Source organism: Lucilia sericata, unplaced genomic scaffold, assembly GCF_015586225.1.
Source record: "Lucilia sericata isolate MDLA Ls3-8-SP2 unplaced genomic scaffold, ASM1558622v1 Contig000076F_arrow, whole genome shotgun sequence".
NCBI lineage: Eukaryota > Metazoa > Arthropoda > Insecta > Diptera > Calliphoridae > Lucilia > Lucilia sericata.
In genome coordinates, this window is record NW_023994109.1 from 533,316 (window position 1) to 821,673 (window position 288,358).

Consider the following 288,358-nt stretch of genomic DNA (forward strand, 5'->3'; position numbering starts at 1 on the left):
TATTTTTTTCCGCCACTGTATATATGTATTAATATGTATATGTAAAAACATTTTATTCATTTCATGTACTGTTTTCTTAATAAATCATTCCCATTAGCGTGAAATGAACAAATTGTATCTACAATCCGAAGACTTCGCTCAAGCTGCTGCAGCCCAATTGACTAAAGGGGAAAAGCCAGTCTTTTCAAAGTTATAAACACTGAACACCGTTATAAAAATTACATTTAACCTATATTGTTAATATTTTGTTTCATATTTAATAAAATGAACAATAAAAATATATTTTAGTGCATCATTTGTGTTAATCTTTCCATATTTATTGCGTAAACTGAATGTGAGGGTATTAAATTGCGATCTGAAAATGCCCTTTGGCAATCTGTAAGAGTAATTTCTTTCATATTTTTGGGATATCTGAAAATAAAATAGATTTCAACTGATTAAAAAGTTAAAAAAGTTTGGAAATGCCTATATATTTACATTTCTTCACAGGCGGAGAGAAAGGTAACATCATCATTAGATCTACGCATAAAATTTGGTGATGTTATCTCTTTATCTAGCTCTAAAGGTCCGTCATCTTGTTTTTGGCGTGTAACAGTGTTACGTACTGCCGGATCTTTAAGTGATGCTCCAACATCGTAGTAGAACGAGCCTTCTCCAGTTACTTTATAATGTTCTTTTTTCATAATGACTGCAGATATAAGATTTTTTAGCAGTACTTGCACTGCCATTGCAACATATTCTGCGACATTGTCTTCTACATTGACTAGACCAGATTCCCATGCTCCAATAAGAAAACGGCCTAAAATAAATCCAGCATCTGGTAGAAATAACTCTTGAACACAATATCGTTGGGTTGGCAGAATCTGTACATTTGCTTCGGTTCCTGTCGCGGGCCGTATTAATTTCATTGTGTCTTCCATAATAAAATCCAGGAAATCATACGGTTCAAATGTGACTCTATCACTAGATACCCGAGAACTTTTTTTTCTTTTGGTTTTACGGCTCCCACTACTATTAGTCGTGCCCAAGGTTGCACCAGAAACTCCTATTGAAAGACCGCCACCACTTGTAGGGCTTGGTTCCTGCGGCATTTGGAAAGCGTCTATTTTATTAAGTATTGCAATAAGAAATTGATTGTGCAAGTGCATTTTGTCTGGAGATAAAAATTTTCGAGATTCATAATCGAACTGTTCTTTAGACCATTTGTGCCTGAACCAAAGCTTCATATTAGTTAAATATTTCTGACCATTATCGCCTAGAGCCGACATTAAAGCATTTTTCGCAATAACAACTTTATCACTTAAATCATTCATTTTTATTTACTTAATTCTTTTTTTAACAAAAAATATAAATAGGTATGCCGAATTTATAGGTTGTGCACAGAGACCTGCGCCAACAAATATTAACAAAGCCGTCGGCTGAAACTAAAAAAGTTCGCCGGCGACTTAAAATCGTCTTAAAATGATTTGTCAAAATTTTGTGTAAAAGAGAACGGATGGGATCGTCTAAACGCAATATGTAACGAAATCATCACACATTGAGAGAAAATACGGATGGAAGACTGTCGTATGGCTCTATTTATTTTTTGAAACGATTCAAAAAACAAGCAAGTCGCATTAGATCAGGGATGTATTTTTATGTAAACACACACAAAAGTGAAACAGCTGTTATAGTTTTATACCAATCGTGTAAACACGAAAAATATAAATCATACGACTTTTATTCTCTCTTTTTTGTGATACGGATGGAATTTCTTTTTATTTTTTCATTAGATTTGTCGTACGTAAAGTGTGATCGTCTGAAGGGCCCTTAATTTATATTCAATAGCAGTCGACTATAACTCCATGTCTATATTAGACAAATATTTATTATGCTAAACGTCAAATTGTTATCATAATAAAAAATTAGCAGGTACAGACGGCATTTATTAGCGTTATAACGCCGTTATGACAGTGCTGTCTAAACAATTGTTTAGACAACGTTGTCTTGATAACAAATGTCATTGTATTGTAAAATTTGTACAGAATTTTGTTTTTGTGCAATTAAAATTGATTTTTAACATAAGTTTTAGTGAAATTAGTATTTGTTTAAAAAATTTGCATTTAATTTCAATTGTTTCTGCAAAATATAGCATTATTTCAGTAAAATTATCTGCGAGTTGACGTGATAAAATCAGCATTTTGTTACCCCTATGCATTAACATAAACAAAAAACTTACAATTTTTCTGCCGACGTTTTGTCAAGTGCCGTGATAAATATTTGTCTAATATAGACACGGGGTTATAGTCCAAACACATACAATCCTTTACGACGAAAAGCGACTGACAGTTCGTATTTACTGTATGTATTTAAATGAGAGCGGTCACAATCAATACGTCAAACTTGTGTACGAAGTAAAAAAGTTAAAAAATATTCAACTCTGGCGTATGAAAAAGAAGAGAATGAGAAAATGAGATCAACAAAAAAAAGTGTCAAAATTATTGTTTGTCTTTTTTGTTATGTATAATTGTGATTTGTGTGTGTGTGAAAAATACCAATTTTAAATTAAATATTTTTTTACATTAAATATTTTATATTGAATATTTTTTATATTATTAAAACATATATAATTATTTTTTCATGCTTTATCTATACAACGATTGGGCATAACTTTTTTTACGTTGCGTAGCTGTCAGTCGCAGTCGTTGTAAAGTATTGTATGAATGTGTTTGGACCTTAAGACTGAGACAACTTTTAACATTTTACAAAATAATTTATACAGGATATCCACGGGCACAGGGTATGCAGAGGCATCACGAGCTAAAATTATCAATTAGTTTTTTAGCTGTATTTTATACCAAACAATTTGTGTATTTGTACCAAACAATTTCAAAAACTGATTTCAGGCTTTCTTAATATCAAAAGTGACACTTCTTTATAATTTGTGGCACGGGCTTTTAAGAATAATTTTGTTTTTTCTCGTGCGCTTCATTCTCCTCAGATAATTATAGACAGTATTTTGAGATCTTCATATGAACACTTCTTTGTGGTCAGAATCTCTCGTATCTGTAATAGGCTATCTAACTTCTTAAAATATTCTCATTCCCCTTGCTAAAAACCAAATCTATTTTCTACGATTTACTATCTGCCGGTCCACACTAGGAAACTTTTTTTGGGAAACTTTTGATTTTGCGTGAGTGAGAAAGAGAAAGAATATCATTCATCTCTCTCGCGGTACGGAGTTTCTCGTACTCGGAAACTCGTTTTGTTTTGTTATTCTTCTCATTCGTACAACAACAAATCAATGCAATTAATACGTAGTTTCTGAAACAAAAGTTTCTATGTGTGGACATTAAGGAAACTTCAAAAGAGAATTAAGAAAAAGTTTCTCAACAAAAGTTTCCTAGTGTGGACCAGGTCTATCTTCTGAACTGCTATAACACTACAAGAAATGTACCCTGCCAGCAATTTTGTAGTCGACTACGAGAAAAATTCACTTCTAGTTTACTTTTACAGACTGACTACAATGTAATGCAGAGCTGTCCCGAAATTTTGTATTTGGCAACGTAAAGAACCGACTTTTAAATACTAACTACAAGCTAACTATAATGTGATGCAGAAGTGCCTCAAAATTATCTGGAGAGAATTAATTGTATTTCAACATGTTTTCTCTTGTTTCTCTATTATTATGATTTTATTTGTTAACTTTAGTAGACTGACTATAAACGAACAACAATGTAATGCAGAAATGTTCCAAAATTTGGTATTTATTAACGTAAACAACTGACTTTTAAAGACTAGCTACAAGCTAACTATCATATAATGCGGGAGTACCCCAAAATTATCTGGAGAGCATTTTGTTTCGACATGTTTTCTCATGTTTCTTTATTATTTGTTTTACATTTTTGTCATTTTCTTGTATACGTTGTGAAATTTGAGTCAGTAAATTGGAAAAATTAATCATAAAAGGTTAAATATTTTAAAACTCGGTCCCTAAATTCTAAATTCTGCTGATTAATACTGTAAATATAATACATTAACAGTTAACATTACACATAACATTTTAAAATTTATTTTAGATTTGGATCAATGGGAATCATGGAAATAATGAACAAATCATTCATAATTTTATGGATACCGGTGTTATTATTAGTTCCCCTGCAGAAAACTGATGTCTACTAATTTTAACGAACTAATATCATAACTTGTATTAAAGCGAAATGTAATTTAGATAACTAGTAGTTAAATTTTAAATATATTTAATTAAAATGTAATTAATTAATACAGTAGGGAATACAAAAGAAAACTATTACTTTACTTTTCTGCAACTAACTTTAAGTTAGTTAATAAAGAGTTACCTTTAAGCTAATTTTTTAGTAACTAACTTTAAACTAGTTGAAAAGTCATGCAGAGTCCGACAATTGACTACTGCGTAGGACATCGCGATGTTAAAATAGTCAGTTGGCTCCATTAAAAGTAATCCAAGAATCAACCATAACTAGTTGATGAAAAAGTCGGCTTTTAATGCATTTAAAGTTAGTTGAGTTGCTGGCAGGGTATGAGCGAAACTAACACATACAAAATGATTTCACTAACACTCTTGCAACATTTTTTTATAAAATTGCTAAAAAAATAGTTAATGGATAATTCCATCAATAATGACAGTCAAATGACTGTTGATGTACCCAATGTGTGGTAAAGGGTTTCATTTACATATGAAAGAGTGAAACAACTACATTTGACTGTTACTGTGTTTCAGAGTTATATTTTTCGACTTTATAAATAAATTATTTCTGTAAAATCCAAAGATCAAGAAGCGAAAAGTTAAAAAATTTACGAAGACTATAAATTATTAAAAATAACGATAATTATTATAAACAGAATTTAAAAATAGTGCAGGAAGTGGAGCTGAAGATAAACACTTCGGAGTTTAATCAATCTATGGTAACATAATTACTTACTTTTAATTTTTATATTTCGACATTTATATGTATTTTCTTACAGACAACTTATTTCCACAAATTAAAAGGAGCATCAGCGGATTTAAGATCCTGCGAGGTATGTAAAATGGTGAGATGATTGTTAATTTATGTATATGCTCATTATATTAATAAAATTAAAAAATATATATCTTAAAATGTTAATAAATTGTGTTTTATTATAAATTGGTATAGCCGTCACATTTGACGGATATATTTATCAAATATGATTAGTCAACAATGACCGATAAATACATTATTTTTAATTTGTTAACTGTGATAGATATATCCATCAAGCATGCTCAGTCAATCCTGACTAATATTTATGTCATCCTTGGTTAGTAAACAACAAAAGAGTGAGGAGCTCAAATATATGTTTTAAAGTCGATAGAATTCATAAGTGCAAGGGAGAAGAAAAATCACATGTACACAAATGTTTCCATCACTTTTGTCCATTTGCCTTAAGAAACTGATAGAAACTTTGTTCTACGCTGTGTAGAAATAATACATCAGTAGTGCCAGTCAAATGACCGATCAAATGACTGTCACTGTTCTTGTAGGGAATGTTCCTTGATTGATACTCGTACATTTTTTTCATTTTATATAACAAGCATCATATAGTTATATATTTTGTTGAAATCATATTTTATTATACACATGGGCAATTTCGTGTCAAGTGACCCAACTTTTAAAATCGATGTCTTCCGATTTGGATGAAATTTGCACCAAGGTCTGACACAAATTTTCAGAGGGGTTCAAAGTTGGACATTTTGGTCATACAGGGATTTATTCAAACGAGTGTAACTTTTCACTAATTGGTCCTAGCAAAAATTGTCCAAACGAGTTCAGGTAGCTATTCATTGTTTCCAAAAAAAAATCATTTTTTTAAATTTTTTACACTCATTTGAATAAAACCCCGTATGACCACTATTGAATATTTTCTTATTTTTATTGGAATTTTAGATAAATATTTGCAAATGTTGATATTTGACAAATTGGTGCCGGTCCACACACGTAAACTCTGAGAAACTTTTTCTTAATTCTTTTTTAAAGTTTCCTTAATGTCTACACATGGAAACTTTTGTTTCAGAAACTACGTGTTAATTGCATTGATTTGTTTTTGTACGAATAAGAAGAATAACAAAACAAAACGAGTTTCCGAGTACGAGAAACTCCGTACACGCAAAATCAAAAGTTTCCCAAAAATAGTTTCCTATGTAGACCGACAGTAACAAAAAAAACGAGTTTCCGAGTACGAGAAACTCTGTACAGCGAGAGAGATGAATGATATTTCTTTCTCCTTCTCTCGCACGCAAAATCAAAAGTTTTGCAAAAATAGTTTCCTAGTGTGGACCGGCAGTAATCAATATAATATCAATATATAATTTACATAAGTGGTGGTTCACACAGGAAAATTTTTTTTGGGAAAACTTTTGATTTTGTTTGTGGAAGAAAGAGATGGTTGATATTTCTTTTTCTCGCACACAAAATCAAAAGTTTCCAATAAAAAGTTCGCCTGTGTGAACCGACAATAATTAATTACTTTATGGCAAATTATGAAAAAGGCAATTCAATCATTTGGTTGACCTATGGGCATTTCCAAATTGCCTAAAAAGAGTGCTGGCCAATTGGAATATTGTAAAATACTCATCTATTAATATAATAAAGACTAGATTTGAGTTTTTTTTCTCAAAATATAATCGTTTAAAAATTTTCTGGTATTTACAAATTTGTGAACTCAAATATTTTAATTTTTAGATTTTATTTTAAAAGAAAACATACTTAGTTTTCGCTATCAACCTAAAATTAACGAAAAATTCTTTATTTGAAAAAAAATTTTAAAATCAACTTATTGTTGACTTAAAGAAGGGTCGAGCCTGCAATAAAATTCTTACATTTGTCAATGGTTTATTGAAGGTATTTTAAGCTATTTAACGTTTATGAATACGATTTTCGTGAATTTTGCCTGAAATTGGTTAATAAAACTAAAATAAGTTTTTATGAATACAGCCGTTAATTTCATGTTTCTAGCCAAAAACAACGTAACGGCTTGTTCTATCTTTGCTTTGTTTTTATAAACAATAACAAAATTTACCGTATGATAATGTGTGTTGTTGTTGCTTGTTTACTATTTCTGTCTCAGCATGCACGAAAAATGTTAATTTTTGATGAAAATTTAAGAGGTTGTCTCGGATTTTTGTTCATATCTCCGTTATTTATGGACCTAATTTTAAATAGCGTTCTTCCCGAACGTATGTCTGATAAGCACAGACAGACTGACAGACGTCAGACGGACATAGGTAAATCGACTCCGCTATCTATAAGGATCCAGAATATATATACTTTGTAGGGTCGGAAAATTATATTATAAAAATTAAAAACGGAATCACAAACTTATATATATCAGCTGATTGAATAACACCTTCTGTGGATTCGCCTTGGACTTCACCTTATAATTGCACCATGCTATTACCCTTATTTGAAGACTTCAAATGGAAGTATCTGTCGTCGCTAATTTTAGTTGCCACTGGTTTCTAATCCGCCAGCTGTGATTTGACGGGAATAAACAATAATTTGTTTATACTATCATCACAAAGTGATGATTTATTAAAAAATTTTTTGAAATAAATGGGAAATTGACTATATAATTATTTCAAAAATGAATATTTCCAATAGAGGATCTATGCAACGAGTTATTTTGGATGAAATAGCTTTAGAAGGTTTGGAGGGTATAACATTGGAGTGTAAGTTTAAGTAAAAAAGAAAGAAAAGTGAATCAAATTTCTAAACATAGTACAAATTTCTAAAACATTTCAGCATTGTGGGTATATTTAAGTAAATCGCTAAATTTGACACAACCAATCACTAATCAACTTAAGGAAAATGTTTGGAATTTTATCTTGCAAGTTCAACAGCATCTGCAGTTCTTCGAACTGCCAGAAGAACGTAGTACGGTAAAATTGTTTGATCGCTACCAATTTGTAGATAGCGATTTAGGTGTTCCACTCTCCCCGGTAAGTTCGTTTTTATTTATTTACTAAATAGTGTATCTTTTCTATTCTCCTTTAAAAACACGATGACAGATTCAAGAATAGAGATCAAGAAATCCACATTTAAAAACATAAAAACTCATTCAAAACTCAATTTGACATTAATTTTCCAAAAAAGTAATTTTCAAAAAGTTGCTAGATACAGGTTAGCATATGGTTTGCTAATGTCACAATAATGTTATTGCTTAAGGTATTTTCAGACTACAATACTGAGTATTAATACTTGTCAAAAAATCATGTATTGTAATACAATTTTGTAGTCTAAATACAAATTGATTGATTGTGACAAAAAATACCTCTGATTCTTTTGACATACCGACCGTATTTTTAAGTTTTTGAAAAATTTCAAAAATTTCTGATTTTTCATATGTATCAAAGTTGCATTTAAAAACCAAACGATTGAAAATTTTTCCTTTTAAAAAAAAATAAACAGAAAAAATTAAAATTAAAAATACAGAGAACATCATGGAATTTATAAAGGTAAGAAATGAAAATTCAATATATTTATGTTCAATTGCTGAATTTTTTAAGGTTTTAGAAGTAGTTTCTGGTACTTCGTTAGGTTTACAGATCGTCTGATGAGAATAATTAACCCTTTCAGACCCAGTATATCAATTGAGAGATGTCTTTTTTAGTGAAAATTACAAGAAAAAAATATTTCTTGTCTATTAACCTGTAAGCAATGATTGTGAGTAGCTGTTTTCTCTCTACAAACAAAAGAAATAAAAGGCAGACAAAGAAAAATTTGCTAATTTTGGCTCCAATTTGGTTGCGTTATTCGGCAAGTATATACATGAGTCCACATTGTGAGCATTTTTTATTATTATTAAGAAAAAACTTAAAGTTTTACTGATGATAGCTTTATGTTGATATAATGCAATGATTATGCTGTTTCAAGTTAATATTCTTCAAAGTTATTATTAAATAGGGTGCAAGGAAATACAGATATCGCAATTGTGTTGATCAGGCACAACATAGGTTTCCCTTTTTTCCTAGAAAAATCCTTTATTTAAACTAACCATTATGATGTTGAATCAGTTTTAAATATATTAAACTTTGATAGCAAACTATACTACACATCATGAATGTCGTCATTATCCGCTTTAAATCTAAATGCAGATGATGACAGCATATCCTAATTAGGGTCCTATTTATTTCTGTTTTTTTTTTTTTTTTTGATTAATCAACAGTAATCAAACTCCTTTAAACAATAAGCTACATAAAAACGATCATCGATAAGAAAATATAAAACACTATGTCAAATTTGTGGGACGATCGGTGGAAACCGCTTTAAACGAAGTTGTACACTACATAGGTGCATCCTTTGATAGCAAACTATATACACTGGCGGTATGCATTGACATCGAAGGCGCCTTCAATAACGTGCACACTGATACTCTTATCCAATCCCTAGACCAGTTTTATGTTGACCGGGTGCTCCGTAGCTGGATCAACCACATGCTAAGGAACAGATGGATAAGCTGCGAGATGTAGGATATAACTATCAGGGAAAAGATATTTCGTGGTATACCACAGGGTGGCATTTTGTCACCTTTACTCTGGGTTACCTCGATTAATAGGACCCTAACCGAGAAAGGACTTAGACCTGTCTGCTATGCAGACGATGTCGTAATACTTTTAAAGGGAAAGGATCCAAATTACTTGTGTAGAAGAGCTGAAGAGGCTCCGAATACGGCCTTGAGCTGGGCTCAACTGACAGGCCTCAATGTTAACCCTGCAAAAACGGAAATCTGTCTTTTCACAAGAAAGACAAAAATTTCTACGTATATTGAACCTTGCTTCCTGGACAAGAAGATACCAGTGACACAAAGTTAAGTACTTAGGTGTAATCCTTGACCGGAAATAAAAATGGAGACACCACATAGAGGATAGGATCAACAAGGCACATCGGTGCTGGGTGATATGTAGGAGAACTATAGGCATAAAATGGGGTCTTAGTCCTACTATGACAAATTGGCTTTGTAAAAGTGTAATTAGACCAATTCTAGCTTATGCTTCAATAATCTGGTGGACTGCTTTAGACCAAAAGTGCAATATCAAACTACTATGTGTACTACTTCAACTAAGGCTCTGGAAACGTTGCAAGATATTCCACCCATTGAAACATATTTAAGTTATGACGCTGCGCTTAAAGCTAAACGTCTCTTTACTTTAGGCGAACTGGCCAAAAGCGGTTATAGGACACATTGGAAGGTTATACACAATCATCGGATAGAATATGTCGGAAACTTTGAAACGCTGATCCCAGATAGAATGCCTTGGTCAAGCGGAACATTAGAGCAAATACCAGTAGGAATCCGTTGTTACACGGATGGCTCTAAATTGGGGGACAAAGTGGGGCTGGGGTTCTACATTGAGGACCCAGAAACAGAAATATACCACCGTTTACCAAATCATAACACAAGCTTCCAGGCAGAAGTACGAGCAATAACGGAATGCGTAAATTGGATTAGAATAAATATGGCGCCCACAGCGCTTAATACATTTACCGATAGCCAGAAGGCAATTAGGGCGATAGAACTAAATCTAAAACCGTATTGGATTGTAAGAAAGCTTCAACTGAATACTCTCCCAGAGGTAAGGTTCACCTCATATGGGTACCAGCCCACTAGGGAGTAGTCGGTAACGAAAGGTCGAATGTAATAGCTTTAAAGGGTAGGGAGCTCGAGGCAGTTAACTTGACAAACGCGAAACCATTCGACGCAACAAAAGCTGAACTAAAAATATGGTTGAGACAATCCCATAAGGCCTCTTGGAATAATGAAACAGTTGGTAGAACCACGAAGATCCTATGGGGTGACCCTGATGAGAGCAAGACAAAAAATCTCCTCAAAATGAGCAAATCTAAAGTTAGTATGATGGAAATAACATTCCTGACTAACACTGATTGGAAGATTCTTAGGAATTACGTTCAGGAAACTGAGTTTATGAACACTGAAAAATAATTCATTCAGTTTTTTTAATGATAAGGAGCGCACAACAGGTCCAATGGTGGCTTAGGTGTGTTTCTTCGGATTTGATGTAGTGTACATCCTCCTATCAACCCACCTACCTACCATGTCAAATTTAAGGAAAAAATTTCCTTTTAGGATATAAAACTTCCTATTAATTCCTGTTCTCAAAATTATGTACTGTGAATACTTAAATCTAATCTACTTTCTAGAAAACCATTATGACGAAATTCTAAAATACATTAGAGTATAATCTATTCTAATATATAGAAAAGTTTTTTGTATTTTACAAGATACTTCAGAAAGATCGATACGTATCAGCAGATATAAAAATATTCTAAGGATGTGCATTTATAATAGGCTACATTGTTACTTTTTCAAAATATTGTACAGGTCGAATGAATTTAAGATCACTACCTAATACAGCGGTGTTTTCCGAGCCAAATTCCTTCAGCTCCGATCAGGGGATATGATATATACGCAAAATTAATAAGATCCAATACCCTAAGAAATCTTGTATGCAATTTTCCCGAGGTATTGTGGTAGATTTTGAAGTGTTTAAAGGAGCTGGAACTTCTTAAGATTGGACAATCATGTTTATTTTGACAGATTTGATACTGAAAGTCACTCGTTATAAGGCGGAAGGGTGAAAAATTTTACTGTCTGGAAATTTTATGTTACTAAATATCCCCGTCATAACGCACCGAATGACATAAGCTTTCATTCCCCGACAGCCGGTTCTACGAACCGGAATGACCCGAAGTATTCGGCCAAGGGCTGTCAACCCCAGCAACAACAATACAATTTTCTGCAGCGGAGCAGCATCTTCCGGCATTGCTGCTCCGCATCCTTTTGGTCCGTGCCGGAATTGAATTAAATCCCGGACCATGGTTCTGCACAATTATGGTGCAACGCTTGTTTGGGCTGGTGTCATCTCAGGAACTGCTCTGGTGTCATCTCAGGAACTGCCCCATGCTGCTTACAACAACAACAACATAAGCTTTAGTCGCCTTGATTATTATTCAATGTTATCTGATGTTATGCCAAAAACATGTCTTTTAAGTTATTTATTTATTTATTTATTTAAAGTATAATATAAAATTAACTTATAAAATAGAACTTATTGAATAGTGTGGGCTACTAGGCCATTACACTATGTATGTAAATATTAAATTTCATTTAAAACATTGGCATTTATCAGAATGTTTTTTTTTCTAGCTGTCATTCTATTTTGGCAGTTTAGCAAATCTTGTAGTGATTCGCTTGTTAATGTTAATGGGCATTCTTTCGAATATGTTTTATTGTGAGGATTTCAGAGCAGTGTTCACACGTTTTAGGTTGAGTTTGTTCATAATAATTATAGCAATTATAATGCAATCATTTCGACTAAAGTGTTTACAGTAAGGAGGTCGTGCTATGGTGTCGTTATGCAATTTTAGAAAGCTAGTTGATGTACTCCATTGATTTTCCTGTTGTTTCCGTTGATATATTTTGTAAAAGTTGACTATTACTGGGACAAGTGGTGGGACTTCGGTAATTAATGGGTATTTCACTGCATTTTTCGCAGCTAAATCTGCGTATTCTAATGAATTAATTCCTAGATGCCCAGAAATCCAGAGAATGATAATTTCAGCAAGTAGTGTACAGTTTTTTAGAACATATCTTCTATTTTCTCCTTCGAATTTTAGGGATTTGACTGCACTTAAACTGTCGGTACAAATCAACGTTTTTTCTTTCTTCTTTGATGCGTAGGATACTGCGAATCTGAGAGCCGCTAGTTCCGCTGGGAAAATACCGGCATTGTTTGGTAGTAATGATTGTTTTATGATTTTATGGTTTCCGTCTTTTTGTTCAATAACAGCATACGAAGTGTTTCCATTTGAGTAAGATCCATCGGTAAATATTAATAATTTGGCATTGTATTTATCTTTTTCGCTTAAATAAAGTTGTTGAAATATACTTTGATTTACATCGGTTTTTCTAATAGAATTTAAGGATGTGTTGATTGTAAGCATGAAATTTGACGAGTTTTGGTAGTGGTATTTTCATCTCCTTGGCACTTTTGATTATGTTTTGAAGTCCTCAAGAATATGGTGTGTCATCTTTGTCCATTAGTTCCCAGATTGTGTTATGCAAACCATGATTAACATTTGTTATCCTTTTGCCAAAAGCTTGATAGATTGGTTTGATAAAATGGTTTCAAAGTCATTTATTTTTGCTTCAATTCTTAGTGCATCAATAGGAGTGGCTTGAAGGATGCCAGTGGCTGTGCGGAAACATTTGTTTATATTGGCATTTACTTTCTTAGTGTTAGTTTTTGTTGTCCAACCATATATTGTTATAAAGTGTTGAATTAATCCTTCAGTTAGAGCATGGCAAATTGATATTCCAGTTTCCATATGAGGGCCTTTATGCTTAGTGCAAATTATTTTTAACAGATTATTTATTCTTTTTAGTTTGTCGATGAGTATCTTGATATGTCGATTCCAAAGAATGTTTTTTGTGAAGGTGATTCCTAGGATTCTCATTTCAGACTTAATTGGAATTCTGGATCCTCTTATTGTAATTGGAGTAAGATTACACTTGTATTTTTTGCAGATGTGGATAGCTTCACATTTATTAATGGGAATTACAGCTCCTGTTTGATTTGTCCATTGATTTATGACATCGTCACATTTATTAAGCGATGAGCTTGTTTCCTCGTGCGATCCTGAGGCTATTATGAAAAGGTTGTCTGCGTAAATAGATATGTGGTCTATGCCTCTAACAGATCTTAGTTTTTCAAAAAGTGAGTTTATATAAGCTGTATGCAATACCACAGATAATGGCGAGCCTTGATGGACGCCATTGTCCAATTCATAAGACTTTGAAACAAAACCATCTACTTTTACAGATATTCTTCTGTTTGAGAGAAACGATTTTACCAGCTTTAACAGATTTTTGGGCACTCCCCATTTGTGTAGTTCCTCTATAACAACAAAGTTAATAACTTTGTCAAATACTTTTTCCAGATCTTCTGACAAAATCGTAGAGTGCTTTTTTTCTCTCATATTTTCTTTTAGTTTACTCTCTATTTGGTGGCATAAGGAGAAAACTCCCCTGTTTGGTAGATATGCGTGTTGTTCTTTTGCAATGTTATTTTGGCAATGTTTCCATAACCTTTGTGAAATAATTTTGTCAAATACTTTTGATATGACAGGCAACAGTGATATAGGTCTATACCCGTTTGTGGTGTTTGGATTTTTGCCTGGTTTTGGGATTGGGCTCAAGATTGCGTGTTTCCATGCGTGGGGATATATTCCTTTGTTTACAATGTTAGAGAAGAAATTGCATAGTCTTAATTTAAGTGTAATTGAGGAGTTTTTTATCATAGAGTAACAGATTTTGTCTAGACCAGGTGTAGTTCCGCTGCACTTTTTAAGTGCATTTTGGAGGTCATGTATTGAAATGGGATTGTTTAACTCAGTAATTTCATTTGGAATGTTTTCAAGAAAAACGATGTTAAGCTGTCTTTTTTTCTCATTATCAGTGGATTGAAGGTATTGTCTGATCCTATTAAGCACCAGGTCTTTGCGAATGCCTCTCCTATTTGTTATGGATGGGATATGATATCATTGTCATGGTAAATAGACGGAAAGTCTATTGATCTTGAATGTGTTATCTTTCTAACTTTATTCCACAGCATTTTTGAAGCGGAAAAAGGATTTAAGGAATTTAGGAAGTTTTCCCATGTTTTGCGTTTGGCTTCTTTAAACGCTCTTCGTACTAATGCACAATTCCTTCTGTAGTTTATGACATCTGAAAGGTTTTTTCTTCTTCTAAAGAGTTTCCAGCTAGCATTTTTTTCTTGTATAAGAGATGCGATATGTGCGTTGAACCAAATGAGGTTGTTCTGGCTTTTATGTTTTGGACCTTGGCTTACCGGCATTGATTTGTTTGCAGATGTTCTAATTATTTTACTTATTGTGGCCGCTTCTTTATTTATATTGTCAGAAATTGGATTGTTAATTGAAAGCTTCTCGAAATAACTACCCAGTCAGCTAGATTATCGTTAAATCTTTTGACGTATTTTTTGTGATAGGAGTTGCCGTTTTTGTTCTAAATAAAAATTGGAAAATGATCGCTCATTTCCTGACTAAAGCATTTCCAGCTTAAGGAGATGGCTAAATTCACCGTAGCCATGGAAACATCTATTGCTGTGAGAGAGTGTCTCGTACTTAAGAGTCTTGGAGATCGATCATTTAAAATAGTTAGGTTTCTTTCATTGGCAAAATATTCCCATAGATTTCCTGCTCGTGAAGTGTACTGAGAGCCCCATATTGTATTTTGTGTATTTAGGTCCCCACATATCAAATGTTGGCCGGAATTAAATTTTGGTATGGTATTTATTATATCTTGATTTACTGTAACATTTGTTTCTTTATATACAGTTAATCTCAAAAATAAGTATACAGAAATACTGACAATTGGTTTTATTTAAAAAAGGATATTATTTTTTCAAAAATCAAAAAAGTAACACATTTATTTATTAAAAACAATTATGATAATTATTATTCACTACTTTTTTTCTTCATATTTTGGTTCTTTGAGTTCTCATTTAAGCTGAAGTTAAGAAGGTGCAAAATTTACGTCACAAAAGTAAGTATACAGATCATTTCAGTATATATTTGGTTTAATTATATTAACAAAATTTATGGAAATTTTACTTGTATTAATAAATAAAATATTTTTTACACATTTTAAAATATTTTTAAAAAAATATTTTTTACACAATAACTTGGAAAAAATCTACTTTTAGTTCCGAAATCTTGAAATTTGGGCCGATTGGCTCCGGAATTAATTAGTAGGACAGTTTTTTTCCCACTTCTACGATTTTTTTCCACTTTAGACCCCGGATTTTGGATCTGGTGGTCATTGAACCCTCCAAATGATGCATTGGAAATAGAATTTTTAACTTTTGAAAAGAGTTGTTATTTCGAAATTAATGTTATATGCATGGATTTGGCCATTTTGAACAGAGTACGTTCTTAAAAAACCGAAATTTAACTCCGATTTCTTAAGACTTACAACATAAACTTTAAAATTTGGATAATTCTATATATTTCCTTTAATTTAAACAGGTTTTCCAAATACTCCGATTTCCAAAGCATACAATAATGCTACCAATCATATCTTGATATACTTGATACAATAACCATGTTTTATGGATCGGACATTTTATTTGTTCTAGCAACAAATTAAGATGTATCTGTGTTCAAAATTGTTCAATTCGTATTCATACCACCAATTGAGCCTGATTTAATATAAAAATCTTACTATTTTGGACAATAATCAATTTCAGAACCGATATGTAGTGTAAGTTATTGACATGGTCACCATTTGACGATTATTGGTAGTATTTAGAAGTGTGTAATGGATGATTGGAACCAAAAAACTTGTTTTAATTAATGGATACTAGTACAAATATTATTAATATCACAATTTAAGATATAAATTTTAGGAAATCATCGTTAAATATCGAATATGAACGCTATACTATGTTAAAAACGGCAATGTTCCGCAATGGATTGCAATTATTGTACAGAAACAATTAATTTAAAAGTTAAAATATCGTCTTCCAATGCATCATAATGAACAAACGAGGGATATTATTGAATACCCGATCCAAAACTCCGGGGTTTAAATAGTCAGATGTTCTTAAATAGGAAAAACTGCTCCTATAAATAATATTCAGATCAATTACCAAAAATTTAAATTTTTCGGAACAAAAAGTGAATTTTTTCCATGTTATAGTGTACAGAATATTTTATTATAAAGTAATTACATTCAAACGGTAAAATTTTCATGAATAACATATTAAAATTATCTGTATACTTATTTTTGTGACGTAAATTTTGCACCTTCTTAACTTCAGCTTAAATGAGAACTCAAAGAACCAAAATATGAAGAAAAAAAGTAGTGAATAATAATTATCATAATTGTTTTTAATAAATAAATGTGTTACTTTTTTGATTTTTGAAAAAATAATATATTTTTTTTAAATAAAACCAATTGTCAGTATTTCTGTATACTTATTTTTGAGATTAACTGTACATATATTTGTGATGTGTAGATTTTCTGTTCCACTAATAGTTAAAGTTTGATGTAGAAGGTAAAAATTGTCTGTTTTTCTGTATAATATGAGTTTCTTGTAAGATTATTATGTTTGGATTGTGTTTTTTTTATTAATAGTTCTAAAGCAAATTTATTTGCTTTAGAATGTTCCATTGTATTATGAATAAGTTAAGACCAATGTTCATGAAATTTAATAAAAATAGAAGAATTATAAGTTGTTTTTTGTGATAATTCTTTTTCCTTGTTTTCCTTTTCGGCAGCTGTTTTCTCCATTTGGGTTTTAATGTCGTAATATATTGCACGAGAATATGGAGATAATTCATCTCCTGGGGACCATGTACCAATTTGGGTTGTTCTTTTCGGAGTCATATGGTTTAATTCAGTTTCAGTTTCCATTTCTGTTGTGATATTATTTACATTTTCTAGTGGGTGTTGTATATTTTTTGAGGGTTTTGTTGTTGTTTTTGTGTTTCTGAGAGACTTGTTGGTTTGATTGTTGAAGTTTGTTCTTGAGTATTTTGTTTTACTGTTTCTTTGTTTATTGTAGTGATTTTGTTGCTTTCCTTGTTTTTCGATTGTTTTTTTTGCGGTATTTCTTTTTCATTCGCTACGTTATTTGTTCCTTTGGTAATATTTGCAAATGTGGGTTTGGGGTTATTTTTTGTAAAAATTTTATGTGCTTCTGGATTAGAGTTATAAGTTTTCCATGCATCGTCGCATTGTCTTATTTCTGGGAGAGCTACAAAGTCATCAACACGGAACCTTTTACCCCTGTTGGTTAAGTCCTCATCCTGGGTGTGAACCATTCATATTTGGGTGCTCAGAAAGAGGTTGAAATTTTTTCCTTAAAAATTTTTGTTATTCTTGATATTTAAGCAACAGTAAATAAGAAAAAAAAGAAACACGTTTCTGTTTGTTTAATGTAAAATGAGAAAACCGTTATACTATCCGCACTTATTTAGAGAAAGAGAGAAAAAGATCGACTTAACACGGCAATTGCCTAAGCAAGACTCTGTCTTTTAAGTTAATTTATATAACAAAAACTGTTAAAAGGATCTCTGATTTGATTGTAGCTTATGACTTAGGCCACACAATTGTGCGATGTTCTTGATATGAAAAAAAAACTTAATAGCTATATTGTGTTGGTGTATTTTATGCCCAATAAATAATTTTTTTTTGAATTCTGATAATTTTGATGATTTTACAAGTAATATAAGGTATAGGTATGAAAGGGTAAAAAAAAATTATTAGGTAAGTTTTTAATTTTAAGTTGCGTGATCATGACCTTGTCTGTGAATATATTTCAATTCCGTTGTAATTTTACGAATTATTTATACATATCTAGCAAAAAGTTACATGACAAAGATGTAGTTTAATCTGCACCTCTGATTGATGATGAATTCGTTCAATTTAGGTGAATCATGCATGATTTTAACATAAGCGTGTCATTGGCGATCACGTGTTTATGCGATCACGAATTTATGCAAATTATAAAACAAGTTGGTATTGGTGAAAATATGAAAGATTTTCTGAAGAAGTTTCAAGAGGGAAAAGGCAAATATACCATTGAAATTGACGAAAATTCAATGGTAGGGTGGGAATGGTGGGATGAAGAGGCGAGAAATGCAGCTAGGAGAAAATATCACCACACGCGTAGGTTTGTCGATGGTGAAAATTTGGTATCAATGGAATCCGAACTTAAAAAGCACATATTCAGTTTGAAGAAGAAAGCATTTGATGATCTCTTGATGAATTTATCTGGACCGAATAGTTCCAGGGACTTTTGGATCCTATTTCTTCATTTGAGTTCCGATTTAAAAAAAATTTCGTATATAGAATCTCCTCATCGAGCACTATAAAAAATGTCGTCATAGCAGTAAATTATCTCTTATAGTTTAGGAGATATTCGCATTTGAAAATTAAAATTTTAAAATTTTTACCGTTCTTACTTTAGTTTTTTGATAATAGCGGGTCCAAATATTCCCGATTTTCGCCATTTCTTTTTTTATTCGCTTAACAACAAGTTTATATATCAAGCAGTGAAAGAATTATGTAAAAATCATGACTGAGTCCAAAGTTATAGGCATTTTAATTTAAAAAATTAAAAAAAGGCGATTTTTTGCCATTTTTTTGGGAAAAAAGTATCTTTTTCTTTTTAAGTTATCTAAAAAGTTTCTAAGAAGATGTATATAGAATTTATACTTTTTGAAAAGCTGACTTTACATAAAATACGATAAATGAAACAAAACCTAAAAATTTTTGATACCGAGGGGACCAGGTCCATCCAAAAAACCCTATTTTTTTATAGAAAATTCAATTTTGAGCATAAATTCTCAAATCGCATAGTCGATATCAAATTATAGTGACCTGTTTTATATGACCCAATATGTTCTTAATCATTTTGTAACGGGTTTCGATAACCCCGCCCCTGGTATGGATATAATAGGCAAAAAACCAAAAAATCCCATTTTTGGGATTTTTTAAAACTTTTTTGGGAATTCCGGGATTTCTAATAAGAAAATTCGAACTTTTTATTTAATTTTAGATTTTGAGTAAAAAAATCTACCTAACTGTAAAATTTCATCAAAAAATATTCATAAATAAAATTTTTATTGCAATTTGAAAAATTTGTATCTTCGCAAAAACTGAATAAAAAACATTTTTTAATTTTTTTAAAAAAAGTATTCCGCGAATTTTTTAATTTTCAAAAATTATATACAGTTTTGAAAAATAGACAAAATTACCTTTCCATTGATATATAACATGCCTACCTAATGTTTTTTAAGTGACAAATTAATTAGGGAAAACTCAACATCTTTTAGAGAATTTACCTAGTACTATTATTTTCATCCATACATTTGTTAGGCATGTTTTACTACCTAAATTTTTATGAATTTTTACAGCCACTTTTTACGATTAATCTTTTATTCTTTATCCCTAAAAAAAATTAACAAGTATTTATTTTATATAAAAATAGTCTTTATTTATTTTTTTTTTATAAATTAATATAATTTTGTAAAATAATCGGTATCACAGTAGTCCATATCTAAAAGATAAAGTAAATCTTTAAATTCATGAATATTTTCAAATGCTAACGTTTTGTAGCAAATCCAACGTTTCCTTATAGTAGATAAAACAGGATCAGAAGATAGAATCAGATTATTAAAAATATCTTCATTTTGAGACTGCCTAGAACACTTCCTTGAGCTAAACTGATGAATATGCTTAAAGTCTCTATTCCTCGATTCTTGGGGTTCTTCTGTAAGCTCTCCTAAAGGCAGAATATTATGTTCTATGATGACCTTTCCATGACATAATATCTTGTGAACTGTAGGTGTCATTTCTTTCCAGGGATATAATTCCAAAAGTAATTTAGAAACTTTTGTAGAATACTCTCCAAATTTTGTTGCGTTCACTTTATGCTTGCTATTTATCGCCATTAGAATAATATTGACCTTTTGCAGTAAATCCATACTAATTCCGGTTATTTCGGAAGTAGTTTCAAAATGTTTAAAAAAACGTCTAGCGGTATTACCATCGTTTGTGCTTCCATATCCTGTGAGTGGTTTATCAATATTTAATCCCATCCGCTTTTTAAATTCCTCTTGAATTCTTCGTTTCTCACTTGCTCTCATTTCCATTAACTCCTTATTGTTATTTGCACTTTTGTTTGCATTTTCCGGTATGCTTCTGTACTTTAAATCATATGCTAAATGTAGAAAATGTTCCAGAAATCGTATGCGAGCATGTAGGGGGGATATTCCAAATTGTAATGTTTCCTCATTTATTGATCTTTGCTTGGAAATATTCGAAAATTCTGATTTTTTATCACCACATATGTAGCAGTACCAAGTAGATGATGTTCCTGTAATGGCATTTCCAACTTTCCCATCAATCATTGTAAGTTTTAAATCATAGGACATGTTAAACGAATAATTTTCTATTTCGATTGTTATAGGTTCCAAGTTTTTAATTTCTGCTTCAATACGATTTATCAAATCTTGCGTTGTTGTTTTGGATTCCTTTATATACTCAAAGCTTATTGGCCTACAAAAAGCTTTGGATCCTGGAGTCGAATTCTTCCAAATATCATCGAAACTGGTTGATGGAGAATCGCTGTCAGCATACTTTCGAATTCTTAATGGAACTAGCGATGCCATAAATACACTTTTATACTCGGAAGATGATTCACTTGTGTTGATTTGTTTATATTCCGAGAGTGCTGATAATCCATCACATCCCCACTTACAAATGAGTTGAAGATCACAAGAATTTATTTTTTTTAGTTGGTCTGAAGAAAAGTCAGAAGCAATCCTTAAAGCAGTATTTTCGAGATGTTGAGTTTTCCCTAATTAATTTGTCACTTAAAAAACATTAGGTAGGCATGTTATATATCAATGGAAAGGTAATTTTGTCTATTTTTCAAAACTGTATATAATTTTTGAAAATTAAAAAATTCGCGGAATACTTTTTTTAAAAAAATTAAAAAATGTTTTTTATTCAGTTTTTGCGAAGATACAAATTTTTCAAATTGCAATAAAAATTTTATTTATGAATATTTTTTGATGAAATTTTACAGTTAGGTAGATTTTTTTACTCAAAATCTAAAATTAAATAAAAAGTTCGAATTTTCTTATTAGAAATCCCAGAATTCCCAAAAAAGTTTTAAAAAATCCCAAAAATGGGATTTTTTGGTTTTTTGCCTATTATATCCATACCAGGGGCGGGGTTATCGAAACCCGTTACAAAATGATTAAGAACATATTGGGTCATATAAAACAGGTCACTATAATTTGATATCGACTATGCGATTTGAGAATTTATGCTCAAAATTGAATTTTCTATAAAAAAATAGGGTTTTTTGGATGGACCTGGTCCCCTCGGTATCAAAAATTTTTAGGTTTTGTTTCATTTATCGTATTTTATGTAAAGTCAGCTTTTCAAAAAGTATAAATTCTATATACATCTTCTTAGAAACTTTTTAGATAACTTAAAAAGAAAAAGATACTTTTTTCCCAAAAAAAATGGCAAAAAATCGCCTTTTTTTAATTTTTTAAATTAAAATGCCTATAACTTTGGACTCAGTCATGATTTTTACATAATTCTTTCACTGCTTGATATATAAACTTGTTGTTAAGCGAATAAAAAAAGAAATGGCGAAAATCGGGAATATTTGGACCCGCTATTATCAAAAAACTAAAGTAAGAACGGTAAAAATTTTAAAATTTTAATTTTCAAATGCGAATATCTCCTAAACTATAAGAGATAATTTACTGCTATGACGACATTTTTTATAGTGCTCGATGAGGAACTCAAATGAAGAAATAGGATCGTTTTAAAAATTTAACATAGCCGAGGTGTCCTAATTTGAGGACCCCCCGCCGGGCCCCTGGTTGGCCTATAAGGTCCAAATTCAAAACCTAAACTCGACAACACCTCCTCTTTGTGCATACCAAATTTCATTAAAATCGGATTAACCGTTTAGAAGTTACCGAATTATTTCCCTCTTTTTTTTTCCTATACCACTGTGTGACGGTAACTTACCAACGCATATTTCCGTACCTCCTAGTTTGACACCCACACACCACAATTATCTTTCTGTGACTTCAATGAATTCCTATCATCTAGAAATTCTGATTCGGCTTGTCGTTTAGACGGAATCTCTTGTGGGATTCTGTTCAACCTTCCGATTGACGAGAGGAGAAAGTTATTTAATTGATTAGTCAGTATATGGGCTAGCTTGGAGATACCAGAAGAGTGGAGGAAGATTAGAATATGCCCAATTCTGAAACTGTGTAAGGACCCGGGGGTCATTAGTAACTATAGACCTATATGCCTACTCGCCGTTCTACTTAAAGCTTTGGAAAATCAGATTAAACTGTCGTTGGAGGAATTTGTTGATGAGAATAATATTTTACTAGCTAGGTCATATGGATTTAGAAGCAAATACTTAACATTTCAGTGTATCAACGACCTGATAAATACAGTGTATACACTTAAACAATCTGGTCTCCAAGTAGTGGCAGCTTGCGTGGATATTGAGGAAGCTTACGATAAAACGGATGTTACACTACTCTGTGAAAAACTGGATAGAATAGGAATCAACCCCATGTTACAAATTGGATAAGAACTTATTTGTTAAACAGATCCTTAATAATAGGCAGACAATAGGTGCAAACCAGTAATGGATTGGCTCAATGTAGTACTCTCTCACCCACATTGTTCAACATTTTTAATGTGGAACTACACTATATCAATTCGGAAAACTGCATTGTGTTCCAATTTGCGGATGATTTTTTTATAGTCTGCTTTGACAGTACTTTTGACAAGGCAAAAGAACTGCTCAGGGAGAATTTGGTAAAATTCGATGAATTGTGTAGGGATCATAAGCTCTCATTTAACTCCAGCAAATCCAACTCCATACACTTTAAAACCGGCAGGGGAATTTGGATATTTTTATCAACTCACAGAACATTCCGCAGGTTGATTCCATACGGTATCTGGGAAGATTGTTTCGACTAATAACTCCCCTATGAAGCATGTAAATCACGTTGTTGGAAAAGTTAGGTATTCATGTAAATTTCTGGAACTTGTCAATAACTGCAGAACGGGTATTTATACCCAGGCGTTACAACTTTACAGGGCATATGCACGCCCGGTGTTGGAATATGCAGTTTCTTCCTTTCGAATCTATCGAAAAAAACATCTAACAAAATTGGAACGTTTGTAAATGGAGTGCTAAGAAGATGTTTAGGTCTTATAAGATCAACCCCAATTAATGTGATATATCATATGGCTGCGGAACTACCCCCTTTTAATAGATTCCAACTTCGTACGCAAAGGAAATAGCATAGGCGATAACTTACAATCTCACATTAGCTGAATCATTATTGAACTCAGAAGGTGTAATCAATACCAGTGTCTCACGAAGAATGGATCTTACGGTTTCCTTTGCTACCGATAAAAAAACTTTCGTCAATGTCTGCAGAACTTCCGGGCATTGATGCATTGGAAAACAACTTTGGGTCGGTGGCGATTATGACGGACTCGAAAGCAGGTATCCTTGCATTGGAGAACTCGTCCCATCCGAATTATATCGTAGATGCTATAAGGAATACGTGTATTAAACATTGATAGAGTGGAAATCCACTATGTACCAGGTCATGTATTGTCGGTAACATTAGAGCGGAAGAAGCTGCGGGAGGCCTGCAGATCGGCTATACATTCACCAGTGTCATGGCCACTGCCTGATCGCTGAGTATGATCGCAAAAGATCTTCGAAAGCAGTCAACTACGGTAAAATGTTTCCTAGCACTCATCGTGAACCATGGTTCAAGAAGATTGCCTATGAAGTCAAATAAGCTAAGGATGGCGAACAGACTTTTAGCAAGTCGTGCCTTTTACGATGGCAAAGATGAACATCTGTGCATCAGACAAGTGTGAGGAATGTAATGTTACAAAGGACGTCTCCCATATAGTTTTTGTCTGCCCCAGTCTTAATGATATTAGATCGAGATATTCCCGCATTCTTGTTCATTCAGATTTAAACAGTTTTATTGAGGTAGAAGGTGTAGAAGCTATTTTTAATATAACGGATTTTATTGAGGAGGACAAATTATCCCTCTGAATGAATTTTCTGTTTTTGTATTTTTACTATCATCACTTCATATTCATTTCACACCATATGACACATCTTTAAATTTATTTCATTGAAATTATCCATGGTACTCGGCCAAATAAATCTTTATCAGTGGTGTATATCTGTCGCTGTTGCTGAAGTAACTTAAATCATCAAAGAAACAAGTTGATTTTGGTGACATTTCTAAAAAAAGTAGATCGGGCATACTTGCGACTGGGGCTTCAAAGTTTTCTATTCTATGGTGTGTCCAACAAAGGCTTTGCTTAATAAATATTTACTAAATAGCCGGCTACGGCCAAACGCAAGGATTTCCGACTATAATATGTCCAACCCTGACTTCGCTTAGTAAAGATTTCCTAAATAGCTGGCCTAAGGCTGAACGCTCTTGATACAAGAAGAGTGTATTCTTAGCGATGCTGGTATCCAATATTCCCAGAGGAGAAAACCCTAGCGCCCGGCTACGATTTTTCGTGTGATAAAAGTAATATAATGAAATAATATGTATATATGTATAATATGTCCAACCCTGACTTCGCTTAGTAAAGATTTCCTAAATAGCTGGCCTAAGGCTGAACGCTCTTGATACAAGAAGAGTGTATTCTTAGCGATGCTGGTATCCAATATTCCCAGAGGAGAAAACCCTAGCGCCCGGCTACGATTTTTCGTGTGATAAAAGTAATATAATGAAATATGCCCTTAAAAATATTTTTAGGGATTTATTTCATTTTTGAGTTTCGATGCTGGTGTCCAATATTCCCAGAGGAGAAAACCCTAGCGCCCGGCTACGATTTTTCGTGTGATAAAAGTAATATAATGAAATATGCCCTTAAAAATATTTTTAGGGATTTATTTCATTTTTGAGTTTTGAGGAATTATTTTATAATGAAATAACTTGCTCTTTTAAATATGAAATAATGCCGCAAAAAGCGAATTAAATCCCCAAATTTCGTTGTTGTTGCTTTATGAACAAATTTTGTTTTAGGGAGTTATTTCATGACGCCGTTCCATATATGGTAAACAATGCATTCCGATTACATTTAGAATAAAATGTAATTTTGTGCAATTAATTAAAGTATATTACTTTTAAATTCTACCAAAAAAGCCATGGCGTTTATAGATTTTGTTATCCATATGCCCAAATGGAAGGTGCAGGAGATGTAATTTTTTGTAAACCTTATTAAGTTTCCAGTTAATAGGTTTGTTTTTTTTTACTTGCAAACTTAATGGCGATGTATACAACACGCAATTGTCCTGGATATCCCACTATCGTAGGGGATGTACACGAAGTTAACAGGCCCAGATTTCAATGGGATTTTGTAGAAACCGTTGGGTGTTGATAAACACCTACTTCCACAGACTACTTCTGCAAAAGTGGAGGGTTGTGTTCCAAATAATTTAGAAAAAAATATGATAATTTCATTTTAATATAAAGCCCACATTAGGAACATTTGTTTGCTTTGAATTATTACAAGGCGAATTCGCATAAGATTATGTTATTCAATCAGCAGATTATTTTTTCTTCACTTGACTGGTACGCACTGATGTCAGAGTTTGTTATTGTTAACATTTTTATACCCACCATCAAAAAAGATGGGGGGTATATTGATTTTGTCATTCCGTTTGTAACACATCGAAATATTGGTCATAGACCCACAAAAGTATATATGTATATTGTGGGTCCTCATTAAATTCTAAGACGATCTAGCCATGTCTGTCCGTCTGTCCGTCCGTCTGTCTGTCTGTCTGTTGAAAGCACGATAGAGTCCGAATGGAAAGAGCTCGAGGGTTGAAATTTCACATAAATATTTTTTATAGGTAAGGTTTGTTTGGTATTGAAAATGGGCAATATCGGTCCACGTTTTCGGATAGCCCCCATACAAGTGGCCCCTCTAAAAGCAGCTTTAACAGCCATATCTTGCTTAAAAATACATATATAGCGAAGAAATTCGACATAAGTAAGTTCCTTATGATCCAAAATCACAATGCAAAATTTTATGAGGATCGGTTCATAATTGACCCTACCCCCCATATAAGGTCCCCTTCGGAAAATGACTTTAACGCTCATTACTGGCTTAAAAATACTAGTATATAGATGAAATTCAACATAAGTAAGTTTCATACGAGTCAAAATCTATCTAAAAAATTTTATGAGGATCGGTCCATGATTGACCCTACCCCCCATATAAGGTCCCCTTCATTAATGGTTTAAAAATACGAGTGTAGCGGTGAAATTCGACACAAATAAATTTAATACGAACCAAATTCTGTTTACCAAATTTTATGAGGATCGACCCATAACTGACCTTCCCCCTATATAAGGTCCCCTTCAGAAAATTACTTTAACGCTTATAAATGGCCTAATTGTACGAGTATATAGATGAAATTCGACATAAGTAAGTTTCATTCGAGTCAAACGAGGTGTGATGGTGGGTATATAATATATATAGCCGAATATAACACCCTTACTTGTTATATTTAAAAATTTCCCTTACAACGAAGAAATACTTCGTTAGCATTTTGAATTATTTATGTAAAAAATTGAAAATACCAAGCATTTTTTAATTTTTAATTTCAATTTCTTTATTCCAATAACCTAGCCTATTTTGGCTATAATCTATATACGTATGTATGTATATACAATTCTAACGTTACTGACTGACTGACTGATTCATCATCGCACAGCCTAAACGGTTTAAGCTAAAGAGCTGAAATTTGGACAGGAGTTGATCCCCCAAATAGATCCACTAAGACGGGATTTTTGGAAATTCGAAAGTTTAGGGGTAAAAACGGGTAAATTCGGTAACCTCTCCTAAACTAGAAAAGATACAAAAACAAGCTTATCGTAGTTCGTTTAAAAAATAAGCGGACAGGTGTTTTGGTACATTTTAGTACCCCATGTATATTTTTAACATTCAACAAATATTTTTGACTCCATCATAACTATATAAAAAAAATATGAATTTAGTACTTTTTGGATATTTGGCCGTTTAAGGGGTTAAAATTTTACTTATTTTTGATACTTTTTTTTATAAAACATTGTTATTGGTTTATTAACCCCAAAAGCGATAAAAACAGGGAATTTTATTTCATTCAAACACAATGACCAATATATTTTTTGGTACTTTTTCATTCTACAACGGGTATTTTTGAGTTTTCTATGATATTGAAATCGAAACATGAAATTAATAATAACGGTATTTTTCGGTACTTTTTCGCTCTACATAGGTACTTTTTTAAATTCTCTTTAAAATTAAACCTAGAAATATGAAATTAAGAATATATAGCCCGGATTAAGTAAGAACCTATAAAAGGAAAGTTTTTGAATTTTTGTATAATATTGAACCTAGTAACGTGAAATTAAGCATATAGAGGCGGATTAATTGAGAACCTATAAAAGGTGGACTTTTTGGTACTTTTTCGATGTTCAAAATGTACTTTTTGAGTTTTTCTATAATATTAAACCTAGAAACGTAAAATTTAGAATGTAGAGTCCTGATTAAGTGAGAACGTATAAAAGGGGACTTTTTGGTACTTTTTCGTTCTTCAAAAGGTACTTTTTGAATTTTTGTATAATATTCAAACTAGAAACGTGAAATTCAGCATATAGTGCACGGATTAAGTAAGAACCTATAAAGAGGGACTTTTTGGTACTTTTTCGTATTTCAAATGGTACTTTTAGAATATTTATAATATTGAACCTAGAATCATGAAATTAAGCAAGTATAGCCCGGATTATGTGGGAACCTACAAAAGGGCCTTTTTCGTTCGTCAAAATGTACTCTTTGAATATTCGTTAATATTGAACCTAGAAACATGAAATTAAGCAGGTAGAGCACAGACTAAGTGAGAACCTATAAAAGGACTCTTGTTGGTACTTCTTCGTTCTTCAAAAGGTACTTTTTGAATTTGTGTATAATATTGAATCTAGAAACATAAAATTGGACACGCAGATTCCTGATTGTATAAAAATCTGTATGTGAATAATTTCTGGTTGAAAATTAATGAATATCCATAAAAAGGCGCTGTCTGAAACTTTTTCGTTCTTCAACTCTTTTTTCAATTCTCTATAATATTGAGACTAGGTTCATAAATCAAATTATAGAGTTCTTTAAAAGGGGACTTTTTGATATTGCATATTATATTATCCCATTACGGTGAGGCATAGATTTGACGATTTATCGTCATTTTGACGATTTTTCGTTTCAAAAATAGCAAAGTGACGATTTTTTCCTTGAAACTGACGATTTTTGAAAAATTAAAAAAATTTAAGATTTTATAATTTATTAAAAAGGAAATTAATATTAAACTTGGAATTCAGTAAAAAATAGAATTTATATTATAATGAAAACTAGAAATTAAATTTTAGAAGAGCTATTATAAAACATTCTAAGTCGAAAAAGTGTGTTTTGAGTTTTAAGCTCTCAAAGCTTAAACACATTTTACATCTAAATGTGTATGCTATGTACATTATTTCTTATAACTTTCGAAGAGATCGACAGATCTGAACCAAATTTTCACACTGTATAAGTTAAATCCAGTACAAACAAGTCTTGTAAAAGAACTAAATCATACGAAGAAATCTCACCAAGTTTTTATATCTACCCAGCAAAAAATAGTGCTTCCTCGGAAGCAGATTTGTAAGGCAAGGTTACTGCTTGCACTTGTTATGAAAGAATATATTATTTTTATATGGGATTCCTCTCGTAGAGGCTCTGCCTAAGGAATCCAAAATGTGCATATTTCTGTTGAAATTGCGCTGATTTCAGTGAATTAATATTATTTTTCAACACTGAACATTGATTTAAATTTAGAAAGATGCAAAAATTAAGTGATTTTAGTGCTGTTGAGAAGCAAATTTCTACACCACAAACAATAATTGCTGAATATATGCCTTCCAAAATCATTTTTGTAAGGCAATAATTTTAAGATGCAATAGAGGAAGGAGTTAAAGATGCAGTAGTTATATTTATTGCTTCCAAATCAAGAATATTTTTTGCTGGGTAAGTACTTGTTAACAGAAAACTTTCAAAAATTTTACAAACAGTTTTTTGCTTAAAAATATTAAAATATTCCTTGTGTACCAAAACAAGCAATATTGTGATGCAACAAACTTTGAGAAATTTAAGGAAAAAGATGAACAAGTTTCTATACCTAAAAACTATATGTGTACACTATGTAAATTTTAGCAGTATTTATGTTTGACTAGAGTTCGCCCAGCGGTCGAAATTCGACCAGAACCAATGCTGGAAAAATTGCATAAATATGCTAAAATAAAACCCTATTTTTGTAGTTCAAATCTGTGGTAAAAAATTAACTTTATTGATATTACCAAAGTGTATAATTTGCTTTGATTAATGTTTTCTTTTAGAAAATGTGATGGGTTTTAGTAAAAGTCAACAAAAGTGTTTCAACTATTTTAAAAATAAAAAAAATAACGAACATTTCTTCTATCGACTTATTATCACCTACATATTTACGCTACGTTCATAGTACTGGAGTACTCTACTGTACACACCATTAAAGAAATGTTTGCTGTTCAAAATACAGAGTGGGAATGTTCTAAATAATTTGTCAAAACAATACAAATATTTAAAATAAATAATGTCTTATCTAATTATAAATAAATTTTATTTGGATGTCATTATTAGTCCATCCATCAGGTATATGCTGTATAAATTGTCCCTCGGCAAAGACTTCAGCAGACCTGCATTTATTAAATTTTAATGTCTTCTAATAGAATTTAATAGTAGATATTCTATGAGGCCTTCTAATGGGCCTTCTATTACCCTTCATATAGATGCGCATAACGATATGCAATGTCTTCAAATTACATTAATAAACTATAAATTTCAGTATTTTGTTAATATATGCAAGTTTAATAGCAAGTAAATGAATAATAAACGATAAATACCTTAAACACTATTCATCCCAAAAGACATGATTGATATTTAGCAGTTTCAACTTTTATCTATTTTTATATAACATATAACCATCCCTATTCAACTTACAGTCTTGACTTTACACTACTATTTCCTAATTGGTTAGAATAATCCAAAAAAAGAAGAATATCATCAAATCATCGCTGTGCTAAACCTGCATATAAGCGATATACCTATCCATTTATTGCGGTGTATCATGTATCATGTACCGGCATGACCAACTAAACTTTACTTATATTTTTACAGGCTTTTTTTTATTACTTACTGACACTGAATTAATTCGTTAATCCATCACTTAAATTTTCCAAATCAATCAAAACTAATAATTATGTACCGCAATTCAGTATTTTTTTAACTACAACATTTTGTCGTTAAATAGTAAAAATTCTTAATTAACAATAATTGTCGTTATGTGGTATGTATTCTGAATTTTATTTCACCGATTTTTTTCGTTAAACATAATCGAAAAGTATCGGCAGTGTAACGACCAATAAAAAGTTCACGTTAATAATTTTATATTTAAAAAATATTTCAATACATAACTTTTGACATTCTTATATTTTTCCGATTTTTATCTTTAAAATATTCTACAGTCGTCAATAATTAAAATTACAATTCCGGCACTGATGTCCTACCAATATTTTTCCAGGCCAAACACCAATATCAGTACATTTTTTGGCATATCTTGAGGTGTCCGTAAGCATTATTTACGCATGTTTTTACATTCCCAGTTCGATGTTTCTTCGGGAATGTCCTTCAATTTAATTATTTTGAAAAATTTAAACAACCTAAAACCTCCAATCGAAAACTCTAAATATAAAACTGAAGTCCTAATTCTTATAAAAATATTCCTTTCGATTTGATAACAATCGTAACGATATTATAACAAAATAGATCATTATCTCATTCACAATATAGCACTTTACACAAAAATATAAAACAATTGTCCAATTCACAAGCCTCGTGTATCTACGTATCTTGTGTATTTTTGTATTAGTTTACACTTGTGTATAAATGTTGTTGGTAATTTCAATTAAAAAAGCTCGTATAACTTTACGTTTTGTTTTTCATATGTTTATTTATTTCGTATTCAATGAATGTCAAACTATCATTCTCATGTGAATGCCCAATTTTAAAGAAGATAAAACAGAAGAAGAATAATTTCATAAAGTAAACATTTAAGAAAGAGCTTTAAAGTGAAATAAAATGAAAAATAATTCATATTTGTGCTATAATTAATTTAGTTTTCAATGTAATTGTATTTTTATAAATATTGAAGATGTTTTTCTTTCTTTTTTACAATTGGCTTTTTACAATACAATTGGCTGTTCACAAGCAGATATCGGAATTCTGTATTTTAATAAACGATACAAAATACAAAGACCAGTTGTGAATTGGACAAATAAAATCCTATTTTCGCTTTGCCTAAGCCTGTTTACATACATTTTTGTTTACAAAAATCTTATTAAAAACAACAACGAAAGCAAATATCATGCAAAATATAAAAAGAAAACCGCAACAGAGAACTTCTCTGAGAGAAGTTAAACGTTTTTGCACTCGCCTCTCTTTTTTCAATAAGCCGTGTTGTTTACTTTTTTATTTTCTTTCTTGCTTTGTTTGTTTTTAATTTCAAGAATACGCACGTGTGGCTATTGTTTCTATGTATTAGTAACAACTTTAAACGCTTATAGCTCCTAAAGTTCTGAACCGATCTCATTAACATACAGTGGCGTGCAGAAGTGAGTGCATGTTCACGACACTGACTTTCGTCCAGTGTTGTCAACTATTTTATACTAAAACGCGCCGTCCATTCACTCAAAACGCACTAAAAAGCGCTAAAATTATATATTTTACACAGTCACTAAAAAATATAGTATTTAGCTAAAATTTGTTTATTAAAAAAATTACCCCTTAATTGGAATTTTGATTCGGGAACGAAATTTAAAAAATTAAGGTTAATACAAATATGTTCGATTTTCTTATTCAATGACTAATTGCTATCATCGATCAAGATCTCAATAACTAGTCAAAGAGATTTTTTGAAATTCGCCATAATAAATTTTAATTAAACTCTTCATTTCCAAAAATACCAAGAGCCAAAACTTTGTGAAAAAACTGAAGTAATCGTCAAGGAATTGTTTCTTTCACAGTGAAGTTATAAAAAAATAATGCTTTGTGCCATCAAAATTATTTTTGTATTATTCACATTAAAATATCAATAGTTTTCACGAAACGCAATTTTAATTTTAAGTTCAAGTTAACCTAACTAAAATTAAGTTAATTTACAACTTTTCCCTTTTTTGACGTGAAAAACTTGCCTTGTTGTGATTTTTTTATAGAATTTTCTAATCAATAAAAAGCTGTTATTGAGCAGAGTACTATCTAAAATTATTCTGTTTTATCTTTATTGTTAAACTAGAATAATTTTATGTTATTAAAAAGATTTTTCATTTCTTAAGAGGGAAAAATGCGACTTTTGGATTGTTAAAAGGCGCTAAATCTAGCGCCAAAAGCGCTAAATTGGCAACGCTGCTTTCGTCATCCATAAAAACAAAACCATACAAGCAAATCAAAAAAAATTTTTTTTTATTATTTTTATTATTTTATTAGTAACAAATAGGAGTAAAGAAACAATAATAAATGAAATTAATTCAAAGAGTTTGAAAGAAAAAACGAAAATAACCCGCATAAACTCAATTTTGCACGTTTCAAGAAAATTAATAACTAAACCAATTTCAAAATTTTGGTCCATAGACCCTTATTAGAAATAACTTTATTTACGCGGTTTGGCATGCTTTCTACCAAATTTTCGATAACTTCTTTTGGAATTCGATTCCATTCCGCATTTACACGATCCCAAAGGTTGCCCATGTTTGTTGGGGCTGCTTCGTACTGCCCGAGCCGTCTTTTCACGATTGACCAAAGATTTTCAATCGGATTGAGGTCGGGACTTTGTGCTGGCCATTCCATTAATTGAAAATTTTGTTTCCCAATCCATTCCTTTACAATTTTTGCTGTGTGCTTCGGATCACCATCTTGTTGGAAAACAATTTCTTTTTCGGGATAAGCACATTTGTCCATAAAATTGGGAAGATGGGTTTGTAGAATCTGTAGATAGTCCTCTTTTCGCATGAAAGAGCCAACATGCCACCATGTAAAGCATCCCCAAACCATTATGTTTCCGCCGCCATGTTTAACAGTTTGCTTCACATGGTGTCTTTGAACACTTTCCCCGGGTCTACGCCAGCAGTATTGCTTTCCATCTGACTAAAAACGGTTAAATTTGGACTCATCAGACCAGATAACACGTTTCCAATCATCAATGGTCACATTTTTATCGGACAATGCAGGTTTGTTTTTTTTAACAAATGAAGCATATCCAATGTTATGGAGCGCTCTTCTAGCAGTCCATTCGCTTACATTTTTGTTAATTGCCAGAGAAGCACCCCAAAGTGGGGCAGAATGGAAATTTTTTGGAAATAAATCTGGCATTTCTAAACGGCTGATCCGATCGGGATAAAATTTGGCGTGAGCGTAGCCAAGGAGTATTCGAGTTTAAGTTTTGAAGATGAACCCTGCAGATGCCCCAGGGACGGCGCTGTGGCGGCTCAAAGTAGGGTACCTACGACATGTAAAATTTTTAAACTCGTGCCATTTTTTTGTTTTTCACCCAAATACACCCAAATATATTTTGTGAAAGCGCTCGACGAGATCTTGAAAAAACATGCTTGGACATACTACTTATCTCTTATAATATCCGAGTTATAGGCATTTAAAAATTTAGTGATACAAAATTTACCATACCTTGGTCCGCCTTTTTTTGAATACCGGGCGTAATTTTGGACCAAATGGAATAAATTTTTTCTTGTTAGTTAGACAACAAAATTTCCAATAATATACAAAAAATTTCAGATCAATATCGTTTACAGATCCAAAAATATATATTTTTTAATTTAAAAATTCAAAAAATTTTAGATTTTTGGCGTTTTTTTGCCAAAAATGTGTCTTAACTCTTTTATTAATAAAATAAAATTTTTATTAAGAACATATAACAATTTTATAGTTTTCTAAAAGGTATCTTTACGCAGAACGCTTTGGCGTAAAAAACTTGTCCTATTTTTTGAAAATGTTGCCACTGCGTCCTTCCGAATATGACCTATTTTTTATCAAAACTTCAACTTTGGGCGACATGTTCTAAAATCCCAAAGCTGGGATCAGAAAACTGAAAGCAGTTTTGGAAACCTCAATATGTTTTCTATTTACTCCAAAAGTATTTTCCCAGCCCTGAAAGAAATGTGGACCCTATGGGCAAAAAAGTAAAAAATCCCATTTTTGGGATTTTCATTCCTATTTTTGGGAATTGCGGGATGCCCTTTGACCTTTTCAATTTTTTTTTGCATATTCTTATTTGAAATGACAAATTTAACAAGCGTTGAAAATTTCATTGAGTTTTGTTCATAAATAAAGATTTTGTCATATATTACATATTTGTTTAATTTCTAAAACTATGATTTATATCAAAATTTTAATAGGATCGCAGATAGCTACAACAATTTAGTCCATATTTATCCCTTAATATCATTTTTTAGTTAGATATGGAAATTCTCGATTCTTTACAAAAACTTTCAAGCCAATATCTCTATTACATTCAAAAATATGTTCATTTAAACCTGTGTCCTTTAATTTCATCTTTTTCATATTTTAGTATTAAGTATGACAGCACATATTTAAATCTTATATTTACCTATTTTCTATTTGTTTGCTTATCCTTATAATTGAAAGGTCCTATTATGCTTAAATTTTCAGAAATTTATAACTATTTTTTACCTAAATTTTTTCGTTCTGTTTCGTTTATGATCATGTAGGTAAAAATATACAGGTAATGATAATTTCGATTCATTCACTAATAAGAAATATCAATGACTGAATTACAGGTTATAGTAATATAGTCCTAAATGTTAATAGGTAGACAATTCGTAATTTTTTACTTTGGAATACCTGTATCGGAAATGACAAGAATTGGTATATAAGTAAACTTCTCAGATTTTAAGTACCATATTTAATAAATCTACAATGAAGATTACATTAAAGTACGAAGAGTTGTGTTCCGTTTTATGGAGTATATCTTCAAAAGGGCCAGAAAGAATTGAAGACATTTCAAATTATATAAACACTACATATAGTAGAAAAGTAGACAAAACAGGCATATCAAAAATTGAAAACTTTTTGATGTAAAAAGTAAGTCTGTGGATGGAAATCAAAAGAAATTTCGATTAAAATTTTGTAGTTGGATGGAAACTACTACGGAAATCTCAACTTACAACACATCAATAGGAGCGCCTTGCAAGTCATACGAAGACTTATGTTCAAGGTAAAAAAAAAAGAGGGTCACACAAAAACTTTTTTCAATCTCAAATGATGAAATTGCTGATACATTTAACGAAATGCTGAAAAAGGAAAACCAACATATGGATGTCGTACATATTGCAACTATTCTTCCTAATGCATCACCAAAACGACTTAAGCGAATTGTGGAAAGTATACCAACTCCAACATCATAATCAAATTTTACTGAAGAGGAAGCAATAGCGCTTATGTTGGAACTGGGTCTCAGTCGAAATAAGTACCAAATATTAAGGAAAGCTCTGCATGAAAAAGGACACAATATATTACCATCATACAAGGCGATCCAGGAAAAAAAAACAAACTATCCTACTAAATCAACAAAAAATAATGAAGAATTGAAAGAACTGAGAGCTGCGGAAAAAGCAGAATCCAAGAAGAATTTAAAGTTCAGATGGGATTAAACATCGACAAACCACTTTCAAGTTGAGGTAGTACAAATGACGGTAATACGTCGAGAAGGTTTTTTCGTGATTTTGAAATTACTTCAAAAATAACTGGAATCGACAAGGAGTTGCTTCGAAGAGTTAAAACTATTTTAATGGCACTGAATAGTAAACATAAAATTAATGAAAATCGATTTGGGGAATACACATCTGAAATTTCTAAATTACTTGTATCTCTGTATCCATGGAGGGAACTAACACCAATAGTACACAAAGTATTGTGTCATGGTCAAATAATAATTGAATCGAATATTCTTCCACTTGGAGAGTTAACAGAAGAAGCCCAGGAAGCGAGGAATCGAGATTTTAAGCATGTTCAACTATTCAGCTCAAGAAAATGCTCCAGGCAATCACAGAATGAAGATATTTTTAATAGTTTACTTCTATCTTCTGATCCTGTTCTTTCAACTATGCGAAAAAGATGGATTTGTTATGAAACTCTATCATCTCAAAACAAGGAAGATTTAAAGGACTTATATTACCTTCTGGATATGTATACCGATATGACAGATTATTTTATAGAAAATAAGTAGTGTTAGGAATTAACTATATAAGTAGGTTGTAAGAATTAATTGTATTATGTTTAAGATAAACAGTTCAAATAAAAAAAGCTATTATACTAACGGATGATATTGTATTAAATTGTGTTTTATATTTCGGTGGACGGGAAAGGTAATTTGTGTGGGGTGATTTAGGTGTTGTTGTGCGTGGCTCATAATAAAATTATAATTTTTTTTATTTTATATACAATATTATAATAAAATAATTAACTAAATAATTTTTAAAAATTGTCCAAATATTTTATTCAACACCAAATGTATTTTCTGTCATACTTAATACTAAAATATGAAAAAGATGAAATTAAAGGACACAGGTTTAAATGAACATATTTTTGAATGTAATTGAGATATTGGCTTGAAATTTTTTGTAAAGGGTCGAGAATTTCCATATCTAACTAAAAAATGATATTAAGGGATAAATATGGACTAAATTGTTGTAGCTATCTGCGACACTATTAAAATTTTGATATAAATCATAGTTTTAGAAATTAAACAAATATGTAATATATGACAAAATCTTTATTTATGAACAAAACTCAATGAAATTTTCAACGCTTGTTAAATTTGTCATTTCAAATAAGAAAATGCTAAAAAAAAATTGAAAAGGTCAAAGGGCATCCCGCAATTCCCAAAAATAGGAATGAAAATCCCAAAAATGGGATTTTTTACTTTTTTGCCCATAGGGTCCACATTTCTTTCAGGGCTGGGAAAATACTTTTGGAGTAAATAGAAAACATATTGAGGTTTCCAAAACTGCTTTCAGTTTTCTGATCCCAGCTTTGGGATTTTAGAACATGTCGCCCAAAGTTGAAGTTTTGATAAAAAATAGGTCATATTCGGAAGGACGTAGTGGCAACATTTTCAAAAAATAGGACAAGTTTTTTACGCCAAAGCGTTCTGCGTAAAGATACCTTTTAGAAAACTATAAAATTGTTATATGTTCTTAAAGAAAATTTTATTTTATTAATAAAAGATTTAAGACACATTTTTGGCAAAAAACGGCCAAAAATCTAAATTTTTTTGAATTTTTTAATTAAAAAACGTATATTTTTGGATCTGGAAATGATATTGATCTGAAATTTTTTGTATATTATTGGAAATTTTGTTGTCTAACTAACAAGAAAAAATTGAGTCCATTTGGTCCAAAATTACGCCTGGTATTCAAAAAAAGGCGGACCAAGGTATGGTAAATTTTGTATCACTAAATTTTTAAATGCCTATAACTCGGATATTATAAGAGATAAGTAGTATGTCCAAGCATGTTTTTTCAAGATCTCGTCGAGCGCTTTCACAAAATATATTTGGGTGTATTTGGGTGAAAAACAAAAAAATGGCACGAGTTTAAAAATTTTACATGTCGTAGGTACCCTACTTTGAGCCGCCACAGCGCCGTCCCTGGGGCATCTGCAGGGTTCATCTTCAAAACTTAAACACGAATACTCCTTGGCTACGCTCACGCCAAATTTTATCCCGATCGGATCAGCCGTTTAGAAATGCCAGATTTATTTCCAAAAAATTTCCATTCTGCCCCACTGTGCGTTGTGTATTTTGTTTTTGTTTTTTGATTATTTCGTTTGGTATGTTTGAATGAAATGTTTCATCGCCATGTGTATGTTGTTGTTGTTTCTTGGTGTATTCAGTTTCTTATGTGTGTTTCATTGCCTTGTGTATATTGTTTTTGTTTCTTGGTGTATTCAGTTTCGTATGTTTGACTGTCTGCTGGTTTCATTGCGTTGTGTATTTTGTTTTTGTTTTTTGTGCATTTCGTTTCGTATGTTTGAATGTCTGTTGGTTTTACTGCCTTGTGTATTTTGTTTTTTGTGTTTATTTCGTTTAGCGTTGTTGTTGTTTATTTTGTTTTGCTATAATAATGATATAGTCAGGAAAATGAAATAGATTTAAATTTTATAAAATTTATATTTTTTAAATACGCTATGGTGAAGGGTATTTAAGATTCGGCACAGCCGAATATAGCACTCTTACTTGTTTATTTTGGTGTTTACATTTTACAATGATAAATAGAAAACATATCGCTAATTAAAATAAATTACGTATAATCCTAATATCCTAATATAAATATATTATAAATCTGTTCGTTTGTTTGTTCGTCAATCAGGCCTAAACGGCTGGACTGGAATAAAGTTGGGGATTATTATAGGCTATATTTTTTTCAAACTTGGACTAGGAGGGAACAACAAGGGAGTAAAATGGGTGAAAAACGGCCAAAATTAATACTTTTGAGAGAAAATACTGATTTTGTCTATACTTAAGCAAAATTATTTTTGATTAAACTTTTTAATTTGTCATAAATATGTATGTACTAGCAAAGTGTCGTTGGGAATGTTGGACCAGGAGGGTACAAAAAATAGGCCAAATGGTCGGTCTGCTTTAAGACCGATTTTTTCTATTATAGACTATGATTTTTATAATCTCAGAAATATGTATATTTCGAAAGCCCGCCCTTAGGGGGAAAACGGTAAAAAGAGAAATTTGTAGACACTCAAAAATGCATATCTTCAGACAATTCAAACTACTTCAATGTATTCTTTTAAACTTTTTTGGTACTTTTAAAACAATGCTATCTTTTTTAATCACACTTAAACGGCTGGAAGGATTTTCCTTAAATTTCGAACATAGTTATATCTATGTTTCAAAATGGATGGTGTATAGACTATATTGATTTTCAAAAGTAGGATTAGAAGGGGAGAAGAAGGGGTATATGGATGAAAAATGGGCAAAATTAGTACTTTTGAGCGTAAATACTAATTATTATCTATACTTAAGCAAAAAGGCAATTAAGCTTTTTAAAGTGTCTAAAATATGTATGTATTAGCAAAGTTCCGTTTCGAAAGCTTCTGTGTTTTAAGACTATTTTTTTCGCACAAAAGAAAAAATATTTTAGACGATGAGTTTTGTAGTCTCAGAAATATGTTTATTTCGAAAGCCCACTCTGAGGGGGGAAAACGGGAAGAAGAAAATTAGCAAAAACGGGTAATTATGTGTTCCTCTGGTACATTTTTTGTACTTTTATGAAATTTAAGAAATATATCGTCACCTAAAACGCAGACGGCCCTATCTAACAATTTAAAAATTTTACAGGAGAAGCAAAAAACTATTTAAATTGGAAAGTTTGTTGCTATCAACACGATTTCTTGTTATTCAATAAACAAATTGTTTAATAGTTAAACCTATCATTTGTTATGGTAGTTGACAAGTTATGCACAATAGATGACGGAATAAAACGGTAATAAAAGTATATCTATAATTCTTACAATTTAGCTGTACCTGCAATTTGAACTCGGCGTATTTCGGGAAAATCGGATTTTTTGTAATATTTTAGTGAATACGTTCTACATTTTAAATATTAAATATTTTCAGCGTATTATAGTTCAGATAATATAAAATATATATCCGAAGTTTTATTCATATTGGACTTTCTTAACCCATAAATTGTGGAGTTCAAAAGTCAAATTTTACAATATTTGTGAATTCTCAGTGTACCATATCGAAATATTATTTATTTGTCGGCCAAATTTAATAAAGATGACTGGAATTTTTAGTATAAAGTCTTATGTTTAAAATAACAGTGAAAAAGGTAAAATTAACCCTTTAAAACACATGAGACAAATTTACCCCCGAAGTTCAAAAAATCAAAAATGCACTATAAAACTTATGAATTAACCCTTTTTGAACATATACGGTTTGTATTTTTAGACATATTATGTCGAAGATCGACCGAAAAAATGGACTAAATAAATTATCAGTTTTAAAAAAAGTTTAAGTTTAAAAAGTTTTTCTTTTAAAAATGTACACCTCAAGTTTACACCATAGTCAAAAAGGGTTAAGTATAATTTTGTATACTTAATATATATTTATATTTCTGCTATTTATCTAATTATAAATCAAAGTGACATTATTTAAACATTTAATTTTTCTGGAATTTATTTTCATTAACTTCATAGGAAAATTCATAAAATGTGAACTATTGATTATAAATTATAATTTTGTTTGTTATAGGAAAGAAGAAAAATATTGGAAAAAAAAATAATATTAATAAAAAACCTCCAGTTTCCTTTTATTCGATTAACCGAATAATTTTGAATTATCCGATTATTAACCAGCTAACTTAAAACCTCAAATAATTATTTGTCGAATTAACCGAATAAGACAAAAACCCAAATAATTGAATACCATAATATTTATTCACATCAAATTTAAACACATAAATAAGAAACCATTCGATTCTACTAAATATAACATACATATATTTTATATCTAATTTTACAAATATTATACATAATTTATTTAAATTAGCGATATTATTTATATTTATCATTATAAAATGTAAACGCCAAAATAAAAAACAATCCATTCTACTAAGCTGAACAAAAAGCGCACGCAACAACAAAATCTTTCAAATCAAACCACTCATCAAGTCTTTTCAGCCATACTATCCAGTCAAATTACGTCTTACTATCCTGTCAAATTACGCTTCTATCCAGTTTTTATTACGTGCATAGTAAGAAAACAAAACCAAGACTAAACAATACGCAAGCAGCTTACTCAAAAATGTTTGCCCTGTTCAGTCGTCGTGTTCAGTTTGATTGAGTTGAAAAAACTTAACATTGTTTGTGTGGCTGCTGAAGAAAAACAAAATCACTTGCTAGTTATTGCAGCAGAGTGTGCGCACAGTTGACTGTATTTAATTAGTTTGTGATTAAACATTTTAACAAGTTATTTATTTTTTAGCCTAAAACTAGATTTAGTAAAATATTTAGTAAATTGCGACTGCAATTAGTAGTTTTTCAAATCCCTGTTCCTGACCGCCCGATATTGACCTAGTTGTATTTCTTCGGATTTCATGTAGTAAACGCCCTTCTATCAACCTAACCTAACCCATAAGAGCATAATATACATGATTCGATTTTAATAGAATATTTAAGGCATATTCGAGTTTTTTAGATCATATTATATGTTATATTCTTAACTTTTTTAATTTAAATAAAAATTATGAAAAAAATTCTCAATAAATATGTTAAAAAAAATTCATGAAAAACATGTAAAAAAGTTGAATAAAAAATATCTCATATTCATATTTACTGTATATCATATCACATATGTGCATATGTAGTTTATAAGAACTCAATATAAGGTATTTTGAAGTATAATTGTCAAATTAAGCAGATAATGACAACTAAAATTAATCGAAATTGATAAAAATGTCTCGATAGTTAAAGTAATGAATAAACAAGTGAGAGTGTTATATTCGGCTGTGCCGAATCTCATATACCCACCATCAAACCGTATGCCTTAAAAGGAATGCTCCCCTATAAACATCAAGGTGATATTAATCATCAAATTAACTGAAGAAGACCTTATATGAGAGATAGGGTTAATAATTGACAGTTTTTCTTAAAATTTTTTATACCAATTTAGGTTCATACAAAACATCTTTACATCGACACTTTCGCATGAAATTCGGTAGGAAGATTTACGTTCCTATAAATGTTTCTTATATAAAATTTCATAACTGTTCACGTATTTTTAAGTCAGCAAAGATCGTTAAAGTAATTTTCTTATGGTCCGATACTCAATACATTTGGTAGAGAGATTTTAACTCGTATAAAAAATATATGTGTCGAATTTCATCGCTTTTCTATATTCTGTATTTGTAAGCCAGTAATGATCGTTTAAGTAATTTTTTGAAGAGCACCTTATATAGGGAGTAGGGTCAATTATGGACCGATCCACATAAAGTTTGATAGAGAGATTTTGGCTTCATTGAAACTTATGTGTGTCGAATTTCATCACTATATCGTATTTTTAAGCCAGTAATGAGCGTTCAAGTCATATTCTGAAGGAGACCTTATATGGGGGGTAGGGTCAATTATGGGCCGATCCTCATAAAATTTGGTAAAGAGGTTTTGGATCATAAGAGACTTTTTTATGTAAAATTTCATTGTTATACTAGTATTTTTAAGCCAGTAATGAGGGTAGGGTCAACTATGGACCGATCCACATAAAACTTGATAGAGAGATTTTGGCTACATTGAAATTTATGTGTGTAGAATTTCATCACTATACTCGTATTTTTAAGTCAGTAATGAGAGTTAAAGTAATTTTCTGAAGGGGGCCTTATATGGGGGGTAGGGTCAATTATGGACCGATCCTCACAAAATTTGGTAGGGAGATTTTGGATCATATGAAACTTATTTATGTCGAATTTCATGAAACTTTCTATGAAACTTATTTATGTCGAATTTCATTGCTATACTCGTACTTTTGAAACAGATATGCCCATTAAAGCTGTTTTTCGGGGGTCCACTTATGTATTTGGGGGCTATCCGAAAACGTGGACCGATATTGCCGATTTTCAATACCAAACAAACCTTACCTATAGAGAATATTTGTGGAAAATTTCAATCCTCTATCTCGTTCCTTTCAACAGACAGACAGACGGACGGACAGACATGGCTAGATCGTCTTAGAATTTAATAAGGACCCAGAATATATACACCTTTGTGAGTCTATGACCAAATTCCAAAAGTCAATTGACGATTTTGACGATTTTTTCCTCGAAAAAATAATAAATAAATATATAAACAATCATATTTCGAACACCTGTTATTGTTTTTCAAATAAATCAGATTTTAAACATTAATTGGAATTATTTAGATTAAGTTTAGTGATTAGTCACCCAACTATCTTCCGTAGAAGATCATTAAACATATTAAATTATTATAATTAATGCATAATATAATTTCAATTTCTTTGACAGAAAATCGACTTTATAAATATCACACAAATTTAAATACTTATACATATCGAGGGACTATATTCAATAGTCGCTATCTGTAATTTGCATGAAATGAGATTTTAATGGCAAAATATCCAACAAACAATCCCGCATCAGTGATATAAATTTCAAAGACAGAAGCATATTTTTGGCAATTTTATGGCATTTTGAAATTTTTTCTATCTTAAAAAAAGAAAAAAATCTGAATGCAAAACTCTCTATCTATTCCAAAAATAGCTTTAAACTCTATCCCTTTGGATAATTTTCTGTTGCAGAACAAGTTTTCTTACTAATTTGGACATGCTGAAGACAAATAATTAAAAATATTTAAAATCGGCTAAATAGTTTTCAAGATATCGCTCATTATGACACTAATCAGTTTAATTTTACTGCCGTGTTTACTTTTTTAACAATTTGGTTTCTTTTACTCTATTAAATTGCGTAAAATATAATATTGATTGATATTAAGCAAATAAAAATTTTTATTACTATGAAAAACTCTCTATCTGTTAGTAATATGAACATTTTTGAAGGAAAAAAGCTCTATCTGATATAAATTTGTGAATAATTTTGCAAATAATGCAAAATTTTAAATTCATTTTACATAAGAGTCTTAGATAAGTTCGTAGAAATATATTGTAGAAGAAAAAATTTAAAAATCTTCATGAATCAGCGAAATAAACATTTTTTTTTGCTCTCCTGAAAACTTATATTATTTTAGATAGAGACTATTGAATATAGTATATATTTAATTTTATAAACGAAATGAGAATTATATCAACTCATTTTAGGCCTCACTAGGGTTTGTATTTGCTTCACTATGTTCTGCTTTTGCCTTTTTGCTTAACTGTAACTATGAGAACATAAACAGGCAAATTCAAACAGCAAAGTCAAAAAAACAAAAATAAACTCGTTTGCAGTGTGACCATTTTGGCAGTTTTGCAGCTAGATTTAGCATTTTTTATTTTGATTTAGCTGTAAGATTTTAATTTAGTATTTGGCATTTTATTTAGCATTTTTATAAAATATTTTTAGCATTTTTAGCTTTTTTTGCAATTTTAGTATATAAACAAAAAAAAAAAAGACAAATTTTTGCAAAAAAAGATTTATATTGGAAATAGGTTTAACCGGAAAAAATCAGAATTAAATGTCTACCCAAACACAAGCAACAAGAAATATGAGAAATGTAATAATTTACACTGTAATTCAAAATAATGCAAAAAGATTCATGAAGATAAATAACTTAAAATTACGCCAACACAAGTGAATACTTTAAAATGTATTCTAAACTATTTTTCTGGAACCCAATGCTTTTTTAAATTCGAGGTGATAGAAATAATTCAAGAGATTTCATATATTTTTACAAATACGTTCAGTACGCTATTTTACAAACTAATACTTTTTGTTTGCTCATGGAATGAAACATATAATTTTGGAAAAGGCTATGTATGACGGTTAATTAACAAATTTTATTTTTTCCTATACGAAATAAAGAGGTTTTAATTTTTATCATCCTTCTGGAGTTCTTGTTAATTTATTGAAAATAAGTATTGAAAAAAATCAATAATATATAATTAAGACTTTCTCATCCTACTTTCTGTTCTTTTTATTTTTACCAAATTTTTAGTAATTTTGTTGTCACGCTTTTTTTTAAATTAAAAAAAATACATAAATTTCGAAAATATTATTGACAATTTATTCCAGAATTACAAACTTACGGATTTTAATATATCTCTCAATTCATTTCATACATTCTCATATATATTTTTCCGAACAAGCCTCACTCAATATTACTGATAGAATTTTGAACAATTTATTATTGGAAAATTTTATTTATAGGAAGAGTGCCCCTTCGTTCGATACAATTGCGTTCCAATATCAGATGGTAATATTATGGGATCATGTCAATGGTACAAAGAACGCAAAAATGTACCATTTAATGTTGTAATGGACCTCAATGTAGAAACTGTATCTAAAATGTATGTATTTATTTTATATTTGTCTAAATTTAATAAAGTTTTTTTATTTTCTAAGTTGGGGAAATAAGTTTGTTATTGTTGCATCGCAAGAGTTACGTTACAATGCATTAACTCCGGAAAATGTAACACGCCCGAAGGAATTAACTCCAATTCAGTATTGCATATGGGAGGCTATTGGTCGTTCTCGTTACAATGGAGAAACTACATCAGGAGTGTGGTCTTTAACGCACTTCTGCAAAGATCCTACAATTGTCTTTTATATAAAGTAAGTGGAATTTTTGTAAACTTGAAATATTCGTTAACTTTTTTTCAAAGTTGATAAAAGCTATATTTTAAGATTTAATATTTTAACAATTTTTAACGCATTGAATGTTGTAAACTTGAAATATTCGTTAACTTTTTTTCAAAGTTGATAAAAGCTATATTTTAAGATTTAATATTTTAACAATTTTTAACGCATTGAATGTTGTAGATTTTATATATATTTTCTTAGAAACCAAATACTTTTTTAATTTTATTGTATTTTGTACCAGACTATCTTGGATATACATTACCCCAGCAAAAAAAAAAAAAAAAAAAAAAAACGTACAAAAAAAGTACTAAATGCATGGGTTGAACTGATAATGAACTGGTTCATATTTAGGGGAAACATGCATGATTTTAACATTAGCGTGTCATTGGCATGCATGGGTTCTTATTTGGAAAAATAGTTCGTCATTTAAATGAGTTCTTATAACCAATGAATATTCGATGATTCTCAAGCGAATTTTCATTGGTGCACTATATTTATTTAAAAATGCATTAATAATGGTACATATTTCGATTTAATTATCAATATTTAAATATTTTTTTTGCGTGATATTGATAAAAATAAAATAAGATAAAACATAACTAACTGATTTTGATTGAATTTAAATTCATGCAGAGGAAAAATGTGTTTTAAAATCCGTTAAGCAGTCTTGGTTTTTTCCTTCTCTTATTAATGTTAAAATGGACTTAATATTACTAATTTTAACAAAAATCTAATAAAAAAATTAATGTCATTTTAAATATTTATTGTATGAAATGCACGTTTTCGTTAAATCTCCTAAGATAATACCAAATTATAGTAAAATATTACAATTCATATAGTGGAGTTACATGAGTGAATTTGGGTGCATTTTTCATGTCTTTACTGATGACAAATTTATTAGAATTTAAGCATGTATTTAAAACGCATTAAATACTTATAATACTTACTAAAGAAATCATGAAAATATCCCTTTTTCTTTAACAACTTCAAAATTTTTTTGCTGGGACGGTAAAAACTTTTTGCAATATTTGAAAATATCAAAAATTCCATAACAAGACTTATAAGAGAGTGAACAGATGTTACGGAATTTTATATTATTTTTTCGCAGTGAAGTGATGAAGTATTTTTTCTAAATGAGAAAAATAAATATTTTGTGCAACACTTTTGCAATTTTGTTACAATATTTATACCCTACACCACTATAGTGGTCCTACACCCACCTTAAAGTATAACGATCAACTCAAATTTACTTTTCGGCTGGCTGTCCATTTAAACCTTGTACGCAAGGACCAATTTTGACCATACGTATTTTTCGGCACAAGGACAAAGCTTATTGAAAATTGTTGAAATCTGTCCATTATTTCACCTAGCCCCCATACAACTGGACTTTTCGATTTCAGCTCATAACTTCTTCGAATATATTACTATCTCTCCAAAAATTGGTACAACTAAGTTTTATATAAGCATAAATGACACTGCCTAGCCCCTATACAAACCCCTCTAAACACTGTCTTAAACGTGCAAATTTGACATATAACTATTAGTATCGTAATGAAATTCAGCATAAGTAACTTTTATAAAAAATACATCCCAAATTTTATGAGCATCGGCCCATATTTGACTCCAACTCCCATTTATAGCTTCTTTTAAACAATTTGTTTTTCATCAATAAATTTCTTAAATACATCGGAATTAAGGTAAAATTCAACATAAAAGTTTCTTTATGAAATATAAATAAATTTTAAAATATATTCATGGTGTAGATTATCATATGGTCGGCCATGCCCGACAATATTTTCTTACTTGTTTAAAGACAAAATTGTTCTTTACAACCCTGTTAAGGAGTTTTGAATAAAAGTATCATTAAGTGATAAACAAATACCGATTATTATAATATTTTCAAATATTTCAACTCGAAAATGGTGAAAAACACACCACAAATGTTAACAGGTGTGAGGCATCAAATGTTCATGAGGCATCAAATGTTCATGTTTTTCATCGAACAAGTCAACCTCTTGATCTGAGATTGAGTTGTTCCCACGTTCAAACGACAATTGGTACTTCGTACCGGAACGACTCGGAGTTCAACGAACAACGATCAAGGATTGTCAACCCAGCCACGCCGACTTAACACGTATCTCTAAATTCCAATTTTATAATTTTGGATCATTGTAGATCGGTTCACATAATGAGATAAAGAAACTAAATGGACAACATTTCAAAAAATGATCTCCTGCTATCAAAAACATGAATTAATTATATTAAATTATTTTATTTCGTAAAATAACAAAATATTCCCGTACATTACGAAATAATTTTAACTCATAAAATCCTACTTTAAAAGTGGTCACCGAACATATCTGTTTTAGCGGATATCTCGCTTATTATGCGTTTATGGGCTAAAATCAAAATTTTCAGAAAATAAGTATACAAAAACTAGTAAGATGTTATCGTCGGGCTTGGCAGAGCTTATAATACACTATAACAGTTATGAGTATATCTATCTATCTATCTATCTATCTATCTATCTATCTATCTATCTATCTATCTATCTATCTATCTATCTATCTATCTATCTATCTATCTATCTATCTATCTATCTATCTATCTATCTATCTATCTATCTATCTATCTATCTATCTATCTATCTATCTATCTATCTATCTATCTATCTATCTATCTATCTATCTATCTATCTATCTATCTATCTATCTATCTATCTATCTATCTATCTATCTATCTATCTATCTATCTATCTATCTATCTATCTATCTATCTATCTATCTATCTATCTATCTATCTATCTTCTATCTATCTATCTATCTATCTATCTATCTATCTATCTATCTATCTATCTATCTATCTATCTATCTATCTATCTATCTATCTATCTATCTATCTATCTATCTATCTATCTATCTATCTATCTATCTATCTATCTATCTATCTATCTATCTATCTATCTATCTATCTATCTATCTATCTATCTATCTATCTATCTATCTATCTATCTATCTATCTATCTATCTATCTATCTATCTATCTATCTATCTATCTATCTATCTATCTATCTATCTATCTATCTATCTATCTATCTATCTATCTATCTATCTATCTATCTATCTATCTATCTATCTATCTATCTATCTATCTATCTATCTATCTATCTATCTATCTATCTATCTATCTATCTATCTATCTATCTATCTATCTATCTATCTATCTATCTATCTATCTATCTATCTATCTATCTATCTATCTATCTATCTATCTATCTATCTATCTATCTATCTATCTATCTATCTATCTATCTATCTATCTATCTATCTATCTATCTATCTATCTATCTATCTATCTATCTATCTATCTATCTTATCTATCTATCTATCTATCTATCTATCTATCTATCTATCTATCTATCTATCTATCTATCTATCTATCTATCTATCTATCTATCTATCTATCTATCTATCTATCTATCTATCTATCTATCTATCTATCTATCTATCTATCTATCTATCTATCTATCTATCTATCTATCTATCTATCTATCTATCTATCTATCTATCTATCTATCTATCTATCTATCTATCTATCTATCTATCTATCTATCTATCTATCTATCTATCTATCTATCTATCTATCTATCTATCTATCTATCTATCTATCTATCTATCTATCTATCTATCTATCTATCTATCTATCTATCTATCTATCTATCTATCTATCTATCTATCTATCTATCTATCTATCTATCTATCTATCTATCTATCTATCTATCTATCTATCTATCTATCTATCTATCTATCTATCTATCTATCTATCTATCTATCTATCTATCTATCTATCTATCTATCTATCTATCTATCTATCTATCTATCTATCTATCTATCTATCTATCTATCTATCTATCTACTTACAAATGAATGTGTGTTTGTATATTTGTATGTTTATATATTTGTGTGTTTGTATATTTGAAGTTTATAGACTACTAAACGGCTGAACCGATTTTCTTGAAATTTTCACAGTGTATTCCTGTATATCTGGAAGAGGTTATAGGCTACTTTTTATTTTGAAATTTGAAGTGGGCGAGGAGCAACGCCCCTATTAAGAAAATATTAAATCAGTATATCTGAGATAATATAACAGTTAGAGTCCTCAAATTTTGTAGGAGCCACTTTAGTGTCAATATGATTATTTAGGACAAAAAGTAGGCGGACTAGCAGGAGAGGGCGTGGCACCTCCCATATAAATTAAATAGAAAAATTATTTTATCTTGGAAACTATTACAATTAGAATCTTAAAATTTTGCACGAAGAACTTTAACATCCATGTAAACATTTTGGGTTATAAATTGGCGGACTACCAATGAGGGGAGCGGTACCTCCCATATGAATTAAATACAAAAATTCGTTTATCTGGTAAATTAATAGAACTAAATTCTTCAAATTTAGCACGAAGAACTTTAATATTCATCTGAACATTTTGTAAAAAAAAGTGCGGATTTTCATCTGGGGGCTTAGAGCCCCCATATAGTTTAAATAGAAATAGATATTAATATGAAAATTTTGAGAATAAGGGGTGGACTTTCAATGGGGGCTTGGCACCTCCCATATTAATTAAATACAAAATTTCGTTTATCTGGGAAACTAATAGAACTAGATTCTTCAAATTTTGCACGAAGAACTTTAATATTCATCAGAACATTTTGGAGAAAAAAGGGCGGAGGGGCGTGGAGCCCCCATATAAATTAAATAGAAAAATTCGTATATCTGAGAAACTATTAGGACTAGAATCTTCAAATTTTACATGAAGAATTTGGACATTCATCTGAACATTTAGATAATAACGGGCGGACTTTCAATGGCGTGCTTGCCACCTCCCATATTAATTAAATACAAAAGTTCGTTTATCTGGGAACTCATAGAACTAGATTCTTCAAATTTTGCAAGAAGAACTTTAATATTCATCTGAATATTTTTGAGAAAAAAACGCGGACTATAAAGGCGGAAACTATAAGAGCTAGTATCTTAAAATTTTACATGAAGAACTTTGTCATTCATGTGAACAATTAGAGAATAACGGGCGGACTTCTAATGGGGGGCTTGGCACCTCCCATATGAATTAAATACAAAATTACGTATATCTGGTAAACTATTAGATCATTAAAATTTTTATTAATTTAGATTACTTTAAAATCTTAATTAACTTTCGGGAAAATTGGCGAACTTGCAATAATTTGCGTGTCATCTCTCATATGTAACAAATTGTATACCTATGTGGAAAACTATTGTGGTTAGGATCTTCAAAATCGTTAAGTCATTTTTTATTTATATTGCTTTTAGGGTAGCAAAGCACACTGGGTATAGCTAGTATATTATATATATTTAAGTAACCGTTATGATTTTTATAATAAAAATCCAAAAATAATTATTATTTTTTATTTTTATTTTTTTTTTTTTTATTTCATATAATTATTTTTGGATTTTTATTTTTTCGGGCAGAAAAATCAATTTATTCTAATAAACATGTAAAAAATAATGGACTAATTAGTACCCAGCAAAAAAAGTTTGGAAAAACATGTAGTATTTTCATCACAACTAGTAACCCGAAGTACCTCAAATTCGGGTGAAAAACCTATGAATTTTACATTAGCGTGTCATTATCCCTCCAATGTTGTTAATTTTTGACAACTTTGAACTACATCTAATCTTTTTGCACCGTGCAACAGTCATTTTCACACATGAACAAATCTATGTGTACAGCAAACTGTGGACCATGTGTATTAACTCTGTGTACTCAGTTTTTCATAATCATCTCTTACTTACTAAAGAAATCATGAAAATATCCCTTTTCTTTAACAACTTCAAAATTTTTTTGCTGGGACGGTAAAAACTTTTTGCAATATTTGAAAATATCAAAAATTCCATAACAAGACTTATAAGAGAGTGAACAGATGTTACGGAATTTTATATTATTTTTTCGCAGTGAAGTGATGAAGTATTTTTTCTAAATGAGAAAAATAAATATTTTGTGCAACACTTTTGCAATTTTGTTACAATATTTATACCCTACACCACTATAGTGGTCCTACACCCACCTTAAAGTATAACGATCAACTCAAATTTACTTTCGGCTGGCTGTCCATTTAAACCTTGTACGCAAGGACCAATTTTGACCATACGTATTTTTCGGCACAAGGACAAAGCTTATTGAAAATTGTTGAAATCTGTCCATTATTTCACCTAGCCCCCATACAACTGGACTTTTCGATTTCAGCTCATAACTTCTTCGAATATATTACTATCTCTCCAAAAATTGGTACAACTAAGTTTTATATAAGCATAAATGACACTGCCTAGCCCCTATACAAACCCCTCTAAACACTGTCTTAAACGTGCAAATTTGACATATAACTATTAGTATCGTAATGAAATTCAGCATAAGTAACTTTTATAAAAAATACATCCCAAATTTTATGAGCATCGGCCCATATTTGACCCCAACTCCCATTTATAGCTTCTTTTAAACAATTTGTTTTTCATCAATAAATTTCTTAAATACATCGGAATTAAGGTAAAATTCAACATAAAAGTTTCTTTATGAAATATAAATAAATTTTAAAATATATTCATGGTGTAGATTATCATATGGTCGGCCATGCCCGACAATATTTTCTTACTTGTTTAAAGACAAAATTGTTCTTTACAACCCTGTTAAGGAGTTTTGAATAAAAGTATCATTAAGTGATAAACAAATACCGATTATTATAATATTTTCAAATATTTCAACTCGAAAATGGTGAAAAACACACCACAAATGTTAACAGGTGTGAGGCATCAAATGTTCATGAGGCATCAAATGTTCATGTTTTTCATCGAACAAGTCAACCTCTTGATCTGAGATTGAGTTGTTCCCACGTTCAAATGACAATTGGTACTTCGTACCGGAACGACTCGGAGTTCAACGAACAACGATCAAGGATTGTCAACCCAGCCACGCCGACTTAACACGTATCTCTAAATTCCAATTTTATAATTTTGGATCATTGTAGATCGGTTCACATAATGAGATAAAGAAACTAAATGGACAACATTTCAAAAAATGATCTCCTGCTATCAAAAACATGAATTAATTATATTAAATTATTTTATTTCGTAAAATAACAAAATATTCCCGTACATTACAAAATAATTTTAACTCATAAAATCCTACTTTAAAAGTGGTCACCGAACATATCTGTTTTAGCGGATATCTCGCTTATTATGCGTTTATGGGCTAAAATCAAAATTTTCAGAAAATAAGTATACAAAAACTAGTAAGATGTTATCGTCGGGCTTGGCAGAGCTTATAATACACTATAACAGTTATGAGTATATCTATCTATCTATCTATCTATCTATCTATCTATCTATCTATCTATCTATCTATCTATCTATCTATCTATCTATCTATCTATCTATCTATCTATCTATCTATCTATCTATCTATCTATCTATCTATCTATCTATCTATCTATCTATCTATCTATCTATCTATCTATCTATCTATCTATCTATCTATCTATCTATCTATCTATCTATCTATCTATCTATCTATCTATCTATCTATCTATCTATCTATCTATCTATCTATCTATCTATCTATCTATCTATCTATCTATCTATCTATCTATCTATCTATCTATCTATCTATCTATCTATCTATCTATCTATCTATCTATCTATCTATCTATCTATCTATCTATCTATCTATCTATCTATCTATCTATCTATCTATCTATCTATCTATCTATCTATCTATCTATCTATCTATCTATCTATCTATCTATCTATCTATCTATCTATCTATCTATCTATCTATCTATCTATCTATCTATCTATCTATCTATCTATCTATCTATCTATCTATCTATCTATCTATCTATCTATCTATCTATCTATCTATCTATCTATCTATCTATCTATCTTCTATCTAATCTATCTATCTATCTATCTATCTATCTATCTATCTATCTATCTATCTATCTATCTATCTATCTATCTATCTAGCTTCTATCTATCTATCTATCTATCTATCTATCTATCTATATATATATATATATATTTACAAATGAATGTGTGTTTGTATATTTGTATGTTTATATTTTGTGTGTTGTATATTTGAAGTTTATAGACTACTAAACGGCTGAACCGATTTCTTGAAATTTTCACGAGTGTATTCCTTATGTCTGGAAGAGGTTTATAGGCTACTTTTAGTTTTGAAATTTGAAGTGGGCGAGGAGCAACGCCCCTATTAAGAAAATATTAAATCAGTATATCTGAGATAATATAACAGTTAGAGTCCTCAAATTTTGTAGGAGCCACTTTAGTGTCAATATGATTATTTAGGACAAAAAGTAGGCGGACTAGCAGGAGAGGGGCGTGGCACCTCCCATATAAATTAAATAGAAAAATTATTTTATCTTGGAAACTATTACAATTAGAATCTTAAAATTTTGCACGAAGAACTTTAACATCCATGTAAACATTTGGGTTAGAAATTGGCGGACTACCAATGAGGGGAGCGGTACCTCCCATATGAATTAAATACAAAAATTCGTTTATCTGGTAAATTAATAGAACTAAATTCTTCAAATTTAGCACGAAGAACTTTAATATTCATCTGAACATTTTGTAAAAAACAGTGCGGATTTTCATCTGGGGGCTTAGAGCCCCCATATAGTTTAAATAGAAATAGATATTAATATGAAAATTTTGAGAATAAGGGGTGGACTTTCAATGGGGCTTGGCACCTCCCATATTAATTAAATACAAAATTTCGTTTATCTGGGAAACTAATAGAACTAGATTCTTCAAATTTTGCACGAAGAACTTTAATATTCATCAGAACATTTTGGAGAAAAAAGGGCGGAGGGGCGTGGAGCCCCCATATAAATTAAATAGAAAAATTCGTATATCTGAGAAACTATTAGGACTAGAATCTTCAATTTTACATGAAGAATTTGGACATTCATCTGAACATTTAGATAATAACGGGCGGACTTTCAATGGCGTGCTTGCCACCTCCCATATTAATTAAATACAAAAGTTCGTTTATCTGGGAACTCATAGAACTAGATTCTTCAAATTTTGCAAGAAGAACTTTAATATTCATCTGAATATTTTTGAGAAAAAAACGCGGACTATAAAGGCGGAAACTATAAGAGCTAGTATCTTAAAATTTTACATGAAGAACTTTGTCATTCATGTGAACAATTAGAGAATAACGGGCGGACTTCTAATGGGGGGCTTGGCACCTCCCATATGAATTAAATACAAAATTACGTATATCTGGTAAACTATTAGATCATTAAAATTTTTATTAATTTAGATTACTTTAAAATCTTAATTAACTTTCGGGAAAATTGGCGAACTTGCAATAATTTGCGTGTCATCTCTCATATGTAACAAATTGTATACCTATGTGGAAAACTATTGTGGTTAGGATCTTCAAAATCGTTAAGTCATTTTTTATTTATATTGCTTTTAGGGTAGCAAAGCACACTGGGTATAGCTAGTATATTATATATATTTAAGTAACCGTTATGATTTTTATAATAAAATCCAAAATAATTATTATTTTTATTTTTATTTTTTTTTTTTTTATTTCATATAATTATTTTTGGATTTTTATTTTTTCGGGCAGAAAAATCAATTTATTCTAATAAACATGTAAAAAATAATGGACTAATTAGTACCCAGCAAAAAAAGTTTGGAAAAACATGTAGTATTTTCATCACAACTAGTAACCCGAAGTACCTCAAATTCGGGTGAAAAACCTATGAATTTTACATTAGCGTGTCATTATCCCTCCAATGTTGTTAATTTTTGACAACTTTGAACTACATCTAATCTTTTTGCACCGTGCAACAGTCATTTTCACACATGAACAAATCTATGTGTACAGCAAACTGTGGACCATGTGTATTAACTCTGTGTACTCAGTTTTCATAATCATCTCTTACTTACTAAAGAAATCATGAAAATATCCCTTTTTCTTTAACAACTTCAAAATTTTTTTGCTGGGACGGTAAAAACTTTTTGCAATATTTGAAAATATCAAAAATTCCATAACAAGACTTATAAGAGAGTGAACAGATGTTACGGAATTTTATATTTTTTTCGCAGTGAAGTGATGAAGTATTTTTTCTAAATGAGAAAAATAAATATTTTGTGCAACACTTTTGCAATTTTGTTACAATATTTATACCCTACACCACTATAGTGGTCCTACACCCACCTTAAAGTATAACGATCAACTCAAATTTACTTTTCGGCTGGCTGTCCATTTAAACCTTGTACGCAAGGACCAATTTTGACCATACGTATTTTTCGGCACAAGGACAAAGCTTATTGAAAATTGTTGAAATCTGTCCATTATTTCACCTAGCCCCCATACAACTGGACTTTTCGATTTCAGCTCATAACTTCTTCGAATATATACTATCTCTCCAAAAATTGGTACAACTAAGTTTTATATAAGCATAAATGACACTGCCTAGCCCCTATACAAACCCCTCTAAACACTGTCTTAAACGTGCAAATTTGACATATAACTATTAGTATCGTAATGAAATTCAGCATAAGTAACTTTTATAAAAATACATCCCAAATTTTATGAGCATCGGCCCATATTTGACCCCAACTCCCATTTATAGCTTCTTTTAAACAATTTGTTTTTCATCAATAAATTTCTTAAATACATCGGAATTAAGGTAAATTCAACATAAAAGTTTCTTTATGAAATATAAATAAATTTTAAAATATATTCATGGTGTAGATTATCATATGGTCGGCCATGCCCGACAATATTTTCTTACTTGTTTAAAGACAAAATTGTTCTTTACAACCCTGTTAAGGAGTTTTGAATAAAAGTATCATTAAGTGATAAACAAATACCGATTATTATAATATTTTCAATATTTCAACTCGAAAATGGTTGAAAAACACACCACAAATGTTAACAGGTGTGAGGCATCAAATGTTCATGAGGCATCAAATGTTCATGTTTTTCATCGAACAAGGTCAACCTCTTGATCTGAGATTGAGTTGTTCCCACGTTCAAATGACAATTGGTACTTCGTACCGGAACGACTCGGAGTTCAACGAACAACGATCAAGGATTGTCAACCCAGCCACGCCGACTTAACACGTATCTCTAAATTCCAATTTTATAATTTTGGATCCTTGTAGATCGGTTCACATAATGAGATAAAGAAACTAAATGGACAACAGGGCAAAAAAGGAGCGCCGGCGAGCAAAAAACAGGAAGGAAGAGAGGAAAGGAGGGAGGGCGGAAAAGAACAAAAAGAGGCCCGGACAGGACAAAAGAAGGGGAACGAAGAAAAGCCGACGGGAAAAGGGGGCACGAACAGAGCGGGGGGAGCGGAGAGCGCGCGGAGGAGGCGGGGAGGGGCGGAAAAGCAAAAGGGGCAGAAAAGAAGGAGACAAAAACGAGGAAGAGGGGAGCGGCGGGCGGGGCAGAGCGGAGAAGACACGAGAACAGGGAGGAGGAGAGCGAGAGAGCGAGCGAGCGAGCGAGCGAGCGAGCGAGCAGCGAGCGAGCGAGCGAGCGAGCGAGCGACGAGCGAGCGAGCGAGCGAGCGAGCGCGAGCGAGCGAGCGAGCGAGCGAGCGAGCGAGAGCGAGCGAGCGAGCGAGCGAGCGAGCGAGCGAGCGAGCGAGCGAGAGAGCGAGCGAGCGAGCGAGCGAGCGAGCGAGCGAGCGAGCGAGCGAGCGAGCGAGCGAGCGAGCGAGCGAGCGAGCGAGCGAGCGAGCGAGCGAGCGAGCGAGCGAGCGAGCGAGCGAGCGAGAGCGAGCGAGCGAGCGAGCGAGCGAGCGAGCGAGCGAGCGAGCGAGCGAGCGAGCGAGCGAGCGAGCGAGCGAGAGCGAGCGAGCGAGCGAGCGAGCGAGCGAGCGAGCGAGCGAGCGAGCGAGCGAGCGAGCGAGCGAGCGAGCGAGCGAGCGAGCGAGCGAGCGAGAGCGAGCGAGCGAGCGAGCGAGCGAGCGAGCGAGCGAGCGAGCGAGCGAGAGCGAGCGAGCGAGCGAGCGAGCGAGCGAGCGAGCGAGGAGCGAGCGAGCGAGCGAGCGAGCGAGCGAGCGAGCGAGCGAGCTAGCGAGCGAGCGATCGAGAGAGCGAGCGAGCGAGCGAGACGAGCGAGCGAGCGAGAGAGCGATCGAGCGAGGAGCTATCTAGCTATCTATCGATATATCTAGCATCTATCGAGCTATCGATCTATCGATCTAGCTATCTATCTATATCGATCTATCTATCTATCTAATCTATATATATATATATATATATTTACAAATGAATGTGTGTTTGTATATTTGTATGTTTTATATTTGTGTGTTTGTATATTTGAAGTTTATAGACTACTAAACGGCTGAACCGATTTTCTTGAAATTTTCACAGTGTATTCCTGTATGTCTGGAAGAGGTTATAGGCTACTTTTTATTTTGAAATTTGAAGTGGGCGAGGAGCACGCCCCTATTAAGAAAATATTAAATCAGTATATCTGAGATAATATAACAGTTAGAGTCCTCAAATTTTGTAGGAGCCACTTTAGTGTCAATATGATTATTTAGGACAAAAAGTAGGCGGACTAGCAGGAGAGGGCGTGGCACCTCCCATATAAATTAAATAGAAAAATTATTTATCTTGGAAACTATTACAATTAGAATCTTAAAATTTTGCACGAAGAACTTTAACATCCATGTAAACATTTTGGGTTTAAATTGGCGGACTACCAATGAGGGGAGCGGTACCTCCCATATGAATTAAATACAAAAATTCGTTTATCTGGTAAATTAATAGAACTAAATTCTTCAAATTTAGCACGAAGAACTTTAATATTCATCTGAACATTTTGTAAAAAACAGTGCGGATTTTCATCTGGGGGCTTAGAGCCCCCATATAGTTTAAATAGAAATAGATATTAATATGAAATTTTGAGAATAAGGGGTGGGACTTTCAATGGGGGCTTGGCACCTCCCATATTAATTAAATACAAAATTTCGTTTATCTGGGAAACTAATAGAACTAGATTCTTCAAATTTTGCACGAAGAACTTTAATATTCATCAGAACATTTTGGAGGACAAAAAGGGCGGAGGGGCGTGGAGCCCCCATATAAATTAAATAGAAAATTCGTATATCTGAGAAACTATTAGGACTAGAATCTTCAAATTTTACATGAAGAATTTGGACATTCATCTGAACATTTAGATAATAACGGGCGGACTTTCAATGGCGTGCTTGCCACCTCCCATATTAATTAAATACAAAGTTCGTTTATCTGGGAACTCATAGAACTAGATTCTTCAAATTTTGCAAGAAGAACTTTAATATTCATCTGAATATTTTTGAGAAAAAAACGCGGACTATAAAGGCGGGAAACTATAAGAGCTAGTATCTTAAATTTTACATGAAGAACTTTGTCATTCATGTGAACAATTAGAGAATAACGGGCGGACTTCTAATGGGGGGCTTGGCACCTCCCATATGAATTAAATACAAAATTACGTATATCTGGTAAACTATTAGATCATTAAAATTTTTATTAATTTAGATTACTTTAAAATCTTAATTAACTTTCGGGAAAATTGGCGAACTTGCAATAATTTGCCGTGTCATCTCTCATATGTAACAAATTGTATACCTATGTGGAAAACTATTGTGGTTAGGATCTTCAAAATCGTTAAGTCATTTTTTATTTATATTGCTTTTATGGGTAGCAAAGCACACTGGGTATAGCTAGTATATTATATATATTTAAGTAACCGTTATGATTTTTATAATAAAATCCCAAAATAATTATTATTTTTATTTTTATTTTTTGTTTTTTTTTATTTCATATAATTATTTTTGGATTTTTTATTTTTCGGGCAGAAAAATCAATTTATTCTAATAAACATGTAAAAAATAATGACTAATTAGTACCCAGCAAAAAAAGTTTGGAAAAACATGTAGTATTTTCATCACAACTAGTAACCCGAAGTACCTCAAATTCGGGTGAAAAACCTATGAATTTTACATTAGCGTGTCATTATCCCTCCAATGTTGTTAATTTTTGACAACTTTGAACTACATCTAATCTTTTTGCACCGTGCAACAGTCATTTTCACACATGAACAAATCTATGTGTACAGCAAACTGTGGACCATGTGTATTAACTCTGTGTACTCAGTTTTTCATAATCATCTCTTACGCCCCTGTAAAAGGACCTTAAAGTTTAAAGGACATACGATTTCAAAAGATGGAATTCGAAATTTATATAAAAAATTTGGTATAAATACCCAGCAAAAAAAGTGTAGAAAAATATGTAGTATTTTCATCACAACTAGTAACCCGAAGTGCTTAAAATTCGGGTGAAAAACCTATGAATTTTACATTAGCGTTTCATTGGAGGGATGTTGTTCATTTTTGACAACTTTGGACTACATCTAATCTTATTTTTAAAAGCAGTAAAAATCCAATATTTGGATGTGAAAAATAAACCCCATTCTTTCAATGAGAAGCTTATGTAAATTTCATAGCTTTTTAATCTGATTTTGATGTACTTCGTATATGTTATTTGTATTGAATTTTCTATTACTCTTTCTTCAGTTTTAACTGGGTTTTCATTTGTAAGGAAATACTTGGTTTATAAAAGCGAAAAATATGTAATCATATTTTTAGATGTGATTAAGATGTTGTTTGTAAAGTATGACATCAATTATTTTTTGCTGGGTATTAATATCAAATGAAGATGAGAATCTCTGCTACAAAATAATATTGTTTATTTTAATTCATCAGGATTAAAAAAGAAATGGAAGCTGAAAGAAAATTTGTGACAAAAAGGATTTTAAAAATTTTGAAAATGAGACTTTTTTTAATTTTAATTTCTTTTTAGATTTTTTGTCTAAATGAGTCAAAAAATTAATATTGATAAAATGTACAGAATCCCAGCTTTCATTTGATACCAATATTAGCATATAATAACACATAAAAATATTTAAAATATTTGTTTGAAATCGTAAGTCCTTAAAACTTTTATAAGGACATATGAGCTGATTATTAAAAACGGATTATGTAGAATTACTATAAATGGACTCTAGTTTCACATGCATATCAACTTTTCTATATGTGAAAGCTTCATGCATCTCATTACTCACTTTTAAGTGGGTTTCATTTCTAATGAAATATTTGGTTTATAAAAGCGAAAAATATCCCAGTAAAAAAGTGTGGAAAAATATATAGAATTTTCATCTCAACTAGTAACCCGAAGTGCTTCAAATTCAGGTGAAAAACCTATGAATTTTACATTAGCCTGCCATTGGAAGGATGGATGTTGTTCATTTTTGACAACTTTGAATCTAATTTTATCTTTAAAAGCTGTAAAAATCCCATATTTCTATGTCAAAAATAAACCACATTCTTCCAATGAAACGCTTATGTAAATTTCATTGGTTTTTCATCAAAATTTTAAGTAATTTGGGGCTCTATATTATCAAATGGAGTCGGAAATCTAGCTTTTATCGACATTAACATGAACAAAGATTTGTATTTATTTTGAGGGATAATTTAAAGCAATCATATTCCATATATAAAGCAAAGTTATACCAAGTTGACAACCCTAAACATCAAAAACATGTTGTCCTTGAATCTTCATTTAGATTGGCAAAATCTTATAAGTCCAATTTTTTCTAAAAATGAGCCCAAACAAAGACTGCCAGAAGACTGGGATAAACCCCGGGTAGATTATTTGAAAATATTATCTGTAATATGTCAAATCTGAAGTTGTAAAAAATTATGGCTAGCCTACCAGATAATAGTTATACCTTACACCACAATGGTGGGGAGGGTATTATAAGTCTGTGTTAAAGTTTGTAACACACAAAAATATTGGTCCTAAACCATTAAAGTATACCGATCGATTCAGAATCACTTTTTGAGTCGATTAAGACATGTCCGTCCGTCCGTCTGTTCGACTGACTGGCTGTCCATGTAAACCTTGTGCGCAAGGTACAGGCCGCAATTTTCAAGATAATTTGATGAAATTTTGACCAAACATGTTTTTTGGCACAGGGACGAAGCCTATTGGTTGAAAAATGGTTGAAATCGGTCCATTATTTCACCTAGCCCCCATACAACCGTACCTCCCGATTTGGGTTTTTTATGCCACAATTACGTCAAATATACTATTATCTCTCTAAAATTGGCACAAATATGTTTTATATATATATATATATATATATATATATATATATATATATATATATATATATATATATATATATATATTAGGCTTCGTTTCAAAAAATAAAATGTTTCCCGTTTTGTGATATCACAACTTTTTAGAAGCTTTTTGTATCAGCAATTACTATGCTGTAATAATTTTTTCAAAATTACAACTCCTTCCTCTGCATATCTGAGGCGGAAACCACTGATTTTGAGCGACATTTTTTACAGAGCAGAAACTGTAGAATTTATAGGAAATCATGCTTTAATAATTGATTTTATAGGAAAAATCAATAAGAACGAGCTTAATTTCACACTTTTATAATGCTTCAAAAGTGCATTTAGTATTATCCAAAGATACACTTTTTTCAAAAAATATTTCAAAAAAAATTTTTCTTTGTGCATCAAAGTATGCTTTTTGCTGAGACAAATGGTGCAAAAACAAAAATTTTATCATTAACACTTTAGATGTGATGAGACTTTAAATTTTCAGATTTTAAACTTTACAACGCTATATTTCGAAAACCACAAAAGTTATAAGCCCCAAAATTTGTCATTATACAAGTTATATATGGAACATTAATTAGATGGAGTTTTATTAAATTCGGAGATGATGATGAAAAACACCATTGTTTGATGGGAAATTATTAAACCACAAGCCAACATTACAACCATCATAACTCCTAAAGGGATTACAATAAATTAAAAATTTTAACACTATTTTTTTAAGGGCATTGAATATTATATTTATTTGATTTTTTTTTTTAAATTGCAGTTTTTCTTTTGCTCTTATGCATTTATAGTGCATCTAAATTCTGTCAAATTAAGTTTATATATCTTAAATTTTTCAGTAGAATAATATACTATAGTATATTATATATATATATATATATATTATATATATATATATATATACAGTAACGAGCACAAAATATGCAACGCGTGACGATATGATCTTCGATTTCGTCTGTTTCGAAATAACGGTAATGAATCCATCTCTTCTTTTTGCTGTTTATTCTCTTAACTCTGGGCTTCCAAACAAGCGAAATTTTGTTTCAATTTCTATTACGCAAAGTGAAATATTTTATATTTGCTGAAAAAAGTGAACTTTTTTCGCGAGCACAAAAAATGCAACGCAATAAAATAACAGTAAATTTATGATTTTTATTGCGTTTTGAATGAAAGTTTCTTGATGAAATTAAACAATATTATAATAGTAGTAATTATTATCTAATCAAAAAGAACTATTATTAAAGCTCTAGAGAATAAGAATCCATGCTTGAAATTGGTTCGTTCTTTTGAGTGAAAAATTTGGCGTAAATCGATATGAATCACGATTTCACTTCAGAAAAAGCATGGAAAGGGAACAGATAGTGGTTGTCTATGGAAAACTTCCACTTTTAAAGACCGTCAGGTGATTAAATTGTTTAAAATCGGCTCACGAAAGAAGATAGTGGACGTTGCTAGTTTCACAAATGAGCATATGGGTGACTCTATTGGAGTTCACATTGCTCGCGGACGTTTTAATAAAGTGTAATTTGCTCGGAAAACATTTTACTAAGGAACCATTCATCAGTAGAGTCAAGAAAAACAAGCCCCGTTATTTTGCGAAACGTATCAGCATTGGTCAAGTGAACAGCGGGTTAAGGTCTTATGTGACGACGTGAGCAAATAAAATTTATTTGGCTCCGATACCATAAATTTCTTACTAGATGGCCTAGACAAAGACAATATATTCGTCTAATAGTCACATATGTCGAAAAATCCATTTTGGAGTGGTTCAAGAAGCGAGATTTTCGCAATGAAATCACTGATTATATGTCAAGCATTTACAGTACCACCTGACCAATGCTTAACACATTTCTCAAACTCAAAGCGGTACTTTTTATTGACTCTACTAATCTGGGATTTCTTTGTGAATCATTTTCCAAGCAAATTACACTTTGTTAAACCTTCTGCGGGCAATTTGAACTCCAATAGAGTCACCCATATGCTCCTTTGTGAAACCAGCAACGTCCACTGACATCTTTCGTGAGGCGATTTTGAACAATTTAATCATGTGACGGTCTCTAAAAGTGGTAGTTTTCCAAAGATGACCACTATCTGTTACCTTTCCACGCTTTCTCTCAGGTGAAATCGTAATACAGATCGATTTACGTCAAATTTTTCACTCAAAAAACAAACCAATTTCAAGCATGAATTCTTATCCTATAGAGCTTTAATAATAGATATTTTTTGATTAGATAATAATTACTACTATTATAATATTCGTATTGTTTAATTTCTTCAAGAAACTTTCATTCAAAACGCAATAAAAATCATAAATTTACTGTTATTTCATTGCATTGCATTTTTTGTGCTCGCGAAAAAAGTTCACTTTTTCCAGCAAATATAAAATATTTCACTTTGCGTAATAGAAATTGAAATAAAATGTCGCTTATTTGGAAGCTCTGAGTTAAGAGAATAAACAGCAAAAAGAAGAGATGGATTGATTACCGTTGTTTCGAATCAGACAAAATTGTATATACAGTTAATCTCAAAAATAAGTATACAGAAATACTGACAATTGGTTTTATTTAAAAAAGGATATTATTTTTTCAAAAATCAAAAAAGTAACATATTTATTTATTAAAAACAATTATGATAATTATTATTCACTACTTTTTTCCGGGTTATTTTGGTTACTTGAGTTCTCATTTAAGGTGTAGTTAAATAGGTACAAAATTTACGTCACAAAAGTAAGTACACAGATAATTTCAATATGTATTTGGCTTAATGATATTAACAAAATTCATGACAACTTTACCTGTTTGAATGTAATTATTTTATAATAAAATATTCTGTACACTATAACATGGAAAAAATTCACTTTTTGTTCCGAAAAATTTTTTGTAATTGTTCTGAATATTATTTATAGGAGCATTTTTGCGTATTTAAGAACATTAAACCCCCGGAGTTTTGGATCGGGTATTCAATAATATCCCTCGTTTGTTCATTATGATGCATTGGAAGACGATATTTTAACTTTTAAATTAATTGTTTCTTTACAATAATTACAATCCATTGCGGAACATTGCCGTTTTTAACATAGTATAGCGTTCATATTCGATATTTAACAGCGATTTCCTAAAATGTATATCTTAAAATGCGATATTAATAATACTTGCACTAATATCCATTAATTAAAACAAGTTTTTTGGTTCCAATCATCCATTACACACCATTCCATTCCTAAATACTACCAATAATCGTCAAATGGTGACCATGTCAATAACTTATACTACATATCGGTTCTGAAATTGATTATTGTCCAAAATAGTAAGATTTTTATATTAAATCAGGCTCAATTGGTGGTATGAATACGAATTGAACAATTTTGAACACGGATACATCTTAATTTGTTGCTAGAACAAATAAAATGTCCGATCCATAAAACATGCTTATTGTATCGAGTATATCAAGATATGATTGGTAGCATTATTGTATGCTTTGGAAATCGAAGTATTTGGAAAACCTGTTTAAATAAAAGAAAATATATAGAATTATCCAAATTTTAAAGTTTATGTTGTAAGTCTTAAGAAATCGGAGTTAAATTTCGGGTTTTTAAGAACGTACTGTGTTCAAAATGGCCAAATCCATGCATATAACATTAATTTCGAAATAACAACTCTTTTCAAAAGTTAAAAATTCTATTTCCAATGCATCATTTTTTATTTATTTATTTATTTATTTATTTTCGATGTCACATACAACAAGATATAGAATCTTATAAATTACAGTATGTGATATTACAAAGTTAATGACCATATGGTGTAAATGTTTACAATAATAATATTAATAATACAAAACATATATAAAGTAAATAATTTGGAGGGTTCAATGACCACCAGATCCAAAATCCGGGGTCTAAAGTGGAAAAAAAAATCGTAGAAATGAGAAAAAACTGTTCTACTAATTAATTCCGGAGCCAATCGGCCCAAATTTCAAGATTTCGGAACTAAAAGTAGATTTTTTCCAAGTTAATTTTGTTAATATCATTAAACCAATACTTACTTTTGTGACGTAAATTTTGCACCTTTTTAACTTTAGCTTAAATGAGAACTCAAAGAACCAAAATATGAAGAAAAAAAGTAGTGAATAATAATTATCATAATTGTTTTTAATAAATAAATGTGTTACTTTCTCGTTTTTGTCAGTATTTCTGTATACTTATTTTTGTGATTAACTGTATATATATATATATATATATATATATATATATATATATAAATTTTGAAAATATACCCATGGTGTAGGGTATTATATGGTCGGCCATGCCCGTCTATACTTTCCTACTTGTTTTATTTTTAAAATTATATTTTAAAAAATTATGTAACAAGTTAGTTAGAAAAACCCAAATATTAATGAAGCTTTAATTTTTGGTAAATTATAATTTTTTGCTGTTTTATTTGTTTTTATCATTAATTTTTATCTCAAGAATAATGTATTTTTAACTTATTTTGTCGTTTTTCACTGAAAGAGTCTTTATATGGGTCTATGGTCAGATATGGGCCCATCACCATAAATGTTGGTGCAGGGATTTATGTAGTCAATTATGCAAGTCATTTCCTGAAGGGTTCTTTGTATGGAGGATAGGACCAAATTATTAAATCTCAATAATCGGCAATGTTATTCCTTTATTTATTTATAATCAACAAGTAATATAAAAGCAATATTATGCAAATTAAACCTATATTATAAAATCTATTTCTTCAATATGTTATGGGTAAATATAAAATTGCACATTAAAGGCTTTATTCATAAATTCATAAAAGTTAGTTTTACAGATTATAGGTAAAATAATGGACCTATTACAACCAAAATCAATAGGGTTCCTCTTTGGTCCAAAAATATACGTATACCAAATTTGAAAATTGCTATCTGTAATGGATGGATAGGCGGGCATGATTTAATCTACTCAGAAAATGATTCTAAGACTACTTTTAAGAAAATAATGTTAAGCCGATTGGTATATTCATATTTGTGCGTTACAAACATAAGTACTCTCCTACTAAAGTGGTGTTATATGTATCACTTTTCTGTAGAAATATCTCTGAAACGATGCGTATTGAATATTGTTACGAAATTATACTTGCATTTAAACTAACTGCCAGTTCCGGAAATTTCTTAGCGACTAACATTTGGTTGGCAACACTTAAACGTAAAGTCGATCATTGTAGAGGTGAATGTCTCCGCTAGATGTACTAGAAGATATATGCCAGAAGAATCCGGAAGGTGTCCTTGAAACGTCCTGGATATGTCTATATAAATAAATAACGTGGTTGTGGTTGACGACCAACGGGACTTCGAGTCTGAGGCGCCAAGTAACACCTACAGTTGCATAGAGGAGATAGTCACTAGGGAAAAGCTAGTATGGGCGGTTAATTCATTCGACCCTTTCAAGTCTCCCGGGCCGGATGGCATATTTCCAGCTCTACTAAAGAACTTGCCTCAGGACGCTATATCTCTTCTGCTGGAGATTTTTAAGAGATGCCTTGGTAGTAGGTATTTACCAAAGAGTTGGAGGGAGGTTAGGGTTATTTTCATACCCAAGGCCGGTAAGGCAAGCCATTCAAAGCCAAAGGATTTTAGACCTACCAGCCTGTCTTCTTTTCTTTTGAAGACACTTGAGAGACTGATAGATCTACATATAAGGAACAATATTGATACTCGCCTCATTAGTGGTGCTCAGCGTGCCTACCTTAAGGGTAAATCTGTAGAGAGTGCACTGCATGAGGTGGTAAGTTGTGCTGAGCACGGCTTGAAGAATAGGTATTATACTCTGGCTGCGTTTTTGGATATTGAGGGAGCCTTCAATAATATAAGTATTGAGGCTATTAGGGAGTCGCTTATAGGGCTCGGAGTTCAGGAATTCCTGGTGAGTTGGATAGTCTGCATGCTTAGCAGTAGAATTATTAACTCGACCCTAGGGGATCAATGCATTAGGAGAAGGGTTACCAGGGGGACACCACAGAGGGGTGTTTTATCTCCTCTTCTGTGGCTACTAGCGGTTAACGGTATCCTAAGGCTATTTGAATCTAAGGGTAGGAAGATAGTTGCCTATGCGGACGACGTGGTGATACTGGTCAAAGGAAAATGTCTATCCACGATCAGTGACATCATGGAGACTGCATTAGGTGAACTGTCATTATGGGCGAAAGATAAGGGACTGGGTGTTAATCCTTGTAAAACGGAACTGGTACTATTTACCAGAAGGTATAAGGTGGACAATTTCAGATTGCCAAAGTTAGATGGCATCGAATTAGGTTTATCTAGAGGAGCTAAGTATTTAGGGATCTTCCTTGACAGCAAGCTGTCATGGAAGGAAAATACTCAGGAATGAATGAAAAAGGGTCTCAATGCCTATTACACATGCAAGAATTCCATAGGAAAGAATGTATTGTCTGGTGGGAGACATTGAGAAAGGACAGTTACAGGAAGTTGCATTACTGGTGCCATTAGAAGTACTCCGCAAGCGGCCTTGGACATCATTCTGAACCTGTCACCTATAGAACATTTTGTAGCGGGTGTGGCGGCTAGGAATCTACTAAGACTCTACGAGTCTTCGTTAGTGAAACCTTCGCGCGACAATCATTCAAAAATTTTGTACGAAGTAGGTCTGCTTGATCAAGGTAATTCCCTTCGTGGAATTACGGATTATGATATCATGACCCTAGACTTCGGGGAAACATCTTTGATAGAATTTCCAACTAGGGATGATTGGCTTGTATCCGACAGACTGTTTGGTGGGTGTGTAGTTTTCACAGACGGGTCCAAGATGGATACCGGCATGGGTGCCGGTGTCTATATATCAACATAAAACGGTATTTCCGATTCCCTGACGAATGTAGTGTCTTCCAAGCAGAGATCCTAGCGATCAGGAAAGCGACGGAACTGATAAGGAATCATATCGATCCGGGGTCGGTTGTGACAATTTATGTTGATAGTCAAGCTGCTCTTAGAGCATTGGTTTGTCACACGGTACATTCGCGCCTAGTTGTAGATTGTAGAAATGCCCTTAGGGACATTATGAGACTGTTTGTCATTAGATTGTGTTGGGTGCCAGGGCACTGTAGGGACAGGGAAAGGATGGTAAAACCACCCCTGTGGCCAAAACTTGATATGGGTGCTACCAAAATACTTATAGGACTGGAAAGACGCAGTCTAAGGGTTCTGATAGGGTTTCTAACCGGACACTGCTCAGTTAGAACCTTTGTCAGTAAGTGGGACAGTAGTATACCGGACTATTGCAGGTTATGCGAAGATGAGGAGGAAGTAGAGACGATCGAGCATATTATCTGCCAATGTCCTAGGATACAAAACCTCAGGCTGAAATGGCTAGGGAATAGGTTCCATGGCGAACTGGGGGAAATTGCGGGACTTAACCCTCGCAACCTACTAGGTTTTGTCAAGGGAATTAGTCACTTCTTTGACTGGGCTTTATAGGGGGACATAGATTTTCTTTATTATATATGATTATTTATTTATCTGTATTTAATTATCTATTCATATATCCTCTTTACCTATTTTCTTTCATTCTTGTATTGTTGTAGCGTTTTTTGTCTTCTCTGTTTTGAATCTTCACTTTTCGAAGGGAATCACAATGGACCTTATGGTTTCCGAGTGGATATACACCGTTTACCTAAACCATAAATAACGCTGGCAATAACCATATTGAGTCAGTCTATGGTAAAACGGTGTTGAGTAAAGTTAATAAAGTCAAGTGTGCTTTTGTGTGTTGAAGAAGAATATACCGCCTTACAGTTTACGGTATATGTTGTGTAGTTTTATTAAAGTGTTTGTGTATAAAACTGTGTAAACAAAAAGTTGATATAATTTTAAACTTTTTTGACGCTTTTATTTGCAAAAAATAATCCGGGTTATTTCAAAAGGAAATAAACAAACGTTTTAAAAGGTAAAATGTAACAATATTTTTTTTTTTTATTTTTCTGCATAAGCAAGAAATTACGACACCCATTTAGAAAAAAGCGAAACAAATCTTCCTCTCTAACCCACTTAAAATCATTTCGTGGACCAATAATACTCTAAAACAATTTTAAAATAATTTTCCCCTAAAACAGCTTTAAACTACTGAATTTCGACCCATTTTGAAAAGACTGCAGATTTTTTTAATGTATTGTACTGTACTGGTAGGGAACTAAGGCCCCTTTCAAAAATATGGTTTTTATTTTTCTCGTATTCAATACTTTAATACGCATCGATTGAGAGGTATTCCTACATGTAATTCTTTAAAAGGCAGTTCCTTGGAACACTCTAACATATATGTGTACATATTTAAATCAGCGAAAGGCAGAGAGTAAAAAAATTGTTCTTTGAGTGGTACAGGGGTGTTAGATGTGACGATTTTTTTTTGTAAATTTAGCTAAATTACGATTGACGATTTTTGATACAAAATCCCCCTATTTTGACGATTTGTTTAATATTTAATGAACATTTTATGGTAAATTAATTAATTACATTATTAAAATTTTGTTTTTAACAAAATATAACAGGAGAATAATAAAAAAGTATAGAGTATTAATGCGCAAAAATTAAAAGGATTTATTTTAATAAAAATTTAGCTACTTGCACCATACATACATACATGTGTATGTATGTATGTATGTATGTATGTATGTATGTATGTATGTATGTATGTATGTATGTATGTATGTATGTATGTATGTATGTATGTATGTATGTATGTATGTATGTATGTATGTATGTATGTATGAATTTAATTATTTAGTTTAAAATTCCTCAGAATTATACTGTGAAGTATAGCCAATATCGTTTACACACCTCCATATAAAACTCTTGAACGCTAGGGAAAAGTTATTTGTATATTATGTTAATGTACAGATACAATTAGTCATAAAGAAGTTCTGGATATTTTTAAATTTCTCTATGAATTTTATACTTTGGTCCTAGCACCATTTAATATCGCCATCAGAATGTCACTTTAACTTTCATAATAGACTTACAAATTGTTTGAATACATTTCTAGCAAAAGTAGTAAAATAAGAGATAAATGAAAAATATTCTCAAAAAGTAAACGAACGAAAAACCAAAAAAATTTCGTTTCATTGTCATTACATACACTCCCGCTCACTTAAATAGGTTCACTATTTTGTTTACATTCAAATTAATGTGTTGCAAAAAATAATGGACTAATTGGTTATATTAAAATTTAAATTAGTAGCATAATGTCTTATGTGTCACTAGATAGATAAACATTAGTGCAATACTTAATAACCGATTTTTAACAAAATTTTTTCTATTACAACAATATTTTTTTGGCTCATTTGAATAGGTTCATCATCTTTAATTTACAAAAACAACAACAAAATGCATTTTTCAATAAACTTTTTTATTTTTATAAATATTTTTACATGGTTTTAGAAAAGATTGAGTAAGAAACATATCCGCCGTTACTTGAGATAACTTCGAAAATTCGAGGTGATAAAGAGTTATTAAGGTTCTTAAGTAATGACAAGGAAATTTCGGTCCAAGCCTTTTTAGTTCCTTCAATTTAGGCTTCTTTTGTGTTATACTGTCTACCCGACCTATACACTTTACGAGAAAGAATATCCGAAACATTTTCAATAATAAATAAGTGAGAAGATTATGTAGGCTATTCCAAAATTTTTACATTCTGGCATCGAATCCATCCATTTACAGCCCTGGCGGTATGGATCGGGGCATTATATTTTTGAAATATCCACGGCAAGGGTTCAAAGATATCCGAAAATGTGAAAAAAGCTGTTTCCAGTATGGCATTATAATTATTACAATTCCTACTAGATGAAAGAAATTGAAGCTCACATGTTTCATAATACGAAATTGACCCCCCCCCCCCCCAATACATCCAACATCCTCCACAGCTTTGCAGAAAATAATTATTATATCGATCTGGATCTTCTAAATTAAACTTTTTTTTCATCCGAACGAACAAGATGTTGATATTGCTTTTTATAACCATGTGTTCATGTGCAAACTGAAGAGGGTTTTTCATTATGAGTGGCAATCGGAAAGGCTTTTATTAATTTTTTAATATTGTTAAAGCCTTGTCCCTTCTTACAATAAGTTTTACTGCAGCTAGGCTTGCTATAACACCCACTTTTTATTAAATTTTTGCTGCAGAATCACTTGACAGAATAATGTAAAATTTATCTAAACATTGAAAAAATGTTGATCCAAAAAATATTTTTCTATAAATAAAAAATTTTTTGTTGATTAAATTACAGAATTACAGCACACTTGATTTTTTTTATATTTAAATTTTCTGTTCTCATATACAATGTTAATCACAAGTATATTAAGATGTATTGCAAAAAAATTTTATTAAAAATTTAAACTTCATATCCAGATTTTATATACAAGTAAATCAAATTATAAGTAACACAAAGTAAAGCACACAACATTGGTTACAATTCCTAGTACTCTGAAAATTTTCTGTGGGGTTTTTTAACAACAAAAATATTTTTTATTTTAAGAAAAAATTTAACAGAAATTCAAAAGTAATTTGATGAGAAAAAATAATATTACAAGTCTAAGTCAGAGGAGCTCAAGATTGCCATTTAATAGCACGCGTGATAGGGTAAGAAAATTCTGCTGAGTCGATACACATACACTATAGGTTTAATTCTTCTTCTTTTTATAATGAGCAATATCAGTTGGTTTGCTCTCAACTTGAAAAACAAATTCAAATCAGTTGCTGATCAGCACTTGTCGAAGCAACGTCTGTGGCTGGCGTTTTTAAAATACACACAGAAATACAACAACAAAATTTTGAGAAAGCCGAATTAATGTAGGAGAACATGAGAGAACAGTTGATAGTTTTTTATATATAGACTTTGATATACGCTGGCTGTCAAAATCCATAATAAATATTTGACAGTTAGCATATACTTTATAGTTTGTAGTCATTTTATTAGTATACCTTTATTTTGAATTGAATTCTGTTCTCTGCTGCTTTACCAACACAAATAAAACTATGGTAGTCTATGGTAGTATGTGTTTGAGCACCTCTGGTCTAAGTGCGAGCTTTAACGGGGCTTGTTATAATTTGATGAACTACACAGTGTTTTGTTTCAAAATTTACATTATTCTGAGAAAGCAGTTGTGGATATTGTTGTAATAATGAATGAAAACGATGCTCAATTGAAATATAGCACGTGCGATCGAAAACAGTTTGCTATATATTCAGCAATTAAATATTTTCGGTACTTTTTAGAAGGAAGGCCATTCAAAAAGTTTACTGATCATAAACCATTAATTTTTGCATTTGAACAGAACTTAAATAAAGCCACTCCAAGACAATGTCCTCATTTAGATTATACTGCATAATTTTCTACGGATATAGATCATATCTCAGGTGTTGAGAACATAGTAGCAGACTTCTTAAAATTTTAACATACCTTCAACGAAAATATTTAATTGATGGTAATACACTGCTTAAAACACCTGGTTTTACATCAAATAAAGAACAAATTCAAATTGAAATAGTTTCTGGTGAATCACCTCGGGGTCACCAAATTGTATTTTATATATCAATTTTTTTTATTAAAGCTTTTTTAACAACAAAAATATTTTTTATTTTAAGAAAAAATTTAACAGAAATTCAAAAGTAATTTGATTAGAAGAAATAATATTAAATGTTTAAAGTAAAAGTGCTACACTAGAATGTTTTTTGACAAACCTACCAATAAATCCATTAAGACTACCTTCCTGCTAAACGAGAAAATTCCTACCAAGGAAAAGCCCAAAATGGCAGCGCTTGATCGGAATTTATACTACACTTCATCAGTTGCATTAATTCCAAACTCTAAATAAATGTATATTTTAACGTAATTAGTTGTGACGATTTTTTTATTATTATGAACAATTAGCAACTTTTTCATATGAAACTAATTATTTTATTATATTTTTTATTTAAGAAACAAATTGATAAGGCATGGAGTTGTAACTCACCAACTTTTTAATGAGAAGCGTAGTGATCGCTTAATCGTAACAACATTGTTAACGCTACCTCGTTTTTTTCCGGCATATCGTAGTATACTAATAAGTATGGTGGAAAAATTATTTATAATGTTGAAAGAAAAGCCAGACTTTTCCATGCCCTTAGTCGAAGCAAGAGTACATTTCCCATCGTTTGAGAGGCAAAAGACATTTAAAAAAGCCATGTTAACTCATATATTCCGAAAAATTTTCGAAACACGAGTATGTTAGAAAAATTAATCTAAGGCCTCTCCACAAACAATTTAATGCTTTTGAAGTTAATATAACTTGTGGACCATAGGATTATGTTATATTGTGATTGATATGATATTCCATGTGAAAGCGGACAGCAGTCTGATTTACCATCTCCGATTTTAATGAAACTTACCACACATATAACATAAATATATAATATCGAGGGACTATATTCAATAGCCTCTATCTGTCATTTTCATGAAAATAACATATCCAGCAAACTACCCCGCATCAGTGATATTAATTTCAAAGAAAAACATTATTTTTTGGCAATTTTATAACAATTTTTACATTTCTCTATCTTAAAAAAGAATGCAAAACTAAGATAGATAGAGATCTTATCCAAAAATTGCTTCAAACTGTATTATTTTGGATAATTTTCTGTTGCAAAACAAATGTTTTTTACTAATTTGGACATGCTGAACACAAATTCGCCAAAATATTAATAACCGGTTTAATAGTTTTCGAGATATCACTCATTATGATGCTAATTTGAATAATTTTATTGTTGTGTTTAACCATATAACATTGATTTTGACCAAAACATTATAATCTGTTGCTTTTTCAATAATATGGTTTCTATTACTTCATTATATTGCAAAAAAGATAATATTTATTGATATTAAATCAAATAAAAAATTTATATTTCTATAAAAAACTCTCTATCTGAAGGTTGTCAAAATTTTTTTGTATAAATTTATGAATAATTTTGCAAATAATGCAAAATTTTAAATTCCTTTTATATAACGATTTAGAATATGGTCGTAAAAATATATTGTAGAAGAAAAAATTCAAAAATCTTCACGAACTAGCGAAATAAACATTTTTTTTGCTCTCTTGAAAACTTGTAATATTTTAGATAGAGACTATTAAATATAGTCCCTCGATATGTTCCACATAACAATGACTTTTCGAATGGAAACTCATTCCAATGTAAAAATATCACGACTTGAAAATTGAAAAATATGTTAAAAATTCCTAAAAGTACACATAATTGCTCATAACTCTAAAACTACTTAAAGTCCAACGTAATTTTTGATTTCATATAAAATCGTTTAAATAGAATATTTTACTTCCAAAAGGTTAATGGTCAATTTTTATAGTGTATATTTCAATGTCAAATAGGTCAGACAGCACTGTGTTAAAAATTATAAAAATACATGGTATGAGGATACTTATACTCTCTTCTACATTCTAGTGAAAACTTTTCGATAGAGACTCGTGTAGTTCAGGAGTTATTAACCAAAACGTAATTTAAAGCAAGTTTTTTATACAAAATCACATGAAAAATTAAACAAACAGAAAAAATACACTTAGTATCAATTTCAATTTATATGGTAAATTACATTGTATCTCATAAACCACTGGTCCTATTCAAATGAAATGTACAAGAAAATTATTGAGGATGATCAGGCCTTACTGAAAGTATCGTTTGTGATCACAATATTGAAATAAAAGGTGGAAAACAGCGTGTTAGAAGTGAATTCTTCGATTTCAAAAATTATTATGAAGCATCTAGCATCTATAAATGAGATCAAATTTAACCGATCATAAACTTTTCGTAATCTATACAATACACTAGAGCTAGATCAATATTTCAATACTTATTAAATTCAAGGGTTTAAGATATATAATTTTAATAAAGTTGTGGACAAAAGTTAAACAATTATACTAATATAATTTTTCAATTTTATTTATAACTTAGTACTACCATTAAGTTTTATAATACCCGTAATGTATACTATAAAAAATTCAAATTCAGCCAAATCGGTCCTTATTTGCAGATTTGTGAAGCTTTAAAATATTTTTTATAATCGAAGTACTCTTATTTAACACCACGTATCTCACCTTGTATTTTAACAGGGTGTTAACAAAGTAAATTTTCAGTAAGGCTAAATCGTCCTTAATAATTTTCCTGTACATTTTTTATTGGTCCTGCAGTTTAAGAGATAAATAGCATTTTCCATATAAATTGAAATTGATTCCACTTTGTATTTTTATACCCTTCACCTTCGTGAGAAGGGTATATATACGTTAGTCATTCCGTTTGTAATTTCTATAATATAGTTTTCCGACCCTTAAAGTATATATATTCTCGATCCTTATAGTCTATCTGTCTGTCTGTATCTTTGTTGAAATCAGTTTTTAGAGGACCCCCAGATATCGGCGAGATCCGAATGTTTCTGTTAGACATGCTTTCAGGAAGATCGCTATTTAAAATCAGCAAAATCGGTTCATAAATAACGGAGATATGAGCAAAAATCCGAGACAACCTCTGAAAATTTCATCAAAAATTGAGATTTTTTATTCATGCTCAGACAGAAATCGCAACAAACAAAAAACAAAACACATAACCATACGGTAAATATTGTTAATATTGCACCCAGCAAAAAAGTGTGGAAAAAGATGTATTATTTTCCTCACAACTAGTAACCCGAAGTGCTTCAAATTCGGGTGAAAAACCTATGAATTTTACATTAGCGTGTCATGGGAGGGATGTTGTTCATTTTTGACGACTTTGGACTACATCTAATCTTATTTTTAAAAGCAGTAAAAATCCAATGTTTGGATGTCAAAAATAAACCGCATTTTTTCAGTGACATTTATATAAATTTCATTGGTTTTTAATCCGAATTTGATGTACTTCGAATATGTTATTTGTAGTGACTTTTCTATAACTCTTTCCTCACTTTTAACTGGGTTTTCATTTGTAAGGAAATATTTGGTTTATAAAAGCGAAAAATATGTGATCGTATTTTTAGATGTGATTAAGATGTTGTTTGTAATTTATTACATCAATTATTTTTTGCTGCGTACTTGTTTATAAAAGCAAAGCAGAGCAAGAGTAGCAGAGCGAGAGCAGTACTAATGTATTGTTATTCGCTAGAAACATGAAATTAAGTATATGGAGCCTGGCTTAAGTTAGAACCCATAAAAGGGGACTTTTTGGTACTTTTTCGATTTTTACAACTTTTTTGTTCTATGAATGGTACACTCTTTGGTTTTTATGCATATACGCAACAATCTGATTGATCGAAAAACTGTATTTTTTGTAATAATTTTTTGTACTGGCTATTCTATTTAACACATCATGGTGAAGGGTATATAAGATTCGGCACAGCCGAATATAGATCGCTTACTTGTTATCTGTTTGTTTAATTTTCATACGATTTTGTATAAAAAAACTTGCTTTAAATTACGTTTTGGTTAATAACTCCTGAATTACACGAGTCTCCATCGAAAAATTTTACTAAAATATAGAACAGTGTTAGGTATCCGCATACCATGTCTTTTTATAATTTTCAATACGAGGCTGTCTGACATATTTGACATTGAACAATAAACTATGAAAATTTACCCTTAACCTTTTAGAAGCAAAATATTTTATTTGCACGATTTTAGAGACAATATCTTTGGCTTTAAAACGAAATAAAAAATTATCCTGTACTTAATGAATTTCAAAGTTATGGGCAATTATATGTATACACTTTTACACAATTTTAACATATTTTTAAATTTTCAAAGCGCGATATTTTTGGTCTGGAACGGGATTCCAATCAAAAAGTCATTGATTTGAGGAACACCTTTAAACCATAATATGTGTTGGAAATTTCATTAAAATCGGAGATGATAAATCCGAAAATAGCTGTTTTCTGTTCGTTTTGATATGGATTCTCGCCTCTTCTAAAAGTTTTTGGATCAGTAATAATATTGAAGTATTTATTTTGTTAAAATTCCAACTCCTTCAAATGCATATCTGCGGCCAAAAACACTAGTTTTGGGCGACATTTTTTAAAGACAAAAAACTGCAGAACATTGCTCTAAAAAAGCATAAGAGCAAGAGAAATAGCTCAACTTAAAAAAAGCTTGATTTTATCAATGCCCTTAAAAAATAGTGTTTAAATTTTTTTATTTATTGTAATATGTTTAGTAGTTATGATGATAATAGTAATTTAATGATTTCACATCTAACAAAGGGTTTTTCATCATCGCCTCTGAATTTAATAAAACTCCACCAAATGAATTTTTTATATACAGTTAATCACAAAAATAAGTATACAGAAATACTGACGATTGGTTTTATTTAAAAAAACATATTATTTTTTCAAAAAACAAGAAAGTAACACATTTATTTATTAAAAACAATTATGATAATTATTATTCACTACTTTTTTTCTTTATATTTTGGTTCTTTGAATTCTCATTTAAGCTAAAGTTAAAAAGGTGCAAAATTTACGTCACAAAAGTAAGTATACAGATAATTTCAGTATATATTTGGTTTAATGATATTAACAAAATTTATGAAAATTTTACTTGTATTAATATAATTACTTTTTAATAAAATATTTTTTACACAATAACTTGGAAAAAATCTACTTTTAGTTCCGAAATCTTGAAATTTGGGCCGATTGGCTCCGGAATTAATTAGTAGAACAGTTTTTTCTCATTTCTACGATTTTTTTCCACTTTAGACCCCGGATTTTGGATCTGGTGGTCATTGAACCCTCCAAATGATGCATTGGAAATAGAATTTTTAACTTTTGAAAAGAGTTGTTATTTCGAAATTAATGTTATATGCATGGATTTGGCCATTTTGAACACAGTACGTTCTTAAAAACCTGAAATTTAACTCCGATTTCTTAAGACTTACAACATAAACTTTAAAATTTGGATAATTCTATATATTTTCTTTAATTTAAACAGGTTTTCCAAATACTCCGATTTCCAAAGCATACAATAATGCTACCAATCATATCTTGATATACTCGATGCAATAAGCATGTTTTATGGATCGGACATTTTATTTGTTCTAGCAACAAATTAAGATATATCCGTGTTCAAAATTGTTCAATTCGTATTCATACCACCAATTGAGCCTGATTTAATATAAAAATCTTACTATTTTGGACAATAATCATTTTCAGAACCGATATGTAGTGTAAGTTATTGACATGGTCACCATTTGACGATTATTGGTAGTATTTAGGAGTGTGTAATGGATGACTGGAACCAAAAAAATTGTTTTAATTAATGGATACTAGTGCAAATATTATTAATATCGCATTTTAAGATATAAATTTTAGGAAATCGCCGTTAAATATCGAATATGAACGCTATACTATGTTAAAAACGGCAATGTTCCGCAATGGATTGTAATTATTGTAAAGAAACAATTAATTTAAAAGTTAAAATATCGTCTTCCAATGCATCATAATGAACAAACGAGGGATATTATTGAATACCCGATCCAAAACTCCGGGGGTTTAAATAGTCAGATGTTCTTAAATAGGAAAAAATGCTCCTATAAATAATATTCAGATCAATTACCAAAAATTTAAATTTTTCGGAACAAAAAGTGAATTTTTTCCATGTTATAGTGTACAGAATATTTTATTATAAAATAATTACATTCAAACAGGTAAAATTTTCATGAATTTTGTTAATATCATTAAGCCAAATACATATTGAAATTATCTGTATACTTACTTTTGTGACGTAAATTTTGCACCTATTTAACTACATCTTAAATGAGAACTCAAGTAACCAAAATAACCCGGAAAAAAGTAGTGAATAATAATTATCATAATTGTTTTTAATAAATAAATGTGTTACTTTTTTGATTTTTGAAAAAATAATATCCTTTTTTAAATAAAACCAATTGTCAGTATTTCTGTACACTTATTCTTGAGATTAACTGTATGTGTAACTTGTATAATGACAAATTTTTGGACTTATAACTTTCGTGTTTTTTTATAATATAGCGTTCTAAAGCTTAAAATCAGAAAATTTAATGGAACTTCACATTTAAAGGGTTAATGATCGAATTATTGCTTGTGTGCATTTTTGGTTTTTGCAGCAGATTCATTTGCACATCTGTTGCAGAAGTTGAAATTAAAAAAGAATATTAGGGTATTGTGATTACTGATATAAAAGCTTTCTGAAAAGGTATGAAACATACATTTTGTATCGATCGCATTTATGGTTCACGAGGAATTGTAACTTCAAAAAGGATTATTTTTTAATGGACTCGCCTTACAAATAAAAATACAAACGATTTTTCGCTTATTTACTTAGTCCTTGCCATACTATGATGTCTTCCCGAATCCTAATAAGAAAAAGAATCAAGCAAACAGTCGAATGGTCGCTATAGTCAAATTAAGACATCCCGAAAAATCTATTGATGATATATTCGAAAATATTGAAAATGAACAAGACAAAATTGAGGAAAATACAGGTACAGAAAATTGATTAAAATCTATTGCCAATCTTACTTCACTAATATTTTATTTACAGATGGGGATTTTCATAACGAAAAACATTCTTATATTGATATGCCGTTACGAGAAGAATTCTATCGCTGTGTATCTCGTTTTGGAAATCGTGGATGCAGTCAGACTGAAATTTATCGCCATTTGTCAATTAATCATTTATCTTTGAGACAGCTAATTAAAAAAATGACAGCGGAAGGTTTAATAAAATCATATTGTGTTGATATTGGACGCCAAAGAACTAACATGTAAGTGGTTTCAAATTTTTTACTATTAACCTTAATAATGTTCTTAAAATTAACAGAGATGGGGGTAGTGCACTAAATATTTAGTTAAATCAATATTTCACTAGCACTAAATATTATTTCAAAAAATATATTTTTCACTAATTTTCATCAGCTTATATTTTTAGCACTAATATTTTTTAGTGATAATTTCATTTTTTTAACTATAACTCAATTGAGTGATAGTGTAGGAAAAAGCACTACACTCAAATAGTTAAAAATTTGAACAGTCACTAACAAAAGGCTGTAATTTTTCTTTGTAATTTTCTTTGCACTAATTTTTTAAATGAAAATTAAAGAATTTGTAAGACAATAAATGAATAAATTTTTTTAAAAGATACATCTATTAAAATGGAAAATACAGATTTTGATAGCGATGACACTATAATGGACCCTACATAAGCAGTTACTCCAAAAACGTGTCATGCTTTAAAAAGAAATGAAACACCTGAATTCCAAAACTGTTCTAGTAGAACGATTATTTTCTTTTAACGGAATGGTGGACTTTCCTCGGAGAAATAAACTAAAAGGTCGGTTATGTATCTCGATTGCCACTTTAGCTGCGTTGCCAGTTGCCAAAATGATGTGTCTACTGGATGTTTTTATTAAGCAATAGCTTGGAAACTTTGTAAATAATGAACGTTTAATTCATTGACTTGAATGAATTCATGACTTGAATCATTTCTAGACTGACCTATTAACTTAAACTTTAAGGGTCAATCTTTAGGTGAAAGATTAGCGATTAAATTAAAATTAATCCTCGAAAGATGTTTTACTCAATTTGTTAATTTTGTTTGCAAGTTTAAGCGTCCAATGGAGGTGGTTTAATCTTAAGCACGAAATGCAAAAGTGTAAACAGCTGATGCAAAAAATTAATAAAATTTTTATAAATATAAACATTAAAATGTTCTATTTATTGATTAGTATTAATTATGGACACTTCAAAATACATTTTTTTGTTTTTAATTTAAGTTTTCATTAATTTTCATATTAAATTTACAATTGTCTTCTTCTTTTTATAAAATATGCATTGTTTTGATAACAAACAGTGAAGTTTTCTGTTGTTTTGTATGGCAACACTGCGAAGTTTAATCTTGTACTCAAAAACATCAAAGGGAATTAACATAAGATTAAATTTATTTTTAGATTAACTAATCTGATTATTAATTGGCATTTGATTACCATCTCAAAAACCCGGTCTAAATTTAGTGAAACATTTCTCCGTTGAAAAAAATAGTGCAGAAATATTTTTTGAACTAATAATTTAGTGTAGAAACAAATATTTCACTAGGCTGTAAAAACAAATATTTTAACTATTTTTAAAATATTTTTAGTTAAAAATTTTAAATATCACTATCACTATTGTTGAGTGAGGCTTATATTTTTCAATTCATCACTAAACTTAAATAAAAGTAGTGAATAATTTTGAACTACCACTAATTATTAGTGGTAGTTAAAAATTAGGCAATATAATTCTGATTAGTATAAACAACTAGCTATAACCAGTTGCTATTCTAAAACAATGTAAATAAAAACGTCGCTTTATGATTTTTATGATTCTAGCTCAAATATTTTTCCAGATACACGAATTTTTCTATACACTTCAGGCCAACTATTGGAAGTTTTCCAAACGTTAATTTGGATTTTAAGTAACCTATTAAAAATCTAAATAATTTAATAGTATCCCAGATACCTATACGAATTTTTGTTTTTAATTCATATGATAGGTTTCAAGCGCCTTTAATGAAAGTCCGCCTACTTTCCCCAAAACATTCATCCATTTGTATTTAAATTCTTTGTGCGAAAATTTGAAAATTTTAGCTCTTATAGTTTCCCGATAAAGGAAATTTTGTATTTAATTCTAATGGGAGATTCCATAGACCGCGAAATTACCACACAAATCTTCACATTGATGTCAAAGTTGTTCGTGCAAAATTTGAGGATTTTCGCTTTAATAGATATACGATTTTTTTTTAATTCATGTGGGAGGTTCCAAGCCCCCTAATTAAAGTCCGATTTTCATATGGACGCTAGAGTTCTTCGGGCAAATTTTGAAGATTCTAGCTCTAATAGTTTTCTAAATATTCCGCTAAATTATCACCGAAATGTTCACAACGATATCAGAGTCGTTCGTGCAAAATTTGATAATTCTCGCTTTAATAGTTTCATAGATTTACAATTTTTTGTATTTAATTCATATGGGAAACTCCAAGTCCTCTAATTAAAGTCCGCCAATTTTCCTTCAAAATGTTCACATGAACGGTAGTGTCATTCTCGCAAAATTTGAAGATCATAGCTCTAATAGTTTCCAAAATAAACGACTTTTTGTATTTAATTCATTTGTGAGGTGCCACGTCCCTATTGCTAGTCCGCCCATTTTTTTTCATAAATACTCATATTGACACTATAGTGGTTCCGACAAAATTTAAGAACTCTGTTTTTTTTTTCTCAGATATACTAATTTAAGATTTTCTTTATTTGGGAGGTGCAACGCCCGCTATAGCTAGGCCAACCATACTATCCCCATATATTTATGTGAATGTCAAAGATGACCAAACTAAAGACTCTAACTGTTGCACTTTCTGAGATATGTGACTTTTAATATTTATTTTGTATGTGGGCGTGGCACCTCGCCCACATGAAATTTCGAAATAAAGAGTAGCCTAAGTTCTTCCAGACATACAGGAAGACACTGTGAAAATGTCAGAAAATCGGTCCAGCCGTATATCGATTTGGATGAAATTTGCACCATGGTTAGTACTATTGGTCAAGAACTGCTTCAGATAGATATTTCTTTATTGTTTCAAAAATAAATTCCCTTTTTATGCCCTTCACCTTCGTGAGAAGGATATATGTATGTATATAAGTTTGTCATTCCGTTTGTAATTTCCAATATATAATTTTCCGACCCTATAAAGTATATATATTCTGAATCCTTATAGATAGCCATGTCTGTCGGTCCGTCTGTCGGTCCGTCTGTGTGTCTGTTGAAATCAGTTTTCTGAAGACCTCAGATATCTTCGGGATCCAAATCTTCAATAATTCTGTCAGACATGCTTTCGAGAAGTTTACTATTTAAAATCAGCAAAATCCCACCATAAATAACGGAGAAATAAGCAAAAACCCGAGACAATCTGTGAAAATTTCATAAAAAAGTACAATTTTTTGCATGCTTTGATAAATAAGCAACAACAACACTGCTTATTGGAAAAAGATTTATGTGTGGATGTATGTTGGTTTCATTGCGTTGTGTATTTTGTTTTTTTTTGTGTATTTTGTTTGGTATGGTTGGATGCAGTTGGTTTAACTGCGTTTTGTATTTTGTTTTGTTTCTTTTGTGTATTTTGTTTGGTATGGTTGGATACTGTTGGTTTCATTGCGTTATGTATTTTGTTTCGTATGTATGGATGTTTGTTGGTTTCATTGCGTTATGTATTTTGTTTCGAATGTTTGGATGTCTGTTGATTTCATTGCGTTGTGTATTTTGTTTCTGTTTTCTTGTGTATTTTGTTTCGCATGTTCGGATGTTTTTTTGTGTTTTATTTCGTTTAGAGTTCCTGTTGTTCTTATGTTTTGCTATTGCTAAAGTAATGATTGAGTTGGGAAAATTAAATAAATTTAAATTTTATAGGTTAGGTTAGGTTGATAGGAGGATGTATAGTACATCAAATCAGAAGAAATACACCTAGACCACTATCGGGCCTGTTGTACGCTCCTTTTCATGAAAAAAAAAAAAAAAATAAAAAAATTGTTCACTGTTCAGAAGCATAATACCATTAATTCGGCCTCTGAATGACAGTTGCCAATTAACCCGTTTCTACGACACATTCGTAATTCGTTTTGACAGTTCATCGCCATGTTGTTTTTTTTTTTCATTCATTATTTTGTAATTTTTTGGAATATTTGTGTGTGTGTATGATACAAAAATACGTTTATTACATTATTTCAACAGTTTAAGTTGTATATTTTCTATTCATTGGCAATTTTTTGTAATTTTATTTTTATATTTGTCTCCAACCAATGAAAATAATCAGCTGATTATGATAAATACTCGATAAAAATTATAGATGACACTCATTCATTCGTAATTCGTACATAATTCAGTTCGAATTACGTACAGCTTGTGTAATTCGCAGCTGAAGTTTTGTATGGCGAATCATGTCATTCAGTACGTAATTGGGGGTTGAATGATGAATGAGAACGGGAATTACGAATAATTGCACCATGTAAACGGAGTATAAGCTAGAATTGGTCTAATTACACTTTTGTAAAACCAATTAGTCATAGTAGAACTAATTTCATGCCTATAGTTCTCCTTCACATAGCCTAGCACCGATGTGCCTTGTTGATCCTATTCTCTATGTTGTGTGTCCTTTTTAATTTCCGGTCGAGAATTACACCTAAGTACTTAACTTTGTCTGTTACCGGTATCTTCTTGCCCAGGAAGCAAGGTTCAATTAGGTAATTACAATTTCCGTGTTAGCCTCCTCTTCCTCCAATATCGGTTCATCTATGTTATTCGATATACCGGGTGGGGAATGAGGGTCCATTAGGAGTTCCAATGTCTTCAATGGGTCATTCCACGGTGACGGTCGTTTCATTTGTACACATTTGAACTGTTATAATTTCGAAATGAAAACAGAACTTAATACAGTTTAAGCATATTCCAAATAGTAGATATTAAAAAAAAAAAAATTCTCAACCATTTTTATGCAATAAGGGATTTTAGTCCCGTGGCGGTTGCTATTAGTACTTTTACCAAATGTACGACTTTGTTAAGAAATCTCAAAATTTAGCTAAACCAGATATTTTTGTCGCAAATTAAATATCTATATAGATAGCAAACAAATCATCATATTTAATAATGCTAAGTGTTTTGTTGATATTTTATTCTTTATATTTTATTTTTATAAGAGAATTTTGTGTTGGTTGCTACAAATTTTGTGACGGTCATTACGAGTACGAATTGAATAAACTTTTTAATATTTTTTTAGTCTACTATATATTTGTAAACATTTAGCAACAGGTTGCCTTTATAAAAAATGTATTTATATGTGCTCAATCTTAATACTGCCCTATTTAATAATTTTTTAAGATTTTATTTTTAGTCTCATTTTTTTGACAATTTTTATAATTCGTTTTCTGAATCTTCGTACACAACTCTATCTTTGACCAGAAGAGATTTTTGTATCTTTAACTGCCTGTAAGAGCATACGACATTTGATTTCCTACTAAGTAGCTGAAATAGTGCTGTTTTTGTAGTTGAGATAAAGACTATTTTTCCATCGGTTAAGTAACTCTTGCTCATGGTTTTTAATGTCCATTTGGTCATTTGCAGAGAGGTATTCATAACAGACCCTAGCTGTGTTGAGAAAAGCTCCCCCAGACTATTGCCCTCCAGAGTTTACCTTCCACAGTTGCCCCCAAGCCATCGACCGCTCCCTTTCCATGGATAGTGGCAAAAGCTCGCTCAATTTTAACTCCCCAGTCCACTTGTTTTTAAATTGCGCTGCGCATCCGTCTGAAAAAATCGTAATTTTTATTTAGACTTTAGGTGGTCATCAATGATAGTTTTTAAAAACAACCACACTTATATGTTATTATGTAATAAATCGTTACTTATTATCACAAAGCTGTTCACAGTTTGACATTTCTGCAGCACGTAAACAAAGTAGTTTTAGGGTGTCGCCAAAATGCACTTTGTATCTCATCTTGCGACATTATAGTAAAGTTTCTCCAAGTCCATTCTAAACTTTTCATGATAAATGGAAGGCATTGTGGACATCTTTCAATGAGAAACGCACAAGACACATTATAACCCCAAATACGCGGTTGATGCAGTAATAACAAGACACTGAGTGCTAAGCAAATATGCAAGTCGGCTTGGCCTACCCTTCAATAAGTACAATCGCAGTTGCAGGGAAAAGGAAGAAACTGTATTCCATCTTCTCTGTGAATCTCCTGCTCTAGCCGATAAGAGAAACTGTATTTTTTTGGCAGTTACTTCCAAGAAAAAAAAAAACAGTTTCTCTTAGCGGCTAGAGCAGGACATTCACAGAGAAGATGGAAGACAGTTTGGTAGTTTGCATACCATAGGACTACTAAACAGATCATATACTCCATAGGCAGAGGAATAGTTAAGTATTAAATTAATAAGATTCATTCATACTTCGTAGATTTAATTAAATATAAGAAAATATCAACCATTCCGCTATTTTGTGAAAAAATGTTCAGCTACTGAGATAACTCAAACGCTTTCCACAGACGTTGGCTTTAGAAATTCATTCATGTCAAAATGTTTGGTTCAATTTGTACTTGCTTCAAGTTAAGCTTTTACGTTGATTGATAGTTTTTAATTAGGGATTTCGCTAGGGAAAATCGCAAATTTTTCCAAAATATGTAACAAATACGTTACTTAAAATTTAACGTTTTCCAAGGAATGATTAAAAAAATTTCCCGGGAAATCCCGACAAACTTTTCCCGAGAATTCCCGGATGGGATTTCCCGAACCCCAAACTCTAACTACAATGCAGTTATTTTGTTATAAAAATTATAAATTGTGATGGTCATTACACAATCAAAACGCCCTTTATTTTGAACAGAAACCTATTTGATGTTATGAAAACTGTTAATATTTATTGCTTAATCATATATTGTTACTTACGACAGGTCAATTTAAAATAAAAGTCCCTACAGCTTATCTAATATTTACACAAAATCAGTAGCAAATTATTTTCAAATTTTATGACTAATAAAAAGCTGTATAATTTAAATTTTTCTACAAGAAATACACACGTGTCGTAGCTTTAAGAACAAACTAAATTTTACCGTCCATCAAAGTGATAGACGTACAAAAATGGATTGCTATTACAATAATTTTTTTAAACTACTTCATTGACTTTGAAACTCTTATAGTTTGAAGAAAAATATAACGAAAATTGGTAAAAATGTTTAAAAAATTATTCTGAATTATGTTAGTTGGGAACATATGTGCCAATTATTTATACCATTTCTTGGTAACGATTACCGTGGAATGGCCCGTATATGAAATTTTATAAATTTAATATTTTTTAAATACACTATGGCGAAGGGTATATAAGATTCGGCAAAGGCGAATATAGACTTCTTGTTTTCTTTTTTGCTCAAAGGCTTTATAGTCCCATAATTGGATGCGAGTGGGATATCTATCAAAGAAATAATTTTTTAACTCAAGAATAAGATTTTTTTTCAATATTTGGGACTTCGTTTCCCCCTATTTTCAAAATGGACCATATAATTTAAAAACTTTGTGGTTACTTAGTGGGATATCTATAAAAAATATTTTAAATTAAAAAGAACATTTTTTGAGTTAAAATACTATTCTTTTTACAAAAGTCCCTTGAAACCCACTAAGTAAACACAAAGCTCTTAAAGAAAATGGTTAAAGCTTTCTTGTGAGCAAAAAAAAAAAAAAAAACGGTGCCATTGAGTTAAATTTTTTGGAGTTAAAATTTTTTTTGATAGATATCCCACTCGCATCCCATTATGGGACTATAAAGCTCTTGAATAGTACACACCTTGGTGCATCCAATTTGCAAGCTAAAGAGCTGAAATTTGGACAGGAGGTTGGTCTCCCACCAAATAGATAGGGATTTTTGGAAATTCGAATGTTTAGGAGGCAAAAAAGGGTATAAACGGGTAAATTCGGTAACCTCATATCTCCTAAACTATAAAAGATACAAAAAGAGTTTAAAGCTTATCGATGTTCATTTAAAAAATAAGCGGACAGGTGTCTGGTACTTTTTTCAAATTCGGCCCCTTTAGGGAATAAACGGGTAAAAACTGTATTTTGGTACTTTTTTAGCACCCCATGCATCTTTTAAACCAGAGAACATTCAAGAAATATTTTCGACTCCTTCATAACTTGATGAAAAAATAAAAATATGAATTTAGTACTTTTTATACCCTACACCACTATAGTGGGGAGGGTATTATGCGTTTGTGCTGATGTTTGTAACACCCAAAAATATTGGTCCTACACCCACCTTAAAGTATACCAATCGATTCAGAATCACTTCCTGAGTCGATTAAGCTATGTCCGTCTGTCCGTCCGTCCGTCCGTCCGTCTGTCTGTCTGTCTGTGTGTCCATGTAAACCTTGTGCGCACTCTACAGGTCGCAATTTTTGAGATAATTTGATGAAATTTGGAACATGCACTTCTCTTGGTCCAAGGACGAACGCTATTGAAAATGGTTGAAATCGGTCCATTATTTCACCTAGCCCCCATACAACCGGACCCCCCGAATAGGGCTTTTGACCTCATAATTATGTTAAATGATCTGCTATCTCTACAAAAATTGGAAAAGTTTAGTTTTATATATGTCTTAATAATTCTAGTGATTTTCGTAAAGATCGGGCATTATTTGACCCTAGCCCCCATACAAAGTCCCCCTCAGAAAATGACTTGAATGTCCACAATTCACTTATAAACAGTAGTATCACGATGAAATTTGGCACAAATGAGTTTTATATAAACATAATTCCCAACAATAAATTTTATAGGGATCGGACCAAGTTTTACTCTAGCCCCCATATAAGCGGACCTTCCGATTTGGGCCTTTTAGCTCATAACTTTGTCAAATATACTACTATCTCTCCAAAAATCGGCACAACTAAGTTGGATATAATTATAAATAACACTGTCGATTTTTATAATGATCGGGCATTATTTGACCCTATCCCCTATACAAAATCCCCTTCAGGAAATGACTTGAATGTCCACAATTCACTTATAAACACTAGTATCAATATGAAATTTACCGCAAATAGATTTTATATAAACATTTTATATAAAATGTCGACATTAAATTTTATTAGGATCGGACCAATTTTTGCCCTAGCCCCCATACAACCGGACCTACCGATTAGGGCCTCTTAGCTCATGACTACTTATAAATATACTACTATCTTCCCAAAAATTGGCACAACTAAGTTTGATATGTAATTATAAATAACACTGTCATTTTTCGCCATGATCGGAAATAAAAAGTAGCCTATTGCCAGACATACGAATGTGCTGTGAAAATTTGAAGAAAATCGGTTTAGCCGTTTAGTAGTATATAACGTTCAAACATACAAACATATAAACACACAAACATATAAACATACAAACAAACACACATTCATTTTTATATATGTATATAGATAATTCCCAATAATACATTTTATAAGGATCGGCTCAATTTCTGCCTTAGCCTCCATACATCCGGACCTTCCGATTTCGGTCGTTTATCTTTTAACTACGTCTAATATACTACTATCTATCCAAAAGTCGGCACAATGTGTTGATGTTTGTAGCACTCAAAAATATTTGTCCTTATTAAGCTATGTCCGTCTTTGTGACCGTGTAAAACTTGTGTGCACGCAACAGATCGCAATTTTGAATATAATTTGTTAAAATGTGTCACATACTATTCTCTTGATCCACTGACGATGGCTGTTGAAAATGATTAAGATCGGTCTTCTATTTTTCCTAGTCAGCATACAACCGAACATGAACAGACATTATTTGGAACCTATATAAGATTAACAGAAATGCGTAATTATTAAAATTAATCACATTTAATATTCGCAATTGGTGTAGGGTATCATATGGTCGGCCACGCCCGACTATAATTTCTTACTTGTTGGATATTCGAACGTTTAAGGGTTGAAAATTGTACCTATTTTTGGTACTTTTATACCCTACATCACTTTAGTGGGGAGGGTATATTGGGTTTGTGCTGATGTTTGTAACGCAATATTGGTTCTATACCCACCTTAAAGTATACCAATCGGCTTAGAACCATTTTCTGAGTCGATTTAGCTATGTTCGTCCGTCTGTCCGTCCATGTAAACCTTGTAATCAAACTACAGGTCGCAATTTTGAAGATAATTCAATGAAATTTGGTACATGATCTTCTATGGTACGGGAGACGAAGCCTATTGAAAATGGTTAACAACTGAACGCGACGAATAGGGATTTCAAGTTCATAATTATGTTTAAAATAATCGTATCTCGACAAAAAGCTCCAAAACCAAGTTCTATACTAGCCTTAATGACTCTCATGAATTTTATAATTATAGGGTCTCATTTGACCATAGCCCCTATACAAAGTCCCCTTCAAAATTTGACTTAAATGTCCAAATTTTATTCAACAATAAATGGCTTAAGTATATCTGAGACAAGGTGCAATTCAAATTAAATGCTTTATTATGAAAACTAAATATGGTCCGCCTCGCCCGACTATAATTTCATACTTGTTAACTTATACAAATGAATACATAATAACGGGCTCCCAATACGATGTTGCAACTTTTTGGAATAGAATTTTTATTTCGTTAATTGGGAGGAAAAAAGTACCAAAAGGGGTAAAAACGGGAAATTTGCTTTTATTTAAACACAATGATCCATTTTATATAAAATTTTTAGATTTAGAAACACTTGGAACACTGGTAACAAGTGATATATTTTGGTACTTTTTCATTCTCCAACTGGTACTTTATGGGTTTTCTATGATATTGAAATCGAAATATGAAATTAATAATAAAGCGACTTTTCGGTACTTTTTCGTTCTACACAGGTACTTTTTTGAGTTTTCTTTAAAATTAAACCTAGAAACATGAGTAAATGAGAATCTATAAAAGGGGACTATTTGGTACTTTATCGTTCTTCAAAAGGAACTTTTTGAATTGTCTATAATATTAAACCTGGAAATATGAAATTCAGTATGTAGAGCCCGGATTAAGTGAGAACCTACAAAAGGGTACTTTTTGGTACTTTATGCTTTTCCAAAAGGTACATTTTGAGTTTTTGTATAATATTGAACCTAGAAACGCGAAATTAAGCATTTAGAGCCCGGATTAAGTGAGGACCTATAAAAGGGGACTTTTTCGTTCTTCAAAAGGTACTTTTTGAATTTTCTATTAAATTGAACCTAAAAACATGAAATTATGCACGAAGAGCCCGGAGTAAATGAGAATCTATAAAAGGGAACTTTTTGGTACTTTTTCGTTCTTTAAGTGGTACTTTTTGAGTTTTCTACCACTTAGAGCCTGGAGTAAATGAAAATCTATAAAAGGAGATTTTTTGGAACTTTATCGTACTTCGACTGGTAATTTTTGAGTTTTTATAAAATTAATCCTAGAAACATAAAAATAAACATGTAGAGCCCGGAGTAAATTATAATCTATATATGGGGACTTTTTAGTTCTTCAAGAGGTACTTTTTGAATTTTCTACAATATTGAACTTAGAAACATGAAATTAAATAAAAAAGATCTTTTGGTACTTTTTCGTACTCCATCTAGTACTTTTTGAGTTTTCTAAAATATTGAATATATAAACATAAAATTAAACTCGCAGTATCCTGATTAAACGAAAATTTAAAAAGGTTACTTTCTGTTACTTTTTTGTTCTTTTACTAGTACTTTTCGAATTTCTATAATATTGAACCTAAAAACATAAAATTGGACACGCAGCTTCCAGATTGTATAAAAATCTGTATACGAGAAATTTCTGGTTGAAAATCAAACATGCATCATCCTGATTTAATTAAAATCTATAAAAAGGCACTGTCTGGTACTTTTTCGTTCTTCAACTGTTTTTTTTTAAATTGTCTGTAATATTGAGACTAGAATCATAAAATTAAACTTATATAAAAGGGGAGTTTTGATATTGCAGATATATATATGTATATACATTTACAATAATAGTATTTATTTTATTCCATTACGATAAGGGTAGTGAAGTTGTGTAGCTAGTGTTATTATAATTTCTATAGAGAATTGAAGTTCCTTCATTTTGTTTGAAGAATATTTTTGCGTATCATTAGTTGTTTTCGAGCTATAGTACATTATTTTTCCATTGCACTAATATTTTTAAATCGTAATATATATTGTACTAATAACAAATTTTTCATAATTTTTACGTTATTCATGAGCAGTTAATATATATTTCTACATTGTTAAACGTTTCTCAAATGCGCTCTATAACCCATAGTGCAATGTATGTCTATCCATAATTCCAGATAGTATCACAGGTCATATTTATGATCAGATTTAGAAAAAAAATTGGTGGCCCACATATTTAGAATAATATTCCCGCCAATTTTTATTAAAATAAGACATTATCTTTAAATATTTTGTAACAATTTTTGAATTTTCAAAAGAGTAAAAACACTATGGTATACATTAATATAGGAAACAAATTAAAGTCGGTTGTCTATATTAGTCTGATTTCAATGAAATTTAGTGGAAATATTTTCCAGATTTTGTAGATTATGTCGACTATTTTTTTAAAATTTTATTCATAATTGTGAACTGTGACCCCATCCGTAATTTCCGATCGACGGACATTGCACTATGGGCCAGAAAGTGATACGGTGATAAGGGATGTAACAGAAATCAATTATGTACTTTTAGCTAATATTAGAATGGAAAAATGCTACATTATATGTATTGGAGTTGAAAATATTATGATTTGAAAACGTCACACAATGCTTCGTTACATGGACAAAAATACAAAAAAAGTTAATTGGAAAAGAAAAAAAGTTAAAGTTTCAGATTCGTAACTAAATAATTGTCATATATCCGTTAGAAGAATATGTGAATAAAAATTGTAAGGGAAAAACTTGCATTATTATGTTTAGGAAAATATTTGGCAAAAATGTATCTTTTAAGATATTCGATTAATTCTTTTTGTTTTTGATATGAAACTATATAAGCTATATTCAAGAGATTAAAATACATTTTATTTCTATGGATTTTTTTTAATTATAATGGAATATATCCAAAAAAAGATATCTCATTTTTTCTTGCTTTTCATTCTGAATATACCTTCTGATAGGTCCATTAAATATCAAAAAAGAAATTTACCACATTTTGATTATAACATACCTATATAAACTTAAATGGCTTTTTATACCCTACACCTCTATAGTGGGGAGGATATTATACGTTTGTGCTGATGTTTGTAACACACAAAAATATTGGTCCTACCCACCTTAAAGTATACCGATCGACTCAGAATCACTTTTTGAGTCTATTAAGACATGTCCGTCCGTCTGTCCGGCTGGCTGGCTGTCCATGTAAACCTTGTGTGCAAGATACAGGCCGAAATTTTCAAGATAATTTGATGAAATTTGGACCAAGCATGTTTTTTGGCACAAGGACGAAGCCTATTGAAAATAGTTGAAATCGGTCCATTATTTCACCTAGCCCCCATACAACCGTACCTCCCGATTTGGGCTTTTTATGAAATAATTACGTCAAATATACTATTATCTCTCTAAAAATTGCACAAATAAGTTTTATATAAGAATAAATGACGCTGCAGATTTTCGTAATGATCGGCCCTTATTTGACCCTAGCCCCCATACAAACCCCCTTCAAAAAATTTCTTAAACGTCTAAAATTTACTTGTAACCATTTGTATCGCAATGAAACTCAACATAACTAACTATTATTTAAAAATATATCCTTTTCCCAAATTTAATGACGATCGGCCCATGTTTGACCTATACTCCTATATAAAGCCTCATTTAGAAAATTTGTTTTTTTTATCAATAAATTGCTTAAATACATGTTTAAGGTAAAATTCAACATAAAAGTTTCTTTGTGAAAAATAAAAATTTTTAAAATATACTCATGGTATAGGGTATTATATGGTCGGTCATGTCCGACTATACTTTCCTACTTGTTTTAAATTTGAAATGAATTACTTCTCATGAATTGCTATATTTCGCTTGTTTTTCAATATTTAAAACTTTTTGTTATTATTTATCATCATCATCATCATCATCATCATCATATATATAAATACGCAAAGCCAAAACGATTGGGAACATTTTCCGGCTCTATTACTTGACCGATTTTCTTGATTCTTTTTTTGATGAATGCAGATTCTCGAGCCTCACTGCAGAATCTATATATGATCAAAATTGGTGCAGTATTTTCGGAAATATAAGCGTTTAAAGTTTCTACCAATACACAATCACACAAACATGTGCTTGAATTAAAAAATAGAAAACAAAATAAGTAAGCAAAACAACAACACTGTTTTTTCATAAAAGAGAGGAGAGTGTAAAAACATGTTACTTCTCTGTTGATGGTTTATTTTTGTATTTTGCAAATTGCAATGATATTTTTTGTTGTTGTTTTTAATAAGATTTTTGTAAACTAATATGTATACAGACGGGCTTGGGCAAAGCGAAAATATGATTTTATTGTTTTTTTTTTTTAAGTGTAAAGTGATAAATTGTGAATGTAATAATGATATGTTATTATATTAATGATGTTATTATATTATTGATTTTAAAGATTTTAATGATGAACAAAAACAAAGCCTGTTAAAATATATGTAAGTAGGGTAGTTTAGTTGGTCATGTCGGTATATGATACACCGTAATAAATGAATCAGTATATCACTAATACGTAGGTTTAGCACAGTGAGGATTTGATGATATTCTTCTTTTTCGGGTTATTCTTACCAATTAGGAAAAAGGCGGTTATAGAAATAGTAGTGTAAAGTGAAAACTGTAGTTTGTGTAGGCGATGGTTATTATATGTTTTATAAAAATAGCAAAATGTTGAAACGGGACAAATACAAATCATGTCTTCTAGGTTGATGGCTGCCCCTACTTAAGGTAGTATTAGAGTAAAATATATGTCGTCTAATACCATCTTTAGCAATTTATCGTTTATTATTCTTTTACTTGCAATTAAACTTACATATGTTAATATAAGGCTGGAATTTATAGTTTATTAACGTTTTCTTTCAAACATTTCTTATGAAGTACTTAAATAATTACGAAAAATTAAATACATAATAACTAAATCATGGACAATCTTTTGAAGTAAAGAGGCGTTAAAGTCTTATTCTCCAGATACAAGAATCTATCCCTGTTGCAGAATCTCTCTTGCCTATGCACTTCTATGCGAAAGCTAATATAGAATGCCTATTAAAAGGTCTTCGCTTAAAGGCCTATAAGTAGTACATAGAATATCTACTATTAAATTCGATTAAAATACATTTAAATTTAAGCCAATAAGTAGTCAGCTGAAAGAAGTCTTTATTGAGTGTTATAAGGGAGAGTTTATAGAACATAAACCTGAAGGATGGACTTTTTATACTAAAGACAGTAAAATTTATTTATTTCTTATAGAGATAATATATACTATATATACCCCTGTTCGAAAATCCCATTCCGATCTGAAATGGAGTTATTTTGGTAAAGATATTTATTAAAACTTAAAAAAAAAACAATAATTTATATTTTTTTTTATATAATTCCACTTTTGATCGGAATAAAATCCTTTTACAGTCCTGAAAGCAATAATTGAAAAATTTAATTTTGAATAAAATTTTTTTATATCATAATTTGCAATGTACTTTTGAAGGACTACTTCAAGTCTACCTTCTGCGGAAATACATAGTTACAAAAGATGAGAACACAGAAGATATGTTGAATTTTGGTTATTAAAATCTATGTCCAGTTTTGAAAAAATGGTAATAGATTTGGATTCTGTGCGCTCTTGAGAATATTAATCTATTTTTGATTTTGTTATCTGTCAGCTAAAAAAACTAAAAACAAATTTGAATAGTTTAGTTGGTCATGTCAACAAATAATATTTTTTCGAATTCAATTGGTACAGCCCTATTGCAAATATTTTTAGGGGTTTGTACTTTTCTGATTCCTCTTAACAACAGTAAAGTAAAGAATTACAATTTCACTTCCAAATACCTATAAAAAATATATTATAAAACTAATTCTTGAGAATGACTTCTGGAGTAATGAATTTGGAATCAGATAAAAGAGACATTCCGCCTATAAATAATCTGTGTTAAAATCATCTCTTCTGTAGGTCTTTTCTTTTTTTTTGTTGGGATATAGAGATATAGGTTGAATATTATTACAAGTTACAAAGAAATAGTGCTGGGCAGGTTCGACATTGTTTACGACAAGGGGCATGAATGATTGCTGGAGGAATTGGCAGATTGTTAAACATAGGGAAATATCATATTGTAAGGAATGAATACATATATCATATTGTAAGTTTTGCATAGATTTTATGAACATTTATGTAGAGGATAATAAATCGAAATATTTTTGAAAAAGATGTTGCATAAATAATTTTAGAACTTAGATTTTAAACTTCTTTCAGAATTTAACCAAATTTTATCACATTTTCTAAAAGAATACGTTGATCAAAGCAAGTTTTACACTTTGATAATAGCAATAGGAATATTTTTTTCAGACATTTGAACCATAAAAGTAAGGATTTATTTTGCAGCATAAGTATGCAATCTTTCCTTCAATGGTTCCGGTCGAATTTCGGCCGCGGGGCGAACTCTAGTATATATAAATACGCAAAGCCAAAACGATTGGGAACATTTTCCGGCTCTATTACTTGACCGATTTTCTTGATTCTTTTTTTGATGAATGCAGATTCGCGAACCTCACTGCAGAATCTATATATGATCAAAATCGGTTCAGTATTTTCGGAAATATAAACGTTTAAAGTTTCTACCAATACACAATCACACAAACATGTGATTGAATTAAAAAATAGAAAACAAAATAAGAAAGCAAAACAACACTTTTTTTCATTGTAGAAAAAAGAGAGGAGAGTGTAAAAACATGTTACTTCTCTGTTGATGGTTTTTTTTGTATTTTGCAATGATATTTTTTGTTGTTGTTTTGTAAACTAATATGATTTTATTGTTTTTTATTTTTTAAAAGTGTAAAGTGATAAATTGTGAATGTAATAATTATTTATGTAAGATACAAGAGGATGATGATGTTTGATCTGGGAAAACATTGCTGGGACAAGAATTCTACATAAATGCTAGTTTTTATTGATTTTAAAGATTTTAATGATGGACAAAAACAAAGCCTGTTAAAATATAAGTAGGATAGTTTGTTGGTCATGTCGGTACATGATACACCGTAATAAATGAATCAGTATATCTCTAATACGTAGGTTTAGCACAGTGAGGATTTGATGATATTCTTCTTTTTCGGGTTATTCTAACCAATTAGGAAAAAGGCGGTTATAGAAATAGAAGTGTAAAGTGAAAACTGTACTTTGTGTAGGCGATGGTTACTTATATGTTTTATAAAAATAGATAAATGTTGAAAGGGGTCAAATACAAATCAAGTCTTCTGGGTTGATAGCTGCCGTTACTTAAGGTGGTATTAGAGTAAAATACATGTCGTCTAATACCTCCTTTAGCAATTTATCGCTATTAAACTTACATACATATATTAATATAAGGCTGGAATTTATAGTTTATTAACGTTTTCTTTCAAACATTTCTTATGAAGTACTTAAATAATTATGAAAAATTAAATAATACCTAAATCATGGACAAACTCTTTTAGTAAAGAGGCGTTAAAGTATTATTCTCCAGATATAAGAATTTATCCCTGTGCAAAATCTTTCTTGCTATGCACTTCTATGCGAAAGCTAATAGAATGCCTATTAAAAGGTCTTCGCTTAAAGGCCTATGAGTAGTACAGCCTCATAGAATATCTACTATTAAATTCTATTAAAAAACATGGACTTGATGGACTTTTTATACTAAAGACAGCAAAATTAATTTATTTCTTATAGAGATAATATATACTATATACATATATCCCTGTTCCAAATGCCCATTCCGATCTAAAATAGAGTTATTTTAGTAAAGATATTTATTAAAACTTAAAAAAACAATAATTTAAAACATCCCACTTTAAAAATTGAAAGTGGTTTCATTCCAAAAAAGGCCTTTTTACTTTATTCAAAAAACAAAAACCCGGAAAGAATTCCACTTTTGATCGGAATGAAATCCTTTTACAGTCCTGATAGCAATAAATGAAAAATTGAATTTTAAATGAAATTTTGTTAGATCGTAATTTGCAATGTACTTTTGAAGGACTACTTCAAGTCTACCTTCTGCAGAAAAACATAGTTACAAAAGATGAAAACACAGAAGATATGTTGAATTTTGGTTATTAAAATCTATGTCCAGTTTTGAAAAAAAGCTTATAGGTTTGGATTCTGTGCGCTCTTGAGAATATTAATCTATTTTTGTTTTTGCTATCTGTCAGCTATAAAAACCAAAAAAAAAAAATTGGATAGTTTCATAAACAAATAATGATTTTTCGAATTCAATTGTTACAGCCCTATTGAAAATATTTTTAGCGGTTTGTACTTTTCTGATTCCTCTTAAAAAATTACAATTTCACTTCCAAATAACTATAAAAAATATATTATAAAAATTTATTCTTGAGAATGACTTCAGGAGTAATGAATTTGGAATCAAATAAAAGAGACATTCCGCCTATAAATAATCTGTGTTAAAATCATCACTTCTCTAGGTCTTTTCATTTTGCTGCGATATAGAGATATAGGTTGAATGTTATTACAGGTTACAAAGGAATAGTGCTGGGCAGGTTCGACATTGTTTACGACACTGATGATTGCTGGAGGAATTGGCAGATTGTTAAACATAGGGAAATATCATATTGTAGGGCATGAATTTATCATATTGTAAGTTTTGCATAGATTTTATGAACATTTATGTAGGGGATAATAAATCGAAAGAAGAAATGTTCGTTAATTTTGCTTTTAAAAAAATCAAATATTTTTGAAAAATATGTTGCATAAATAATTTAAGAACTTAGATTTTAAACTTAACTAGAGTTCGCCCCGCGGCCGAAATTCGACCGGAACCGTTGAAGGAAAGATTGCATACTTATGCTGCAAAAGAAATCCCTACTTTTATAGTTCAAATGTCTGAAAAATAATATTCCTATTGCTATCATCAAAGTGTAAAACTTGCTTTAATCAACGTATTCTTTTAGAAAATATGATAAATTTTGGTTAAAATTCTGAATTAAGTTTAAAATCTAAGTTCTTAAATTATTTATGCAACATATTTTTCAAAAATATTTGATTTTTTTAAAAGCAAAATTAACGAACATTTCTTCTTTCGATTTATTATCCCCTACATAAATGTTCATAAAATCTATTCAAAACTTACAATATGATAAATTCATGCCTTACAATATGATATTTCCCTATGTTTAACAATCTGCCAATTCCTCCAGCAATCATCAGTGTCGTAAACAATGTCGAACCTGCCCAGCACTATTCCTTTGTAACCTGTAATAACATTCAACCTATATCTCTATATCGCAGCAAAATGAAAAGACCTAGAGAAGTGATGATTTTAACACAGATTATTTATAGGCGGAATGTCTCTTTTATTTGATTCCAAATTCATTACTCCTGAAGTCATTCTCAAGAATAAATTTTTATAATATATTTTTTATAGTTATTTGGAAGTGAAATTGTAATTTTTTAAGAGGAATCAGAAAAGTACAAACCGCTAAAAATATTTTCAATAGGGCTGTAACAATTGAATTCGAAAAATCATTATTTGTTTATGAAACTATCCAATTTTTTTTTTTGGTTTTTATAGCTGACAGATAACAAAAACAAAAATAGATTAATATTCTCAAGAGCGCACAGAATCCAAACCTATAAGCTTTTTTTCAAAACTGGACATAGATTTTAATAACCAAAATTCAACATATCTTCTGTGTTTTCATCTTTTGTAACTATGTTTTTCTGCAGAAGGTAGACTTGAAGTAGTCCTTCAAAAGTACATTGCAAATTACGATCTAACAAAATTTCATTTAAAGTTCAATTTTTCATTTATTGCTATCAGGACTGTAAAAGGATTTCATTCCGATCAAAAGTGGAATTCTTTCCGGGTTTTTGTTTTTTGAATAAAGTAAAAAGACCTTTTTTGGAATGAAACCACTTTCAATTTTTAAAGTGGGATGTTTTAAATTATTGTTTTTTTAAGTTTTAATAAATATCTTTACTAAAATAACTCCATTTTAGATCGGAATGGGCATTTGGAACAGCGATATATGTATATAGTATATATTATCTCTATAAGAAATAAATTAATTTTGCTGTCTTTAGTATAAAAAGTCCATCAAGTCCATGTTTTTTAATAGAATTTAATAGTAGATATTCTATGAGGCTGTACTACTCATAGGCCTTTAAGCGAAGACCTTTTAATAGGCATTCTATTAGCTTTCGCATAGAAGTGCATAGGCAAGAAAGATTTTGCACAGGGATAAATTCTTATATCTGGAGAATAATACTTTAACGCCTCTTTACTAAAAGAGTTTGTCCATAATTTAGGTATTATTTAATTTTTCATAATTATTTAAGTACTTCATAAGAAATGTTTGAAAGAAAACGTTAATAAACTATAAATTCCAGCCTTATATTAATATATGTATGTAAGTTTAATAGCGATAAATTGCTAAAGGAGGTATTAGACGACATGTATTTTACTCTAATACCACCTTAAGTAACGGCAGCTATCAACCCAGAAGACTTGATTTGTATTTGACCCCTTTCAACATTTATCTATTTTTATAAAACATATAAGTAACCATCGCCTACACAAAGTACAGTTTTCACTTTACACTTCTATTTCTACTAGAGTTCGCCCCGCGGCCGAAATTCGACCGGAACCATTGAAGTAAAGATTGCATACTTATACTGCAAAATAAAACCCTACTTTTATAGTCCAAATGTCTGAAAAAAAATTATTATCAAAGCGTATAACTTTGATCAACGTATTCTTTAAGAAAATGTGATCAAATTTGGTTAAAGTTCTGAAGGAAGTTTAAAATCTAAGTTCTAAGTATTTTTCAAAAATATTTGAACTTTTTTAAAAGCAAAAACAACGAACATTTCTCCTCTCAATTTATTATCCCTACATAAATGTTCATAAAATCTATGCAAAACTTACAATATTATATATTCATTCCTTACAATATGATATTTTCCTATGTTTAACAATCTGCCAATTCCTCCAGCAATCATCCATGCTTCTTGTAGTAAACAATGTCGAACCTGCCCAGCACTATTCCTTTGTAACCTGTAATAATATTCAACCTATATCTCTATATTCCAGGAAAAAAAAAAAAGAAAAGACCTACAGAAGTGATGTTTTTAACACAGATTATTTATAGGCGGAATGTCTCTTTTATTTGATTCCAAATTTATTACTCCTGAAGTCATTCTCAAGAATTAATTTTTATAATATATTTTTTATAGTTATTTGGAAGTGAAATTGTAGTTCTTTACTTTACTGTTGTTAAGAGGAATCAGAAAAGTACAAACCCCTAAAAATATTTTCAATGGGGGTGTAACAATTGAATTTGAAAAATTATTATTTGTTTACATGACCAACTAAACTATCCAAATTTGTTTTTAGTTTTTTTTTAGCTGACAGATAACAAAATCAAAAATAGATATATTCTCAAGAGCGCACAGAATCCAAATCTATTACCATTTTTTCAAAACTGGACATAGATTTTAATAACCAAAATTCAACATATCTTCTGTGTTCTCATCTTTTGTAACTATGTATTTCCGCAGAAGGAATGAAACCAAAAGTGGAATGAAACCACTTTCAATTTTTAAAGTGGGATGTTTTAAATTATTTTTTTTTTTAAGTTTTAATAAATATCTTTACCAAAATAACTCCATTTCAGAACGTAATGGGATTTTCGAACAGGGGTATATATAGTATATATATATAAACTCTCCCTTATAACACTCAATAAAGACTTCTTTCAGCTGACTTACTACTTATTTGGGTTAAATTTAAATGTATTTTAATCGAATTTAATATTAGATATTCTATGAAGTTGTACTACTTATAGGCCTTTAAGCGAAGACCTCTTAATAGGCATTCTATTAGCTTTCGCATAGAAGTGCATAGGCAAGAGAGATTTTACAACAGGGATAGATTCTTTTATCTGGAGAATAAAACTTTAACGCCTCTTTACTTCAAGAGTTTGTTAATTTTTCATAATTATTTAAGTACTTCATAAGAAATGTTTGAAAGAAAACGTTAATAAACTATAAATTCCAGCCTTATATTAACATACATATGTAAGTTTAATTGCAAGTAAAATAATAATAAACGATAAATTGCTAAAGATGGTATTAGACGACATGTATTTTACTCTAACACCACCATAAGTAGGGGCAGCCATCAACCCAGAAGACATGATTTGTATTTGTCCCGTTTTCAACCATCGCCTACACAAACTACAGTTTTCACTTTACACTACTATTTCTATAACCGCCTTTTTCCTAATTGGTAAGAATAACCCAAAAAAGAAGAATATCATCAAATCCTCACTGTGCTAAACCTACGTATTTGCGATATACTGATTCATTTATTACGGTGTATCATGTACCGACATGACCAACTAAACTATCCTACTTACATATATTTTAACAGGCTTTGTTTTTGTCCATCATTAAAATCTTTAAAATCAATAAAAACTAACATTTATGTAGAATTGTTGTCCCACCAATGTTTTCCCAGGTCAAACATCATCATCCTGTTGTATCTTACATCATTAATTTAATAACATATCATTATTACATTCACAATTTATCACTTTATACTTTTAAAAAATAAAAAACAATAAAATCATATTTTCGCTTTGCCTAAGCCCGTCTGTATACATATTAGTTTACAAAAATCTTATTAAAAACAACAACAAAAAATATCATTGCGAAATACAAAAATAAAAATATCAACAGAGAAGTAACATGTTTTTACACTCCCCTCTCTTTTATGAAAAAAACTGTGTTGTTGTTTTGCTTACTTATTTTGTATTCTATTTTTTAATTCAAGCACATGTTTGTGTGATTGTGTATTGGTAGAAACTTTAAACGCTTATATTTCCGAAAATACTTAACCGATTTTGATCATATATAGATTCTGCAGTGAGGCTCGCGAATCTGCATTCATCAAAAAAAGAATCAAGAAAATCGGTGAAGTAATAGAGCCGTAAAATGTTCCCAATCGTTTTGGCTTTGCGTATTTATATATATGATGATAACCGCCTTTTTCCTAATTGGTTAGAATAACCCGAAAAAGAAGAATATCATCAAATCCTCACTGTGCTAAACCTACGTATTAGAGATATACTGATTCATTTATTACGGTGTATCATGTACCGACATGACCAACAAACTATCCTACTTATATTTTAACAGGCTTTGTTTTTGTCCATCATTAAAATCTTTAAAATCAATAAAAACTAGCATTTATGTAGAATTCTTGTCCCAGCAATGTTTTCCCAGATCAAACATCATCATCCTCTTGTATCTTACATAAATAATTATTACATTCACAATTTATCACTTTACACTTTTAAAAAATAAAAAACAATAAAATCATATTAGTTTACAAAACAACAACAAAAAATATCATTGCAAAATACAAAAAAAAAAAACATCAACAGAGAAGTAACATGTTTTTACACTCTCCTCTCTTTTTTCTACAATGAAAAAAAGTGTTGTTTTGCTTTCTTATTTTGTTTTCTATTTTTTAATTCAAGCACATGTTTGTGTGATTGTGTATTGGTAGAAACTTTAAACGCTTATATTTCCGAAAATACTGAACCGATTTTGATCATATATAGATTCTGCAGTGAGGTTCGCGAATCTGCATTCATCAAAAAAATCAAGAAAATCGGTCAAGTAATAGAGCCGGAAAATGTTCCCAATCGTTTTGGCTTTGCGTATTTATATATATACTAGAGTTCGCCCAGCGGTCGAAATTCGACCAGAACCAATGCTGGAAAAATTGCATAAATAAGCTAAAATAAAACCCTATTTTTGTAGTTCAAATCTGTGGTAAAAAATTAACTTTATTGATATTATCAAAGTGTATAATTTGCTTTGAATAATGTTTTCTTTTAGAAAATGTGATGGGTTTTAGTAAAACTTCCATCAGAAATTTAAAACCTCAATTGTCAAAATTAGTTATACAACTTGTTTTACAAAAGTATTTCAACTATTTTAAAAATAATAAAAAATAACGAACATTTCTTCTATCGACTTATTATCCCCTACATATTTACGCATCGTTCACAATGCTGGAGTACTCTACTGTACAGTGTACACACCAGTAAAGAAATGTTAGCTGTTCAAAATACAGAGTTGAAATGTTCTAAATAATTTGTGAAAACAGTAAAAATATTTAAAATAAATAATGTCTTATCTAATTATAAATAAATTTTATTTGGATGTCATTAGTAGTCCATCCAACAGGTATATGTTGTATAAATTTTCCCTTATAACACACGACAAAGACTTCAGCAGACATACATTTATTCAATTTTAATGTCTTCTAATAGAATTTAATAGTAGATATTCTATGAGGCCTTCTAATGGGCCTTTTATTAGCCTTCATATAGAACCGCATAACGATATGCATTGGCTTCCAATTACACACTGATTTTGTATATGCATAATAAGGCCTTAATTTCTAAAGTACTGTTTTTAGTACTGTTTGAAAGAAAACATTAATAAACTATAAATTTCAGTCTTTTGTTAATATATGCAAGCTTTAATAGCAAGTAAATGAATAATAAACGATAAATTGAAAAGTACGGTTAAACACTCTTCATCCCAAAAGACATGATTTATATTTAGCAGTTTCAACTTGTATCTATTTTTATATAACAAATAACCATCATATATTCAACTTACAGTTTTCACTTTACACTACTATTTCCTAATTGGTTAGAATAGCCCAAAAAAGAAGAATATCATCAAGTCCTCGCTGTGCTAAACCTGCATATAAGCGATATACATATCCATTTATTGCGGTGTATCATATACCGGCATGACCAACTAAACTTTACTTATATTTTTTACAGGCTATTTTTATTTCTTACTGGCACTGAATCAATTCGTTAATCCATCATTTAAATCTTTCAAATCAATCAAAACTAATAATTATGTACTGCAATTCAGTATTTTTTTTAACTACAACATTTTGTCGTTATGTGGTATGTATTCTGAACTTCATTTCACCGATTTTTTTCATTAAACATAATCGAAAAAGTAAAAAATAAATTAAAAGTTCACGTTAATAATTTTATATTTTAAAAATATTTCAATACATAACTTTTGACATTCTTATATTTTTCCGATATTTGTCTTTAAAATATTCTACGGTTGTTAAAAAGTTAGGGAAATTCGTTAATGTAACTGATATTTGTCATTACTTTTAGATATCAATACTTAAAATTAAAAAAAAAATGACTGAATTCCGGTACTGATGTCCTACCAATAATTTTCCAGTTCAAACACCAATATCAGTACATTGTTTGGCATTTCTTTAGGTGTCCCCAAGCATTATTTACGCATGTTTTTATATTCCCAGTTCGTTGTTTCCTCGGGAATGTCCTTCAATTTAACTATTTTGAAAAGTTTAAATAACGAAAAACTTCCAATCGAAAACTCTGAATATAAAACTGAAGTCCTACTTCTTATAAAAATATTCCTTTCGATTTGGTAACAATCGTAACGATATTATAACAAAATAGATCATTATCTCATTCACAACTTAGCACTTTACACAAAAATATAAAACAATAAAATCCTATTTTCGCGTTGCCTAAGCCTTATTAAAAACAACAACAAAAACAAATATCATGCAAAATACAAAAATCAAACAGCAACAGAGAAGTTAAACGTTTCTGCACTCTCCTCTCTTTTTTCAAAAAGCCGTGTTGTTTACTTTTTTTGTTTTGTTTCTTGCTTTGTTTGTTTTTAATTTCAAGAATACGTACGTGTGACTATTGTTTCTATGTATTAGTAACAACTTTAAACTCTTATAGCTCCTAAAATTCTGAACCGATCTCATTAATATATATATTGTGCACATCTGCGAACAAATACCTTTAAAATGATATAATTTTTGCCAAGATCAGATGTATACTGTAAGAGTAAAAGGGGTCACAAAAAATCGTCTTGCCTATTAATTATATAGATGATTCAGAATTTTAACCAAAATTTATCATATTTTCTAAAAGAATACGTTGATTAAAGCAAGTTTTACACTTTGATGATAGCAATAGGAATATTATTTTTCAGACATTTGAACTATAAAAGTAGGGATTTCTTTTGCAGCATAAGTATGCAATCTTTCCTTCAACGGTTCCGGTCGAATTTCGGCCGCGGGGCGAACTCTAGTATATAAAAATTTGTGTATTTGTTGTCTTAGTTCTTGACTTTTAGCCGTCGGAAATTGGCATTTTTTTAGCATAAAACGTCGATTTTACCAAAATTTAAATACAAAATATCGAAAAAAGTCATTCATTTTTATTTTTATTTTAGTTTTTTTAGTAGTTTGTATCCTATACTATAAAATTTAAAAAAATTCTACCACTTTTAGATTGAAACTACATTTTTTAAAATTTATTTTAAACCCCTAAAAATTTAATTTTTTATATATTTATAAATATACATATGGGAAATTCTTTTTTTGTTTTAGATTTTAAGAAATCAACTTTATGCATTAAATATTTCTTTCGTTTAATATTTTGAAAATTAAGTGATGACGAGTTTTTATTCACAAGACTTGAAAGAATACGCCCATATAATTTTGTGGTCGAGACTAGTTCCATGTTGGAGAAATAAACACTCAAAGTTTAAATTTCTCAAAAAAGTGATTGAAACCAAGTAGTTTTTTTTACAATTTTTTGATATTATGAGGGCGGCTTACAACTTAGAAAGCCAAATTTGCTAATGTAAGCTGTATACACTTGTTGAATGACTGTAGTCCATATTTAATTGTTGTGCCATTTATAAGTAAAGAATGTTTTGAAACCAAATTTATACAATTTTACAAAATTTGCAGTTTTTTGGATAAAATATTTTCGGCTCTTCGGTTATGCAAAATGTATAAATGAGAAAAAGTAGACATTGTAATTACGCGTCGATTGATGTATATTCCAAAATGTGCTCTAGAAGGTATCACTGCGGAAGAAGCTTAAATATTGGAAAAACAAACGTGAAAGTTTCGAAAAAAGGGTTTTTTCGCGAAGCACACTAACAGCGTAACTTCAATATACCCAAAATATCGCGTGATCGAAATACTTTTAAATTTTACATGTTGAAATCATAAAGCCGAGATAAAATGTTAGCATGCAAAGATTTTAGAGCGAATACAAAAAATTGCAAATTAATAAAATTATATTCTTCTATAGCAAAATCTATAAGCCGTTTGAAAAATACAACCATTTTGGATTTAATGCAATTTAAAAAAATGCATTCGAATATATGCATAAATAAATTAAAACTTCATAATTTTTAATCTACCAAACATAAATGCATTATTTTTGTGGGTTATATCCACTCTTATATTTTTGAGTTTCGGGTAAAAACGTAATTTTGGGAATTTTTTTTAAACTGTAAACTTAAACCGCTATAACTTTGACGGCTTTTGCTAAAAGTTATTCACGAGAAGATAATTGTACTTCTAAGATGTTAGACAATGTCCACACAAAATATCGTTAATGTGATATTAAAAAAATTTCATATTTTTTTTAACCTCAAAATCTAAATTAAAAAGAGACTTTCCCATATAACATTTGTAAATATCAGGTACAATTAAATCCAAATGCAACCCATAATAATTAGTTTGTAGCAGTCCATATTTATTTAACAGTATTTTATTATATTTTTATTATTTAAAACTATATTTAAAACCTAATGTTTGTTTAAAATACAACCCTTCCACTAAATTTAATACTTTTGAATTTAACGTTTGCTTAAAATGAATTAACTATTGTTTAATATTCTGACTTTCACATTGCAAAGAACATTGTCCAGACTTTTTAGTACCGGACGTGCAATTTCAATTGAAAAAAAGATAAAACCTACTAGTTTATTTTTAAAGTGAATAAATATCGTTTTATTTTAAATCCGATTTGTGTTTTTTTGATGAACGTTTACAATCTTCGGAATAAGATTGTCTCAAGTTGTAATTAGCTAATTATTTTTGATCTTCTAAAAAAATTTCAAGTCAATATCTCAATTAGATTAAAAAATATATCCATTTTCATAACTTAAACTCGAATACTTTTTAGCTATGCCTGAGTCAATTTTTATCCCGATCAGACTAAGCGTTTAGAAATGCCAGATTTATTTCCAAAAAATGCCCATTCTGCCCTACTGTGATGGAAAGTAACGTTATCCTTGGACCATTTTCTCTCAAAATTTAAATTTCAAGAAGGTTTGCAACCCGATCCAAATCGTATATCAGTCATTCAAGGAATGCCTGAATCAACAAACATTACAGAAATTCGTTCATTTCTCGGAGCTATAAAATCAAATGTAAAATGCCAGTGGAATCACGCTCATAACAAATGTTTTCTTTAATAAAAAGAATTTCCTTCGTCAAAAGTATTATTGTTGCGGCAGATGCCTCCAACAATGGTTTGGGAGCATGTATCCTTCTGGAATTTGCAGACGAAGGATTAAAACTATAAGTCACGCCGAAAAATCGTATAGCCAAATAGAAAAAAAAAGCTTTGGCATTGGTCTTTGCAGTAACGCAAAAAAATAAGAAATGCAAACATATATCCATCATATGTTACATTGTTGTTAGCAGCAAAAAAATGTTATCCTCTCGGAGTCGAAATTACTGATAGGTCTGCAGAAGTGCCTTTGCAGAGCTTGGTTGTCCATACTGTAAAGAGGATAGTTGAATTGCAAAACGAGTGTTTTATGAATATCAATGAAGATCCAATTACAGCTATATATAAATGGGGATGTAATGGCAGTATTGGACATTTCACTTATCGGCAACGATTTTCTGACGCTGATTCGCTTCGAATAGATGAAAACATATTTGTTGTGTGCATTGTGCCATTGCAAATAAAAATAGGGGATGTTATTCTTATTAGTTGATATTCCTAGGTCTGGGTCAGGAAACACTAATAACGGTAACACTGCAAGAAGATTTTTTCAAGAGCCAAATTTAGCTGCTATTTGGACCGGAGTCAATGTAGAATTAATAAGCAGATTTCGTGTAATTTTACGAACTATGTCGTGCGGGTATAAAGTTAATACACATGCATTTCAAATGTATTGTATACAAACAGCAGAAATATATGTTCCGCCATGGTTTTATATGCCGTCTTCCGTGCACAAAATTTTAATTCATGGTGCCGATATTATAAACCACGTATCTCAACCAATAGTTATGATGTCTGAAGAAGCTCAGGAATCGAGAAATAAGAATCTAAGGAATTTTAGGGAACAACATACACGAAAAAACACAATGGAAGATTTGATGCATTCACTTCTCTTCTGATCCTCTTATTTCCTCGATCTCTAAGCGCCCTTCTTTATATTCCCTAAACCAAATAATAGTAAATAATGACGTCCAAAACTTACTTTTAGAACAAAATATACAGGAAACATTTTTGCCTTAAAATTATGTATCAATTGTGCAATTTTTTTAACTAAATTATTAATATAAATAAAATGTGTTTACAATTTACTTTTTTATACTTTTCCAAGTGAAACAAAAATAAATAATTATGTTTCAACGCTGTTTTAAATTAAATGACGCCAGAATGCGTATTTCGACCACTGTGCCTTTGGACTTGTGCATGCATATTATACAATTGGATTGTCAATACCATTTTTTAATTTGTTCATTAAATAAAATAAAAATATTTTTAAAAATTAATATTTAATACAAATACCTTCAACCATTTAGGAAATTTCTTTTATAATAAAATAACAGTTAGTTGTAAAATCGACATTTCAACAAATAAGAGTTTAGTATTCGCCTTCTAATAATCATATTTACAATGCTGTTGTTGGTTTTTTCATCACTTTTTTGATGAAATTTTCAGAGGTTGTCACGGATTTTTGTTAATATCTCCGTTATTTATGGACGGATTTTGATTTTAAATAGAAAACTTCTCGAAAGCATGTCTGACATTATTGAAGATTTGGATCCCGAAGGTATCTTGGGTCTTCAGAAAATTGATTTCAACAAATTGATTGATTGATTGCAGAAAAAAACAAAGTATTTGTATTATACAATTTCAAAATAAATCACTAGCGGTTATTAACAACATAGTGGAGGACGTCCGACTTAGAAAGAAACCGAATTTGCAATTAGAAAACTAATTGCAAATTCGGTTTATTCAAAGGGAAATAAACCAACGTTTTAAAAGGTAAAACATAATAATATTGAACGTATAGCATTCCCAAACATTCAAAATTACCCAACGTAAGTACAAATTTGTGTGTATGATTAAGAACCAATTTTCAGGTGAACGATTAGCTATTAAATTAGTATTAATCTTTGTTGTTTCTGAATACTCGATTAGTTAATTTTCTCTACTATGTAGTTCAATAGCCCAATGTGCTATTATTTGGGCAAGAAATGATAAATTGTTAAAATCTCACTGTGGTCCCAAATACCAAAAGCGTGTTTTTGCAATAAGGGACCAATCGCACATTTTGGAACTTGTAAAAGAAATGAAATAATTTTCTTTAATATTTGATGATTTTATGTATTTTTTAAATTCTTAATATGACGTTGATTTACCATTCCGTTCAGAAAAAATATATGCAAACTGATATAAATTCGATCATCTATAACATGTTGAATGTAGGACACTTTGGATATGCACAGTGTTATCAGACAGTTGACTAATTGTTGACCATATTTCCTGCAATTATTTTTATACCCTTCACCTTCGTGAGAAGGGTATATATAAGTTTGTCATTCCGTTTGTAATTTCTATAGTATTTCGTTTCATATGTTTGGATGGCTGTGTGTTTCAATGCCTTGTGTATATTGTTTTTGTTTCTTGATGTATTCAGTTTCGTATGTTTGGATGCTGTTGGTTTTACTGCCTTGTGTATTTTGTTTTTTGTGTGGTTATTTCGTTTAGCGCTGTTGTTGTTCATTTTGTTTTGCTATTGCTATAATAATGATATACGGCTGTATTTATAAAAACTTATTTTAGGTTTATTAAACGATTTTAGGCAAAATTCAGGAAAATCGTATTTATAAACGTGAAATAGCTTAAAACACCTTCAATAAACCATTGACAATTAGAAGAATTTTATTGTAGGCTCGACCCTTCTTTAAGCCAACAATAAGTTGATTTTTAACAATTTTTTTCTCAGATAAAGATTTTTCCGGTAATTTTAGGTTGATTGCGAAAACTAATTATGGTTTCTTTTAAAATAAAATCTAAAAATTCTAATTTTAACGTTTACAAATTTGTAAATAAAATCCCAGAAAATTTTTAAACGATTATATTTTGAGGAAAAAACTCAAATCTATTCATTATTGGATTAATGCATGAATATTTGACAATATTCCAATTGCCCAGCACTATTTTTAGGCAATTTGGAAATGCCCGTCTGTCAACCAAATGATGGACAAAATCATTTGATTTGGCTTTTTCAAAGTTTGTTGGTTAAATATAATGCCATAAAGTATTTAACCATGTAAATTATATTGATTAGTGTTATACTAATGCAAAATATATTCGCCGGCATTAAAATTAGTCAAATATCAAAGAAATTTATCAATATTTGCAAAAATTTATCAAAAATTACAAGGAAAATAAGTAAAAATAAGAAAATGTGTCATAGTGATGTATATTTTGTCGCAAAATATCCGTTATTCGGATACTTTTAATAATAATTATAAATTATATGTTATATTTATACATCTGAACTAAATAGACATTTATTAAAGCCATATATATATTTATTTTTCTTAAAAGTTTGTTTTTATTGTCAAAAATCTATTATAAACAAAAATATGAAATTAAGAAAACCGAATCAACGAATATTTTATCTTAATTGTACGCAACACTAATACATAAAATGACAGCCATATTGTACAGTGCTGCCAACTTAAACATAAATCAGCACAATAGTTAATATACGTTTATTATTTGTTTATGAATATCACAATTTTATTAATGGTTTTTAAGGCTAAAGTGTGCTTTAACTATTGAGTGCATTAAAAGCAAAATAAGATTTTTTTATAAATAAAAGCGATAGTCCAGAAAATGATATAAATATAAACTTTATGAAATTGTTATTTATTAAATACACAATGGTGAAGGGTATATAAGATCCGGCACAGCCGAATATAGCACTCTTACTTGTTTATTGTAATTTCAGCAGTTATTTAATTCCTAAATTAATTACTTTCAGGTATGTCGCCGTCGAATGCTTTGACTCAGTAAATAAGTCGGTGAAAGACTCATTAGATGTTCTTCAAAACCTGCAATGTGCTGAAGAGCCTAATATTCCTCTAATCGAGGCACAGTTTCCAGATGTTTCACAGATTTGTGCGCGTATAAAAAATTATGAATTTCCAATGAACTCGTTAATGCAGCGAAACGACAACATAAGCCAACGTTTAATATCACGAAAAGCATTTGCTGTTAAAATGATCGACGAACATTGCATCATCTCAGTCCAACATTTACGCAAACTTCTATTGGAACACGAAAAAAGTAAAGGTTTAAAAGACGAAGTCTGTCAGAAGTCTATCAAACGGATGTTATATCAAATGAGTCAAAGCAATATTATTCGCATGTATGAAATTGTGCTGCAGCGAGAAGAAAATATTCGTATTTATCGTTATGTGACGCATCCGAAAATAGACATTGAACATATCGCTCTTAAAAACGAAATTTTAAAACTAAAAAACAGCCTTTTCTTATTGCTGGAAGAGAAGAGACATAGGCTATTGAGTTCTCGACGCCATCAGAATCGAAAAATAAAAACTTCGAAAAAATTAAAGTCTGCTGAAACTAAACTTAATAAAAATACTTTGATACCATTGAAAAGTCACAAACCGCCAAAGTTTTTAATATCCAGATATATGCATGAATTTTTATTTTATATTGTAGTTGAACTGAACGAATGCCAAATGCCTCTAGAAATTACTAAAGAATTGCTTCAAACGTGGCAGGTATCTGAGCCGTCTCTCCGCATTGATGAGTATTTGGAACAATTGGAGCCAGAATATGTAAATATGAAAGCATATACCAAGTACATAACTTGGCGAACGTTTATACCACCATTGCCGAGATATTCCGATAAGCCAGCTGGATGGGTGTATTTTATTGATGCAATGGATCGTATGCCTTTATCTATATTTAATAAAATTTTTCGCATTGATAAGGGAGCAGATGAAAGACTGTCAGCATTTTTGAGTCATCCTGTTCGTCAGCACTATTTAATGCGTCAATTACCCTCCGATTTGCAATGTAAAATTAGCCGGGTACAATTACAGCGTGTCTACGCATCCGTGTTAAAGCTTCTCAATCACATGGGTTTAATACAGGTACATATATACACTAGAGTGTACACATAAAAACTTTACATTTTTGTTAAAATTTTACATTTTATTAAATAATTAGTTATGTACGTTATTTAAAAGTACACAGAATTAGCGTTTCAGAAGATATAAAGAACCAAAATTTGTTAAAAAAATTAAATTTATTGCAAATTCTCGAAATTTATAACTTAAAACAAGTAAGAGTGCTATATTCGCCTGTACCAAATCTTATATACCCACCATTAAATTATGTGTCTTAAATTTCAAGTGAATTTTGTATAAATCGATGTTTTTGCTACCACAAAAATGGATTTTTGTGAACTGATTTATCATATATAAATAGTAGTATAGTCAGGGTGATGGTAGTACTTATTTTATCATATTTAATAATTTTTTTTAATGATTTGATTTCCTGTAAATTTACTTATGGTCAATTTTGGTCCGATCCTCCGAAGATTTTACAAAGATTTTGGTTTCAGTAAAACATGTTATGTCGAATATCAATGCTTTCAAAGCCTCATATGAAGGCTTTGATACAATATGGCCCGATGCTCATAATATTTGACAAAAAGACTTTAGATCCTATGAAACTAGTTCATGACGAGTTTTATCGATATACTAATATTTTTAAGCCAGTTATGGCCGTTAATGTCATACTATGAGAAAGGCCGTTGATAGGGGAATGATTTTAGATCCTATAAAACTAGTTCATGATGAATTTTATTGACATACTGGTATTTTTGAGACAGTTATGGCCGTTAATGTCATTCTACGAGAAAGGCCGTTTATAGATGATAAGGTCAATCATGGACCGATCCTCCAAAAACAGTTAGAACAATGTTCCTATAAAACTTTTTTATGTCGAATTTCGTTGCTTTACTATAATTTAAAAGAAGTTGTTTTTGTCGAATTTCGTTGCTGAATTTCGTGGTTTCCATAAAATATTTTAATGTCAATTTCGTTGATATACTGGAATTTTATGAGAGAAACCTTACATGGGGGGTAAGGTTAATTACGGGCCGATCTCCATAAAATTTGGCAGACAGGTTTTAGTTCTCCGAAATCTTATTTATGTTGACTTTCGTTGATTTACTGGGATTTTGAACAAAGTTATGAGTTTTAAAGTAATTTTATGATGGGAACCTTATATGAATTTCGTTCCTTTACTATAATTTTGCAACAAGTTATGAGCGTTATTGTTATTTTATGAAGGAACCTTATATCGGGGGTAGTTCAATTATGAACTGATCTTCATATAATTTGGCAGAGAGATTTAAGTTCCTCTAAAACTTATTTATGTTGACTTTCGTTGATTTACTGGGATTTTGAACAAAGTTATGAGTTTTAAAGTAATTTTATGATGGGAACCTTATATGGGGCGTAAGGTCAAATATGGGCCGATCCCTAAAAAATATGGGGGAGATATTTTAGTTCTGCAAAAACTTGTTTACGTTGAATTTCGTTGCTTAACTATCATAAACAAGTTATAAGAGTTAAAGTCATTTTCTGAAGGGCAGCTTATATGAGGGGTAGGGTAAATTATGGGTCGATTTACAAAAAAATTAGCAGAGATATTTGTGTTTCCCTAAAACTTGTATATGTCGAATTTCGTTGCATTGCTATCTTTTTGAAGCAAGTTATGACCGTTATAGTGATTTTCTGGGAGGGACCTTATATGGGGGTAGGGTCAAATATGGGGGAGATATTTTAGTTCCCCAAAAACTTGTTTACGTTGAATTTCGTTGCTTAACTATCATTTTATAAGAGTTAAAATCATTTTCTGAAGGGGAGCTTATATGGAGGTAGGGTCAATTATGGCCGATGTCCAAAAAATTTAGCTGAGATATTTCTCCTAAAACTTGTATGTGTCGAATTTCGTTGCATTGCTATCATTTTGAAGCAAGTTATGACCGTTATAGTCGTTTTATGAGAGGGACCTTATATGGGTGGTAGGGTCAATTATGGACCGATTCTCGTAAAATTTGGTAAGGAGATTTTGACTCATATAAAACTTGTTTATGTAGAACTTCATTGAATTTAGAATTTCATTGTTTTTAAAAAATCTATGACTGTTTACACGGTTTTCCAAAATTTCAGCTCCTTAGCTCTTCTCGTTCTTTTAACAGACAGACGGAGGGACGGATATGGCTAGATCGTCTTAAAATTTAATGAGGACCCAGAATGTCCTTATTAAATGTTGTGGGTCTGTGACCACTATTTCGATGTGTTACAAACGGAATGACAAAAACAATATACCCCCCATCTTTTTTGATGGTGGGTATAAAAATATATAGTCACCCTATCTATACCTATTCAAAAAGTGCTAACTTAAACTTGGGAACGAGAAACACATTATCGGCATTATAAAATCCTACCTTTAGTTATTGCCAAGTTGTATTAATGGGCCTAATATCTATAATATTCTATGGTTCCAATTTAGAATTTCCTTTAAATGTACAAATCTTTCCATAATTTAAAATATTTGTATTGAGAATAAGAAAAAGTAAACAAGTAGATATGCCAAGACTTTTCCTACTTAAATGGTGTAAATGCATCTTAACCCATTCGTTCTCACTGTACTCGCTTGGGTGCAAAAAAACAACCGGTTTTATAATGTTAGATTATCCATATTACTGAGTTTTTTGATTTTTGATTTTTGGGAAATTACTTTAGGATCTAAAGAGTAAATGTACCGAATTATAAAGTCATAAAAACATAACGGTAAATTTTAAATAATTTTTTGGTCAACAGAGTTTTTAAATTTTTTGATTTTTCGCCCCTTTCATTGCAATTTGATGTCAAAGTCATTCATTTTGAGTTGAATGGATTAGAATTTTACAGAAAAATAAAGTAAACAGATCAGCCCATTAGGATTTTGTTAAAAAAATAATTAAAAATTAGTTTTAAGTTAATTTTTATAAGCTTAAATATTGGTGTACTCGCTTGGGTACAATATCTATTAATATATCTTAATTATCTATTAAGGATGTTTATGTCCTTTTTGGTAAATATTTTAGAAGGCTTGTATCTTTATAATAAAATCAGTTCACATTTAGATTTTTTCATTATTTTTCCAAATATTGCCAAGAAATAGACAAAAAAGGATTTGCTAAATTCAGTTAATTACTGGAGGATCTAGCAGACAACATCTTCGGCGAATGGGAATTGTATGACAGTAGTGCCAGTGAAGAATACATCCCATTTGATGAATTTTAATTAATTTATTTTAGCACAAATATCAATAAAGTGTCGAAAAAGTGCACTGAATAATTAATCTAATGGAAAAATTCTCAATACTAATTGATTTGATTTTTTATGCAGGAAAGTACCAAAATATTAAAAAAAAAATAATAAAAATTGCTTTTTTTTATTTATTTGTATTTATACCCATATTGTCCCGCTGTTCCCATCCGAGTACAGCCCAAAAATCGAATTTCCAAAATTTAAAAATGTTTGTTTTTAAATTTTATTTTAAACTAGCTATACCCAGTGTGCTTTGCTACCCTAGAAGGAATATGTATAAATAAAAATCCCACTTAACGATTTTGAAGATTCTAACCACAATAGTTTTCTAGATTTATAATACGTTACATATGAGAGATGTAAAGCAAACTATTGCAAGTTCGCCAGTTTCTATCTATCGCCAATTTCTATCTATCTATAAAAAATTTGAATAATAGAAGAATTTCCAAGATGCACGAAATTTTGCATTTAATTTATACATGTTGTGCCAAGCCACCCATTGAAAGTCCGCCCCTTATGCTCTAAATGTTCACATGAATTTCAAAGTTCTTCATGTAAAATTTGAAGATTCTATCTCTAATAGTTTCTCAGCTATACATGAGAAAGTCCAAAATCTTCAGATGAATACTATACTAATTTGTGCAATATTTTAAGAATCAAGTTCTATTAGTTTCCCATATAAACGAATTTTATATTTAATTCATATGGGAGGTGCCAAGTTCCCCATTGAAAGTCCTTCCGTTATACTGTAAATGTTTAGATGAATGTCAAGATTCCTCAAGTAAAATTTGAAGATTCTAGCTCTAATATGTTGTGCCAAGCCACCCATTGAAAGTCCGCCCGTTATGCTCTTAATGTTCACATGAATTTCAAAGTTCTTCATGTAAAATTTGAAGATTCTAGCTCTAATAGATTCTCAGATATACGAATTTTTCTATTTGATTCATATGGGGGCTTCAAGCCCCCCCAGATGAAAGTCCGCTTTTTTTTCCTTCAAAATGTTCAGATGAATATTAAATTCTTCGTGCAAAATTTGAAGAATTTAGTTCCATTAGTTTTCCAGATAAACGAATTTTTGTATTTAATTAATATGGGAGGTACCGCTGCTCTCATCGGTAGTCCGCCAATTTATTACCCAAAATGTTTAGATGGATGTTAAAGTGATTCGTGCAAAATTTGAATTCTAACTGTAATAATTTCCAAGATAAACGAATTTTTGTATTTAATTTATATGAGAGGTGCCACGCCCCTTAATACTAGTCCGCCTACTTTTTGTCCTAAATAATTATATTGACACTAAAGTTGCTCCGACAAAATTTGAGGACTCTGTTATATTATCTCAAATATACGTATTTAATATTTTCCTAATATGGGCGTGGCTCCTCGCCCACTTGGAATTTCAAAATAAAAAGTAGCCTATTACCTATTCCAGACATACAGGAATACGCTGTGAAAATTTGAATAAAATCGGTTCAGCCGTTTAGTAGTCTATAACGTTCAAACATACAAACACACATTCATTTTTATATATATACTAGCTTTACCCAGTGTGCTTTGCTACCCTAAAAGCAGTATAAATAAAAAACCCACTTAACGATTTTGAAGATTCTAACTGCAATAGTTCTCTAGATTTACAATATGTTACATATTAGAGATGCCAAGCAAATTAATGAAAGTTCGCCAATTTCTATCTATCTATGAAAAATTTGAATAATATAATAGTTTCCAAGATATACGAAATTTTGTATTTCATTGATTTATGTAGTGCCAAACCCCCAATTGAAAGCTCGCCCGTTATTCTCTAAATGTTCACTGAATGTCAGAGTTTTTTATGTAAAATTTTAAGATTCTAGCTCTAGTAGTTTCCAGATATACAATTATTCTATTTCATTAATGTGGGGGCTTCAAGCTCCCCAGATGAAAGTCCGATATTTTTCCTCCAAAATATTCAGATGATTATTGAAGTAATTTCTGCAAAATTTGAAGAATCTAGTTCTATTAGTTTCCCAGATAAACGAAATTTTATATTTAAGTCATATGGGAGTTGTCAAGTTCCCCATTGAAAGTCCGCCCGTTATACTCTAATTGTCAGATGAATGTCAAAGTTTTTCAAGTAAAATTTGAAGATTCTAGCTCTAATAGTTAAGATATACGATTTTTTCTAATTAATTCATATGGGGGCTCCACGCCCCCCATATGAGAGTCCGCTCGTTTTCCCGCAAAATGTTCAGTTGAATATTAAAGTAATTTATGCAAAATTTGAAGAATCTAGTTCTATTAGTTTCCCAGATAAATGAATATTTGTATTTAATTAATATGGGAAGTGCCAAGTCCCCCATTTAAAGTCCGCCAATTATTCCCTAAATGTTCACATTAATGTCAAAGCACTTCATGTAATATTTGAAGATTCTACATCTAATAGTTTCTCAGATATAAGAATTTTTCTATTAAATTCATGTGGGGGTTTCAAGCCCCCAAGATAAAAGCCCGCCCTTTTTTCTCCAAAATGTTTAGATGGATATTAAAGTAATTTGTGCAAAATTTGAAGAATCTATTAGTTTCCCAGATAAACGAAATTTTGTGTTTAATTAATATGGGAGGTACCAAGTCCCCCATTGAAAGTCCGCCCGTTATACTCTAATTGTTTAGATGAATGTCAAAGTTCTTCAAGTAAAATTTGAAGATTCTAGCTCTAATCGTTTCTCAGATATACGAATTTTTCTATTTAATTCATATGGGGGCTCCAAGCCCCCCCAGATGGAAGTCCGATCTTTTTCATCCAAAATGTTCAGACGAATATTTAAGTTCTTAGTGCAAAAGTTGAAGAATTTAGTTTTATTAGTTTTCCAGGTAAACGATTTTTTGCATTTAATTAATATGGGAGGTGCCGCTCCGCTCATGGGTAGTCCGCCAATTTATTTTCCAACATGTTAACATGGATGTTAAAGTTATTTGTGCAAAATTTTAAGATTATAACTGTAATTGTTTCTAAGATGAACGGATTTTTGTTTTTAATTTATATGGGAGGTGCCACGCCCCCTAATGCTAGTCCGCCTACTCTTTGTCCTAAATAATCATATTGACACTAAAGTGGCTCCGACAAAATTTGAGGACTCTAACTGTTATATTATCTCAAATATACGGATTTAATATTATCTAATATGGGCGTGGCACCTCGCCCACTTGAAATTTCAAAATAAAAAGTAGCCTATTACCTATTCCAGACATACAGGAATACGCTGTGAAAATTTCAAGAAAATCGGTTCAGCAGTTTTGTAGTCTATAACGTTCAAACATACAAACAAACACACATTCATTTTTATATATATAGATATATAGATTAACCCATAATAAGATATATTTTGTAACAAAAAATTTAAATTTATTGATTTTAAGATGGTTGGGATCTAATGGGTTAATGGAAACATTTCATAAAATAAAAATAACGCATATTATTATAAGGAATTTTTATTCTATTATTTGAACAAAACATGCTAACCTAGAACAAATATTTGTTTTTTGTGAACCAAAAAGGGATATCTCAAAAAATTGCTAAAATGTGCAAAATATTAACATTTTTTCATAAGTTCTCCACAGTCATTTGTCACATTGAATGTATATTAATTAAATATTTTTAAATAAAATATTTCAAAATTAATGTAATACAATCCCCAAATCAAAATTTTGGCGGACAAAATTTAAAAATCGGTATCTTCTGAATTTGGATAAATAAAGTAAAATAACAAAATGCTCTTTTCCAATATAAAAGTGATTTTCAAATCGACGTTTCATTTTCATGAGATTAGCGCGAGAAATTCAACAAATATTGGATAATATTTTCGATTAAAATTTTTTAATATATTAATGCTTAACAAAATAAAATATGCACTGCGAATCACTTAATCAAGGAATTACATTTTATAAACTTTGAACGAAAATATCTTGTAAACTAGATAATAAGGGATTAAAAAATTTTGGACTTTTAAAGGTCCTATTCCTACTTTTAATTACGTGAAAAATGTGAAAAGAGTTTTTTTGTTTCTTCTAAAGAAGTTTAGTTTTTTTCTTTACCCATAATAAAATAAGTATTTTTTGCATCACTTGAATAAGGAATTTTTATATTTTAAAGAAACTAGGTGTAATCTTGTCACTTAAATCGATGAATATAATCTTCTTCTAATTAATGTGTATTTGTTTCTATGTATCTATATACAGTGTGTGTTCCTGTGTGTCAGGAAGGAAATATAGGCTACTTTTTATTTTTAAATTCCAAGTGGGCGAGGTACCATCCCCACAAATAACTTTAAAAGTAGTATATCTCGGAAAGTGGTACGACAAGAGTTCTCAAATTTTGTACGAACAACTTGGACACATACTGAACTCTGGGGAAAAAATAGGCGAACTAGCAATAGTGGGTGTGTCACATTTTGTGCAATATGAAGTTAGTACCATATAAAGTTAGTAGAAAAAGTAAGCGAGGTACTTCCCATATGAATTAAATAAAAAATCGTATATCGGGGAAACTATTGGAGCTAGAATGCTAAAATTTTGCACGAACAATTGGCGGATTATAATTCATATGGTCCCGGATTATAATTCATATACATTATAATTCGTATATCAGGAAGACCATTAGAGCTAGAATTCTAAAATTTTTTGAAAAATATTAAATCGGTTAAGAAAACTTTTAGATACCATTTTTTTGGTCTGTCTAGTCAACAAAAAGCGTTTTTTTCTAATATCAGCCGATTTTTAGGGTATATTGAAGATTCTAAAAATGGTAAAATTATCTACTCATCTAGGTCTATAAAAAGCATTATATCGCGTAATGAGTGTTTTTGAGTGTCACACAGTGATATTTTTTGCTGCATTGGCTAAAGAACTGCACTATACTACATCTGACAAAAATAACATTTTCTATTTCATATTGCAATATGAATGCACTTAGTAGGTGTTTACTTTCCGATAAGCATTTTGTGAAAAGAAAAACAAATTAATTCAAAGTACCTACTCAGAATAAAAATCTTTCCATCCCAGGTACTGAATAGTAGAATAAAAACTTATTTCTGAGAAAAAGCTTCTTATATCTTATAAATATAAAATAATACCCATGATTTCCAAATTTACAATTTGATTAAACATAATATTTAAATAGTATGTGTAATGGGGATCCATACGAGGCTACATAGAGCACCTGTACTGCACCTATATCTCCTCCACCTTATATCCCGTGTTCACTAACCCAAATAAGGGAATTAATTATCTTCTCGCCATCTTATTGACAGTTTGACTTCCATTATAGATTATAATACACCCATTAGATATCCGATAGTATCAATGCCTATTTATTGCCCTTTTTATACCCTTAGTGGGGATGGTACATTGGGTTTCTCCGGAGTAGTGCTTTTGTTTTATACTGTCCTTAAATAATGAAATTTGAAATGATCGGGCTTTTGATCCGAGCCGCCATAAAAAGCATAGCTTTAAAAAAGAATTTAGTGTCCACAACTCGCTTAAAAAGAGAAGTGCTGCAATGAAATTCAGCATAAATACATTTTATGTAACCGTAAATTCGTCCTCCAAATTTTATGAGGATCGACTCATATGAAGGCTTCCCCCAAGCCTTTTTCAGAAAAATAGTTTTTTAACAATAAACTGCTAAAATATATCGGAGGCGAGGTATAAATTTATTATGAAAACTAAATTACATTTTACTCTCATAACTGGTGTATGGGGTTATATGGTCGGCATCGCCCGCCTATAATTTCGTACTTGTTATTTTTATATATCCGATAGTATCTATGCCTATTTAGTATAGCAATGAAATTTGATATAAGTAAATCCCTGACGAGCCAAAACCTCTCTACCAAATTTTATGTAGATCGGGTTCAAAAAATGACTTTAACGCTCATTACTGGCTTAAAATACGAGTATAGCGATGAAATTTAACATAAGTAAGTCCCTGACTAGCCGAAACCTCTCTACCAAATTTTATGTGGATCGGTCCATAATTGACCCTACCCCTCATATAAGGTCCCCTTCAAAAAATTACTTTAATACTCATAGCGATGAAATTCGACACACATATGTTTCATGCGAGTCAAAATCTCTCTACCAAGTTTTATATGGATCAGTCCATAATTGACCCCCCACATAAGGTCCCCTTCGGGAATCGGGAATTCCCGTTTGGCATCCCTAATTTGAAGCAAGCAAATATTATTTCATACCCACCTTCAAAAAAGATGGGGGCTATATCGATTTTATCATTCCGTTTGTAGCAAATAGAATCGAAATCGTAGATAGATATAGATATATACCCAGTGTGCTTTGCTACCCTAAAAGCAATATGTATAAATAAAAAACTCACTTAACGATTTTGAAGGTTCTAACAACAACAGTTTTCCAGATTTACAATGTGTTACATATGAGAGATGTCAAGCAAATTATTGCAAGTTCGCCTGTTTCTATTTATCGCCAATTTCTATCTATCTATGAAAAATTTGAATAATAGAAGAATTTCCAAGATGCACGAAATTTTGTATTTAATTTATATATGTTGTGTCAAGCCACCCATTGAAAGTCCGCCCGTTATTCTCTAAATGTTCCTATGAATGTCAAAGTTCTTTATGTAAAATTTGAAGATTCTAGCTCTAATAGTTTCTCAGTGGGGGCTTCAAGCTTCCCAGATGAAAGCCCGCACTTTTTCCCTAAAATGTTCAGATGAATATTAAAATTATTTGTACAAAGGAAAGGAATGCTGTCCATTTTGACAACTTTCAACTAGATCTTATCATAGATGCAATAAAAACCTACATATGGATATCAAAAATTAACCACATTCTTTCAATGACACGCTCATACATATTTCACTGGTTTTACATCTAAATTTTAAGTACTTCGCATATGTTATTTGTAGTGACTTTTCTACATCATTTTCCTCACTTTTGACAAGGTTTTTATTTGTGAGAGAATTTTTGGTAAATCAAAAAATATGTATGACTTCCATTATTTTTTTGCTGGGATACTTTGCATACGACATCTTAATCACATCTAAAAATGCGAATTAAAAGCCAGTTAAAAAAGAGAAAATTATGAAAATAATACTCTAATGAAAAAACAATGATACTTAAATAAGCGTGTTATAGGAGAAATGTGACTTATTTTTGGCATCCAAATATCGGATTTTTACTGCATTTTTTGCTGGATTGTCATTGGAGGGATGTTGTTCATTTTTGACAACTTTGAACTACTTTATAGAAGCAGTATAAATCCGATATTTTGATGTCAAAAATAAACCACTTTCAATGATACTCTTATGTATTCATCGGTTTTTCAACAAAATTGGAAGTACTTTAAATATACATACATTTGCAGTGACTTTTCTACATCTTTTTCCGCACTTTTAACTGGGTTTTAATTTGTTAGGAAATATGTCATTGCTTTTTTAGATGTGATTAAGAAGTCGTTTGTAAAGTATGACTTCCATTATTTTTTGCTAGATTATTTTAAAAAAGAACTGAATTTTTAACGCGTTTATTGCTATTGAAAAAAGTCCACATAGGACTTTAAGACGTTAAAATAAGAACTGGAATAGGGCATCATCTAGTTAATCTAAATGAAGAAATAAAAGACTTAATGAGATAGTGGAAGTCAAAGGTCATAAGTATCAAATCTTTTCATATATTGCACACTCAGTACAAAAATTACACAACTCAAAAGAAAAGAGAACAAATATTTTACAAATTCTGAAACATAAAGAAAGACATAACGTTTAAAAATACACTAATATTTTTTTAGAAATAAACAAGTATCTTGTGCTTAAACTTAAGGCTTAAATAATATAAAAACGCAAAAATAAAATTTTGAGTTGAGTCACTTTAGTGCTGGGTGTGAGATACATATGTATCTAGGTTATTGTTCGTCGTACGACTTTAGATGTTATTACAACTTCTGTAGAGAATGCAATTTACAATATTTCGGTAAAGATTATTTTCGCAGATCAATAGTTAGCTTCCAATTATTTTGTTCTTATTTTCCGTAGCAGTGTTACTTAAAAATATCAATTAGATTAATACTAACAATGATATTATGATTACTATTATTTGCAAAATTAGCAGAATATACGTATTTAACTCTCATTACACATTTATCTTAGAATTTCGATATTAATTAAGTGGACTTAATCTACTAAGTACGTTTACTACTCCCACCAAATTTCATAAAAATCGGAATGCGAATTGCAGCCAACTTCATTTTTCATATAAGTTGCCAAACGGAAATATTTGCGATTAGAATTTTTATTTTAAAATAAAATTACACTCAATGTAGATTTAAAGTAGTCACTACTTTGAAATTCTTCCATTTATTAAGGATTTTTTGAAGGTATTTTAAGCTAATATATGAGTGTCTGTTTATGAATACGAATTTAGTGAATTTAGCTCTTGTTCAATAATACTCATTTTATTTTCTTTTTTCTTACTTATTCTTTTACTTTGTCGCTGCCATAGATAAGTGAACGTGTGAATATAAAAGATCCGTTAGTTATGTGGGTTTATCTCAATCGTCGAGCACGTGTACTGGATACCACCAATTCTGAAGCCGGTTATAAACACATCAATTCGGAACGTGAATATACTCCATTAACCTTTGATTTACGTAGTTTTGACGATATACATAACTATTGGACGACACTGCAACGAATTTGTGTTTATACAAAACTTGGTTTTCGAAGCAGAAGTCATGGAAGAACTGAAAGAATAAAAGAACTAAACTTTCTTAATTCAGTCGATTTCGACGAAGCACCTTTACATGATACCGGCTATCAACCTGGAGATGGTTTGGGTGCTGCAGGCCTTTCAACAAATTTATTTGCTCACACGTTCCGCAATTGGTCTTGGTATGTGCACAGCAGTAATAAAGTTACAGTGAAAAATGTTAGAACGGGTCGTCCAGTCAGTTCAGGACTTCGAGGTACTAGTAAAGTAGTCCGAGTTATATCACGTAAATCGCGACAACCTCAAGCATTAGCAACAATTAAACGTATGGGCTCACAATTTTTGACTTCCAATAGTAAACGCCTAAAAAAGACTGCTCCCAGAGATGCAGTTGATCGTGATGCCTTGAAAAATATGAGAACGTTGCGAGTATCCTGGAGTAAGGCTGAAGATGAAATGCTCATGATTGGTAAGGCTGCATCGGTATATGTTGCGGCACCTGTACCAGCCCTGGGTCTCTTAACTATTGGTAAATCATGCCGCGATGCAATACGGCATAGCTTAGGTATTTTTAATAAAACAACTCAGGCATGTTGTAGAAGATTACAATTTATGGTACGCCAAAAGAGACACATACCACAGGTGCCAACCTGGCTACATATGTTGCAAACTGACGAGTATTTGCAGAAAAAATATGGCGATAACTTTTTGCAAAGATTGAAAAAGACATATACAACTCGCGCAGAATTTTGTGACGCATTAGCAGTGCATTATACCCTTATTATGTGTTATTTGTTTAAACTCGTGCATAATGCGTACGATACTAAAACGAAGTCTCGATTCATTTTACCAGACTCTATTCAAGAGTTTCACAAACGTTTCCTCGAACGTATGCCAGTGCCAACCGATGAAGATTGCATACTTTATAAAAACCCCGATACAGATTTTGATCTTCAAACAATTGTAGTTGAAAGCGTTCTGCACAGTAGTTTGTGTGCTATGCGTGACAAGACATTGTACAATTTACAAGCATTCGAAATATATAAAAACTATTCGGAGGAAGTCTTAGAAGCTGCTTTCTCTAAAGCTCGCGCAGATGGCTTAGCAGTTGCCATAAAACGAAAAAATATGAGTCTTCTGCCTAATCATTTATCTGGTCCAGCGTATGTGCTCTCATCAAAGTATAAACTTAAATTACTATTTTTGCGAATTCCATATGGAATATTTGACGCATTTTATAATTATTTCGAGGCGGGTATAAAAGTTTTCTTTCAAACAGACAAAAGTACGGGGGAAGCAAGTGGTTTTGTAGGTCAAATGGAATTAAAATCACCAACTCCAGGTCAAATGTTTGTTATTGGCGAAGGTTTGTCGCGTAACATATGGACTGTCAACGTGAAATTACCTATAAATATTTTGACTGTCGATGCAGAACAAAATCAAACAAATGTGTCATCTATGGATCGCATATTAGATCATTACCAGAGCATTTTTGATAATGCGCCCCAACAAGAATATACAAAAACTATAGAAAGCGTCCAGAATGAAAAACAGGTGAGTAATTTCTGATTTTTATATCAAATTGTGAGAAAACTTCAAGACGCAAACATTTTTATGTGAAACTTCGAGCAACCATGGTAGCCAACGGTATTCCTTTTGACATTGTTGACTGGGTTGTTAATTTCTTATCGTATAGAAATCTTTGTTTGGGCAAGAGTTCTATTAGAGCATTTAATGGCTTCCACAGGATAGTTGTCTGTCTCCTATTGTATTTAATCTTTATACGGCTTCACTTTTAAATTTGCATGCATACATACAAACATACATACATACATACATACATACATACATACATACATACATACATACATACATACATACATACATACATACATACATACATACATACATACATACATACATACATACATACATACATACATACATACATACATACATACATACATACATACATACATACGAATAATGGTGAGAAAGCAAAAGAATTCAACGATCGGATTGGAAAAACTCTGGAGGGTAGAGCCGAAATACGAACTAGATAAGTGAGACGATGATAGAGTGTAAAGACCTTGACGAGGTGACGACAAAAGCAGATATTTGTGCTGCAATGGAAGAACAACTCAACACACCTGAGATAAAAGAGAGCGCCGTTAAGCATATTCGCAAAGCATACGTAGGAACGCAAATAGCAATAATTGTCTTACCAGATGCTATTGCACAACAAGCGTTAAAAATGGGTAAAATCAGAATAGGGTGGTCCATTTGCCGAGTACGTGAACCCCTTACACTAAAACGATGCTTTATATGTCTTGAGTTTGGCCATATCGCAAGAGTCTGTAAAAACAGCTTTGACAGATCCAAACTGTGCCGTAAATGTGGGGAGCCAAACCATATTGCAAAGGACTGTACATCAGAACCGAAATGCATGTCCTGAATAGCTAACAAGGACCCAGAAATTGGACACATCGCGGGCAGCAGCAAAAGCCCTGTATTCAAGAAGGCAATCAACAAATCTAAAAAATGAAGATTATACAACTGAATCTTAATCATTGTGCAGTGGCCGAAGACCTCCTTGGACAAACAATTCGAGAAATGGACGTGGACGTAGCTATTATATGTGAGCAATACAAAAACTTATCTAGTGCTATATGGGAGAAAGATAAATCAGGCAAAGCTGCAATTTGGTCTTGCGGTAAACATGCTTTCCAGGATACAATGAGAAGCCCTGTCGACGGATTCGCCAGAGTCAAGATTGGTGGGATTTATTTTTATAGCTGCTAAATCTCACCAAACGTTCCAATAAATGAATTTGAAACATTTATAGACAACCTTGTTTCCGATGCTGCGATACATAGCCCAAAGATTATAGGAGGAGATTTCAATTCTTGGGCAGTTAACTGGGGATGTCAGTCAACTACTGCAAGAGGCCGTATCCTCCTTGAAGCATTTGCACAGCTAGACCTTGTACTTTGCAATGCTGGGAACACTCAAACATTTAGAAGAGGTTCAACAGGATCAGTAGTAGACTTAATGTTCATTAGCCCAACTCTTGCTAGGGATTTCGAATGGAAAGTCAGTGAACACTACACGCATAGCGACCACCACCGCCATATACCGCCAAAATCAAAGAGAATCCCTCGAACGACAGGATGGGCACAAAATAAGCTTCAACAAGAAATATTTCGGTATGAATTGGAGGAATCCTGAAATAGCAGCTCTCCGAAAGGAATGTCTTAAAACACGACGACTATACTAAAGGAGAAGAATGAGACCAAATTCCGAAGTAAGACACCAAGCCTACCTGCAAGCTAGACGAAAACTACAACTTGCCATTAAGAAAAGCAAACGAGATTGTTTCAAACAACTGTGTAAGGAAGTTGACTCGAATCCATGGGGAAATGCGTACAGAATCGTATTATCACGACTGAAAGGTCAACGAACACCTCAGGTTACATGCCCACAAATGCTCCAAAGAATCATAGAAGTGTTGTTCCCAAGAGGACCATTTTTCCAGGAAGTGACTCCATCCATTAATATGGATATTGATGAAGTAACAGTGGAAGAAATTTTGCAAATATGCTCAGTGATCGGAGACAACAAAGCACCAGGACTGGACGGAATCCCGAACAAAGCTTTGAATCTGGCCCTAAAGGACAAACATCAAGTATTTGCAATGGTGATGAACAATTGCCTTCGGAATGGAAAATTTCCTGAGCCATGGAAAAAACAAAGGCTGGTCTTAATACCAAAACCTAACAAAAGAATCGGAGACCCATCCTCACACAGGCCGATATGTTTGCTGGATACGATAGGAAAAGTATTAGAACGAATTATCTATAATAGATTACTACCTGCGGTGGAAAGTGTTAACGGCCTCTCGGACAGACAATATGGATTCCGAAAAGCAAGATCCACAATAGATGCCATTAATCAAGTTAAACACCTGGCGGAGACAGCTATCGAAGTAAAAGGGGCCAGCAAAATATATTGCGCAGTCATCACACTGGACATAAAAAACGCATTTAATAGCGCTGGATGGCAACACATCATGTCTTCACTACATAGACTAGACGTCCCAAACTACTTAGTAAGGATACTTATGGACTATTTCAGAAATAGGACCCTCTGGTATGATACTGACATAGGAATGCACAAATATAAAACATCGGCCGGAGTTCCCCAGGGTTCAGTGTTGGGCACACTTCTCTGAGATACAATGTATAATCAAGTCCTGGAGCTAACTATACCCAACGAGGCAAATATTATTAGTTTCGCTGACGATATTGCTGTAGTGGTCCAAGCACGCTTCCTTGACGAGGTAGAAATGTACGCTAATGATACTATACGGATTACTAAAACCTGGCTTGCGAAAGTTGGGTTAGAACTTGCAGATCATAAAACGGAAGCTGTCCTAATAGTAGTCGAAGAAAGAAGGAATCTATAAACATCGAAGTAGGAAGGTCAAATATCAAATCGTCTCCATCAATCAAATATCTAGGAGTGTTAATCGATGATAGACTTAATTTCAAACCCCACTTGGAATATGCATGCAAGAAAGCAGCCGCTGTTAACAATGCCCTAAGCAGAATCATGCCAAATGTTGGAGGTCCAAGGCAATCACGTAGACTCCTATCCTCCAGAGTAACAACGTCAATATTACTATATGGAGCATCCATCTGGACACGGACTATTAGTAGTATTTCCCGGAAAAATATACTCTCATTATTCAGACAGTGCTGCCTTAGAATTTCCAGTGGCTACAGAACCATATCCCTGAAGCCATATGTGTAGATTGTTGTAGATTGTACACAGCGAAAGAACTAAACGCAGAGGAAAGTAATCGCGACAGAAAAAAAGTCGAGCGAAGAAAAACTATGTCATATTGGCAAAAAATATGGGAAAATGCAGATAAGGGTCGGTGGACATTTAGAATTATCCAAGCATTAGCAAATGCTTAGATCGAAAGCATGGCGAAGTCAATTATCACCTTAATCAGTTCCTTACAGGTCACGGATGATATCGAAGTTATCTCTATAAATTCAAACACGATCACTCGCCAAACTGTCCTACATGTTCAGTAGTAAAGGATGTGGAGCATGTTGTCTTTAAATGTCCTAGATTCGAGGACATTAGACACGACGTAGAGTTAAACGTGGGACTTACAATTACCCCCGATAACATAATAGACGTAATGCTAACGTCAACAGAGCATTGTGATTTAATTTCAAATTTTATAAGAGTAGTGAATCTTCGCCTGCGACAAGTAATGTTATATGCAGAAGTAGCGTAAATGCTAACCAGCCCTGCGAAGTAATACTTAAGAGCAGTTCCGTAGGGTTTTGCGGTTGACGATGGGAAGGTGGTTTAGTGAGTAGGTGACGCACAACGTAGTTGAATCTCACATCATGAATCATGATAAATGATTCATATCTATGAAGATTCCGCACCCCATATAAAAAAAACATACATACATACATACATGCATACATACATACATACATACATACATACATACATACATACATACATACATACATACATACATACATACATACATACATACATACATACATACATACATACATACATACATACATACATACATACATACATACATACATACATACATACATACATACATACATACATACATACATACATACATACATACATAACATACATACATACATACATACATACATACATACATACATACATACATACATACATACATACATACATACATACATACATACATACATACATACATACATACATACATACATACATACATACATACATACATACATACATACATACATACATACATACAATACATCATACATACATACATACATACATACATACATACATACATACATACATACATACATACATACATACATACATACATACATACATACATACATACATCATACATACATACATACATACATACATACATACATACATACATACTAAAACGGTTATTTCCCTAGAAACAATTTGTTATCAAAAATAGACAGCTAAAACAATAACGGAAAATTTTCAACATTCTAGAATAACACATACAATATAACATACCAAAGAGAAGCGTGAAAACATTGGTTTAATTTCTGGTTATTATAAAAACAAACAAAGTGAAAAAGCACAGCAAATCACAAAGGAAACCTGAAACATCCCAGCAAAAAATAATTGGTGTCATCCTTTACAAACGACATCTTAATCACATCCAAAAATGCGATTACATATTTTTCGCTTTTATAAACCAAATATTTCCTTACAAATGAAACCCCAGTTAAAAGTGAGGAAAGAGATATAAAAAAGTCACTACAAATAACATATTCGAAGTACATCACACTTTGGTGAATAACCAGTGAAATTTACATAAGCATGCCATTGAAAGAATGTGGTTTATTTTTGACATTCAAATATCGAAGTTTTACTGCTTCTAAAAATAAGATTAGATGTAGTTCAAAGTTGTTAAAATTGAACAACATCCTTCCATTGACAAGCTAATGTAAAATTCATAGGTTTTTCGCCAAAATTGGAAGTACTTCAAGTATGTTATTTGTGGTGAAAATTCTACTCCTTTTTCCTCTTTTTTTGCTGGGATGTATTGAACACAAAATATGAGGAGCCGCCATATTAGAAAAAAATATGATAAATTGCAACTGTCAGTTGCTCATTTTGCTACTGGCAGTAGTAGAACCAACACAATATATTGCACAATTTTTCCATGGCAATAGTAGTTCGACTGTTGTGTGCGTACGCTGCTAAAACAGAAAAATATATTTTGATTGTTTTGAAATATTTTGCGTCTGCTAAAAGAAATTGCAAACAGAACAAATATTTCTAGTAGTAAAGTGATAGAACATTTTGAAAGTTTTATATTTACAAAAGAAATCTTGTGCTATTGCTACATATTTAAACGCTGGATTTGGGTTCCAAGTCATATGGGCATTCCCATTAAAGAAAGGGCTGATGAATTGGCGAATATGGCTCTTGATTCTGGGGCTCCTCTTTAGTTGGATTTACTCGATAATAAATTGCAGGGCGAGTGGAATCACTCTTATTCTGAGATATCTCAGAGCAAGGGTAATTTTTACTTTTCCTTTAACCAGAAAATTCCCTTGAAGCCATGTTATAGAGGATTTGCATTCGATCGTGGTGAAGTTAAAATTTGAATTTCCTAAGGAAAATGACTCCAGCTTATGCGACACATGTAACGTTGTTGAGTGTGCTAGTCATCTCATTTTCCATTGTGCCAAATTTTATGACTTTCGTAGGAAACATAAAGATTTTGACAAGTACCTATACAAGTCTTTTTGACTTGCTCAAAAACTATGAAAAGAAAGATTTTCATGAATTAATTAAATTTATTAAAGAGTGTAATAACATTGATACGCTACTTTAATCTAGATTGCAAATTAGTTTTTTATATAATTTTTCGACCCTATAAAGTATATACATATGTATGTATATTCTGAATCCTTACAGATAGCGGAGTCGATTAAGCCATGTCCGTCTGTTAAAATCAGTTTTCTGAAGACCCCTCATATATTCGCGATCCAAATCTTGAATAATTCTGTCAGACATGCTTTTGAGAAGTTTCATATAAAATCAGCAAAATCCGTCCATAAACAACGTACTGTCAATGTACTGTCACTTTTTTTATCCATATGTAATTTCGAATGTATGTCAAAATTGTCATTTTACATACGATTCATAATTTTTGCTATCACACCTGTATATGTTTTTCCGTACACAGAAAAAAGTTTCTGCATAAATATTCTAAACTGCTTTCATTGATTAAAGGTGATAATATTTAAGAATAAATTCCTAAATGTTATACATTTTTTCATATTTTTTTTTTTTTTTTCAAACAAAATCTAGAAGCCTAGAGTTAAAATATTTCAAATTTAATTTATATTTTTCTTTTTGTTAAAAATGTTAACAAAAGAATAGATGCTTAACTATGATTGCTTATGTTTTCTGGTTTTAGATTCTGTTTTTCAACATTTCAATTTCTGTTTTTTAATTATACAAATTTGGCTAATAAACGATTACTATTTACTGAATATGGAAAGAGACTAGTAGATAATGGACTTTTATGCACATTTTTCATGAATATCGTAGAAAAAAAGTAAAAAAATTCAAAAAATTTCCATCATGTTCAAATTCACACATTTTATGAACTTTTAATAATCTGAATGAAAATGGTTTGGGAAAAAACGTCACGTTCGATTCATAATATTTATTACCAAATTCATTCCACATATGAATTATTTTTTTTTCTGTGTATGACATAACCAATAAATGTAATGAAAGCTAATTTTTAATGTGTAAGAATTATTAAAATTATAAATTAGTTTATTGAAAATTTAAAAATAGCTACTTTTTCATGTTCTTTAATTTATTTTTGTCAAAAAAATTTATTTCAAAACAAAACAGCAGTTTTGTTTATGTTTATCACACGAAAATAGAGCACGTTCAAATCGAAAAAATCACATACAGTGAATCAATTAAGTTTTTTGCCTACCTTTTTTAAAGAAAATTTTGTTTTTTGTTCATAAATGAAATTCAAAAAACAGGTAAAAAGTCTATTTATGTTTTGGCAAAACCAAGAAAAAAATATTAAAATAAAAATTTTGGTGCATTCGTTGTTGCATTTTATTATTTTTCATCAGAATTTGCACGTCAATAAAGTATTATGCATATTGAAAATTCCAGTTAATTTCGTTGGGTTTTCAATTATTTTTTAATTGCCTTTTGAAATTTATTGTTTTATTGTTAAAAGGACAGGTGTTAGTATTATTCAAAAATCATATCCTCATTGTGTAAAACTGTGTAGTTATTTGCGTTAAAAATGTTTAAAGGGAAATAATGAGGCAATTCCAATATAAAAAATTAGTTTACATTTTTAGAACAAGTGTAAATCAATGAAATTCAATTATGAGATGTTTAATCAATCATTAAAAAAATATAAAATATAGAAATTGATGAAATAACACAAAGAATTATTAAAAAAACGCACTGAGTTGTCTTTCAAAATCTTTAACTGCCAAAGGAGAGCGACTTGTATCCAAGCAAAAACCATTGAAGTCCTCATTTATCTTCTCCAAAGTCCATATACGAACTTAAAACAACACTATGTTTAAGTTTAGACCTCTAAGTTGCTTGGAAACAATATAAAGTGAACTATCGTGTGGTACAAGAAAAATACTTAATTTTGATATTTACAAATAGAGGCGGTTCTCATCACCTAAGGTCCACAAAAGCAACATTTTTCAGCTAATACATTCACATACATATAGTTAGAACCCAAATCAAGAATAACTATCCAGATCCAACTACGCCTAATGTATTTTATTTATAAAATAAAGCATTCAAAATATGAGGCAGAAAATCAAGATTTTAGCATGTAATAGTTCTATAGTGGTATACAGTGATATCCCCATACTTGTATTTAGTGTTAGCTTTATTGAATAAGAATCAATATTATACAATTCTAAATAAAATTCACATAGTACTCCCAAATAGATGTGGTTTCCGTAATGTAGTTTTTGTTTATCAATACAAAATGACCAAAAACCCAGATTATTTTGTTATAATATGTAGTTTTATACCCCACTAAACATTTTTTCTTGGTCCAATTCCACTGATTTTCTAGTATATCATGTATCCTTTTCAAAATTGCTTATTATTTTCGAAATAAAATCAAAGAAACGATAGATTTCATGTTAAGTCAAATATTGATAAATTCTTATAGGTATATAGAATAATAAATCGGTTAAAGAAATGTCCAAATTTAGTCGTACCACTACTTAAATATCTAAAAAATTTTATTTTAATATACAGGAGTAATAAAAATGTAAAATTGTATAAAATTATACAGCAATATTAAAAAAATAAACAAAAAACCTAAAAAAGCAAAATACTTTATTGACCTAAAAAATTAACAATATGTTCACATTTTATCAAAAATCTCGTTAGTTAATATCACGATTTTACTTTTTTTACTTAACTTAACAAATTGCTTAATTTCGAAAAAAAATAATTGTTCAGACAAAGTTTTTCTTACACATGTATTTTACACATGCAATGTTTCATGTGTATCAGACGACGTGTACAACTTTTACAAATGGAAATTTTGACAGCTGAAGAGCCATATTATTTTCGCTTTTTATCGAAATGGGTGTCAAAATCGTCGTATTTTTATTTCATACTGAGATTTCATACTGAAAAATGATTTTTTTTTCTCGTTTTAGTACATTGAAACGCATCGTTTTATAGTTATTCCTCCCAAAAAATGTTCCACGGGACATCCTAATGTACGTACATATAAGATTGTCATTCCATTTGTAATTTCTACAATATAATTCGTCCGACCCTATAAAATATATATTCCCAGTTCTTACAGATAGCGGATTCTGTCTGCCTGAATCTGCCTTGTACTTAAGCCTACGATCTAAATGAATTCCAAGGTATTTGATATAATCCGACTGGGGAATATTAACGCTATTTAGTGTGCCATATGGGCAATTTCCTTTCAGTGCGAACGTAACATGTTTACTCTTCAATCCATTTACTCGTGTTCTCCACTTTTTCATCCATGGTAGGTAGTTATCCAATTAAATATATAAGGTATGTGGGATTTTGTGCGACCTATTGATTGCGTAGCAATCAGCAAACGTAGAAATCGTTAATCTGTCACACGTAGGCAAGTCGGTGGTAGAGAAATAGAGGGTTGGTCCAAGAACACTTCCTTGTGGAACACCGGCTTGAATTTTTTATTCTGTCGACAATTAATCATTATACCATCCACCACCATCAGTGGTGAAAGAGGGTATGTATAAGTTTTTCCATTCCGTGTGTAATATTCATCTGAGATCCAACAAAGTATATATATTCTGGATCCTTATGAAGTTCTAAATCGATTTATCTATGTCTGTCTGTCCGTCTGTTTGCCTCAAACACTCACGTTAAAACTAAGTAAAGAAATCAGCCAAATTCACTGAAAATGTTCACTATTGTCCTAAGCACTTTGGTATTGAAAATCAGCCAAATCGATTCACAACGTAAATATTTATGAAATTGTTTATGTTTTTTCCTAATTCTTGAGCAGTTTTCTCTGAATATAATTGTATGAATTTTGTCACATTTTATTTTCTTTGCCCAGGGATCGAATGTGGTCAAACTCAACACAATCGATTCAAAATTTCCCATAGCCCCCATACAAAGGTACATATGCTCGGAAATAGATTTATCGTTAATAACTTGAGGTAAAAATATCGGTATCACCAAGAAATTTCGCACATATAATACGAACAGAAATCATATTAACAACGTATATAGGAATTGGTCCATTAATGGTCATAGCTCTCATATAAGGTCCGCTTTCGAAAAACACTTAAATGTACATAACTAATTAAAAAATAAAGATATTGGAATAATATTCGACATAAATATGTTTTGTGTATACATATATCACTATGCAAAATATTTTTCGGATCGGTCCATAATTGGGCATTGCTTCCATATAAGGCCCATTTCCGTACAGTGGAGTCTTGATAGAGTGAACACTGGATAATATAAACTCTTGGATAATACGAACACCCAAAATTTTACATTAGTGACTCTAAAGAGTGTACAACGCAAGCCTCTATAAAGTGAACTTGAAGTTTTTTTTTTGTAAAAAAATAACAAAAATATGATTTTTTATAAGTTTTTTACACATTTTCGACATTAGTTTATTTTCCTATGAAATAATTCATTAAAAGATATGTTTTTTTTGTCGTTAGAAAAAACTCTGAAAAACAAAATAATCTAACACCACTTGGCTGAACAAATTTCTCTATTTATTTTACATGTTTCTGTATTATTTTACATTTTTATTTAAAGTTGCATTTCGAATTCAGAAAAGCATAACTGAAACTCTGAAATTTTGCATTCAGATAAATCCAATTGAAATTAAGATTTTCCAATTCGATATCGGAAAAGAACAATTGAATTTGATATTTAGAAAAATCAATTATAAATGAGATTTCTTCGTTGCAAATTCTGAAAAGAACAAGTGAAAATTAAAGTTATTATATGAAACTCGGAAAACAATTTGAAGTTGAACATTTCTATTATCTATTGTTTTTGGGTCTTCTGATATTGAAATGAAAAATCTCAACTCCAATTTCTCTTTTCTAAATTTCAAACAAAACATATCACTCCACACTAGTGGCATTTACATAGAAAAGAGCGACAAAAATAGCAAAAGCTAAAATATAGTCTTGAAAATTCATGGGTATATCTCTTACGGTATAAGAATTAATTTCACAAAATATTGATCACACCCGATTTATAAACACTATCATGAAAAAAATCTGAATCATATGTACATACATATTTCTCACGACGTAAAAGTTTATTTCACAAAATTTTGAACACGTCCACCCAACGCCCACTTTATAAACATTAGAACATAAATCTTGGGTACAAGCTGGGAATGATAAGGTAACCGCGAAAAATAGTGCCTAAATCGGAAAAGAAATAAAAAATATTTTTATACTTATACAAAAGAATTACTTTAAAGCTCATTACTGGCTTGAAAATACGAGTACAGCTATAATATTCGACATAAACAAAATTTGTACGAGCCAAAATCTGTCTACAAAATTTTATGAGGATCGGTAGATAATTGACCCTACCCTCTCAGGAAAACTTTTTTGAAATCAAAAAAAGACATACATCTCGATATACTGAAGCTTTTTAAAGAACCTGAACAAGTCGGCAATGCTTGTATTTACATAACCACTTACATATATATATGTATTAATATTTAATCTTTGCATTCGACTTAATAATAAAATAATTTAAAACTACACATTATTTCAGTGCAAATTTTGAAAAAAAAAAAAAATTAACAAGTAATACTTCGACAAAGAAGTCAAACTTTATTTTCGTTATATTTTCAGGAAAATTTTTGTTCGTTTTTTTCTCATTTTGCCCTTTTTTTCTTGAATGCCTAGATTTTACATGTGTCTTTTAAAATTGCCAAAACAAAGTCATAGTAGTAAAATTTAATGTCTTTTATAAATGCCTGCTCCATAAAAAGATTAATTTTTGAACATCGTTCTTCTTATTTTTGTCGTATGGGAGCAATCAATGTGCATTCTTTACGCTAATTTCATTCAAATTTCGAATGAATAAAGTTTTAATTCCAATTATTATTTGTCGAATTTCAAATGAAAATCTAAATTGTAATAGTTCTTTTCAATTAAAAAATTAATTTACAATTTAATTACTTTTCAAAATAGTGTAATAACAATAAAATAACATTGTTTATTAACTTTTTATGATCTCTTTAAAGTGAATTTTCTGCATAAAGTGAACAAGCCTTGCATGAATTAGTTCACTCTAACCCGACTCCATTGTATTTCATAACTGAATGAAATTACACCCTGCGAAATTTTTTCAGGATCGGTCCATAATTGGTCACAGCTCCCATATAAGGTCCACTTCCGAAAATCATATAAATGCACATACATAACTAATTAAGAAATAAACATATTGGAATAATATTCAACATAAATATGTATTGTGTATATCACTCTGCAAAATATTTGCAAAATATTTTTCGGATCGGTACATTATTTGTTATATCTGTCATATAAGATCCACTTTAGAAAATCGAATATTTCATTAATGAATAAAGATATTGGAATAAAATTCCGCATAAATAAACAAATTTACATGAGTATATTTCGTGTATATAAGAAATCTTTTAAAAAAAAATTTATGGTCAATATATAATTGGTCATAGCTCTCATATAAGGTCCACTTCTTTAAGTCACTTTTTCCAATATATTTCATTAAAATATAAGTATATACGGATTAAATCCGACATAGTGTGTTTTTTATCGAAAAAACCATTTTGCGAAATTTTATTCGGATTGGCCTATAATTGGCCATATCTCCACAAAAGTTAGTTACGACCATGGCAAGGATTCATGCACTAAAAAATGAAAAATATGCGCTTATAACATGCACTATAAAATGGGATAATATGCACTAAAAATGTGGAAAGTATGCACCATAAAATATTTTCTTTGTGAAATTTATTTGTTATCACTAAATTTTCTATTTATATTTGAGTATATTTGTATAGATATTTAGAACTTTAGTTTTTGACAACATATACATATATAAGTTCTTGATGACAGAGATACCGCTTTATGTACTCTAATACAAATTAAACAGAATCACGATCTCGTGTCAAGTGACCCAACTCAAAAAATCGATTTGGATGACATTTTGGTCATACAGGATTTTTTTTTAATTTTCACCTATTGGTCCTAGAAAAAATTGCAGAAAGGAGTTTAGATATATATTTCTTTACTACCAGCATATTCTGGGTCCTTTTTAAATTCTAAGACGATCTAGCCATGTCTGTCTGTCTGTAGAAAGCACGAAATAGTCCGAACGGAAAGAGCTAAAGAGTTGAAATTTTCCAAAAATATTTCTTATAGGTTTGTTTGGTATTGAAAATGGACACTATCGGTCCACGTTTTCGCATAGCCCCCATACAAGTGGCCCCCGAAAAAACAGCTTTAACAGTCATAACTGTTATAAAAATGAGAGTATAGCGATTCGACATAAATAAGTTTTATATGAGCTAAATTCTCTCTACCAAATTTTATGAGGATCGGTCCATAATTGACCCTCATACATACATATGTATATGGTCCCTTCCAAAAAATTACTTTAACGCTCATTACTGGCTTAAAAATAAGCTGAAATTCGATATAAGTAAGACTCTTACGGGCAAAAATCTTTCTACCGAATTTTATGAGGATCGGTCCATAATTTACTCTACCCCTCATTAAGGTTTCCCTCAGAACATGACTTTAATGCTCACTACTGGCTTGAAAATACGAGTATATCGCTGAAATTCGACAAAAGTAAGTTTCTTACGAGCACAAATCTCTCTACCGAATTTTATAAGAATCGGTCCATATTGGGTTTGTGCTAATGTTTGTAACATACAAAAATATTCGTCCTATACCCACCTTAAAGTATACCAATCGGCTTAGAATCGTTTTCTGTGTCGATTAAGCTATGTCCGTCCGTCCGTCTGGCCGGCTGCCTGTCTATGTAAACCTTGTGCGCAAGGTACAGGTCGCAATTTTCAAGATAATTGGATGAAATTTGGCACACACGTTTTTTTTTTTTTGGCCCAAGGACGAAGCCTATTGGTTAAAATCGGTCCATTATTTCACCTAGCCCCCATACAACAGAACCCCCCGAAAAGGGCTTCTGAGCTAATAATTATGTTAAATATACCTGTATATCGATAAAAAGCGGTACAACTAAGTTTTATACAAGTCTTGATGACCTCGCTCCCATACAAAGTCCCCTTCAGAAAATTACTTGAATGCCCAAAATTTATTTATAAACACAAATACTGCGAGGAAGTTCAGCACAAATAAATATTAAATAAATGTTATATAAATATAAATACATTCACAAAACTTTATCGGGTTTGGTCCATATTTCACCTAGCCATATAAAGCCTTTTTCAGAAAATTAGTTTTTCATCCATAAATTGCTTAAATGTATCGGAACAAGGTAATATTGAATATAGGGTAGAAGGGGGATCATACGCCATAGGGGCACATCTGCCAATAGCGAATAACTTGAAAACTGAGTAATCGATTTTATCGCATTATCAAATTTTGTTTTCGTTTATCGATTATCTATCATCCCTGAAAATTTGAAACATTAACTTTACATATGATGGGAGGCAGACATGATTAATTGTTTTTCAAAGGGCTGTGAAAATATTTCACTGTGTGAACTTTTTGTGCTAACTTTTTTAGTTTTTGTGATGGAAAAAATATATTGGTCAGTATTAGAACGTCAATAATAGTGAACAATAAGACATAATCATATTTTCGATAATATAAATTGAAGCCGGAAAAAAATTGAAACTAAACCCCAGAACTGCCCGTGGGGCACATGCGCCAAATATATGTATTGCTTGTGATGTAGAACAAAATTTGGTTAAAATATAGAAAAAATCAGTAATAATTTGTTTTAATTTTTTTGTTAAGTTTTGTGAAATAAACAATAAATATCTGGTTTATTATACTTTGTTTAATGAATTACGGCTGTATTTATAAAAACTTATTTTAGGTTTATTAAACAATTTTAGGCAAAATTCAGGAAAATCGTATTTATAAACGTGAAATAGCTTAAAACACCTTCAATAAACCATTGACAATTAGAAGAATTTTATTGTAGGCTCGACCCTTCTTTAAGCCAACAATAACTTGATTTTTAACAATTTTTTTCTCAGATAAAGATTTTTCCGGTAATTTTAGGTTGATTGCGAAAAGTAATTATGGTTTCTTTTAAAATAAAATCTAAAAATTCTAATTTTAACGTTTACAAATTTGTAAATAAAATCCCAGAAAATTTTTAAACGATTATATTTTGAGGAAAAAACTCAAATCTAGGCATTATTGGATTAATGCATGAATCTTTGACAATATTCCAATTGTCCAGCACTATTTTTAGGCAATTTGGAAATGCCCGTCTGTCAACCAAATGATGGACAAAATCATTTGATTTGGCTTTTTCAAAGTTTGTTGGTTAAATATAATGCCATAAAGTAATTAACCATGTAAATTATATTGATTAGTGTTATACTAATGCAAAATATATTCGCCGGCATTAAAATTAGTCAAATATCAAAGAAATTTATCAATATTTGCAAAAATTTGTCAAAAATTACAAGGAAAATAAGTAAAAATAAGAAAATGTGTCATAGTGATGTATATTTTGTCGCAAAATATCCGTTATTCGGATACTTTTAATAATAATCAGAAATTATATGTTATATTTATACATCTGAACTAAATAGACATTTATTAAAACCACATATATATTTATTTTTCTTAAATGTTTGTTTTTATTGTCAAAAATCTATTATAAACAAAAATATGAAATTAAGAAAACCGAATCAACGATTATTTTATCCTAATTGTACGCAACACTAACACATAAAATGACAGCCATATTGTACAGTGCTGCCAACTTAAACATAAATCAGCACAATAGTTAATATACGTTTATTATTTGTTTATGAATATCACAATTTTATTAATGGTTTTTAAGGCTAAAGTGTGCTTTAACTATTGAGTACATTAAAAGCAAAATAAGATTTTTTTATAAATACAAGCGTTAAAGTATAAAACAGCAAAATAAGTTTTTATTTTTGTAATTTTTTCTTTTATTTTACTAATGACAAATCTGCCCCATCCCCTTGGCGTATTTACCCCATGGATGGGGCGGTATCGCCGTTTTTGGTCAGTGCGGAAAAGTTAAAAAAAATATGTACATGAGGATGACTTAGGAAAGATTGAAAGGAATAAAACTAAAGCCAACATATCTAAGTATCCGAACAAAAAAAAATTAAGAATATGTATTGTGGTTTTAATTTGAGGCCGCCTCAAAAAAAAGTGGCTATGGTCCCCCTTCTTCCCTAAATGCTTTATTATGAAAAATAAATCACATTTAATATTCATAACTGGTGTAGGGTATCATATGGTCGGTCACGCCCGACTATACTTTCTTACTTGTTTTTAAATAAAATTTGTGTTCCAAAAAATTAAAAAAAAAAATATGCTAAATATGCTATAAAATATAAGAAATATGCAAAATATATTCATTTTAAGCAAAATATGAAATTTATGCATTTATAACTAAATATGCAACAACAAATCGATGCCATTTTGTTGCAAATTCTTTGATTCGAAATGGAAACTACTTAAAAGTTATTTTGAGTTACTGACTACAAACATGCTGTGTGTTTTCATTTGTAAGGAAATATTTGGTTTATAATTGCGAAAAATATGTAATTGCATTTTTAGATGTAATTAAGATGTCGTTGTTAAGGTATGACATCAATTATTTTTTGCTGGGTTGTTTACTACTCCTACAAACATCTCGTTTGATGTCATAGAAATGGCCATTAGGGTGGGTCGAAAATAGGCTTTTCTCTCGGATCAACTTCTAATAGTGAAATTATGTAATATGACTGTAAAATATTATTCAATTATTTTAAGGGTAAGAGCCCGCGCATCGCCGCCAAAGTTTGTAAAGGCGTTTATATGTTAGAAAATTGCACTTTTTGGAGTTTTTTTTTCACAAAATGAGGCTTTAAGTATTAATTATTGCTTGTAACCTTTATAATTTCAGGCTCGTGTTAAATTCCATCCTGCAAATCTTAGTTATAAAATTCACTATACACCCTATGATTTTATATCAAAATTACCATCTAGATATCTACATTTCTTTTGTGCGTTAGATTTTCTAGAAAACGAGATTGAGATAAATTTTTCAAAGCTTCAACGTGAAGATGATGATGGTGAGATTGTAATCGAGTGTCCTTTCAAATGTATTTTTAAAAATGGGGATTATGTTGCTGAAATTGAACGTATTGTGGAGGAAAAGAAAACCATATTTAACACCTTGACAGAAATGGCACCACAAAAACTTCTTAATCAGGCCACAAGTGGGCTGTCAATGAAAGTCTCCAACTCTAATATATTAACGCTGGTCCGTATGCTGGAGTCTTACTGGCATGAAAAAGAGTCTCAATATGAATGTAAAGATCTTGGAAAATACCACAATAATTTGAAATGTCAAAAATCTATAGATTGGTGTCAACTCTGCAATGATATAATCACGTTTAATGCCAACTCTGATGACTTTGATAAAACAGAGGAATACGAACCAACACTAAACAAAGAAGAACGTGTCATTAGAGCCCAAGACGTTTTTGTAGTAAATCTTCCAACTATACAAATTAATGTTAATGATGATCTTAAAAATGATAGGGATACTACTACATGTCATAAGAAAGATTTAAATATTCCGAAAAAAATATTAGAGCCTGAACTTCAAAGAGAAACCATTTTGAAAAAAGTTCTCGAGTAAGTAGATATTTGAACATAAACATATAAAATTGTACTTACCTTACACATTCGTTTAGAGATTCACTTTGGAAATATACAGACAACAGTTTGGATAACGTTAAACAAAAGCGAGATGATCTGGGCTTCAATGAGATGGAACAAAAACATTTAGAAGAAATTCACAACTTTATAGAAAGACACACGTTGGGTGTATCAATATCACATCTTATGGTAAACTATTGTCTAAAAGTAAAGAATAAACATTTAAAATATTTGCTTTTCAGTCTGAGTTTCCATATGAAAACTTTCTTTTCAAAGCTTTACATATATTATCGTCTGAATTCTTAATAAAACGAGTTGGCATTTCTTCTTTTATGTACGTACATAAAAATCATATACGTTCTTGGGTTGTACATACTTTTAACTTAAAACGATTGGACCGGGAAAATATAGGTGGCTCTACTTCTGCTATTAAGAGATCATGTCAACAAGAAGAGTATACAACCTCGGAGGAAATGTGCGAAATAAAATCAAAAAGATCCAAAACTACTGTCGGAGACGTACACTCTGAAGAACGAACCAAGCGTACGCCTAAACCAGTTAGACGTTTTGATGCCACTCAATTGGAAAATGAGAATTCCAGTACTAATCTCAAAGAAAGGTAATTAATATTCACGATTAATTTTGAAAAGCAAACCAATTCAATATTTATATTTATTCTAGGGATGTTATTGCCATGAAACCCGTTCCATGGATAAGATTAAATGGATCCATTAACCGTCGAGTCCTAGATAGATGGTTGGGATCTATACTTTCCGAATGTATTGCGAGTAATGGCTGCAGTGCTAACGAGATTTGCAAGAGATTTTCACTCTTCGTACCAGTGGATATATTTTTGCTTTTAGAATTATTGTGTGATTTGAAATGTATTTCCCTAATTCATATATATCAACCCGAAGTCGACATATTTTCAAATTATGAAAATATCAAAGAAAGTAAGTAAACAAAAACATAATTTTTTCGTAAATTTATCAATTAATATTTTTAATATTTTCAGAGAGTGTTTCATTTGTATATGATCCAGAAAATACATATATTAAATCTTGTGGAGATGCTATAATGCGTTTGTCCTTATTTATTGGTGACAAAAAATATACAACCGAGTTAATTTAGAAATATTTGTTTGAAATTTTTGTCAACCTGGACAAACTCAATCTAAAATTTTTTTATTATTACCATATACGTTTAATTAATTCATTTATAACTTTGGATCAAATCTATGTATTTACTTTGAAAAAAATTAATATATGTTTTTAATTATAACATTGAATTTTTCTTTTATTTTAATTTTTCTACTCTTTCTTTAATAATTACACTGTGCAACAAGAAAATCTTTTCCGAATGAGACCTACGGGAAATGAAAGTAGACCATTAGTAGACTAAAATCCCCAAACGGTTTGAAAAAGTTAGCTCGAGTTTTTAAATTATAGGCATTTAGAGTTTTTCAATTTTGTGAAAAAATTTCCCATATATGTATGTATTTTATATGTATGTAATCCACTGAAATAAGTCAATATACAAATTACTCAATTACTTAAGGTCTTAGATATTTAAATTTATTAATGTTTATACTTTGTGGGCTTTAATTTCCTTTCTATTTTATTAGTTGTTAGTAAATACTCTACTAGAAATGTTCAAATTTTATTTGATTTATCAAAAAATAAAATTAAAAATTTTAAAATTTGTACGGAAGTAAAATGGATTAGTTTACTAAAATTATATTTTCTATGGATCCCTTCATGGTCCAACTCTAATTTCTTTATATATTATTGTTGATATTATAAAAAAATTTTTGTAAAGGAATAATGAAAATGGGAGATTCCGTTTGGATCATGCTCAAAATTTTTTGATATTACATATGAGAAAATTTTACTGAAAAAAGCTAAGTTTAAAATGCCTATAAATTAACAATACGAGCTAACTTTTTAAAACCCTTTGGGGAATTGGGTCTATTAATTGTATACTTTCATTTTCCGTTGGTCTTGTTCGGGAAACATTCGAAGATCCAACATTATTAACGAAAAAAAAATATTGTTACGTTTTACCTCTTAATACCAAGGTTGGCAACCGTCTCGAAACGGTGATAAGATAGCGGTATCGGCATTTTGACTTATTTCGGTATTGGTATTTTAGCGTTATCGGTATTTTGGCTTATTTCGATTTTGATATTTTAGCGTTATCGGCAGTGTACATAAAGATATTTTAGGGGTAATTTCGGTATGATTTAAATAATTAGAAATACAGTGATTCAAACCCAAAATCGGACATGATTTTTATTAATTTTAAAATTAAATAAAAAATATATTAAGAATGACTTTTTGAGATTTTAAATATTTGTATGATTTATTACAAATTTGCAAAAGTTTCCTTTTCTTTATAGAAATAATCTACATTAAAGATGAAACATAAACATTTTAAAGTCAAACGCAAAATCGGACAAAAATTTATGTTTGATTTTGAATCTTTAACATTAAAAATGTATCCAGTTCTACTCTATTGTGTATTTCATGGTGTCTTTATGAAGATAGATCCAGCGGCGGTCTAGGAGCTATAGAAATAACGCACCTTATTTTTCGAATAGGAGGAAATATGTACCAAATATAAGTATAATCGTGCGTAAACGATTTGGTGGGCAACTGACTGTGTCCATGGTATTATTAGAAGGTATGACAATGAAAATAAAAGCGTTAAGGTCAAGGAAAACATATTATTTGAAAAAAGTAGAACCCGTACATTCCTCGAGGTGATAAAATTCCGCCAAAAATATACCTTTGGGCTATAAAAGAATGTTGAAACCAGTATGTACATACATATAAGAAGGTGTGCTTTGATCAAGTTTTAAAAACGTTCGTTTTATAAGCCCTAAGAGTATGACTTTACGTTTAAATGTTGCTATTGAATATTCATATCAGTACAAATTTGTTCTTTTGGAATACGGAAACTAAACTATAATATGTTCTATGCACTCATATATAGTCTAGTGTATACTACCGACATTATACTTGTATATATTCTCAAAAATAATGTTGCTTATAGTGCAGTAATCGTATATAAAAATTTTCAATTTTTACTAATATGAATATTAATTGTTTGTAAAGCGATTGTTTTTAAAACTTGTCCATAAAAAATTTATGAGAAGCCGACTTTCTTATACATGTTGGCTTCAACATTCTTTTATAGCCCAAAGGTATCTTTTTGGCGGATTTTTATCGCCTTGAGGAATGTACGGGTTCTACTTTTTTTCCAATTTACATGTTTTTCTTGACCTAACGGTTTTATTTTCAAATTATTTTCATTGTCATACCTTCTAAATAATGTCATGGACGCAGTCATGACACGTTTACACACGATTTTACTTATATTTGGTACATATTTCATATTTCCTCGAATTCGAAAAATAAGGTGCCTTATTTCTATAGTTCCTAGACCGCCGCTGGATCTATATTCATAAAGACACCATGAAATACACAATAGAGTAGAACTGGATACATTTTTAATGTTAAAGATGCAAAATCGTAGAAAAATCTGAACATAAATTGTTTGTCCACTTAAATCATACAAATAGTTAAAATCTCAAAGAAGTAATTTTTAAAATACTTTTTATTTAATTTAAAATTAATAAAAATCATGTCCGATTTTATGTTTGAGTAACTGTATGTTCATACATAAATACAACATCAAACTTTTAAATACAAGAAAATAACATTGGTATTATTGTTTTACGTATTTTTTAAAAACCAGTGTAATTCGATTTTTATTTCTTTAATTCATTCATGAATAAAACTTAAATGAATAGTAGTAACAAGTGAGTATCCTGCCGAACGATATTAGCGTTAAAGTAATTTACTGAAGGGTGCTTATATGGGGGTTAGTGTGATTTACCAACACATTCCGCATGAAGAATGTGCAAGATTAACGTTTCATAACTCGTATTTTTAAACCAGCAATGAATGTTTAGGTTAGGTTGATAGGAGGATGTATAGTACATCAAATCCGAAAAAATATACCTAGGCCACTATGGGGCCTGATGTGCGCTCCTTTTCAAGAAAAAAAAAATTTGTTCACTGAGTATATTATTTTTTAGTGTTCAGAAACTCAGTTTCCTGGACGTAATTCCTAAGAATTTTACAATCAGTGTTAGTCATCACTTTCAAGATACTTGGATCTAACTACCTAGGCCACTATTTTATTAGTATTATTAGTATTATTGTTTTACGTATTTTTTAAAAACCAGTGTAATTCGATTTTTATTTCTTTAATTCATTCATGAATAAAACTTAAATGAATAGTAGTAACAAGTGAGTATCCTGCCGAACGATATTAGCGTTAAAGTAATTTACTGAAGGGTGCTTATATGGGGGTTAGTGTGATTTACCAACACATTCCGCATGAAGAATGTGCAAGATTAACGTTTCATAACTCGTATTTTTAAACCAGCAATGAATGTTTAGGTTAGGTTGATAGGAGGATGTATAGTACATCAAATCCGAAAAAATATACCTAGGCCACTATGGGGCCTGATGTGCGCTCCTTTTCAAGAAAAAAAAAATTTGTTCACTGAGTATATTATTTTTTAGTGTTCAGAAACTCAGTTTCCTGGACGTAATTCCTAAGAATTTTACAATCAGTGTTAGTCATCACTTTCAAGATACTTGGATCTAACTACCTAGGCCACTATGGGGCCTGATGTGCGCTCCTTTTCAAGAAAAAAAAAATTTGTTCACTGAGTATATTATTTTTTAGTGTTCAGAAACTCAGTTTCCTGGACGTAATTCCTAAGAATTTTACAATCAGTGTTAGTCATCACTTTCAAGATACTTGGATCTAACTTCGACGAATGCTTGACAGTGGCAAAGAAAGTGTTCCAGAGTTTCATTGTCCTCTCCACATGCTCTACATTCGTCTGAATCCGCACGGCCAATTTTGTTTAGATGAGCTCGTAATCCTTTGTGTCCACTGAGAATACGTACCATCATACTAACTTCAGACTTGAGGAGATTTCTCGTCTTGGTCACCCCATAGGATCTTTGTGGTTCTACCCACTGTTTTATTATTCCAAGAGGCCTTATGGGATTCTCTCACCCATATTTTTAATTCAGCTTTTGTTGCGTCGAATGGTTTTGCGTTCGTCAGGTTAACTATCTCGAGCTCCCTTCCCTTTAAAGCTATTACATTCGCCCTTTCGTTGCCGACTACTCCCGATTGTCCTGGTACCCATATGATGTAAACCAGGCATAGGGGATCAAGGTCAATTACAATTACTTGTAATGTGTAATTGAACAATAACCAATTACAATTACTTGTAATTGAAATTTTTCCAATTACAATTACTTGTAATGTGTAATTGACAAATAACTAATTACAATTATTTGTAATTGTAATTGAAGTTTTGCCAATTACAATTACTTGTATTTGTAATTGAAATTTTCAATTACAATTACTTGTAATATGTACTGATGGTCAGAAAAGGAGTGCTCGTCCGAAACTCTCCAATCCTGAATTTCGTTTATAAGCTCTTCTGAACATATAGTTATATCTAATACTTCTTCTCTGATTCTATTGACGAAGGTAGCTTTATTACTTAAGTTCGATGTGATCAAGTCTTTAGTATTAAGGAAATCCATAAGGGCTTGTCCCCTTCGATTGGTGTTTATACTACCCCAAGCTACATGGTGGGAGTTGGCATCACAACCTATTACAATTTTCTTATTTTTCCTTTGTGTCTCTTCGACCAGTTTCATCAGCTCCGACGTTGGTGGTAGTATCGGGGAATCGATAGGCAGGTAACCAGATGCAAGGTATATGTTGCCACGACCTTGCTTCAGCATCGTTGCATCCGATGTGGATAATCCTGTTGAGAGGAGAAAACATAAATTCCTGTGACATAAGATATATGTTCTCGGTCGAGACCCTGTATCAGCGTAGAAAGTTGGAAATTTGCGTGATTTAATCCAGAAACCTTGTTGCGAACCGTCCAAGGTTCCTGGATTAAAGCTATATGTATCTTACCTGTGTTAATTTTAGCTATCAGAGCGTTCGTAGCCGTCTCGTTCCGATGAATGTTTATTTGGATAACCTCAATCATTGTCATTCATTTAAACTGTCTTCCAGCGAGTTAGTGATCACCTCCCCGCTCGATGGATTTGACTCCTCCGGGTAACCAGAAGTGGCTATTGTTGCAGTTGGTACCATTGATGGCACTGCGGTGTCCTTATCAGGCATAGGAAGAGCAGTCTTTTTAATCGACACTTTCACAATTTTGGACAGCACTGCTGTTCCTTCCTCGCTTCTAGGATTTGACTCCTTAACGTTATCAGTAGTGGCTACTGATGCAGTGGTCTTAGGTATTTTAGTGTCCTTTTCGAGGCTTGTTGTAACAGCCCTTCCAATTGGCACCTTCGCAATTTCGAATATGAAAGTTATAGAGGCGAAGTAAGCCCTACCTTTATTCTTGGCAAGACTAGCCATAGATTTCTGGTCTATACCTATTACAACTAAAGTTCTCTCAGGTTCTTCTTTCCACGGCCAGCTCAGCATTTTGACCACCAAGAATTTCCAGTATACGTTCATTATCCAGTTTACTGCACCATCCTTTTATGTAGACAGTGGACTTTAAGAGCACCGGAAGCTAGCTCTTCTTTGCCAGATCCAGCTTAGCGCCGTCCCAAAGGGGAGGGATACTTTGCACTAAGTTCTTAAGGGTGCTAACACATTGGTGAGATGCCAACCTCATCAACATCACGCCCATGCTGAACTCGCAGCTCACGTTCTCTATTGGTTGTTTGCCCTTTGAAGTGATTGCGTGGTCCACTATATTATTGTTCACCAGATCTTCTACCTTACTCTGTTGGTCTATTGGAATTTTGCCTGTCGGACTACCGGCATCGTAAACTGCATGGCAGGGATCGTCCCGGTGTCTTATTCAGGCAACTTTGGCGTAAGATGGCGGCTCTTTTCCAATGCCTAGCCTCTCTTTCCTCGCTTTTCGGGGCTTCTTTTGAGATACCCGTAACTTCGAGGTTTCTTTCGCCGGCGTGGTCGTCTTCGAAATATCTATCTTGGCGTTGACACCCTTAGTCGCAGGATTCTAACTTGAGGTTCCTTTGAGTAGAGTATGGCTTGGCTTCGACTGTGTATTAGAAGACGGGGAGCTCTTTTTCTTCTTAGGTTTATTCTCAGTTGTCAACTTTTCGAGAGACCTGATCCTCTTTGCCTCAGATCTTGTGAGAGAGTCCGATTTTTCCTTTGGAGTGTCGATAGATTGACTAACTATGATTTCCTGAAGCATCTTTTTCAACTTCCTCCTCTGTGCTCCAGATAGACTTTTCTTAGTAATAGGTAGTTTAGCTATGCTATCACTCACCTGATTCACCATTTGCTCTACTTCATCCTTTTTGTTATTTACTATAATGGTGTTGTTATTATCATCTGAGGATTCAGAGTCGGAACCCTCACCTATATTTAAAGGTTGAGGTAGCTTAGAGCTCTCTCCGAGTACATCCTTCTCTTTCACTCCTATGTTTTTGCCAATGGCATGCTGTACACTTGACTCATTGTCCGCCACGGAGGCCAAGGTACCCACCTCCGTAGTAGCATTTTGCTCACGATTGCAGGATGACGACGACAGGTGACTCGCGAGTGGATCAACATTTGCCGCCGTTACTGGGTTATTTAGGCCCTAACTTTTATCTTTTTATTTTCCACGTTTGTTTGTTTGTTTTTTTGGTCCGCGGGGAATATAATATTCCCAGCTGGTGGACAATCTGCCCTCTCTCAGCTTAAGTGACTCTAAAGCTGGGAGAGGACAGATGGTCCATCACCACCACCTATCCGCCACCCGGGGACGCGCTAGGTAGGAAAAACTGGAAAACTCCCCTGAGAATGTTTAAGTACTTTTTTATGGACCGATTCTCACTAAATTTGGTAGAGATCAGCGTTGTGAGACTAAAGTCACAATAACCCTTTAACCTTTTGTCAAGTGCCTTGCCACTTTTTGTGACCCTTTGTCAAAATGAACAATTTGCGACTTTTTTCGCTTCTTGCCACTTTTTGCCCCTTTTTTAATAAAACACATTTTGATATTTATATACCCACATCAAAAAAGATGGGGATTCTTTTTGTCATTCCGTTTGTAACACATCGAAATATAGGTCATAGATCCACAAAAATATATATATTCTTATATCCTTATTGAATTCTAAGACGATCTAGCCTGTTGAAAGGATGATAGAGACCGAAACCTTACCTATAGGTAACCCAGCAAAAAGTTACATGACAAAGATGTTGTTTAATCAGAGGTACAAGTGATGACGAAGTGGTTCGATTTAGGTGAAACATGCATGATTTTAACATTAGCGTGTCATTGGAGATCATGTGTTTATGCGAGAATTTGGAATAATCGAACCAATGCAAATTCGATGATTCGAAAACGATGTTTCATTGGTTCAAGCTATTTGTTTTGTATGTATTTTTGGAAGATATCTTAAATATTTTAAAGGAAAATATTATAATAAATATGGGAAAATATATAAAAAATTAACAATCTGAATTAATTTTTGAAGTTTTAATGGAATTTTTTAACTGCGGAATAGGTTGAATTCAGGAAGGCATTTAAAATGAGTTGTATTAGCACTGTAATTAAAAAAGTCGTGAAACTTACATTCATTTGCACTACTGTATTTTTTTTTTTTTTTTTGCTGGGTAAGGTTTGTATAATGGACAATATTTGCCAACGTTTTCGCATAGCCCCCATACAAGTACCCCCATTTTCTCAATATATTTTATCGTAACGATAGATTAACAGTTTTCATTCAAACATATTTTTAACCGGCAGAATATCTAACGGTTAAAAATATGTTTATTTCGGTTTTATACAAACCAAAATTGGTCTTCAAAAATGTGTAAGGATTGCATAATATTCATATCCCCCATATAAGATCCGTTTCAGAAAATTACTTTAACGCTAAATACTGGCTTGAAAAAGTTGTTTATACATACATATGTATCATTCTTTCAATGATACTGAAATTCAGTATTAATGATTGCCATATGAGCCAAATTTTACAAAATTATCTTAGAATTTGCATTAAGTCATGGTTCCATAAATTTTATAAAAGTAATATGTTTTTACAAGTAAAAGACGCTCAACGAATTTATTTAGGCTTTTATACAAATCTATTACTGTCTATTTGTCTGTTATAGATACAAATAGTAAGCATGGGAAGTGAGACATATTCTGAGTTGATCAGTATTTGATATTCAACTAGAAAAATATTTTATGAACGTCCTTAATATGCTGAAACCTTAAAGACGAGAGCTAGAAAACGTTTTAGAAACTATAAAAATCATTGATTTATTACAAATTTATATCTCTTCTCAGCCTCCGTTTATTCTATTTCGAAATGATATTGTGACGATAAATGCAGGGGTACATAACACTATGCAATAAATTTTTGGTCTTCGAACCTTTCCCGAACAAGACCAACGGAAAATGAAAGTAGACAATTAATAGACCCGATTTCCCCAAAGGGTTTTAAATTTATTTTATTGTTAATTTATAGGCGTTTTAAACTAAGCTTATTTCAGGAAAATTTTCTCATATGTAATATCAAAAAAATTTTGAGCAACCCTCTCTGAAATTCGGTACACACATTATTTTCATACATACAAAATTTAAAGTTCTCCAAAATTTCCAAATTCGTTAAGATTTTAACCATATTAGACTGTAATTAATGCTTATGTGTCGTTGTATGACAATATTTTATTTGAAATACTATGGTTTTAAAATAAGGATAATGATATCAAAAATGTCCTTGAGCCAAGGATATCTTAAAAACGGTATCTTCCATTTTCATTATTCCTTTACTAAAATTTGTTTATAATATCAACAACAACTATACAAAAATCAGAGTTGGAGAATGAAGGGGTTCAAAGAAAATCCAATTTTAGTAATCTAATATACACTCCCGCTCACTTAAATAGGTTCACTGTTTTGTTTACATTCAAATTAATTTTTTGAAAAAAATAATGCCCGACCTGTACACTTTACGAGAAAGAATATCCGCAACATTTTCAATAATAAATAGGTGAGAAGATTATGGAGGCCACTTCAAAATTTTTACATCGAATCCATCCCTGGCGGTATGGATCGGGGCATTATATTTAAAAAAAAATCCACGGCAAGGGTTCAAAGATATCCGAAAATTTAAAAAACGCTGTTTCCAGTATGGCATTACAATGCACAGCTATGCAGACGACTCAGGTAGAGCTCTTCCTTTCAAAAATCATAAAAATAATGATTACATCGATCTGGACCTTCTAAATTAACTTTTTTCATCCGAAAAAACAAGATGTTGATATTAATTTTTATAACCATGTGGTCATGTTTAAATTGAAGAGGTTTTTTCTTTACGAGTGGCAATTGGAGTGGATTTTATTAATTTTTTAATATTGCTAAATTCTTAGCCCTTCTTACAATACGTTTTACTGCAGCTAGGCTTGCTGTAACACCCACTTTTTATTTAATTTTTGCTGCAGAATCACTTGACTTGGAGCCAGATTTTATGAAATTTCTTCTATCCGCTTTTGTTATGACTCCATATGTACGTCTATTAATGTTTTATTAATATTCATGTTTTTTTATCAAATAGTGAATAACATTCTGAATTTGTCCAATTTTGTTTGCCAAATTCCTGTGATTTTGGACAGTTTCCAAAAACGCTTAAATTTTTCCATTTTATTCTTTAGTTAATGGCTTACCGCGACCTATTATTTTTAAAACAGCCACTAGAATATGAATGGATTTTACCCACTGCCAGCAGTAAACTGATTTTATTCTGAATGAACCTAATCAAGTGAGCCAAAAAAATATAGCTAAAAACGTAGTATGTTAGAAAAAAATTATTAAGAATCAGCTATTAGGTATTGCGCTAATGTTTGTCTTACTAGTGATACCTTAGACGATGTTATTATTTAAAAATTTAATATTACTAATTAGTCCATTACTTTTTGCAAATAATTAATTTGAATGTAAACAAAACAGTGAACCTATTTAAGTAAGCAGGAGTATATTTTACTTCTGTACAAATTTTTAAATTTTTAATTTTATTTTTTATAAATCAAGATACTAACAACTATTTTAATAGAAATGAAATTAAAGCCCACAAGACATAAACATTAATAAATTTAAATATCTTCGACCTTAAGTAGTCAAATATATTGACTTATTTCATTGGATTATATACATAAAAAGGCTTAAACTTAAGGCTTAAAGAAAATAAAAACGCAAAAATAAAATTTTGAGTTGTGTCACTTTTGTACTGGGTGTGCGATATATGGAAAATTTATCACAAAATTGAAAACTTTAAATGCCTATAAATAAAAAACTCGAGCTAACTTTTTTAAACCCTTTAGGGATTTTGGTCTACTTTCATTTCCCGTTGGCCTCATTCGGGAAAGATTTTGTTGCACAGTGTAATGTGATAGTGGGTGTATCGTCTGAATTTTTATTTTACATCTGAGCTCTAATATTATAATTTTATTGCTAAATAAAATGTGGTTAATTATTTTGATTTACAGTGAACTCTCGATAATGTGAACTAATTAATGTCGGGGTAGTTCATATTTTCGAATTTGTTCACATTTTCGATAGTGGGTTTTTTTATATATATATTACTAAGTTATTTTTTCTAAAAATCATTTCTGCAAGGAATGAAAATGCAAAGATTACTAAAAAAAATTTTGTAATTTATTTGGAACATAAAAAGTTTTTAAAAATCCATTTTATAAAGAGTACATACGTAGTATGTACATAAAAAACAAACAAAATATTACAACAAAAAAATAAATAAAATTTATAATGAAAAAAGATAGGTACATACATATATAATTAAATATGGAAATAATCGGTTATTATTTTCTGTTTTTTTTGACCAGCTTATTTACCGCCAATTTCCTCATTTTTTTCAATACTTTAATGTCAGTTTGATCGACCGTTTGAAATTCAGCCCATTGGACATCTTTGTTAAAAATTTCGACAGCTTCTTTGGCTTTAATGTTGTTTTCAGGCGCTTCAACAAAACAGTCGTCATCATCGTCGGACTCTTCAATTAAATCATTTTCATCAAATGGCGTGACGTCCTCAAAAGGATTATTGATCCAATCTCTAATGTTTACAGCAGTAAATACTTCATGAGGGCACAATGTCTGTAGAAGATCTGTAGCAGTATTTCCTAAAGATCTAACCTCTGATTGCCACTTTTCTTTTAAAACGCTCAAAGGAACATTAAATTCAGGATCGTCTTCATCATTAAATATTTCAAAATATTTTTCCAACAGTTAGATAAAGTTTCTTTACCAACTCGGTTCCAGAATGCCTCTAGAATAGAAACTCCTTCTTTAAGTGTGATTTTTTTCATCGATTCAAGCAAATCCGCCTCTTTTGCAATTATTGTTGCCAGAAGACGTTCCTGTAATGAAGTTTGGTGATTCTAATTGATTTTGATCCATTGGCTGGATCAGAGCCGTTACATTTGGAGGCATGAATATAGCTTCTATAGAACCATCCTCGGATTTATGGTCGGATTCTGGTGGATGGGATGGGGCATTATATATTAGGAGTAAAGCTTTTACTGGTAATCGTTTCTTCTTTAAAAAATCTGTCACCTTAATGAAAAATAAAGCAGTAAGAATCCCAATTGAACTATTTTTACATGTTTACTTACCTCTGGCACACAACAGTTGTGAAACCATTCTTTAAAAATGGAAGAAGTCATCGAAGCAGACTTTGAATTTCTGTAGATTACGGGACAGATAAAATTTTTAAAACTGCGAGGATTTTTCGATTTTCCTATTACTAAAAGTTTTATTTTATGAGATCCTGACGCATTTGCACAGCATAAAAATTTTATTCTTTTGCTTTTCCATTTTTGCACCTGGAGCGCTTTTCTCCAATGACGTTACATATGTCTTTTGTGGGAGAAGGATTTACGAACTGAGATTGCGCAGAAAGTTTTTCACCGCTTATCTGAAGTAGCCGGATTCCGTATCTCTTTTTAAATTTTTGTAGCCACCCATCGCTAGCATTGAAGTCATTTCCGTTTTCACTTATGTTTTTGTGAATTTGTTTGACTTTCTCTTTCAACATCAACCCACTTACAGGGAGGTTTTTATTTCGCATACAAATAAACCACTTATAGAGCGATTTTTCCATTTTTGGAAGCTCTGAAGATCGTAATGTTTTGCGTTTTCCGGGTCCATAAATCGTATTGTTCACACATTTTAAAATATTGTCTTTTTATTTTTTATTGAACATATCGTTGATTTTGCAACTTTTTACTTAACACTGTAACACTCGATCCTTTTTTTAAATATTCCAAAATTTCGCATTTTTCATTTAAGGATAAAAAATTTCGACTGTTTTTAGACATCACTAATTTTAAAAATAAATTCACGAACCTACCGCAAGAAGTTACATAAAACTACTAGAATTAAATACCTTTAAAATAATGGCATACTGTGGTATTTATTAATTCGGGGATTCCCAACATTAAAAATAAATGCTTCTATAAATTAAAAAATCCCTAAAAATTAAAAAAAAATTGTTTACTATTTAGAGCCATTAAACTTTGTTCAATATTTAGAGCGCCCATATAAAAAAACTGAGTGTTATCATTAGTGGATAGTTCATTATATTGGATGTTCACATTACCGCGAGTTCAATGTATTTACCAATTTAATGCACATTTAAATACAAATGAAATGATTTTACTTACGTTGACACTTTTTGCGTCAAGATTTTGGTCGCATAAAACCTAAGTGTGTCGCATTTCATATACATATTTAATAAGGACCCAGAATATATGTTCTTTTATGGGTTTATATCCAATATTTCGATGTGTTGCAAATGCTAAAATCAATATGATGGTGGGTATAAAAAGAAGGTTGCCAATATTTGAGAAAGAAATAAAAAACTCTAGTGATGTAAACAATTTAATAAAGTGAAGAGTTACTCGCTTTTCCGAAATTTAAGTTTTTTTAATATAATATCTGTATTGGTATTTTAGCGTTATATGTATTTTGGCTTATACCGATTTTCGAATAGTTCGAATAATTGACATTTGAAAAAAACCGGTTGACATTTCTTAAATTTAGAAAAAAACCGGTTAACCGGTTTTTCATTATAAATAAAAAAAAACTATTTAAATTTGAAATAAATAATAAAATAATTAATAAAACGTCGCCCGAAGTGATTTTTAACAGTTTAAAAGATTATATTAGATATAGTCGTCTAATTTACATTATTTCTTTAATGTAAAAAAAATGGAAAAAGTGGGACACTTCCATTAAACATAATTACCTATGTAATTCTAGCTTATTTTAAAATCCCTGTTTAGACAATTTTCATAGGCATTCCAACACTTCCATAATATTTTAGCCGCAAATTATTTATTGTAATTGGAATATAATCTTAAGATTGATAAAATTTTATCAAACAGTTATTCCAATAAATTTTACAAATAAAATTTGTTAATTAAGTAGGAAAATCAAAAATGTTTAATTAAAGGTATATTAGAAAATTAAACTCTAGATCCAGGACTCCAATACTTTTTAAAATTTAGATGGGCTGTATTACTATTTACTTCAAAATTTAATTTATGAATCTTAGAATACAAAGCAAATACAAATATTCGAAGCCGGTTTTTAAAAACTAATCGGGTTATTCGATCTACATTTAGAAAAAACTGTTAATAATATTTCTTTTCGTATTTTATATAAATTATATATATTAAAATTATTATTTACTAGTTGAAAATTTCTGACAAACTAAAAAAAATTTTTTTCCAACATTAATACAAGTTTCTCAAAAACTAATTTGATAGAAAATTTACATTGAAAATAAGTACAAATATAAAAAACTAAAGTACAATAAATCCATTTCCAACAAAAACCGACACTGGTAAAGCATAAAAAACCGGTTAAAAACTTGAGTCGATCACCCTAATATTTAATGAAAAAAGCATGGTAAAAATATCAAGGTAGTGTCATTCTCTCTTTTTGTCGCCATATTAACCATCTGACGTTTGCTGGTATTTTAATAATTCGAGCTACCACATTTTCTTTGAAAATCCCATTTTTTGTTTGTTTATTTTTTAATCAAAATCAAAAACAAAATTCAATTTAAACTAAACTAAAAATCAAAATGTACAAATGTAATAAAAAAATTCAATAAAAATTTAAATAAATGTACAAAAAATTCAATCAAAATTATAAACTTCCTGTTAAGTCCTATATCAATTTGAACGTCTGTTGCTGTCCGTATCAAGCAATTGCAATTAGTGCTCCATCCGGTCTAAGAATACACGGTTTTCTTCATGTGAAAAAATTTAACATTCACGAAATCTTTAAGTACTTTGCTTCCAGTTTATTGTCTAATATGGACACCATTATTGCATGTTAATATTCGAGGGAATGAGTGACATCATTAAGCAGTCCTGGAATAGTAGATTGGATCGCAAAATATAAAAGGCCTTAGACATAGAACTTGATGTGAAGGCTACCAAGATACTTATAGGACTGGGTAAACGCATTCCAAGGATTCTGATAGGCTTGCTAACGGGTAGGAATTAGAGTCATCGAGCATATAATTTGCCACCATCCTAGGACACAGAATATTAGGTTGAAATGGATGGGGAATAGGTTCCATAACAAACATGAAGAAATTGCGGGATTTAACCCCTGCAGTCTACTGCTTTTATCATTCGGTTGGAGATTATCTCACGTTTCTTCAATTAGGGAATTGACTCGGTAAATCTTCTGGGTTAAAACGCAATGAGAATGGACCAGTTTCAATTCATCATTCCTTTTTATATATTTTATATCATTCATGTTTTCTTTTAGTGTTCTTGTTTCTCTGTCTTTGGATCTTCAGTCTCTTTGAAGGGAATTACAATGAATCTTATAGTCTCCGAGTGGATGTTGTCCTTTTTATGGCACATAAACCTTCTTAACCTAAACCTAAGGACACAATTGTACTTTGCTTCAAAACCCTTTCAAATGATAATCTACATTGTATACAATTTAAATAACAAACTAAAACAATACCTTGTTTTAATCGGGACAGCTCGACAACAGTTATCACTGGACCTAAATTATTTTGAAAATTATTAAAATAAATTCCACAATCACAACACAAAATTTCTTAGAAACTATTTTTCCCTTTTTCATATGTGGCAACGATGTTCTATTTATTTACAAAATACGAATTTCAAAAAATACCAGCAAACTTCAAAAAGTTTTTTTGAGAGAGAGGAATGACACTACCTTCATATTTTTATCATGGAAAAAAGTAATATTTATGGTAATTTTATTAATCACATTATTATAATTTTGTTTTTAACAAAATATAACAGGAGAATAATGAAAAAGTATGGAGTTTTTGAGAATTAACGCAAAAATTAAGAAGATTTATTTTAGTAAAAAAAATGGGTTATAATAAATAACATCATTATACAAGGCATTACGATGCGACCTTTTAGACAACATCCCAGTAAAAAAATTACTAAAAGCATGGGTTTAACTGATAATGAATTGGTTCATATTTAGGTTAAACATGCATGATTTTAATATTAGCGTGTCATTGGCAAGCATGGGTTCGTATTTGGAAAATAGTTCGTCATTAATATGAGTGCTTATTACCAATGCACATTCGATGATTTTTTTCATTGGTGTGCTATATTTATTTTAATGTGCATTATTGAAGGTACTATGAATTAATTTTTAATATTTAAATTAATTGTTTAGCGTGATATTGATAAAAGTTATATATGATAACAAAATAAAGCATTAAAAACTGAATTTGAATTGCATTAAAATTCATTCAGAATAAAAATTCCCATTATATTTTAAAATCCTTTAAAATGGACTTGATATTACTGATTTTAACAAATATTAAATACAAAAACCTTATAAAATTAATGTTATGTTTAATATTTTTTTTTGTTTAAAATTCAAGTTTCCTTTAAATCCTAAGAGAATACCTAATTACAGTGAAATATTACAATTCCTATATTAGAGTTACATGAGTGAATTGGATGCAATTTTTCACTTATGAAAAATTTATTAGAATATAGGAATGTATTTAAAACGCATTAAATTGAATACGTATTAAAGAAATCGTGAAAGTATCCCTTCTTCTTGAACAACTTAAAAATTTTTTTGCTGGGATTGCTTACAATCAAGTTGCTTATATTGCACACAAATGTAACAATTTTGAAAACAATCTCTTAATACAACTTTATTTTGGAAAAATAATAATAATAAATAAAAATATTATTAATTTTATAAAGTAAAACTACACATTTCAGTTGAATTTTTATTTTTTTACATATTTTTAATTGTTTTTTTTTATGCACACTCTTCTTTAATCAACCCTACACATTTGCCTTACAAATTTGCTACTTGTACCAAGGACGAACATTAACCTTTTCACGCACAAAACTAAACCGCTGGACTTCTTATGTATATGACTTCACCACACACTTTATTTTGACGTATATCGATCATTTTTGATGAAAAATTTTACCATGTAGTGAAATCAAATTCTAAAAAATAACTTATTTCTTTTCTTTGGGAATAACCATTTACTGTACTCAAATATCATTTGATCTGCATTTTTCATAGTTTCTTCGTTAAATATAATGTCATAAAGTAATTATGTAAATTATATTGATTAGTGTTATACCAATACAAAATAGATTCGTCGGTGTTAAAATAAGTCAATTATCAAAGAAATTCATCAATATTTGCAAATTTTTATCAAAAATTGCAATAAAAATCAAAAATAAGAAAAAGAGAAAAAATAGTAAATAAATAAATAATTTTGGTAAATATATTTGTCCAAGCTAAAAAATCATACCTCAAGCTACAAACATTCAGTGGATAAATTCATTAATGCAAAAGTTAATGATTTTAGGAGAAGAGAACCCATCTTCTGATTCACTAATATACTATTAAAGAATCTGCCAATTAAAACTTTGAAATTGTTAGTCGTTCTCTTCGACAGCTGCATTAAACTTAATTATTTTCCAAAAAATTTCGGTAGCTATAAACAAACCAAATAAGCCCAAACAGCAAATATTTGAAAAAAAATTACATCATCGCCTAAATGAATTGCATTGTTGCTAAAGAACAATTTGGGTTCAAAAAAGCACTACTCACCAAATAAAAAATATAAAAAATATAATTATTGCTAATAAGAACTGCAAAAATACAAGGGTGTTATCCTGCTAGATATAGAAAAGGCTTTTGGCGCTGTTTGGCAATAAAGGTCATTTAAATAAACTTTTACGTGTTAATATCCCGAAATATCTTAGTAAACTTATTGCTGATTTCATGGACGATAGAATTTTCAAAGTTGCAATTAAAAATGCGACCTCATCTTGGTTGACACAAGGATCTGTTTTGTCACCGCTCCTCTATTCAATATATACATCCGACTTTAAAGTGCCGAAGTACATGCAAACTGCATACTTTAATTACTTATTGCCGATTTTATGAACAATAGAATTTTTAAAGTTGCAATTAAAAATGCGACCTCATCTGGGTTGACACGAGGATCTATTTTGTCACCGCTCCTCTTTTCAATATACATATATATCCGGCTTTAAAGTTCCGAAGTACATACAAACTGCATATTAGTGCTCTTAAAGAAAATGGAAAAAGGACTCATTGCAACAAATATTTTCACAAATGAAAAATCAAAATAAATCCAATTAAGACTCGAGCTATTATTTTCACATTTAACAAATCCCCTAAAAGACTGGCGTCCCTTGTTAATAGGGAATAATATTATAAATATACAAAACGATGTAAAATATTTGGGGGTTACGTTGGACAAAAAACTTATATGCAGACGGCATATCAACGAAATCTGCAAAAAAGCAATGAAAGCACTTAGAGCCCTATGTCCATCGCTAAATAAACGTTCGTGTCTGAACATGAAAAATAAGAATCTTCTATTTAAGTGTTATAAGACCCATGTTAACATATTTATGTGTGTCCTGTATGGAGTACTACAGCTAACTGTCACTTGAATCGTTTACAAGTTATTTAAAACAAATGTCTCAAAACGATATATTTGTATAAAGTTAAATGCAAATCATCAAATCGAAAATGATATGCACTCTTATAAATTTTTGTTTAAATTTACACTATTTATTGTAGGTAACAAAATATAACAAGTAGTCCGACTCTCACGTACACGAAAATCCACCTCCACATTTACGGGTGCTGTGTGAATTCAACACCTTGGTGAGAAATATTAATTACTGTGTCAAAATACTTCAAATCTCTACTTACATTTTCGAATTAATAGCGGGTTCTATGCGAATTATCACCTATCCACATAAAAAGTAAAATTTTTCAAAATACTATACGAAATTTTTTCTTTAAAATTCCGTTTATTTTGAGCAAACTGAAAATTTTATTTTTTATTTATTATTGACATTTATTTTTTGTTGTGGTAGAATTTTAATTTAGAAGCAGAGTTACATTTTTTTGTATTAAAAATTCAAACAAATAAAATTTTATGAATTTTTATAAAACTCTGTATGTCTGGTGAAAATTTTAAATGCTCAAATACATGTACATTTTTGTTACTAATACAAATTTAGAGTTAGGTACTTTTTCACTAACACATGCTTAGAGTTAGGTACTGCTGTCAAAGAGTCGGACTACTTGTTATACTTTGGTAGGTAACAAGACTCCTATAATTAGTGTAAAAATACTCTATGAAATTTATTTAAAATTTTTAAACACATTGCACAGTGGGGTCTCTCTGAACAAAACTTGACATTAACTAAACTACAATGTTTTGGTATAAATTATGGGTATCGATGGATAGAGGAAGTCCTCTAGATACGAATTAAAAAAAGAAAAAGTTGCACTTAATGCAATTTTTTGGCATAATTTTCAAAACAAAATTTTCCAAAATTTTATTTAAGAAATATTTTTATTACATTTATAAATATCCTAATTTCGCGAAAGACTAAATTTAATGCATCTTTTGGAAGATTTCTGTATTTTTTTTAGGGAAAGTTCTTTTTACAGTTATAAAGGGATCCGAATTAATTAATAAAAAATTGAAAATATCTTTCATATTTTGTATTCGGCTGCATTTACGGGAATTCTGTTCTCGGTTTTTTTGAATAGTTTGTTCGTGGCTTCTTGAGCTTCTTGTTCTTGAATTTTGTACAACTTTGCTGCTGTGAATTAAAAGGATTATGCTGTGAATAGTGAACTTTAATATTTACATAGTAAAGATTTATAGTTTGAATTATACGAAGAGTAGTTTTATTTTCTATATTTTGTCACTAAAAATCGCTAACATGATAATATGTGGTTTACATACCGGTGTACTAGTCTTTAAAATCTTTTAAAGTAATACCAAACCCTCATGAGAGTTACTCTTCTTATCACGGATTCCGTACAAATAGATTCCGTCTAATAATTTTGCAAAACTTATTTACAGGAATGTATGACCAATAATGCATCAATCAATAGCACGTTCAGCCATTATTTTACTAGTTTCTACTATTTTACTTATTACTTAAATCAATTCATTTCGCATTCAATAATTAGATTTTAAATAAAATATAAATATTTTCATAGCATGGAGTGTTAGAAAAGAGAGCGTAAATGCCTCAGAGGCAAAAAGAGGCAAACATTTTTATTTTGGTGTTATTGAGAAGATTTCAGAGTATCTTTAGCATATGGTCGCTTAGAGGCCATCAGTGGCCAAATTGTACTTTTTCACTTTTAAAAATTGGAAAAAAAAAACATAAATATCTATAAAAAAATGCATTTTAAGAAGTCGTTAATAATTAAGTCTCTGGCTGTAAAGATGATTTAAAATAACACCTTTCCATACATAACAATGGTATATTTGGTATCGAAAAAGAAAATTTTAAGAAATTTTATATTAAATGGTAGATTCGTACAAAAAATGTTATGGTATTAAATTAAATAAAAAAATTTCTTGAAAAATATATCGAGGGACTATATTCAATAGTCGCTATCTGTCATTTTCATGAAAATGAGATTTTGATGGCAAACTATTCAGCAAACTATCCCGCATCAGTGATATAAATTTCAAAGAAAAAAAAATATTTTTTGGCAATTTTATAGCTTTTTTTAAATTTCTCTATCTTAAAAAAAGAAAAATTCTGAATGCAAAACTCTCTATCTTATCCAAAAATTGCTTCAAACTCTATCCCTTTGGATGATTTTCTGTTGCAAAACAAGTCTTCTTAATAATTTGGACATGCTGAACACAAATCCGTCAAAATATTTAAAATCGGTCTAATAGTTTTTGAGATATCGCTCATTATGATACTAATTAAATCAATTTAATTGTCGTGTTTAACCATATAACTTTAATTTTGGACCAAAACATTATAATCTGTTGCTTTTTCAACAATTTGGTTTATTTTCCTCCATTAAATTGTATTAAATATAATATTTATTGATTTTAATTCAAATAAAAATTTTATATTTCCGTGAAAAACTCTCTATCTGTTGGTTGAATGAATATTTTCGTAGAAAAATAAGCTCTATCTGATATAAATTTGTGAATAATTTTGCAAATAATGCAAAATTTAAAATTCTTTTTATATAAGGGTTTAGTATATGGTCGTAGAAATATATTGTAGAAGAAAAAATTTAAAAATCTTCACTAACTAGCGAAATAAACAGTTTTTTTGCTCTCCTGAAAACTTGTATTATTATATAGATAGGGACTATTGAATATAGTCCCTCGATATGTAAAAACATAAACTTTGCTGCATCATCTAAAGGCCTGTACAATAAAAATGGGAAAACTAATAATAGCCTTATATAGAATAAAGTCTTAGCTTTCCAGGCATATTAAATTTTTATCAAAAAGCTCATTTCTAAATATTTACTTTATGCCAAGTTTACTTAAAGGAGACCCCAATGTGCATTGTGTGTAAAAATAATAGATACAAAAAGTTGAAAATTACATATTTATGTGTTTAAAAATGTTTAGGAACATTTTATTTTCATGTAAAATTAATTTTTTTGTGTCTAAAAATACCAATAATAAGAGTAAAGTTACAGTGCAAGAGTTTAAAATTCCATGTAAAATATATGCAAATATACATACATATATATAAATATTAATGGACCAAAAGATATAACATATTGGGTTGTTATATCTTTTGGTCCATTATTTTTAATTTTTTTTAATGTTTTATTAATTTCAAATCATTAATTTAACACTTTAGACTATGTTAGCACTTAAAATCTAATCCTCTTTCTGGAAAATCAAAAAAGTTTGAGGCCGCAATTGTTTACACTGCGCTTCAGGTGCCGAAGCTGAGGAACAGAAGAAAGTGCGCTTGAATTCAACACAGATACAGATAGACAACAGATCCATTTCTCAATTTTCGCTATGTAGGACCTATCTATTGATAAAGATTGAAAGTCGTCACTTCCATATTAATTTCATTCATCACCTTTGGTAGCTTACTCTCTGATTTGAGTTTGTATTCCATGACCATAAAATTTTCTAGTATGCATGTATATTTGGAAATCTTTTCTCTCTTTATTTTATATTTGGCAAGGATTTCAATTGATTTGGATGATGTTTTCCTTCCATATTAATCTATAAAAGGACAAAACTATTAAATAATCTCGTATTTGAAAAGAATATCCTGCGATTTATATTTTGTGATTACCTTTTCAATATTTAGTAAAGGAACTTAACACACGGTCAGATTTTTGCTTTAAATAGTATATTTTTGCAGTATTCTTTTAAAAAGAAACGTTTTTCATTTCAAATGTTTGAATAATAAAATTAAAAATAAAATTTTGACACTTTTTATTTTACTCATTTCAAGTAGAATTAAACATTTGCTTTTAATTTTACACACAAATATGTAATCATAAAGAAAAAATTGTCAATTTATTAGAAACATGTTTCCAAGAATTTAAAATACTATTATTTGTATTTATTTTTACATATAAAATTATGTAATTCCATTTAATAAACAGATTATGTTCAAACTTACACATTTTTTGTAATTTAATATAATAATTTACCTACAACATAGTGGTAAATATACATGCATTTTTTAGAGTGCTTATACGGTGCTATTACACCTTATTTAAAATCGTATGATGGTTTCCCATTATACATTTAAAAAGATTACAATCTTATTAAAAAATAAAATTATTGTGGCCTATGATATATGAGCGTTTAAGTGATTTTCGGAAGTGGGCCTTATATGGGAACTATGACTAATTGTGAACCGATAGAAATCTACTTTGGTTGTATGATATGGAAGTTATTAATGATAAATTCATTTCCGGAAATAGGTACCTTTGTATGGGGGCTATGGAAATAATTGATCCCTGAGTAAAAATAATAACGTGTGACAAAATTTATCGCATTACCTTTTGCAGTTTCTGAGAAAACTACTTAAGAATTACGAACTTTTTTTTTTTTTTTTGAGGTAGTCTGAAATTTTTACTCATAACTTTTAAGGTTGTGAACCAATTTTTGCAATACCAAACTGCATAGCATAAAAATGAATATTTTTGGAAAATTTGGTTTAGGAAATACTTAAATCGACACAGAATTTGATAAGGGGCAGAATATATACACATGTATACTCTGTTGGGTCTCAGATAATTACACACGGAATGGCAATTATCACTGATGGTGGTGGAGGGTGTAAAAAATCAGAACTAAATAGAAAAGGGACATAGCCCCTAAACCCTAAGTCAAATGTAATATAATTGATGTTATTCGAAATAAAAAATAAAATAAATAAATTATATTTTTTTAAGTATAGTAGATCCTCGATTTTCCGTGATGGTCGAGACCGGAAGCATTCTGTATAATAAATTTTTGCGGTTAATTAAGTACCAATTTTAGTTTTTAATAGATAAATTTATTAATTAATAAATGAATGTGTATATATTTATATAAATATAAAAACTAAACAATTCAAGCATTTTATAAACATAATAAAAAATAATTTTGTCAGAAAATAGTGAACAGTAGGTAGGTAGGTTGATAGGAGGATGTATACTACATCAAATCCGAAGAAATACACCTAGGCCACTATCGGGCCTGTTGTGCGCTCCTTATCATGAAAAAAAAGGAACTGAATGAATTATTTTTCAGTGTTCATAAACTCAGTTTCCTAAAGATTCCTAAGAATCTTCCAATCAGTGTTAGTCAGTAATGTAATTTCCGGAATAACATCACTTCCAAGATACTGGATCTAACTTCGACGAATGCCTGGCAGTGGCAAAGAAAGTGCTACAGAGTTTCACTGTCCTCTCCACAAGCTCTACATTCGTCTGAATCCGCACGTCCAATTTTGCATAGATGTGCTCGTAATCCTGTGTGTCCACTCAGAATACGTACCATCGTACTAATTTCAGACTTGCTCATTTTGAGGATATTTTTGCTTTCATCAGGGTCACCCCATAGGATCTTCGCGGTTCTACCCACTGTTTCATTATTCCAAGAGGACTTATGGGATTCTCTCACCCATATTTTTAGTTCAGCTTTTGTTGCGTCGAATGGTTTTGCGTTTGTCAGGTTAACTGCCTCGAGCTCCCTTCCCTTTAAAGCTATTACATTCGCCCTTTCGTTACCGATTACTCCTGAGTGGGCTGGTACCCATATGATGTGAACCTTACCTCTGGGGAGTATTCAGTTAAAGCTTTCTTACAATCCAATACGGTCTTAGATTTAGTTCTATCGCCTGATATCGCCCTAATTGCCTTCTGGCTGTCGGTAAATATGTTAAGTACTGTGGGCGCCATATTTATTCTAATCCAATATACGCATTCCGTTATTGCTCGTACTTCTGCCTGGAAGCTTGTGTTATGATTTGGTAAACGGTGGTTTATTTCTGTTTCTGGGTCTTCAATATAGAACCCCAGCCTCACTTTGTCCCCCAATTTAGGGCCAATCGTGTAACAACGGATTCCTACTAGTATTTGTTCTAATGTTCTGGGATCCTACAGGTATTTGCTCTAATGGTCTAGGGATTGGATAAGAGTATCAGTGTGCACGTTATTGAAGGCGCGTTCGATGTCAATGCATACAGCCAGTGTATATAGTTTGCTATCAAAGGATGCACCTATGTAGTGGACAACTTCGTTTAAAGCGGTTTCCACCGATCTTTTACATAAGCATGCTGCTTAAATTTTAGGTCTTTGTCGGGTATACTGCTTTTAACCATACTATCGACTATCCGTTCCAAGATTTTAAGTAGGAAGGACGTAAGACTTATCGGTCGATAAGACTTAGGTGTCGAATAGCAAGGTTTCCCTGGTTTAGGTATAAATATTAGATTTTTGTACCCGGCGTTGCCCGGGGTTTTAAGTGGTTTCATAACATTATACTTAAGTATTCTCCCGTTAGAGTAAACTAAAAAATCTGCTTTATGTCCATTTCTGCTTATCTGCTTATGTCAATTTCTGAAATTTTTCAACATTCAGAAATATAAAAATTTCGTTGATTTAAATAACATAACATTGCATTTACGAAATGAAAAAATTTTACTCATTTTACTCCTCACTAAGAGATTACTTCACAATTTTTTTTCCAATTTACAAAGCTAAAAAATTCCAAAATTATAATTCTAATACTATCTAGTTAGGTAAAACTATAATATACATATTTAACTTAGGAGAAAGAATAATTCTTGACTTAAAGCATAAAGTGATTCCTTAACTTAATCATGTTTCAAAAAATGCTGATGGTCTCCTTATGAAGAAACTCCTTACAATTTCTTTGTGATCTTATAAAGCTATAAAAGAAATTTCATTGAATATTTGTAAAAGCTACCAACACAGTACAAAAAATACTACCCATACCTCTTTCTCCATTGAATTATTCAAATTTATGTAGTTTGTTTAATATATTTTGTATCATTTCAGAAATCGATGTTGTTAAACATATATTAAGAAAATCACGTCAGAGAGGAACCTTTCCCTCTTTAATGATGTTTTGCAAAAACATTTTTGAAAAACACATTTTTTGACCGATTACGGAAAAATATTAATAAAAAATATGTATTTCTCAAATTTCATAAAAGTACAAAAAAATGTAGCAAAGGAACACATAATTAGCCGTTTTTGCTCGTTTAGATTGAATTTCTTTTTCCTGTTTTTCCCTCTAGGGGTGGACTTTCGAATACACATATCTCTGAAACTAAAAACTCATCGTCTAAAATATTTTTACTTTAGAACGAAAAAAAATCAGACTATAACATAGAAGTAAAAATTTTTTCTTTTTTTCGCCTTTTCTCCTATTTCGAAACGCAACTTTGCTACATAATACATATTTTAGACACTTTAAAAGCTTAATCGGAAATGTTTTTGCTTGAGTATAGACAATAATTAGTATTTACTCCCTTCTTATCCAAGTTTTGAAAAACAATATAGTATATCACACCATATACCTATATATCTAACTACATATGTTTCAAATTAAGTGTAATTAAAAACATTATGCACACGCAACAGGTCACAATTTGCAAGATAATTTGATGAAATTTGGCACATACTCTTCCAAGGACGAATCCTATTGAAAATGGTTAAAATCGGACCATTATTTCGCATAGCCCTCATCAGGGTCCTCATTTGTTCACATCCCCCATATAAAGTCCCCTTCATAAAAGGACTTGATGGTTCAAATTCACTTATAAACACTAATATTACGGCGATATTCTACATAAATAATTTTTTTACCAAAATTTATAAGGATAGGCCCATATTAACCATCTACCCCCATATAACCCTCTTTTAGAAAATATTTTTTTGTCAATAAATTGTTAAAATATTTCTGAATTAAGGTAAAATAAATTTAAATGCTTTATTATTAAAAAAATAATCAACATTTGTATCATAATCACTGGTGTAGGGCATCATATGGTCAGCCATACCCAACTATAAATTTTTACTTGTTTATATATTTGTGTTATTTATTCATTGAAGTAGTTTGAATTGTCTGAAAATATGCATTTATTAAGTCTCTTTACGCAGCAAAAACAGATTTCCCTTTTTTACCCATTTTTTACCCTAAGCGTGGGATTTCTAAATATATGTACATATGTCTGAGACTATCAAAATCATAGTTTATAATATTTTGGCTTTAGAATAGAAAAAATCGTTCTTAAAGCACAAAAGTACTAATTTTGTCATATTTTCGCCATTTGGCCTATTTCTTTTGTCCCCTTCCGGTAAAATTTTTACAACGGCACTTTGATAATACATATTTCTAACAAATTAATTAGTTTAATCGAAAATGATTTTGCTTAAGGATAGACAAAATCAGTATTTACTATCAAAAGTACTCATTTTGCCCGATTTTCACCCATTTTACCCCATTTTTGCCCCCTCCTAGTCCAAGATCTAAAAAAATATATAGCCTATAACACTCCAAGTATAGATCTAACTATGTTCCAAATTTGAAGAAAATCAGTCCAGCCGTTTAGGCGTGATTGACGAACAAACAAACGAACAGACTTACAAAGAGATTTATAATATATATTAGGATTAGGATTTGATGTCTTTAGGACATTTTATACAGCAAACATAGAACTCCTTTTTTACCCGTTTTTTGCCCCCATTGGGTGGGCTTCCAAAATATGCATATTTCCGATACTATAAAAAGCGCAGTTGATATAGAACAGATAAAAATTAGTCTCAAAGCACAAAAGTACTAATTTTGCCCGTTTTTTCCCATTTTGTCATATTTCTGATACTTTAAAAAACTTAATGGAATAATGGAATATATTTTGGCTTAAGCAAAGACAACAATTGGTATTTATGCTTAAAAGTACTAATTTTGACTGCTTTTCACCCATTTACCCCCTTTTTGCGCCCTCCTAGTCCATGTTTTGAAAAACGATATAGCCTATAACACCCTCCAATGATCTACCTATGTTCCAAATTTCAAGAAAATCGGTCTAGCCATTTAAGCGTGATTGACGAACAAACAAACGAACAGACTTAGAAAGAGATTTATAATACATATTAGGATTTTAGGTATGTTTGAATACATTTAAAGTAAAAGTAGTAAAACAAGAGAAAAATAACAAGTTAGAGTGCTATAATCGGCTGAGCCGAATCTTAAATACCCTCCACCAGCTACTTTTCTAATTGATCAAATATTTGTAGAAATAAGTTTTCTCATATCTTAAATAGAAAAATCCCAAGATTTAAACAACTTAAATCTATTACAATTCCAAGATTTATTGAACATTACAAATGCTATTTTTTTTAATATTTTTATAGCGCTTAGCAATATTTAGTAATTTGCATGTATGCATGTGTGCGAAAGATTTAAGGATTTTCAAAATACATATATATAATTTTGTTCTACACAAAATGATAATGCAACTAGTTAAATACAGTTAAAGCGCTTTTAGGGGCAGGACCTAGTATGGGAGATATGACTAAATATAGACCGATTGTAAAAAATCTTAAGCAAAATTTCTGTACAAAAAGCTATATTTCAGTCAAATTTTGTATCTATATCGTAATTTAGTAATAAGTAATGTGTGTTTAAGTGATTTTCTGAAGGGAACCTTGTATGGGACCCATGTTATGAACCGATCGTGAAAAAATCTTCAAATAGAATTTTTGTACACAAAACTAATATTTGTGCCAATATTTGGTAATGAGTAATGTGCGTTTAAGAGATTTTCGTAAAAGGACCTTGTATGGGAGCTATGACCAATTATGTATATAAAGACAAAATTTCAAAATTCTGTATCTATATCATTATTTGGTAATGAATATTGTGCATTTAAGTGATTTTCTGGAGGGGACGCACAGTGGGGCAGAATCGAAATTTTTTGGAAATAAATCTTTTTGGAAATAAAAACGGCTGATCCGATCGGTACTTGGCGTGAGCGTAGCCAAGGAGTATTCGAGTTTAAGTTTTGAAGATGAACCCCGCAGATGCCCCAGGGACGGCGCTGTGGCGGCTCAAAGTAGGGTACCTACGACATGTAAAATTTTTAAACTCGTGCCATTTTTTTTTTTTCATCCAAATACAAAGATTATATTGTCTGAAAGCGCTCGACGAGATCTTATCTCTTATAATACCCGAGTTATAGGCATTTAAAAATTTAGTGATACAAAATTTACCATACCTTAAACCGCCTTTTTTTGAATACCGGGCGTAATTTTGGACCAAATGGACTCAATTTTTTGTTAGTTAGACAACAAAATTTCCAATAATATACAAAAAATTTCAGATCAATATCATTTACAGATCCAAAAATATACGTTTTTTAATTTATAAATTCAAAAAATTTTAGATTTTTGCCGTTTTTTTGCCAAAAATGTGTCTTAACTCTTTTATTAATAAAATAAAATTTTCTTTAAGAACATATAACAATTTTATAGTTTTCTAAAAAGTATCTTTACGCAGAACGCTTTGGCGTAAAAAACTTGTCCTATTTTTTGAAAATGTTGCCACTGCGTCCTTCCGAATATGACCTATTTTTTATCAAAACTTCAACTTTGGGCGACATGTTCTAAAATCCCAAAGCTGGGATCAGAAAACTGAAAGCAGTTTTGGAAACCTCAATATGTTTTCTATTTACTCAAAAAGTATTTTCCCAGCCCTGAAAGAAATGTGGAGCCTATGGGCAAAAAAGTAAAAAATCCCATTTTTGGAATTTTCATTCCTATTTTTGGGAATTGCGGGATGCCCTTTGACCTTTTCAATTTTTTTTTGCATTTTCTTATTTGAAATGACAAATTTAACAAGCGTTGAAAATTTCATTGAGTTTTGTTCATAAATAAAGATTTTGTCTTATATTACATATTTGTTAAATTTCTAAAACTATGATTTATATCAAAATTTTAATAGGGTCGCAGATAGTTACAACAATTTAGTCCATATTTATCCCTTAATATCATTTTTTAGTTAGATATGGAAATTCTCGACCCTTTACAAAAAATTTCTAGCCAATATCTCAATTACATTCAAAAATATGTTCATTTAAACCTGTGTCCTTTAATTTCATCTTTTTCATATTTTAGTATTAAGTATGACAGAACATACATTTGGTGTTGAATAAAATATTTGGACAATTTTTAAAAATTATTTAGTTAATTATTTTATTAAAGACTATAACATTGTATATACAATAAAAAAATTATAATTTTATTATGAGCCACGCACAACAACACCTAAATCACCCCACACAAACCACCTTTCCCGCCCACCGAAATATAAAACACAATTTAATACAATATCATCAGTTAGTATAATAGCTTTTTTTATTTGAACTGTTTATCTTAAACATAATACAATTAATTCTTACAACCTAATTATATATAGTTAATTCCTAACACTACTTATTTTCTATAAAATAATCTGTCATATCGGTATACATATCCAGAAGGTAATATAAGTCCTTTAAATCTTCCTTGTTTTGAGATGATAGAGTTTCATAACAAATCCATCTTTTTCGCATAGTTGAAAGAACAGGATCAGAAGATAGAAGTAAACTATTAAAAATATCTTCATTCTGTGATTGCCTGGAGCATTTTCTTGAGCTGAATAGTTGAACATGCTTAAAATCTCGATTCCTCGCTTCCTGGGCTTCTTCTGTTAACTCTCCAAGTGGAAGAATATTCGATTCAATTATTATTTAACCATGACACAATACTTTGTGTACTGTTGGTGTTAGTTCCCTCCATAGATACAGAGATACAAGTAATTTAGAAATTTCAGATGTATATTCCCCAAATCGATTTCCATTAATTTTATGTTTACTGTGCCATTAAAATAGTGTTAACTCTTCGAAGCAACTCCTTGTCGATTCCAGTTATTTTTGAAGTAATTTCAAAATCACGAAAAAACCTTCTCGCCGTATTACCGTCATTTGTACTACCGCAACTTGGAAGTGGTTTGTCGATGTTTAATCCCATCTGAACTTTAAATTCTTCTTGGATTCTGCTTTTTTCCGCAGCTCTCAGTTCTTTCAATTCTTCATTATTTTTTGTTGATTTAGTAAGATTCTCTGGCACACTTCTATATTTGAGGTCGTATGCTATGTGTAAAAAGTAATCCAAAAATCGTATTCTGGCATGAAGTGGTGAAATTCCTTTATTTTTATGCAAATGGGCTCCAGTGCATTTATTTCATCTTTTAAATATTCCACTAAATCTTTTGTTGTTTTCTTTGACTCCTTTATATATTCAAATCCAATGGGTCTACAAAAATTTTTTGAACCCGGAGTTGTATTGGTCCATATATCTTCAAATGAATTTCCGGTGCTTGACGATGATGGATTAAGGGAATATGAACGAATTCGTAATGGCACTAATGATGACATAAATACACTTTTGTAGTCTGCTAATGTCCGACTTCCACAAGCTTGTTTGTATTCTGGAAGTGCTGATAAATCGTCACATCCCCACTTACACATTAAGACAACATCACAGTTATGAATTTTCCTTAGTTGGTCTTCTGAAAAGTCTGACACAATTCTTGATGCTGTGTTTTCGAGCAAAGATGATATATCAATACAAGCTTCCACATCATTAACAGCAATAGGTGATGGTAGGATAGTTTGTTTTTTTCCTGGATCGCCTTGTATGATGGTAATATATTGTGTCCTTTTCCATGCAGAGCTTTCCTTAATATTTGGTACTTATTTCGACTGAGACCCAGTTCCAACATAAGCGCTATTGCTTCCTCTTCAGTAAAATTTGATTGTGATGTTGGAGTTGGTATACTTTCCACAATTCGCTTAAGTCGTTTTGGTGATGCATTAGGAAGAATAGTTGCAATATGTACGGCATCCATAAGTTGGTTTTCCTTTTTCAGCATTTCGTTAAATGTATCAGCAATTTCCTCATTTGAGATTGAAAAAAGTTTTTGTGTGACCCTCTTTTTTTTACCTTGAACATAAGTCTTCGTATGACTTGCAAGGCGCTCCTGTTGATGTGTTGTAAGTTGAGATTTCCGTAGTAGTTTCCATCCAACTACAAAATTTTAATCGAAATTTCTTTTGATTTCCATCCACAAACTTACTTTTTACATCAAAAAGTTTTCAATTTTTGATATGCCTGTTTTGTCTACTTTTCTACTATATGAAGTTTTTATATAATTTGAAATGTCTTCAATTCTTTCTGGCCCTTTTGAAGATACACTCCATAAAATGGAACACAACTCTTCGTACTTTATTGTAATCTTCATTGTAGATGTATTAAATATGGTACTTAAAATCTGAGAAGTTTACTTATATACCAATTCTTGTCATTTCCGATACAGGTATTCCAAAGTAAAAAATTACGAATTGTCTACCTATTAACATTTAGGACTATATTACTATAACCTGTAATTCAGTCATTGATATTTCTTATTAGTGAATGAATCGAAATTATCATTACCTGTATATTTTTACCTACATGATCATAAACGAAACAGAACGAAATGATCTGTCGAAAAAATTTAGGTAAAAAATAGTTATAAATTTCTGAAAATTTAAGCATAATAGGACCTTTAAATTATAAGGATAAGCAACCAAATAGAAAATAGGTAAATATAAGATTTAAATATGTTCTGTCATATTTAATACTAAAATATGAAATTAAAGGATACAGGTTTAAATGAACATATTTTTGAATGTAATTGAGATATTGGCTTGTAAAGAATCGAGAATTTCCATATCTAACTAAAAAATGATATTAAGGGATAAATATGGACTAAATTGTTGTAGCTATCTGCGACCCTATTAAAATTTTGATATAAATCATAGTTTTAGAAATTAAACAAATATGTAATATATGACAAAATCTTTATTTATGAACAAAACTCAATGAAATTTTCAACGATTGTTAAATTTGTCATTTCAAATAAGAAAATGAAAAAAAAAAATTGAAAAGGTCAAAGGGCATCCCGCAATTCCCAAAAATAGGAATGAAAATCCCAAAAATGGGATTTTTTACTTTTTTGCCCATAGGGTCCACATTTCTTTCAGGGCTGGGAAAATACTTTTGGAGTAAATAGAAAACATATTGAGGTTTCCAAAACTGCTTTTAGTTTTCTGATCCCAGCTTTGGGATTTTAGAACATGTCGCCCAAAGTTGAAGTTTTGATAAAAAAATAGGTCATATTCGGAAGGAAGCAGTGGCAACATTTTCAAAAAATAGGACAAGTTTTTTACGCCAAAGCGTTCTGCGTAAAGATACCTTTTAGAAAACTATAAAATTGTTATATGTTCTTAAAGAAAATTTTATTTTATTAATAAAAGAGTTAAGACACATTTTTGGCAAAAAAACGGCAAAAATCTAAAATATTTTGAATTTTTACATTAAAAAACGTTTGGTCCAAAATTACGCCCGGTATTCAAAAAAAAGGTATGGTAAATTTTGTATCACTAAATTTTTAAATGCCTATAACTCGGATATTATAAGAGATAAGTAGTATGTCCAAGCATGTTTTCAAGATCTCGTGGAGCGCTTTCAGAAAATATAAAAATCTTTGTATTTGGATGAAAAACAAAAAAATGGCACGAGTTTAAAAATTTTACATGTCGTAGGTACCCTATTTTGAGCCGCCACAGCGCCGTCCCTGGGGCATCTGCAGGGTTCATCTCCAAAACTTAAACTCGAATACTCCTTGGCTACGCTCACGCCAAATTGTATATCGATCGGATCAGCCGTTTAGAAATGCCAGATTTATTTCCAAAAAATTTCGATTCTGCCCCACTGTGGGACGTAGTATGAGAGCTATGACCAAATATGGATCGATTGTAAAGCAAATTTATAGTGTAATTTATGTATATAAGAGCAATATTTTTGTTAAATGTATGGATATCAATATTTGGTAATGAGTTATGTGCGTTTAAGTGATTTTCAGGAGAGAACCTTGTATGGGAGCTATGACCAAGGATGGACCGATCGTGAAAAATTTTTGAAATAACATTTATGTGTACCAAAATAGTATTTATGTAAAAAATAGTATTTATTAATATCACTATTTGGTAATGAGTTATGTGCCTTTGAGTGTTTTTCTGAAAGGGACCTTGTATAGCAGCTATGATCAATTACGGACCGATAGGAAAACAATTTCACAGTAATATTTCTCAGCAATACATGTACCAAATTTGATATGGATATCTTAATTTAGTAATGAGTTATGCGCGTTCAAGTGATTTTCGGGAGGGGACCTTGTATGGGAGCTATGACCAATTATGACCGATAGGAAAAACATTTCACAGTAATATTTTTGTGGATATGAGCAATACTTGTACCAAATTTTATATGGATATTTTAATTTTGTAATGAGTTATGTGCGTTTAAGTGATTTTCGGTAGGGGACCTTGTATGGGAGTAGGCTTGCCAGACGTATTGTTTTCAGCAGTACGCGTACTTCCTTTTAGTAATTGTACTTTTAACTGCATAACCCCTAAAGAAGTACGCAAATGTACTTCTTTTTAGTATTTGTACTTCTTTTTGTACTTCTTTTTTGAATTTAACCATAATTTTATAGATGTAATCATGACCATATATAAATATTCTATAGAATCGCTATTTAAGGACTTCAGAGATACATAGTTTGAAAGTGGATTTACTAAGCTCAGAAAGGTAAATTCAACTATAAGAGGTTTCGATGTACTTTCTGTACCAAACTACTTGTACCAAATTTTATATGGATATCTTAATTTAGTAATGAGTTATGCGCGTTTAAGTGATTTTCGGGAGGGGACCTTGTATGTAGCTATGACCAATTATGGACCGATCGGAAAAAAATTTCACAGTAATATATCTTTGCATATGATATCGACATTCTGACGGAAGTTATTAACAAAAAACCCATTTTCCGGGAAAATGTACTTTTGTATGGGAGGTATATGAAATTGTGGACCGTCAGCAGGAATCAAGCTCTTATGTAGAAACGAATGTATGGCGATTTTCATGGAATTATCTTGCATAGTTTTCGAGAAAATTACATTAGAATGTGTAAAAAATGCTTATTTTTTTCGAGGTTGTTTTAAATTTTGATTCATAACTTTCCCCGGTGTGAACCGATTTTGCCCATTTTCAATACCAAACAACTTAGGAAAATGAAGAACAATTTGGTGAATTTGGTTAAACTCTATTGCTTCGTTTTATCGTGAGCGTGTTTTACACAGACAGGCGGACAGACGGACATAGCTAAATCGACTCAGAATTTGATAAGGACCCAGAATATATGTATATACTTTGTTGGGTCTCAGATGTATATTTCTTGGTGTTACACACGGAATGACAAAGTTATATATACCCTCTATCACTACTGATGGTGGTGGATGGTATAGAAAATATTCTCAAAAATATAAAAAGTAAACGAACGAAATTCAAGTATTTTTTTTATTGTCATTATATTGAAAAATTTAAAACAAATTATATGAAATTTTTTTTCAAACAAATCAATACAGAACAAATTTTGTTTTACTACTTTTTACTCGATAAAAATATTCAAGCTAAAAACCATAGAGAAACACCAAAAACAGTAAAAGAGAAAAATATTTTATTTCAAAGAGCTTACTATTACAATTTTTTGTGTACAAAAACAGAAAACCAAAGAATATAAAGAAATTGGGGCTTGTCAGTTGGTACGTAAAGGAGTTGTCATTCGGTACCTAACTCTAAGTATGTATTGGTGGATTTTTTTATTAGTATTTGAGCACCAACCACTTTCACCACACTTTCCAAACATACATACTTGCATAAAATCGTACATAAAAATTTTAGGAAAAATAAATAACATTTAAATTTCTACATTCACAGATTTTTTAACTTATTTTGCCCACATCTAATCAGTAAACATTTAATAAATATATTTTTCGGACTTAAAATCTAATTTTTTGCAAAAAAATAAGTTTATTTTAAATAATTTTTTTATTTTCAATACCAAAATATACAACTTTGTTTTGTCAATTTTAATTTCAACACACAAAAATTAATTGTCAAAAAAATTAAAAAAATATTTTTTTAGTTTGTGAAAAATAAAAATATTTCGGATTGTTAAATGCGATAAAATTGTGTACAAAATTAAAAAATAGTTATGTGTTTGTGAAAAAACGTCGTTCGAGTCCTATTATCCCGGTATTTTCGCGAAGAAGTTTTGAAGCATTGTGAGAGAATTGAGTTCTCACAAGTGTGTTGAATTTACACAGAACTCGTCTGTGAAGAAAAGGAAATGTTGTTGTTGTAAAACAATGTCATAGTCCAACTTCTTATTATTCTTTGCAGAAAACTTAAAAAATAGTAAAAAATGGTAAAACTAGTAAAAAATTGTTTGTAAACGAACAGACTTTTTATTTCAATCAAATTTGTATACCCACCATCAAAAAAGATGGGGGGTATATTGTTTTTGTCATTCCGTTTGTAACACATTGAAATATTCGTCTAAGACCCATAAAAGTATATATATTCTGGGTCCTTATAAGATTCTAAGACGATCTAGCCATGTCCGTCCGTCTGTCTGTCTGTTGAAAACACGATAGAGTCCAAATGGAAGCAGCTAGCGAGCTGAAATTTTGCACATATACTTCTAGTTGATGCAGTTTGTTTGGTATTGAAAATGGGCAATATCGGTCCACAATTTCGCCTAGCCCCCATATAAGGCCCCCTTCAGAAAATGACTTTATCGCTCATAACTTGCTAAGGGAAGAACCAATAGCGGGGAAATTTGGCACAAATATGTTTTATGGGAACCTAAATCTCTTCGTAGAATTTTATATGGATCGGTCCATAATTGACCCTACCCCCCATATAAAGTCCCCTTCAGAAAATGACTTTATCGCTCATAACTTGCTAAGGGAAGGACCAATAGCGGTGAAATTCGGCACAAACATGTTTTATGAGAACCTAAATCTCTTTTTAAAATTTTATAAGGATATGCTCATAATTGACCCTACCCCCCATATAAAGTCCCCTTCAGAAATGACTTTATCGCCCATAACTGGCTAAGAGAAGCATCAATAGCGGTGAAATTCGGCACAAACATGTTTTATGGGAACCTAAATCTCTCTGTAAAATTTTATAAGGATCGGTCCATAATTGACCCTACCCCCCATATAAAGTCCCCTTCAAAAATGACTTTATCGCTCATAACTTGCTAAGGGAAGAACCAATAGCGGTGAAATTCGGCACAAACATGTTTTATGAGAACCTAAATCTCTTTTTAAAATTTTATAAGGATTGGCTCATAACTGACCCTACCCCCCATATAAAGTCCCCTTCAGAAAATGACTTTATCGCCCATAACTGGCTAAGAGAAGCATCAATAGCGGTGAAATTCGGCACAAGCATGTTCTATGGGAACATAAATCTTTCCGTGGAATTTTATAAGGATCGGCCCATAATTGACCCTACCCCCCATATAAAGTCCCCTTCAGAAATGACTTTATCGCCCATAACTGGCTAAGAGAAGCATCAATAGCGGTGAAATTCGGCACAAACATGTTCTATGGGAACATAAATCTCTTTTTAAAATTTTATAAGGATAGGCTCATAAATGACCCTACCCCCCCATATGAAGTCCCCTTCAGAAAATGACTTTATCGCTCATAACTTGCTAAGGGAAGAACCAATAGCGGTGAAATTCGGCACAAACATGTTTTATGAGAACCTAAATCTCTTTTTAAAATTTTATAAGGATAGGCTCATAATTGACCCTACCCACCATATAAAGCCCCCTTCAGAAAATGACTTTATCGCCTATAACTGGCTAAGAGAAGCATCAATAGCGGTGAAATTCGGCACAAGCATGTTCTATGGGAACATAAATCTTTCCGTGGAATTTTATAAGGATCGGCCCATAATTGACCCTACGCCCCATATAAAGTCCCCTTCAGAAATGACTTTATCGCCCATAACTGGCTAAGAGAAGCATCAATAGCGGTGAAATTCGGCTCAAACATGTTTTATGGGAACATAAATCTCTTAATATAATTTTATAAGGATCGGTCCATAATTGACCCTACCCCCCATATAAAGTCCTCTTCAGAAAATGACTTTATCGCCCATGACTGGCTAAGAAAAGCATCAATAGCGATGAAATTCGGCACAAACATGTTTTATAAGAATTTAAATCTCTTCGTAAAATTTTATAATGATCGGTTCATAATTGACCCCCAATACAAGGTCCCCTTCAGAAAATGACTTTAATGCTCATATCTGACCTTAAGAAACATATGTGCATATAAATAGCAATAAAATTCGACATAAAAAATTTGTATAGGAACTAAAATCATTTTCTTAAATTTTATGAGGGTGGGTCCATAATTGACCCTACCCCCCATATAAGGTCTCCTTCAGAAAATGACTTTAAGGCACAAACAAGTTTTGTGTGAGCCAAAAGTTCTTTATCAAATTTTATAAGGATCGGTCCTTAATTAGCCCTATCCCCCTTGTAAGGTCCCCTTCAGAAAATGACTTTAAAGCCCATTACTAGCTTAAAACTGCGAGTACTGAGTACGACATGAACAATTTTCGTATTAGCTACAATCTCTCGCTAAATTTTATGAGGATCAGTCTGTAATTGACCATACCCCCCTATAAGGTCCCTTTCAGAAAATTACTTTAACACTCATTACTGACTCAAAAATGCTATTACAGCAGTGAAATTCTACGTAAACAAGTTTTGTAATATTTTTAATTCGGAAGAGCACGGTCCATGCTTAAGCCTTTATTAAATTCCCTCTTCCAAATATTTCCCTGATGTTCATAATAATATCGACATATGATTCAACATAGATCGATAATATCAAAGTCTATTTATAAGGATGATTTGATGGTGGGTATATAAGATTCGGCATGGCCGAATATAACACTCTTACTTGTTATTTATAGGTTACTTAACATTTTTAATTTATTTTACAAAAAATGTTATTTATTTTTTTTATTTTTTATTTTACATGTAATTAAATTACTTTAAGCATTTTGTATTTTTTTATATACATTTATGGTATTATCAAATAAAAAATTATTATAATAAAAATACATATTCGATGAAAGTCTTCACAGAAAATCGTAATTTACTTACAAATATTAGTATCCTGAAGAAATTTTAGATTTGTTTCAATAAATTCAAGGTCTTAATCAATTTTTTAGATATCAATACATATTTGATCAAAGTCTTCACAGAAAATACTGTGAATGTGTTTTGACCAGGGACGTAACGGTTATAAGAAAAATGACTAAAAGGTCTCATTTAACAATTAATAGTGATGGATCTAAAATAAGTGTTATAATTAACCATTATTATAAGATATATTTGATTTTGGTCGTCGTAACCAATACCAGAGAGAAATATGTTTTTTTGGTTACGAATAACAATTATCGTAACCAACAAATGTCTATTCATTTTATAATAAAATATAATTTGAATTAATTTGCCTTTTAATTCCGTTAATATTTATATGGACCAAAAAATAAATTAAATAAATTTTAGTTATCTATAACCAAAAAAAATATTGGTTACTAAATAAGAGTTATTCATAAACAAAAAAAAATATATATTTTTCATGTTAATTGGTTACGGAGACCTAAATAATATAAATCTTATAATAATGACAAAAAAGTCCCTAAATAATATAAATGGATTTTTTGCGTAACCTTTTCTTTCGAAAGAAAAAAATAACAATTATTTTCGGTCTCTGGTTTTGACCAACCTACCAAAAAATCCATTTAGACTACCTTCCTACCAAACAAAGTATAACAAGTAGTCCGACTCTCACGTACACGAAATTCCACCTCCACATTCACAGGTGCCGTGTGAATTCAACACCTTGGTGAGGTGTTACATTTTCTTACATTTTCGAATTAATAGCGGGTTCTACGCGAAATCTCACCTATCCACATAAAAAGTAAAATTTTTTTTAATACTTTTACTTTTTTCTTTAAAATTCCGTTAATTTTGAGCAAACTGAAAATTTTATTTTTATTTATTATTGACATTTATTTTTTGTTGTGGTAGAATTTTAATTTAGAAGCAGAGTTAAATTTTTTGTATTGATTTTATGAATTTTTATAAAACTCTGTATGTCTGGTGAAAATTTTAAATGCTCAAATACATGTACATTTTTGTTTCTAATACAAATTGAGAGTTAGGTACTTTTTCACTAACACATGCTTATAGTTAGGTACTGCTGTCAAAGAGTCGGACTACTTGTTATACTTTGCTACCAAACTAGAAAACTCCTAACAAGGAAAACCCCAAAATGGCAACGATAAATCAGAATATATACTACTAATAAATATATATTTGCATATTTTTTTGTGACGATTTTGACGTTTTTATTTCATATTTTTGACGATTTGTCATAAAAAAGGCCTAACAGCAAAGCCGTGCTAAACGTCTCAACAATGCCTTCCAACCATCACGTTACATTCCTTATTGTACGTTCATTTCATGAAGATTATCATCAAATTTCACGAGGCTGTAATTAACAGAATAAAAAGGCATTACATACATAACCAGGAAAAACTTACATTGAAAAGTAATGAGTTAAAAAGCTAATAAAACCTCTTTTTACTACTTCTTCATATTGTAGAAAACACTTGAAACAGTTTTACTTGTTTATAAAATTATATTATAAACTTTACTTCATTGAAATTATTTTCCATTATTTTCAATTTGTATGAAAATATTTTTCATTCTTGTTTAACTTTTTGAATTTAAATAAACTTATTTCTTTTATAAATTGTTATATTTGTTATTCAAACCATAACAAATTTTGTGGCGACGAGGATAATGGCAACAGATCCTAAGATTTTGGAATTACTACAGAAGCAAGGAGAAATCCTAGCAAGATTATCAGCAGGAGTTTCAATTACTCAAGAACAATTAATGGATAAACTTGCAAATTCAATTTCCGAATTCGTTTATGATGCAACAAATACGTTCAATGTTTGGTACAGCCGCCATGAAGACATATTTTTGGTGGATGGTAAGGATTTGGATGACGCAGCCAAAGTAAGACTTTTAATGAGAAAATTGAACACTATCGCTTATGGAAAATATGCTGCCTACATTCTTCCCAGAAATGTAAGGGACATTGGTACAGCCGCCATGAAGACATATTTTTGGTGGATGGTAAGGATTTGGATGACGCAGCCAAAGTAAGACTTTTAATGAGAAAATTGAACACTATCGCTTATGGAAAATATGCTGCCTACATTCTTCCCAGAAATGTAAGGGACATTTCGTTTGCTGAAACAGTGCAGATCCTAAAAAGCATGTATGGTATACAAGAATCTTTGTTCAGTTTGCGATATAAGTGCCTTCAAATGGTTAAAAACCCTCAAGAAGATTTAGTATCTTACGCAGCTCGTATAAATGAATCATGTGAACAATTTAAATTATCACAAATGAATGCTGATCAATTTAAATGTTTAGTTTTTGTGTGTGGACTTCAATCTCATTCAGATTTGGAAGTTCGAATGAAGTCTTTGTCAATTCTTGAAGATGGTTCAGATCAGACAGTCAACAAATTAGTGACAACAGCTCAAAGAATGATGAATCTTAAACATGATGCTGCTATAGTTGAGGATAATACAACATCTGTTAAAACAATAAAATCTAAATCAAATTTTCAAAAATCCAAACAAGATGATAAGAATATTCCAAAAACTCCATTTGGAATTGTGGTTCAATGCATTACTCCAAGTATTGCAATTTCATTAATCACAAGTGCAGTCAATGTAATATTGTTGGTCATAAAGAAGGATACTGTAAAGCCTCAGGTAAAAATAGTTCATCTCAAACTAAATTCACATATAAAAAGAAGAATAAGAATCACAAGAGCAAATCAGGCTCTCCCAAATCAAATGTTGTTCAAATCAACAAAATGTCGCATGCATCAAGGCGCAAATATGTCAATGTCAATATCAAAGCTTTGCCCTTGAGTCAAAACAATTCAGGTTTCGATGTCAAACTGCAAGTTGACACCGCATCAGATATTTCAATGATTGGTAAATCACTTTGGATAAAAATGGGTAAACCAGGAAAAAAATTTAATAATCGATATGTAACCAGTGCATCCAACAACAAAATCAAACTTTTAGCCGAGTTTGATTGTCAAGTCAGGCTAAAAGGTGAAGTACAATTATGTAATTTTTCCGTTGTAGAAATTGATACGCTTTTAATATTTGGTACAGATCTGTGTGATGTTTTTCGCATATGGGAACAACCGCTGAATACAATTTGTTGTCAAATCAATCAGACGCAAGTTGGCCCTGATGTCCTAATTAAAATTAGACAAGATTTTGCTGATATATTTCAAAATACTCCAGCAAAATGCTCTAAATTAAAAGTTCAGCTACACCTTAAGAAAGATGCCAAACCAATTTTTCGAGCAAAACGGCCAGTGGCATACGCTATGCTTCCACTAATAGAAGATGAAATTAACCGTCTACAATCACTAGAAATAATTTCACCTGTCAGTCACTCTGATTGGGCAGCACCCATAGTTGCCGTAAAGAAGCCAAATGGAAAAATTCGTATATGTGGGGATTATTCAACTGGATTGAATGATAGCTTAGAACCTCATAACTACCCTCTTCACCGCCCCGAAGATCTGTATGCAAAAATGGCGAATAGTTGTTTATTTACTCACATTGATCTTTCGGATGCTTACCTTCAAACAGAAGTTACACCAGAACTCAATCCATTTCATGCTAGAAGAGATCAGCTCAGTGTGGTTCAAGGATGTCTTATGTTTAATGACAGAATTGTTATACCATCAAAATTAAGATTTTGTATCTTAAAACAACTTCATCGTGGCCATCCAGGTAAAGAAAGAATGAAGTCTTTAGCAAGAAGCCATGTCTACTGGCCTGGTATCGATGAGGATATCATTACTTACGTACGTAATTGCCACCAGTGTGCAATTACATGCTCCGCCCCAGTAAAGCATACTTTGCAGTCATGGCCTATAACAAATAAACCTATGGAACGCATCCACATAGACATTGCCGGTCCTTGCAATGGTTTATACTACTTTGTTGTTATTGATGCATATTCAAAATGGCCAGAAATTTTCGAAATTACCAATATTACATCATCAACTATAATTTCAAAATTAACTGAAATGTTCGCTAGATATGGGGATCCAGATACCATTGTTTCAGATAACGGTACTCAATTTGTGAGTGCTCAGTTCAACAAATTTGTAGCAGATCGAGGTATCACACATCTAAAAACAGCACCGTATCATCCACAATCTAACGGACAAGCAGAACGTTTTGTTGGAACGTTAAAACGTGCTCTTGAAAAACTCAAACAAGAGGGGACAAATAAGGAGAATTTGGAAACATTTCTTCAAACCTACCGTTCAACACCTAAAACTGATTCAAAATCACCAGCAGAATTGTTTCTGAATCGCAAAATTAAAACTGCTTTGGACTTACTTAAACCACAACAAGAAGTATCACCCATTAAACGTAATGTTCAACACGAAATGATTTTCAACAAGTAACATGGTGCTAAATCTAAAAGTTTCAATACTAATGAAGAGGTATTTGCACAAATTTTCAGAAACAACAAGTTTATTTGGGTACCTGGTTCAATAGTGGAACGTGTTGGAACCGTTAATTACAATGTCCTAGTGGTTGATAAAAATAAACAAAAGCTCATTCGTTCGCATGCAAATCAACTAAAGAAAAGATTTGAATCTGATAAGGAACCAATAAATTCGGCATACTTATTATTCGACATGTTTGATTTGTACAAGCCACAAGAAAATATACATCCAACTGTATAGAACATGATCAATCGGTTTCCACAGAACAAGATGGTGCTTTTGGAACAGACACTGATGCTGAAATTATTCAAAATGAACCTGATTCTTCATTTCATTCAACATCTGAGTCAATAGAAAATGAAACTATATCACCTTCACCAGTTAATACGGAATCATCTAGGCCAAAAAGGAATTGTCAACCTCCAGTATGGCTAAAAGATTATATTTCATCTTAAAGAAAGGGAGATATTGTAGAAAACACTTGAAACAGTTTTACTTGTTTATAAAATTATATTATAAACTTTACTTCATTGAAATTATTTTCCATTATTTTCAATTTGTATGAAAATATTTTTCATTCTTGTTTAACTTTTTGAATTTAAATAAACTTATTTCTTTTATAAATTGTTATATTTGTTATTCAAACCATAACACTTCATTAGCATTTTAAGTCATTATTTTAACACGGTGATGTCATTGGAGGTAAGTACTTCTACGAACGTTTACAAATATGGAGTTAAAGAAGTACTTGCGATTTCTCTTACAAAACAGTTGTTGAGTAAGTTGTTTTGTTTTTTAATAATAAAAAAGAGTCAGGTATAATACGAACCCGGGACTGTTCTACACATTGCACCACTGCTTAGCTACATATTTTATTGCGCGTCAAATAATGGTTTTCACAAACAAAACTAATTTTGCTTTATTTTTTGTAAAACACAATTCTAAAAACGCAAATAAATAAAATGTGCAAACAAAATGACAATGCCGAAAATAAAGTACTTCTGTATCAGATTATAAGAAAGTCATTACTAGAGTACTACTAAGTAATGCAGACGGTAAGTAGTGGTCATTTAAAAGTAGGTGGTTATGGAAGTACAATGTAAAATGTAAAAATTATGCAAAAATGTAAAAATCACCACAAATGGCATTCTTACCACCACGCTTAGGTGCATTCCAACGCCCATTTACGTTTGTTGGTATAGATTACTTCGGTCCTCTACTTGTGGCTGTTGGAGAAGGCGCGAAAAACGTTGGGGTGTAGTCTTCACCTGCCTTACGGTACGTGCTATTCAGATAGAAATCTCTCACAGCTTAGATACCAGTTCGTATATTCTATGTATACGCAATTTTATTGCGAGGCGTGTGGTACCTAGATCAGACGTCGGCGCTAGTATTGTTCTGAATACGAAGATTTTCGGCAATTTACATGTATACAGCACGATCGCATACGATCTTCTCAAGAAGAGCGTCAAAAATACAAATATTTTCAACACATTCAACAGAGTAGGTTAATGTCGCTTTGTTTCAGAAATTGCAAACGCATTTTGACAAATAATTTTCTAGAATGTATAACAATGAAAGTAAATAAGATCATTCTTATTTAATATTTTTTTTGTACATTTTAATGTGAAATGTTCTTTCTATGTGAAGAAATTTTCATTCTTATGTCCAATGATTATATTTTGTTTATAAAAATTACATTTTTATAGTAATGCAATTTAATCTTCAAAATTGAAAATAGCCAAATATTTTTTCAGTGCAATTTCATTTAAAAAAATACCAATAGTGTGTGTGTGTGTGGTGATTTTTTTCATCTGCCTCTCTATACGCCAGTCAGTGTGACCAGGTCTCAAAAAATGTTGCGGCTAAATCCCATCCAAAATAATGCTAGAAAAAATGCTAAATTGATTTTAAAATGCCAAAAAAAATGCTAAAATTTTTTAAGTGTTTTTATGAACAATTCATATTAATTTGTAACTGAAATTCATTGTAATTTATAACAAGTAAGAAAGTATATTCTGCCGTGGTTGACCATATGAGTATAAAATTTGATTTATTTTTCGTAATAAAGCATTTATGTTGAATTGAACCTTGGTTCCGATATATTTAAACTAATTTTCTGAGAAAGGCTTTATACATTTGTATATGTATGGGGGCTAGGTAAAATAAAGGACGGACTTTAACCATTTTTAAAAGGTTTTGTCATTGGATCAAAAAGCATACGTGCTTATTGTTTTGATAATTTCAACCTCTACCAGACGGTCAGACTTACATGGCTTAATCGATTCAGAAAATGATTCTTAACCGATTAGTATACTCAAACGTAGTATAGTGGAGTAGGGTAAAAAATTAAGTTCCGTGGTATTAAGATAAATAGAAATGCTAAAAATTATTTCAAAATTTTTGTAAATTTAGCAATATGTAATGTCTCTAACTTTAAAATTTTTCTGAAAGCAAAAATTACATTAAAACTCTATTAATTACACTAGTTGCTCATGGTATAAAACCTATATGTGTTTTCGGAAGGAAAAGTATAATATTTCTAGTTTTACTTTTTTTATATAAACAATTTTATTTGTCTTCCTCAAAACACTTTAAAAATGGTTTTCATGTCACAAAAATATTGAAAATTCCGTTGAAATAATTTTAAATCTCGGTGAATAGATGTCAGGTTTATAACTCATACTTCCAAGATTTTTTCGGAAAAATATATATGAGAATGTATGAAATGAATTTAGAGATATATTCAAATCCGTAAGTTTGTAATTCTGGAATAAATTGTCAATGATATTTTCGAAATTTATGAATTTTTTTAATTAAAAAAAAAAAAAAAACGTGACAACAAAATTACTAAAAATTTGGTAAAAATAAAAAGAACAGAAAGTAGGATGAGAAAGTCTTAATTATATATTATTGATTTTTTTCAATTCTTATTTTCAATAAATTAACAAGAACTCCTGAAGGATGATAAAAATTAAAACCTCTTTATTTCGTATAGGAAAAAATAAAATTTGTTAATTAACCGTCATACATAACCTTTTCCAAAATTATATGTTTCATTCCATGAGCAAACAAAAAGTATTAGTTTGTAAAATAGCGTACTGAACGTATTTGTAAAAATATATGAAATCTCTTGAATTATTTCTATCACCTCGAATTTAAAAAAGCATTGGGTTCCAGAAAAATATTTTAGAATACAACATTTTAAAGTATTTACTTGTATTGGCGTAATTTTAAGTTATTTATCTTTATGAATCTTTTTGCATTATTTTGAATTACAGTGTAAATTATTACATTTCTCATATTTCTTGTTGCTTGTGTTTGGGTAGACATTTAATTCTGATTTTTTCCGGTTAAACCTATTTCCAATATAAATCTTTTTTGCAAAAATTTGTCTTTTTTTGTTTATATACTAAAATTGCAAAAAAAAGCTAAAAATGCTAAAAATATTTTATAAAAATGCTAAATAAAATGCCAAATGCTAAATTAAAATTTTACAGCTAAATCAAAATAAAAAATGCTAAATCTAGCTGCAAAAATGCCAAAATGGTCACACTGACGCCAGTATATGACCTAGATATACACGGACAATGGTACAAATTTTAAAGCAGCAGAAAAAGCGTTAAACGACAAAGTAAAAGATATTAATTTTTCTGATATATCATCCACATTTGAAAAAACTAAATGGATATTTAACCCACCAGGTGCACCACATATGGGTGGTGTCTGGGAAAGGCTTATACGATCAGTGAAAAATGTTCTTTACGTTTTGTATCATAGTTTAATTTTAAACGATGAAACACTAAAAAACGCGATGTGTGAGATAGAGTCGATAATAAACTCTCGGCCGCTAACATTCGTCTCAATTGAAAACGAAGATGATGATGCTATCACCCCCAGTCATATATTGCTTGGCAGCAGTGATGGCTACAAACCGTTTTTTGAAGATAATATAAATTAACTTCAGCGGTGGCATCAAACACAATTATTTGCCGACCACTTTTGGCAACGTTGGTTGAAGGAATACGTTCCGGTAATTTTTGATAGTTAAAATTGATCCGTTATTTCGCCTTGGTAATAAAAATAGAGATTCCATATTTTATTGCGGTATATAACAATTTTTGAATTCTTGCTTCTTTTCGTTGCAATAATCTTATTTACTTTTTGCTAGAAATGGGTTAAAATTTTTTAATTTTTCAAAAAAGCGAAATTTTCAAAAAATCGCAAAATAATTGCGCAAATTTGCACAAACTTTTTTACTGTTTCTGAAAATAGAGATTCCATGAATTCTTGCTACTTTTCGTTGCAATTACTTTTTAGTAGAAAAGGGGTAACATTTTTTATTTTTTTCAAAAAAGCGAAATTTAAAAAAAATCGACAAAAATAATAATAATAAATAATAATGGTAAGGTGTTTTAGGGTCATATGAAAATGGTTTATGTCGAATTTCGTTGCTATATTTGTAAAATTTGTCTATAAATTTGGATACTCAGTGTCTGCAATGCCAAGAAGTAATACCGGCGTTGTAATTTGTAAAAGCTCTGTAGTTTAAACAACTGTCAAACTGCATTGCTAATTAATATTCATTCTAAGATTGAGATTTATATCGTAAACATTAACTTAATAAAAGACTAAATTCATACATACATATCTACACTTTGTTTTTACTTAAACATATACACATATAAAGATAAAAACACAACACTCAGTTTTTCAAATTTTTAATTTTTGCCTTATTGGCCAGGTTTTCAGGGTAAATGCCGCATAGTGAAGCTGTTATGTGTGACGTGACATGACGTGATGTGACAAACATTTCCAATGATAAAATTTGCAATATTATTGAAAATTAATTAGTTCATAGTTTTATTTTGGACGGACATTTTTGAAATTTTTTTAAATCGGAGAAATATTTCAACTATTTAATAACATTCTAGTTGAAAATAGCTCCCGTATAAGAATAATATAAGAATTAACATTAACATAAATCTTTTAAAATGTTTATATCACCATAAAACACAAATAATTTTGACATACACGAAAATCAATCAGCCTATTTTTTTTTTTTTTTTTTAATTGGCCCATGATTAGGCATAGCTTCCATACAAAGCCCACATTTAATATACCCATAAAGTTGGATATGTTAACTTAAATATCGCAATCCTAATAATACAAACACACAAAAAAACTTTCAAATGTATAACTGCCATATTAATGACCTTTCTGATGATAATACAATAATCAGTCATAACTCTCATATATGAATTTTACATTAGCGTGTCATTGGAGGGATGTTGTTCATTTTTGGCAACTTTGAACTACATCTAATCTTATCTTTAGAAGCTGAAAAAATCCGATATTTGTATGTCAAAAATAAACCATATTCTTTCAATGAAACACTTGTGTAAATTTCATTGGTTTTTCATCAAAATTTGAAGTACTTCGAATATGTTGTTTGTAGTGACTTTTCTACATCTCTTTCCCCATTTTTAACTGTGTTTTCATTTGTAAGGATATGTTTGGTTTATAAAAGCGAAAAGTATGCAATCGCATTCTTAGATGTAATTAACATGTCGTTAGTAAAGTATGACATCAATTATTTTTTGCTGATAAACCTATGAATTTAACATTGTGTGTCATTGGAGGGATGTTGTTCATTTTTGGCAACTTTGAACTACATTTAATCTTATTTTTAGAAGCAGTAAATATGCGATATTTGGATATCAACAATAAAACACATTCTCTTAATGATACGCTTATGTAAATTTTACTGGTTTTGCACAAAATCTTCAAATATGTTATTTGTGATGACGACGAGGACAAAAATGGCAACAAGATCTTTGGACAATGTTGTTGGAGAAATTTTGGATCGCCAACAGGAGTCAATAGACAAACAACAAAGGTTGATGGAGATGATTATCAACATAACACAAAACAATGGTTCCGCCCAAGCTTCTACTTCATCGACACCGGCATCTTGTTTATCCACTGCACCTGAGGCCTTAATGGATATAATATCTAAAAATATTCGTGAGTTCGTATATGAACCAGAAGATGGCCAAACATTTTCAACGTGGTATGACAGATACGAGGACATTTTTGTAACCGAAGCACAAGAGCTTGACGACGCATCAAAAGTTAGGTTATTGCTGAGAAAAGTAGGTACGGAGGTATTCAATAAATATAAGGATTACTTGCTACCCAGGAAGCCTCGCGACGTTACATTTGCTGAAACGCTCGAAATCCTAAAAAAAATATTTGGCAGAAGAGAAAGTTTATTTAATTTACGGGTAAAGTGTATGCAAAATGTAAGAGGTGAAATGGAAGATATTGTAAGTTATGCCGCCATTGTTAACCGCCATTGCGAAAATTTTTAATTAAACAAATGCAGTGCAGACAACTTTAAATGTTTAATATTCGTAAACGGTTTAAAGATGGAAAAGGACAGAGAAATAAAAGCTAGACTCTTAACCTTACTCGAAAATGAAAGAGAGACAGCACCAATTACAATAGACAAATTGGTAACAGTAATTCAAAGAATTGAATGTTTCAAACGTGACGTCACTGTTGAAGAAAATAACCAAACAAATATTAATGCAATTAAATCGTAAAATTTTTCAGAACACAAATCTCAAATGCCAAAGCGTCCCTGTTGGCAATGTGGCCAAATGCATTTCGTACGTAACTGCAAATACACAAATCACAAATGCAGTCTATGCAACCGAATGGGCCACAAAGAAGGTTTCTGCTCATGTTTTCCTGGGAAAAATAGCCGCCAAAACAAAATAAATTTAACAAAAAGAATTATATAAAAAGCGTGCACACAGGTAAAACCTCAATCAAAAGCCGAAGATATGTCAGTTTACTTATTAATAATATAAGAGTTAAATTACAACACGATACTGGATCCGATGTTACAATAATTTCTAAACAAATATGGATAAAACTCGGTAAGCCACCATTACATATAACAAATTTAAAACCCCAGGATGATTCAGCAAACAGCATAAATATTTTAGGGGGTTTTGATGCAATGGTATCTATAAATAACACCGACATTATTTGTAGCATTTTGGTTTCCTCTATTCCAAATTTAAATCTTTTTGGGTCTGACCTAATCGACAAATTTAATTTGTGGCATAAACCTGTCGATTCGTATACATCATGTAAAAACATAAATCTCAAAGGTACGCTAACACCAATGGATCTACGTAAACAATTTTCGGATGTCTTTAGGGAGGAAATCGGACATGTCAAAAATTTTAAAATTCATCTCCCATTAAAACAAAACGCTGTTCCAGTATTCCGCCCTAAACGACAGGTAGCTTACGCCGTAAAGCAATCTCTGGACGAAACGCTTGACACTTTGGAGCTAGAAGGCATTATCACCCCAATAAACTATTCAGAATGGGCCGCTCCGATTGTTGTGGTAATAAAATCATCTGGTAAGCTTAGAATCTGTGGTGATTATTCTACAGGACTCAACGCTCAGCTTGAGCCACACAATTTTCCGTTGCCACTACCAGATGATATATTTGTAAATTTCAATAATTGCTCATCATTTTCAATTATAGACCTAAACAACGCCTACATGCAGCTAGAGGTGGATAACGAAACGAAAAAGTTATTGGTGGTTAATACTCACCGTGGTCTTTACACATTTAATCGTCTTGCTCAAGGAGTTAATCCGCACCAGGCGCATTTCAGCAGGCCATACAAACCATACTTTCCGGTGTTGAAGGTGCGTACCCTTATTTGGATGATGTGGTCATCGCAACAAAAACACGTGAGCAAAACGAAAAAGTAGTAAAACTTGTTTTAGAACGGTTGAAAAAGTATAACATGACAGTAAATTTTGGAAAATGTAAATTTTTTAAATCGTCATGTACTTATCTGGGATATCACATTGATAGCAAGGGCATATCTCCAGATAAAAACAAAATCAAACAAATTCGTCAATTACCACCACCTACAAATATTAGCCAATTGCGGTCGTACTTAGGAGCAGTCAACTACTACGGCAAATTTCTTCCAGACATGCGAAAACTAAGAGACCCGTTAGACAAACGTTTGAAGAAAAACGTAAAATGGAATTGGTCGAACGAATGTCAACAAAGTTTTCAACGTTTCAAACAACTTTTATGTTCCGATTTGTTGCTGACGCATTTTGACCCACTACTTCAAATCAAAGTAGCTGCAGATGCTTCAAATGTTGGCCTGGGGGCATATATATGCCATGTGTTCCCAAATGGAAGTGAGAAAGCAATATATCATTGCTCAAGAGCACTTACCTCGGCGGAAAAAAATTATTCCCAAATTGAGAAAGAATCCCTTGCGCTTGTGTTTGCTGTTGTGAAATTTCATAAATACCTGTACGGAAGAAAATATATCCTCCAAAACGACCATAAGCTACTATTGGCTATATTTTCAAGTAAAAAGGGAATTCCTGCGCACTCCGCAAATCGCCTTCAACGTTGGGCATTAACACTAATGTCTTACGATTTTGAACTACAATATGTATCAACAAATAATTTTGGCGCTGCCGATATTTTATCGAGACTGATTGATAACGCCCCAAAATCAAATGAAGAAACAGTGATAGCCTGCATTCAGCTAGAGAAGGACATCAAGTTGGTGATTGATGATGCCACAAAATCTCTACCCGTCACCTTCAATATGATTCGTGCTGCCACTGTAAAAGATGATGAACTTCAAACCGTTATAAGCCATCTAAAATTTGGTAAGTGGCCCAAAATAATTGATTCATATTTAAAAAATTATTTCTCACGAAAAGACAATTTGAGTATTGTCAGTGACTGTTTGATGTATGGTGATAGAATTGTCATACCTAAATGTTTCAGAAATAAAATTTTAAAAGAATTGCACAAGGCTCACGATGGCATTGAAAGAACAAAAAGGTTGGCAAGAAGTTATGTATATTGGCCGCAAATAGATGAGGACATAAAAAAATATGTTCAAAATTGTTCTAAATGTTCAGTAGTTGCAAAAAACACTGCCAAAAACTACATTAGCATTCTGGCCAATTGCTAACAGACCAATGCAACGGATCCATATGGACATAGCAGGTCCCGTGGATAATTTTTACTATTTTATTATTGTGGACGCATACTCTAAGTGGCTCCAAATATATCAAATTAAATCTATTTCATCTGCCATTATAATTGACTGCCTTCGAGATTTTACAACTGCATTTGGTAATCCAGTATTGATTGTGAGTGATAATGGCACCCAATTTTCAAGCCAGTTATTTGCCACATTTTGCATAGAAAACGGAATACAACACATATTTACAGCGCCTTACCACCCACAATCAAATGGACAAGCCGAAAGATTTGTGGATACCTTAAAAAGAGCATTAAAAAAATTAGAAGGGTCAGGAACAGCAAAAGCCAATCTAAATACTTTCTCCCAGTGTTATCGGTCTACTCCAAATAAAGCTACGGGAAAAACTCCGTCTGAATTGTTCGTGGGAAGGAAAATTAGAATAAACCTTGACTTGCTACAAAAAACTAAAGTGGATATCCTAATTCGTAACCAGAAAATGGAATCTCAGTTTAATAACCAATATGGAGCTAAACAAAGAAAGAATCTACGATATTGGACAACAAGTGTTAGCATGAAATGGACCCCCGGAATAATTACAAATAAGATCGGTAAAGTTATGTACGAGGTAAAAGTTGATTCATCACATTCCAGAATCGTTCGATGTCATGTTATCCAATTAAGACCAGATTTTTCCAAATGCCCTGAATCGAACACTTCATCATTAACAGATCTTTTAGATTGTTTTGACTTACAACCAATATCTTTTTATTATTTAGAAACCACAAATGCTGCTGAACGAATGGATGTTAGTCAGGAAGATTTTGAACAACAACATAATCCAAATTATATTTCAACAGAATACCAAGTTGCTGCACCATCGTCGTGTATTCCAGTAGAAGCTCCAGCATCACATCAGCCCGCAGAACAACTTTCGTCTAGCCAATCTCCTCAAACAACTCAACCATTTGTAAGTCCTACTCCACCTCTTGAATCTAATGTTGCTGCTGACTCAAATGTGAAATTAAGAAGGTCAAGTCGAAATCGAAAGCCTCAGTATTGGGCCCCATATTATTTATCTAAAACAAAGGGAGATGTTGGCAATGCCAAGAAGTAATACCGGCGTTGCAATTTGTAAAAGCTCTGTAGTTTAAACAACGTCAAACTACATTGCTAATTAATATTCATTCTAAGATTGAGATTTATATCGTAAACATTAACTTAATAAAAGACTAAATTCATACATACATATCTACACTTTGTTTTTACTTAAACATATACACATATAAAGATAAAAACACAACACTCAGTTTTTCAAATTTTTAATTTTTGCCTTATTGGCCAGGTTTTCAGGGTAAATGCCGCATAGTGAAGCTGTTATGTGTGACGTGACATGATGTGATGTGACAAACATTTCCAATGATAAAATTTGCAATATTATTGAAAATTAATTAGTTCATAGTTTTATTTTGGACGGACATTTTTGAAATTTTTTAAAATCGGAGAAATATTTCAACTATTTAATAACATTCTAGTTGAAAATAGCTCCCGTATAAGAATAATATAAGAATTAACATTAACATAAATATTTTAAAAATGTTTATATCACAATAAAACAAAAATAATTTTGACATACACGAAAATCAATCAGCCTATTTTTTTTTTTTTTTTTTTAATTGGCCCATGATTAGGCATAGCTTCCATACAAAGCCCACATTTAATATACCCATAAAGTTGGATATATTAACTTAAATATCGCAATCCTAATAATACAAACACACAAAAAACTTTCAAATGTATAACTGCCATATTAATGACCTTTCTGATGATAATACAATAATCAGTCATAACTCTCATATATGAATTTTACATTAGCGTGTCATTGCACAGTGGGGCAGAATCGAAATTTTTTGGAAATAAATCTGGCATTTCTAAACGGCTGATCCGATCGGGATAAAATTTGGCGTGAGCGTAGCCAAGAAGTATTCGAGTTTAAGTTTTGAAGATGAACCCTGCAGATTCCCCAGGGACGGCGCTGTGGCGGCTCAAAGTAGGGTACCTACGACATGTAAAATTTTTAAACTCGTCCCTTTTTTCACCCAAATACAAAGATTTTTATATTTTCTGAAAGCGCTCGACGAGATCTTGGACGAGATCTTGGACATGCTTGGACATACTACTTATCTCTTATAATATCCGAGTTATAGGCATTTAAAAATTTAGTGATACGAAATTTACCATACCTTGGTCCGCCTTTTTTTGAATACCGGGCGTAATTTTGGACCAAATGGACTCAATTTTTTCTTGTTAGTTAGACAATAAAATTTCCAATAATATACAAAAAATGTTAATAGGTAGACAATTCGTAATTTTTTACTTTGGAATACCTGTATCGGAAATGACAAGTATTGGTATATAAGTAAACTTCTCAGATTTGAAGTACCATATTTAATAAATCTACAATGAAGATTACATTAAAGTACGAAGAGTTGTGTTCCGTTTTATGGAGTGTATTTTCAAAAGGGCCAGAAAGAATTGAAGACATTTCAAATTATATAAAAACTACATATAGTAGAAAAGTAGACAAAACAGGCATATCAAAAATTGAAAACTTTTTAAAACTTTTTGATGTAAAAAGTAAGTTTGTGGATGGAAATCAAAAGAAATTTCGATTAAAATTTTGTAGTTGGATGGAAACTACTACGGAAATCTCAACTTACAACACATCAACAGGAGCGCCTTGCAAGTCATACGAAGACTTATGTTCAAGGTAAAAAAAAAAAGAGGGTCACACAAAAACTTTTTTCAATCTCAAATGAGGAAATTGCTGATACATTTAACGAAATGCTGAAAAAGGAAAACCAACCTATGGATGCCGTACATATTGCAACTATTCTTCCTAATGCATCACCAAAACGACTTAAGCGAATTGTGGAAAGTATACCAACTCCAACATCACAATCAAATTTTACTGAAGAGGAAGCAATAGCGCTTATGTTGGAACTGGGTCTCAGTCGAAATAAGTACCAAATATTAAGGAAAGCTCTGCATGAAAAAGGACACAATATATTACCATCATACAAGGCGATCCAGGAAAAAAAACAAACTATCCTACCATCACCTATTGCTGTTAATGATGTGGAAGCTTGTATTGATATATCATCTTTGCTCGAAAACACAGCATCAAGAATTGTGTCAGACTTTTCAGAATACCAACTAAGGAAAATTCATAACTGTGATGTTGTCTTAATGTGTAAGTGGGGATGTGACGGTTTATCAGCACTTCCAGAATACAAACAAGCTTGTGGAAGTCGGACATTAGCAGACTACAAAAGTGTATTTATGTCATCATTAGTGCCATTACGAATACGTTCATATTCCCTTAATCCATCATCGTCAAGCATCAAAAATTCATTTGAAGATATATGAATCAATACAAATCCGGGTTCAAAAAATTTTTGTAGTCCCATTGGATTTGAATATATAAAGGAGTCAAAGAAAACAACAAAAGATTTAGTGGAATATTTAAAAGATGAAATAAATGCACTGGAGCCCATTTGCATAAAAATAAAGGAATTTCACCACTTCATGCCAGAATACGATTTTTGGATTACTTTTTACACATAGCATACGACCTCAAATATAGAAGTGTGCCAGAGAATCTTACTAAATCAACAAAAAATAATGAAGAATTAAAAGAACTGAAAGAACTGAGAGCTGCGGAAAAAAGCAGAATCCAAGAAGAATTTAAAGTTCAGATGGGATTAAACATCGACAAACCACTTCCAAGTTGCGGTAGTACAAATGACGGTAATACGGCGAGAAGGTTTTTTCGTGATTTTGAAATTACTTCAAAAATAACTGGAATCGACAAGGAGTTGCATCGAAGAGTTAACACTATTTTAATGGCACAGTAAACATAAAATTAATGAAAATCGATTTGGGGAATATAAATCTGAAATTTCTAAATTACTTGTATCTCTGTATCCATGGAGGGAACTAACACCAACAGTACACAAAGTATTGTGTCATGGTCAAATAATAATTGAATCGAATATTCTTCCACTTGGAGAGTTAACAGAAGAAGCCCAGGAAGCGAGGAATCGAGATTTTCAGCATGTTCAACTATTCAGCTCAAGAAAATGCTCCAGGCAATCACAGAATGAAGATATTTTTAATAATTTACTTCTATCTTCTGATCCTGTTCTTTCAACTATGCGAAAAAGATGGATTTGTTATGAAACTCTATCATCTCAAAACAAAGAAGATTTAAAGGACTTATATTACCTTCTGGATATGTATACCGATATGACAGATTATTTTATAGAAAATAAGTAGTGTTAGGAATTAACTATATAAGTAGGTTGTAAGAATTAATTGTATTATGTTTAAGATAAACAGTTCAAATAAAAAAAGCTATTATACTAACTGATGATATTGTATTAAATTGTGTTTTATATTTCGGTGGGCGGGAATGGTGGATTGTGTGGGGTGATTTAGGTGTTGTTGTGCGTGGCTCATAATAAAATTATATTTTTTTTATTGTATATACAATGTTATAGTCTTTAATAAAATAATTAACTAAATAATTTTTAAAAATTGTCCAAATATTTTATTCAACACCAAATGTATGTTCTGTCATACTTAATACTAAAATATGAAAAAGATGAAATTAAAGGACACAGGTTTAAATGAACACATTTTTGAATGTAATTGAGATATTGGCTTGAAATTTTTTGTAAATGATATTAAGGGATAAATATGGACTAAATTGTTGTAGCTATCTGCGACCCTATTAAAATTTTGATATAAATCATAGTTTTAGAAATTTAACAAATATGTAATATAAGACAAAATCTTTATTTATGAACAAAACTCAATGAAATTTTCAACGATTGTTAAATTTGTCAAATGCAAAAAAAAAATTGAAAAGGTCAAAGGGCATCCCGCAATTCCCAAAAATAGGAATGAAAATTCCAAAAATGGGATTTTTTACTTTTTTGCCCATAGGCTCCACATTTCTTTCAGGGCTGGGAAAATACTTTTGGAGTAAATAGAAAACATATTGAGGTTTCCAAAACTGCTTTCAGTTTTCTGATCCCAGCTTTGGGATTTTAGAACATGTCGCCCAAAGTTGAAGTTTTGATAAAAAATAGGTCATATTCGGAAGGACGCAGTGGCAACATTTTCAAAAAATAGGACAAGTTTTTTACGCCAAAGCGTTCTGCGTAAAGATACCTTTTAGAAAACTATAAAATTGTTATATGTTCTTAAAGAAAATTTCATTTTATTAATAAAAGAGTTAAGACACATTTTTGGCAAAAAACGGCAAAAATCTAAAATTTTTTGAATTTTTAAATTAAAAAACGTATATTTTTGGATCTGTAAATGATATTGATCTGAAATTTTTTGTATATTATTGGAAATTACTAACAAGAAAAAATTGAGTCCATTTGGTCCAAAATTACGCCCGGTATTCAAAAAAAGGCGGACCTGTATCACTAAATTTTTAAATGCCTATAACTCGGATATTATAAGAGATAAGTAGTATGTGCAAGATCTTCTTCAAGATCTCAGAAAATATAAAAATCTTTGTATTTGGATGAAAAACAAAAAAATGGCACGAGTTTAAAAATTTTACATGTCGTAGGTACCCTACTTTGAGCCACAGCGCCGTCCCTGGGGCATCTGCAGGGTTCATCTTCAAAACTTAAACTCGAATACTCCTTGGCTACGCTCACGCCAAATTTTATCCCGATCAGATCAGCCGTTTAGAAATGCCAGATTTATTTCCAAAAAATTTCGATTCTGCCCACTGTGGAGTGTAGCGATGAAATTCGACACAAATAAATTTAATACGAACGAAATTCTGTCTACCAAATTTTATGAGGATCGACCCATAATTGACCCTACCCCCCTATATAAGGTCCCCTTCAGAAAATTACTTTAACGCTTATAACTGGCCTAAAAAATACGAGTATATAGATGAAATTCGACATAAGTAAGTTTCATTCGAGTCAAACGAGGTTTGATGGTGGGTATATAAGATTCGGAATAGCCGAATATAACACTCTTACTTGTTAATTTTAGTTTTGTTTCGAAACAATATATCCAATATGGGGTATAGTTTGAAAGGGGGTTTAAAGCTGCGTCCAATGATGTTATTAATCATAAATAACCGTCTGCTCATAATTGTCATATTCCAAAAAATTTAAAATTGTTAGGTTTTTCATTAATATGAATAAAATGAATGCACACTACTTGACGTGCCTTTGGTACCTCCAATGTTGAAATACAAATAAAATTGGATTGTTATACTTTGTGGGACATTTTTGGTCAACGAAATGAATCATATGATTAAGTGCATTGAGCAGAACAACTTAATTTATTGCGATTTTCAGCATGATAATGAACCAAAACCTTTGGCAAAGTTGATCTAAGAACAGTTATCGGGTAATAGGAACCAAATTCTTTGATTGCTCATCAAAATCTCCTGACTCAAATCCTTCTGAAGCGCTGAGCAGGAATTCGCAGTTTTAGAAAGCATTGCAGCTGGCGAATGGCTTAAAATCCCATTGGGATTCATTACAAACTACACTAGTAACTAAGCAAGCAGTAGTGATTGGTTGAAATTAATCGCTGTGACTGACTGCGTTAGCACAAAACATGTTACTGCAGCTAATGAGTTTGTTTTCGTTTTTTTTTTTTGGCTTTGCTTTCTGCTTTTGCTTTAGATACAATTGCTGAAAACTTTAAGCAAAGCTGATATTTTGGTGCTTTTGCTAATTTTAAGCAAGCAATACAAACACTGGTTTATTCGATCGACTCAAAAATAATTTTTTTGATTAGAAATAAAACTCTAAAAGGCAACAATTAATGTAATTAATTGTTCAAATATTTATGATAAACTTTGGGAGCTTTACGAAACCATAGAGGTATGAAATCCTTTAGTAATCCCATTCACGATAATGCCCTTTCTCTTCTGTTGCAACAATTTTTAAACATTTTGACTCTTAAATTGCAAAAATAATTCCATATTGCTTATAAATGCCAATTTATACAAATCTTTACAAATTTGCTCTAACACTTAATATTGGTCATTTGACATTTTTTAAAAGAAGATTGTTTCAAATCTTCACATGAATGTCAAAGTTCTTCGCGCGAGGATTCTAGCTCTAATAGTTTCCCAGGTACATATGTATACGATTTTTTTAATATAATTCATATGGGACGTATCAGTCCCCCTATTGCTACTCCACCAATTTATTACCCAAATGTTCATATGGATGTCAGAGTTGTTCGTGCAAAATATGAGGATTTTAGCTACAATAGTTTCTCAGATATACGAATTTTTGTATTTAATTCAGTGTTTGTATTGCATGCTTAAAATTAGCAAAAGCACCAAAATATCTGCTTTGCTTAAATTTTTTCAGCAATTGTATCCAAAGCAAAATCAGAAAGCAAAGCCAAAAAAAACGAAAACAAACTCATTAGCTGCAGTTATGTTTTATGTTAACGCAGTCAGTCGCAGCGATTAATTTCAACCAATCACTACTGCTTGCAGCATTTCAGCACTTCTATTTTTCTTTATGCTTTTGCTGTACTTATTTGCTGCGCTCTTTTACTTTGTACAGAACTGCTGAAGGTGTTTTGGATTTGTTATGGTCTTATTTTTTGGGTTTCTTTTCAATGTTCTTATTGGAGGTATGTAAATTATTGGTAAATTGTTGTAAAAAATATAAAATAAAACATTATAACATGTATATATTAGGGTGTCCCGTGGACCACTTTTTAGGAGGAATAATTCTACAATAAAAAAAAATATGTTAAAAAAAAAAATCGAATTGGGTGTCAAAAATTCCGAAACTTTGATCTTATCGCGGGAAAAATAATTAAAATTTTTTGTTAGTGTATTTCTGGTCCGCAAAACGACATTTATTGTATTATAAGGGGCATATAAATTTCAAAAAATTTAAAAAAATCTAAAATGGACTAAAACAAATGCCAAATTATTTTTTAAATATTTTTCAGTACGAGCTAAAAATTACGACAATTTTGACACCTATTAAAACCAAAAATAATATTCCCCTCCAGCCCACTAAAAGTCATTTTGTGGACCAAAAATATTCTACAAAAATTTTAAAATTATTTTTCCCATCAGCTCAAAATTATTGAATTTTTGAGACCAATTTCCAAAAAATCTGAACTGAGGACCATTCCAAAAAAATATTTTTTTTTCTCGAGTTCAGTACATTAATACGCATTGATTGAGTGGTATTCCTACATGAAATTGGTAAAAAGGCTGTTCCTCGGGACACTTTAGTATATATATTAATGTGGTATTAGACGACATGTATTTTACACATGTACTGTCACTTTTTTATCCATATGCAATTCCGAATGTATGTCAAAATTGTTATTTTACATACGATTCATAATTTTTGATATCACACCTATCTGTGTTTTTCCGTATGAAATAACTTATAAATGTAATTAAAGCTTTCTTTTTAATGTTCTTTCTTTTCATATTCTTTATTAATTTTCTTTAATTTATTGTTTTAAAAAAAATTTATTTCAAAACAAAACAGCTGTTTTGTTTATGTTTGCCACACGAAAATAGAGCACGCTCTAACCGAAAAAATTACATATGTATTTCCACAAGTATTTTACACATGCAATGTTTTATATGTATCAGACGATATGTACAACTTTTACAGATGGAAATTCTGACAGTACATATGTGAAATACATGTCGTCTAATAGCACCTTAATAAAACACAAAATTAATTTTCATTTTGTTTATTTTCTTTCGTTTTGTTGTTTTGTTTACAAAATAGCCCTGTATAGTGTTATTTGTTTTAACGCACTGTCTGTATTAAACCAGCCAAGCGCAGAAAGAGAGACGCTAAGAAACTGTTATTGTAGTGGTGAGAAAATACTAAAAAACACTTAGAAAAATATTGCCTAATTACGCTTGTTATGATCAAATTTCATAACAAGTAAAATAGTAAATTTTACAGATAAAACATATTCAAAGAAAAGAAAAATATATATTTCTTCACAAAGATAAAGTTTTTTATTTAAAATTTGTAAAAAACAAGTTAGAGTGCTATATTCGGCTGAGCCGAATCTTAAATACCCTCCACCAGCTACTTTTATATTAATGGTTAGGTTAGGTTGATAGGAGGATGTATACTACATCAAATCCGAAGAAATACACCTAGGCCACTATCGGGCCTGTTGTGCGCTCCAATTCAAGAAAAAAAAAAATTGTTCACTGAATGTATTATTTTTCCATGTTCAGAAACTCAGTTTCCTGGACGTAATTCCTAAGAATCTTCCAATCGGTGTTGGTTAAGAATGTTATTTCCGGAATAACATCACTTCCAAGATACTTGGATCTAATTTCGACGAATGCCTGACAATGGCAAAGAAAGTGCTCCAGACTTTCACTGTCCTCTCCACATGCTCTACATTCGTCTGAATCCGCACGTTCAATTTTGTATAGATGTGCTCGTAATCCTGTGTGTCCACTCAGAATACGTACCGTCATACTAACCTCAGACTTGCTCATTTTGAGAAGATTTCTCGTCTTGCTCTCATTAGGGTCACCCCATAGAATCTTTGTGGTTCTACCCACTGTTTCATTATTCCAAGAGGCCTTATGGGATTCTCTCATCCATATTTTTAATTCAGCTTTTGTTGCGTCGAATGGTTTTGCGTTTGTCAGGTTAACTACATCGAGCTCCCTTCCCTTTAAAGCTATTACATTCGCCCTTTCGTTGCCGACTACTCCCGAGTGGCCTGGTACCCATATGATGTGAACCTTACTTCTGGGAGAGTATTCAGTTAAAGCTTTCTTACAATCCAATAAGGTCTTAGATTTAACTCTATCACCGGGTTAACATTGAGGCCTCTCGGTTGAGCCCAGCTCAAGGCCGTATTCAGAGCCTCCTCAGCTCTTCTACACAAGTAATTTGGATCCTTTCCCTTTAAAAGTATTACGACATCGTCTGCATAGCAGACAGGTCTAAGTCCTTTCTCGGTTAGGGTCCTTAGGAGGCTATTAATCGTAGTAACCCAGAGTAAAGGTGACAAAATGCCACCCTGTGGTATACCGCGAAATACCTTTTTCCTGATAGTTATATCGTACATCTCGCAGCTTATCCATCTGTTCCTTAGCATGTAGTTGATCCAGTTACGGAGCACCCGGTCAACATAAAACTGGTCTAGGGATTAGATAAGGGTACAGTTTGCTATCGAAAGATTCACCTATGTAGTGGACAACTTCATTTAAAGCGGTTTCCACCGATCGTCCCTTTACATAAGCATGCTGCTTATATTTAAGGTCTTTGTATGGTATGCTGCTTTTAACCATGCTATCGACAATCCGTTCCCAGGTTTTAAGTAGGAAAGACGTAAGACTTATCGGTCGATAGGACTTAGGTGTCGCATAGCTAGGTTTCCCTGGTTTGGGTATAAATATTACCCTTGCATCCTGCCATTTAACTGGGGTATATGCCAATTTTAAGCATGCAGTGAATATCTGTGACAGATGTACGGAAACCAGTCCCGCCTCCATCTGCAAAAGTGCCGGGAAAATTCCATCCGGCCCTGCAGCTTTATAGGGAGCAAAGCTCTTGATTGCCCCTTTAACCATGTCAGTTGTAATAACTATTTCCGTGTTACCCTCCCCTTCCTCCAATAACGGTTCATCTATGTTATTCGATATACCGGGTGGGAAATGAGAGTCCTTTAGGAGTTTCATTGTCTCCTCCATATCCTGAAGCCTCCTGCCCGTGTCATCGATCATAGATTCCGGTTGGACATGAGTTTTGGATAGGAATTTTTTATCTTCGATACGTCATTTACGCTATCTACCTGTTCACAGAAAAGTTTCCAGGAGTCTCGTATGGCTTTTCGAACGATTTTCTTATATTCACCAAGTTTATTACGATACTCAGAGTCTTCCCAAGGTTCCGGATCTCCCCAGTTACCCTGGGTTTTTCCTGGGCAGATCTCCGCTCTCGCAGAGGGCAGCTGTCCTCGAACGATTCAACCAGGGCACTTGTGAACGTTTCCACTTTGGCTTCTATATCTTCTTTATTTCGACATTGAAAAGTGTCCTGACCTAAACGGTTCTTTAGTAAGGTCCCGAACATTGTCCAATTAGTTTTAGACTTATTCCGAAACTTAATCGGCTTTGGTGGTGGCCTTAGTATTTTGAATCTTATGTACCGATGATCAGAAAAGGAGTGCTCGTCCGAAACTCTCCAATCCTGAATTTCGTTTATAAGCTCTTCTGAACATATAGTTATATCTAATACTTCTTCTCTGATTCTATTGACGAAGGTAGCTTTATTACCTAAGTTCAATGTTATCAAGTCTTTAGTATTAAGGAAATCCATGAGGGCTTGTACCCTGCGATTGGTGTTTGTACTACCCCAAGCTACATGGTGCGAGTTGGCATCACAACCTATTACAATTTTCTTATTTTTTCTTTGTGCCTCTTCAACCAGTTTCATCAGATCCGACGTTGGTGGTAGTGTCGGAGAATCGAAAGGTAAATAGATGCAAGGAATATGTTGCCACGACCTTGCTTCAGCACCGTTGCATCCGATGTTGATAATCCTGTTGAGAGGAGAAAACATAAGTTTTTGTGACATAAGATACATGTTCTCGGGCGAGATCCTGTATCAGCGTAGAAAAGTTGGAAATTTACGTGATTTAATCCAGAAACCTTGTTGCGAATCGTCCAAGGTTCTTGGATTAAAGCTATATGTATTTTACCTGTGTTAATTTTAGCCATCAGAGCGTTGGTAGCTGTCTCGCTCCGATGGAGGTTTATTTGGATAACCTCAATCATGGTCATCCATTAAACTGTCTTCCAGCGAGTTGGTGTTCACCTCCTCGCTCTTTGGATTTGACTCCTCCGGATAGCCTGAAGTGGCTATTAATGCAGTGGGTACTGTTGATGGCACTGTGGTGTCCTTATCAGGCATAGGAATAGCAGTATTTTTAATAGACACATTCCCAATTCTAGAGAGCACTTTCTATCGGCGCCTTCCCAATTTTGGAAAGGGCAACTACCCTTTCTTCTGGCGAGTTAATGGTAAATTCCTCGATTTTAGGATTTGACTCCTCAACGTTATCAGTAGTGGATGCTGTGGTCTTAGGTTTTTTAGTGTCCTTTTCGAGGCTTGTTGTAACAGCGCTTCCAATCGGCACCTTCCCAATTTTGAATATGACAGCTTTAGAGGCGAAGTAAGCACTACCTTTATTCTTGGCAAGACTAGCCATGGATTTCTGGTCGATACCTATTACAAATAAAGTTCCCTCAGATTCTTCTTTCCTGTAAAAGACATCCCATTTTTCCACGGCCAGCTCAGCATTTTGACCTCTAAGAATTTCCAGTATACGTTCATTAGCCAGTTTACTGCCACATCCTTTTATGTAGACAGTGGACTTTAAGAGCACCGGAAGCTCGCTCTTCTTTGCCAGTCCCAGCCTAGCGCCGTCCCAGGGAGGAGGGATACTTTCCACCAAGTTCTGTAGGGTGCTAACACATTGGTGAGATGCCAACCTCATCAACATCACGCCTATGCTGAACTCGCATCTCTCGCTCTCTATTCGTTGTTTGCCCTTTGAAGCGATTGTATGGTCCACTATCTTATTGTTGACCAGGTTCTATTTTACTCTGTTGGTCTATTGGAATTTTGCCTGGCGGATTACCGCCATCGTAAAATCATTTTATTAGTACAATTTTGTTTTGAATTGAATTCTCTTATCTCCCACTAAACAATTTTTGCCGAATTCGTACCAACAGTCTGCACAAGTTGCCGATTTCATATCCGAATTCCGTCAGAATTCGTTACGAAAATCGTATGAAAAGTTGCTTGGAATTCGGAACTCTTTGTCTGAGGAAATTCGGAAAATGTGCAGAGTTGTCGTGCAGAATTCGGTACGAAACCTGATGTAAATTCCTGGGGAAATTCTTAAGGAATTTTCGACAAATTTGATTGAAGTCGGACAAATGTCTGATACGATGTCTGACATTCTTTCGAGATTTCGTACGAAAGTCTGATCAAATATAAGAAAGTCTGATAGATGTCGGATAAATCTGATAAAATGTCCGACAGTTCGTTCAAAAGTCTGATCAAGTATAAGAAGTCTGATAGATGTTTGATAAAATATCCAACAGTTCGTACAAAAGTCTGATCAAGTATAAGAAAATGGCCTGACTATTCTGATCAACGTCTGATGAAAACAATTTTCATATGTATAAAAAATTATGTAATTTTTTGCTAATTTTTGTGTATTAACAAAGATTAAAGAAATTTAAACAATAATCATCACATATGCAGATGTTGTTTACTTGATTTCCAAAGACCAACTGAGAAAATAAAAATTAAATTTTATTAAAAAAAGATCCTTCAGATAATGTGCAGAGTTGTCGCAAAATTTTCTTGTAAAAGTACTGAAAAAGGAAACAAAATGACCGAGCAAAAAATATCAGAAAATATGCAGACTATTCTGTTAAATATCTAAAGGAAATCTATATTATTCGACGAAGTTACAAAAACAATTCTCTTCAGATTATGTGCAGATTTATCGGATATAATTCTTAAGCCATTTTACTTCAGAAAATGTACATGTCTAAAAAATAATATAGAAATAAAAAAACAAATCCTTCGCCAATGTGCAGATTAATTGTCGTAACACTCAAATTCCCTTTCGACAATGTGCAGACAAGTCTGATGTTAATCGTTTAATACTTCAGAAAATGTGCAAAAAAGTCTAACAAACTGTTTGCCGATTATTCTGTAAAATGTCTAAAGAAAATTGGAATTCTTTAAAAATTCTGATAAAGTATAAGAATTATTTCAGAAAATTTCTGACATGAGACATGTCTGAAAAAATTGTTTACTGGGCTGCTGCTTTACCAACACAAATAAAACTACGGTAGTCTATAGTAGTATGTGTTTGAGCGCCACTGTTATAAAATTATAATTAATATCCACTACAATAGGTTTTTAGAATGTCAAGCATCAGCTTTATTTGCGAATATACTTTATGTCTTCAATTTATGTAGGTTTTCCAGTTCTGTCCTTTCTTTAATACATGTTGACGTTAATATTTCTACTTTGTTGTCATCTGTTATTAATATATCGTCCTCAATTCGAATTCCAATGCCACGGAATTCTACAGGAACATCATCACGGTTTGGAGAAATATAGATTCCAGGCTCTACAGTACAAACCATTCCAGGCATCAATCGTAATGACCGCGGTATTAACGGTGTATCATGTACATCCATGCCTAAGTAATGAGAAACATGATGTGGACAAAATTTGTAACCAGCCTAAAATATTAAACAATGTATTAAGGAATGAATTGTTTGAATTTTGAAATTAATGAATATTATTATTATTGTACTAACCCTTGTAAGACCAACAATGTCGTTTATATCATTAGGCACCAAACCAATCTCTTGTAAGTACTTTCCAAGTTTTAAACACATTGTATCAAAAAGGTGATCTAGAGTTTCGCCACCTTCTCGTAATAGAGTATCTAAAAGTAGAACCCAATATTTTTTATTTATTAAGTACAATATGTATACGTTAAGAGTTCGGTAATAAGGAATTATTTAAGTGGGACATCACATAGAAATATGTATACTTTTACTCGGAGACCCATGAGGGATATTGTGATTAACTTCCAAAGTCAGAAATTAGAGAAAAACAAGTAAGAGTTGTAGATTCGGCTGTGCCGAATCTTATATATACACCCTTTACCATGATGTGTTAAAAAACAGTCAGTACGAATTTTATTACAAAAAATACCAGTCGTAAAACGAAAAGATACCAGAAAGCCTCATTTTAAAGATGCTCAATCAATTAGGGTGCAACCTGGTGCATAAAAGCCAAAAAGTACCAGTCATAGAACGGAATATTACCAAAAACCTTTTCCTGCAGATTTTCACTAATTCAGGATTCTTAGACCTGGTCCACACGAAACTTTTTTTTAATTCTCTTTTCAAGTTTCCTTAATGTCTACACATAGAAACTTTTGTTTCACAAACTACGTATTAACTGCATTGATTTGTTTTTGTACGAATGAGAAGAATAACAAAAAAAAAATAAGTTTCCGAGTGCGAGAAACACCGTACCGCGAGAAAGATGATTGATATTTCTTTCTCACACACACAAAATCAAAAGTTTCCCGAAAAAAGTGTAGACGGGCAGTTAGTGTTTAATTTTATGTTTCTATGTTTATGAAGACGGAAACAGTACCCTTTTATATATTCTCGCTAAATTAATTTCATATTCAATATGGTAGAAAATTCAAAGAGTACCTTTTGAAGAACGAAAAAGTCCCCATTTATAGGTTCTCACTTAATCCGGGCTCTACATGCTTAATTTCATGATTCTAGTTTCAATATTATAGAAAATTAAAAAAGTACATTTTGTAGATCGAAAAAGTACCAAAAAGCTTTCGAGAAGTTTCTTTTTGAAATCAGCAAAACCGCTTCATAAATATGAGCAAAAAACTTAGACAATATTTCGTCAAAAATTATTATTTTTTTTCATGCAGACGCATTGAAACAACAACAACGTTCAGATTGTGCTTGTTTGTGTCTACATTGTGTCTGCTTGTTTAGTTAAACCGCTGCACACGTTTAGTATTTGTGTTTGTTGTTTTACATTTTTTTTCTTTGTCACGGAGATTGGAAAACATTTATTAACGAAATGCGATTTTATTGGAAAAATTAAAGAAAAAAATAATAAATTTAATACTATGCTGAAGGGTATATAAGATTCGGCACATCCGAATGTAGCACTCTTAATTGTTATAAACAATTAGGACAATAACAAAATTTACCTTATGATTATGTGTTTTGTTGTTTCTGTTTCTGTCTGTGCATGAACGAAAAATCTCAATTTTTTACCAATTTTTAAACCATGAACATATGTATATATATTTATGGGCGGTAGGGTCAATTATGGACCGATTGTCGTAAAATTGAAAGATTTCGGTTCGTATAACACTTATTTGTTTCTAATTTCATCGTTGTACTCGTGATTTTAATTTGGTCAAATTCGTAAAAGTAATTTATATGAGAGTAGAATCAATTATGAACCGATATTCACAAAAATTTTTATATAGACTTTGTTTTGTAAAGAACTTGTTTACATCGAATTTCATCGCTATTCTCGTATTTTTAAGTAAGGAATACTCGTATTTTAAATAAGTATAACCCTTTCCTGAAGGGAAACTTATATATGGGCTATTATGAACAAATTCTCATAAAATTTGGTAGACTGATTCTGGGTTATATACATCTTGCTTATGTCGAAATTCATCGCTGTACTAGTATTTTTCGGCCAGAACCGAGCGTTATATCATATAACTGATTTTCAAGGTACGTAGTTTTTTTAATTTTTTAAACTGATACTTGGATAACAAGCAAACCGTGTGTATTAATAAAAATTCTTATGAAATAAGATTTAAAATTAAAAAATCTTAATAGCTTTAAGAAGAAAAACCAAAATGTTTAATTCGAAACATTTGATATTGATATTAACTTTACCAATTAATTCCTTTTGAAGCAGCAATACAACATCATATAAAGTTTTCTGCGCATCTGTGAATTTCCCATTTATTGGCCATGTCCTCGTGATATCACTTGAATATCCTCCATATTCGCAGCCAGCATCCATCAATACTAAATCGCCACTTTTACATAATTGTGTATTATTTATGTAGTGTATTACAGTCGCATTTTTCCCACTAGCTACAACAGGCGGGTAAGCTAAATGACTGGCATTACGCATACGACATTTATAATCGGTCATTGCATAAATATGATGCTCCGAATGACCAGGTTTACTTTCTGCCATCACCTCGTTTATAGCTGTTGATGCAATTTGACATGTTCGCCTCATTAAATTTTGTTCAGCAACAGACTTAAATAACCTCATTCCATGAATAATCGTTGTTGGAGATTGTAATGTTTTGCCGTCGTTTATACTATGCATTACTTTCATTATGGATTGATTAACGTTAGATAAATCTGAACATTTCGAATCAAACCACATTAATGGTTTTTCAAACTGAATTCTTCTTCCTAACTCGATCTCAAAGTTCTCTACCGAGAAAGCTTGATCCACCCCAAACAGATCAATTGCTAGATCAACGCCAGTTCGTGCACCTTCCCACAATTCAGCATGTTTATCCTTAGCTCTCATAAATAAGGAGCTATTTATTCTACTATTTTCATCAATTGACATAACTAGAATTGTATCAGGTTCTTGGCAACCGGTTAAATAGAAAAAATCCGAATTCTGTCGGAAAATATATGGTATTTTATCACTCATGTACTTTTTGGTAGATGATGGTATTACTACCTAATGAATATAGATCTTAAATTAAAAATATGTAGTTAATAAGGAAACAAATTTATATTTACCAAATGATTACGTTTGTTTAAATCATTTTTCTGCAAATGATCTCTGGCATATTTTTGAATGCCAAGCATTAATCGCGTTCTTCGTTGTTGAAATTCTTTTAGAGTCACTCCCGCTACCAATTCGCCATCATTTATCAAATGGGGATGTGTCGCTGATACAGGTTGTCCAAATACTTGATGGTTTAGCGCATTTGGAGTATTTTGAGAACGTGATGCCGATAAACCATTCGAGGCAGATGAAAATGATGCTAATTTTTTAAAGCCTGATCGTTTTGTAAGCAATGTTTGCAGTTAATTCCAAAAAGACCTATGAAAAGCAATATTAATAATTACCTAATTGTACTTGAATTAGTTTTGTTAAATTACACTTTCTTAAAGACTGAAAAGACCACATAACTCTATTTTATATCAATAATAAAATTAAATTATTTTTAAAGAATGTTAAAAAATAACTTAATCAGCTGGCAAAGCAGTATTGCCAATTCATCCAGAAAGAAATTTAGAAAAAAATTAGAAAAAGCGCTATTTTGCGCCATCAGCGTTGCAAATTTAAAGGTGATGGCAACACGTCAAAATTTGGTCAAAACTTGTTTATGTGTTAGTGATTTATTCCAGCAATCATTGAGGAAGAAGCAAAGTAAATTAATTTACTTTGGGAAGAAGTATAATTTTCATTTTTATTTAGATTTTGCTACGGCAACATCATTTTTTTACCGCATATTGATAAAAGAAATGTACGAAAAAATGTTATGCGTTATGTGTCTATACTGTTACACATACAATTTTTACCATTATTATAAATGTAATTTTTGCTGTAAAAAACAATTATTTATTTTTTTATTGATAAAAAATGTTTTATTAAAAGGTACATTTTGAATTTTTTATAATATTGAACCTAGAAATATGAAATTAAGTATGTAAAGACCGGATTAAGAGAGAACCCATAAAAGGGACTTTTTGGTACTTATTCGTTCTATAAAAAGTACTTTTTGAATTTTCTATAATATTGAACCCAGAAATGTGAAATTATATTATATTATTGTACGGATGCAAAATTTGCAAAATTTGACAGATATTCTCCTCATTTTTTGAAATTGTTAAAAAAATAAGCAGATTCTCCTCATTTTTTGAAATTGTTCAAAAAATAAGCATGTCGCATTAGATCAGGGACAAAAAGTGAAACAGTTGTTTCTTCTATATATATATATATATATATATATATCGAGGGACTATATTCAATAGTCCCTATCTATATAATAATACAAGTTTTCAGGAGAGCAAAAAAACTGTTTATTTCGCTAGTTAGTGAAGATTTTTAAATTTTTTCTTCTACAATATATTTCTACGACCATATACTAAACCCTTATATAAAAAGAATTTTAAATTTTGCATTATTTGCAAAATTATTCACAAATTTATATCAGATAGAGCTTATTTTTCTACGAAAATATTCATTCAACCAACAGATAGAGAGTTTTTCATGGAAATATAAAATTTTTATTTGAATTAAAATCAATAAATATTATATTTAATACAATTTAATGGAGGAAAATAAACCAAATTGTTGAAAAAGCAACAGATTATAATGTTTTGGTCCAAAATCAAAGTTATATGGTTAAACACGACAATAAAATTGATTTAATTAGATCATAATGAGCGATATCTCAAAAACTATTAGACCGATTTCAAATATTTTGACGGATTTGTGTTCAGCATGTCCAAATTATATTTACAATGTATTACATATGAGAGATGCCACGCAAATTATTGTAAGTTCGTCAATTTTTTTTATTATTGATTAAATGTTCACATGAATGTACATGTAAAATTTTACGACTCTAGCTCTTTAATAGTTTCCCAGATATACGAATTTTTCTAATAAATTCATGTGGCGGTTTCAAGCCCCCAGATGAAAGTCCGCCCTTTTTTCTCCAAAATGTTCAGATGAATATTAAAGTAATTCCTGCTATATTTGAAGAATCTATTAGTTTCCCAGATAAACAAAATTTTAAATTTAATTCATATGGGAGGTGTCAAGTCCCCCATTGAAAGTCCGCCCGTTATACTCTAAATGTTCAGGTGAATGTCAAAGTTCTTCAAGTAAAATTTTAATATTCTAGCTCTTATAGTTTCTCAGTTATACGAATTTTTCTGTTTAATTCATATGGGGGCTCCAAGACTCCTCGCCCACTTGAAATTTCAAAATAAAAAATAGCCTATTACCTCTTCCAGACATACAGGAAGACGCTGTGAAAATTTCAAGGAAATCGGTTCAGCCGTTTAGTAGTCTACAAACGTGAAACATACAAACAAACACTCATTCATTTTTATATATTTAGATTTGACGGATATATTCATCAAGTGTGATTAGTCAAAAGATCCCGAATAATACATCATTTTTTTATTTGTTAACTGTGATGGATATATCCCTCAAGCATGAGCAGTCAATCGTGACTAATATTTATATCAGGGCACACTTAGAAAGGTGACTGCATCACTACAACAATACAAAAACAACATGTATTTTGTTTTTGTACTAGAATCAGACTAATGTCAAAATGGCATAAGAAATGTAAACAAATAACATTCTTAACATGTAAATAATAACAACTCTTGACAAGCATACTTTACACAATAATAAAAAAATAATCAGCTGCTTTATCGCAGTCACCTTACTTTATTATGCCATGATTTATATCATCCATGATTAGTAAACTACTTTCCTGAATGATATTTTGAGAGAGCATCTTCTGTATTTGATTTTGGATTTCCTTTTCATGAATTTGGGGGTATCTATATATTTTTGAATAAAGTGGTGTTGTTGTTGGGATTACATGTTGTACCTCTTCTGTACAAGTTAAAACATCGCCATCTTTGTAGAATAAGTTGTTGTATTCGTGTAATAATTTGTTATTTTAAGTATTCTTCGATGTTTAAATTACTTAAATTTAATTCGTTGATATTTTGAAATTTAGCATCATTAATAGTTTGGATACTGTTTATATGATATGGAGATTCCTCATCAAATAGGATTTTCTTTTCGAATATGTCAATATATTTTATTTCTAAATCTATTTTGGCTTTCAATGGAATAAGATAATTATCATATTGTAGGGATATAGGCGAAACTGAAGGGGTTGTCAAACAAAATTTGTTATTCTCTTCACACAGACGAGTTCTGAGAGAATAAAACACACTTGAGAGAACTAAACTCATTCACAAAACTTCAAATTTTCTTCGCGAAATTGCGAGGATATTAGCACTTAATACTTTTTCTTATCACTTAAACTTAATATTTATTATTTTTTGCGACACTTTTATTGTATTTAAAACCCCGAAAATAATTTATATATTACAAACGAAAAAAAATATTTTTTATTCTTTGACATTTCATTTTAATTAAAACTGAATAAAGAAAAGTTGTAAATTTTCGTATTGAAAATGAAAAAAGTATTTCACATACTTTTTTTCTTTTTACATTAGTGCAGAAAAAAATAACAAAAAGACGTGTTTATAATATGTTTTAAGATGAAATATCTTCTGAAAAAAATTAATTAACTATTATTTTCATTCACTAGTATATAAAATCCCAGTAATAACATAAAAAAATAACGTATCAGAAATACATTTATTATTTAGTACCTTTTGAACAACTGTGTTTATTTTTGTGCTTCTACTAATACATTCTCACCAGTTAGGTTTTTGACAGGGGACTTAGGTCTTTGACAATCCCTTTCGCCTATATGCTACTATATGATAATTATGGCCAATAATGGCATCATTTTTTCTGCCTGTAAAGTTAATTATTTTCCACGAAAGTGTACCAGGAATATTAAACTCTTTAGTCATTGTAGTTACTATGCCTTTTAATGTTGAGTTGATTCCATTTAATGTTCGGAACATGAAAGGCCTATTTAGTTGTGTTTCAAATTCATTTGTGAAAAGATTTGGTCTTATAATACTAGTTTCTGCGCCGGTATCAATTAAGCAATCAATTAGGGTTACCAATCGTTTTGTGGGCTTGAAAAAAAATTTACTTCATTTTCTGCATTGTCTTCTAAATTTCCTATATCCATAGGTATGGGATTATTTCTGTACTGTTGAGACTGAGGGTTACCGACATATTTGTTTTGAACTTTGTTGGTTTGAAAATTATTTGAAGATTTCTTATTAAAATGTTGTTTGTTATTAAAGTTGCTACCAGTTTCTTTCTTTTTGTTATGGATGTTTGTGTTGTTTTGTGCATTAGTTATTTTTTTTTATTTAAAATCTATAGTCCTTTTATCATATAGTAATTTTAATTGAGAAAATCGTTTATAAAGTGAGTCCAGTGTTGGTTATTCGTCTATAATGCAAGATCTAAATTGTCCGTCTATTTTATCTATTAATATTTCCGTTAAGTCTCTGTCAACGTTTTGTGGAGAGTATAAGTCAGGTTTTAATTCGTCGTACAGATAAGTGTCATTAAGTATATACTTAGATTCTATAAATACTTTAAATAATTCATTTAAATTATTTATCTTTATACTTCTACAATAATTAATTACCGATGAGTAAGACGTTTTTGTCCCTAAATCCTTTATTAGTTGAGTTTTGATGTCTTCCCAGCTGGCGTCGTCTGCTAGAAGATTAATTGAATCTGCCACCTTTCCAGAGAATTTTTGGTTTTTTATAATATTTATTTAGTTTTCTCCTAGGGGGGGATGTCTTTTACAGGAAAGAAGAACCTGAGGGAACTTTATTTGTAATAGGTATCGACCAGAAATCTATGGCTAGTCTTGCCAAGAATAAAGGTAGGGCTTACTTCGCCTCTAAAGCTGTAATTTTCAAAATTGGGAAGGTTCCGATTGGAAGGGCTGTTACAACAAGCCTCGATAAGGACACTAAAATACCTACGACCACAGCATCAGTAGCAATTACTGATAACGTTAAGGAGTCAAATCCTAGAAGCGAGGAAGAACCACTAACTCGCCAAAAGAAGTTGCAGCTTCCCTTTCCAAAATTGGGGAGGCGCCGATTGAAAGGGATGTCAAAACCGGCCCTGATAAGGACACTAAAACACCTAAGACGGTACCCAAAGCATCATTAGCAAGTACTGGTAATTTTGAGGAGTCTAATCCAAAAAGCGAGGAGAATAAACTTACGGCAGGATGACTCTCGTTCGAGACCACTTTTCCCATTTTTTTATTCGTCAGATATTCAAGACGTTCAGGAATAGGCAATACGCCAGCTGTTTCAGGCAAAGAGTATGTGTAGACGTCATAGCACCCAAGGTGATATTTCCAATGGATTCTTTGTATCTTAAGGAGATCAGCATCAGTACAAACAAGCAAAATAGGTGACATGTATTCAAAAATTTTTCTAGTGAGCCCAATATATAGTTGTATGAGGCATGTGGGATGCGATCCCCAAGACCGATATCCAAGTACTTGGACTTCGTTAGGTAAATCAGAAAAAACCTTGATAATATAAACATTAAAGCATATGGGGCTCAAAACGCATCCCTGTGGGACGCCAGTAAAATATCTGCGTTCTGTTACAGTAAGGTCATTCATAACCTCCAAAATCTTCTGTCGAAATAGACAATTATATTACAAAATCCATTGGAGACATTCATCTCCTGAAGCTGCAGGCAAAGGAGGTCAATGTTCACATTGTCGAAGAAATGTCAATGTTCACATTGTCGAAGAAATGTCAGATTCACTGCGGACCAGAGGGAAATTACATTATCAGTTGTAGATTCTGAACGTCGGAATGCCGACTGGAAAGGGCTTAAAGAATTATTGGACTCCAAAAACCATTTAAGACGCCAGCAGAGAATTGTGAGGCTAGTACATATTATTTTTTTTGAGTGTATTTAATACCTACCATTTCGAAAATACTCAAATAAAATTTGTTCTATGAAAACTAAGGCATACAAAAACTGAACATCAAGAAGTGAAACGCTGTCAAAAAGTACCTATGTCTGTCAGTCGGTACCTATTTCTATGAATGTATTAGTAGAATTCTAATACACAGATTTAAAAACATTGAAAAAAATTATCACATTTAAACTTTTATTTTAAAAAATTTCTTTATATATTTTGCAACATAATTTATCTATAAACATTTTAGAAGAATGTATGTTGGCTTTTTAATCTGCAATATTGAAAAAATAAATAATTTATTTGAAATATTTTTTTCTTGTACCATACGAAAATTTACAACATTGTCTTTTTCAGTGTTAATTTCAACAAAAAAAATAAAAAATAATTTTTTCGTTTGTAAAAAATAGATTCTTTTCGGGTATTTAAATTGTGCAAAAAAAATAATAAAATATAACGTTAAGTGATAAAAAATACTTTAATGTGCTATAAGCCACGAATTTTCGCGACAAAGTTTTGAGAGAGAGTGACATTCTTACATGTGTGTTGGAGTTACACAGAACTCGTCTGTGAGAAGAACGTAACGTTATTGTTGTAAAAAAGTCACAGTTTTATTTCTTGGTATTCAGTGCACACAAATGTTAGAAATTTTAATTTGAAAATTTATTTTTTAAACGAATATTTAAATATATAAAGAAACGTTAGCTGGAAAGGTAAACTGAAAATTGAAATTTTTTCTTCTTAGCGCTTTTTTGGAAAAAGTTAGCGCTTTTTTCAAGAAATGAAAAATCTTTTTAATAACATAAAATTATTCTAGTTTAACAATAAAGATAAAACGGAATAATTTTAGACATTACTCTGCCGTACAAATTTATTAAAGTTCCTTTTTCTAAACTTTCCATATTATGAGTAATTCAAAGATCTTTTAGTGTGATGAGTTATTTTAAAACTTTAAAACTAAAATAAAAAATATTCACCTTTTTCGCCAAAAGAATTGAAATTTGTTTCTTCTTAAATTTTCATTCCCTTCGAAGGGAAAATTGATTTCGTGAAATTCCACAACAGTTGATTTTGATCGTAACAGCTTTTTATTGATCAGAAAATTCTATAAAAATTCACAACAAGGGAAGTAAGACGAATAAAGGGTTTCGGAAATACATTATTTTAGTTCTTTCAAACGAGAACACTTTTGCTTACAATTTGACAAACTTAAATCTTATTTAATTGTAAGGCATAGTATTATATGTAGGTTTATATTTTAGTACATATACAGGAAATAAAAATTGCAAATTTCGTAATACTTAAATACTTTATAGCTTCCCCCTGATAAACAACTGAAAAAAGTGAAATTCAAAAAGTCACCAAAAAATCTGGGATTATTGAACAAAAATTGTATATTTTAGTATATATGAAAAATTTTCTTTAACAGAAGCGAGAAGGCAAGCACTTGACTGGCAATGACACACAATTGATATTATTTTACAATGCAGCGGGGTGTGCTTGTGTCTACAAATTTTGCAGTGCAAAATAATGCTAATGGATATGCTGGCTGCCATGTTACCGCCGACTGCTATTAAAAATAAATTAACTTTTGACATCTCGTTATAAGGTACTGAAGTTCCCACCGAAAATTAAAGTTTGGTTCATTAAAAGATACCGTTTCCCAACATTTTTCTCCTTAGGCCAATGTTTGGTGATCTGGAGGGTTATTGTATATTTCGATTCGAAACGAAAATACTTTCGTATTGTGTAAGAACACTTTTAGTTGAGGGGTCATGCTGCAGGTTTTTTTCTCCATTCTTTTTCAAATGCCCTTCATAAAATAATTAACGTTTAGATGGAGACTCAAAAGGCGTGCGAATTTTGCTACTTCCCTTTCGTCTTTATCCCCTTTGCCTACAAACTCGTGTCGCATGGCTCGTGTCGCACGTTGGTGTCCCCTCAGCTAAAAGTGGTCTAATACGTTCGGAAGATATACAGAGTTGTATTTACATTTTCAAGGGAAATTGCAGGTGCTGCCAAGTTTAGATATGTAAAAAAATTACAGCACTTTGAAAATTCGTCCATTTTCTTGCACATGTTAAAATATTTTTGAAAAATAAAGAACGTTAAAGAAATTTTAATTTATATAAAAAATGGATCGTGCGTTATTGTGGGAAAGCGATGATAATTCAAATATTATGGATATTAATGAAAATGCGTAAGTATTTATTTGAGAATTGTAAATATTAAAATTTAATTAAATGTATTATTATTGCTTTCAGATTCGTGAAAAAATTCCGACTTAATAAAGTGTCATTTATGTACGTTTTCAATTCGATTAAAGATGATTTAAAGGCTGCACAAAGATCTACATTTATTCCTTCAATGTTAAAATTGGCAGCCGCATTAAAGTTTTTGCCACAAGGTGGATATTAACACCAAATAGGCCAAGATCGTTTCTTAAGTATTTCGCAATCATCCATTTCAGGTGAAGTTTGCGAAGCTATCCAAACAAATCTTTGTACCAAGCATATTGTTTTCGAAATGTGTGAAGAGAAAAAGATGGAAGCCAAAAGATTTCTTAATACTAAATGTTCCATACCAGGTGTAATTGGAACTGTTGATGGAACTCATATTCAAATTATAAGGCCAAATAATAATGAACATTTGTATTTCAACAGGAAACAGAAACATAGTATTAATGCTATGGCCGTAAGTGTGGACATACATATATATACAAATAATAATAATAATTCAATGCTACTAATTTAAAGATATGTGATCATGAAATGTACATTAGGGCTATTAATGGGAGTTATGGAATGGGCGTTGGAATTTATCAAAGGAGAGAGAATATTTAAAAGAAAAGTTCCAAACTGGTGATAATGGAACAAGAATATTAAGTAAGGCGCAATTTACGTGAAGACTTTTCAGACGTCTGTTTTTTCCAATTCTCTTTTGAGAATCTTCCAAAAAATCATGAACATTTATACGGTGATTTTTTACATGCAACTATGCATGTCTTTTTTTGATGTTTAATTGTATAATCCTTTTTAATTACTTATTCGTAATAAAAACAAAATTAAATTTTTAACATAAAAACCATTTAATTTGATTTAAAAAAATTGAATAACACGCTATAGTATTTTTTTAATGCAAATTTTAATGTTTTCATGTAAAAAAAAGACATAATTATTTTTTTACATGAGCATAATATCAACAGTACGAATGAGTTTAAAGAGGAATGTCAAAAACAATCATGAAAATCCCAAATCATGTTTGTTTTCTTACCCCCCATTCTTCTCTACCCCGCTCACCTCCAATCATCGACAAACATGAAAACAGACGTCTGGGCAAACATGAAAAAAAATCATCATGTAAATTGGGTGTAAGACTCGTGTATATAAGCAGTATAACTTTAAACATTAACAATATCGAAAGTAATATAGAAAGTAATTTTTCTAATATTGCAAAAAAAATTAGAAATTAAAAATAATATGACAAGAAGTTAATAAAACGTTTATACTAAATTTCAATAATATATTTATTAAAAACATAAAACAATTCAGTTACTAAATTTATATTAAATTTCAAAAAGGTTTATAATACTTCAGTTGTTTTGAAAGTTTTAAAATTGATAACGATTACTAATAAGGTCTTAAGATAAAATTTTTCACAGTGTTTTTTTTTTTTTTTTGCTTCCAGTTCGAATATTTTTTGTTTAAGTTCAAGTTGTGCAATTTTCCTTTTTGATTTTTCTATTTCATTTTTCTTCATAAATTCTAATTTTTCTTTCTTGTATCTTGTACTCATAGCTACATTTTAAATATTTATTTAAAGTTAAAAGATTTTTATTTATTTCCTTTAATTAATTGTTGGAACATTTTTGGTTTTCGTCAATTTTTGTTAATAGAACCAATGAATTTTCTTGATATTTTATTTGTATTTCCACTTGTTTTAAGAGATTGTCCTTGTTGGAAAAATTTATATTACGCCGAGAACGTGGAGTGACTGTATTCTGGGCGTTTGAAATGTCAGCTAAATTTTCAGCTGGGTCATTTGCTGTGGTATCCATATCAATATCATCTACTTGAGTAGGAGCTTCAGTAGCACATGCACTTGATGTCCTATTTCTCTTAGCTCCATATCGATAAGTTCCACTCATACCATCGACACTTTCGTTAATAGCTCTAATTGTGTTAGGGAGCAGAAATTACTTGGCCCTCCACCTGTTCCAGAAAGGCTACTTTTGTTTCTGCGGGACTTCATCTTATACTATGTTTCCACTGGCTTGAAATCTACTAGATTTGCGTAAACCTCTTCAGGTGTTTCCACTGAGCTTAATAGTTTTTGATATTCGAATTTTCGAACAAATCCTGTCATTTATTTTGATATAACAACAGTAATGTTAATTTCCTTCAAATTTATACATTAAAAATACAAAATTACAGTTGTAAAAGTATAAATTTGTTTATTAAATACCACTAATTTTAAAATTATAATTTGTTTTGTTTTTATTTCGAAATGAAAAGTAATTTTTTCTATGAAAAACATTCAACTTGAATGGATAGCCTATAGTTTTATTTGCTTATCCTAGACACAACGCAGTGTTGCAGAAGCATAACTTATTCGAAAAAATACATTTTCGACATGTTTTAAATCAAATCTAATAGATTAAGTAGATTTGGATTTGTCAGAACTGTATGGCAAATCTACACGATTTCAACTAGTTTTGCCCAAATCCACTAGATTTGCTCAAAACGCCTCAGTGGAAACATAGCATTAATGTGTTGTTTGTAGTGTGCCCATACAATAAATAAATTTTTGTTTTATAACAATAACATTTTGAATTAAATATATACTTACTGTTCTGCTCTACCACAATTTCCCAAAATTGTATGATAATAAAACAAAATATTTGCAATTTTAATGAGACGTAGATCTCTCTGTACCCACTAAACATTTTTTGCCGGTTTCGGAATTCGACATTTCGTACGAATGTCTGATCAAATATAAGAAAGTCTGATAGATATCGGATAAATGTCTGATAAAATGTCCGACAGTTCGTTCAAAAGTCTGATCAAGTATAAGAAAGTCTGATAGATGTCGGATGAATGTCTGATAAAATGTCCTACAGATAATGTGCAGAGTTGTCCCCCCATATGAATTAAGTACAAAAATCGTATATTTGAGAATCTATTAGAGATAGAATCCTCAAATTTTGCAAGAACAACTTGGACATCCATGTGAACATTAGTGTAATAAATTGTCGGATGAGCATTAGGTGGCGTGCCACCCCCATAAGAATAAAATACAAAATTTCGTATATCTGGGAAACTATTAGAGATAGAATCAGCAAATTTTGCAAGAACAACTTGACACCTATGGAAACTACAACAGGTAGGAGACCTGAACTGTTGTACAAGTAGCTTTAGCATCAATATGAACATTTGGTTTAAGAATAAGCCGACTAGAAATACTGGGCGTGGCTCCTTTCATATAAATTAAATACTCAAAGTCGTATATCTGGGAATATACATATAACAACTAAAAAAATGTATATGGGAGTATGGTTTTTAGTCTAGCAAAGCACACTGGGTAAGCTAGTATAGGTATAAAAAACAAATTGTCCTCCGCCAATGTGCAGATTAGTCTCATAATTGTCGTAACACTGAAATTCCCTTTCGACAATGTGCAGACAAGTCTGATGTTAATCGTTTAATACTTCAGAAGATGTGCAGAAAAGTATAACAAACAGTTTGCCGATTATTCTATAAAATGTCTAAAGGAAATTTAGAAATTTGTTAAAAATTCTGATAAAGTATAAGAATTATTTCAGAAAATTTCTGACATCAGACATGTCTGAAAAAATTGTTTACTGGATATTTACGTATTTATATTTTACGTCGTTGAAGTAATAACGCCAAGAGCACGTAGTGCTTATGTTGACGATTAGAAAAGAAGTTTCCTATTTTGTTATGAATTCAAGACTTGACATGATAAAAGACCATAAGTGAAAATTACCAACTTTTCAACACCAGCAGAGATAGCAGAATCGATAGCCTTACTAATAGCACACAGTTCCGCAAACATACTAGAAGTTTTATGAGCAATTCTAAACAAATATTTATCATTGGAGATATCAATAATAGCACAGCCAGCAGCATTTTCAGCCAGAGAGGCATCAGTACCATATATATTGAATTCATTTAGCCTATAATTATATATCTTCTCCATATAAGTCGACATTATTTGTTCCCTCGAAAGGTTGAATTTCCTGTCGGAATTCGCAGTTGACCACTTTTAACAAACGAACAGTTAACGTTAATACGACCAAAAATGTGAGCATATTGATTTAAAATATAACCATAGCTTGACTTCACCGAAACATCGTTGTTTAAATTACGATATGTGGAATAACTAAAAAAATTCTGATTAATGATTTCTTTCGCAGTGAGAAGTTTCGCTCCAAATTTTACAGAAGGTCACCGGATAAAGCATATATTGTATAAACTGGAGTGGATCTTGTCAGCCCCAAACATCTACGTGAAGTGGAATTTTGAAAGGTTTCTTTCGATTTATCGAAGTAGGCGAATGAGCAGTTGTAGTCCTCGAATACTAAATTTTGGATCTGACAAAACTCTTGAAGAAATTTATAGAGACTTTAGGTTGTAAACCGCCTTTTTCTGTTGTTAACGATTTAATAAAATTAGTACTATTCCTTGCCTCAGATAGAACTCTTTGATAATGATCACCAACTGTCGACGACATATTAATTGTACGCCCAAGAAATTTTAGTTTTTTAACTTGCTCCATACGAGTGTTATCCAAATATATAACTACATCTTTACGACAGCCTTTGGCAATGTATATTGTCTTTGTCTTATCAAGATTAAAAGAGAGATTCAAATTAAGACATCTCTGAGAAAATTCACGAATCTTGGAGTTCATCTTGTTAACAGCGACATCAAAGTCCTTATCAAAAGTAAGTATGAAAAAGTAATCAGCAAATTGAAAAATCTTGGTCGATTCATCTTCAGCATTGTGCAAAGAAGCCGTACAGGTTGAACAAAAAAGGAGACAGGCAACTGCCCTGTGGTAGACCATCAGAAACGACAACTTGGTCAACCCCCAGTTTAAGAATAATCTGCCAAAAAATCATGAATCCATTTAACATAAACTACAGAAAAGTCACCATCCAATAACATTCTAGTGAGTAAGTTGTTGTTCACACAGTTGTAAGAATTATTGATGTCGAGTGCCAGTAAAATAACTTTGAAGCCATTTTTCTTAAGAGTAGCAATACAAAGTAAAATCTCATTTAGACATGTGGAGGCCGATTTATGCTTCCTGTTAGCAAACGTCCTATTAGGAAGAATATGGTTCTCATCACAGTCCTTTACCATTCTGTTCTTTATCATAAGGTTGATAATAGGACGAAAATTGCGATAATCACTCCAAAAAGGCATCAGTAAGAGCGGTAAGTAAGGATATCTGATCTAAACGAGACAAATTTATTAATTTTATATGTTGCACTTTTAATCTCATCTGCAATGGTTGACACTATCATCACAACATCAGGATCAAGCTGGACATTGTTCAGAGAAAAAATTAACTTGTCAAAAATAGGGAATTCAAGCGAATAGAATCCACAACTATCGAAATTGGATAGTGATGACTGCCACCAAGAAAAATTGGGATTGTATTGCACTCCATACACATATTCACATTAGAAAAAATTAAGTCAAGAACTGTACCACAGGAGCTAAGTTCATGTCTGAATGTCGGCAAACCAACATTTAAACAGCAAAAATCAGATGTACAAACAAGTTCAGCCAACTTCTTTCTTCTGGACGAGGACGAGACAACAGTATCACCCCATTGACATGCCCTGGCATTAAAATCACCACATATTAAGAGAGTCTCAACAAAGGAGAAAAGTTTTTGCATTTCACAAGCAAAATCAGGTACAGACATGGAAGGTTCAATAATACTGAGCAGATGACAAAATTCGTAGATAAGCATAATTAATCTTTTTAAAAAGAATTGAATTTATGTTGTGCATTGGCCACACCGCCATATCCATTCGATCTGGTTTTCTTGACAAGTTTAAAATTCAAAAGTTTAGGTGACTGACGTGAATCCAAATGTGAAAAAATTTCACTTAAAATTGCAATATCAAATTCTCTGTTGTTCAAAAAATAATGTTCTTACAATTAGCTCTGAGAGACTAACAATTATATTGGAGTATTTTCATTATACGGATTATCCATGATGGCGTTTGTTATTTTGTCACAATCTATATCTCTATATATTCTATTCAAACGATCTCCAAAGTGCGAAACAGCAATAAGACAATAAAGGTAATAAATTCCGTCATAGTTTTCTACAAAAGGGAGATCTTGTTAACATCCGGTTTTTCAAAACCCTTTCCACCCATAGAACCAACCCAGGCATGGTCCTGGGGATTATACTTTTGCACAGGAGCAACTCTTGGAGATGGTCTAGGTCCCTTGAGAACGCTACTATACATCCTCGGAGTAAGAATACTGTTGACTTCCAAATCAATATTTTTACTAATAGGATTTCTTTGAGGCTGCATTATGGGGAAATGACCATCATAGTTTTCTAAAACAGAAAATCTATTCCGGTTATAAGATTCAAAAACTTTCTTTCGAGAGAGCTTTTTAATTGTCATGATCTTTTTAATATTAGTTTCCTCTTCCCATGCACTATTTCGGTTTCTCTGTCTGGCATTGTGCTCATCACTATTACACAGAATACACCTAAAAATACCACACTCAGGGTTACATACTCCAGGCCTGCCGCAACTAAGGCACCTTTTCCCAGCTCGACAACCTCGTTCAGTATGACCCAAACGACCACAGTTTCTACACAATCTGAAAGCAGGATAAAAATGATCGAATTGATAATAAAGTAATTAATCATAATTTCATTAGGCAGTTCATTGCCATAAAATCCAATTTTCACCGCAAATGTAGGTGTAAATGTTTCATCCTGTGCTCCATTATGCTTCATAAAGCGATTAACAGATGCAACTTTCACCGAAGAGATAATATTTCTCTTTATTTCATCATCCGACAAAGTCAGGGGTATGTTTCTTATGACACTGAAAGTTTCCAAAAATGTTCTAGGGATAAATGCCCTTATGTTCCTGGATTTTAAAATTGTGTTCCGAAGACAAAGGTTGGCATTACAAATATTATCAAAGCAAATCAGCAATTCCAATTAAAAAGTAGGTCAAAGATAAAAGTATCCAAAGGAAAATATTTTATCAAAAAATTTTCCCACAATGTAAAACCAATACAAAAAGGCGTATGTTAGTCTTTCTCAAAAAATTTGCATAGCGTATGCGAAAATACAACCTCACAGTTCAAACTTAAGATGGCGAGTACCAAACAAGTGTATAAATATTTATTATTTACTTACATTTTAAAATAGTTTTTCCCTCTTTTCGGAAGCAAAAAATCATTCGTATGATTTACGAACGTTAATAACGAATTTGACATATTTTTTCATAATACATGGTTACGAATGGAATTTTTTGATTTTTCAAAAAAGAAAAAAATCCCAAAATAAAAAAAATATTTACGAAAGTTCGTAAATAAATTTCCGAAAATCGTATTGCATAATACAATTTGCATCAAATTATAAAAAGAAACTTTTTTAAAGATTTTCTTATTTTATTTGTATTCTAGGTACAGGAATGGTGATTAATTTTGATATCATGTGAAAGGTCTTTGAGATGCGCTTATATTGGCGTATTACAAATGTTTCATACAGTAAAAAAAACAAATTAAAATGATTTTTAAATTATTTAAAGTGTTATACCTGAAAGGATTTGTTTTTGATTTTAAAGAATAAAGTTGAACAATTCCTGCTACTTCAGGAAATTGACGTACTACTCGTCTCTGAAACACACTTTACCCTAAAGAATTGTTTCTGTATTAACGGATACTACACTTACGATACAAAACATCCAAGTGGCAGAGCCTGTGGTGGAACAGCCATATTAGTGAGAAAAAATATTAGACATTTCCCAATGCCAGAATACAAAAAGGACCATATCCAGGCCACCTCTATAAATATACCTGATAGTCGAGTTACAATATCTTCAATATATTGTCCTCCTAGGTATAATATTAATCGAGAGCAGTTTCTCGATTATTTTAAAACTCTTGGACCAAGATTCATAGCAGCTGGTGATTATAATGCAAAACATACATTTTGGGGCTCTCGCCTCATTACTCCCAAAGGCAGACAATTGCTAAAAGCAATATCGCATAACAGACTAGATGCCATATCTAGTGGCCAACCTGCCTATTGGCCTACAGACCTCAATAAGATTCCCGATTTAATTGACTTTGCTGTAATCAAAAACATAAAACGAGAATTTATTTCAGTGATCCCTTCACTGGACCTCTCGTCAGACCACTTACCTGCAGTTTTAACGTTATTAGAAACCCCAAATAAATTGGAAAACTATTGTTCTTGTTTCCCTAACAAGATGACGAACTGGTTAAAGTATAAAATGTATATCAGCTCACACTTGCCACAAAACATTTCATTGAAAAATTACCATGAAATACAATCCGCTGTCGATATATTTACGGATATCTTACAAGATGCTGTCAAAGTTTCTACATTCCCTGTCACCTTGGGATATTACAAAAATTCGAAATGTCCTAGGAACATTGAGTCTCTAATTAAAGAAAAGAGAACACTCAGGCGTCAATGGCAACAATCGCGATCTCCATACATAAAGGTTAAACTTAATCAGTGCCAAAGAAGACTTCACATCGCCTTAAAAAATAATAAGGAATCTAATCTCAGAAATTATCTCAAAAACTTAGACCCTATTAAGAAAACAGAATATAGTCTCTGGAAAGCTGTTAAACATATGCAATGCCCTATTGCATATGAGTCATCCATACGCCTCCAGAATGGTCAATGGGCAAAAAATACGTCAGAAAAACTTGAAGCATTCGCCAATCACTTGGAGAATGTGTTTACTGAAAATTATACAGATTCTTCTATTAGTGCTAACATTATAAATAATGTGGTTCCACGCCCAATAAAATTCCGGTTCTCTACCGTGAAGACGACAATCAAAGGTCTAAAGGCAGGAAAATCACCTGGTATAGATAAAATTACTACCACGATGATAAGTAACCTGCCCAATTCAGCACTGAGAATTATTTTGTTCATCTTTAACTCGATGCTACGTATTGGATATTTCCCTACCTCATGGAAAGTATCCGAAATTGTTATGATACCAAAACCGGGAAAAAATGTCACTCAAGTGACATCATACCGTCCCATTAGCCTGTTGTCTATATTCTCAAAACTTTTTGAAAAGTTATTGCTTGAAAGCCTTATAGTACACCTTAACGATAATTGCATTATTCCTGACCATCAGTTTGGTTTCAGAAGAAAGCACAGCACTATCGAACAGGTACATAGAATAACTACTCTTATTCGGAAGGCCTTCGAGAGCAAGCAATATTGCTCAGCATTATTCATAGATATTTCTCAAACTTTCGATAAAGTCTGGCACGATGGACTAATACACAAAATTATCACATTACTACCTGCGAATGTTCACAAACTGCTTAAAAATTATATATATGAAAGATCTTTTCAAATCAGATCTAAAGATGTGATCCCTTCACGTCGAAAAATATCTGCTGGCGTACCCCAGGGGAGTATTCTAGGTCCGTTCCTATATATTTTATATACTGCAGATATGCCAACGAGCGCACTGACTCACACATCTACATTTGCGGATGATACCGCTTTTGTAAGCATGCATGCAAAGCCTTCAATAGCTTCTGAACAACTCCAGTTTCACATCGGCGAATTGGAAAAATGGCTGGACAAATGGAAAATAAAAGTCAATGCTACAAAATGTACTCACGTTACATTTACTTTAAGAAGGGAAAATTGTCCTCCCGTGCAGATAAACAATATAAAAATTCCTGAACAAAGCCATGTGAGATATCTTGGTATCCACCTTGATCGCCGCTTAACATGGACTCACCACATTGAAGCCAAGGTTACACAAATAAAATTAAAGTCAGCTCAATTGTACTGGCTAATTGGACCACGGTCTGCTCTAGACTTGGAGTACAAAGTGCTTTTGTACAAAACAGTTATAAAACCGATATGGCTATACAGCATTCAACTGTGGGGAACAGCCTCCTCATCTAATGTTGAAAAATTACAAAGAAAGCAGTGTTAAGGTCAATAACAGGTGCTCCGTGGTACATTCGCAATAGTAATATTCATAGGGATCTCAATGTCCCCATAATACGCGAGGAGATCAAATTCTCTTGTTTAACCTACTTGTCGAAACTAATGAATCACCCAAATCCCCTTGCCAGGGAGTTGCTGTCATTTGAGGGTCATAGACGACTGAGTAGAACGGAAACATTGGATTTTTCCAGATAATCAAATTATCGAGATCCTTGGTTGAAATTGCATTGGCAATAACAACATTAGTTATAATTTAGGTTAAGATTTTAATACTTATTGTAAATTTCTACATAAGAAAGATTCAATAAAGAATAAATAAAATGATAAAAAAGAAAAGAATTAATCAAATTTTTAAAAAAATATATTTTTTTCCGTACATAATTTTCTCACCAAAATCCCATTTTTTATCTCTCAGTATCCGTTTTTATTTAAAATCGTTAAAAATTTAAAAATTAAATGTATTTGAGAACTTTGCCGGCTTAAATGTATTTTAAGCCGCCGCCGATATTTTTAGTGTCAGTCGCTGCCGCTGTGATATTTGTTGGCGCAGGGCTCTGATGGTAATTGCCGGTAAACTGTCATAAATATGCCTGCAATTTTGTTGTGTATCATTAAAGTAAAGCAAAGCGTACCGAAGAAGTATTTGACTGTTTTTTTATTTTGATAGTCTTAATGGAGGTATTTTATAAGAAAAATCTTAAGAAAATAAAAATTTGTGGTTATTTCATTTTTTTTAGGATGAACTTGTTCCACGATTGCCTGTTGATCAGGAGAATATTGATTTTCAAGGCTGGCACATAAGTTATTTCAAATCTCACATACTAAAAAGTATCTGCAAAAAAGGCCAAGACGAATTTTGTAAAGCTGGAGAGGATGAATTTTGCGAATTATGCACTTATCGACATAATTTGGATTTACCTCATCTTCCGGACATGGTTTTCCATAAAAATAAATTATCTCTAACCCACGTCGGAGGTGCAGTATTAGAGTTTTTACCAATGGATGCTTTGCGTCGTGTGGAAAACGGAAAGCAACCGTTACAAGTTGCATGCGCTCAGGAGTGGAAAGATAGTAGGTGAGTTTGTTTTATACAATAGCGAAAACTTGTTGGATATTGTTTGGGAGCTATAGTATTTATGAGTAGCTGGTGTAACAATTTATTTCAATTGAAATATAAAAATCAGTATAGAAGAACGATTAAAAGATATACATACATTGACAAACTAAATTATTGGCACAGTAAGCACATTAAACTTCCCGATAGATTTAATGACATTATGACTTAGATTTTCAATAAAGAGGCATTTTTACTAGATAGAGTGATAGGTTCTGCACAAAATTTACTTTGTTGTATGTATTACAAAATGTTTATCATATTTGTTATTGAACATTCAAAAAAGTATCCAACAAAATTATTGGCACACTTACCAACTATCGTAAAAATTTATGGTCCTAATTTTTTTGGTGAAATTGCCATTATTTCTACTTCCTAAAATAAACAGTTATTACGTGTCAAAGTAGTAGTAGTCGTAGAATTAACTTATTTTTTAAAAAATTTCTGAACACAAATTCTTTTTTTGCGTAAACAAGGCATATTTATTTAAGAAATGCTATATTGTAGTGGATATGATAAATAAATTTCATTCGGAGAATCATGCTGCCTTTAAGGAAGCGTTTTTTTTGAAAATGCAAAACATTTAAACAGACAAATAGTCCAAAAAGGTGAGAGTGGTTCCGCAAATGTCCATAATACAGATTGATGAAGAGTTTAGCATCGATGTTTCTGTAATTACGGTTCGGAGGGCACTGGAATAGGCTAAGTAAAATTGTCGTGCTGCTATTGGTATTTATATTATATTTATATACAGTGGTGAAAAAATAATAGAAAGGACTTTATTTTGTGGTGAAAACTAAATTTTCTCAAAAACTACCCGTTAGAATTTGATGATTTGTATCTTAAATAAAATGTATTTAAGTCTACTTTGTTATGATATATGGAGTTTCTAAGTTTTTTTTTGCTCCATCGTATTTTATTGGTATTTAAATAATGTGGCATTGCAAAAAATAATAGAAACGATTACACTGGGAAAACAAGCTGAGATTTGTTAAACTGCGTTTTGTATTTACTTTTAAAAATTTTAGTTATAAATAAAATTCTAAATATAAAAGTATAGTTTTTACTTTAATTTTTATGCAAACATTTGTTTTTTCGAAGCTTGATTTACCATATGGATCCTGACAGCTGAATCAGAGGCCTGACTTTCAAGTTTTCTTAAAGAAAAATACAGAGTGAAAGATATGACTTCTAATGGTTAAATTATCTAAAAAATTAGTTTTTGTGAAAATTTCGAGAAGAAAAAGTTTTGAATCCACTTATAGATAACGAGCAATATTTCTCTATTTTGCAATTCGCCCCGTTCTTGGTGGTTAAAAAGTGGCTTAAATATCAAAGTATATTGATGGACTTGTGAAATAATGCTAAAATAAGTTGAATTTAAATCAAAAAGTTCACAAAATCTAAAAAATTTTTAAATTCAGTTTGAATTGTAGGTAGTTTACTGTAACGTAAGTTTAGATAAAATTCACCCTATTATATAAAAACATCAGAATGAATATTCTTTGTAATTTTTTTCATAACACAAACCAATTAGATTTTAGAAAAGGTAATGAAATAAAAAACATATTTTATTTTCCTCATTTAAAAACATTCTGTTTTACTTTTTGCAATAGATCGTATTGGGTCTATATACTAGTATTAATTCCTCAACAGTACTATACTTAAATTTAAAATTAATTTTCGAAAGTTTTACATTTGTTGAAATTTTAGTTTTAAATTTAACTTATTTTACCTGTCTACCAAGATCCTTTGATATTTAAGTCCCTTTTTAACCATCAATAACGGGTTGAGTTGTCAAAATGTGAAATATTGCTCAAAATCTGGTCCAAAAATCGGTGGATTACCGTCCCAGCAAAAAAAGACGTACAAAAAAAGTAGTAAATGCATGGGTTCAACTGATAATGAACTGGTTCATATTTAGGTGAAACATGCATGATTTTGACATTAGCGTGTCATTGCCGTGCATGGGTTCGTATTTGGAAAAATAGTTCGGCATTAAAATGAGTACATACTTACAACCAATGAACATTCGATGATTCTCAAGCGAATTTTCATTGGTGCACTGTATTTATTTTAGAATGCATTATTAAAGGTATTACGAATTAATTATTAATATTTAAATTAATATTTTTGCATGATATTGATAAAAATTAAATATGATAACAAAATAAAACTAATTTTGAATTGCATTAAAATTCATTCGGAGTAAAAATACCCATTATAATTTAAAATCAGTCAGGTAACTTGGTTTTTTCCTTCTCTTATTAAGTAAGATGTTAAAATGGACTTAATATTACTAATATTAAGTCCATTTTAATACAAAAGTCTAATAAAATTAATGTTATTTTTAAATTTATTGTATGAAATGCACGTTTCCTTTAAATTCTAAGAGTATACCAAATTATAGTGAAATATTACAGTTCCTATAGTAGAGTTACATGAGTGAATTCGGTGCAATTTTTCATGCCTTCACTTATGACAAATTTATTAGAATTTAGGCATGTATTTAAAACGCATTAAATTGAATACGTACTAAAGAAATCATGAAAATATCCCTTCTTCTTGAACAACTTCAAAATTTTTTTGCTGGGGTTATCTGTAAGCGGATTCAAAACTTCTTCGGCTCGAAATCTTTCCAAGAACAATTTTTTTAAGTAATTTAACAATGTCAAGCAATTTCTTTTACTGTTTGAACTTTTTATTTAAGAAAATTTGAAAGACGTGGCTCCAATTGACCTGTCAGAGCACAATTAAAATTTGTAAAATAAGTACAAAAACGCAGTTTAAAAAATTTTAGCTTATGTCTCCAGTGTAATACTTTGAATCGTACCTTTTATTTAAGATACAAAACATAAAATTCTAACGGATAATTTTTCAGAAAAATAATTTTTTACGGCAAAATAAGGTTGTTTCTATTATTTTTTCCACCACTGTATGTATTTCATACAATCATTCTAAAATGAGGTAACTGAACCATAAGAAGAGCTTAGAAGATCCCAAATGATTTTTGGAAACAAGTGCAGTTCTCGGATGAACAAAAGTTTAATATCTCTAGCGATGTTTGCCTCCAAGCGATTTGGAAAAAGATTAATACTGAGTTAGAAAAATTAACCTTTTTATGAAATGTAAAACATTATTATGCTTTAGCGGACTATTTTCGCTTTAGGAATGACGATATTATGGGAAAATGTTGGATTGTAAATATTCTAAAAGAAAATCTCGCACAAAGTCGCGAATAGCCTCGTTTTTCTTACATGACGATAATAATTGAAATCATGCATCTCATATTGTGCGTATAAGGCTTCCATCCAATGTTTCTCATATTGTAATACATCCGACACAATAGTCGGATATCAATTCAATAGAAGATTTGTGGAATAGATTTTGGAATAGTTTGATAGCCATGCAAAAAGCTGCCAAAAATTAAAAAAAAACAAGTAAGAAAGTATAGTCGGGCTTGGCCGGCCATATGATACCCTCCACCAGTTATGAATATTAAATGTGATTTATTTTTCATGAGCTAAATTTCATTGCAATAACAGTGCTAATTAATTAATTGCGGATATTCAACTCACTTTCTGTAGGGGGCTTTGTATGGGGGCTAGGGTCAAATGAAGTCCGATCATTTCGAAATTCGGCAAGGTCATCAAGGCTTGTATAAAACTTAGTTGTGCGAACTTTCATCGAGATATATTTATATTATACATAATTAAGAGCTCAAAAGCCCTTTTCGGGAGGATCAGTTGTATGGGGGCTAGGTGAAATAATGGACCGATTTTAACCTTTGGTCAAAGCAAACGTGTATTCCAAATTTCAGCAAATTATCTTGAAAATTGCGACCTGTACTTTGATAACAACGTTTACATGGACACACGGGCGGTCAGACGGACGGACATCGTTAGATCGACTCAGAAAGTGATTCTGAATCGTTCGGTATACTTTAAGGTGAGTATAGTACTAATATTTTAATGCGTTACAAACATCAGCACAAACGCATAATACCCTTCCCACTATAGTGGTGTAGGGTATAAAAATGACCGAAGTACACACATGTAGAAAAAGGCAAATTATTAGAACAGGGCTAACCAAAAATTAGTGAATTTTATACCAAAATCTCTGAAATAATTATAAAATAAAATGGATTCGCAATTAAATGCAAAAAATTTTGCAAATATCCAATATCGAATAGTTTTTTATGAAGTGTGCCAATAATTTTGTTCAACCTAATTAATACATTTTTCCTCATTTTTTAAATAAATAGTAATATAATTTGCATTCCAAAAAGCATCAAAGTGAATTCTGTGAAAAACTAGTCCAATAAAACGATCATAAATTTAAAGTTCTTTCTGTGCCAATAATTTAGTTTGTCAGTGTATGAATGTACTTTTATTTAATTTTTCTAATTATATTCTCCTTTTGGGTGTTTCAAACATTTATGGTAAAGATATAGAAGGCGTAGTATTAATAATAAATCTTGTATTTTATTCTATAACATCGCTATCTATACAATAATATTGCAACCCCCAAATAATTCCAATTTATTGTGGGCAATTTGAAAGATTCTAATTAGGAGGTACCTAAATGTTATTTAACTCCAATTTACGTTTTGTAAAGTTTCTTCTTTCTTTGTCAACATAAGCACTTCGTGCACTCTGGTGCTTTAATCTTTCTACGAAGTAAAATATACATACATATGTAAATAAAAACAAAGAGATCTACGTTTCATTAAAATTTGATAATACACTCCCGCTCACCCAAATAGGTTCACTGTTTTGTTTATATTCAAATTAATTTTTTGCAAAAAATAATGGACTAATTAGTTATATTAAAATTTTAATTAATACCATGATGTCTTATATATCACTAGATAGACAAACATTAGTGCAATACTTAATAACCGATTTTTAATAATTTTTTTTTTTTCTAAAATACTACGTTTTTGAACAATATTTTTTTGGCTCATTTGAATAGGTTCGTCACCTTTAATTGACAAAAACAACAACAAATTACATTTTTCTTGAAACTTTTTTTATTTTTATAAACATTTTTACAAGGTTTTAGAAAAGATTTACCAATTAACATAACCGCCGTGACTTGATATAACTCCGAAAATTCGAGGTGATAAAGAGTTATAAAGATTCTTAAGTAATGGCAAGGAAATTTCGGTCCAAGCCTTCTTAGTTCCTTCGATTTAGGCTTCTTTTGTGTCATACTGTCTGCCAGACCTATACACATTACGAGAAAGAATATCCGAAACCTTTTCAATAATAAATAGGTGAGAAGATTATGGAGGCCACTCCAACATTTTTACATTCGAATCCACCCTTTTACAGCCCTGGCGGTATGGATCGGGGCATTATATTTTTGAAATATCCACGGCAATGGATGAAAAATGTGAAAAAGCTGTTTCCAGTATGGCATTACAATTATTAAAATTCTTACTAGATGAAAGAAATTTAAGCTCACATGTTTCATAATACGAAATAGCCACCCACTACATCCCACATCCTCAACAGCTATGCAAACGACTCAGGTAGAGTTCTTCCTTTAAAAAATCATAAAATAATGATTATATCGATCTGGACCTTCTAAATTAAACATGTTTTCATCCGAAAAAACAAGATGTTCATATAGCTTTTTATAACTATGTGTCATACATGGGAGTAGTTAATTATATCGACTAATTAATTGACGATTTCATTAGCATTAAATTGAAAAAAATTATAATTATTTTTTTTTCATTAGCATTATTTTGTCTAATGGTAATGGTTTTTAATGAAACGATTTCATTAGTAATTATATAAAAATAAATTTTCATTACCATTATTCAATAGATTTTAAAAATTTTCGAACATTAGTTCGAATTTCGAAATTAATTTCGAATATCCGAACATTATAATGTATTGTCATTAGGTGAAATCATGTATGCCAAATTTCAGCACATTCGGACTAGAAGAACTAGTTTTAACAGCTTTAAAAGTTTTTCGAACACGAGTTCGAATTTTCGAAATTTTTTTTTAGGTTTTATGACAGAGATTAATTTAAAAACATAAAAAATTTTTCGAAAATAACTTCGAATTTTCGAACTTAATTTCGAATATTCGAACATATTATTGTATTGTCATCAGATGTACTTATGCCTGCAAAATTTCAGCCAATTTGGGCTACGGGAACTGGTTTTAAAAGCTTTCAAACCTCGAATCTTCGAAAAAATTTCCTTAATATATTTTTCGACAATTATAAATACTAATTAAATTCGTTTTTGAAAATTCATTATCAAATTCATTACCATTATCAAAAAAAGTTATAATGAAAAAAATATAATTTTCACTAAATGGTACTTAAAATATTTTTCGTTACAATTTTTTCTATAAATGGTAATGAAATTTTAATGCTTAATGAAAAATTCCCATGTATGCTATGTGTTCACGTGCAAACTGAAGAGGATTTCTCTTTACGAGTGGCAATTGGAGTGGCTTTTATGTATTAATTTTTTAATATTTATAAAGCCTTGGCCCTTACAATTCGTTTTACTGTTGTTGTTGTTGTAACAGGCTAAACTATACAATTTTTAATCCGGGGGTTCTGTATTTAGGTCCAAGCCAAGAAATTGGCTTCAATAGGTTTAGTCCATAAATCCATTGGGCTAAGTGAAGTAGGGTGGGCTGGACAGTTGAATATGTGGTGGGTATCTTGGGGACCCTGTCCACAGGCTGGGCATATATTGGGGACGGCACGGTCTATGCGGGACTAGTAGGCGTTGAGCCTGTTGCTCCATCCCGATCTCAGTTGTGCCAGAGCAACTCTTGTTTTCCGCGGCAGGTTCTTCTTTAATTCTGCTAAGAACGACATTCATGCGGTAACCTGAAACCGCGGTATTGATGGCGTCTCTATGAATGTCGTTCAAAGCTGCTGTATACGAATTCCGATCTAAGGGATCCTGAACATAACTTCGTATGCTCTCTTCGTATACACGAAGGTGCTTCCTGACATGACTCGGGGAAGCATCTAACTGTGTGATGTTAAAGTTGGGATGACTGCATGCAGCCCGTTACAGTCCGTAGGGCAGCATTTTGGCACCTTTGAATATTTCTCCACTGGGTATCACTCAGCGAAGGAGACCACACTGGAGCAGCATAATTGACCACTGACCGGCCAATTGTTTTATAGGTAGCTAACAAGGTTTCTTTGTCCATTCCCCAAGTGCTGCCGGCTAGCGCTTTGAGGACCTTGTTTCTACTTTGCAATCTGTGCGTAATTGCAGTGGCATGAGCTGTGGAAGTAAACAGGCAGTCAAAGGTGACCCCCAAAATCTTTGGGTGGTTCACAGTCGGTATTTGGTTTCCATCGACTACGACGCCTAGGTTCAAGTTTACCTCCTTCGTCCAGGTAGTGAAAAGTGTAGCTGAAGACTTCGCTGGTGTTAGTTTCAGTGAAGAAGTTGTGTATTTCTCCGAGATAACCATTCACTCGATCGCATAGCTCATCAACGTTTTGGCCCGTCGCCATAATGGTACAGTCGTCCGCATAAGATATAACTTCCACACCTTGTTGGGGTGTGGGGAGTTTAGATAGGTAGAATTTAAACAATAGGGGGGATAAGACGCCGCCCTGTGGTACTCCCTGTTTAACTCTACCGGTTTTGGAACATTTGTCTCTAAACTCAACGAACGACTGACGGCCACTCAGATAATTTACAATCCATCTCTTCAAGTTGTTGGGTATGTTGGACTGCAGGATGTCCTGGAAGAGTGTGGTATGGCTGACTGTATCGAAGGCTTTCGATAAGTCTAGCGCCACTAGGAGTGTCCGTTCACAAGGTCTCTGCTGGTTTAAGCCTTGTGAGATCTGAGTGGTTATGGCGGTTAATGCTGAGGTGGTGCTGTGCATCTTACGGATTACATGCTGGTGGCGAGCTGCTGTTAGATGGCAGGACAGCTGGGGGAGGAGGAGCGCCTCAAGAGTCTTCGCGACTGGTGACAGGAGGGAAATCGGCCTGTAGGATTGACCCTCTGTCGCGTTCTTCCCTGGTTTCAGTATGGGGATGACTCTAACCTTTTTCCAGGCATTGGGCATTATCAGGCTGCTCATTGACAGGTTAAAAACCATTGTCAAGTACTCGACTCCCCGTTCGCCAAGGTGTTTCAGCATCAGCATGGATATGCCGCCGGGGCCAATCGCCTTAGATGGTTTGGCTGCGTTGATGGCCTCTGCAACTTCAGAAGGGGTGAAAAGTTGTGGAATGTCGAGACTGGAAGGTTGTGAAGTTTGCGAACAACACTTCGTTTCGCCTTATCTCTCTCTGGGTGCTCAATAAAAAGTCAGCAAAATGCCCGCGAGCACCGTTCAGGGTCGGAAATAGTGGTGTCTGCAAACTTAATCGCGACCCTGTCATCCTTCTTCGTCGAGTTGGAGAGAGACCGAACTGTAGACCACAACTTACTAACACCTGAGCTTAAGTTGCAGTTCTTCAAATGATCTAAACATTTATTCCGCTTGTCCTCATTTACCAACCTGCTGATATCGTGATTCAGCTGGACAATACGTGGGTCGTCGGGGTTGATATTTCGGAGGTCATCGCGCTCGTCTGCTAGTCTCGACCAGCAGGAATAAAGCGGGCTGCTGCTGCGATGACAGTTTCGCGGAACTTGCTCTCTGCTTGGTGTACGTTGCTAGAAGCTGGAAGATGCGATCAGTGAATTCTCTGAAGCCGAGCCAGTCTGCTTTCTTTTGGTTTATGTAGAGACGGCGTTCAGAGACGATAAAGTCATTGGGTCGATCCAGACAAACGATTATGGGTAAGTGGTCTGATGCTAGAGAAACTACTGCTCTCCAAGTTGCGTAGTTTATCAGACCACGGCTCGCTATTGTGATGTCTGGAGAGCTGGCGCATTTACCCATAATCAGTTAGTGTGCAGAAGGTGGATTCGTCAATTTGTTCCGCCAGTGACGCGCCTCTCTGGTCTTCCCCTAGACTAGAGTGCCAGAGCTGATGATGCGCGTTAAAGTCCCCAAGGACTAGACGCATATCGCCGTCTAATAAGGTCCTAATGTCGGGACGGTAGCCTGATGGACAGCTGGCTACTGGCGGAATGTAGACATTATACGGTTTCCCCCGATCTGACTGCAATACCTTGGGCTTCAAGGTATTGGTCCCTAGCGTTGAGATCGAGGGAAAGAGCTCTATATTGCACGGTGTTATGGATTATAAATGCAATGCCCACACCGTTGCTTATAGTGCGGTCTTTTCGGAGAACGTTGTAACCGTTACAACTGTGCAGACTGGAATTACTCGTCAGTTTTGTCTCCTGGACCGCAGGGACCACGATGTTGTTTTGCTGCATAAATCTGGTTATCTCGGGTAATTTACTCTGGAGGCCATTGCAGTTAAACTGCAATATGGATATCACCCCAGGTCTCTGGACGGCAATCGATGGAGTCAGTGGCGAGCGTTGTTGTTGCTGCTGAAGATGTTGTGTTTGCTGCGGTTGTTGTGATTGCGGTGGGGAGGGTGGAGGTGTGGGGTATGATGACGACGGTGATGCCAATGAATTTCGTCGCTGTTGTTGGCAGCATGAGGCGACAAAAGTCTCCGACCACTCCCGATGATGGTTTAGTCCAGAGCAGTTTCTGAGGTGACAACAGCCCAAACAAGCGTTGCACCGTAATTGGGTGGACATATGGTGCAACCGGTTCTGGCAAACTACAGAACCATGGTCCGGGATTTAGTTCGATTCCGGCACGGACCAATAGAATACGGAGTAGCAATGCCGGAAGATGTTGCTCCGTTGGTAAAAATGTGTAATTGTTGCTGGGGTTGACAGCCCTTGGCCGAAAAATTTCGCGTCATTCCGGTAAGTAGAACCGGCTGTCGGGGAATGTCGTTTTACTGTAGCTAGGCTTGCTGTAAAGCCACTTTTTCTCTAATTTTTGCTACAGAATTATTTGACTTGGAGGCATTTGTTTTGACTCTATATGTAGTTGCATTTATGTTTTCTTAATATTCAAACTGTTTTCTTACAAAATTGCGAATAACATTCTAAATTTGTCCAATTTTTTTTTGCCAAATTCCTGTGATTTTGTACAGTTTCCAAAAACGCTTGAATTTTGTTATTTTATTCTTTAGTTAATGGCTTACCGCAACCTATTTGTTAAAAAATATATTGTCTATATTCACAGATACTAGAATATGAATGGATTTTACTGACTGCCAGCAGTAAAATGATTTTATTCTGGTTGATCCTAATCAAGTGAGCAAAAAAAAATATATATAGCTAAAAAACGTAGTATGTTAGCAAAAAAAAAATTATTAAAAATCCGCTATTAGGTATTGCGCTAATTTTTGTCTCACTAGTGATATCTAACACATCACGTTATTATTTAAAATTTTAATATTACTAATTTGTCCATTATTTTTTTGCAAACAATTTATTTGAATGTAAACAAAACAGTGAACCTATTTAAGTGAGCGGGAGTGTATATTATGTTTTATTTTCATAAAATCTTGGGACAGCTAAACATTGTTTTGAAAGAAACGAATTCTTCAAAATATTTTTTAAATGGTGGTAACTCTTAGTAAAATATTATTTTTTCAATAAAAACATATGTGTCGTCTATAGGCCTAATAGACCCAAAATTCAATGACATATATAGGTTTAGGTTAAGAAGGGTTATACACCATAAAAACGGTGCATATCCACTCGGAGATCTTAAGGTCCATTGTGATTCCCTTCAAGGAGTGAGGATTCAAAAACAGAAACAAAATAAAACTCTCTATAAGTAAAACCAGAGAAGAAGGTAAAAGGATAGATATAATTAACAAGTCAGTTCCCCAAAGAATAAAGAAATAAGAGAGAAAATCGTCCCTCTATAAGCCTAGTCGAAGAAGTGACTAATGCGCTTGACAAAACATAGTAAACTGTGAGGGTCAAGACCCGCAATATCTCCAATTTCGTCGTGGAACCTATTTCCTAGCCATTTCAGCCTGAGACTCTGTATCCTAGGACAGTGACAAATTATATGCTCGATCGACTCCACTTTCTCCTCATCCTCTCATAACCTACAATAGTTCGGTGTATTGCTGTCCCACTTACTGGCAAAGGCCCTTACTAAGCAGTGATCCGTCAGAATTCTTAGACTGCGTTTATCCAATCCTATAAGTATTATGGTAGCTCCTATATCAAGTTTTGGCCATTCCAGGACTGGTTTATGATGTCACGGATTCTTTCGAATATCAGCCTGTAATAGTGACAAATGGGTGGTTTTACTATCCTTTCTCTGTCATCTATATCAAGAGATGGGTACAGTGCCCCGGTACCCAACACAATCTAATGACAAACAGTCCCATAATGTTCCTAAGGGCATTTCTACAACCAGGCGCGAATATACCGTGTGACAAGCCAATGCTCTGAGAACAACTTGACTATCAACATAAACTGTCACAACTGACTCCGGATCGATATGATTCCGTATCAGTTCCGTCGCTTTCCAGATCTCTTGAATCTCTGCTTGGAAGACACTACTTTCGTCAGGGAATCTAAAGGACCGTTTTATGTTGATATCAGCGATATATATGTATAGACCCGTCAGTGAAAACTGCACATCCACCATCGTATACAAGCCTATCATCCCTGGTTGGAAATTCGATCAGAGGTGTTTCCACGAAGTCTAGAGTCGTAATATCATAACCCTAATTCCGCGAGGGGAATTACCCTGATCAAGTAGACCTACTGCGTACAGAATTTTCGTATGGTCGGCACGCGAAGGTTTGACTAACGAAAACTCGAAGAGTCTTAGCACATTCCTACCGCCACGCCCGCTACAAAATGTTCTATGGGTGACAGGTATAGAATGATGAGGGTCGGTCACTACCGGAGCCCTTTCCACTGACATCCTGCCAGAGATCAGTAGGAGAGTGGGCCGGAAGTTTACCAGTCCTCTTTACCTTTCCTGGTGTCTTGGCCACCTTGCTAGGGTTTTTGGGTGGTAGACCTTTAACCTTCGCAGCTCGCTTCGAAGACATGAGCGCTTTGGTTTCCGGGATACCACCCTCATTGGCTTTTGGCAGACTGCAGGTTGATGAAGCCATCGACCCATCACTCTTTTCAGTGTTAGCCGGGTTGATGGCAGCATTATCCTGTTGACTCCAGGGAGTGGACCAATCCAGAACGTCACCAACTGGGCCGTATATTCTTTCTTTTTTTTTGGGTTTAGTTTCTCTATTTTGGATCCCACGAGAATGCACGTACAGACGGACGGTCCATGCAGTGACGGCAACTAAATGGCAACCGCGCTTTGCCCTGACGCTGAGGGAAGCTGTTTGCAACTAGCCTCTTTATGCACTGGCAAGCCATCCAGTGTTTGAAGTTTTTCTAGAGTTCTGAACTAAAATATTTGGTATCAAACTTAATTTGAATATCTTAGATGGTCTTCAATTTCAATGAGTTGAGATATTCGCCGCTCTCTTTAAGGAAAATAAAAAATATTCAAGAAATTCCTAAAAAAAACACAGACACTTGTTTTGGAATAATTTGTAGTTATTTTTAACCATTTTGGAGCAGAAGTTACACAAATAATATTTTTATATGCTATTCGACCCTATAAGAGTTTATAATAACATCCTATAAGAGTCATAACATATTTTTTTTTTTTTGTAAAATTTCTTCTATAACTCGTCCACATCAAATGAATTCAGAAAAAAAAAACAAAGTTTTCGCAAATTTACAAGAATTTTTTCTTAAAAATCCAATTATTGAAATGGTATCCCAGAAATGTAATGGTAAAAACATATTTCGAGCAATGTAAAATATATGTATATAAAGGTATTTAATTTAGAAATTTCCTTCCAATTTCGATATGAAATTCCATGGATTTGACTTAAAGAATCTTGGTAATAGCAACAATCTTATTTAAAAACAAGTAAGAGTGCTATATTCGGCTGTGCCGAATCTTATATACCCTTCACCATAGTGTATTTAAAAAATATAAAATTTATAAAATTTTAATTTACATATGTATTTCATTTTCCCATTATTATAGCAATAGCAAAACATAATGAACAACAACAACGCTAAATGAAATAAACACACAAAAATCAAAATACACAAGGCAGGCAAACCAACAGACATCCAAATATACGAAACGAAATACACAAAAAAACAAAATACACAACGCAATGAAACCAACAGACATCCAAACATACGGAACTGAATTCACCTAGAAACAGTGTGACCATTTTGGCATTTTTGCAGCTAGATTTAGCATTTTTTATTTTGATTTAGCTGTAAAATTTTAATTTAGCATTTGGCATTTTATTTAGTATTTTTATAAAATATTTTTAGCATTTTTAGCTTTTTTTGCAATTTTAGTATATAAACAAAAAAAAAAAAGACAAATTTTTGCAAAAAAGATTTATATTGGAAATAGGTTTAACCGGAAAAAATCAGAATTAAATGTCTACCCAAACACAAGCAACAAGAAATATGAGAAATGTAATAATTTACACTGTAATTCAAAATAATGCAAAAAGATTCATGAAGATAAATAACTTAAAATTACGCCAATACAAGTGAATACTTTAAAATGTTGTATTCTAAAATATTTTTCTGGAACCCAATACTTTTTTAAATTCGAGGTGATATAAATAATTCAAGAGATTTCATATATTTTTACAAATACGTTCAGTACGCTATTTTACAAACTAATACTTTTTGTTTGCTCATGGAATGAAACATATAATTTTGGAAAAGGCTATGTATGACGGTTAATTAACAAATTTTATTTTTTCCTATACGAAATAAAGAGGTTTTAATTTTTATCATCCTTCAGGAGTTCTTGTTAATTTATTGAAAATAAGTATTGAAAAAAATCAATAATATATAATTAAGACTTTCTCATTCTACTTTCTGTTCTTTTTATATTTACCAAATTTTTAGTAATTTTGTTGTCACGCTTTTTTTTAAATTAAAAAAAATACATAAATTTCGAAAATATTATTGACAATTTATTCCAGAATTACAAACTTACGGATTTGAATATATCTCTCAATTCATTTCATAGATTCTCATATATATTTTTCCGAAAAAATCTTGGAAGTATGAGTTATAAACCTGACATCTATTCACCGAGATTTAAAATTATTTCAACGGAATTTTCAATATTTTTGTGACATGAAAACCATTTTTAAAGTGTTTTGAGGAAGACAAATAAAATTGTTTATATAAAAAAGTAAAACTAGAAATATTATACTTTTCCTTCTGAAAACACATATAGGTTTTATACCATGAGCAACTAGTGTAATTATAGAGTTTTAATGTAATTTTTGCATTCAGAAATATTTTAAAGTTAGAGACATTACATATTGCTAAATTTACAAAAATTTTGAAATAATTTTTAGCATTTTTGTTATCTTAATACCACGGAACTTAATTTTTTACCCTACTCCACTATACTACGTTTGAGTATACTAATCGGTTAAGAATCATTTTCTGAATCGATTAAGCCATGTAAGTCTGACCGTCTGGTAGAGGTTGAAATTATCAAAACAATAAGCACGTATGCTTTTTGATCCAATGACAAAACCTTTTAAAAATGGTTAAAGTCCGTCCTTTATTTTACCTAGCCCCCATACATATACAAATGTATAAAGCCTTTCTCAGAAAATTAGTTTAAATATATCGGAACCAAGGTTCAATTCAACATAAATGCTTTATTACGAAAAATAAATCAAATTTTATACTTATATGATCAACCACGGCAGAATATACTTTCTTACTTGTTATAAATTACAATGAATTTCAGTTACAAATTAATATGAATTGTTCATAAAAACACTTAAACAATTTTAGCATTTTTTTGGCATTTTAAAATCAATTTAGCATTTTTTCTAGCATTATTTTGGATGGGATTTAGCCGCAACATTTTTTGAGACCTGGTCACACTGCCTAGAAACAAAAACAATATACTCAAGGCAATGAAACACACAGCCATCCAAACGTACGAAACTGAATACACTAAGAAACAAAAACAACATACACAAGGCAATGAAACACACAGCCATCCAAACATATGAAACGAAATATTCAAAAAAAAAAAAAAAACAAAAACAAAATACACAACGCAATGAATAAGCAGTGTTGTTGTTGCTTATTTTTTATGAAAATTTCAGAGGTTGTCTCGGATTTTTGCTTATATCTCCCTTGTTTATGGACGGATTTTGCTGATTTTAAATAGGAAACTTCTAGAAAGCATGTCTGATAGAATTATTGAAAATTTGGATCCCGAAGATATCTGGGGTCTTCAGAAAACTGATTTCAACAGACAGACAGACGGACATGGCTTAATCGACTCCGCTATCTATAAGGATTGAGAATATATATACTTTATAGGGTCGGAAAATTATATTTTGGAAATTACAAACGGAATGACAAACTTATATATACCCTTCTCACGAAGGTGAAGGGTATAAAAAGACAATTTATTTAAAATAAGTACAATAACAGCTGAGTATATTAAGCCATGTCCGTCTGTGTGTCTGTTGAAATCAATTTTCTGAAGACTGTAAACATATGTGTGATCCAAATCTTCAATAATTCTGTCAGACATGCTTTCGAGAAGTTTCTTATTTAAAATCAGCAAAATCCGTCCATAAGTAACGAAGATATAAGCAAAAATCAAAGACAATCTCTGAAAATTTCATCAAAAAAAGATTGTGAGTGCATGCTTTAAAAAAAATAAAAAAATACAACAACAACTTATTGAAAAATAGTATGTGTGGTAGTATGTTGATTTTAATGTTTTGCGTATTTTGTTGGTTTTTGTGTGTTTTGTTTGACGTTAATTGTTGTTGTTTTATGTTTTGTTATTGCTAAAATAACGGTAGAGTTGAAAATAAAATGTTATAAAATTAAACTTATTTTAAACACACTATGCATAGTGAACCATGGTGAAGGGTATATAAGATTCGGCAAAGCCGAACATTGAACTCTTAGGGGCCTTTACACGATCACACTTTACGTACGTTAAGTCTAATGAAAAAGTAAAATGTATATTTATAAAAACTTATTTTAGGTTTATTAGACAATTTATGCAAAATTCAGGAAATCCGTACTCATAAACTTCAAATAGCTTAAAATACCTTCAATAAACCATTGACAAATATAAGAATTTTATTGTATGCCCGACTCTTCTTTAAAGGCCCAAATAGACTACACAAGCACCATTTCACAAATTTTTACTTAATTTTATGACAAAAAAGCTATTTTTTAGGTTGGCAACATCAACACAATTTCAACTGAAGTTAGTTGTAGTTCATAATACCAATAAAAAAGTTGAGTTGTTTTAAAGTTGAGTTGTTTCAATTTTAACTCAACTAAACTGAGTTGAGTTGTAAACCGTAGTAGGAGCATTAGTCATAAATTCATAAAGGGAGATGCTACTCCTACTATTGCTAGTATAGTACATCCATTTTTGTTCTAAACACCCATATTAAAACTAAAGTTAATCATAGCTTTTAAAGTTTTTTATATAAGAATTTTTAATACATATAGGAGGTGCCACGCCCACTATTGCTAGTTCGCCAATTTTCTTCAAATGTGTATATGGATGTCAGAATTTCCCGTACAAAATTTGAGGATTTTAGCTATTGAAGTTACTTACGACTTTATTTGGTAGATGACAACATAAAAGTGTCTTACAGACTTCCTGACGAATGCAGCGTCTTTCAGGCGCAGATCCTGGCAATATGGAAATCCTTGGACATTATTAAGACACATTACTAGGGGTCGGAAGTGACGATTTATGTTGATAGTCAGGCAGCTCTTAAACCTTTGCAGTGTAAAACGTTACATTCTAGCTTGGTAAACAGCTGCAAAAGGGACCTGGAAGGGTTAGTCTGGTTATACACATTAAGGCTGTGTTGGGTACCGGGACACTGTAACGTACAGGGTAATGAGATTGCAGATGAATTGGACAGGCAGGGCTCGTATTTGGAGCTCGATAGTAGGGTCGGTTAGGTAAAACCCCTCATTTGTTATTACTATAGGCTAATCTCTGAATATATCAAAAACTCCACCATCCGATCCTGGCACAGTAGGCTGGATTGTATTGTTTCTAGGACACTACGGCCGAAGTTAAATCCAAAAGCAACCAGAGTGCTATTAGTAGGGGTAATAACTGGTACTGCGCAATTGGAGCCTTTAGGGGTAATAGAGTCGATAGCTGACAGTATTTTTGCACGTTGTGTGAGGACGAAGAGGAACTGGAGACAGCAGGGCATAATTTATGCCACTGTCCCAGAATATAGACTGAGACTGAAATGGTTAGGCAAAAGATTCCACGACGAACTAAGAGATGTAGCAGGGTGCAACTTATTTTGGATTTTCAGATATTGGACAATTAGGAATTTCCCTTTCTTGGCCACTTTCTTTGTTCTTTTTGGGGGGAAATTCTCACTCTTCTCATCTTTCTCTTTTCTTCTGTCTTCTTTTTATTTTTCCTTGTTCTTTATTAAAGGGAATCACAATGTATACCATTGGTATACAATCCTTTTAAACTAAATTAAGCTATATATACGACTTTTAATACTTATTTTTAATGTGGGCGTGGTACCTCGCCCATTAAATTAATTAATTTCAAAACTATAAATGGTGTACGGTTTCTTCCAAACTTATAGAAGATACTGTGAAAATTTTAAGAAAATCGGTTATACGTCTATAAACCATAAATAAATTCCATGAAAAGGTAAATCACGACTGAAAAAATAAAACCCCCATAACTTTTGCATTTTTGAAGATAATTCAACAAAATTTGGTATATGATCTTTTGTAGCACCAAATTTTGGAAATCGGTCTATTTTTACACCTCGTCCTCAACCAAAGTTTAATTTCAGAAAAACACTTTAACGTCCGTAACTCACTTATAAGCACTAGTATTATAATAAAATGTGGCACAAATAAGTTTTATATGAATAAAAATCCCACCCCAATTTTACGAGGATCGGTCCATATTTGACCCCAGTCGCCATATAACTTCTGTTTTTTATTTTTATCTATAAATTGCTTAAACATGTATATAGGTCGGCCATGTCCGACAGCACTTTCCAACTCTTATTTGTTGAGGTGTGTGTGGGCATATATTTCCAAAATATATATTTTATAACCTAAAAAAATTTCAGGAGAAAAATCTGTCACATACGATGTGTCACGTACGATATTAAAAAATTTTCATTATAAAATTATATTAATTTTTTTTATTTAAAAATTATGGATTACAAATGAAAAATAAGTCCCATAGGGTAAGAAATTAAAACAAACAAGTAAGAGTGCTATATTCGGCTGTGCCGAATCTTATATACCCTTCACCATATTATATGTGAGGTGCCACGCCCTCTAATGCTAGTCTGCCTACTTTTTGTCCTAAATAATTATATTGACACTAAAGTTGCTCCGACAAAATTTGAGGACTCTAGCTGTTATATTATCTAAAATATACGGATTTAATATTTTCTTAATATGGGCGTGGCTCCTCGCCCATTTGGAATTTCAAAATAAAAAGCTATGAAAATCTGTGAAAATCAGTTCAGCCGTTTAGTAGTCTATAACGTTCAAACATACAAACAAACACACATTCATTTTTATATATATAGATAAGGATTTGTGATTCTGATAATTGGTTTGTATATGCGATTAATAATTTAAATCCAAGATACAATTCAGTCGTTAAAGGTGATAACCTAACGCAATAACGAAGTGATTTGTAAAATTTACTTTTTTTGATAAAGCGTTCACTTTTGAATGTGAAGTGTAGGTGATGCGTTCAACGCAGGGGATTTACGAAATAACCCCCTTAACTTTGTCTGTCACCGGTATCTTCTTGCCCAGGAAGCAAGGTTCAGCATACGTAGAAATCTTTGTCGTTCTTGTGAAAAAACAGATTTCCGTCTTCGCCGGTTTAACAATGAGGCTTCTCGGTTTAACCCAGCTCAAGGCCGTATTCAGAGCCTCCTCGGCTCTTCTACACATTTAATTTGGATATTACGACATCGTCTGCATAGAAGACAGGTTTAAGTCCTTTCTCGGTTAGGGTTCTTAGGAGGCTAATCGTGGTAACCCAGAGTAAAGGTGACAAAATACCATCCTGTGGTATACCGCAAAATACCTTTCTCTTGATAGTTATATCGTACATCTCGCAGCTTATCCATCTGTTCCTTAGCATGTAGATGATCCAGTTAGGAAGCACCCGGTCAACATAAAACTGGTCTATGGATTAATTAAGAGTATCAGTGTGCACGTGTACCGCCAGTGTATACTAAATAAATAAAATAAGTATACAGTTTGCTATAGAAGGATTCACCTATGTAGTGGACAACTTCGTTTAAAGCGGTTTCCATCGATCGTCCCTTTATATTTATTGCTTTTAACCATAATATCGACTATCCGTTCCAAGGTTTTAAGTAGGAAGGACTTAAGACTTATCGGTCGATAGGACTTAGGTGGCGCAAACCTAGGTTTCCCTGGTTTGGGTATAAATATAACCCTTGAGTCCTGTCATTTAATAGGGGTATATGTCAATTTCAAGCATGCAGTGAATATCTGAGAAACTGCCATCCGATCATGCAGCTTTATAGGGAGCAAAGCTCTTGATTGCCCCTTTAACCATATCAGATTTAATTACAATTTTCGTGTTAGCCTCCCCTTCCTCCAATATCGGTTCATCTTTGTTATTCGATATACCGGGTAGGAAATGAGAGTCCATTAGCAGTTTCATTATCTCCTCTATATCCTCCAGCCCCCCTGCCCGTGTCATCGACCATAGTGGGAATTGGCATCACAACCTATTACAATTTTCTTATTTTTCCTTTGTGCCTCTACAACCAGCTTCATCAGATCCGATGTTGGTGTGAGGTGTATGTTGCCACGACATTGCTTCAGTACCATTGCATCCGATGTGGATAATTCTATTGAGAGGAGAAAACATAAGTTTTTGTGACATAAGATACATGTTATCGGGCGAGACCCTGTATCAGCGTAGAAAAGTTGTAAATTTACGTGATTTAATTTTGGGGAAGTTTTCCCGTTTTTCCTACCGAGCGCGTTCTCGGGTGGCGGATAGGGGGAGGTGATGAACCTTCTTCACTCAAAGGAACCTCAAGTCAGAATCTTGAGAGTTAGGGTGACAACGGCAAGATAGTTATTCCGAAGACGACCGGCCGGCGAAATTAATCTCGAAGGTACGGGTATCTCAAAAGCCCCGAAATGCGAGCAAAGAGAAGCTGGACAGTGGAAAAGGAAAAGAGCCTCTGCTATGCAGTTTACGATGCCGGTAATCTGACAGGCAAAATTCCAATAGACCAACAGAGTAAGGTAGAAGATCTGGTAAACAATAATATAGTGGACCATGCAATCGCTTCAAAGGGCAAACAAGCGTGAGCTGCGAGTTCAGCATGGGCGTGATGTTGATGTGGTTGTCATCTCACCAATGTGTTAGCACCCTAAAGAACTTGGTGGAAAGTATCCCTCCTCCCTGGGACGGTGCTAAGCTGGGACTGGCAAAGAAGAGCGAGCTTCCGGTACTCTTAAAGTCCACTGTCTACATAAAAGGATGGGGCAGTAAACTGGCTAATGAACGTATACTGGAAATTCTTGGTGGTCAAAATGCTGAGCTGGCGGTGGAAAAATGGGACGTCTTTTACAGGAAAGAAGAACCTGAGGGAACTTTATTTGTAATAGGTATCGACCAGAAATCTATGGCTAGTCTTGCCAAGAATAAAGGTAGGGCTTACTTCGCCTCTAAAGCTGTCATATTCAAAATTGGGAAGGTGCCGATTGGAAGGGCTGTTACAACAAGCCTCGAAAAGGACACTAAATTACCTAAGGCCACAGCATCAGTAGCAACTACTAATAATGTTAAGGAGTCAAATCCTAAAAGCGAGGAAGATACCACTAACTCGCCAAAAGAAGGTTCAGCTCTTCCCAAAATTGGGGAGGCGCCGATTGATACGGATGTCAAAACCGGCCCCGATAAGGACACTAAAACACCTAAGACGGTACCCAAAGCATCATTAGCAAGTACTGGTAATTTTGAGGAGTCAAATCCTAAAAGCGAGGAGGAAATCACTCACTCGCCAGAAGACAGAACAGCAGTGCTGTTCAAAATTGGGAAAGTGTCGATTAAAAAGACTGCTCTTCCTATGCCTTATAAGGACACCGCAGTGCCATCAATGGTACCCACTGCATCAAAAGCCACTTCAGGTTACCCGGAGGAGTCAAATCCAACGAGCGTGGAGGTGATCACTAACTCGCTGGAAGACAGTTTAAACTTAGGTAATAATGCTACCTTTGTCATAGAATCAGAGAAGAAGTATTAGATATAACTATATGTTCAGAAGAGCTTATAAACGAAATTCAGGATTTGAGAGTTTCGGACGAGCTTTAATTTTCTGACCATCGGTACATAAGATTCAAAATACTACGTCCGCCACCAAAGCCGATAAAGTTTCGGAATAAGTCTAAAACTAATTGGAACATGTTCGGTTCCTTACTAAAGAACCGTTTATGTCAGGACACTTTTCAATGTCGAAATAAAGAGGACATACTGTGAGCTTCAAAAGAAAGTGTACAGCTTGATTTTTTATGATCTTCGTTGCATTACAGTATTTACAATCTTTCTTTAGTCACGATCGTTTAAAATTTTGCGTAGAAAATATTTTTGTAATATGGCTAGACAAACATCTTTGGATACTCGCAAAATCGTGCTTAAGTTCCATAATGAAGGAAAAACTTTAAGGGAAGTTGGATCAATTATAAACAGAAGTCATAATACTATAAAAAAATTATTGATAAGTACAAAAAATTTAAAAAATTATTCTTTGTTTAAAAACTTAGAAAACCGTCCAAAATCCGGTAGACCAAAGAGGCTTAATGAGGCTGAAATACGCTCAATTGTTAGAAATGTGAAATGTGTGAAGAATCCAACAGCAAGTGCTGTTAAAATATCGGAAGAAATATCACAAACATCAGGTATCAATGTTAGTGCCAGCACAGTTCGTCGAGCATTGAATGCTAATGGATTACATGGTCGAGCTCCTCGTAGAAAGCCCCTTATATCAAAAGTTAACCAAAAGCGAGGCCTAGATTTTGCTAAAAAGTATAGAAATCAAGGAAACCAGTTTTGGAACAACACTATTTTCACTGATGAAAGTAAGTTTGAAGTTTTTGGTAAGAAAAAAAACGTAAAAATTTGGAGGAGCAAAAATATGGAGTTTGCCGAGCAAAATATACTGTCCACTGTAAAACATGGGGGAGGTTCGGTGATGGTATGGGGATGTATGGCAGCGATTGGTGTGGGAAACTTAGTGTTTATTGAAAGTACAATGAACAAGGCAGATTATCTGAACATTTTAAAAGAAAACTTGGTACCTAGCGTTGAAAAGTTGTGCTTGGAGGAAAATTGGGTGTTTCAACAGGACAACGACCCCAAACACACTGCCAAAATAGTAAAGGAATGGTTGGCAGTTAACACGCCCAAACAACTTGATCATCCCCCTCAGTCACCGGACCTCAACCCCATAGAGCATTTGTGGGAACATCTGGACCGTCAAATACGAAAACGGACCATAACAAGCAAAGAATCCCTAAAATCCGTGTTAATGGAGGAATGGCAAAAAATTTCGCCAGACGTAACTGGAAACCTCGTAAAATCGATGCCTAGGAGAATTGATGTACCTTTATAATGTACATTTTCTTTTGACGCTACTAATATGAATTATTTTATTTTTTTGTTAAATATTTCTTTAAGGAGAAAGCCTTTGTTTTTATTTTTAGTACTAACTTAATAAGGAGTAAATATTGTTTAAAAGTTCATAAAAAATTTAATTTAATTGTACTGCATAAGACTGATAAACAATAAAGAACTTAAAAACACAACCTGTACACTTTCTTTTGAAGCTCACAGTAGATGCCAAAGTAGAAATGCTCACAAGTGCCTTGGTTGAATCGTCCGAGGACAGCTGCCCTATGCGAGAGCGGAGATCTGCCCAGGAGAACCCCGGGTAACCGGGGAGATCCAGAACAATCAAGAGCTTCGCTCCCTATAAAGCTGCAGGGCCGGATGGCATTTTCCCGGCAATCTTTCAGATGGAGGCTGGACTGGTTTCCGTACATCTGTCTCAGATATTCACTGCATGCTTGAAATTCACATATACCCCAGTTAAATGGCAGTCTGCAAGGGTAATATTTATACCCAAACCAGGGAAACCTAGCTATTCGACACATAAGTCTTATCGACCGATAAGTCTTACGTCCTTCCTACTTAAAACCTTGGAATGGATAGTTGATAGTATGCTTAAAAGCACTTTTCCCGACAAAGACCTAAAATTTAAGCAGCATGCTTATGTAAAGGGACGATCGGTGGAAACCGCTTTAAACGAAGTTGTCCACTACATAGGAGCATCCTTTGATAGCAAACTATATACACTGGCGGTATGCATTGACATCGAAGGCGCCTTCAATAACGTGCACACTGATACTCTTATCCAATCCCTAGACCAGTTTTATGTTGGCCGGGTGCTCCGTAACTGGATCAACCACATGCTAAGGAACAGATGGATAATCTGCGAGATGTATGATATAACTATCAGGAAAAAGGTATTTCGCGGTATACCACAGGGTGGCATTTTGTCACCTTTACTCTGGGTTACCACGATTAATAACCTCCTAATGACCCTAACCGAGAAAGGACTTAGACTTGACTGCTATGCAAACGAAGTCGTAATACTTTTAAAGGGAAAGGATCCAAATTACTTGTGTAGAAGGGCTGAAGAGGCTCTGAATACGGTCTTGAATTGGGCTCAACCGTAGGCCTAAATGTTAACCCGGCAAAAACAGACAAAAATTTCTACGTAGACTGAACCTTGCTTCCTGGGCAAGAAGATACCAGTGACAGACAAAGTTAAGTACTTAGGTGTAATCCTCGACCGGAAATTAAAATGGAGACACCACATAGAGGATAGGATCAACAAGGCACATCGGTGCTGGGCGATATGTAGGAGAACTATAGGCATGAAATGGTGTCTTAGTCCTACTATGACAAATTGGCTTTATAAAAGTGTAATTAGACCAATTCTTCAGCGTACATGCTGCTTGGGTATAAGTGGTGCCATGTGTACTACTTCAACCAAGGCTCTGGAAACGTTGCTAGATATTCTACCCATTGAAACATATTTAAGATATGAGGCGGCGCTTACAGCCGAACGGCTCTTTACTTTAGGCGAACTGGCCAAAAGCGGTTATAGGACACGTCATCAATGTGTACTGGAAGGTTATACACAATCATCGGACGTGCCTGATCGTATACCAGACACATAGTATGTCGGAAACCTTGAAACGCTGATCCCAGATAGAATGTCTTGGTCAAGCGGAACATATATTGAAGACCCAGAAACAGAAATATACCACCGTTTACCAAATCACAAGCTTCCAGGCAGAAGTACGAGCAATAACGGAATGCGTAAATTTGATTAGAATAAATATGGCGCCCACAGCGCTTAATGTATTTACCGACATCCAGAAGGCAATTAGGGAGATAGAACTAAATCTAAGACCGTATTGGATTGTAAGAAAGCTTTAACTGAATACTCTCCTAGAGGTAAGTTTCACATCATATGGGTACCAGCCCACTCGGGAGTAGTCGGTAACGAAAGGGCGAATGTAATAGCTTTAAAGGGAAGGGAGCTCGAAGCCGTTAACCTGACAAACGCAAAACCATTCGACGCAACAAAAGCTGAACTAAAAATATGGGTGAGAGAATCCCATAAGGCCTCTTGGAATAATGAAACAGTGGGTAGAACCACGAAGATCCTATGGGGTGACCCTGATGAGAGCAAGACGAAAAATCTCCTCAAAATGAGCAGGTCTGAAGTTAGTATGATGGTAAGTATTCTGAGTGGACACACAGGATTACGAGCACATCTATGCAAAATTGGACGTGCGGATTCAGACGAATATAGAGCATGTGGAGAGGACAGTGAAACTCTGGAGCACTTTCTTTGCCACTGCCAAGCATTCGTCGAAGTTAGATCCAAGTATCTTGGAAGTGATGTTATTCCGGAAATAACATTCCTGACTAACACTGATTGGAAGATTCTTAGGAATTAAGTTCAGGAACACATTACTTTCTGAACACTGAAAAATAATTCATTCAGTTCCTTTTTTTTTCATGATAAGGAAGTGGGTATTATTGATGACGCTGCGGTGTCCTTATATGGTATAATAATGGCAGTCTTTTTAATCGACACCTTCCCAATTTTTCTTCTAAATTTTACTTGTATTTTGTTATTGTACCAAAAACAAAATACAAGTAAAATTTTAACTCAAACTACTCATAAGTTATGTAGAAACGACACATCAACTAATTTCAATAAATATTAAATACATAAATCTAATAAATTATAGATTATTTTTAAAATTTAAATATTAACCCGAAGTGCTTCGAATTCAGGTGAAAACTTTTGAATTTTACATTAGTGTGTCATTGGAGGGATGTTGTTAATTTTTGACAACTTTGAACTACATCTAATCTTATTTTTAGAAGCAGTAAAAATCCGATATTTGGATGTCAAAAATAAACCAAAATTTTTCAATGACACGCTTTTGTAAATTTCTTTGGTTTTTAACCAAAACTTGATGTACTTCGAATATGTTATCTACATCACATTTAAGTGTCGTTTGTAAAGTATGACATCAATTATTTTTTGCTGGGTTATTTATATAAAATTCACGTTTCATTAAATCCTAAGAGAATACCAAATTACAGTGAAATATTATAATTAATATAGTAGAGTTACATGAGTAAATTGGATGCAATTTTCCTTGAGTTCTCTTATGACAAATTTATTAGAATATGGGAATCTATTTAAAACGCATTAAATCCCAGCAAAAAAATTGAGAAAAAAGAAGTAGAATTTTCACCACAAATAACATACTTGAAGTACTTCCAATTTTGGTGAGAAACCTCTGAATTTTACATAAGCGTGTCTTAAAAGAATGTGGTTTATTTCTGACATCCAAATATAGGATTTTTACTGATTCTAATAATAAGATTAGATGTAGTTCAAAGTTGTCAAATCCCTCCAATGACATGTTAATGTAAAATTCGTAGGTTTTTCACCCGAATTTGAAGTAATTCCGGTTACTAGTTCCCAGCAAAAAAATAATTGCCCAGAAAAAAAAAAGTGTGGAAAAAGATGTAGAATTTTCATCACAACTAGTAACCCGAATTGCTTCAAATTCAGGTGAAAAACCTATGAATTTTACATTAGCGTGTCATTTGAGGTATGTTGTTCATTTTTGACAACTTTGAACTACATCTAATCTTATCTTTAGAAGCTGTAAAAATCTGATATTTGTATGTCAAAAATAAACCACATTGTTTCAATGAAACGCTTATGTAAATTTCATTGGTTTTTCATCAAAATTTGAAGTACTTCGAATATGTTGTTTGTAGTGACTTTTCTACATCTCCTTCCTTATTTTTAACTGTGTTTTCATTCGTAAGGATATGTTTGGTCTATAAAAGAGAAAAGTGATGGGTGATGTCATAGTTTACAACGGACATCTTAATCACATCTAAAAATGCTATTACATATTTTTCGCTTTTATAAATCAAACATATCCTTACAAATGAAAACACAGTTAAAAGTGAGGAAAGAGAAGTAGAAAAGTCACAATAAATAACATATTCGAAGTTTTTTTACTACTTCTAAAAATAAGATTAGATGTAGTTCAAAATTGCCAAAAAATGAACAACATCCCTCCAATGAGACGGTTACTAGTTGTGATGAAAATACTACATCTTTTTCCACACTTTTTTTTCTGGGTGCTTACATAAATTTTATTGGTTTTTCACCAAAGTTTGATGTACTTCGAATATGTTATTTGAGTGACTTTTCTACATCGCTTTCCACACTTTTAATTAGGTTTTCAGTTGTATGGAAATATTTGGTTTATAAAAGAAAAATATGTAATCGCATTTTTAGATGTGATTAAGATGTCGTTTGTAAAGTATGACATCAATTATTTTTTGCTGTAATTGAATACGTACTAAAAAAATCGTGAAAATATTCCCCCTTCTTGAATAACATCAAAATTTGCTGGGATATATTTACTACAAAGAATGAAAACCTCTAATATTTGGTACTTTTTTCAAAGGAGAAAAATTCTTTCAATGATGTGTAACCCTGTCATTGAGAGTTACTTTTGTGAAAAATTTCACACAGGAAAAAAACTAACCTGAATACCTTTATAGTTTTTTAATAGAAACACACAGAAAAAAATAATTCATATTTGGAATGAATTTTGAAATAAATTGAATGAATCGAACATGACTTTTTTTTCCCAAACCATTTTCATTCAGAATATTAAAAGTTCATAAAATGTATGAATTTGTACATGAAAGATTTTTTTGTTTTTTTGTTCATTTTCTTTGATTTTCATCAAAAATTCAATAAATAAATAACCGTTACCTATTAATATCTTCCATTTTTTAGAAAATAATCACATATTAGCGTATTTTTATGATAAATAAATAAAAATGCTGGAAAACAAAATATGAAATAAAAAAACCAGCATATAGCTAAACATCCATTCTTCAGAAAATGCTGCAAGTTACGCGCATATTTCATTGTTTTCAATCTAAAAATCATAAAGAAATAAAAAATTTTCTAAAGAAAATTTCAAACATTTTTTAACAAACAGAAAAATATAAAGAAAATTTTTAATATTTTAAGTCAAGGCTTCTAGATTATGTTTAAAAATATAAAAATGAAAAAATTCATACAATTTAGGAACTTATTCTTAAATATTATTAACTTTAGTCAATGAAAGCAGTTCATAATATTTATGCTGAAACTTTTTTCTGTGCATAATTCTAAATATAACATATTTATTTCATTTTATAGACCTGAAAGTCTTATGGAGGAAAAATTTAAGCCATTTGATTGGACTTTTACCACTGACTATCAAGGAACAGCAAATGATAAATTTCGTGTTGAAAAAACTGACCAGCAGTTGAACAAATTTAAATTAATGCAGAGAGAAAAAATATTGTTTTATCACGATCTAACGTTATTTGAAGATGAACTTCACGACAATGGTATCTCATCTTGCTCTGTTAAAATTGTAAGTAAAAACTGTTACTTAATGAAACTGAACTTATATTTCTTAATTTCTAGAGAGTTATGCCATCAGGGTTTTTCATTTTGCTGAGAAATTTTCTGCGTGTTGATAATGTTCTCCTTAAAATTCATGATACAAGGTTTCATTACGAAATTGAAAATAACTACATTTTTAAGGAATTTACTAAGCGTGCTGCTACATATGAGGAATTAAAAAATGTAAGTTAAAATATTTATAATAAGCATTTTACGATGTAAATTTATTACAAATATCTACAATTTTAGGTTCCACCTCCATACTTTACAATACCAAATGAAATAGAACAGCACATGCCCATAAAAGAAAAAGAAGCTTATAAATTATATTTCAAATAGGATGTTCATACGGTTGTGTTCGCAAAAAATAACTGCAAAACAGTTACTTTTTATTATAGATTCTTTATGACTAAACAAATTTTATGCAGAAAGTTTTAAATATACACAGTTAGTGCGTTATTATTATTTCAATAAATACACACAATTGATTTTTAATTTTATTTTAAAAATTCATTTTGTATTAAATCTATACATTTTTATACTACTTAAAACAAAATATAACATGCATCTATGCTAATATAAATATGTATGAATATACATACATATACATATGTACATCAGGGTTATAACTAATTATTGCGAAATTTTTGGCATACCACCACGTGATGGCCAATGTTGTATAAGTAACGACTATTATTTATTTTTTTTTTTGGGTCATTTGGAATCAAAAACATCACGCACAAACACCAATTTTTGAAATAAACCAACTTTTAACACTTTTTACCCATTTCATCCCCTAAACGTTAGAGTTTCCAAAAATCCTTTCTCAGTGGATCTATACAATGCCAAGGAAATCTAGTACCAAAAATTCGTGATTCTGGCTTTAACGGTTTGGGCTAAGCGACGATGAATCAATCATTATATAAATAATTGCAACTTTTTTTTGCAAGTGTGAGGGATACTTCCCATATTTGAAATTATTTTTTGAAGTATGTCCCCAGTTATTATTAATTATAAAACAACTTAATAAAGAAATAAAATGTATTTTTCCAAAATAATTGAAAATATGTAAAGAAAAAGTTTATTGTGTTTGGTTCGTTAACTTTTTTTTAACAACCGCGAAAAAAAATGTGATTTTTCATATTTTTTAATGCTCTATTTGACTATGATATGCCAATTCCCATATTTGCAAAAAATGCCAATAGTTATATCCCCAATGTACATACATCTCAGAATTAATAATTATATATATAAAAAAAAACATTAATAATTGTAAAATTCGCTGTATTCCGATTAAGCTCCGCCCATTAATGCAGTCAATGCACGCTTGTAATCTCCAGATGTCTCGGACTGAAATAGAAAATAATAAAAATTCATATGTAAATAAAAAGTTTAATAGTTATGCATTATATTTTTAAGGAGCCTGACAAAAAGTACTTGAGTAATTAAGGTAAAAGCCAAATGACGAAGATGTAGTTAAATCAGAGGTGCCAGTGGTGAATTGGTTCGAATTAGCTGAAGCATGCATGTCATTGGCGATCATTTGTTTATGCAAGTATTTCGAATAATGTAACCGCTAATTCGATGATTAGAAAACGATGTTTCATTGGTTCAAGCTATTTGTTTTGGAAAATTTGTTAAGGAAAATATTTTTTTTAACTCTATAATTTGTTGGCGGTGTATGTTATGCCAGGTTATCCCACGTTAGTTCGGAGAGAGCCCGCCAATCGACCTATACCTTTATATAGGAAGTTGGAGCCCCGAACAATTAATTAATCAAAAGTATTATTTTTTCTCCACCAATTAATTCCAACAACGAAAGTAAAACGAAAGCACGCAATTAATGCAAACAACGCATAACTTGGAAACAGTTATACGGAGTAATACACTCAATTGGTGCCAGTGAGACGTAACTCTGTCGAAAGCTTGGCAACAAACACAAGCCTGATCGGCCTTAACAGCAATACCTAACTCTAAGCATGTGTTAGTGAAAAAGTACCTAACTACCTATTTGAGCATTTAAAATTTTACCAGACATACAGAGTTTTATAAAATTTCATATAATTTTATTTGTTTGAATTTTCAATACAAAAAAATGTAACTCTGCTTGAAAAATAAAATTCTACCACAACAAAAAATATATGTAAATAATAAATAAAATTTTCGTTTGCTCAAAATAAACGAAATTTTAAAGAACAAATTTTCTAAAAGTATTTAAAAAAATACTAATTACTAGGCGAGATTTGGCGTAAAACCCGCTATTAATTCGAATATGTAAGTAACAATTTTAAGCATTTTGACACAATAATATATCTCAGCAGGGCCCAAATCACGGCATACGATATCGATCGAAATCTCCATTTAGATTCTATTGAGATTTCGATCGATATCGTATGCCATAATTTGGGCCCAGGGTGTTGAATTCACACAGGACCCGTATATGTGGAGGTGTAATTTCGTGTACGTGAGAGTTTTTGCAATGTGAACGCTGTTAATGATAGTTTTTCAGACCTAGCTATCCACTTTAAATCAAAATGAAGATGAACATGATATATCATGTTCTATTTTACAAGATATTTCGGAAAGTGAGAGTGTGAAGATAAATTCGAATTTAACTAGTAAAGACGCAAACCAAATTCTTTAACATAGCTATTTTTGCAGTTAACAGTGCACTGTTAACCAATTAACAGTCAAAATGCTCTAATTTGTTGAAAAAATCATATATCCAGTATTTCTGAAATATTTTCAGAATAAAACAAGTAAGAGTGTTATATTCGGCTATGCCGAATCTTATATACCCACCATCAAACCTCGTTTGACTCGAATGAAACTTACTTATGTCGAATTTCATCTATATACACGTATATTTAGGCCAGTTATAAGCGTTAAAGTAATTTTCTAAAGGGGACCTTATATGGGGGGTAGGGTCAATCATGGACCGATCCTCATAAATTTTTTTAGATAGATTTTGACTCGTATGAAACTTACTTATGTCGAATTTCATCTATATACTAGTATTTTTAAGCCAGTAATGAGCGTTAAAGTCATTTTCTGAAGGGGACTTTATATGGGGGATAGGGTCAATTATGAACCGATCCTCATAAAATTTTGCATAGTGATTTTGGATCATAAGAAACTTATGTCGAATTTCATCGCTATATTCGTATTTTTAAACAAGTTATGGCTGTTAAAGCTGCTTTTCGAGGGGCCACTTGTATGGGGGCTATTCTAAAACGTGGACCGATATTGCCCATTTTCAATACCAAACAAACCTTACCTATAAGAAATAAGAATATTTACCTCTTACCTATAAGAATATTTACCTCTTTCCATTCGGACTCTATCGTGCTTTCAACAGACAGACAGACGGACGGACAGACATGGCTAGATCGTCTTAGAATTTAATGAGGACCCAGAATATATATACTTTTGTGCGTCTATGACCAATATTTCGATGTGTTACAAACGGAATGACAAAATCAATATACCCCCCATCTTTTTTGATGGTGGGTATACAAATATAAAGAAAAAAGAAAAATTTACTATATTGGCATTAAAAATGGTTTGTGACCAGAAAGTTCTAGAGAGGATTAGTGGTCATTATGGAATTTTAAGGAGGGGCTGGTATACCACGATATATGGAATCGGTAGTCCCAGATGTCCTTAAAGTTCTCTATAACTAGTTTATCCCAAATAATCTTAGGATCCCTGAAAATTGGTCATGAAATTCTAGAGAGGATTTGTGGTCATTATGGAATTTTAAGGAGGGGCTGGGATACCACGATATATGGAATCGGTAGTCCCAAATGTCCTTGATAGTTCGCTATTACTGGTTTATCCCAAATAATCTTAGGATCCCTGAAAAGTGGCCCTGAAAATTGGTCAAGAAATTCTAGAGAGGATTTGTGGTCATTATGGAATTTTAAGAAGGGGCTGGGATACCACAATATATGGAATCGATAGTCCCAGATGTCCTTAATAGTTCCCTATTACTAGTTTATCCCAAATAATCTTAGGATCCCTGAAAAGTGGCCATGAAATTCTGGAGAGGATTTGTGGTCATTATGGAATTTTAAGGAATCGGTAGTCCCAGATGTCCTTGATAGTTCCCTATTACTGGTTTATCATAAATAATCTTAGGATGGAAATGGGTTTGCTTAAGTATAGACGAAATTAGTATTTACTCTCAAAAGTACTAATTTTTTCCTGTTTTTCACCCATTTTACCCCCAAAAACAAACAGAACAATATTTATAATATATGTATGTATATTAGGATTCCCAAAAAATTACAAGATCTTCTCATATCACCAATAATGTGCTTAATATAATATTATGTTGATTTAATTTTTACATATGGATTTAGTATCCATCTGGATTTGGATTTAAAATTGACAAGTAGACCTTCGAGTCTAACTAATTAAAAATTAGTGCCGGCACACAACTCAAAACTATGAAATAGCCACCTCCTTTACAGTTGGTTTTTAGTTAGATAAATTACACTATGCAACAAATTCTGGGTCTTCGAATCTTTCCCGAACAAGACCAACGGGAAATGAAAGTAGACAATTAATAGACCCAATTTCCCAAAGGGTTTTAAAAAGATAGCTCGTATTGTTAATTTATAGGCATTTTAAACTTAGCTTTTTTTCAGTAAAATTTTCTCATAGGTAATATCAAAAAATTTTGCGCATGATCCTCTCTGATTTTGATGAAATTCGGTACACATATTCTATTCATACATACAAAAATTTTAAGTTCTCCAAAATTTCCAAATTCGTTACGATTATGATTTTATCGAGGTTCAAAATTCATATTTCTAACAGTTAAACACTTTGGGGATTTTAGTCTACTGATGGTCTACTTTGATTTCCCGTTGGTCTCATTCGGGAAAGATTTTCTTGTTGCACAGTGTTATGTAACTTGTAAATGGTTTTTCCGATTCTAATTAAAATTATATGAAATTTGAACAACAAAATATATTAAAATTTTGTGAAAATAAAAGAAATTTTCGATTAAATTTTAAAAAATTTTACCCAGTCTAGTACAGTTTTTTGACAACAATGGGACCAAAAATTTCCCGATTTACATATAAATTTGGACCGAGTCATCACTTTTAAGCAATTATTTCGATATCTGATATATATATTTGATATTAGTCTAATAAAAGAAAAAGGAGAAAATCGGGTTGTCAAAAAGCTGGAGTAGATATCCGAACTAAAGCGAAGATATAGGATAGTTTTAAAAATTTAACATTCCTGAGATGTCCTGTTTTGGGGATCCCTGACTAAGCTCCTGGTGGGCCAATGAGGTTCTTCCTCTTTACATGAAATTTCTTTAGAATCAGACAAACCCAGCAAAAATGAAGCGACGTACTTCAAAAGTATGACATTTATCACCACTTCAAAAGTGGGAATAAATGAATTTTTTACTTTCTGTTGAAGTATGTTTAATGACTTCCGAAGAAGTGAAAATAATTAAATTTTTTCAATGCTGATATTTTTTGTTCTTACATTTTTGTGAGATAAACTATTTTATTTTTGGGCTTCTATGTACATATCTATTACCCTTATTATACCCTTCACCTTCGTGAGAAGTGTAATGAAGTCGAAGTGCTTTACGTGAGTACCTGCCATGTTGGCCTATCTCACGGTGGTCTTTTTCAACCACTGGGTGAGTTTCGTGACGACTCACCACCGCCCCTTCATTCTTCATTGAAGAAATCAGGTGGCAATTTCTGTACATGGCTAAAGCCATGTACAAGTACTTTGCTCAAGTTTTCGAGCTATCTAATCTCTTGCCATAGAAGTCCCGATGAGGAAGAACAGGTGTTATGAGCAAGCTCAATCTAACCCCGACAAGGTAAAACCTTATATGTCGCTCAACCACACTACTGAGATGTCACTGTTGATTCGGCAACAGCACCTAGGGGACGTAATTGGTAGTCCGAAACACGGATCATTTTAATAGACAAGACTCATTTCAGTGGCCACAAAGACCCACTGTGATAAGTTGAGCATGTTTTAGAGTAAACTACAACATACTCAACCATGAAAGGAAAATTGCCGATAAATTATAGAAAGGTCAGTGGCGGTTTACACCACAACTCCTCCTCCATCCTGCTAAAACATCATTCATCAATCTTTGCATTATCAGCTCAAATCCAACATTTTATTAATCCACAGTCATGCTCTGTAGTTTGTACCGCTCCTAGCAACTGGGAGCGATAACAGAAACGTATCTTGAAAATTATATTTCACCGTGTATCAGTCTTTTAACCAAGCACCCCCTTCCTGCGATTTAGGTTTCAACCACAGCCACTACGTGGATCCCGAAGGAACCTCAACTAACTGACCAGCCAGGACAAGTCCTGTGGGCAACTGGCCACCCGTAATACCAGATTATGTGGTGCTCTGGTTAGACCTCTTTTCAATTAATGCAAGGACTAGGCCAGGCAGTGAATTGTAAACACTAATTTATAGTCCCGGCAGACTAGAGGTATTGGTAGCACCTATCTACCCCGGTTTGTAATACACCCAGATGCGGTCTATCATCAAGGAAACATGTCCGGGGTGCCGTGAGAAGGATATATATAAGTTTGTCATTCCGTTTGTAATTTCTATAATATAATTTTCCGACCTCATAAAGTATATATTAGACTGACCGGATCTTATATGGGGAGAAAAAATGTCGGAATCTTGTTCGTCTTAACCCCACAAAATGAAATTTGAGCTCCTGTGGGCAACTGGCCACCCGTAATACCAGATTATGTGGTGCTCTGGTTAGACCTCTTTTCAATTCATGCAAGGACTAGGCCAGGCAGTGAATTGTAAACACTAATTTATAGTCCCGGCAGACTAGAGGTATTGGTAGCACCTATCTACCCCGGTTTGTAATACACCCAGATGCGGTCTATCATCAAGGAAACATGTCCGGGGTGCCGTGAGAAGGATATATATAAGTTTGTCATTCCGTTTGTAATTTCTATAATATAATTTTCCGACCTCATAAAGTATATATTAGACTGACCGGATCTTATATGGGGAGAAAAAATGTCGGAATCTTGTTCGTCTTAACCCCACAAAATGAAATTTGAGCTCGATTAATAGACGTTAACATGTGCCGCTCGTCGCTCAAAGTTTGAATAAATCCAAATTTTTGGCCAAAAAGCTAACATATGAAGCTATAACTCCAGAACGGTAAATAATAGAAATAGAATTCTTGTTACTTGTTACAAAGTTTGCGCCTTAGGATTTCCCGATTTATATATAACTTCAGGGACATATTTTATATTATATAAGAAATTATATTCTGTAAATATTTTGTTTTAAATGTATAACAGTAAAGAATTAGGACATATTTTATAAAATAAAAATAAGTTTTTCGCGAAATTCGCAGAGTTCAAATCGCAGGTACAGCTTAACTATAAGAGGTATTAACCTAACTGTTTTATTCCCTAATCTATTGACCATAAATCCCCCGGTGATATTTCAACAATTTTAAAATTTGTTTAACAAAGATTTAAAAAAACTGAAAATGGAGTTTTGAAAATGTCGTGTAAAAAATATTTTTTTATCATAGCTGAAAAACTAATATTCGAGTTAATATAGATTTATTTTCTGTAATAAAATAGTTTTATTAGAATATTTTCCAAAATAAGTTAAATTTTTTTCCACATATCCTAATCGAGTGCTCTGAGACATGTAATAACTTTTACATTTTTTAACCAAGTTTTATGTTTTACATCTTTTTGAAATACTAAATCCATGTACATTATGACTCTTCAACAATAATGTAAAACCGCGACCAGGTCACGTTTTTGGAGACAAAATCTGTTGTAACTCTGTTTGACTTAAAGTAACAAGAATTATGTATATAATATAAATTTTGTGTTTCTATTATTTACCGTTCTGGAGTTATAGCTTCATATGTTAGTTTTTTGGCCAAAAACGATGGCACGTGTTAACGTCTATTAATCGAGCTCAAATTTCGGCTATCTCAATATCTGGAAAAGGGAATTATTTTGTGGGGTTAAGACGAACAAGATTCCAACATCGACTTTTTGCGGTCACTCTAGTATATGCATATATTCTGGATCCTTATAGGTAGCGGAGTTGATTAAGCTATGTCCGTCTGTATGTTTGTTGCAATCAGTTTTTAGAGGACCCTAGATATTGGCGATATCCGAATCTTCAATAATTCTGTTACACTTGCTTTCGAGGAGATCGCTATTTAAAATCAGCAAATCGGTTTATGAGAAAGGCACTTTTTTAATTTTCTATAATATTGGACCTAGAAACATGAAACAAAGTATGTAGAGCCCGGATTAGGTGAGAACACTTAAAAGGGGACTTTTTGGTACTTTTTCGTTCTACAAAGGGTACTTTTTGAATTTTTTATAATATTTAGCCTAGAAACATGAAATTTAGCATGTATGGCCCGGATTAGGTGAGAACCTATAAAAGTGGACTTTTGGTACTTTTTCGTTCTTCAAAAGGTACTTTTTGAATTTCCTATAATATTGAACCTAGAGACATAAAATTAAGTATGTAGGGCCCGGAGTAAGTGATAACGAATAAAATGGTATTTTTTTTTTTTTTTGGTATTTTTCGTTCTTCTAAATGTACTTTTTGGTACTTTTTTAATTTTTTATAATATTAAACCTATAAACATGAAATTAAGTGTGTAGAACCCGGATTAAGTGAGAACACATAAAAGGGGACTTTTTTTTACTTTTTTGTTCTACTAAAGGTACTTTTTGAATTTTCTATAATATTGAACCTAGAAACATGAAATTAAGCATTTATAGTGAGAACATGTAAAAAGGGACTTTTTGGTACTTTTAAGTCAATACAAATTTGGAGGAAACGATTTGTTCTACTTTTTTGTTGTATGAATGGTAGACGCTTTGGTTTTTATGCACATACGCAACACCCAGATTGATTGACAATCAATTTTTTTGATTTTTTGTACTGGCTATTATATTTAACACATCATGGTGAAGGGTATACATATAAGATTCGGCACAGCCGAATATGGAACTCTTACTTGTTAATGTTAATATTATTTAAGTCAAGTTTGACAGCAACTTTGGACGACCTAATATGGTAAATTATCAATGGAATTTCTTTGTTTCATGCGTGTAATGGCAGAATATACTGTTGATGGGGATCGATTAAATATTTCCAGTATGTATTTAATTGATTTGTCTTGATTGTAGATGTATAAAATTATTTTTTAAATTTGAATTGATCAACTCGATTTCTTTCAAAATATTTCCTAAATAAATCGAAAAAAGACTAAAAAAACTTTTTTGATAGCAGCGACAAAATAAGATTATGCCTCTTTTTATGATCTTTTTGATGGGGATGTAAAATTTTATATTAAAAAAGTAATGCCAAGAGAACATTGTACATACGTATTTATATTTAACAAAATACTTTTTGCCATTCTCCGGATTTTTATATACTTACATCCTAAAGCCAAGTACACACAATACAAGTACATACATGAAATAAAAAATTAAATATTTAAGTTATTTTTTAAACCAGTGGACTTTCCGTATCGACAAAAAATTTCGGAAAAATAATAATTTAATTTAAATAAAGTAAATATGTAATTGTTTAAATTAAATTTTTTTGTTGCTAAAGTTTGAAGATTATTGTATTTGTTTTTTTCTCGAAATACAGAACACACAGGCACATTATAAAGTATGTCCATGTGGATTTTTCCCATGTCCGTCTGTCTGTGTGTCTGTTAAAATAAATTTTCTGAAGACCCCACATATGTATCTTCGGGATCCAAATGTGTCAGACATGCTTTCGAAAAGAAATCAGCAAAATCCGTCCATAAATAAAGGAAATATGAGAAAAGTATCAGTCCCTCGTTTCTGTAACTCTCGCATCGAGAAATTTCTCGCATGAAACAGTGAAATTGAAGAAAAAACAATGTGAATTGAAACAAAATATCATTTCTCACATGCAAGTGTTTCTGTAATTTCTTTTTGTGCGAACTATCTGACATTTAGGTTTTTTGACGTAAGTTATTGTAAATTTGTAATTAAAAGTGTTTCTGTAAGAAAATTTTGTGAGAACTTTCTGAATGAACTGTCAAAAAAACTCAAGTTTTAAAACGGTGCGGAAAGTAAAATTTTAAGAAAAAAGTTTTATCTAAATATGAATTCTATAAAATAATGAAAAAGTAATGATGCTTTTATAATTAATTAAGATTAAAATTAATATTATTTACTAATTTTTAGAAAATAGGAGGAATTTCCGATATACAGAAGCAAAAGCTGAAAATAGAATACATAGAATTTCCAAGGAGAGAATTAATTGGGAAAATTTTTTGAACACATTTCATTTAATTTATATATTTTTTGTTTATTTAATCTTCGTTTATAAAATTGTTTGGCAATTTTTATTTTCTTCTTTTTATTTTTATGTTTTTGACAGCTGTTTTATTGGAAATTTCGAATAAAAACGTAATTCGTGTTGCCTATTCTCACTTTAAGTTAGTGGCGGTTCACACAGGGAAACTTTTTATTTTGTGTGTGGGAGAAAGAGATGGATATTTCTCCTTTTCTCACACAAAAATATAAAGTTTTCCAAAAAAAGTTTCCCTGTGTGAACCGGCAATTACAGAAACACTTTTTACTCACAAACCGAGAAACGATAAAATTTTTTGTTTCAGACTTCTCGATGTGAGAACTTCTCACTAAAAGTTACAGAAACAGGGTACAGACAACAAATTTAACTAACACTATTAAAAGTGGTGATACCTACTTTATTTTTTTATTTTGTATGACGAAATGTTTGAAATGTCTGCCTTGAACATTAAACACGGATTCTAAATGGATTATTACTATTATTAGATCCATTATCACAAATTGACAATAACTTAAGATAGGAATTTATAATGTCGATTTGTTTCTCGTTATTATGTGTATACGAAAAGATAAGTTGGCGGCAAGATCTGCTTATGCTTTATCGATATCCTTGAACTACACAGCAAAAAAAAAGGCGTGCAAAAAAGTAGTAAATGCATGGTTCATATTTAGGTGAAACATTCATGATTTTAACATTAGCGTGTCATTGGCTAGCATGGGTTCGTATTTGGAAAATAGTTCGTCATTAATATGAGTGCTTATAACCAATGATTTTCATTTAAAGTGCATTATTTTTTTTAAGTGCATTATTGAAGGTACTATGAATTAATTTTTAATATTTAAATTAATTTTTTAGCGTGATAGTGATAAAAGTTCTATATGATAACAAAATAAAACATTAATAACTGATTTTGAATTGCATTCAGAGTAAAAATAACCATTATATTTTAAAATCCGTTAATCAGTCAGTCAATTTCGTTTTTCACTTCTCGTATTAATGTTAAAATGGAGTTAGTAATATTAACAATATTATTTCAACAAAAATCTAATAAAAATATTAATGTTATTTTTAATATTTATTGTATAAAATGCACGTTTTCGTTAAATTCTAATAGAATACCAAATTATAGTAAAATATTACAATTCCTATAGTGGAGTTACATGAGTGAATTGGGTACTGTCATTAATATTCGATTCTTACGTTTGCGTTTTTTCTGTTCTTAATTTTTAAATAAAAATTAAGGTATTTAAAAACAAGTAAGAGTGCTATATTCGGCTTTGCCGAATCTTATATACCCTTTACCATAGTGTATTTAATAAATTTCAATTTCATAAAATTTAAATGTATTTCATTTTCCCGACTATCACCCAATTTACACGATGATTTTTTTTCATGTTTGCCCAGACGTCTGTTTTCATGTTTGTCGATGATTGGTGGTGAGCGGGGTAGAGAAGAATGGGGGGTAAGAAAACAAACATGATTTGGGTTTTTCATGATTGTTTTTGACATTCCTCTTTAAACTCATTCGTACTGTTGATATTATGCTCATGTAAAAAAATAATTATGTCTTTTTTTACATGAAAACATTAAAATTTGCATTAAAAAAATACTATAGCGTGTAATTAAATTTTTTTAAATCAAATTAAATGGTTTTTATGTTAAAAATTTCATTTTATTTTTATTACGAATAAGTAATTAAAAAAGATTATACAATTAAACATCAAAAAAGGACATGCATAGTTGCATGTAAAAAATCACCGTATAAATGTTCATGATTTTTTGGAAGATTCTCAAAAGAGAATTGGAAAAAACAGACGTCTGAAAAGTCTTCATGTAAATTGCGCCTATATCATTATTATAGCAATAGCAAAACAAAATGAACAACAACAATGCTAAAGGAAATAACCACACAAAAAACAAATACACAAGGCAGTAAAACCTACAGCATCCAAACATAAGAAACGAAGTACATAAAAAAACAAAAACAAAATACACAATGCAATGAAACCAACAGACATCCAAAGTTTGGATTCCAAAAATACGAAACTGAATACGCCAAGAAACAAAAACAATATACACAAGGCAATGAAACCAACAGACATCCAAACATACAAAACGAAATATTAAAAAACAAACAAAAACAAAATACACAACGCAATGAAACCAACTGACATCCAAACATACGAAACTGAATGCACCAAGAAACAAAAACAGTATACAGAAGGCAATGAAACACACAGCCATCCAAACATACAAAACGAAATACTCAAAAAAAAAAACAAAATACACAGCGCAACGAAACTAACAGACATCCAAATATTCGAAACTGAATACACCAAGAAACAAAAACAAAATACACAAGGCAATGAAACACACAGCCATCCAAACATATGAAACGAAATACTCAATGAATAAGCAGTGTTCTTGTTGTTATATGTATATGAAAGCATGGAAAAATTTGTCTTTTTTATGAAATTTGTCTTTTTTATGAGGTTGTCTCGGATTTTTGCTCATATCTCCGGTATTTATGGACCGATTTTGCTGATTTTAAATAGCGATCTTCTCGAAAGCATGTCTAACAGAATTATTGAAGATTCGGATCTCGCCGATATCTGGGGTCCTCTAAAAACTGATTTCAACAAACACACAGAAGGACAGACAGACGGACACATCTTAATCAACTCCGCTACCTATAAGGATCCAGAATATATATACTTTATGGGGTCGGAAAATTATATTATAGAAATTACAAACGGAGTGACAAACTTATACATATGTATATACCCTTCTCACGAAGGTGAAGGGTATAAAAATATTTTGTACTTATTGTTGTACATATTTAGAGCTCTTTATACATACAATATGATAATATGAATACTGTCGGTGATATTGTACAAAGGTATAAAAATGAAGGAGACATTCATTTAAAGAAAAACGAGAAATGCCGGAAAAGTTGACAGATATAGAGCGTCTAAAACTGAGAAAAAGCAAGACAAATCCTCGCTAAGTGCATCTAAAATTGTTTCTGAAGTGAAAGAGTAATTAATAAAGACTGTTTCAGAAACAACAATTCATCGAAAAATTTAAAGCAAAGCCGATTTTATTTAAATAAAAGCCGATAGTAAATAATAAGGATGGAACGTGCCGACTAAAATATGTGAATGAACATCTCAAAAAAGATATAATTTTGTGTGATGACGTTATATTTCTTTAATAAGAGCGTATTTAATATATTTAAAGTGTCGGAAGAACAATGGTGTGGCGAAAACCAAATAAAGAGCTGAATGGAAAAAACGTTACTCCCATAGTAAAACACAGAGTAGGACATGTGATGGTTTGGGGCTCTATATTATCAAATGGAGTCGGAAACCTAGCTTTTATCGACATTAACATGAACAAAGATTTGTATTTAGCTATTTTGAGGGATAATTAAAAGCAATCAACAGAAAAAAAGGAAATTGAATGTATATTTAAATTATACCAAGTTAATGGCCCTAAAAATCAAAGGCATGTTGTCCTAGAATGGTTTTAGTTAGTTAGTTAGTTAGTTTGAAAAGAGGGATGTATACACATACATCAAATCCGAAGAAATACACCTAGGCCTCTATCGGGCCTGTTGTGCACCCCTTAACCAGTGCCTCAGGTGGCAATCCAACCCACCACCTCCGGTCTACCAGACTAGAGCACTAACCACTAACTTACCGGAGGCCATTGGTTGTAAGCGCTCATTTTAATGTTAAACAATTTTTACAAATATTAACCCATGCTCGCCAATGACACGCTAATGTTCAAATCATGCATGTTTTACCTAAATATGAACCAGTTCATTATCAGTTAAACCCATACATTTACTTTTTGCACGTCTTTTTTTTTTTTTTTTTGCTATGTTATTAAGTATGATTTTAAAATGGACTTGATATTACTAATTTTAACAAATATTAAATACAAAAACCTAATAAAATTAATGTTATGTTTAATATTTATTTATTTAAAATTCACGTTTCCTTTATATCCTAAGAGAATACCAAATTACAATGAAATATTACAATTCCTATATTAGAGTCAGATGAGTGAATTGGATGCAATTTTTCATGCGTTCACTTATGACAAATTTATTAGAACATTGGAATGTTTTTAAAACGCATCAAATTGAATACGTACTAAAGAAATCGTGAAAGTATCCCTTTTTCTTCAACAGCTTCAAAATTTATTTTGCTGGCTAAAGTATGATTATAAAAAATAGAAACGAATTATCTGCATTATAAAATCCTACCTTTAGTTATTGCAAAGTTGTAATAATGGGACTTAGTATATTTAAATAATATTTTGCACCTAAACTAAATTGATACTAAAGCCGATATTCATTAATGATTAATTTTGAAAATAAATATAACATACCGTTACAGCACTAAATAATGTCCTGTTATAAATACGTTCAAATTCATCCTTTATTGAACCTAAATCAATTTCCGATCGCGAAACTATAACACGTATTAGAGTAGTGTCGTCTGTACCAGCACCATCCATAGCTTTATAAAGTCGATTTGCAAAAAATGCAGCTGGCGATTGAACGCACTCAACTGAAATTTATAAGCATTATTGATATTAATCGAAATTATAAAAGTAGTTAATAATACCTAAAGCCATCATTGCATCGTGCAATTCGCCATCCATTTCATGCTTTATAGCTTGTTCAACAGTTTGTCCACTTAATTGTTTGTATTCTTCGAAAACGAGACGCAACTGATCAAAACTAGCATGAGCCATAATGCGGTTAAAAACTTCTTCATCAGTTCCTAATTTCGCCTCGCCTGCAGCATATAATTCCGCAGCTTGTTCTTTGGCTTTTTCGGCATCAACGGTACCCTTTGCATCCCTTACACCGGTTACTATTAATGTCAAAAGGCGTCTAAAATGTCCTGAAGTTTCACTACACATTTGCTCGGCAAGGGGTCGATCGTACTTCGCTTCGTACGCACTCACTATTTCCTGCATTTCTTCGTTTGTTTTAGTACACAATATTTCTAAAAGAGTTTCCTCATCCGTACCCATACCAGCCATTGCATTGTGTAAATGCTTACACAAAAATTCAACAGGCGGCGTCATTAATGCTAAAATTACATCTTCAAAATTACCACCCAGTTCACTTTTTAAATCTTCAATCAAATCTCTATCAAATTCTGCTTCAAAGTGAGCCTTTATTTCCTGACGTTGAGCATTCGAACGTGAAGTTAAAATGTCAATAATTACTTGTTCATCAGTTCCCATCCCTTTCATGGCTGCACGCAATGACTGACTATCTGCTGCCGGGTCAAAGGGTTTGGCCGGTACGACAGTGGGAACGGGCTATTTAAAAAAACAAGTTGTAACGATGACTCATTTGTAAAAAAATTAAGAATAATTTAACATGCGCATTAGAGATGCCCCTGTATTTATATAATTTATTTTGGATGTAGACCAATGCAAATAAATTTTTAAGGGCTCTGCTAATGAATACACACAGATATACATATAAGCAATTAATGTACATGATATGTATAATCAATTAATACGTACTAAGTATTTTAATTGGAATGTTATGAACAAATATACAATTTACTTACTGCATAATCCATATTTGGTATCGAAGTAAATATATTAATTACAGTTTATTTTATTTAAGAGTTTCTCTTAATTCTACTTTCCCTTTTAACACAACTTATGTAGTTAGTTACTATAGCTTTTTTCAGCGCGTAATTTAGCGACTGATGTTTAATCAACGAATTTGTGTTGTATACTAAACCAAACCAAGTGTTTTTTAGTATTATGTATATGCAAGAATACAGTGTGAGATTCGTACATTAGAAAGAGTCTCTCTCGAAATGTTGAGCCAACAATTCCAATAAAAAGCACAAAAATAAAAAAGTAATTATTAATGATGTCATTAAAATTTTAAAAATTCTACTTTGCATTCAACATATGTAAGTGTAAAGACTTGTAAATATGTATATATACCCTACAGCACTGTAGTGGGGAGGATATTATGCGTTTATGCTAATGTTTGTAACGCACAAATACATAATATGTAAATATATTGATCCTATCGACCACGACCAACTTTCTTACCTGTTTATATTAGGTCTTACTTAGACTTACTTTTAACTATGCCAAATCTGTTAGCGTGAAAGTTTTCCAAGGAGGTATGTCAAAGTTATCGCGGTTTTTTAAATGTTTTATTTAATTGCCAAAAATAGATTTCTAAATATTATTAAACAAATGTTTAAGAAATCGATATTACTTACGGCTATAAATCTATGAAAGACTCCTCTAAAAGGACACTCTAAATATTATGTAGGTAAATTGAACTGAAAAATAATTTAAAACAAATAAAATTTAATTTTAACAAGTTAGAGTGCTATATTCGGCTATGCCGAATCTTAAATACCCTCCACCAGCAAGCTACTTTTTATTAAAACACATTTAACTATCTAATCTTTAGATAACTTAGCAACATTTTTGTTTCTGTATTGAGGGTACTAACATTTATGCATATGTCAAACTAATTTTAATTAGGTCGAGAAAATTGTATATTAATAGGCCAGTTTGAAAACATTTTAAAATAATGATTTATCTGTACACAGAACATACTCATTTTGAATTTTATCCGGATATAATCATTTAATTACGAATTAAGTGATTTTCAGAAGTATACCTTATATGGGAGCTAAGACAACCTATGGACCGATCCGGAAAAAATTCCGTTGAATGATTTATATATACAAAATACATATTTATGTCGAAGCTATGACCTTACGCAAAACATATTTGTGTCGAATTTCATCAAGATAGCTTTATTTGATAATAAGATATTGCGTTTAAGTGATTTTTTTGAAGGAGCTATTACCATATATGGACCAATCCGGAAAAAATTTGGTAGAATGATTTATATGCTCACAAAACATATTCAAGTCGCACTTTATCCCGATAGCTTTATTATTCAAAGAAATATATGCGTTTAACTGATTTTCCTAATTGGACCCTCTATGGGAGCCTATCCGGAAAAAATTTCGTAGAGTGATTCATATAAAGACAAAACATATTTGTGTCGAATTTTACCGAGATAACTTTATTTGGCAATTAAATATGTGCGTTTAAGTGATTTTCGGAAGTGGGACTTATATGGGAGCTATAACCAATAATTGACCTATCCGGAAAAAAAGTGGTAGAATGATTTATATGTGCACAAAATATATTCAAGTCGAATTTTATCCTTATAGTTTTAGAATTTAAGTTTAAGTGATTTTCGGAAGTGGACTTTATAAGGGAGCTATGACCAATTATGGGCCTAACCGGAAAAAATTTCGTAGAGTGACTCATATAAAGACAAAACGTATTTGTGTCCAATTTTATCAAGATAGCTTTATTTGACAATGAAATATGTGCTTTTAAGTGATTTTCGGAAATGGGCCTTATATGGGAGCTATGTATGTATGTATAGCCAATAATGAACCAATCCGTAAAAAATTTGGTACAATGATTTGTATGTACGCAAAACACATTTCACTCGAATTATATCAGAATAGCTTTATTCATCAATGAAATATGTGCGTTTAGGTTATTTTCGGAAGTGGACCTTATATGGGAGCTATGACCAACTGTGGACCGACTGAGATCTACGTTGATAGTATGTTTGCTGTTCATATTTTATTTGCATGTACAAAATTTTGTGTTGATACCGTTATATTTGAGGGAGTTATCAACGATAAACTAATTTCCGGGAATCTATACCTTTGTATGGGGGCTATGGGAACTATTGGATCGATTGTAAAGATTTTGAACATAATTGATCACTGCCCTGATCAATTCAATGACAAAATTCATCGAAATATCTTTGGTAGTTTCTGAGAAAACTTCAAAAGAATTATGAAAAAAACGTAATTTTTTCGAAGTAGTCTGAAATTTTTACTCATAACTTTTTACGTTGTGAACCGATTTTGCTGATTTTCAATACCAAACTGCTTAGAATAATAATAAATATTTTGGTTGAATTTGGTTGATTTCCTTAACTTAATTTTAACGTGAGCGTGTTTTACACAGACAGACGGACGGGCATAGCTAAATCGACTCAGATTTTCATAAGGACCCAGAATATATATACTTTGTTGGGTCTTAGATTAATATTTCTTGGTGTTACACACGGAACGACAAACTTATATGTACCCTCTATCACCACTGATGGTGGTGGAGGGTATAAAAACGGACTACAAACATTTCACATAAACCAAAGGAGTTTTTCAAATATTTTGAATGTTGTTTTTATAACTAACAAAATATGTACAGTGTCTCTCATAAGTATTCGAATTTAGGTATAATATGAAAGGAAACCAAATTTAATAATATATTATGCGTGCAAAATTAATAAATTAATTTGTTATATTGTCTAGACAGTCCTTAGCTTTGATATCACGCTTTTTATACCCTTCACCTTCGTGAGAAGGGTATATATAAGTTTGTCATTCCGTTTGTAATTTCCAAAATATAATTTTCCGACCCCATAAAGTATATATATTCTGAATCCTTATAGATAGCGGAGTCGATTAAGCCATGTCCATCTGTCTGTCTGTCTGTCTATTGAAATCAGTTTTCTGAAGACCCCAGATATCTTCAGGATCCAAATCTTCAATAATTCAATCAGACATGCTTTCGAGAAAATCCGTTCATAAACAACGGAGATATAAGCAAAAATCCGTGACAACCTCTGAAAATTTCATAAAAAATAAACAACAACAACACTGCTTATTCATTGCCTTTGTATTTTGTTTTTTTTTTTTTTGAGTATTTCCCCAGCGGGAAAAAGAGGCAGTAAAGAGGCCTTACTAAAGGCATTATTTTGCAGACACAAGCACACCCCACTGCATTGCAAAATCATTTCAATTTTACACGGCGTGTCATTGTCAGCCAAGTGCTTGCCTTCTCGCTTCTATTAAAGGGCTGATAGGAGGCTTACATAAAAAGGCCTATTAAACGGTCTTCCGTTGTAGGCCTATTAGAAGATCTTCCTCTGAACGCTTATAAGAAGACCTATAATGTAATGTGTATAAGATGGTCTTCCGTTAAAGTCATATTAGAAGATCTTCAGTCAAAGGCTTTGTAAAAAGTCTGTATAGGAAATTATTATAAAAGTTTTAGGGATATATTCATAGGAGTTTATCAAAGTTTTATAAAACAAATTTTCATAAAAAAATTGATAAATTCTTATCCTAAGACTTTTAATTTAATTACCTAAGCAGACATTCTACAAAGCATGCGTAAGCATGGGTTATTAGGGAAGACATTATTAATAAATTCGACATTAAACATAAGAAATTGGCACATGCGTATTTTTAATTATAAAAGCCTACTTTACGAGAACTTTACAACATAAAGTTTTGCAAAAGACTAAATTTTATTTGGAATGTAAAAAAATACATTCTTCTGTTTTCAGGTAGCGGTTTATAAAAAAGAGGGCAAAATAAATTTTATAGAGTCGATTTTAGAGAGCCAATATATAAAAATAATTGCAATCCCAATCATGTTTGAATTTTAATAATTGTTTGTTTGGCATTGTTTTACAATGCAACTTGTAATGTGCATGAATCCTACAAGAAGGGGAAGCTATGTGCTTGTGGAATATCTTCCGCGAGAAGGCAATGAGGAATGAGTATCGCATCTTTTAGATATATTCATCTATAGTGGATAGACGTGTTTTAAATCGCTCTCACAGGAAAATAACATTGTGAATATAAATTCTTAATAAAAATATAAAAAAAGATAAGTAACAGCGAATGGACGCTAATTAAATACATACTTATTTATTTTTAATATTAAAAATACATTTAAATTAAATAAATTGTCGTTTTTGTTAATGCAATTATTAACAAAACAATTTATAAAAAAGCAAAAAGTATACAAAAAGAAAAAATAACAACAAAACCTTAAATAGAGTGTAGTGTGTGTTATTGTGCATGAGTTTCTCTAACTCTCCAACAAGTGAAAGGAGGCTCAGTAGCAATGGAAAAAATGCATACTTTGTTATGAGCTCTCCATGCAACAACAACAATAATTATGATCCAAAAAATCATAAAAACTATTTAAGTGTAAGAACAACAACAAACGAGAGATCTCCTCTCTCAAGTGCGCCAAAACAGAACAATTGTGTAGATAATAGCGCAAAAGAAAAAATAAATAAACAAACAACAGATTCAAAAACAACAACAAACGAGAGATCTCCTCTCTCAAGTGCGCCAAAACAAGACAATTGTGTGGAAGACAAAGCAAAAGAAAAAATAGATAATCAAACAACTGATTCAATGGTTGATGTAAATAGTAATGCTAATGTGAACAATATCACAAATAGTACCAATAACAATATTAACACTGTGAAAACCATTAATGATAAGGAGGGTCACTCAAGCCCAATGTCAAAGAATACTGGTGCCATACCAAAAGATACTCCAAATTTATTGAGCTCGCATAAAACGCAAAAGATCCAAACGGGAATGGACCGTTATGTCACTTATGCAAAACGTAAGTCCAGCCCTAGGACTTCAAAATTGGAACCAAATCCAAAACAAGCGAAAACAAATTCCGTAAGTCAAAATCGTTTTGCACTGCTTGATAACCAAGAAAGTGAAAAAGTACCATCCATGACTTTAAAAGACCAAAAGCCACCTCCCCTCTATTTGCGCGAACCTACCACCAGTCTATTGGTAAATAAGTTGTCCCAACTTGTAGGCAAAGAAAATTTCCATGTAGTCTCTCTACGGAAAGGAAATATTCAGGAAACAAAAATACAGACTTATTCAGAAAAGTCTTTTAGAACAATAGTTGATAGTTTTGATTCTGAGAAAAGAAATTATTACACGTATCAACTAAAAAGTGCAAAGGGTTTGACAGTAGTTATCAAAGGTGTAGACAGCTCTGTACCAACTGATGACATTAAAAAGGCGCTAGAGTCTGAAGGTTATGAAGTGAAGTCCATTCACAATATATTTAACAAGGACAAAATTCCCCAACCAATGTTTAGAGTCGAAATTACTTTTAACTCTTCACGATTGAAAAAAAAGGGTGATACTCATCCAATATACAGTTTAAGATATCTTCTCAATCGCAAAATAACTGTAGAGGAACCCATTAAGCGCAGAGGTCCTCCTCAATGCCTAAATTGCCAAGAGTTCGGTCACACCAGAACTTTCTGCAAATTACCATCTGTTTGTGTGAGATGCGGAGACATCCATAAGAGTCAAGATTGTCCTTACCCAAAAACAGATAACAATAAAAGAAAATGCAGTAACTGTGGTCAAAATCACACTGCTAACTATCGCGGATGTCCAGTATATCTACACATCCAACAATCAAATAAGGCCAGAAGACCTTTATATGCTCAATATAAAGCTTCTAACTTCCCAAGCCTTCCTAATACTTCTAGTGCTCAATATAGAAGTATCACAAATAAAAGCAATCAGAATAAATCGTATGCCCATACGACAAAAGAGGGTTCCGTTACCCAAATGAATGCAAATCAAACTTCTAGTGCCCAATATAGAAGTCTTACAAATAAGAATAATGAGAATTTGCAATCAAACAATGAAAATAATGCCCCATTATTTTCATATGCACATGCATTAAAAGAGGGTGTGCCTGCACCCGAAACAAATTCTCAAAGCTCTATTGAGAATCTAATTCAAACCATGAACGGTTTCATGGCAAATATGCAAAATATGTTTCAACAATTAATGCAGAATCAAAGTATGCTCATGCAGATCCTGCTAAATAAAAAATGAATTCTCTAAGAATTTGTTTTTGGAATGCTAACGGCCTTAGCCAACACAAGAATGAAGTAGAACAATTCCTGCTACTTCAGGAAATTGACGTACTACTCGTCTCTGAAACACACTTTACCCTAAAGAATTGTTTCAGAATTAATGGATACTACACTTACGATACAAAACATCCAAGTGGCAGAGCCTGTGGTAGAACAGCCATTTTAGTGAGAAAAAATATTGGACATTTCCCAATGCCAGAATACAAAAAGGACCATATCCAGGCCACCTCTATAAATATACCTGATAGTCGAGTTACAATATCTTCAATATATTGTCTTCCTAGGTATAATGTTAATCGAGAGCAGTTTCTCGAATACTTTAAAACTCTTGGCCCAAGATTCATAGCAGCTGGTGATTATAATGCAAAACATACATTTTGGGGCTCTCGCCTCATTACTCCCAAAGGCAGACAATTGCTAGAAGCAATATCGTACAACAGACTAGATGCCATATCTAGTGGCCAACCTACCTATTGGCCTACAGACCTCAATAAGATTCCCGATCTAATTGACTTTGCTGTAATCAAAAATATAAAACGAGAATTTATTTCAGTGATCCCTTCATTGGACCTCTCGTCAGACCACTCGCCTACAATTTTAACGTTATTAGAAACCCCAAATAAATTGGAAAACTATTGTTCTTGTTTCCCTAACAAGAAAACGAACTGGTTAAAGTATAAAATGTATGTTAGCTCACACCTGCCACAAAACATTTCATTGAAGAATGACCATGAAATACAATTCGCTGTCGATATATTTACGGATATCTTACAAGATGCTGTCAAAGTGTCTACACCCCCAGTCACCTTGGGAGACTTCAAAAAATCGAAATGTCCTAGGAACATTGAGTCTCTTATTAAAGAAAAGATAACACTCAGACGTCAATGGCAACAATCACGATCTCCAAACATAAAGGTTAAACTTAATCAGTGCCAAAGAAGACTTCACATCGCTTTAAAGGATAATAAGGAATCTAATCTGAGAAATTATCTCAAAAACTTAGACCCTATTAAGAAAACAGAATATAGTCTCTGGAAAGCTGTTAAAAATATGCAGTGCCCTATTGCATATGAGTCACCTATACGCCTCCAGAATGGTCAATGGGCAAGAAATACGTCAGAAAAAATTGAAGCATTCGCCAATCACTTGGAGAATGTGTTTACTGAAAATTATACAGATTCTTCTATTAGTGCTAACATTATAAATAATGTGGTTCCACACCCAATAAAATTCCGGTTCTCTACCGTGAAGATGACAATCAAAGGTCTAAAGGCAGGAAAATCACCTGGTATAGATAAAATTACTACCACGATGATAAGTAACCTGCCCAATTCAGCACTGAGAATTATTTTGTTCATCTTTAACTCGATGCTACGTATTGGATACTTCCCTAACTCATGGAAAGTATCCGAGATTGTTATGATACCAAAACCGGGGAAAGATGTCACTCAAGTGACATCATACCGTCCCATTAGCCTGTTGTCTTTATTCTCAAAACTTTTTGAAAAGTTATTGCTTGAAAGCCTTTTAGTACACTTTAACGATAATTGCATTATTCCTGGCCATCAGTTTGGTTTCAGAAGAAAGCACAGCACTATCGAACAGGTACATCGAATAACAACTCTTATTCGGATGGCCTTCGAGAGCAAGCAATATTGCTCTGCATTATTCATAGATATTTCTCAAGCTTTTGATAAAGTCTGGCACGATGGACTAATACACAAAATTATCACATTACTACCTGCGAATGTTCACAAACTGCTTAAAAATTACATATATGAAAGATCTTTTCAAATCAGATCTAAAGATGTGATCTCTTCACGTCGAAAAATATCTGCTGGAGTACCCCAGGGGAGTATTCTAGGTCCGTTCCTATATATTTTATATACTGCAGATATGCCAACGAGCGCACTGACTCACACATCTACATTTGCGGATGATACCGCTTTTGTAAGCATGCATGCAAAGCCTTCAATAGCTTCTGAACAACTCCAGTTTCACATCGGCGAATTGGAAAAATGGCTGGACAAATGGAAAATAAAAGTCAATGCTACAAAATGTACTCACGTTACATTTACTTTAAGAAGGGAAAATTGTCCTCCCGTGCAGATAAACAATATAAAAATTCCTGAACAAAGCCATGTGAGATATCTTGGTATCCACCTTGATCGCCGCTTAACATGGACTCACCACATTGAAGCCAAGGTTACACAAATAAAATTAAAGTCAGCTCAATTGTACTGGCTAATTGGACCACGGTCTGCTCTAGACTTGGAGTACAAAGTGCTTTTGTACAAAACAGTTATAAAACCGATATGGCTATACGGCATTCAACTGTGGGGAACAGCCTCCTCATCTAATGTTGAAAAATTACAAAGAAAGCAGTCAGCACTGTTAAGGTCAATAACAGGTGCCCCGTGGTACATTCGCAATAGTAATATTCATAGGGATCTCAATGTCCCCATAATACGCGAGGAGATCAAACTCTCTTGTTTAACCTACCTGTCGAAACTAATGGATCACCCAAATCCCCTTGCCAGGGAGTTGCTGTCATTTGAGGGTCACAGACGACTGAGAAGAACGGAAACATTGGATTTTGCCAGATAATCAAATTATCGAGAACTTTTGTTGAAATTGCAGTGGCAATAACGACGTTAGTTATAGTTTAGGTTAAGATTTCAATACTTATTGTAAATTTCTATGTAAGAAAGATTCAATAAATAATAACTAAAATGAAAAAAAAAAAAATCTTTTAGAATGAGTAAATATGTCTCTTAGAAGGCCTAAAAATCAAAGTCCTACCATTTTTTCCCGCTGGGTTCGTTTCGTATGTTTGTATGGCTGTGTGTTTCATTGCCTTGTGTATATTGTTTTTGTTTCTTGGTGCATTCAATTTCGTATGTTTAGATGGCTGTGTGTTTCATTGCCTTGTGTATATTGTTTTTGTTTTCTTGGTGTATTGAATTTCGTATGTTTGGATCAGGGATGGAAAATGAGATTTTGTGTCAGTATCAAAACATATTTCAGAGGGTACTTTTTTGG

At 31.7% G+C, this 288,358-nt stretch overlaps 7 protein-coding genes and 1 pseudogene across 15 annotated transcripts in view; 4 read left to right on the plus strand and 4 right to left on the minus strand.

The window, feature by feature from the left end:
* Nucleotides 1–295, plus strand: part of LOC119616496 (delta(3,5)-Delta(2,4)-dienoyl-CoA isomerase, mitochondrial) — a 4,995-nt gene extending 4,700 nt beyond the window's left edge. For 3 of the 4 annotated variants that reach the window (XM_037972860.1, XM_037972863.1, XM_037972861.1), the window contains one exon: nt 98–280. In XM_037972860.1, the coding sequence (XP_037828788.1) occupies nt 98–196 (99 nt within the window). In that variant the 3' untranslated portion in view covers nt 197–280. Of the gene's footprint in view, nt 1–97 lie in introns of all 4 variants that reach the window. The other variant, XM_037972864.1, reaches the window with a different exon arrangement.
* On the minus strand, nt 233–1,411 carry LOC119616495 (transcriptional adapter 1-like). Of its 2 annotated transcripts, none has more exons than XM_037972858.1 (2): nt 478–1,411; nt 233–411 (listed from the first exon to the last, which is right to left on the minus strand). In XM_037972858.1, the coding sequence occupies exons 1-2, from the start codon at nt 1,311–1,313 to the stop codon at nt 285–287; spliced, it is 963 nt and encodes a 320-aa protein (XP_037828786.1). In that variant the 5' UTR covers nt 1,314–1,411; the 3' UTR covers nt 233–284. The 2 variants fall into 2 exon arrangements, with proteins under 2 accessions (XP_037828786.1, XP_037828787.1); XM_037972859.1 differs by having other exon boundaries at nt 295–433.
* A 6,067-nt stretch (nt 1,412–7,478) lies between these two features.
* On the plus strand, nt 7,479–146,796 carry LOC119616492 (general transcription factor 3C polypeptide 1). 2 transcript variants are annotated; one of them, XM_037972851.1, is made up of 14 exons: nt 7,479–7,702; nt 7,776–7,972; nt 45,717–45,856; nt 45,912–46,121; nt 74,388–74,670; nt 80,779–80,938; nt 80,998–81,220; nt 113,380–114,520; nt 126,265–128,025; nt 144,748–145,484; nt 145,544–145,697; nt 145,751–146,127; nt 146,190–146,461; nt 146,524–146,796. In XM_037972851.1, exons 1-14 carry the CDS (start codon nt 7,618–7,620, stop codon nt 146,637–146,639), a joined length of 5,856 nt encoding a protein of 1,951 aa, XP_037828779.1. In that variant the 5' UTR covers nt 7,479–7,617; the 3' UTR covers nt 146,640–146,796. The 2 variants fall into 2 exon arrangements, with proteins under 2 accessions (XP_037828779.1, XP_037828780.1); XM_037972852.1 differs by lacking the exons at nt 7,479–7,702; nt 7,776–7,972; nt 74,388–74,670 and having other exon boundaries at nt 45,716–45,856.
* A 10,424-nt stretch (nt 146,797–157,220) lies between these two features.
* LOC119616489 lies at nt 157,221–160,970 on the minus strand (annotated as a pseudogene).
* A 51,231-nt stretch (nt 160,971–212,201) lies between these two features.
* LOC119616502 (xaa-Pro aminopeptidase 3) lies at nt 212,202–216,146 on the minus strand. 2 transcript variants are annotated; one of them, XM_037972873.1, is made up of 5 exons: nt 216,012–216,146; nt 215,646–215,952; nt 214,767–215,583; nt 212,616–212,746; nt 212,202–212,537 (listed from the first exon to the last, which is right to left on the minus strand). In XM_037972873.1, the coding sequence occupies exons 2-5, from the start codon at nt 215,712–215,714 to the stop codon at nt 212,247–212,249; spliced, it is 1,308 nt and encodes a 435-aa protein (XP_037828801.1). In that variant the 5' UTR covers nt 215,715–215,952; nt 216,012–216,146; the 3' UTR covers nt 212,202–212,246. The 2 variants fall into 2 exon arrangements, with proteins under 2 accessions (XP_037828801.1, XP_037828800.1); XM_037972872.1 differs by having other exon boundaries at nt 215,646–215,908; nt 215,979–216,134.
* Nucleotides 216,147–223,587: 7,441 nt separating this feature from the next.
* On the plus strand, nt 223,588–225,585 carry LOC119616491. Its single transcript, XM_037972850.1, has 4 exons — nt 223,588–223,709; nt 223,774–223,916; nt 223,980–224,203; nt 225,454–225,585. Exons 1-4 carry the CDS (start codon nt 223,645–223,647, stop codon nt 225,583–225,585), a joined length of 564 nt encoding a protein of 187 aa, XP_037828778.1. The 5' UTR covers nt 223,588–223,644.
* An 8,717-nt stretch (nt 225,586–234,302) lies between these two features.
* LOC119616494 (TIP41-like protein) lies at nt 234,303–263,583 on the plus strand. 2 transcript variants are annotated; one of them, XM_037972857.1, is made up of 5 exons: nt 234,303–234,445; nt 234,505–234,842; nt 262,837–263,056; nt 263,110–263,271; nt 263,338–263,583. In XM_037972857.1, exons 1-5 carry the CDS (start codon nt 234,440–234,442, stop codon nt 263,425–263,427), a joined length of 816 nt encoding a protein of 271 aa, XP_037828785.1. In that variant the 5' UTR covers nt 234,303–234,439; the 3' UTR covers nt 263,428–263,583. The 2 variants fall into 2 exon arrangements, with proteins under 2 accessions (XP_037828785.1, XP_037828784.1); XM_037972856.1 differs by having other exon boundaries at nt 234,310–234,383.
* On the minus strand, nt 263,477–279,353 carry LOC119616493 (annexin B10). Of its 2 annotated transcripts, none has more exons than XM_037972854.1 (4): nt 279,078–279,353; nt 278,112–278,820; nt 277,869–278,054; nt 263,477–264,438 (listed from the first exon to the last, which is right to left on the minus strand). In XM_037972854.1, the coding sequence occupies exons 1-4, from the start codon at nt 279,087–279,089 to the stop codon at nt 264,236–264,238; spliced, it is 1,110 nt and encodes a 369-aa protein (XP_037828782.1). In that variant the 5' UTR covers nt 279,090–279,353; the 3' UTR covers nt 263,477–264,235. The 2 variants fall into 2 exon arrangements, with proteins under 2 accessions (XP_037828782.1, XP_037828783.1); XM_037972855.1 differs by having other exon boundaries at nt 263,733–264,438; nt 277,873–278,054.
* Nucleotides 279,354–288,358: the final 9,005 nt, after the last annotated feature.

Coding starts and splice junctions, on each gene's coding strand:
- LOC119616495 (XM_037972858.1), bottom strand. CDS start 1,313: ATGAATGATTTAAGTGATAAAGTTGTTATTGCGAAAAATGCTTTAATG. Junction 412..477: donor CTCTCCGCCTGTGAAGAAAT/GTAAATATATAG, acceptor TTTTATTTTCAG/ATATCCCAAAAATATGAAAG.
- LOC119616492 (XM_037972851.1), top strand. CDS start 7,618: ATGAATATTTCCAATAGAGGATCTATGCAACGAGTTATTTTGGATGAA. Junction 7,703..7,775: donor GGAGGGTATAACATTGGAGT/GTAAGTTTAAGT, acceptor AAAACATTTCAG/CATTGTGGGTATATTTAAGT. Junction 114,521..126,264: donor ATCACATGGGTTTAATACAG/GTACATATATAC, acceptor TCGCTGCCATAG/ATAAGTGAACGTGTGAATAT.
- LOC119616502 (XM_037972872.1), bottom strand. CDS start 216,039: ATGTGGTCTTTTCAGTCTTTAAGAAAGTGTAATTTAACAAAACTAATT. Junction 212,747..214,766: donor GCTTCAAAAGGAATTAATTG/GTAAAGTTAATA, acceptor TTCTACTTTTAG/ATACTCTATTACGAGAAGGT. Junction 212,538..212,615: donor ACATTGTTGGTCTTACAAGG/GTTAGTACAATA, acceptor TTAATATTTTAG/GCTGGTTACAAATTTTGTCC.
- LOC119616491 (XM_037972850.1), top strand. CDS start 223,645: ATGGATCGTGCGTTATTGTGGGAAAGCGATGATAATTCAAATATTATG. Junction 223,710..223,773: donor ATGGATATTAATGAAAATGC/GTAAGTATTTAT, acceptor TATTGCTTTCAG/ATTCGTGAAAAAATTCCGAC. Junction 224,204..225,453: donor ATAGTATTAATGCTATGGCC/GTAAGTGTGGAC, acceptor ACTTGTTTTAAG/AGATTGTCCTTGTTGGAAAA.
- LOC119616494 (XM_037972856.1), top strand. CDS start 234,354: ATGCCTGCAATTTTGTTGTGTATCATTAAA. Junction 234,843..262,836: donor CAGGAGTGGAAAGATAGTAG/GTGAGTTTGTTT, acceptor TTCATTTTATAG/ACCTGAAAGTCTTATGGAGG. Junction 263,057..263,109: donor CATCTTGCTCTGTTAAAATT/GTAAGTAAAAAC, acceptor CTTAATTTCTAG/AGAGTTATGCCATCAGGGTT.
- LOC119616493 (XM_037972854.1), bottom strand. Junction 278,055..278,111: donor CGATGCAATGATGGCTTTAG/GTATTATTAACT, acceptor TATAAATTTCAG/TTGAGTGCGTTCAATCGCCA. Junction 264,439..277,868: donor ATTTAGTGCTGTAACGGTAT/GTTATATTTATT, acceptor TTTCTATTTCAG/TCCGAGACATCTGGAGATTA.